The sequence below is a fragment of the Dipodomys merriami genome, unplaced genomic scaffold, assembly GCF_024711535.1.
Source record: "Dipodomys merriami isolate MVZ:Mamm:240054 unplaced genomic scaffold, mDipMer1.0.p SCAF_10, whole genome shotgun sequence".
Lineage (NCBI taxonomy): Eukaryota > Metazoa > Chordata > Mammalia > Rodentia > Heteromyidae > Dipodomys > Dipodomys merriami.
In genome coordinates this window covers 3,922,614-4,210,971 of record NW_027202271.1, presented here as the reverse complement: position 1 = coordinate 4,210,971, position 288,358 = coordinate 3,922,614, and the positions used below count along the sequence as shown (strand labels likewise).

Sequence of the window (288,358 nt, the reverse complement as noted above, 5' to 3'; positions counted from 1 at the left end):
AAGAAAGAAAGAAAGAAAGAAAGAAAGAAAGAAAGAAAGAAAGAAAGAAAGAAAGAAAGAAAGAAAGAAAAAGAAGGAAAGAAAGAAATCTAGGCAGAAAAGTATGCTTTGGCACCAAAAGATGAAATAAATAATTGTCATTGCTTTGGAAGTTTATAAAACTGAAGATTTTGAACAATACAAGTCAGTTCTCTGAAATTAAACAAGGAGTTACTGAGATGACAGTTTAGAATTGCAGAAGATATAAACTTTATTGAAGCCAGGCACCAGTGGTTCAATCCTATAATCCTAGCTACTCAGGAGACTGAGATCTGAGGATCACAGTTCAAACCTAGCCCAGGCAGGAAAGTCTGTGAAACTCTTATCTCCAGTTAACCACCAGAAGTGGAGTTGTGGGACCAAGTAGCCTTAACACAATGTTCCAGCCGAGAGAGAGAGAGAGAGAGAGAGAGAGAGAGAGAGAGAGAGAGAGAGAGAGAGAGAGAGAGAGAGAGAGAGAGAGAGAGAGAGAAGAGACAGAGACAGAGACAGAGACAGAGACAGAGACAGAGACAGACAGAGAGAGGGGGAGGGAGGGAGGAAGCAAGGAAGCAAGGAAGCAAGAAAGAGAAAAGAGAAAGAAAGAAAGAAAGAAAGAAAGAAAGAAAGAAAGAAAGAAAGAAAGAAAGAAAGAAAGGGAGAGAGAGAGAGAAAGAAAGAAAGAAAGAAAGAAAGAAAGAAAGAAAGAAAGAAAGAAAGAAAGAAAGAAAGAAAGAAAGAAAGAAAGAAAGGAAAGAAAGAAAGGAAAGAAAGAAAACAACTTTATTCACTCAACAACTGACTCTCGGAGTGTATTCTGAATGTCGAGACTTAAGATTCATTGGCAAACAAATCAGACTGCTGCTCCTCCAATCCCCACCCCTAGTGGAATTTATGTTCTACTTCGTGGAAAACAGAAAATGAACTTGGCATTATTCTGTTTTTTGTTCCTGATAACAATAATGATCTTCCTACTTCTGCTTCCTGAATAGCTAGAATTAAAAGTGTATGCCATCACACATGGATTATTATTGTTGTTGTTGTTGTTGTTGTTGTTATTGCTACACAGGTGGATAGTGAGGCTTGAACTCCAGCCCTGGGTGCTGCTCCTTAGCTTTTTTTTTTTCACTCAAGGCAGGCACTCTACCATTTGAGCCACAGCTCCATTTTCAGCTTTTGGTTCATTGGAGATAATGGTCTCACAGACTTTCCTGCCCAGGCTGGTTTTTGAACTCTAATGCTCACATCTCAGCCTCCCGAGTTGCTGGGATTACAGGCATGAGCCACTGGTGCAGGGCTCAGACTCATGTTCTGAGTCTTTGTGTGGTTGCTGTCAAGGACAGAACCATACGGCTGGATGCACATGTATCCAGTAAGCAGACCAAATGAATGCAGTCTGTGGAGTTCACTTGGAAACTTTCTCTTAGGATAATTATTTTCCTGGTGAATCTGTAAGTCATTGCTCTTCTGCTGTGTGAAGAACAGAATGTATCATTAAATGCAGCTTCTACTGCTTTTCGTTTTCACGACAGATTTTTATTCCTTCCTTATATAATCATCAGACAGAGCTGTTAACCAATTAAAATCCAAACACTATCTTCTCCCAAGATTCAGTTTAGTGAGTTTTAAACAATCACATCTAGCAGAGAAAAGAAAAGCACTTGATGATAATACGAAAGATATTTCAGAATTTAAAAAAAAAACCTATAAATGTTGACATTCTCAGATCAAAAGGAAAATGAATACCTATCTGAACATGGACTGATGTATTATTTTACAATTTTGAACATATATCATATTAAACAAGCAGAAGAGATTTTAAACGTATTTCGCTATATTGAAGAGCTTATTCAAACCATGAGTTTCAGCCAGATGCTGATGGCTCACACCTGTAATCCTAGCTATTCAGGAGGCTGAGATCTGAAGATTGAGGTTTGAGGCCAGCCCAGGCAGATAAGTCTGTGAGAATCTTAACTCCAACTAACCACCAAAAAGCTGGAAGGATGCTGTGGCTCAAGCAGTAGAATGCCCATCTGAGGAACAGTGCCCAGGCCCTGTGTTCAACTCCTTATTGTTACAAAAAACATTTTCAGAGCTTTTGTGTATGTAACCAAATACTCTATACATCATTGAGCATTCACTTAGTCATAGGTTATTTTTTATTTTGTTTTTGTGCCTAGGACTTGAACTCAGGGCCTAAGCACTGTCTCTGAGCTGCTTTTGCTCAAGGCTAGAGCTCCACCACTTGATCCACAGCTTCACTTCTGTCTTTTGCTTGTTGATTGGAGATAAGAGTCTCATGGACTTTCCTGCCCAATCTGGCTTCAAATCCAGATCCTTAGATCTCAGCCTCCTGAGTAGATAGAATTACAGGCATGGGCTTGTTATTACAGGCTCAACCATAATTTTATAAACCTAATAAAGTTAAAACTTAATATTTTAAAGAAACATTTTAGGCAGTGACTACATGAAAGGAGCACTAAAATCATTGGGGACAGATAGAAAAAGCTTTGCATGTAGTATAAACAAAGACAAGGTATTAGACAGAAATAAATGAACGAATCTCTGCACACACACCCATGCACACACATGTGTGTACACACATGTATAGCAAATACATTAGAATTTTGTGTGCTCCACTGAGCCCTACGGCCATCAACCCACCATTGAGACTATGTTTCTGATGGTAGAAGAAAACAGTTTCATATATAATATGAACTTTTTCATGTATTAAGTCACAAGGACAGATCATTGGCCAATACTTTGGTATTCAGCAGGGGACAGTCCCTTATAAAAAGAAGAGAAAAAAAAATCTTATGGCTTAAGAAATGAAGTGTTGTTTTTCTCAGAGAAACCACAGCCCAGTGAAGATACACATGCATTGGAGTGTTTGACTACCAATAAGTAATGAGTATGAGTTAAAGATTCAAAGAATAGATGGGAAAAGAGAGGAAGAAAGGAAGGAAAAGAATAAAAGGAAGAAGGGAGGGAAGAAAAGAGCAAAGAAGGAAGGAAGGAAGGAAGGAAGGAAGGAAGGAAGGAAGGAAGGAAGGAAGGAAGGGAAGGAGGGACTGAGGGAGGGAGGGACTGAGGGAGGGAGGGACTGAGGGAGGGAGGGACTGAGGGAGGGAGGGACTGAGGGAGGGAAGAAGGAAGAAAGGAAGGAAGGAAGGAAGGGAGGGAAGAAGGAAGGAAGGAAGGAAGGAAGGAAGGAAGGAAGGAAGGAAGGAAGGAAGGAAAGAAGGGAGGGAAGGAGGGAGGGAGGGAGGGAGGGAGGGAAGAAGGAAGGAAGGAAAGAAGGAAGGAAGAAAGGAAGGGAAGAAGGGAGGGAAGGAGGGAGGAAGGGAGGGAGGGAGGAAATAAGGGAAGATAGAAGAAAGGAAGGGAGGGAGGTCTTCAAACTATTTAACAGGAAGCAGCCTGTGGCTCAAGTGGTAGCACGCTCACCTTGAGCTGAAGAGCTCAGGGACAGCGCCCAGGCCCAGAGTTCAAACCCCATGACCAACAAAAACAACAACAACAACAAAAAACAACGATTTAACATGCCACAATCTTGATTCTGACATCTATTTGATATAATAAAGTCCTCATTATAATCATTATTAAGCATGTGACATAATAAATAACCTGTTATTTGGTGTGAGTTGATTTTTGTAATCAAGATGGACTTGAGACAATCACTCCACTTTTCTTTACGGTCTCCTTTCTTGCCTTCCTTCCTTCTCTGGCTGCTTATTTTTCCCCATTTGCCTCCCATTCCCACGACATACATGAAGAGATCCTTGAAATCTGTTGTCCATTGGGAAACTTCTCCAGTCAGGAAGCAACTTGCATGACTTGAATGAGCTGCGCCCTCCTTCCTGACCCAGGGAAGGAAACTTGAACCCAAGGGGAAGAAGGCAACATTTGAATGGGCCTTGAAGACAAGATATCCACAGGTTACAAACAAGAGAGCTGGAAAGATGGCAAGATGGGGTCATCCCCAGCTGAGAAAATGAGCAAGCATGGAGCTGAAGCCAGCTCTGTGAGGAAGGGAAATAGGCAGATGGAGATCAGGTCATGAGTGCTATTGTTACTTCCATCCCAAGCTGCTCTTATGAAGGAGTGGATATGTTAGGAACACCGGTGTGCATTATTAACGAGACCTGCAGCAAGAGTGTGTGGCTGCACCCAAAAGTTTCATCAAGTCCTGAAGTCAGACTTGATTTCTCATGCCTATAATCTGCAGGAAGTGACGGCACGGGCCAGGTCTTCACAGTCCCCATTTTAACTTGGACAACTAAAGTTTTCGATGTTCTTTCAGGAATGTGGTTTCCTGAGGGACGAAATTCAGCCAGACCACGAGGCAGAAAAGTGATAAGCTTCACAAAACAACAACAACAAAAATCAGTTCTGGAGAATGAGCAGGAAGTGCCCCTTCACCTGACATTCTTTAACTGAATTTGTTATAAATAGGAAACAAACAAATGAACATGTCTTTCAATGTCTTCCCCAGAGCTTGAAGGGAAGCTCACATACACCAATAAGAAAGACCTAATTAGCCCAGGTATCCCACGTACACCAATAAGAAAGACCTAATTAGTCCAGTTATCCCACGTACACCAATGAGAAAGACCTAATTAGCCCAGGTATCCACATACACCAATGAGAAAGACCTAATTACCCAGGTATCCCACATACACCAATAAGAAAGACCTAATTAACCCAGGTATCCCACGTACACCAATAAGAAAGACCTAATTAGCCCAGTCATCCACATACACCAATGAGAAAGACCTAATTAACCTGGGTACTACTGGTTTACGCCTGTAATCCTAGCTACTCAGGAGGCTCAGATGGGCCAATCACAATTCAGCGTCAGGCGGGGCAAAAAAGTCTATGAGACTCTCATCTCCAATTAAACACCAAAAAGGCAGAACTGATGCTGTGTGTGGCTCAAGTAATAGGAAGCTAGCCTCGAGTTGTAAAAACTCAGGGACAGCACCTTGGCCACAAGTTTCAGCCCCAGACTCAGCAGGAGGAGAAGGAGGGGGAGAGAATACAAAAAGGAGAAAAACTAAGAGTCAGCTCCACCTCACCCACAGGTTGCTGGGTAATTCCTGCCCTGGTCTTCTATTTGGGTTGTGGAAGGCTTTGCAAGAATCACAGATTCAACTCCTGCTGAGCTTCGCTTGGATTTGCTCTGCCCTCCTTCCTTTCACACTGCTGGGTTCCTCAGATTACACGTTGGTGTCTCATTTCTGCCAGTCCAGTCTGTAATGGAATGGGAGATGAGTGCCAATTAGAGACAAGAGACCTGTGTAGATATCCGAGCTCCCCAAAAGAATGTCTTACTGCCACTTTTTTTTGTGGGGAGAGGGAAGATGACGAAAAATATGGTTTCATGGGATACAGAGACGTTGCCAATATATAGGTCTCACTGAATGCTGTTGATGCCAGTGTGTGTGTGTGTGTGTGTGTGTGTGTGTGTGTGTGTGTGTGTGTGTGTGTGTGTGTGAAATACTGGGGCTTGAACTCAGAACCTGGGTGCGAACTCTTACCTTTTTCACTTAAGGCTAGCACTCTATCACTTGGGCCTCATTTCCACTCCCAGCTTTTTCTTGCTTGCTTGCTTGCTTGCTTTTTTGGTGGTTAATTGGTTGGTGCACAAACCTTGATCCTCAGATCTCAGTCTTCTGGTCGCTGGGATTACAGGTGTGAGCCACTGGCACCTGGCTGCATCCTTACAGGATTATCCTGACTTTGCTAAGTGTGTTATTCCATCTGCACCTTATTTCAAAGCCTTTGCAGCATGTATCTGTATCTCATACCACTGTTCTGACTTCTGGGCTTGGTACCAAATCACCCCTGCTGTCTCAATGCTGCAGCCTGGGCAAAATCACCCTCCCACTGTTCATTCAGACTGATAAATATTCACCATTCCAAAAGACTATGTAGGGCATTACTGCCCCCTGGTGGACAACATGCTGAAGACTGTTCTAAGAATGACTGGCCCCAAAATGGAATTTTCACAGGTAGATTCCCAAGGCAGCTTATGAATACATCCAGAAAATGTTCTTTGTTGCTGACTCTTGTATCCAACTGGTTATGTATTTTCCTAATTCCAAATTTCTTCCTTTCTCCTCTGTCATTATCCAAAACAGCTTCAGCAGTTTGAAATTCCTTAAGGCAATTCACAAAGACTTGGACTTAATAACCCAAACTGTTTCAACAACAAAGCTTCTACTCTGCTTTTCTGGTCTAAAAGGAGAGGAGAAACACATCTGGAGATGTAGTTCATCTTTAAAAAATTGAATTATATGGCAATTGTTTTCACATTGGTTCTTCAGATAGATTCTGTTTTCCTGGACTATGCTAATAAGCAAGTATTTTATTTACAGTTATCTTTTCACTTTCCTATTGGAAAATTCCATATGGGATATGAACAAGGAATTCATGTCCCTTCATTCTTGTTTTGCCTGAGTAAGTGGCTGCATGCATATGTGTTCTTTGTACCTGGGTAAAATTTCACAAAAAGCAATACTGATCATGCAGCCTTTAAGAATTTCTGTTTATTTCTGGAAGTGGAGCTGTGGCTCAAACGACAGATCACCAGCACTCAGTGAAAAAGCTAAGGGACAATGTTCAGGCCCTGAGTTCAAGCTCCAGTATCAGTACAAAAAAGAATTTTGTTGTTAATATCTTTTATCTAATTTACTCTCTTGTGTAAAATGAATATTAAAGCAACCATCACTTGAATTAAAGAGAAATGGTCAAATCAGGCTAAGGATAAACTGGTTGCAAATGAAAGTTTTATCTTTATCTCTATTTCTCAATTTCTTAATCTTCAAAGAGAGCAATTGTACATTAGGGAATTGTGGTAAACGGGGTGTCAGTGACTCTCCCCTGTCTAGCTACTCAGGAGGCTGAGATCTGGGAATTGAGGTTCACAGCCAGCCTGGGCAGACAAATACAAGAGACTCTTATCTCCAATTAACTAGCAAAAAGGTAGAAATGGAGCTGTAGCTCAGGCTATAGGGAGCCAGCAGAGAAAACTAAACTAGAAAGAAAACAGAATGTGAAGCCCTGAGTTCCAGTTCCACTACACACACACACACACCACACACACACACACACACACACACACACACACACACACACGAAGAGTTGCAGTAAAAATTTAATGAAATATTGTATGTAAAGATTATGCAGTGCCTAGTATATATTACATGAAGCTAAGCTGGCCTATTATCATTATCATCATCATCATCATTATTCCCAATCAACAAAAAAAGAGGAGATTGATTTGAAATAGGCCTATACTTGATCTAACTAGAATACTAGAATCCATGCATTTGCTCTCTTATTACAATTTCCTAACTAGATCTCATTTGTTAACCTGCTTCAGTTCCTCTTTCACATCTGAAAATGGCTGTTACCGAGACCCTGGGACACACACACATGTGTGTATGTGTGTGTTTGTGTGTGAGTGCCTATACCGGGCTTGAATTCAAGACACTGTTCATTAGCTTTTTGCCCAAGGCTGGTGCTCTATCACTTGACCTACTCCTTCACTCCCAGCTTTTGGATAGTTAATTGGAGATAAGAGTGTCACAGACTTTCCTGCTTGAGCTGGCTATGAACTGCAATCCTCAGATATCAGTCTCCTGGGTAGTGAGAATTACATTTATGAGCCATTGGTGCCCAGCTGAACTCTTACAGTTTTAATATTTCATTATTTCTTTGTGTGTGTGTGTGTGTGTGTGTGTGTGTGTGTGTGTATGTGTGTGTTGGTACTGAGACTTGAACACGTTTTATGCTCACACTGGCTTTTTCTCCCAAAGTTGGAGCTCTACCATTTGAGCCACATCTCTACTCCCAGGTTTTTGCTGGTTAATTGGAAATAAGAGTTTTATAGTCTTTCCTTTCCACCATGATCCTCACATCTCAGCTTCCTGAGTAGTTAGAATTAGAGGTGTGAGCCACTAGTGTCAGTCAGCTCCTTGCCCTTCCCCCATCAATGACAAAAGGACCATCCGAGAACTATTTACAAATATACTTAGAGTCTATTAGTCAATTTATGCAGCCGATAATACCTGGAGGCAGGTGGGATCGTTAAACTTCTTTAATAAACTCTTGTAAGGAGAAAACAATTGGTAGTATGTAAGTTAGATTTACATTTTGTCCTATCATCATATCTCCTCACAAATGTAATAAAAATAAATCCTGTTTCTCATATCAGAGAATGAGAGAGTTGGTGGCTCACACCTGTAATTCTAACTGCTCAGAAGGCTGAGATCTGAGAATCCCAGCTAGAAATCAGCCCAGACAGACAAACCTGGGTGACTTTAATCTCCAAATATCTTGCAAAAAAGCTGTAAAGGTTATGCTGGGGGGGCGGGGGGTCAACAGTTAGAGTTCCAGCCATGAGTTAAAGAGCTAAAGGACAGTGCCAAGACCCTGAGTTCAATCACCAGTTACACACACACACACACACACACACACACAAACACACACACACACACACACACACACACACACACGAATTAAATACTTGGAAGACAGCCTAAGATATCTAGCTAGCTAGCTAGCTGTATCTTTTTCCAATAGTCTTTTTTTGGGGACGGGGGGAGGTACTAGTCCTGGGGCTTGTAATCCATGCCTGGTCACTCTCCCTAAGAATTTTTTGCTCACTGCTAGCATTCTACCACTTGAGCCACACTTCTCCGTCCAGCTCTTTGCTAGTTAATTCCAGCTCTTCACGGACTTTCCTGCCCAGGCAGGTTTCAAAAATGTGATCCTTAGATCTCAGCCTCCTGAGTAGCTAGGGTTATGGGCATGAGCCACGGGCGCCCAGCCTAAAATAGATCTTTAAGCATAGCTATCAGCAAAGTTTTTAAACTATTCCATGGCCATAGGCCCTGTGCTAAAAGATGTCATTTTACATGGCAATAATAAAACCACCATCCTGAATTTTGTCTGGCTTTGTTGAATAACAATACAAAAATCGTTGGTCAATTCTTAATTTTGAAAACAAATGACCCAAATGGACGTGACTTGTTTATTGAAGCTAAGGCAGTATGGATTGCAGAAGGCAGCATCAATATAAATTTGGACGTGTCTCTGAGTGGTGATGAATTCCCGAAGGAATCAAGTTTTCTGGGTAAATGTCAAGTGCACTCTCTATTAATCATATTATGTGACTCAGTAGATGCTGAGCTTTGACATATTGAATTTGGCACCGTTTCACAATCCAAAGCTTTTTATGTATTTATTTTGGGGGTGCCAGTCCTGGAGCGTGAACTCAAGAGTGTGTGCTGGCCCTTTGCCATCTTGCTCAAAGCCAGCACTCTACCACTTGAATCGCAGCTCTACTTCTGGCTTTTTATGAGTCTCATGGCCTCTCCTGGATCCTCAGCTCTTGGCTACTTGAGTAGCTGGGATTACAGATGTGAGCCACCAGCTCCCAGACCCAATTCAAAGACTTTACTCTTCTAGGGGAGAAATGAGTTTGTCAGGGTAAGTGCAGAATAACAAGGTTATCTTGGTGTGGTTTAAAGTCCAGTGCTGCTGTAAAGGGCTCAAGTTGACATATCACTTTCCATGTTTATATACAGATCATTCTGCCCATTAGATGAAATGTATCAGAATGTATGAGTCTCCAGATCTGGTTCATTAGCATGTAGACTAGAATATTAACAATGTTCAGTCTGAGCTCTTTCATTTCTAGTACCTCAGGACCCACCAGGTGATAGTTCTCATGCTCTAGAGTAAGAGCCACCCAAGGGATCATTTGTAGCTTGAGTATAACACTCAGGCCTCACTGTATGGAATTAGAAACATCCATACAGTACTCTATGGGAAGGGACCGTTAGCCTTCCTGTGAGCATTATCTCAGATTAATACAAAAGACTTCTACAATGCTTGATAAGAAATGTACTCATTATCTTGCCCATGTAATTGTAACCCCTCTGTACAGTATTTTCACAATTAAAAAAATACAAAAGACTTTATGAAAAGTAGCATAATAATGAATACTAAGGAAAATTTTGTTGAAATTTTGTGGGCTGAAACAATAGGTGTTCATAATTAAGTTCTTGGTGATAAAGTCAAAATAAGGGGCTTTGATAAAAATAGAATCCATTCATCTCCTAGGTGCTTGTGGCTCACAACTGTAAATCCACGCTACTGGGGAGGCTGAGATCTGAGGATCACAGTTCAAAGCCAGCCCAGGCAGACAAATCCAAGGGACTCTTCTATTTAATTAACTAGCAAAGAGCTGGACATGGAGCTGTGACTTGAGTGGTACAGAGTCAATTTTGAGCGAAAAATGCCAAGTGAGCACATGAGGACTTGAGTTCAAACCCTAGCACTGGCATGCGTGCATTCACATGCACACCCCCTCCTGCGCACGCACGCGTGCACACACACACACACACACACACACACACACACACACACACACACACACACACATTCCAACCACGTAAGCCCTCAACAGGAATGTAAGATTCTAACAAATCCTAGGCTAGTACTAGCGTGTGTGTGTGTGTGTGTGTGTGTGTGTGTGTGTATGTGTTCAGCTATTTAACCTTCAATAGGACCATGAGGTTCTAATAAGCCTTCTGCTCTTTAGAAAGACTCTTGGATTGTTTTTCTATCAGAATAGGGTGCAGTCACTCTGTAACAGGATTCTGGTTGTCGGCTGTTGACTGTGAATCTGTTGACTTCAGGTTTTAAAATGTTGTCACAATTGCCTTGAGTAAATATTTCACGGCTAGGTCTTGTTAAAATGCACAAAAGAATAGAGAATTCATTGTGGACAAAATGGATTGTATATAATGTTTTATATCTGCTTATTAACAAATGCTTGTTTAATGATGTCTGCATGCATAGCAGAATTTCATCTGAGGCTCATTCTTTTTACGTTTGGTAGAAGAAAAGAGGGAGAGAGAGGAGAAAGACAGGGGAAGGAGGAGGAGGAAGATGGAGGGAAGAAGGAGGAAGGAAGGTAGGAAGGAAGGAAGGAAGGAAGGAAGGAAGGAAGGAAGGAAGGAAGGAAGGAAGGGAGGGAGGGAGGAAGGGAGGGAGGGAGGGAGGGAGGAAGGAAGAGAGGAAGGGAGGAAGGGAGGGAGGGAGGGAGGGAGGGAGGGAGGGAGGGAGGGAGGGACAGAAAGACACAGAGAGGTTCACACACACACACACACACACACACACACACACACACACACACACACACACACACACACAAGCTAGTACTAGCCTGGGATTTGTCTCAGTATTGGCAGCTACCTTTACCAATATCTGTGCTTGGTTAATGACCTACTTTCAGTCATAGTAATCGAGTTGCCCTAGATAGGGTAGGATTGGTCTACTTGACTTTTCTGGAAGACAGAAAGATCCTAATGTACAGCAGCTTACTTCTTTTCCAAGACAGTCTCATTGTCTGTTCTTGAACTGTGACCGCAACGGCCATTTAACCTCTGAGGACCATTCTCAATAGCATAAAATCTGTGAGCTGACTGCACATGCTGTGGGTTCAGTGTCCCCCAGGGAACAGAGCACAAGACAATACAATATGAACAGGACAGCTGGGCGCCGGACGCTCAGCCTGTGATCCCAGCTACTCAGAAGGCTAAGATCTGAGGACGGTGGTTCACAGCCAGCTCAGGTAGGAAAAGTCCATGAGATTCTCATCTCCAATGAACCAAGGAGAAAAAAGCCAGAAGTAGAGCTGTGGCTCAAGTGGTAGAGTGGTAGCCTTGAGCAAAAAAATACTCAGAGACAACTCAAACCCCTGTACTGGCGCGCGCGCGCGCACACACACACACACACACACACACACACACACACACACACACACACACACACACACATCTATAGAACTTTCCATGGCAGCTATATCATTTTCTTTTCTGTAAGTTGGAACTTTGTATTCTGTGGGAGTCTGCCTTTTCTCTACTCTATTTGTAAACATTTCAATAAAATTTGAGTGTGGCTCACAGGTTTCATGTATTGAAATGTTGTCTTCATTGAGAGATTAAGTATTAGGATGGTAAAAAAAAAAAACAAAACACTAATTCTGCTATGATGCTAGAGGGTGAAATGTTTAGGGATTAATTAGGAATTAGTAAGGTCACCCACATGGAGCCCATAACTGAGGATTAGTGATGTATACGAAGGAGGAAGAGCAGAGAACTGTAACTCTCTCTCCCATTCTCTTCCCCGTCTTTCTCTCTCCTCCCTTCCACTCCCCATCCTTTTCTGTCTCTGCTGCCCTCCCTCTTTACTTTTTGCCCTCCTTATTTCTCTCTTTCCTTCTCCCTCCTGTTCTCTCTCTTCCTGCCCTCCTTCCCTCCTTTTCTCTTCCCTCCCCTTTTTCTTCTCCCTTCCTCCCTTCTTTTCTCTTTCTCTCCCCCTTCTTGCTGCTGTTTCTCTCTCTTCCTTCCTCCCATCCTTCCTCCCCCTCTCTCTCCCTCCTCCTCTACCACCTCTCTCTGTCTCTCTCCCTCTCTCTCTCTCTCTCTGTCCATCTCTGACTGTCTCTCCCCCCCACACACACACTCTTTGTGTCAGTTGTGGGGCTTGAACTCAGGACCTGAGGACCTCAGTGCTGTCCCTGAGCTGTTCTGCTCAAGGCTAGCACTCTACCACTTTGAGCCACAACTCCACGTCTGGCCATTTGGAGATTAATTGGAGGTCAGAGTCCCATGACTTTCCTGCCTGGATTGGCTTCAAACTGCAACCCTCAGATGGCAGCCTCCTGAGTAGCTAGGATTACAGGGTGAGCCACAGGTGCCAGGCTCCCGCTCCCTGCCCCCCCCCACATTCTGCCTCTGCCATCTGATGTCCTGAGCCACCTCAGGCATCTGTCAGCAAGCTCCCCACCACATGAGTCCCCTTGACGGTGCATCCCACAACACCATACCAGACTCCATCCATTCCACTGGGTTATCAGGGAGAGAAAACTAATGAATCCACTTGAACATGGTGCTGGGTAGGACTTTTCCAGTGTTCCTTTCCAAAACCTTATTTAACCATTTAGGGTATTCCCTCTCCCCACAAACCCCAATAAGAGACTTCAGAGTGAGAAGTCAATTGTGCTGCTCCTGCTCCATCTACCCTTGATGTTGGGATGTGTGTGTGTTGTGTGTGTGTGTGTATTGTGAAAACTTGGATTATTACTAATAAAAATTAAATACTCCCCAAAAGCTGTCCTAGTACAAGATTTGAACTCAACAAAGGCTGGTGCTCTAATACTTGATCAATCCCTCCAGTCTTGCTTTTGGGTGATTATTTGGGGAGATAAAGCTTCATGGACTTTTCTACTTGAGCTAACCTCAAACCATGATCCTCCAGATCTCAGTCTCCTGACAAGTTGGGAGAACAGGCCTGAGCTACTAGTACCTGGGAATAAAAGTTTTCTTCTTAGATTTCATGGTACCTTAGAGTCGATGGCACGCCTCTCCTGATAAACATTTACACTGACCTTAAGCCCAGATCAGAATCAAGTTAGAAAGGTTGCCCTTGATACCCAGAAAGGTCATGTGATCTAGTGCTTGGCTGGCATTGTTTTTGGCTCAAGGAGTTGGACTGTAAATAAACATGGGCTTTTATGCACTCTGACACACAGAAAGCTTCACCATTCTTGTTTTTGCAAATACACCTCCTACCCAACTATCTCCTCGTGGCCTGAGTCAGGACTGCATTTTGAGGCTGTGGCTTTCGCTCTGATGAGCCTGCCTCCAGATCCAAACCGCTATTTATATCCAAATTGTTGGGTGAGAATATGTGTTGACAGAGAGAAAAAAGAGGGAGAAAAAAACAAAAACACATCGAAAAGAACTAATGAAAACAGACAGGGAAGAAAAGTAGCTGAAAAAAGAAATCACATTCCAGACTTTCCTAACCACAGCCAATGGCTCTCTTTGGAAATGATGTTTTCCCATTTACTTTGGCTTATGCAAACTTTCCATAGAGGGAAGAAGAAATGGTGTTTTGTGTGCATGCACACATGTGTGCACACCATGGTCTCACAGGGGCTGCTGTATAAATCAGTCTCAGTCACATCTTGTGAGGTAAGGTACAAAACTCCTATTCATACATGGCCAGAACCCTGCCCTTGAGCAAGTGTATAATGCAAGCCTTTGCTGGCTGCTGATCTTATTCATTCACAACAGATTACAGTGGAAAACAGAGAGCACTTTGAGATGAGCTTCCTTCCCACCTCACTCACACAAGTAAAATGCACCCAAAGCAAGCAGAGCAAAGCCTGAGCTTCCATTGGGGCTCTGGAACTGGTTCTCAAAAGCTTTTTGCACATTAATATTAGAAACTGCATCTATTTTGTTCAATATTTGTGTGTGTGTGTGTGTATGTGCGTGTGTGTGTGCCAGTCCTGAGGCTTGAACTCGGAGCCCAGGCATTGTCCCTGAGTTTTTGGTTGTGTTATTTTTCTTCCTCAAGGCTAGCACTCTACCACTTGAGCAACAGTTCCACTCTTTTGGTACTTAATTAAACAGAATCGCAGACTTTCTTGACCTGGCTGACTTTGGATCTCAGTCCTCAAGTCTCAGCCACCTGAGTAGCTAGGATTACAGGCATGAGCTACCAGTGCTTGGCTTTAACATTTTATCAGGTGTCTACCACAATAGCAACTGCTCTCAATGGAGGATGGATGGATGGACGGATGGATGGGGAAATATATGTTATTATGTCAATTCATATTCTCTGTATCTAATCCTCCTTTTATATGTTGCAGCATAAGGACTTCTTAATACTTAGAGCTATTTGCACTTACAGGTTGTTTTATAAAAATAATATACATTCACTGTAAAAAAAACAAAAAAAAAGAATACAACCAGAAAACAAAAATAACAAAAAAGAACTTTAACTTAAAATCCCACAAATCAGAATGGTCAATGAGATATTTTTATCCCAAACATTTCCCTTGAGAAACAGAAGTATCTGATTTTGTATATACAGGTATGTTTTAGGTATAATTATATCTGTTTGTAAAAAGCACACCATGCATTAGTGAGCACTTTTCTAACCATCTCTGTGAAATTGAGTAAATATATAAAATATGAGTGATATAATTTTGTCTGTGAAATCTGTGAGGATTGCAAATCTAGAAATGCTATTTTACATCAAAGAGATTCTCATACATCATATGTTTGTTGCCTAATTTGTCAACAGGATCTATTTGGTATACTCTGTGTCAGTTAATATGATTGGTACAACAGGAATTTTTAAATCATATTCTCTAGCCTACATATACACTTGGCAATCTTAGCTGCAGGGCTTGTGATTGGAAAAAAAATCTGCCTGAAACAGTGTGTTCTTGAGAAAAAAGGTCAATAGTGACACATAACTCATAGCTTTTCTGTAAGGATCAAGTGAATTAATTGATAAAAAAAAAAAAAAAAAGGCCTTCACATTATGCCTCAGAATTCTCACTAAAAGATTGTTGGTTGCTAGGCACTGGTGGCTCACGCCTGTAATCCTAGCTACTCAGGAGGCTGAGATCTGAGGATCCTGGTTTGAAGCCAGCTCTGGCAGAAAAGTATGTGACACTCTTATCTCCAATTAACCAGCAAAAAGCCAGGAGTAGAGCTGTGATTCAAGAGATAAAGTTCCATACTTGAACACAGCTAAGAGACAGTGCCCAAGCCCTTACTTCAAACCCTAGTACCAGTACACACACACACACACACACACACACACACACACACACACACACACACACACACACGGCATTAGAGCAAAGTGAGAATAGTAGCCTATTGTCTGATGGTGGGAAGTTTATGAAATTCTAAGAATGAGAATAGTATGTTGGTTCTACTTCTTTTTCGAACAGTATTGTTTTTCTTTTTTGTGCCAGCCTTGGGGCTTGAACTCAGGGTTTGGGCTCTGACACGGAGCTTTTTTTGCTCAAGGCTGGCACTCTACCACTGGAACCACAGGGTCATTTCTGGCTTTTTGCTGGCTAAGTGGAGATAAGAGTCTCTCAGCTTTTCCTGCTTGGGCTGGCTTCAAACTGTGATCTTCAGATCTCAGCCTCCTCAGTAGTTAGGAAGCATGAGGTTGCGGTGTAACTTTGTAACCTTGATTGAAAGGAGCTGCAAATTTCCATCACAGCTCGCTGTGCAAGGAAAATGATGAGATGATAATGCATCGCCCTTGAAGTAGCCTGGATGTGATCCAGCACCTCCACCATTCCCATCATCCCTCTCCACATCGCATCCTTTCTAATGAGTAAAAAGCACTTCTCAGCCCCCTACATTCCAATGCTGGCAACAACAAGCACAAAGCATAGCCTCAAACACGTGTGTTTATTTAGTCTGTCTCCTCTCTAGATCCAGTTAGTCCACTCTCTGCATTAATGTTGGCTGCAGTGCTGACTCAAATGCACAAAATCTCCTGTCATCTGGAAACTCCTCTCAGGCTAGGTCTGGGATAAAGATCCCATTATTGCTTAGCGTTATTCTTTTCCCAGCTCCATGTTGACATGCCCACCGCATCAAACTCATTCCAAGTAGGACAGGCAAATACAAAATGCTGTCATGGAGCCTTGGTCCTCACTTCTATTTCTTGTCCTATGGAAAGCTTTGTCCTCTGGAAAATGGAAAGCTTTTCTCAGAAGAATATACTGACTTTTCTGCCATTTAATTCTGTTTGTGCTTTCTCTTCGGCCTCCTGGACACATCAATTTTTTTTACACTATTGCTGATTTTTGTTTGTTTTTTAAATTTTTGGCTTGTTGTTGTAGTGGGGGTTGAATGCAGGGCCTTATGCTTGCTCAACTTGCTTGCTTATAATTGCTGCTCTACCAGTTGAACAATGCCTCCAACCTGGCTTTTTGCTGACTATTTTGGAGATGGGTCTTGTAGTCTTTGCTGCACAGACTGCCTCCAATTCATGATCTCTCAGGTCTCAGCATTCTGAGTAGCTAGGACTACAATCAGTGGTCTCTAGTGCCCGGCTTTGTGTTGGTTAGTTTGGAGATGAAGTCCTGTTGACTTTTTTATTTGTATTTATTTATTTATTTATATAGGTCCTGGAGCTTGAACTCTGGGCCTGGGAGCTGATCCCTAAGCTCTTTTTCTCAAGGCTAGCACTTTACCACTTAAGCCACAGAGCCACTTCCAGGTTTTCTGTGATTAATTGGAGATAAGAGTCTCTTGGACTTTCTTGCCCAGGCTAGTTTTGAACTGTGAGCCTCAGATCTCAGCCTCCTGAGGAACTAGGATTACAGGCGTGAGCCACCAGTGCCCGGCATTCCTGTTGACATTTTTGCTGGATTGACCCCAGGCTGTTAAGTGTGTTTGCTCCAGACAGACCTCTATTTTGTGACTAAGTTAAAGGTGTGAGCCAACAGCTGATTATTTTGTTTTGTGTGGTACAGGGTTTTGAATTTAAGACCTTGTGCTTTCTAAGCAGGTGCTCTAGCACCTAGGGGCACTTCCAGCTAACCAGAGCATTTTGGTTTTGAAAAAAACAAAAATGGGAAAAGATTAACAACATCCTTCAATGAAATGCGGTGTCTGATTGTTTGCTTATACCGAAGTTATTTCATAACTCTATAAATTGAAAAAATTTCAAGAGCAGTTATTCGTGTGTGTGTGTGTGTGTGTGTGTGTGTGTGTGTGTGTGTGTGTGTGTGTGAGTGTGTGTATTTGTGTGCTGGTCCTGGGGCTTTGACTCAGGATCTGAGCATTGCCCCTTTTTTGCTTAAGGCCAGTGCTCTGCCCCTTGAGCCACAACTCCAATGCCAGCATGTTGGTGGTTAATTGGAGAAAAGAGTTTCATGGACTTTCCTGCCCAGGTTGGCTTTGAACTGAGATCCTCAGATCTCAGCCCCCTTAATAGCTAGGATGACAGGCATGAGCCGCTGGCATTCAGCAAGAGTAATTATTCTAATCCATAAAATTCCTAATAAATTTTGACAAGTTTAATTTTTACCCTTTAGAAATAATTATTTCAAACATTATGTTATATTGTCCTTCCAGATAAATTTTGTATCTGTGAATAATTTCAGTATGCCAGATTACCTCTGATTGTCTTCACGCTATCCTTTGGGTCTTTGATAACTTTTCCTGTTTATTTAATAAGCTAGTAAGTTAAATGAGATGATATTAAGTAAAAATTAGGGGCATGTGTTTGTTCTATGTCTCTGTGAGAATGATTTTAGCATTTGAAAAGTAATTTTAGTGGCCTTCACCTTCCCTCATAGAAACAGCCTCCTCGGTGTTAGTGTCAAACTTCATGAGTTACCAAAATCAAAGCTCAATACAAAGGACTTTCAAATACATTTATGTAACTTACTACCCATCTAGGCCATTTTTTGAACTCTAGTATACATCTTCATCTTATCTCTTCAACTTGAAACTCAAAAATATGAATTTCTCCCTGGGCATGGTAGTGCCTACCTGCTATCCCAGCTACATAGGAGGTAGAGATGGGAGGAATGAGGTCAGAGGTCATCTGTAGGCAAAGACACAGGGCTATCTCTAGAATACAACTGAAGCAACCCAGTTCTGGTGGCTTGCACTTGTAATTCTAGCTACTAAGAAGATTGAGATCTGGAGGATTCAGGTTTGAAGCCAGTCTGAGCTGAAAAGTCTGTGAGATTCCACCTGCATAATAACCAGCAAAAACCAGAGATACAGGAGTGGCTCAAGTGGTAGAGCACCAGCTGTAAACAAGCAAACTGAGCACATGCAAAACCCTGAGTTCAAACCCCACTACCACTAAATAAACAATAAATAAATAACTCAACCAAAACATATCACACCCAAAATATACACAATTAATATTGGTTAGTTAATCACTGTGAAAATCACTGGTTGCTGGTAGCTCACTCCTATAATCCTGGCTAATCAGGAGGCTGAGATTTGAGGATCATGGTTCAAAGCCAGCATCAGCAGCCAGCACTCTTATCTCCAATTAAACACTAGGAAGATGAAAGTAGGGCTGTGGCTCACATGGTAGATTGCTTGCCTTGAGCACAAAATCTTAGGGACAGTGCCCAGGCCCTGAGTTCAAGTCCCAGGACCAACACACAAATTAAAATTTTAAAGAATAAAAATTAAAAATGTTAACCAAGTACCAGTGGCTCACACCTGTAATCCTACCTACTCAGGAAGCTGAGATCTAATGATCACAGTTAAAGCCAATCCAGGCAGGAAAAGCCCAAGAGACTCTTTTCTCCAATGAACTCCTGGAAAAACAGAAGTGGCACTGTGGCTCAAAGTGGTAAAGCACTAGCCTTGAGTGGATAAAAGCTCAGGAACAGTGCCCAGGCCTTGAGTTCAAACCCACGACCACCAACAACAACAAATAAAAGGTAACGGCTATTAGCCAGACTACCTAGAATGGAGCCTGCTTCACAGCATTGTGTCTCTGAGTAGCAGAACTCCTGCTAGCTCACTTCTTCAAGCGAGTACCAGAGTGACAGCCTCTAGTCCAATCTGGTAGCATGACAGCTTCGTATACTGTAAGAGTTTAATCACAGCTACCCCATTGGCATAGTCTCTTAGCATATTCTCCTCCTATCTTAATGAAGCACTTATGTTTTTATTATTAAGGACTCTTACAAAGGAGCTACACTTCTATAAGTCAGGTGATGATACAGTGCTTCTTGCATTGTACTCCTTCACGTTCCCCTATTTTTTCCTCCCATCCCTAGCCGCGAGTTACATAGTTTATTTTTTTACATGTTGTATTTCAAATACAATGACTGCATTTTTTTCCATCCCTCCTCCCGCCATTCCTGTGGTCCCCTTTGTCCCCCAAAACAACAGCCAAAAAATTACTCATGTTTCTATTTCCTGGAATTCATTTTGATAAATAATACTTGATAATGACTTATTTTTGCAGATCAGTTTTTGTTTTAACTTGTTCAAGGGAAAGGTAATGGCAGGCCTGTGAGAGAGGGATTTGGATTTTTGTTTGTTATGTCTAGACATTTTCCTGGCATACTCCCTCCAGGGGCTGTGCTACTGAACACCTAGCTAGCAGAAAGTGTCCCTGATTCTAAGTGAAACTCCTCATTGTGTGTGTGTGTGAGTGTGTGTGTGTGTGTGTGTGTGTGTGTGTGTGTGTGTGTAAGAAAGAGAAAGAGAGAGAGAGAAAGGAATGAAGGGAGAAAGAAGGAGAGGGAGGGGAAAATGAGAAAGATAGGGAAATTGAAGGAGAGGGAGAAAGAAAAGGAGGAAGATAGAGGGAGCGAGGGAAATGGGAGAGGAACAGAAGAAAGAGGAGGGAGAGGAAAAGAAATGGAAGGAGAGAGGGAGAGAGGAAAGAGGGAGAGGAAAAGAGGAAAGGAGAAAGGAAGAGAGAAAGAGAAGAAAGAAGAGAGAGGAAGCGAAGGAGAAGAAAATAGAGAGGAAGGGAGAGGTGGAGAAGGAAACAGAGAGAGAGGTCTAGGCTAGAGAGGGAGAGGAGCTTTGATTTAGCAGCTGCTCAACATCTACCAGCTTCACTGCCCACTTCCATCTTCTCCTACAATCCATCATACCCTTGCTTCCATCTACAGCCATCAAAAAGTCCACCGATGATGTGCATTTCTGTTGCCTGCCTTGTGGAAGACCTGTGCAGGAGCTGACAGAGTTCAGGGTTGTGTTCTCTGCCCTCCCACATTCCAGAGCCCTGCCTGTTTCCAAGAAAGCCTCTGTGGTATGTTCCCTGACGTTATGCAAACAACCACTCTTGAACTTTTGTCAGTTATGAGGCTTGAACTCAGGGCCTGGGCGCTGTTCCTTAGTTTCTTAGCTCAAGCCTGGTGCTCTACCACTAGCGCTCCATTTCTGGCTTTTTGGAGGTTAATTGGAGAGTCTCATGGACTTTCTGGCATAGGCTGGCTTTAAACAGCAATCTTCAGATCTCAGGTACCTGAGTAACTAGGATTACAGGCCTGAGCCACCAGCTCCCGGCTCTATTTGTACCTTTTGAAATCATATCATCCTACAGATAGCAAATTTCCCTAACTCATAAGGCGACTCTTCTGTGAAACTGGATATTAAACGTTTAATATAAGCACATAGTAAAGTCAGAGGCAACATCCAAAAGCTTGGCCCATATTTGAAATTTTTACTGCCTTTCTGCTTTTCTAAATGAATGTGCATATATTCTCCTTCTAAAATAAAATAATGATTGGATAATGAGTGCTTTGCTGGAAGATTAGTGACTTAAACATCTTCCAAAGGCTAACTACAAATAAAACTACATCTGGGAGCTAGTGGCTCATGCCTGTAATCCTACCTAGAGGTTGAGATCTGAGGACCAAAGTTACAAACCAGATCAAGCAGGAAAATTTTTGAGACTCTCATCGCCAATTAATCAACAAAAGCTAGAAGTGGCGCTGTGGCTCAAGTAGTAGAGCACCAGCCTTGAGTCAAAAAAGCTAAAAGACAACATCCAGGTCCTGAATTCAAACTCCAGTACTGCCCTTCTCTCCCCCTCCCCAAAATAGCCAATGATCATTAACACATTTGATAACTAATTAATTAATATGTTAATACATTGCCCCAGTCCAACTCTTTCTACTCTTGCCCTATGATGAAATACTGTGTTTGGAGTCAACCAAGGAAGTTACAAACTGAAGTAAATAATTCTATACATTCAGTATATCCAGTTCTACCAATCACCTTGGGATTGAGGAGGGTAGCCTGGGGCTTGAACTCAGGGCCTGGGCATTGTCCATTAGCTTTTGCTCAAGGCTAGTGCTTTATCACTTGAGCCACAGTGCCCCATTTTCAGCTTTTTTGTGGTTAATTGGCAAATAGATTCTCATGGACTTTCTTACCCAACCTGGTTTCAAATCACCATCCTCAGATCTTAGCCTCCTAAGTAGCTGGGACTATGGGCATGAGCCACAGATACCTGGCTACTTATCACTTTTATAGACAGGTAAGATCATGTTTGTACCAGAGCACCGTCGAAGGTCATCACAAAACAAGAAAGAAAAAGAGAGAGAAAGAAAGAAAGAAAGAAAGAAAGAAAGAAAGAAAGAAAGAAAGAAAGAAAGAAAGAAAGAAAGAAAGAAAGGAAGGAAGGAAGGAAGGAAGGAAGGAAGGAAGGAAGGAAGGAAGGAAGGAAGGAAGGAAGGAAAGAGAAAAAAGAAAAAAAAAGGTTTGCCACAGAGCTAGAGTAGGGAGGCAATGTGAGTTAATAGTTAGAAGTCTGGACTAAACTCCAAAGAGCATCAGTCACCTGGGGAGTTTGAAAAATGGGAGGATCAGGTCATTCCTGGCTGAGGAAGCCAAGCCCTGCACAGCTCCAGCAGGAGCAATATGTGTAATTGTGATGTGAATCAAAATGGGTGGAATCCCACGGAGCCTGGCAGCAGCAATCCCACTGATTCCTGTCATTCAGGTTTTGGAAATGGCAATAGGGTTCTGTGCTTTGCAAAAAGAGGATTTCAACACAGAGATAGTGCTGAGAAGGGCTGATCTGAACCATTGTCTTTTCTTCTCCCCAGAAGCTAATTATGTGCCTTTGAGAGTCATGTGGAGCCTGTTATGGTTTGCAATATCTGCCTGCTGAGCAGAAGTCTTTCTTATCCACTAATAACCTCAGGAATTTCTTGGATTTTTGTTGTTGTTGTTGTTTGCCAGTCCTAGAGCTTGAACTCAGGGCTTAGGCACTGACCCTGAGCTATTTTGCTCAAGGATAGCCTCTATCTCTTGAGCCACAGTTCTATCTCCAGCTTTTCGGTGGTTAGTTGGAGATAAGAGTCTCCACAATTTCTTTCTGCCCAGGCTGGCTTCAAACTATGATTCTCACATCTCAGCCTCTGGAGTAGCTAGGATTACCAGCAGGAGCCACCAGTGCCCAGTGGAACTTGTTTGTATAACATGTTTATTCTTCCTGGGTGCAGCAATATTTGTTTCTGTGCCTGTGTTTACCTACCTTGCCCTCCCATCCTCTAAGCTGTAAGAAACTAGTTGAACCACACATCCTTTTATGTAACTATAGAACTTTAAATAGGTAATAGTAAAACCGAGCCGAAAGAACTTTCCCCACTCCTCCGCTCAAGCTGTTTATTCAGGGTCCAGGTGCTGGCTGACCTCGAATGACTTTGAGGGCCTGGTGGAACCTAATAGCAGAACCTGAAGAATGAGACTAGAGACTTGAAGACATAGATTAAAAGCAAGCAGGGCCATCAATAATAATAAAAGGAACTAGGAAGAGCAGAGGCACTGAAAACTCCCAAATCACACATTCAATCTGTGCTAGACTCCTAGTCAAAAACCATTTAGAACTTGCCAGGTGCTGGTGGCTCATGCTTGGAATCCTAGTTACTCAGCAGGCTGAGATCTAAGGATAGAAGTCAAAGCTAGCCTCAGGAAAGTCCATGAGACTCTTATCTCCAATTAACAACCAAAGAAAAGCCAGAAGTGGACCTGTGGCTCATGTAATAAGAGTGCTTACCTTGAACACAAAAAGAAAAAAAGCTCAGGGAAAGTACCTGGGCCCTGAATATCCTCCAGGACTGGCTCTCTGCACACACACAAACACACACACACACACACACACACACACACACACACACACACACACACACACACACACACACACGCTCACAAACATACACACACACCAAAAAAAGGAGAATGTGGGGAAGACTTACAGATTTAGTCAAGTCTGTCGATTAAACTCACTCCTTACCCCATGGTGGTATTGAAATATTAATTATTTAATATTAAAGTATTAAACTTTACAGCCCAGTATCAGCTGGGTAGGGCCAGCAATTCTGGTGATAAGGAGTTTGAACTCAGAGCTTATTCTTGCTGAATCACTTAAAGCCATAGCCTAAGGTCTTTTTGCTTGAGGTATTCTTTGGATAGGGTCTCACATTTATGGTCAGGACAACCTGGACTACAGTCCTCCTATTTACAGTCCTCCTGAATACCTAGAATGGCAAGTTCATGCCATCCTGTCTGGCCTTTATCGATTGAGATGTTTTCTTGTGAACTTTTTTGCCTGGGCTAGCCTTGAATCATGATTCTTCCACTCTCTACCTTCCAAGATTAGTATGGCTTTACATATGATCAGGTACGGCAGTGTCCATGTAGATGATATCGCTCAGCTATTAGAGCTATTACATCAGCACAAACTAGTCCTCAGAGTTGTGAGTGAAACATCTGAAACAGGTGGTAGCGGTCCCACTTCTTCCTGGGCCATAGGGTAGAGTTAAACATGGCCAGAGCACAGTTACACACTGTTAAAACATTGACACCATTAAGCCTTTGTTCTAAGCACCTATTTGAAAATTCTTTATTTCCTTTAAATGTGCTCACAGATTGGTAACGAGGGAGACTTCCCTCCCTAACTGACAGCTGCAAGACCTCTCCCTTGGCCCAGCTGCCATGAGCAAAGGATTGGTCACTAGGCACTGCCTACATGCGAGCCTCAGCTACTGTGAACCCAAAGCACAACTAAGACTCTGGAAAACACCAACCCAGCAAGCAGCTTGCCTCCAGCTTTTAGCATCGCAATAACCATTTCCACGAAGGCCAGAGGGGAGCAGCTCTCTTCTATTGGTGGCCCAGCAGAGGAGCTGTAACTGGTGATGAGGACCATGGCCATGATCTGTGCAGATACCCCCTTCCTGGCTACATTGAGCAGCTGATTGTGAGCTCCCTTTGTGAGATCCTAGGAGATCCCTTTCTGTATTACCTTGTGGTACTGCAGCGCTAATTCTAATCAGAGGACTTTCAATGACTCTGCTACTGTTGATTCTCAACATTATCAGAGCTAGCAATACAAAGAAGGGAAGAAAAAGAGGCAGCAGGTTAGTGCCAGCCGGACACTGAAACTGCCATTGGCCAATCAGGAGTGTGAACCTGACATTCGCTGATGGTGATTGGCCTCTGAGGTGTGAAAGAATTATACACTTTGGACCTAGACCCCATGTTGCTTGCTCTAACGGTCAAAGGCCTGAGGCCAGACAAAGGCCTGCTGTCATTTACTACCACTGCTTGCAAACATTCACTGAAAGCCTGCAATAACAGGAGATGGTTAGTTTCCCCACAGGACACTTGGATGGAAGAGAAGGAACACAGCCATCTGGTTTGTCAAAAACAAGTCTTGAAAGCTTCTCTTTCCAGGTTGCCCTCTTCCCTACTCAACTTAATTAGTCTCTGTTATTACCTTCAGGAAGAAATGTTAATTGCTCATTGCCAAAAACAGAGCCAGAAGTGTTGTGGGTGAAAGCTAAGGGCTCTTCTTCCCCAGGTTTGTCTAATAATAAAGACTACTGTATACGATGACAAATTTTGTGCACCAAGACTGAATTAAGGTCCCTGACCCACTGACCTGCTGGATAAGATTCAGGGAAAGAGACTAATTAAATCCACCTAACACTTGAAAAACCAGCTGCAGAAACAAGATCTTTTAAAGCCTGCATTTGCTGCTTTATTTTTAGATCATATGACATGGCTTAGTTTTTATTATAGAGCAAATTCTACTATGCTGATTGAATAACATCTTTATTTCTCTATTCTATAACTCTACATTGCCCTTCCTCAATTTCAAAAGTCATTTGTATTTTAATCTTATCCTCAAAGCCATTTAACAATTTCATATCTCTATTCTCATACCAGCCGCCTGACAAATGAGCTTATAAACACAGGAAACAACCTTCATTTTTGCTGTCTTGCTTGAGCATAATTATGGATGACAGAGGCAATAAAATAGTCACAAATGATACGTGATAAAGTAACTTAAAACATAGTAGATCCTTATTGAGAGAAGATGTTTGGAAAATACATCACCGCCTAAAAGTTTCTGCTGGTTAACTAAGTTTCCGCTAGAAACAGTGTCACAAAAATGACTAAATTATAATCTAACATGCAATATTTTTATTGACCTTCCCAGTGGTACTAATGGAAAGAAGATGAATTAGACAATGAAAAAAGTAGAAAGCATAGCCAGCTGCTAGTGACTCAGAACTGAAATCCTAGCTACTCAGGAGGCTGAGAGGGGAGGATCACTGTTCAAAGCCAACCTGGGCAGGAAAGTCCATGAGACTCAACTCCAATTAACAACACAAAAACCAGAAGTGGAGCTGAGGCTCAAAGTGGTAGAGTGCTAGCCTTGAACTAAAGAGCTCAGGGACAGCACTCAGACCCTGAGTTCAAGCCCCATCACAACCAACATTTTTTTTAAATGTTTATTTGAAGATCTCTTCTGCTCAATTGTAGGTGAGACTGAAAGGGATTATCATAAGGTCTTCATTAAGGAAGAGACAGCTTAGAGAACTGTTTCCCTGGGATCCATTCCCTATGTCCAGCCATCATGGCATTCAGAGACCAATACAGCCATGATTCAAATAGGACCAGCACCCTAGCCTCTAGCTGCAGGCCTTGCTGGTATGTGCTAGTTTTTCAGACACCCAGAATGCAACACTCACAGAGCCATGGAGCTTCCGCCCAGATTTCAAAGTAAAGACTGAGAAGAGGCCAGGCAAACATGGATTGTGAGGTCAAATTCCCCACATGCCAACCCTACCTGCGGCTGGATATGCATCACACCATGAGAATGAAACCAGGGACCCCAGAAGGTAGAGAAGGCAGGAAGATGGAGCCTTCATCACTGAAAGCCAGGGAGGGGCAGTCAACACAGCCAGCTCAAGGGAGATGCTAGGTTAGTTGCAACCAGCAAGAATATAGGACTGGGCTACCCAAGACCTTCATAAGCTGATACAATGTGACAACATCCCCAGATGACAGTTGGCTTTGGTCTTGCTGGAGTCCAGTTATTCAGTAACTGGGAGGGATTAAGTGAGGAATAAAGAATGGGAATGGTGAACTTTGGGTTGTAACTTGTACTTGTGTCATTGTCTTCTTCTTTTTCTTCTTCTTTTTCTTCTTCTTTTTCTTCTTCTTCTTCTTCTTCTTCTTCTTCTTCTTCTTCTTCTTCTTCTTCTTCTTCTTCTTCTTCTTCTTCTTCTTCTTCTTCTCCTCCTCCTCCTCCTCCTCCTCCTCCTCCTCCTCCTCCTCCTCCTCCTCCTCCTCCTCCTCCTCCTCCTCCTCCTCCTCCTCCTCCTCCTCCTCCTCCATCCTCCTCCTCCTCCTCCTCCTCCTCCATCCTCCTCCTCCATCCTCCTCCTCCTCCTCCTTCTTTCTTTTAAATGTATAAGGGCTCACAGATAATAGTTGGCATTGAGGCTCAGAGACAATGTTGGACTTGGATCTCTGAGCAATGCTAAAACAACTGCTGGAAATAACTAAACATTTTTCTTTTTCATTAGAAGGTAGATGCAAGCTTTGGGGATGAAAAGGGTGGAATGCTATGCGCTATATGTCTAGATCTACAAAGGACCAAACTTTTCTCTAATCATTTCATAGAAGAATATAGCAGCTTTTGGTTGGTTATTTTGGTTTGGTTTTAGTTTTCTGGGTTTTTGTTGCCAGTCTTGAGGCTTGAACTCAGGGCCTGGGCCTTATCCCTGAGCTTTTGTGTTCAAGGCTAGTGCTCTACCATTTGAGCCTCAGCTGTACTTTCAGCTTTTTTGGTGCTTAATTGAAAAGAAGTGGCTCAATGACTTTCCTGCCCTGGCTGGCTTTGAACTGTGGTCCTAAGATTCAGCCTCCTGAGTAGCTAGAATTAGAGGCCTGAGCCACAGGGGCCCCACAGTATGGAGCATCTTTATCCTCCAAATAAGTCTAAGAATAACCTGGAGTCACATAATCCCACAGTTTTTTTGTATTTGTCATCACAATACCTAATCACAAAAGAAAAGGGAGTTCGTTTTAATATGATTTGTTTAATAAGGCTGCAAATTACTTGTGGCAGTGGAGAAAGTCTAAAATCCACAAGGATTAGAGTCTTAAAATTTGTAATGATTTGAAGTATTTGGAAAACGTGGGCTGTTTGGACTGACATCGTGCTGAACACTCAATCGGCGGAGATTCCCTTTTTGCTCTTCTATGATGCAAGTTAATCCCCTTTGTCACAGTTCTATGAGCCGTGTCACTGAACAGTTAGTAGTATGAAAATACAATAATGGTGTTTCCTACATTATTCTATCATCTTAGTTATACCTTCTTGTATATGAGACAAGTCGTGGACTGGTAGTAAAAAACAGAAAATAAATAGATAAATAGATAGAAAGACAGACAGGTAGGTAGGTAGGTGGTTTGATAGATAGATAGATAGATAGATAGATAGATAGATAGATAGATAGATAGATAGATAGATAGATAGATAGATAGATACAGAGATACAGAGATACATAGATACATAGATAGCTACATAGATAGATAGATAGATAGATAGATAGATAGATAGATAGATAGATAGATAGATAGATAGATAGATAGATAGATAGATAGATAGATAGATAGATAGATAGATAGATAGATAGATAGATAGATAGATAGATAGATAGATAGTCAGCCACTTAAGGTTATTGTAAAGATTTGGGGATGAAGACAGGCAAATTGTCTGACACATAACAGATACACACTATAATACATGCTATAATGTATTGCAATTGAGAGACTATTAAATGAATAACTTTCCTACTGTATTCCAGTCTGTGTGGGGTGGTGGCACTGTTCATTTAGCAGACAGACATTTCAGGGGCTGTGACCTCGGGTTTGTCAGAGTCTGTCACTTCTTTCTGCACATCAACCACTTTGTCTGTAAAGTTAGATCCTAACCATTGTCTGTGGAAACCCAAGATGTTAATATTTTAGCATGTTTGCTAGCATGTTTAGCTTGTATACAAGTATTTCTAAAATGTGGACTTGACCGTTCCATTGCGCAACTTTATCACTTGAATTCTATGTTCCCATCAGAAAGTCAGCCTTGACCTAACATAGTTAGATCCCACCTCTAAATATGTAATATTGTTTTTCCACTGAAAGCAATTGCAAGTTAATCGTGATGATACTCAAGTTTGCAATAACCAGAAGTAGTCATTTTAGGAAATACAGTGAAGGTAATATGTTATTGACAGTGCTGATTCTTTTTTCAGCTATTACTTATAAAATGGACATTTTGTGTCTCTGAAGAATCCACTCAATGAATAATGCATGTCTTCCCGAGCCTCAGAGTCACATTTCCTAAGGAAGAATAGGTTTATTTACTGCTCAATTTTCGTTCAGTCTATTGGGGTTTTTCACATCGATTATGAAATCTTCCAGACATACAAAATAAAGGAAAAAGATAAAATGAATATGCATGCCCAATCCTCAGTTTAAGGAAAAATGCTTACTTCCAAACCACTGTGCCATGAACTTTCCCTCGCACAAATTCACTTTGCCACAAAGCCCCTGTGCTGTGAAACCACTGTACCACAAAGCCACTGTGCCATGAAGCCACTGTGTCACGAAGCCACTGTGCAATAAAGCTACCATGACACAAAGCCACTCAACCATGGAGTTAGCATGACACAAAGTCCCAGTTCCATGAAGCCACGCTGCCACTGAGCCACCATGTCACTAAGCTACTGTGACCTTTTCCTAGTTGCACTCTTCCATTCACTCCCATCATAGTTCTTGTTTTCCAAAGTTGAGCATTTATCTATACTTTTCTGCAGATCTATCTTCTGCCATGCTCTGAGTGGCCCCTGTTTTCCTCTCCTTTTTGTTTTAAAATCCTGATCCCCCAAGGAAAAGAAAAATTTAGTCTCCAAACATTACAAAGTACGTCCATGAGGAGATGATTAGGCCTTAAAAGTTTTGGGGGTTGCCGGGCACTGGTGGCTCATGCCTGTAATCCTAGCTACTCAGGAGGCTGAGATCTGAGGATCTTGGTTCAAAGCCAGCCCGGGCAGGAACATCCGTGAGTCTCTTATCTCCAATAAACCACTAGAAAGCCAGAAGTGGTGCTGTGGCTCAAGCAGTAGAGCACTCGCCTTGAGCTGAAGAGCGCAGGGACAGCGCCCAGGCCTAGAGTTCAAGCCCGATGACCAACCAAAAAGAAAAAAAAGTTTTGGGGGTCCTCAAGAGTGAGAGTAGGAAAGGCTGGGAAGTTGGCTCAGTGGTAGAGCGCTTGCCTTGCATGCCTGAGGCCCTGGGTTCGATTCCCAGCACCACATAAGCAAAAAGAAAAAAGCCAGAAGTGGCGCTGTGGCTCAAGTGGTAGAGCGCTAGCCTTGAGCTGAAGAGCTGAGGGACAGCGCCCAGGCCCAGAGTTCAGGCCCCACGACCGGACGCAAAAAAAAAAAAAAAAAAAAAAAGAGTGAGAGTAGGAAAATCTCAGCACAGAAAATGAAGTCCATGGTTCAAGGATACAAAGATGGAGTTATACGGGATTAATAAACTCTGGAAAACTAGTGTAGAACTTAGTGACTCTAAGTAGTAAAACTATATTGTGTACTTGAACTTTTTCAAGAGTTTGTCTGATATGTCCTTATCATTGGAAAAAGAATTGTGGTAATGGCTATGTTAATTAGCTTAGTTCTGGTAGTAATGATGCATGTATACTAAAAATTATATTGTTCAGCTTTAAAAGAAAATCACATCATAGAAGAGGCTAGTGACAGATCTTCATTTTCCATCATGTCAGAACACAGCAGAAATAAACATACAGTCAGTGCTTACAACTGTAATCCTAGCTTCTTAGGAGACTGAGATATGAGGATTGAGATTCTAAGTCAACTCAATCAGAAAAGTCTGTGAGACTCATATCTCCAATTAACAAACAAAAAGTCAGAAATGGAACTGTAGCTCAAAGTTGTAGAATTGTAGCCTTGAGCACAAAAGCTCTGAAAGAATGTCCAGGCTCTGAGTTCAAGCCAAGGAATGGCACCAAAAAAAAAAGGGAAGAAAAGGAGGAGGAAGTTGAGGAGAAGGACAAGAAACAGAAGAAGGAAGAAGAGGAAGAGAAGGAGAAAGAGAGATAAAAAAAGAAAGAGAGAGAGACAAAGAAAGAAAGAAAGAAAGAAAGAAAGAAAGAAAGAAAGAAAGAAAGGAAGGAAGAAAGGAAGGAAGGAAGGAAGGAAGGAAGGAAGGAAGGAAGGAAGGAAGGAAGGAAGGGAGAGGGGAAGGAAGGAAGGAAGGAAGGGAGAGGGGAAGGAAGGGAGAGGGGAAGGAAGGAAGGAAAGAAGGAAGGAAGGAAGAAAGGAAGGAAGGAAAAAGGAAAGAGAGAGAGGGAGAGAGGGAGACAGAGAGAGAGAGAGAGAGAGAGAGAGAGAGAGAGAGAGAGAGAGAGAGAGAGAGAGAGAAATGAACAGCAGCCCATGAACCAAAAAGCCAGCCATTGGCTCTCATCAGAAATAGAATCTGCTTGTACCTTGATCTTGGCCTCCCAGCTTCTAAGAAATACACTTCTGTTGTTTATAACCCAAGCAACCTATCGTATTTTGTTACAGTAGCCCTGTTGGACTCCCAAAGCATATCCAGTAAGTGTTCTGAGTAGTATGTACTAGAACAGCCTCTTTTCACTCTTGTTACTTTTTTTCTTTCCTCCCAATGACATTTTTGGCCCTCAGCCATGTTAGTAACTGTATCTGTAATTCATTCACTTGTCTGGGGATAGAATTATCTCAGATGAATATGTAACAATGAATATGTGTTCTTAGTGGTAGCTATTTCCATAGAAATTTGTTTTCCAACAAAAAAAGGAGCCATGACAATTTTGGTGTTTATTTTCTTGGACATACTTGCAAAAATTCTCATGACATTTCTTTAAAAATAACCATTGAGGGTATCGTAAGATATACTCCTATTTTCTGAACTTGGAAATTATTCTACCCAAGTAGAGATTTTAGAATAGATACTGACAGTCCATTAAATAAGCATGTACTCTAAGCCTGGTTCCATGCCACTTGGGGCTAGACGAACCAGTGCTACAAGGCATGGAGCCCGTGGCGAGTTCAGCCACTTGGGTAATTGATTCTAAGGTCTCATATCAATAGAGCTGCAGTTTTATGACTGTCTTAGAGAGTACTTAAATATTTAAAATGTAACCACAGCTCAGGGCCAGTGGCTCAAGCCTATAATCTTGACTACTCAGGAGGCTGAAATGTGAGGATCATGGTGTGAAGCCAACCCAGGCAGGAAAAGTTTGTAAGACTTTTACCTTACCTCCAATTAACCACTGAAAAGCTAGAAGTGGAGCTGTGGCTCAAGTGGTAGAGCACTAACCCTGAGCGAAAGAGCTCAGAGACAGTGCCCAAGCTATACAGAAAGAGACAGACAGAGACAGAGAGACAGAGACAGAGACAGAGAGAAATGAAATAACAGGCATCCAAAAAAACTCTCACTGAACAACAGTGGGGTTTCAGAAACAGGATAAAAATATAAGACAGTTTGCTGATCAAAAATCCCACTTTCAAGGATTTAAGATGACATAAAAAAGGGGGCGTTAGTTTTGTTTTATACTGGTCTTAGGGCTTGGACCTAGGTCCTGAGCACTTTCTCTGGGCTTTTTTTTTTTCTCAAAGCTAGTACTCTACCATTTGAGTGATGGCTCTGCTTCCAGTAATTTTGCTCATTTACTGGAAATAATGGTCTCATAGACTTCTCTGCCCAGGCTGGCTTTGAACCACAATCCTTAGACCTCAGCCTCCTGAATAGCTAGGATTACAGGCATGAGCCACCAGGGCCCAGCTCCTTCTTCATTTTTAAGTTGCCTTCTAATTTTAAAAAAATAGAGAATTAGAAAATGTAATAAATAATTTACTGGCAACGAGAGAACAAGAAGAGAATTGTAGTGTCCTAAAATAGTAATCCATCAGGTTCAAGTCTAAATTCCTAAGTAACATCCACTGAGGTTGAGTTTCCATGGAGAACTGACAAGAGCATTTTGTCTTATAAGAAAAACCCCATTTCTATCTACCATGCTTTCTTTCCCTGAAAAAGGAACACTGATCTCATTGTGCAATGAGTAGGAAAAAAGTAAAATAAAATTGAACTGTTCCAAGACAGTAGCTTATGTAACCACTGTCAAGTAATGATTAATCACATATTTTCATTCTAATAAAAGTGCTTGCCTCTGTTTGGAAAAGCATAAAAATTTGGCATAGGAGGGCATCTACCTCACCCCACCCCAAATGTGAATTGCAAATACACCCATCTATCATGCCACAGAAACTCTGAGAACTTCATTCCCCTGACTCCTCAAGAATTCCAAAAGACAGCCAGGTTGAACTAACTTTTAATGTATAATATTAATTAAGTTAAAAGTCTCTGCAGAACAGAAGTTTCCATGGCAACATACAGGAGCTAGTGAAGTGCTCTGCGACGCAGCTGCAAATTAAGAGCCTCTCATTGCAGTTTGTACAGCAACTTGGGAAGATACGCTCAAAGGGCCTTTGTGAGCATAGCCAAATGGCATGTTGGTTCTTTTCCTGACCATGCACTGACATTTAGGGAAGTGAAGGGATAATCTTAAATGAATTGCATTGCTCTCAACTCATTCATGGGATATAATCCAAAAGTATAATCCACCAGGTCTAGTATATAAAACTTACATAGGAGTTAACTTACATGTATATCTTTCCTGTCATTTAAAATTATTGGCACTTCTTGGAAAATTTTGACTTAGAAATTGAGAGTTAAAAACTCTTCTTTTGAGGAGCTGGCCATCAGTGGCTCACCCTTATAACCCCCTAAACTACTCAAGAGGCTGAGGGCTGAAGATCACAGTTCGAATTCAGTCCTTGGAAGAAAGTACATGAGACTTTTATCTCCAATTAACTACCAAAAAGCTGGAAGTGAAGCACCAAAATTATGTGTGACTCTGACTTATGTTTCAGTAAAATAATTTACACCCACATGTTGCTCAAGTACATAGGCACAGAGCTGGCCATGTGTGGCTCACACCTGTAATCTTAGTTACTAAAGAAGACCTGAGTTAGGAGTCAGCCCTGGCAAAAAAGACTATGAGATAACTCCATTTAACCAGCAAAAAACAAAACAAAACAAAACCTGGAAGTTGCACTGTGTGTGATGCAAGTGATAAAATGATAGCCTTGAGCAAGAAAACTAAGGGGCTGACACCCAAGCCCTGATGAGTTCACACACCTGCACACACACACACACACACACACACACACACACACACACACACACACCTGCACAACTGTTGTACTACTTTTAAAGTCACAATTACTGTTGAAGACCCAGATTGGGATATTTGTTCCCTCAGATCAACTCTCAAATATTTCTTTCTATAATGGAGCTAGGAATTGTTTTGGAACTTAAATTTGGTAGGGAAGTGTTAAGGAAAATACTGGGTTATAAAGACAGAAACTTATCTGTAGTTTGCCTGGTATGGCATATATTATATATATATATATCTATTGTTTTGGTGTGTATATATATGTACATATATACACACATACAAATGTATATGTGCATATATGTGTGTATATGTATGTGTATGTATGTGCATATGTATATACATATGTTTATGGATATATATACATGTATATACATATATGGATATGGATGTATATATATATACACACACACACACACACACACACACACACACACACACACACACACACACACACACACACACATACACCAAAGCAATTTGTAGTAGATGAAAAGCTTTGAGGAAAAAAATTGAAAAGAATATGTGGGTTATTGAGATCAATACATTCATAGGAATTATACAGTAGGTTCATATGCTTGATTCCAAAGCATCTAAAATCTAGAGTGGGCTAGGCACTGGTGGCTTAACTTTGTAATCTTAACTACTGAGGAAGCTGACATTTAAAGATTGCAATTCAAAGCCAACCCAAGTAGGGAAGTCTGTGAAACTCTTATCTTTAGTGAATTTCCAAAATGTTGAAGGTAGAGCTATGAATCAGGTGGGTAGAGCACTACCTTGAGCACAAAAGCTCAGGGACAGTGCCCAGGCCCTGAGTGCATGACCTAGGACTCTCTCTGTCTCTTTGTCTCTGTCTCTGTCTCTGTCTCTCTCTCTCTCTCTCACACACACACACACACATAGACACACACACATACAATCTAGAGTGCTTAACCATAGGAAGCACTAGAGGAAACACAAAGGGACATTTAAGAGGAACCACTATCTAAATGAATTTTTCCTTGGAGCACAAAATTCTTAAGGAGTGAACTATGTTTAACAATTATACACAAGAAATTAGCACACATTGGTAATGGTACTTGTGGTGGATTAAGGGAAGCAAACATTATACCCACTCCCAGAAAACTTCAACTTCCTAGATCAGAGTTTCAGTAGAAATAGGATCAGGGCTATCAATGTTCTAGAACATAGGATTTGTTAATGAATTCAACCACTTAGACAAAGGCAAAGTGTAGCAAGCTTTCTGGTGTTAAAACAGGAAAATTGAGCTGAGTGCCTGTGGCTCACACCTGTAATCCTAGCTACTCAGGAAGCTGAGAACTGAAGGTCACAGTTCAAAACCAGCCTGGACAGAAAATTTCATGAGATTCTGGTTTCCAATTAATCACCTGAAAAGGTGGAAGTGGAGCAGTGGCTTAAATAGTAGAGCACTAGCCTTAAGCTACAAAAGCTCAGGGACAGCGCCCATGCCCTGAGTTCAAGTATAGGACCAGAAAAAAAAAGTAGAGGGATGGATATTGGTGATATTGATCAAGATGCATTATATTCGTAAACTGACATATTGCATTGAAACCTTTTTGTGCAACTACTTAAAGATAATAATTTTATTTATTTAATAATAAATAAATAATAAAGTTAAAAATGAATACATGAGTAAATAAATAATTTTAACTCTTAAAACGCCTACCAAGTAGCTAACATCAAGCTGAATTATGCAGATTTTTTTCATTACTGTGGCCTCATACCTGAAAAAGAAAATATAAAGAAAGAAATAGTTATTATGGATAAGTTTCAGAAGTTACAATTCATTGGCAGCTGGCTCCCTTATTCTTGGGCCTGCAGAATGTCAGGGTGGAGGGTGTGGTAGAGCAGACACGCTTACCTCATGGCAGCCAGGAAACAGAGAGCAGGAAGTCTCGCCTCCCTGATGTGTGTCATCCTTTATTTCTCTTCACCTGGGCCTCCGTCCTATGGGATAGAGCCACCCATGAATCCCCATTCAATGGCCTCCCATCTATGAGTCCTCTCTAGATGCATACTCTTGAACACATCTGGTAGTGCACTTTCCTAATCTCCTAGGTGTGTCTCCATCCATCCAGTCAAGTAGTCAGTCGTGATTAATCATCACAACAGCTTGCTGCTATATTATTTCAGATGAAAAACAAAACAAAACTAGCCCAGGTCTACCTAGCACACCGAATACCAAATCACAGGAAGTCATTGTGTAGGAAACATTTAGACCTTTCAATTAGTGAGTGTTTTAAATGGAACCTACAATTTACAATGGCTCCCACTGATTGCTTTGTCACCAGGAACAGACAATAATAAAACAATCCCGATTATATATTTTGTGGGAATGAGAGAGAAATTAATTTGTACTGTTTCTAATAGGAAGTGTGTCTTTTTTTTGGGGGGGGGGGTCGGGTCATGGGACCTGAACTCTGGGCCTGGGCACTGTCCCTCAGCTCTTCAGCTCAAGGCTAGCACTCTACCACTTGAGCCACAGTGCCACTTCTGGCTTTTTTCTTTTTGCTTATGTGGTGCTGAGGAATCGAACCTAGGGCCTCAGGCATGCAAGGCAAGTGCTCTACCACTGAGCCACCTTCCCAGCCCAGGAAGTGTATCTTAAAAGACTTTTTTTGTTTTTGTTTTTTCTTTCACTAAAAAGCCATTTCCATTCAGTCTTGTGGTGTAAGAAGTATCTGAATATGTCCACAGGAGACTTGGACTTCTAAGCTCTTGGTAGTCAAACACAGGATCCAATAGTCTGTCAGAAAAGAACAAGGTTTTGTATGGGAAAAGGTCCCATTTTCTGGAAGGGTACAATGAATCCCTCAGTCTTCATTTCTGAGATATTTTATAGTATCTCTGATATCCATGATCATATTGCAAATTATAGATTTGGTAAACTCAATAGTTCTCAATAAGACCTACAATAATCAGATAAACATCTAATGTACTTAGCAATCAAACTCAAACCTCCTCACCAACTCACCCTCCCATGGAAGATGATGATCTCGAGAAAGAGAAACTAGAACCCACAACTTGGGGCCAGTAGCTTCTACTTATAACCTCAGCTACTTAGAAGGCCGAAATGCAAGTATCAAGGTTTAAAGTCATCTCCGGCAAGAAAGTGAGACTCTTATCTCCAATTAACCACTAAAAAGAGCCTGAAGTGGAACTATGGCTCAAGTGATAGAGCACCAGCCTTGAGTGAAACAGCTAAGGGTGAGCACTCAGACTCTGAGTTCAAGTGCATGTATATGTGTGTACATGCACACACACAAGCAATCAATTATTTATAATTTTGAATCAATGAACACAAACTTTTTATAAAATCCACAAAATTGGTAAAATAGATCCAAATCCATGAGGAAACACTTGCAGGAATGGTGAGAGGGTTAAGTTCTTTTAATCACACACACACACACACACACACACACACACACACACACACACACACACACACACACACACATCTGGATTACTAGAAGAATAACCATCTGTGTATAATTTATTTGCTTATTCTACCACTGGTATAAAAAATGTCAACCAATCAACCAGTTAAAGAATAATCTGTTCTAAGAAAGCCTGGCGTGAAGGTTGCTAGGTAGTGTCTTGTGTGGGGGTTCTTGGTCTCAGCTGGGCATGTCACTGCCTACCCCTTCTTGCTCCAGAGGCCCATAGTGACTCCAGGTCTCTGGAGCAAGAAGGCCTTGGCAAGGAACACAGCCTATGCTCAAAATGCATTGACTTCAGGACTGCACTGCAGATGCTCGCTACATTTTTCTCACAATGCCACCCAACTTCCTGTAGAGGCACACCTACTTCCAAGAAATCACTGCTTTTCACTGTCACTTAAATTAAGCTTGTTAACTTTGAGCTTGGTTAAAAAGCACAATTTGTGTGTGTGTGTGCTGGTCCTGGGGCTTGTACTCAGGGCCTGAGGGGGAGGTGGGGGGGTTCTCCCTGAGCTTCTTTTGTTCTACCACTTGAGCCATAGCTCTCCACTTGCAGCCTGCCTGGGCTGGCTTCTAACCAGATTCCCTAGATCTCAGCCTCTCAGCCTCCTGAGTAGCTATGATTACAGGCACTAAAGGTAATTTGCTTTTGAGAGGCAGATTTTTTTTTTTTTTTTTTTTTGCCAAATTAAGGACAGGGAAACATTCAGGAGATCACACAATGCTTTCAACACAACCAATGTTAACACAGGAGTATGAATTTCTGTGCCCACAGAACTGGACAATGTGAGGGGAGGGCATGTAAAATTGTTTACTTTGAAATTTCTTATGTTTTTTTCCTTTACCTCCAGCTTCATCAAAACTGTGTGTAATAAATCTGCAAAGAAGATGGGCTGCCTATCCTGACCATTGACCACCACTACAAAACAGATCAAACTAAATATAAGCATTTATAAATACAGGTCCATGAGTTTTTTTCCCACCCAGGATGTGTCAGCATTGTTTAGTCATGGCAAGTTTGACTTACCAATTGATCTGATTGTGAGTTGCCTTCAGTTTCATTAGGATTCAGGGTTTGGGAAAGTCACAGCTGAAGACATGGGAGAAAGATGCCTGTGAAATCAGCTCGCTGAAGATAACCTCACCACAATCTGACTGCAGACTCCTCTTTGCTCACGGTGTCCCACACCTGTGGTGATCAGTGAGGTCAGAGACAGGAGCAGCCTCGGGGACCCAGAAGTGTGAGGAGCCAAACAACACAAACAAATCCTGAACTCGAGGTTGTCGCTGACATTCTTCTCTTGCTTTTGCTGTAGTGTAAACTTCGCCTACAATAAAACTGTGAAATAAATATAATGTTTCAGTCCCATTAAGTAAATATAGTGTTTCAATAATCAAATACTTAAGATAATGAGGGCATAATTAATTCAGTATGCAAACTGTGGTTTCTCTAGCAATTGAAATAAAAGCTGTCATTGTCAAAAACTTAAAAAATATTTTCAGCTGATGCACAGTTAATAAACCACAATGTTTTAAAGACAAAACTGATGGTGAATTCCAAAACAATTCAGCATCAAGGTAGCACTCACTCTCTGTTATTGATAACATTTCTAGAAATGCTTCAAATTTTTAAATTCATCTGTCTTACAATTATAGTGTTAAGTATCATTGCAAATCTCTACATTTTAGCTGCTTTTTTTAATTGACTATAATTTATTCTGTGTGTTAGAACCAAGACTTGCACTTAGTCCTTACCCTCTTACTGGGCTTGTTTGCTCACAGCTGGAACTCTACCACTTGAGCCAAGTATCCAGACTACATTCTTGCTGGTTAATTGAAAACAGAGTCTCTTGGAATTTCCTGTCCACATGGGCTCTGAACCTCCATTTTCCAAGAGAAAAATATGGATGAGTAATTCAAGTAGTAGAGGCCCTACCTAGAAAACAAGAAGCCTTGAGTTCAAGCCCTGGTACTAGAAAAAAGAAGTCATAACAACTACAGAATGAAATGAAGCCAGCCACTGGTGGCTCACGTCTATAATCTTAGCTACTCAGAAGGCTGAGATCTGAGGATCACAGTTCAAAGCCAGCCCGGCAGGAAACTCTGTGAGACTCTTATCTCCAATAAACCACTAGAAAACCAGAAGTGGTGCTGTGACTCAAGCAGTAGAATGCTCGCCTTAAGCTGAAGAGCGTACGGACAGTGCCCAAGCCGAGTTCAAGCCCCATGACTGACAGAAAAAAAAAAAAAAAGAATAAAATGAAATTTTCTCAATTTAAGAATCTATACAAAACTACCTACAATAAACACAAAACAACATAGAGAAGTGTTTTTCTCTCTTTTTCTCACTCTAGAACAGAGATGGTAAAACTTAGCTAGGCACTTGTGGCTCACACCTATAATCCTAGCTACTCAGGAGGCAAAGACTCATGATTTGAAGCCAACCTGAGCAGGAAAGTCTATGAGATTCTTATCTCCAGTGAACCCTCCAAAAGCTAGAAGTAGAGCTGTGGTTCAAGTGGTAGTGAAAAGCTAAGGGACAGTGCCTGGGCTCTGAGTTCAAGTCCCAGTACTCATACACACACACACACACACACACACACACACACACACACACACACACACACACACACACACACACTACAAAATGGATGCTTAATCTGTTCTACCCCACATTTCCATATTTCAGTGTGCATCCTACTCTGTTCAGTATAACAGAAAAGTAATGCTGGCACAGAACAATTGGGCTTTTCTAGACACAATTTGCTAATGTTTCTCTCTTTATAATTTTTTCCATCAGCATTTACTATACATTAAAAGTTAGGCTCCTGGAAATTTTGTAATTATTACAAATGAGGGGAACCATGCTGCCTATGTTTCTCTGGTTCTGGCTTACTTTGCTTAATATAATTTTTTCCAAGTATCTCCACTTCCTTATGAATGGGGTGATTTCATTCTTTCTGGTGGAAGTATAGACTTCCATTGTGTTTATATCACATTTTCTTGATCCATGCATCCATTGAGGAGCATCTGGATTGGTTCCATATCTTAGCTATAAATGCTGCAATAAACATGGTTGTGCTGGTGGCTTTAGTGTGGGCTGGTTGGTGGTCATTTGGGTAAAAGCCCAGGAATAGGATTGCTGGGTCATAGGGAAGCTCTATGATTAGTCTTTTGAGTAACCTCCATACTACTTTCCAGAGTGGTTGAACTTTTACATTCCAACCAGCAGTATAGTAGTGTTGCCTTTTAGCCACATCCCCACCAGTGTCTGTTATTATTAGTTTTCTCGATGATGGCAATTCTAACTGGGGTGAGGCCTAGGATATTCTTAGGAGAGGAATCACAATGGTTTAATAGCTATGTGCATATGACTATATAAACTGATGCTTATTGAAATGAACTCCAAGAAATGGAAACAGAAAGTTTCTAATTGTACTGTTTGCAGTTCGTTCTTTTTCTTTCTTTTTCACCCTTTGGTTTATTTCCTGATGTCACTGTTTTGTTTTTTTAATTTCAGTACCCTTTGTCTTGTATATAAGTGTATGTGATTTGGAGAAGGGAAGGGAATCACAGAAGCAATGGGACAAAGAGTGAGCCAATTCAGCAGTGATAACCACTAGACACTATGTTGGAAATAAACTTTACAATTTGGAGTCAGTGGGATCAGGAGGGGAAAAGGTAGGAGAAAATGAGGGAAGGGCGACACTGTTCAAAAAGAAATGTACTCATTACTTATGTAACTGTAACCTCTCTGTATATCACCGTTACAATAAAATTTAAATTAAAAAAAAAAAAGCTAATCACCTAGCCTCCCACCAAGCAGGAGACAGGAAAGGCATCTTTTTGGTGATCTCCCTTCAAAAGAATGAGTCCCAGATCCTTGAGAAAGCCGCCCCTGGGGCTTTCCCCTAGTAAGAGCCTCACTAGGTGATTTATAGACATTTCAAAGGCATAGAGAAGGCATTTGCCATTACATGTTTTTCTAAGTGAATGCTCTAAGAAGGGAAGGTCAGAGGCAACCTGTCAGCACGGTGTCTCCCCAGTGTTGTCAAGAGGAGAAGAATATTAACACCCTCTCAGTCACATACTTCTGTTTACATTAACTTCAAAACAGACAAAGCTCCCTGTGGTGGAAGGAAAAGGCAGCAAGCCATCCCTCTGGGATTTCTTGGGTAGACACCACTTGTTTCTGCCACAGAAGGCTGCGTTTATGGATTTTTTTACCTTGGCTCATTGTTTCAGGTATACGTGGCATTTTTATTGACAGGTTTGTTTGTTTCATTTTTTGTGCCAGTCTTGGAGCTCAACTCAGAGCCTGGACGCTGTCCCTGAGGGTCTTCACTCAATGCTAGCTCTCTATCACTTGAACTACAGCTCCACTTCCAGCTTTTTTTTGGTGGTTAATGTCTCACAGACTTTCCCACTGCAATCCTCAGATCTCAGTCTCCTGAGTCATTAGGATTACAGGCCTGAACCACTGGTGCCTGGCCAACAAGTTTATTTTTTAGATAGGGAAAAGCAATTGATGGTGTACAGAAGAAATCAAAGCATTAAGTAGGATAAGTGGCCAGTGATTATATTTAAGGAAAGATCTAACAGTAAAAGAGGAGATATTTATTGCTAGCTCAATTGCCATTCTATACATTAGATCTGTGATAGAAATCAGACACTCAGTCCCAAATCCAAACAAAGAACATCAGAGGTGTCTTTGTTTTTTCTGGCACTGAGATTTGAACTCAAGGTTTTGTATTTGGCTCATCTTCCTTGTTTGGCTGAGGCTTTACCACTTGAACCACAGTTACAACTCAGCTTTTTGCAGATCATTTTGCAAATGAAATCTAATAAAATTTTCGTCCTAGGCTGGTTTGAAACAGTGGTCCTCAGATCTCAGCCACCTAATTTGCCAGGGTTACAGGCTACCTGTGCCTGGGTAGAGATGTCTATCTTTGGGTAAATTCAACTGTCCAGCAAAACTGGACAAGTAGAACTATACCAAACTAAAAACTCCTACACAGCAAAGAAAACAAGTTAACAAAATGAAAATCAGCCTAACGGCTGGAAGAACATATAAGCAAATCACCCATTTGATAAGGGGTTAATGTCCAGAATAGCTAAGAAACGGCTAGAACTCAATAGGAATGAAACCAAAACAACCCTATTTAAAATGGGCAGAGAGCCGGGCGCCAGTGGCTCACACCTGTAATCCTAGCTGAGATCTGAAGATCTCGAGTCAAAGTGAGCCCGGGCAGGAAAGTCCATGAGACTCTTATCTCCAAAAAAAACACTGGAAAACAGGAAGTGACGCTGTGGCTCAAGCGGTACAGAGCTCACCTTGAGCTGAAGAGCAGAGGGACAGTGCCCAAGCCCAGAGTTCAAGCCCCATGACCGACAAAAAAAAAAAAAAAAGAGGGGGGTGGGAGAATATAAATGCATCTTTCTCACTGCAAAAGGAATGTGAAAAGATGCTCATTATTAATCAGAAATGAAACGCAAATCAAAACCACAATAAAGTAGTCGGTGACTGGATACTGTTGGGAAATGGAAAGTAACAAGTATTGATTATGATGAGGAAAAGAATTGGAGACTTTCTTTACCCTTGTGAGAATGCAAAAATGATTCAGCCAATGTGGAAAGCAATTCTGACTTTTCTCCAAAAAAAAAAAAAGAATAAATAAATAAAAACACAACCATCATTGGATACTGCACTTTCACTTCTAGGTATTAATCAAAAGAATTGAAATGAGGGCTGGTGGTTTATACCTCAAATCCTAGCTACTCAGGAGGCTGAGAGCTGAGGATCTCAGTTCAAAGGAACCATTTTCCAGTGAGCAAAATACTCTCAAAAGGGATGATCCTCTTGCTTAAAACACAATATCAAAATGTTATTTTCAATAATAATTGCAATAGTTACAACAATGAATTAAGGATCAAAATGTAAATAAACCAATTTTTTGGCAGCCGTGGTGAGGCTTGAACTCAAGTTCTCATGTTCTTGCTTGGCTCTGTCACTCAAGGCCAAACCAGCAAGCATTTATTTGGAAAACCTAAATTCTATTTCTGTGCAATGTGTTAGCCTTCATTCTGGCTTTGGGGTTTATCTACAATTTCAGTACAGTGAATCCTGTATTTCTATTTTTTTCCGTGATATGAATCCATAAATTCTGCTTTGTTCCATACTCAACCCAAGAAGCATTTACTTTATTTCAGAAGCATTCTTGCAAACTGTAAGAAGAAGCTCTTGTCATTTGAGTTTTTATTCCCTCTGAAGTTTAGTGAGATCACATCCATGTTATTGAAAGCCTCTGAAGCAATTATGACTTCAAATGGAATATGAGGTTGTTGATTAATCCTGCCCTAAGGAGGAGGGATGGTGGTTCGGGGATGAATCTCCAGGGCTGCATAGGAATCTGATGGTAGACAGAGCAACTCAGTCCTGGGAGAGAATATGACCTTTGAATCTCAAGGACAAATTGGATTGAAGTGAGGAAACACTAGACAAAGAAGCTGAGATTTGAGGGCCTCAATTCAAATTCAGCCTGGGCAGATATATCTGAGGGACTTTTAGATCTAATTAACTAGCAAAAAGCCAGAAGTGGAGATGTGGCTCAAGTGATAGAGTACCAGTTGAGCAGAGAAAGCCAAGTAAAAATGTGAGGGCCTAAATTCAGCCACAAAATTGATTTATTTGTCTTTTGCTCTTTAATGTGTTGTTTTAACTATTGCAAATATTATTTAAAGCAATATGAAAATGTGAGGACCATCCCTTTCGATGATATTTGGCTCATAGCATCAAAAACTTTTCCAAATGATGTCTCAATTAAAGTATAGAAAACTTTAATTCGGTCATCTATTTGGGGAAAGGTCGTATTTTCTATTTTATTTATTTATTTAAAAACTAATAATGCATTGTTACAATGGGTCCACCTAACCAATGAGATGTACAAGTCGTTATGTCGAAAAACGAACTTTACAACTTTGGCGGGGGGGGGGGGGGGGGGGGTTTGGGGGGGGTGTGAGATGGGAAGGGATAGGAAGGGGAAACAAAGGAGGAGGCAACAATGCTTGATAAGAAATGTACTCATTATCTTGCCCATGTAATTGTAACCCCTCTGTACGGTATTTTCATACACACACACACACACAAAACTAATAATGCAGTGGTCATGGTATTCAATATGCATTGTGTAAAAATGAACTATATAACTGTGGGCAGGCACAGGACGGGGAAACTGGGCGGAAGGGAAGGAAGGAGGGACATTGGCTAAGAAGAATTGTACTCATTGCTTGACTTACGGAATTGCAACCCCTCTGTATAACACCTTAATAATTACAATAAAATTACATTTTAAAAATGTTTACCCTTTATTTCCAAATAGATAGAACAATGAAATAAATATTCATTTCCAAATAAGGGTTTTTTTTCTGACTCTTTTAAATTTGTTTATCCTTTGAAACATTTCTAAAACCCCTCTGTGGAGAAATCATTTTGACATGAAATCAAAATGCTCAAATGCCTTCGTCTAGCCAATGGGGTAAGCATAGGATTCTAGCGAAAACAATGCAAAGGCGTGAGTGCCTGAGTTCAAGCCTCCATACTGGCAACAAAACGAATCAATGAATAAAAAAATAGCTCTCTGAAATGGAGTTCAGACTAACTTCATCCAAAATGGAGGATTTATTGGTATGATAATGGCATATTCTTTCATTTGTGAAAGAACTGGTAATATTTTTTTAAAAAAAACCTCAGGATGAGAATATAGGAGGTGACCTCATTCAAAACTGTCCGTATTTTCATCTTCTACTTATGCCCATTTATATGAGAAGAACATGGTAGCCAGGAGCAGAAAAAATGATCTAGTTCATTACTTCTACTTAAGTAAAACCCAGAAGTTGCCTGATCCTGATTTTTACAACTTGTTTACTAGCCAAACCTAATTGAGGCTCATTGCAGTTTAAAAAAAAATTAAGATTTGATACTTAGTTCAACTATAGCTCAACAAAGAAGAAGAAGGTCCTAAAGCAACCAAAACAGATGAGGTAATTCAATCCCTAGGCAGTTCAAACCATAATTGACAGAGAGATTGTGCTTAGGGGTGGTGGGGCAGTACTGAGGCTTGAAGTTGGGGCCTTTTGCACTCACTTGGCTCTTCTGCTCAAGATTTGATACTCTGCCACTCAAGCCACAGCTCTACTCTTAGCTTTGAACTGGTTCATTAGAGACATGATTTATGGACTTGTCTGCCAGGGCTGGTTTCAAACTGTGATCCTCAGATCACAGTTTGCTAGGGTCAGACAGAGCAGAATTGAAGATTACAGACTATCCCTCAGAGTGCCCAGCAGTGACTACTACACAAGCTTCATCGTGAAGTGATGCACAAAAGCTTGGAGGACAATGATAAACCCACAGCTGTGTTTCCTCCTGCACATAATTAGTGCCTCAAGAAATGCTCTATTTTAACAGGAACGGGATTCTCTCTTCAAGAAAGGCAGATGGAGTCAAGAAGGCAAATAAGAATTACGTGATTTGGCAGTAATCATCTTGGCATGTGTTACATAAAACTTGCACAGGTATTGCCCCCTTAGGATACAAAATAAAAGAGTCATGTATACTCCCATTTTAAAAGTTTGCTCTACACCTTCACCCAAAATTTAGTGGCTTTTTTTTGATGTTATGTAACATGACAAAACCATGTGGCATAAGCCATTAATAAATGAAGGAATAATTAGCCAGGCACACTGGTTACTCATACTTGTAATCCTAGCTACTCAGGCAGGTGAGATCTGAGGATCGCAGTTCAAATCCAGACCAGGCAGACAAGTCCATAAGACTCTTATCTCCTATTAACCAGCAAAAAATCTGGAATTGGGGCTGTGGCTCAAGGAAGAGAGCATCAGCCTCGAGCAGAGAAAGCCAAGTGAGAGTGTGAGGCCCTGAGTTCAATCCCTAGTTCTGGTGCACGTGTGTGTGTGTGTGTGTGTGTGTGTGTGTGTGCATGTGTGCACACGCACGCGCACGCGCACACACACACACACACATACACACACAAAGAATCTGTCCATTCTGGTTTGATTTGCCCAATGTGGAGGAATTACCTCCTCTGTTTTGGTTGCTACAGAACCTTTCTCTTCCCTGTAGATGTATTGTTGGGCTAAAAATCAAATCTTCATCTTTTACTTCAGTAACTAGCTAAGGTTTGGCTGGTAAATAAGTTGTAAAACTCAGGCAATGTCTGAACATCTTCTAAGTAAAAATAATTAAAAGAATCACTTTTTCTTCATAGGTCCCAAAGCTCCCGGCTACCATATGACAGCTCCTGCCTGTCATATGAACTGACATAAATAGAAGAAGAAAATATAGCTCCTTGTTAGTATAGTGGTTAGTATCCCCGCCTGTCACACAGGAGACCAGGGTTCAATTCCCCGACCGGGAGGCAGAAAAAGCCAGAAATGGCACTGTGGCTCAAGTGAGCACTAGCCTTGAGCTGAAGAGCTGAGGGACAGCACCCAGGCCCAGAGTTCAAGCCCCATGACAGAAGAAGAAGAAAGAAGAGGAAGAAGAAGAAGAGGAAGAAGAGGAAGAAGAGGAAGAAGAAGAAGAAGAAGAAGAGATAGACGATCCTGGCAGGAAGTCAATGCCTGTATTTCTATCCTGAGTTTTCTTAGTATTACCAGTTCTTTCTCTGTTCTGAGCTTTGTTGCTCAAGGCTGGTGCTCTATCACTTGAGCCACAGCTCCACTGGAGATGAGTCTCAATACTTTCCTGCCTTGATCCTCAGATCTCAGCCTCTTGAATAGCTGGGACATGTGCCACCAGCGCTCAGCACCAGCCCTTTCTTAAATGAAAAGAACATGCTATCCCATCATCATACCAATAAATCTTCCATTTTGGATCAAGCTAGTTTGAACCCAATTTCAGAATCTATACTGGGGCTTAACCTCAGCCTAACGCTCTTGCTTGGCTTTTATTCTCAAAGCTGGCACTCAATCTCTTGAGCCACAATTCTACTTCTGGAACTTCTGGTTGATTGGAAATAACAGTTTCAGGGGCTTTTCTGCCTGAGCTGGCTCCAAACTTCCATTCTCAGATCTCAGTCTCCTGAGAAGATAGGATTACAGGCATGAGCCATCAGCACCTGGCTATGGGGTTATTATTGAAAGAATAGCTGTAGGATTTCCCAAAAGTGATTTCTGGACCAGTGACCCTCAGTAAATTAGTATTTATGGGTCTGAAATCTAAAGGAAGATTGTCTTCTCTGTTAGCATTCAGGAGAAAAGCAAATCATACATTGTTTTGCCAGTAAAACAAAAAAACCTATTTGAAATAAACCCCTAAAATTTGTGATGCATTTATTATATATTAAAGGAAATGGGATTCAAAATAATTCCAATTGATTTATTTATCTGAATAAACAAATGTGCTGTTAATTCAATGATGATATCCCCAGAAACGATCCATCCATGCTACTCAAACTATGAGAAACATGCAGATAGATGGAAAGAAGAAAGCTCACAAGCTACCTTGAGGAACAAGCTGTGGGAAGAAAGTTGAGCTAGCATTGATTTCCCTTCAGAAAAGCCGATTACTTGTTCTGAGAACTTTCAAGTTCCCCCACTAGTTTTTCTCTTTTCTCTCTTATCTGTCACAATGGATAGACACCAAAACTCGTGCCATGATTGGGCTGGATTCTAAATTACAACCAGGACTTTCAACAGTGGCTTGTCCTACAGTGTATTTATGGGATGTCCAGACCCTTAGTTCAAGTCATTCATTTTTTGGAAGCAATCTGACTTTCAGTGAGTTTCATTAGAATTATATCAACAGTGGGAAAGCTCTCGAAATTCAACAGATAATGATATTTCCACAAGTGCTTCTTACTGCTTAAGAAGCTTTAACTAGCCACTCGGTGACAACGCGCCATGCTGTTGCCATAGCAACTGCGGAAGAGGTCATGATGAATGGGAAACTGAATAAGTAATAAGCTAAAGACATAATGTAGTCAGGACTGCCCTGAGACCTACTGAGGAGACAATGGCAGAAGCCAAGGGACTATACTTCTTCTCCAGAAATTGCATATGGTGAGTTTATGTGGAATTTGATCTTGTCACGCTCAATCAAAATATATCTGAACACAAGATTCACTTCCACTGCTTTCTTAATTTCCTTCAACGGTATCTTAAATCTTCCAGCTGAGTGATGGTAGCTCACGCCTGTAATCTTAGCTACTGTGGAGGATCACACTTTGAAGGCAGCCTGAGCAGGAAACTTTTATCTCCAATTAACCAGTAAAAAAAAAAAAGCCTAAGTGGAGATATGGCTCAAGTGGTAGAATGTCAGCGTTGAGAGGTAAAAGTTAAGGACAGAACCTAGACCCTGAGTTCAAGCCCAGTGCTGATCACATTAACTACATTACTATACTGTTCATAGTTTGTTTAGTTTTGTTCTCTATGTGAAATTAGTACATCATTCCTTCACATATATGTATAGCCATCAATCTAAAATAAAAAGTCCTATAATTTCCACTTATAACAAAAGGTTTCATGCAGGGGGTTGGGATGGTGATCTTACCCAGGGCACGTTGGAGCTGAGCCTACAGTAGTAATTGTACTTCTCAATGGCTCATGAAAGGGCTGGGTCTGATCACAGCATATTATGTGCATATAGACAAGTCAGAATGCCACTAATTGATGCTAAACTATGTTGATAGGAGTGGAGGCACGGCTCAAGTGGTAGAGCACCTGTCTAGCAGTGAGGGATCCTGACTTCAATCCCCAGTGTCACCAGAAAGGAAATCCATTATCCTTTCAGTTTTTCTGATTTCTTAACATGGCTTCTAAATATAAATAACATTCTGAGTTTGAAAACTAATACACGACAATTTCATTTGGCAATTTTATTAAAAACTCCTATTGTGCTGGGCGCTGGTGGCTCACGCCTGTAATCCTAGCTACTCAGGAGGCTGAGTTCTGAGGATCGCGGTTCAAAGCCAGCCTGGGCAGGAGAGACCGTGACACTCCTATCTCCAATAAACCACCAGAAAACCGGAAGTGGCGCTGTAGCTCAAGTGATAGAGCGCTTGCCTTGAGCTGAAGAGCTGAGGGACAGCGCCCAGGCCCAGAGTTCAAGCCCCATGACCGACCAAAAAAAAATAAATAAATAAAAACTCCTATTGTGACTTTTTAGTTAGATTAATAACTCCCACTTCATATTGTTATTTTTTATCGTGGATGTATGTGTGTGTGCACACCAATAGATGGGCTTGAACTTAGGACCTAGGCACTGTCCCTTAGCTTATTTGCTTCAGGCTAGCATTCTATTACATGGACCACATCTCCACTTTCAGCTTTTAATGGTTAATTGGAAATAAGAGTCTCACAGACATTCTTGCCCAGGCTGGCTTTGAACCTTGATCCTCAGATCTCATCCTCCTTAGTAGCTAGAACTACAGGTACAAGCCACCAGCACTTGATACTCTTTTGTTTATTTTAATTTTTTTGGAATGTGAAGCCAACACTTAATAGTTTCCAAGTGACATTTTTCCCCAGGGACCCATACTGATAAGAAAAATTAAGTTTACCTTAAGGGAGTCTGGTGGAAGAGTTACTAGAACCCATGAGTTTCCCAGATCAGAAGTTTCCAAAAGAGGAATGGCTTTCATCTGCCTCTGAGGGACTAAGTATGAGATGTTATCACAAGAAAGAACTTTACGACACAATTTGAGGTTTACTCCAAGAAAGTTGGAAAAGAAAGGAAGATGATAGATGATAGATAGATAGATAGATAGATAGATAGATAGATACATACATACATACATACATACATACATACATACATAGTACAAAATCCAGACACGGGTATGAACACATCTGGTAAGAAGCAGCATGAGTGCCCCAACACCATGCATATTTATGGTAGAATAATAACTGGAGAGTTTGGCTCGGGTGAACGTTAATCTTGGTTTGGAACACCTGCGGTAATTCATCATGCTTGCTGTTACAGTTTTGTCAATTGGGCCCAGAGATATGAAGGTTGGTGTGCTTATTAAATCTGCTTTATTATCATAACCTAGATGGGTGGGCGTCCCTTTAAAGAAAGGAAGGGCTCTGTGCTGTGTTCTCTTCAACACAGGTGTCCATCCTTGAGATTGCTGTTTTCCTTTGCAAACACTTTTGTGATCAAAAGAGTCATCTTCTCAACTGTTGTTGTTGTTTTGCTTTCATACTACACCCCCCATGTGACGCGCCTTTCTTTAAGATGCCCTAGTTCAGTTCCCAGAGCATATTAATTATATGGGCAAGAGATGAGGACACAGGGAAAACAGCTCTCTTTCCCTCCCCTCCCCTCCCCTCTCCTTCTCTTCCCTTCCCATTACAGCCTGGCTATGTGCTGGTGGCTCACACCTGTAATCCTAGCTATTCAGGGGGCTAAGATCACAGTTCAAAGCCAGACCCAGCAGGAGAGTCCATAAGATTCTTTCTTTCTTTCTTTCTTTCTTTGTTTCTTTCTTTCTTTTGTCTTTCTTTCTCTTTCTTTCTTTCTTTCTTTCTTTCTTTCTTTCTTTCTTTCTTTCTTTCTTTCTTTCTTTCTTGCTTGCTTGCTTGCTTGCTTGCTTGCTTGCTTGCTTGCTTGCTTGCTTGCTTGCTTGCTTGCTTTCTGGGGGAAGGGGCAGCCTGGGGCTTCAACTCAGGGCCTGGGCACTGTCCCTGAGCTTCTTTTGCTCAAGGCTAGCATTCTACCACTTGAGCCACAGTGCCACTTCTGGATTTTTCTGTTTATGTGATACTGAGGAATTGAACCGAGGGCTTCATGTATGCTAGGCAAGCACTCTACCTCTGAGCCACATTCCCAACCCATGAGACTCATATCCCCAATAAACTACTCAGAAAAGGTCTTAAATGGTGCTGTGGCTCAAGGATTAGAGTACTAGCCTTGAGGGGTAAACACTCTCAAGGATAGTGCTAAGGCCCTAAATTCTAGCCCCAAGATGGAGACACACACACACACACACACATACACACACACACATTGTAGTCCTATGGCTTAAAGCAAAGAAAGTAGCATCTGTGTGTGTGTTTTTAATCAAACTATTCATTAATACAGTTTGTCTCTCTGAATTTTTGGCTGCTATTCTCTTGTGCCTCCAAAGGATTGTGCCTCAAGGGGCAGCATGCGTGACTGGCGAATGTGAGGCCCCAAGTTCAAGCCTCAGTCCTACAATGAAATGCCTCAGGTTCTTCGGTATTTCTGCAAATTTAACTAATCTCTAGCAATAGCTAGTCTGAGAGCAGTTTCCCTATAAGAAAGAACATATGAGAGATGGATTTGATCTTAGCTTGGCTACTCCTTAAACATCCAGGTAATACATTTACACTAATCTGTTTCTTCATGTATGAAATAGAAATGGGACCTAATTTGCCAGAACAGAAAGGAATAGAGAAAATATGCATAAAATGTTTTGGGCAAAATAGGGCAGCAAATGGGGAAAAGGTGGTTCATGCTAGATATTGAAAAGTTTAATGATTCGTTGATATTCCATGACTATAATCATAAAATGGCCTGAAATAGCTGGGTGCTGGTGGCTCATGCCTGGAATCCCAGCTACTCAGGAGGCTGACTTCTGAGGATCATCATTCAAAGCCAGTCCAGGCAGGAAAGTCTATGAGAATCTTGTCTCCAATAAACTACTACAAATCCAGAAGTAGAGAGGACTAGGCTTGAGAAAAAGCAGCTCAGTGACAGTGTCCAGGCCCTGAATTCAAGCCCCAGAACTGGCACGCACACACATAAAACAAGATTCATCAATACAGAGATTGATAGAAGGTTGCCGTACACAATAATAAAATATGAAATTTGGTAAGACATTTAAATCCAAGTTCACCATGACATACTTCAGTACTAATTTGTATGCTACTTAGCAGCTTAGACTTGTATTCAATCACCTGTGGAGTTTCTATCACTGTCAATAAGCAGAAAAAACATGTGTGTATATATGTAAACATTTACATAGCTTTAATTTCACTAATCTTTTTTAAACTGGTGCTGGGCTTGAACTCCAGGCCTTACATTCTCACTCGGCTTCTTCACTCACAGTACTCTACCACTTGAGCCATAGCTCCACTTCTGAAGTTTTTTGGTGGTTAATTAAAGATAAGAATCTTCTAAGGCTGAGATCCTCCAGTCTCAGCCTCCTGAGTAGCTAGGATTACAGGTATGAGCCTCTGGCATCCAACTTGAATAATTCATTTGCAAAATAAAGTAACTTTTACACTTAAGTTATGGAAGATCTTAGCATCAGACCTCTCTTGGTTGAGACATATCTATATCTACATCTATAACCATACCCATATCTGAAGAAGCTCCTTTTTTAAGGATTTCCTCCATCAAATACTTATCTAATCAGAAAGTTCTTGGAAAGCACAGAGGTAGGGAGGGGGTGTCTACAGGGGAGGCTTTTCAATGTCAGGTAGGAATTGAAGTTACATATTTTTATCATGAAACTAGAGATAGGTTATTAATACAAGGAACTGGAAATAATTATGGGAGAAACAGCTTTCTGTGTTTTATGTGACTCACATAAAGTGTAAGTTTATTTCCATGTAGTGAATCTTTCAAAAGCATAAAATGACTATCCACTCCAGAATGTATAGGTGACAGGTTTATTTCTATAGACAATACTTTTTTTGTTTTATTATTCAGGAAATTGTTGAGTCAATGCTTATATAGTCATTCTGTCTTCTGGGAAATCAAAGACAAATACATGAAACACAAGGAAAGATAAAGGTGTTAAAGATTTGTTTTGTTTTTTATTTATTTGTTTTAAGATTTGTTTTTTCCACTCTTTTTAAAAAAAAAATTATTGGTGGCCCCAATAGCCAGAAGTGGGCCTGTGGCTCAAGTGGTAATGTGCCAGCATTGAGGGACATAATTAATGGAGAGCACTCAGGCCCCAAATTCAAGCCTCAGTACTGGCACACAAGAAGAGACAGATGGACAGACAGACAGACATTGAAATTTTCTAGGGCTAAAAGAGACAACTCCTTGTATGAAAAAGTTCCTCTAACCTTCTCCCTCATGACTGATTAATGACCCATAAACATACCCATGAACTCTTAGAACAGAATTATAAAGATCCAAAAAACTGTGAAGTAGAGCTGGGAGAAGGGGGAGTCAGAGAAAAAGAACCAGAAATTATAAGTTGTTTTGGCTGCCTAACAGCAACCCCAAACAGTAGGGGAAAGAGAGGACAATACTTCAGGAATAATTTCAGTGTTCTGTGTGCACATGTTCCCATACATACCTCTACCTACGCTAAAACGTGGGCAGATGCGATCTGTATATTTTCAAACACTGAAAAACTCAAAGCTTCTATAGCAAAGTGTACTTCCCTAAGCTTCAGAGGTAGTAAATAGGTAATAGAGAGATGACTGATAAACTGACCAACAGACAGAGAGATAGACAATAGCTAGATCAGTGCATGATTGATAGAGACGTAGGTACATAAAATAGATCATAGGTAGACAAATAAATGTTAGATAAATAGAATGATAGATACATAGATAAGAGATGATCTGTTGATAGGTGGTAAATATAGAGATGATAGATAAATGATGGATGGGTAAATTGATAGGTGTTAAATCAAGAGATGATAGGGAGGTAGGAAAGTAGATAGGGGGAGAGAGAGAGAGAGAGAGAGAGAGAGAGAGAGAGAGAGAGAGAGAGAGAGAGAGAGAGAGAGAGAATTAAGTGTGAGATGTATGCATAAGCATAAAGACAGACTAAACCAAGAGGAAGACAAAATGTTTGGGAACCCGGGAGAATATTCAACACCAAATGGGGTTTGAGCTTCAGACCAAGAGCCACATACACACAAAAAAGAAGGCTCCGAACTATTGATGGGAGATTTTATTTATTTGTGCAGTTCAAAAATGGTTCATCAATGTTTAAAGATTTGGCAGAATGCTAAAGAAAGAAAAATTATAAGGGCTGGAGGTGTGGCTCAAGTGGTAGAGTACTTGCTGAGCAAGGGCAAAGCCCAGAGTTCAAACCCAAGTAGTGCCAACAAACAAAGGAACAAATATCTAGAAAACCAAATAGGAAACTGAGCAAGAGAAGAGAATGCAAGTGGCTCATGCCTGTAATCCTAGCTGCTCAGGAGGTTGAGATCTGAAGATCCCAGTGTAAAGTCAGCCCGAACAAACAAATCCAAAGGACTTATCTCCAATTACCCAGCAAGAAGGCAGACATGCAGGTATGGGTTCAAATGGTAAAGCAGGATCTTTGCATGGAAAAAGGCAAGTGAGAGCAAGAGGCCCTGAATTTAAGTTCTAGTACAGAAAGGGGGCGGGGGAGAAGGAAGGAAGGAAGGAAGGAAGGAAGGGAAGGAGGAAGGAAGGAAGGAAGGAAGGAAGGAAGGGAAGGAGGAAGGAAGGAGGGAAGGAAGGAAGGAAGGAAGGAAGGAAGGAAGGAAGGAAGGAAGGAAGGAAGGAAGGAAGGAAAGGAAAGGAAAGGAAGAAGGGAGAGAGGTTGTTTCTGAACATGAAATGTTTTACCTATTGTCTTTCCAATTGTCAAAACAACCTTCACAAGGAAGCAAAAACAAAATGCAACAATGCAACTACCCAGCCCTGACCCTGTGTATCACTTTGCTCATGAGCAATCTGTTCGTTTTGCGACCTGTCCAGAGGGAAGGTGATGGCAGGTCGATTCAGACATTTTGGTGGGGATCTTCTTGTCCCCTGCAGAGAAAGGGCAGAGGTTGCTAACAACCATTTCCTAAGTGCTTACTGTGTTACAAGGCAAACCCAATGGCCACCGGGGAAAGCAGACAAGGGTGGATCATCACCCTGGAATAACTGCAGAGGGTAATTACCAAACTCCTGGACTTCCTCCAGGTCAGATGGATCACTCTCATTTGGTCCCTCTCGTCCTTGCTATTCGATTCCCACTTGACTGGGCTCAATCTTAAAGATCAGATCTTAAAGCTAAAACAATATCCAAGTGGCAGAGACAATTATGTCTGGCAGAATGCCATGTTCCTAGAACCTAAGTGAAAGTTTGAAGTCTTAGTCAACTTGAAAGTACAGGTGGAGGAAGTTAAACATTGTATTGCAATATTTCAGAAACAGGTCTTTAACTCCCACTTCCTGCGTGGGGAGCAGGAAATGTTCCTCTAATTTCTTTTTTTTTTTTTTTGAATCTTCTACTTTATCCTGTTATAGTCAAACAAATCCTTGCTAAAACTTCAGGGGGGAAAATATGTCAAAACAGATAAATACTATGCTAGAAATGAAAAGGATCCAAGAGTAATTAAAGTGATGATAGGTCGAAAACCTGTGGCCAACAAGGTCAAAGGACTCATTCAGTGTCCTGAAGAGCTAAGGCTTAATATTCCCAATGTCTGAGCTAGAGCATTTTCTACATAGTACTTAACTTCGATGTTTCCTATGTAATTCACCTATAAATATATGGATGGGAAAAACTCATGCCAACTTTAGGATGTTTGTAACTTGAGGGTCTAGAATTAAACAGTGTTTTTAAAAAAGAAAACAAATAAAAAGGCCTAGTACCAATGGCTCATGCCTGTAATCCTAGCTACCCAAGAGGCTGAGATCTGAGGATCACTGTTGGAAACCAGCCAGGGCAGGGAAGTCAGTCCCTTAACTCCAATAAACTACCTAGGAAAAGCCAGAAGTGGTGCTATGGCTCAAGTGGTAGAATACTAGCCTTAAAGCAAAAGATAGTGGCCAGGCCCTGAGTTCAAACCCCAGAACCAGCAAAAGTAAAATAAAGTAAAAGCCCAAGCAAGTAGTCAGTGGCTCATGCCTGTAATCCTAGCTACTCAGGAGGCTGATATCTGAGGATTAAAGTTCAAAGCCATCCCAGGTAGGAAAGTCTGTATGTCTCTTATCTCCATTTAAGCATCAAAAAGCCAGAAGCAGAGCTGTGAGTCAAATGGTTGAGTGCCAGCCTTGAGGGGAAAAATTTAAGGGACAGTGCCCTGGCCCTGAGTTTAGGCCCCAGGACTGTTATCATCAATAAATAAACAACAAAAACAAATCCATGTTTTCCTTACACTGTTCTCTATTCTTCTATATTTTAAATATATCTTGGTTACAATAAAAAATAAACGTTAAATTAGGTATTATAAAAGAAAGTGAGAAAGTGTCCTTCTTGTTCCAGGTCCCCATTGTTCCTCTTGAAATGCAACCCCTCATTTAAATTTCTTATATATGCTTTTAGAAGTGTATGTGTGTGTGTGTGTGTGTGTGTGTGTGTGTGTGTGGTACCAAGATTTGCATTCAAGGCTTTGAGCTTTTTCTTGGTTTGCTTGTTTGGCTGGTGTTCTACCACTTGAACCATGCCTCCAGCCTTGCTTTTTACTCATTATTTTGGAGATGGAGTCCCCTCAGACTTTTCTGCTCACCATCTTCTTGATCCCAGACTCATTAGTAACTAGGTTTATAGGTGCAAGTCACTGACGCCCAGCTGAAGAATGTCTTTTTTTTTTTTTTTTTTTTTTTTTTTTGTGCGTTGTGGGGCTTGAACTCTGGGCCTAGGCGCTGTCCCTGAGCTCTTCAGCTCAATGCCAGTGCAGCACCACTTCCGGTTTTCTAGTGGTTAATTGGAGATAAGAGTCTCATGGACTTTCCTGCCCCTGCTGGCTTTGAACCATGATCCTCAGATCTCAGCCTTCTGAGTAGCTAGGATTACAGGCGTGAGCCACAGGTGTCCGGCTTCAAGAATGTCTTTATATATATAAATACCCTTGAAAACATTCAGTCATGATACAGTTTTTCATTTGGCATTTTGAATTTAAACTGCATATATAGTGGACTTCGGCATTTCTATCCTCATCCCTACAACAACTTCAAAATATCCCGACATGGGGCTGGGAAGGTGGCTCAGTGGTAGAGCGCTTGCCTTGCATGCATGAGGCCCTGGGTTCGATTCCTCAGCACCACATAAGCAAAAAGAAAAAAGCCAGAAGTGGCGCTGTGGCTCAAGTGATAAAGCACTAGCCTTGAGCTGAAGAGCTGAGGGACAGAGCCCAGGCCCAGAGTTCAGGCCCCACAACCGGGCCCCCCCACCCCCAAAAAAATACAACATGCCAATGGCTTCATTTGAAATAATCCAAAATACCATTTCACACATAGATTCACAGAAGCTTCAATTTCATTTTAGTGTCTGGATGCGGTACTCCATGCCTGGAATCCCAGCACAAGGAAGGCTGAGACAGAAATAATGACTTTGGAGCAAGCTTAAGCTACAAAGTCAGAGCCTGTGTCCGAAGAGCAAAAGCAACACAAATTGACTTCAAGTAGATTTCCTTCTGTGTAATGTGACTGAAAAATTAGTCTCAAGTATAATGAGCTCACTGCTTAACTAAGAGACTGAACTCAAGGTGAGTGAATGAAAATCGTTAAGAGATAATTACTAAAATCCCTTCACAGATGGCTCCTATTGTGCTTAGGTACTGACAGGGACGTCTTTCCTCTCTTCCAAATGATTTAAATTAAGTCACTTGTCAAGGACCTCTACAATTACAAACATTTTCTGTGTTTTCCTAATGCCACATACCTAAGCATGCAAAGCACTGACAAACTCAGGTGAGAAAAGCTAACAAGGAAGTAGATTACCTGCAATTGCTTCCCACAGTGAGAGGCGGTGCTGACACCAACGTAACCATGGCAACCGCTGCTGGGTAGGTTTAGAATTGTAAAGTAAGGACAAGCTACTACATTTTCAGGCACTTCAAATGATATATGTATATGAATTATATACAATATATGCCTGACATATATAGTTATATCATATATAAAAATATATATATATATTTAATATATACAGACTTGTATATTAGGTTATATATGTATATAGTAGTTATCATATAACATAATAATACATCACATATTTGTATATGATTATATATTATATAATGTATCTATTATATAATTATATATAGTTGTATATATTATATATACAGAATATAATACTTTTTAAAAATTTTATTTTATCAGTCCTGGGGCTTGAACTCAGTGCCTGGGTGCTATCCCTGAGCCTCTCTATGCTCAAGGTTACCACTTGAGCCACAGTGCCACTTCCAGCTTTTTCTGTGTATGTGGTACTGAGGAATCGAACCCAGAACTTCATGCATGCAAGGCAAACATTCTACCACTAAGCCACACTACCACATTCCCAGCCCTGAATATAATACTTTTTAAGTGACATGTTTTCACTGGTCTTGTTACTGTTAAAGAATTGTTCCATTTCAACCAAGTTACCAAGTGTACAAGCAGAGAATTACTTATACTACTTTAATTTTTTTTTTTTTTTTTTGGTCCGGTCGTGGGGCCTGCACTCTGGGCCTGGGTGCTGTCCCTCAGCTCTTCAGCTCAAGGCTAGTGCTCTACCACTTGAGCCACAGCGCCACTTCCAGCTTTTTTCTTTTTGCTTATGTGGTACTGAGGAATCGAACCCAGGGCCCCATGCATGCAAGGCAAGTTCTGTACCACTGAGCTACCTTCCCAGCCCTTTAAATTATTTTTTAAATGTCAATGGGGGACCTCTTTCATGTCTGGTATAATAATTTGTTTCTTCTCTGCTTTTTCCCCCTTGGTTAACCTGGATAGAGCCGTGTGTGTGTGTGTGTGTGTGTGTGTGTGTGTGTGTGTGTGTGTGTGTGTGTGTGTGTGTGTGTGTGTGTGTGTGTGTGTGTGTGTGTGTGTGTGTGTGTACTGGTCCTAGGACTTGAACTCAGGGCCTGGGTACTCTCCCTCAGCTTTTTAACTCAAGGCTAGCTCTACCACTTGAGCCACATCTCTACTTCCAGCCTTTTGTTGTTGTTGTTCTTAATTGGAGATAAGAGTCACACAGACTTTCCTGCCCAGACTGGCTTTGAACTGCAATACTCAGATTTCAGCCTCCTGAGTAGCTAGGATTACAGGCATGAGCCACTGCTCCCAGTTTATATTATTCTTTTTTTTTTGTTGTTTTTAAAGAAAAATCACATTTTACTGAAAATGTCTCAGAAAGAAAGATAGACAGGGAAAAATAAGAGAAAGGGAAAGAGGAAGAGGAAGGGAGAAAGAAAGGAAGGAAAGGAGAGGGAGAGAGGGTGGGAGGGAGGGAAAGGCATAACACGACTTAGTGGGAGATTCATAGCATGAGCCACATTTGTTCTTGTTGAAAACAAAAGCTGAAAAGCAAAGTTCATCCAGAAAGCCCAGAAGTAAATACATCCCCAATGGTGATTAACCTCTCATAAAATCCATGACTTGCTTAAATGGTGAATGTTTGTTCAGCTAATCTATGGTACAGAATTGATTAATCATCTCTACAAGATGAGTAGAAAACTAAAAGCCAAACCCCCAATGAAAGTTCTGGCTTCCTAAATTAACAACAAAAACTGACTATGGACTCTCACCGATAAATTCTGTGTAACCCACAAGCCTAAAGTAAGCATGGCCATCAGTCAACTTTATAAGGTCTGCATTTGAGCCAGGCGCTGAAGGCTCCTGCCTGTAAACACAGCTCGTCAGAAGGCAGAAATGGGAAGATCTCTGAAGCCAGCTCAGCCTCGCTTCTTTAAGCCCTACCATAAACTAGTCAACTATTATCTCTTTTTTTTTAAAGTTAATTTTATTGTCAAGGTGATGTACAGAGGGGTTACAGTTACATGAGTAAGGTAATGAGTACATTTCTTGTCAAACTTGTTACCTCCTCCCTCATTTTTCTCCCACTTTTCCTCCCCCCCAAGTTGTACAGATCATTTCCAACATACTGCCTTGTGAATATCACTGTTGCATTGGTTCCTCCTTTGTCTTTTGTCTCACCAGATAAACATATATACAATACCCAGGGTACCAAAATCAAGTACAGTGACACCAGGAGATACACCCTAGGGGAAAAAATGCAAAAGACAAAAGAAATCACACAGCACGTTAAAAACAAACACAACGAAGAAAAACCTCTTGTGTCCATGTCTTGGAGTTCATTTCACTTTGCATCAACTCATATGGAGTATTATCTCTTTATAAACAAAACCAACGCTTAGAGACACGGAGTCACTTACTCACAAGTGTTAATAATACTGAAACAAGAATTGAGACTTAATCTTCAGCCTACTACCCATCCGTGACTGTATGTGTAATCGCTAGACCAGTATTTTCTTCAGCATCTTGATGACATGGCAATGGATCCAGGTAAGGAATCAATCCAATTGTGTTAACTTTATCAAGGACTAAAATAAGCAGACATAATATAAACAAACAAAGTGACTTAAAGGGAACATTCAAATCCATGTGTGTTCATTTACCAGGCAAGCAACCATGGTCATTGTAGCTGTTGCCATCAAGAATGGAATTACAGGTCTGACAGCAGTGGCTCATGCCTTTGCTCCTAGCTATTCAGGAGGCTGAACTTTGAGGATTATGGTTCAAAGCCAACCCAGGCAGACAAGTTTGTGATATTCTCATCTCCAATTAACCTGCAAAAAGCTGGAAGTGGAGGTATGGCTCAAGTGGCAGAAAATTAGCCTAGAGTTATGAAAGCAAGGTTAAGAGTGCAAGGTCCTGAGTTCAAACTCCAGTACTAGCACAATTTTTTTGGGGGGGGTCGGTTGTGGGGCCTGAACTCTGGGCCTGGGCGCTGTCCCTCAGCTCTTCAGCTCAAGGCTAGCACTCTACCACTTGAGCCACAGCACCACTTCCGGCTTTTTTCTTTTTGCTTATGTGGTGCTGAGGAATTGAACCCAGGGCCTCATGAATACAAGGCAAGCACTCTACCACTGAGCCACCTTCCCAGCCCTAGAGACAATCTTGTTAACAGTATCCTTAGCATTATTGTATGAAAATAAGAGATAAGGACATTATGTAAGAAAATATTTCAAAGTTTCAGGAGAAGGGGCAATTTCATATCATGCCATATCAACAATGATTTATTTCACTCTGTATATTGTCCAACAATGCCACTTCTCTAAGTAAAGAAACTTTGTCATCTAGACCTATGTGTTTTCATACATGAGAAGAACTTTATCTCCAGCTTTCAGGGTAACTAATTGAATCTCTCCACTCTGAGCACTGCCTCTGGGCTTTTTCACTCAAAACCCATGTTCTACTACTTAAGTCACAGCTCCACTTCTGGCTTCTTGCTGATTTAATTAGAGATAAGAGTCTCACAAACTTTTGCCCAGAAGACCAGCTTCCAATTACAATCCTCAAAACTTCAGCCTTCTTTGTAGCTAAGATTACAGATGTGAGCCACTGTTGTCTGGCTGTTTTCCTTCATGTTTTATCTTCAAATGGTTGGACAAGGGGGTTACAATTTAACATGTCCAGTGAAAACAGTCAAGAAATATACTTTAACTGGCTGAATTTTAACACTAAGTCAGAAAAGAGCTCCATTTTTTAGGCTGTTTATCACCGCTCTGCGGCAAAGTATGAGATCTTGAAATCAGGCCAGGGACCTCACAGCTGAGAAAGAAAAAAAATTCCTTGTCACTTGTTTTGGTCAAGTGGTTAAGATATAACAATGAAGAGGGGCACTTTTATTTTCATTTCTGTTTTGATTCATCCTTAAAGAAAAAGATGTCTTGTTTCGTGTAGAAAATAAGAAATAAAATGTCATGAATACAATGCTTAGGCCAAACCAGATTTGCCACAGGGAACAGATGGTTTGTGAAAAGTCTGGAAATAATTTTTTTTCTCTCTTCCAGTAATCTTGTTAAGTCAGCCCTCCAGGGTCATCATCTTGTCTTGGCCATCTGTTGGGGGGGAAAAAAAAGCCTGAACCCCAGGGGTCAATATTGTATAAAATTATCTTTAACTGAGCACATTATTTTGAGTGTGTGGCTGTAGTAGGGCTTGAGCTGAGGGTCCGGGCACTGTCCCTGAGCCTTTGGGTTCAAGGCTAGTGCTCTACCACTTGAGCCACAGCTCCACTTCCAGCACGTTTTGGTTTTTGGTTTGGTTTTGTTGTTTTGTTGTGTTTTTAATCCGTAGCTTTTTAAAAGTTATTTTAATTTTATTGTCAAGGTGTGGTAGTGGGTATATTTCTTGTGGGACTTGTCACCCCCTCCCTCATTTTACTCCCACTTTCCCTCCCCTCCGTATACCACCCGCCAAGTTGTACAGATTATTTCTAACGTATTGTCTTGTGAGTATCAATGTTGAATTGGTACCCCCCACCCCTTTGTCCTTTGTCTCACCATTAACTCAGATAAGCATATATACAAAACCCAGGGTACCAAAATCAGATACAGTGACAACAAGCGGTACACCACGGGGGGGAGGGGAGACACAGAAGAAAAAAGAAATCACGTACTACATAAAAACAACAACAAAGAAAAATCTGCCCCCCCCCCCATGGTTAATTGATGAGTCTCATGGACATTCCTGCCTATGCTAGCTTTGAACCATGATCCCCAGATCTCAGCCTCCTGGGAAGCTAGGATTACAATGCAGGTATGAACCACCAGTGCCAGGCTAACCTTAATATATATATTTTTGGGGGGGGGTCTGGTCGTGGGGCCTGAACTCTGGGTCTGGGCACTGTCCCTCAGCTCTTCAGCTCAAGGCTAGCACTCTACCACTTGAGCCACAGCGCCACTTCCGGCTTTTTTCTTTTTGCTTATGTGGTGCTGAGGAATCGAATCAGGGCCTCATGCATGCAAGGCAAGCGCTCTACCACTGAGCCACTTTCCCAGCCCCTTTAACATATTTTTTAGATTAATTTTATCCAAACCTAAGAGAGAGAGGAATGTGGGAATTCAGTCTCTCTAAACAAGTCTCTAGTAGAAGTTGAAGTCACAGATTTGAGAATAGAGAATATTTGTTTCAAGTTACTTTTAGAATCCCAGTTAGTATACTAACATTCACTAAAGAAAAAGAATACATCATACACATATATTAGATACATGTGATATACATACATAAAAAGCATATAATATGTATAAAATGTATATTACTATAGCTATATAAGAAAATAAAAGTTGGGATTAAATGTATATGGTTTTTGTTTCCTTAATAAATTGAGAAAAGATGGGCACCTGTAATCTTAGCTACTTTTTAAAAAAGCCTATCATGTTGTATACCTTAAATACATACCACAAAAAAGAAATTAATTTAAATACATGATATTGGCTAGAAAAATAGAAGTAGCTAGTAGTATCACTTCATCCTTTGTTTCCCATTGATTCAGAAAGCTACTATTCCATTACATGTGTTTTATTCATCACATTGTTTAATCATGCTGAAATGAGCAAAACTGTTCAGTTTTGAATTGTGTGTGAACACATTGGGGTTATTATAGGGAAAGAATCAGATTTCCACATAGGCACAGCATGTATAGAACTGAATGCGAATCTCAAGCAGTGGCTTATTAATGGGGTGCCAGTGGCTCATGCCTGTAATCCTAGTTACTCAAGAGGCTGAGATCTGAGGATCAAGGCTTGAAGACAATCTGGGCAGGAAAGTCCTTTAGACTTTTAACTCTAATTAACCAGCAAAAAGCCAAAAATGGATCTGTGACTCAAGTAGAGCATCAGTCTTCAGAAAAATAAAAATAAAAAGCCAAAGCAAGAGCTCAATGCCCTGAGTTCAAGCCCAGTTCCAGCACACACACACACTCCAAAACAGAAGCAGTCATGGTGGCTCAAGCCCACAAACCTGGCCACTTGGAGAGGCAGAGATCAAGGGATCACATTTTGAAACCAACCCCAGGCACAGAAGTTTACAGGACTCCATCTCAACCAATGGCTGAGTGTAGTGTTAGGTACCGGCCATCCCCGCCACAATGGGAAAGCACAGGTGGAAACACAGCTCAGTCTGGCCCAGGCACAAAGTGAGTTAGACTCTATCTTGAAAATAATCAACACAAAAGGGACTGGGGGCATGACTCAAGTGGTAGAACAGGACTTAACAAAACAAATACCAGGAAACTGAAACATGTTTTGTCTGAGGGGAGTCAGACTTTAGGAGAAGTGGACATGGAGAGAGAAGTGAAGGGAAATACAGACATCCTACTCAACACTGAACGTACACAAGTGAAAATGGAGTTAGGGAACTTGAGGGGAAGGGAGGGGCCGGGAGATGGGGGAAACGATGGGAGGGGTGACAAGATGCATTGTACTCATAAGCCAACATGGTGCATCAAAGCCCCTTTGTACAACTGTTTAAAGAAAATAAAGAGACCAATAATAAATAATAAATAAATAATAAATAACAAAGCATTCAATCCAACGAGAGCAGGAAAGTGTATATGACTTGTTCACAAAATGAGACTTTCGAGAATTAACCAACCCATAATGGGGCCGGAGGCCTGGCTCAAGTGGTAGAGCAACTTCCTGGCAATTATAAGGTCCTGAGTTCAATTCTGAATATTTCTCAATAGCTAGGTGACAGATAGCTAGATAGATAGACAATAAACAGATATCTACATAGATAATGGATGAATGATAGACAGACAGACAGACAGATTGACAGACAGATAGATAGCTAGGTACATATGTAGAAATGGTTACTTAAAGCTTGCTGTCCAGTGAATTTTAAGTTTCTCAGTAGACGGGTAACAGAAATGGACCAAGGCTCATCAGGTGTCAGCTGCCCCCGGATGCTTTCCCCTGGCGGCCGTTTTGTCACACTGGTTGAATTTCCTCATTTCGCTTCATTGCCCAGTGCACCGCTGTCACTCTCCATACAGTGTTTCTAAACACTCCTTCATGCGCTCTCTTGCTGCTGTCTTGTTAAATTGCCTTCACCTTTATTCTACAAAGCAAAAGATGTAAACTGTAGATTTACTGGATCTCCAGGAAAGCACTCAGCAAAGCTTTAGTTCATTTTCCTCCACTACGGCTGCGATTTCTCTTCGGTCGCAAGCCCTGCATTGGGCTTGGCCCTTCCATCACATTGTCATACACACTCCTTACCCCAGATCCAACTCCCTGGACTGCTGATAAAACTGCAGCAAGAGGGAGGCTAGCAATGCTTTGTGAAATCTAGACACCTAGTCTGGCCTCAGATAAAATAAAATAATAAAAACAATTTATAGCTACTATGACACTGCCAGTGTTGTAAGTCTCAAATTTATCTCGACTCTCGCTCTCTCCTTCTCGGTGGTGCCTTAGCATTAGCACTCTCTAGAAGTTGTACAAATGATTGATGCTCATATCCCATCCCTGGAGATTCTTATTCACTTTCCTTTTGAAAGTGATAGAAATTCAAAACATAAATTGCCAGGAGCCAGTGGCTCTCATCTGTAATTCTAGCTACTCAGGAGGCTGAGAGCTGAGGATCAAGGCTCAAAGCCAGCCCTGACAGATATATCTGAGAAATCTTATTGTCAATTAACCACCAAAAGGCTGGAAGTGGGGCTGTGGCTCAAGTGGTAGAAAGCTAGCCTTGAGTGAAAAAGCTAAGGGACAGTGCCCAGGCTCTGAGTTCAAACCCCAGCACTGGCATAAAATATAAGTAGATAGACAGACAACAGACAAATAGAATAATTCAGGCAAAAATATTTGTGAGCCTCTTATCTCCAATTAACCACCAAAAGGCCAGAAATGGAGCTGTGGATTAAGTTGAAGAGCCAGCCTTGAGCAAAGGAGCTCAGAGACAGCACCAAGGCCCTGAGGTTGAGCCCTGATCTGTCCTCAATGACCCAGGTATCCTACAGGCAGAGAGCTGGCCCTCAGATGACCTTGAACAGATCTGTTGTCACAAATTTGAAAAGAGAATGAAAACAGTAAAAACAAGGAAGGAAGATACTTTCCCCCCAAAGAACAGAAATATTTCAGAGCTGAAGGGGACAATGTCACATGAAAATAGTGACTGAGGGGCTGGGAAGGTGGCTCAGTGGTAGAGCGCTTGCCTTCCATGCATGAGGCCCTGGGTTCGATTCCTCAGCACCACATAAGCAGAAGAAAAAGAAAGCCGGAAGTGGCGCTGTGGCTCAAGTGGTAGAGCACTAGCCTTGAGCTGAAGAGCTGAGGGACAGTGCCCAGGGCCCAGAGTTCAGGCCCCATGACCGGACCCAAAAGAAAAAAAAAAGTGTCTAAATAGAAACAGAAGAATACACATACATTTCACTGACATTCAAGAGCAACAGTGACAAAAAGGACATTTCAAAAAGAAAACACAAAATGATAAGCAAGAAGAACCAAACAGGCATTATACTCCTTGGTAACAATAAAGTATTCCGGGAAGAAACAAAAGGTACATTGTTAGAGAATTGAGTCCCTTCCCATCGCCCACTCCTTGCCTTCTCCACAGCTTAGCATGCTCCCTTCCTAGACAGCACTAGGCCCACGTAGTAAAGGCAGTAAATAATCAACTTCCAACCCCCTTACCTTGGGATGGTACTTCTCTGGGGCAGCTACCACCATATAAGACAACAGGAGCCTCTTAGAGTGACCTTCAGGTCTGGGCAGCTGCAGGACCCTTATTTACTACTTAGAATGCAGCCATACATCCTGGTCTCCCAGGGTCTCTGCCTCTTAGCCCCTTCTAGCCCCTCCTAAACCTCCTAGGTTATATAGGTCACCTCAGACAATAGCCCGTGCTTCTTCTCACTTCTCCCTTGTGAGAAGGGGTCTTGCCAGCAATAAACCTTTCCCAGCAATAAACCTTTCTTTGTTCTCTGTACCTGGATGTCTGCGTGGTTCTCTTACAAAGTCGATTAATCTTAGTGTTGCTAACATATATACTTTCACAATGCAACTTAACATTCAGCATTTTCAACTTAAGATTCTGCACCATGTGCAATCAATAATGAAATGTCATGGCTCTTGGTTGTCATGGTTAGAGGTGATCCAGAAAGTGTACGTTCCTTCTATTTTTTTCTCTAAAAGTCACTCCAGGGTTGATTCTAGGCAAACAAGAGTAAAGCAATGAATAAAATGATATTGGATTTGAGGAAACTGGAATTAAATAGAAGTTAATTAGAAGGAAAGTCTCAGGAGACTTAGAGAGCTTAGCATCATCATTTGGAAAGAATGTGAATGGGAAGGGATGGAGAGGGAGGAAGGGAGAGAGAGATGGGAGAGAGGAAGAGATCGAGCGTGCACACCACAAAATAAGACTAGGAGGTGGAAACAAGCACATGCAGAAACAAATGCAAAGACAAAAATAGGATAATGAAAAACCAAAAAGTAAACTTGAAAAGACCCCGTAAAAATTCAAGGTCCTACCGTGGCTGACACCTATAATCCTTACTACTCAGGAGGCTGAGATCTGAGGATCGTGGTTCAAAGCCAGTCCAAGCAGGAAAGTCTGTGAAACTCTTATTTCAAATAAACCACCAGAAACCAGAAGTGGTGCTGTGGCTCAAGTGGTAGCTTGCCTTGAGCTGAAGAGCTGAGGGACAGCGCCCAGGCCCAGAGTTCAAGCCCTACCATCGGGGGAAAAAAAAAATTCAAGGTCCAAATATAAGACAAAATTAGCATTCTTTTACACAATTTGGACTCTATCTGAGCAGAGTGCTGGTGGCTCATGCCTGTCATCTCAACTACTCAGGAGGCTGAGATGTGATCACTGTATAAAGCCAGCTCTGGCAGGGCTTATCTCGAAAATTGGGGAGTGAAGCAGAAGCTCAAACGGTAGAGCACTAGCCTTGAGCAAAAAGCTCAGAGACAGAGCCAAGGCCCTGAGTTCAAGCCTAGTATTGGCAACAACAACAACAAAAAATGTTTGCCTCTAAAGTATGTGTGTATAGAACTAGCAGAAACTGAGGGCTCACTACTTTTCATTATATAAGAAATGTAATGTTTCACTGAATTTGATTCCAGTGGCCTACATCTTGTACATGCCTTTTTCTAATTTGGGGAGGGGAAGAGAAATAACAAAATGTTGAAATAAGGATACAGGTTGACCCACTGTAACAATGATATGTACAAGACACTATCTTGGAATTGGGTGGGGGGGCGGGGGGAGGCTGGGAAGGCATGGGAAGGGTAAACAAAGGAGGAGGCTGCAATGCTTGGTAAGAAATGTACTCATTATCTTGCCCATGTAATTGTAACCCCTCTGTACCGTATGTTCACAAAAAAATTTTTAAAAAAGACACTTGGAAACGAACTTTACAACTTTGCAGTTGCAGGGGGGAGGGGGGCGGGGGGAGGTGGGAGTTGGGGAGGTGGAGAGGGAAGGGATGGTAGGGGGAAAAACAAAGGAGGAGGTAACAATGTTCTATAGGAAATGTACTCATTACCTTACTCATGTAACTGTAACCCCTCGGTACAGTATTTTTACAATAAAAGATATATATTTAAAAAAAGAAATTTAATAGGAATTTAAAATTGCATAAATGTTCAAATAGTGAAAAGAAGAAAAAAAGAAACAAAATTCAATTGAGGAAATAAAAGAACAAATCAAGAATAAAATACACTGGGAAAAAAAAGCAATGTTTCCTATAGGGTTGAATGATCCAGAAGTTCTGCATTTTAATGCTAATTTCTTTAAGAATTTCCTGACAGCATCTAGTGGTTGTTAGAAATAACCATGGGAGATAGAAAATGGTGGAGATGAAAATAGACCTGGCTTCCTTCAAGATCTTTTGGAAGGAAAGAGGTTCTATTTTTCCCTTGAAAGAACAAATCCATTTAATCCATAGGTTGCTGACAGGCTTTCTTCTATGTAGCAATATGAAACCACACTTCAGGGGTTTAGTATTCCACCTTTTATTTGTTTTTCTCTCTTTCCCTGGGACACACACACACACACACACACACACACACACACACACTCTAACTCTCAAAGACTGAATTCTTACCTATAATCCTTCTACTGCTTGGAGAGCTGGAATAGATTTCTGTTGTCATACAATCATTTTATTACACCAGCACACAAACACGGGGATGAGGGATTAAATGTATCCTAGAAAAAAATTAAAGAACACACACACACACTCAAAGATAAAAAATAATTAAGCTCTACAACAAGAACACTATTGCTCACAAAAAGTATTCTGATCTTATTTCCATCTACACACCTTAGTATGTCAGGGTTAGAAAAAGACTTTCAATGATCGATCTAGGCAAACAAAGGAAAAAGTATACCCTGGCAAAAGAGATTTAAAAGAATTGTCAGGATGTAATTGATTTTTTTTAAAAAATAAGTTTTTAATCAACCCAAGTGAAGTCCCTCAATTCAGTAAAGAAAAAACAAACTCTCTTTAAGCTTTGACGAAGGAAAACATCAAAAGTACCTAAAAAAGACTTTCAGGCCACTCCTGTTACTGAGAAGATCATGTTTAGATGAATTGAATTTGAGAACGATCAAAGACCAAAATACTAAATTCAAGACAAGCTTTAAAATTTCCCCCATGTGCCAGGTGCCAGTGGCTCAGCTACCCAGGAGACTGACACCTGAGGATCCCGGTTCGAAGCTAGCCCAGGCAGGAAAGTCCATGAGCCTCTTATCACTCATTAACCAGCAAAAAGCCAGAACTGGAGCTGTGGCTCAAGCGGTAGAGTGTTAACTTTGCGTAAACTCCTAGTGCTCGGAGTTCAAGTCCCAGGAATGGCGCGCATGCACACACACACACACACACACACACACACACACACACACACACACACACACACACACACACACACACACACACACACCAGATGTAAGAATCCATTTATGAAATATTCACACAATGATGGAGAAGAATGGACCCTTGAAATGACCACAGGTTTCATAAGTACGAAGTGCTAGCTGTCAACCATCCCCAAACCAGCCAAGTCAGAGATGAGCACCCATGGCGCAATGCCCGGTACCACATGCTGAACCTAGTCTCTGGTGATGGGCACGGTAGAAACCCACACCCAACGTTGACTTCACAGTCAACTCTAGTGTCTTCCCCACCGCCTGCCTGAGCCACGCACTTCTCCCTGGGACATTGTCCTCTGAGCAAGAGGCCTATCTTGAGGAAGCCACACGCCATGGAGCCCTGGCACTTCTTGCACCTTCTTTTGCTTATTACCACTACACTTCTATACAGTTGGTTCTCCAGCAAAAGCATCAGCTCAAGCTACGCACTGGTGGCTCACACCTGTAATCCTAGCTCCTTGGAGGCTGAGATTGTTGAGATTGTGGTTTGAGGACAGTTTGGGCAGGGGGAAAAAACTAGTAATACCCCCTTCTCACACCTGTTATCTTAGCTATCAAAAACCTACCAGTGGGATCACATCCGGGCATACAATAGGGCATGAAGTGAGACACTGTCTTAAAAAAAAAAAAAAGCAAAAGTCAGGACTGGAGGCATGGCTCAGCAGGAAGAGCATCTCCTTAGCAAAGCCTGTGAAGCCCTGAGTTCAAGGAAGGGAAAAAAATCAACTAGCTCAAAACCTTTTTGTCTACTTTTCTTCTCCTTTTTTGGTCAGTCATGGAGCTTGAACTCTGGGCTTGGGTGTTGTCCCTCAGCTCTTCAGCTCAAGGCTAGCGCTTTACCACTTGAGCCACAGCACCACTTCTAGCTTTTTTTTCTGCTTATGTGGTGCTGAGGAATCGAACCCAGGGCCTCATGCATGCAAGGCAAGCGCTCTACCACTGAGCCACCTTCCCAGCCCCTACTTTGCTTTTTTTTTTTTTTTTTTTTTAAATCCAGAACATCCAACAGAATGAATCTTGGCATTTCTCTTGTTCACTGGTAAAGAACTCAGAAATAATGGACTAATGTCCTTCAGATGAGCGTGCTTAGGATGCCATTTCCCAGCTCCTCTGCTCATTGAATGCAATCATAAACTTCCTTTGCTAACTGCCTCCAGACTCTGTGCTGACAGATAAAGTTGGGAAAGTTAGTCATGTGGAAAAGAAAACCCTTCTTCTATGGAACAGTCTGTGCTGCAGGGATTGGTGTGATTGTGAACTTAGAATTCTCTAGTTGTGACATGTGTGCAAGCTCACCTGAACTACAGGTATGAGCTGTGAAGATGGTGGTCAAGTGAGGCTTAAGTCAGGATTGGAGGATATTTTTTGTTGTTGTTAAAAATTATTTTTATGAGCCAGCCACTGATGGCTTACCACCTGTCATCCTAGCTACTCGGGAGGCTGAGATCTGAGGATCATGGTTTGAAGCCAGCCTGAGCGGGAAAGTCCATGAGACTTATCTCCAACTAACCACCAGCAAATTGTAAGTGAACTGTGGCTCAAAGTTCTAAATGCTAGCCTTGAACAAAAAAGCTCAGGGATAGCACCTAGGCCCTGAGTTCAACCCCTAGAACCAGGAGAAAAAAAATATTTTTATTAGTGTATACTAATTATACAAAGTGAGAGGTTTCATGGTGACATTTTTGTACATATGTATAATGTAGTTTGATCATATCCACCCTGTTACTTTTTTATATCTACATTTCCCTCTTTTTAACCTTACAAAAGCTTTAAAAATGGGTTTCATTATGCCCTTCCCATGTGTGGATATCATATAATTGGGGAAACGTAAGAAATAGGAAAACAAAGTGAAAACTTAGGGAAAAGATGAATTCAAATTTCATCTAAATTTACTTCTTCTTATTCTCTCCTCTTCATGAGTGCTCATGTGCCTTTTCATTTTTTCCTCTTTTGTTGTTATTATAAAGGTGATGTACAGAAGGGTGCCAGTTGCGTAAGTCAGGTAAAGAGTCCATTTCTTTCATTTGGACACTATTACTCTTTCCTCACTCTCTCCCAGTTTTCCCCTCCCATCTCTACCTACAAGTTGTAGAGTTCATTTTCCACATAGTGTCCAGTGAGTATCACCGCTGCATTTGTTCACTTTTTGTCCCTCCATTTCTGAGTCCTCTTTGCCTGCCCAAAGACAGATAAATAAATAAAGAAGACAGAAAGAAAGTAAACCAAAAAACTGGTAGCTGGTAGCTCACATCTATAATCCTAGCTACTCAGGAGACTGTGATCTGAGGATCATGGTTCAAAGCCAGCCTGGGCAGGAAAGTTCCCATGAGGCTTTTATCTCCAATAAACTATTCAGAAAAAGCCAGAAGTGGCTCAAATGGTAGAATGCTAGCCTTGAGTGCAAAGAGGCTCAGGGATAGTGCCCAGACCCTGAGGTTAAGCCCTAAGACTGGCAGAAAAAGAAAAAGAATAAAAGGAAAGAAAATTATCAACAAAGAAAAAAACCTCCTGTTTCCATTTCCTGGAGTTTGAGTGAAGGATCTGTTGATCTATTTAGTTTTTGATGATACCAGAGTTCAAACTCAAGAAGATCTTGTACTTGATAGTACTCCTCACTTTAGCCACATCCTCCCCAACTCTCTCCACTCTCTCTCTCCTCTCTCCTGTCTCTGTCTGTCTGTCTCTGTCTCTGTCTCTGTCTCTGTCTCTGTCTCTGTCTCTGTCTCTGTCTCTGTCTCTCTCTCTCTCTCTCTCTCTGTCACTGTCTCTCTCCTCCCTCTCTCTTAGGCTATTTTTTCGATAGAATTTCTTACTTGGGCTAATGTGGGACTCCCTACATATTGACAGACTCCTACATAGCTGGGATTACAGGAATGTAGCACTGTGCCCAACTCAACTTGTAAGATCCTCATCTACATACATTAAGAACAAGATTGAAGCAGCCTTCCCTGTTGGTGAGACCATTCATTTTTTTTACTATATCTTCATGGCTCCTCTAGTCTTGCTAAGAGCTATGACCACTACACTTGTTCAATTTAAGCCTTTGAGTGACCACATATCTATTGAGAAGCTAAGACTGAATTCGAGACAAAAAACAGAGACTTAGGCTGGGAAGGTGGCTCGGTGGTAGAGTGCTTGTCTGGCATGCAGTATCCATGGTTAGTCAGAATTAATAAATGTCTCCCATTCACACTCCTTTTGTGTCCCAAAAAGTATGACAAATGGTCCTAGCAACAGTCACTTTCAATCCAGAGGACATCACTGCCCCCTGGTGGACATGTTAAAATTGTTCCCTAGAATGTCTCCAACCAGACCAATCTTGCAAGTAAAAGTGTTCTATTGCTTATTTAGGAAAACAAAACAAAACCCATGAACATCCTAGTGATCTATACATTGAAAGATCCTGGGGTCACAAATATCATATTTTACCTTGTTTCCTTTTTCTTCCCTGCTCAACCCCTAGCTCAAACTACTTCTGGAATCTATGGCTCATCTTGTGATGTTTTGCAGGGAGGGACACTATGTACCAATAGTCTCTTTAGGGCAAGACCAATGTGGGTATTTATAAACTAAGATTATTTAATGGTTGGAGGCCTCTAATTCATACATATTGGTTTTTGTTTTGTGTTGTTTTTGTTGTGTTTTTGTTTGTTTCTTGGTCATAGGGCTTGAACTCAGGGCCTAGGTGCTATCTATCTCTAAGCTTTTTCACTCAAGTCTAGTGCTCTACCACTCTGAGCCACAGCGCCACTTCTGGCTTTCTGGTGGTTCACTGGAAAAGTAAGTTGCACAGACTTTCCTGCCCAGGCTGGCTTCAAACTGCGATCTTCAGATCTCAGCCTCCTGAGTAGCTAGGATGACAGGTGTGAGCCACCGGAACCTGGCTGCATCAATTTTCTTTTTAATCTAGCTTGTATACAAACTTTACACATTTATAAGTGAATTCTTAATTCTTCTTCATTTTTTATTATCCAGCTCTTTTTCCTGTTGAAAAACTTGCATGAATTGGGCATCAGTGACACACCTATAATTCTAGGTACTCTAGACGTGAGATCTGAGGATCGTGCTTTGAAGCCAGCCTGTAGGAAAGTTCACAAGACTCTTACTTCCAATGAACTACCATAAAAGCTAGTTGTGGAGCTGTGGCTCAAGTGGTAGAGCACTTGCCTGGAGCAAAAGCAGCTCTCAGGTCCTGCCCTCAAGCCCCAAGACTGACACAACAAATGCACACGTACTAACTTTTTCCTGCCACCATCACCTAAACATACAGTGTAATACCTATTTACATAGCAATTCCTCAGTATGAAGTCTTATAAGTAATCTAGAGGTGGTTTATAACCTACAGAAAGATGAGTGGGAATGATGTGAAAATATGATGAAAGTTTATAGACCACGCTTGAGTGCCTTCAGATTTTGACACCTTTGGAGCTGAGAGGATTCTGGAACAAATTTAGTGGACATTGATGGACAACGGGAAGGGGGGGCCTTATCAATTATCCTTGGCACTACTTTTAGACTAGTATTTGTATACATCAAAAAGGTTTCTAGGGGCTGGGAAGGTGGCTCAGTGGTAGTGTTTGCCTTGCATGCACAAGGCCCTGGGTTCCATTCCTCAACACCACAGTAAGCAGAAAAGGCTGGAAGTGGTGCTGAGGCTCAAGTGGTAGAGCACTTGCCTTGAGCTGAAGAGCTGAGGGACAGCGCCCAGGCCCAGAGTTCAGGCCCCATGACCGGAAAAAAAAAAAGTTTTTATAAATGGCTCACACCTGTAATCCTAGTTACTCAGGAGGCTGAGATCTGAAGACCATAGGTCAAAGCCAGCACAAGCAGGAAAGTCAGTGAGACTCTTATCTCCAATGAACCACCAAAAACGCCAGAAGTGGAGCTGTGGCTCAAGTAGTAGAGTGCTTGGACAGTACCCAAGCCTTGAGTTCAAGCCCCAGTATGAGTACAAAAAAAATTAGTCAAGAGTCACACCTCAGGTAGAAGGTAAAATGAGTACCTTCATTCATTTATCCTACACAGCAAGAGTAATCAGGCTGTAGAAAAGGAACTAGTTCCTGGCAGTGACCTATGACCTGCTGCCCCTGTCAATTCTGTTTGATTCAGCTCAGGCTATAATGTATATTTCACCATACCGAATAATCATAAATAGATCACTTTTACCTGTATAGTGATTGTGCCTACATATTGTTCAATTAAAAGTATCCTGTAATAATAGGGAAAAGCTTCAACACCTAGATCAGGTTCTTTGTCTCTCTGAACTCCAAGAGTGACTTCACAGACACAGAAGGAGAAACAAAATAGCCAAAATTCATTCAAGAGAAAGAAAAGCTCAGTTGCTGCCAGACAAGAGGGACCCAAGAGAGGGCACCACCTGGGGTGCGGTATGTGGGGTTAATGAGGTGACTCTAGTAGAGAGCTACAAGACTGTCAAGATCATTGGACAGCCTGCGAGTCATAGCTGTCTCCAGAGCCAGTCAAGAGGCTCCACACAGCCTGCACTAACACTCCATGGATGTTTTAGCCCCTCTGATTGGATGCTCATTACGGTGCATATCTCTAATGTCCAATCAGCCATTTGTTCACATGCAAGTCTTCCAGGGACAAGGTCTTAGGAGGGGATGCCCAGAGCCCTGCACATGGGGCTGCTCAGAGCCATGGTGATGAGATGCCCAGAGGCCTGCACACGGGACTGCTCAGGGTCATGGTAATGACATGTCTAGGGGCCTGCACACGGGACTGCTCAGGGTCATGGTAATGACATGTCTAGGGGCCTGCACACGGGACTGCTCAGGGCCATGGTGAGGGGCGCAGGACCTCTATGGGAGGGGGCCTGTGCCGTGATATCCTAGCCAGGTTCTCTTTCTACTTTTAGTAAGACTTATGATGGTTAAATGACCTTATATATAAATTTTTTACTACATAATTATGAATCAAAATGAAAGAAGTATTTTTGAGCATTATACTTAATGGCAAACAACAATAATGAAACAGCCCCTTTCCAGCTCCCTACATGTAACGAATAACATCTATGCGGACATACATTTGCATACATGCGTAATCATTATTAAGCAAACTCAAGGTTGTGTGTGTGTGTGTTTGTGTGTGTGTGTGCGCGCGTGTGTGCATGCACTGAACTTGAACTCAAGGCCAGCCACTGTCCTGAGCATTTTTGTTCAAGGTTAGTGCTCCATCACTTGTGCCACAGCTCCACTTCCAGCTTTTTGCTGGTTAATTGGAGATTAGAGTCTTACAGACTTTCCTGCTAGGCTGACTTCAAATTGTGATCCTCAGATCTCAGGCTCCCAAATAGCTAAGATTACAAGAATGAACCATCATCACCTGGTTCACAAATACAATTTTATTCTCTTTGTCCAACAGAAGAGAGTGAATTAAAGGATGGAACAAGATAATGCTCCCTAGACCCCTTCTTCCTGTGTAAGGGAAAGATGGAAAAGGGGAAAAAAATAAACATAGTAGGCCAAAAATGTAGATAACTTCCCACACCTACATCTGAAATAATTGTCTGGTGTCCTTACTCCTAAGATAGCTTTTTCAGTAATTCAAATAATTTCCTCTGTCTTCAGCACAAGCAGGTACACCTTTCTGGTTATAAAGCAGGAAAATAGAAATAGGGTGTGTATGTGTGAAGAAACATATGTTCAACTACTGGACTTTAATTACAAAGTAAAATAAAATAAAAGCTATTTCATGAAGTCCTTTGTTAACCTTAAGGTAGGGATTTTTATTATTATTTTTAATCTTTAAGTAGTTGTATTAAGGAGTTGCCATTTAGCAAAGTAGTTTATGAATACATTGCAGCTTGATCCATGTCATCCTTTTCCTCATTCTTAATTTTGTAGAATATACATTGGATTCTTGACTTCATGCTCCCCCTCTTCTTTTCATCTGTCTATCCCTTCCCCCTTGACTCCACCCCATCCTTTACAAGTACCCGCTTCCTATTGTTTATTTTTCTGAATTTTGACTTTGCCTTTCTAAGGAATTACACTATTTGAGTTCTCCCTTGACTCTACCATATTTCAGTTAATACACTTGCACACCACCCATTGTATTTACTTAGGAGGGTGTAAGCTATGTCCATCTTCCACATGTGAGGGAAAACACGCATCCTTTGTCTCTCTGAGCCTGACTTACTTCACTTAAGACAAATTTTTCCAGGCCTTTCCAATATCATTCAGTATCATTCTTTCTAATGGATAAGTAAAATTCCATTATGTCTATATACCACATTTTAAAATTTTTATTGTTAGGTTGTTGTCCAGAGGGGTTACAGCTACATGAGTAAGGCAATCAGTACATCACTTTTTTTTGGGGGGGGGTCCGGTCGTGGGGCCTGAGCTCTGGGCCTGGGTGCTGTCCCTCAGCTCTTTCAGCTCAAGGCTAGTGCTCTACCACTTGAGCCACAGCACCACTTCCGGCTTTTTTCTTTTTGCTTGTGTGGTGCTGAGGAATCGAACCCATGCAAGGCAAACACTCTACTACTGAGCCACCTTCCCAGCCCCTCATTACATTACTTGTTGATCACTGTTACCCCTTCCCTTCCCTTCCTTTCCCCACCTCCCACACTCCTACCTGACCCCCTCACTGCCTGAAGTTGTGAAGTTCATTTCCAGTATATTTTCCTATGGGTATCTTTGTACCACGTTTTCTTTTTTTTATCCATTCATCTGTTGAGGGGCCTCTGGGCTGATTCCATGCCTTGGCTAGTGAAAATAGTGCTGCAGTGAACATGGTTGTGGTGCTGGCTTTATTGTATCCTGGTCTGTTATCTTTTGGGTAAATGCTCAGGAGTGGAATTGCTGGATCATAGGGGGTTGGAATCTTTATAAGCTAAGGAACTGAGTCTATGACATCTAGGACAGATCAATTCCTTGAGAGATCTGTTATCCCAGCTACTCAGGTGGATCTCTGTGTGAGGCAAGTCCTGGGCAAAAATGTGAGACCCTCTCTGAAAAAAAAACAAAAAAACAAAAAAAACTAAAAACCCCAAAAGGGTTGGAGCCTTTCTGTAAATGGTGCTGGCAGAATTGGTTAAACACTTGTAGAAAACTAAAGCTAGATCTGTATATATCGCCCTACACCAGATTCAACTCCAAATGGATCAAAGACCTGGAAATAAAAGCAGACTCCATGAAAACATTACAGGAAGGAATAGGAGAAACTCTAGGGCCCCTTGGCACAGGCCGAAATTTTCTTAATAGTGACCCAGAAGCACAACAAATCAAAGAAAGGTAGGACAAATGGGATTGCATGAAACTGCAGAGCTTCTGCAAGGCAAAGAATATAGCTAGCAAGATCAATAGAAAGCCCACAGATTTGGAGAAGATCTTCACTAGCCATACAACGGACAAAGGTCTCATATCTAAAATATACTTAGAACTCAAAAAACTAAATTTCCCAACAACAAACCTTCAAAACAACAACTGCCCAATTAATAAATGGGCTAAAGACTTAAAGAGAGACTTCTCTGAAGAGAAAATAAGAATGGCCAATAGACACATGAAGAAATGTTCAACTTCTCTAGCCATAAAAGAAATGCAAATCAAGACAACATTGAGATTAAACCTCACCCCAGTTAGAATGACTATACTCAAGAAATCTAGTAACAACTGATGCTCGTGGGGATGTGGCCAAAAGAGAACCCTACTGCATTGTTGGTGGGAGTGTAAACTTGTTCAACCAGTCTGGAATGCAGTATGGAGGTTCCTCAAAAGACAACACATAGAGATCCCTTATGACCCAGCAATCCCACTTTTGGGCATTTACCCAAATGATCACAAACAAGGTCATACCAAAGCTACCAGCACAACCATGTTTATCACAGCATTATTTACCATAGCTAAGATATGGAACCAACCCAGATGCCCCTCGGTAGATGAATGGATCAAGAAAATGTGGAAAATACACACACACACACACACACACTCACACACACGAATTCTATGCCTCCACCAGAAAGAATGACATCGCCCCATTTGTTAGGAAATGGAAAGACTTGGAAAAACTTATATTAAGTGAAGTAACACCCAAAGAAACATAGGTCCCATGGTTTCCCTTATTTACAATAGCTAGTATATGTCTAGGACAAGCAGAAAAGGTCAAAAGCTATGTACATATAGCCAGATAAGATGGTGTTAAGCAAAATAAACCCCAAGTGTTTTTTAATTTCTTGCTATTGTTCCTAACATATTTATAATGTACCATGTGATTTTTGTTGTTATTTCTTTGTATGTTCCTCTCCCATGGTATAACACCTGTTTTCACTACTTCTCTAACTTGGGAAGCGGAAGGGAAAAAACAAAATGCTTAAATAGGGATACAAGTTGACCCATTGTAACAATGAGATGTACAAGATACTATGTTCAAAAACTAACTTTACAATTTAGGCAGGGAGGTGGGGTGGGAGGAGAGGAGGAGTGTAGTTATGGAGGTGGGAGGGAAGGGATGGTAGGGAAAAAACAAAGGAGGAGGAAACAATGCCTAATAGGAAATGTACTCATTACCTTGCTCATGTAACTGTAACCCCTCTGTACAGTATTTTTACAATAAAAAAGTATTAAAAAAAATAAAAGGGCTGAAACCACAGCTGAAGTGAAAAGAGTACAAACCTAAGAAGATTGAGCCCCTGAATTCAAATCCCAGTACCACCACCAGAAACAAAAGAGAAAAGAAAAAATGTTTGGTTCCACACATACTTTATAATTAATCTCCTATAGCAATCTCATATAGCAATATGAAATATACTAGAGGGAAAAAGCAATATGAAATACATTAATGGGGGGGAAGCTGCAAAATCCTAGTGTAGTTAGTATAAAATCCTTCTTTAGCATTTAGCAGAACTCACCAGTGAACCCATTTGGGCCTAGAAGGATTTCTTTTTCTTTCTGAAAAAACAAAAACAAAAAAAAAAAAACCTGATTATTGATTTATTTTCTCTAAAACTAGTCCTCATCTGATCTTCTTTTTCTCCTTCTTCATCTTCTTTTTTCTGTCATTACCAGGATTTGAACTCAAGAACTGTGCTTACTCAGCTTGCTTGCTTGGCTGGTGCTTTGCCTCTTGTGCCATGACTTCAGCTTGGCTTTTTGCTGGTTAATTGGAGATGGAATCTTGTAGGCTTTTCTGCCTGGGCTAGCTTTATGTAAGAATGAATCTTCATGAAGACACAGAAGTATCCTTCTCAAGATGTATCTATCTTGTGGTGATCACACTCTTGATTCTTGACATCTTGACTCATTTCATGACTTTTCCCAAAACATATCACAATTTAGTAAAATCAAGGGAATTAATTCATTTGAGGTTGTTCCCATCATTCATTAACAGTTTCTAACAAAAGGATGATGTTAAGCCAGGCACCTGTGGCTCACACCTGTAATCCTAGCTACTCAGGTGGCTGAGATCTAAGGATGACGATTTGAAGCCATCTGGGGCAGGAAAGTCTGTGAGACTCTTATCTCCAATTAACCACTAAAGAGCTCAAAGTGGAGCTGTGGCTCAAGTGGTATAGCACTAGCCTTGAGCAAAAATGTTCAGAGTCAGTGGCCAGGTCCTAAGTTCAAGCCCCAAGACAGATACAAAAACAACAACAAAAAGAATGACATTAATCTTCTTTCTTACTGCTTGGCTTATCACATTTTGTGGTCATTTGTACAATTGTTTTAAACTACTTCTTCCTGTTTGATATTTGTAATCACTTCAGTAATGACAGTACAGTGCTGAACAGTACAGTGCTGAAATCCTTTGGATTTCAGCAGTGTGAAATCTCTGCTATTTTCTCAGCCAATTTCTCTGGGAAATAATTAATTGTCACATTTTCATTGGTTCCATTAAATTTTTAAGACAAAGAAAAGAAATCTCCCTGGCAGGTTAAGCTAACAGTGGTGACTGGTGAAGCAAGGGATGAAGCCCAACTTCAAATACTCACCTGAGGAGTGTCAACTTTTATTCTTCATTTCTGACATTTTGTAACTTCCCTGTTAACCATCTGGAGATTAGACAGTCTTATGGTTTCCCGGCAAGATCCCATGTAGACAATGCTGGTACTATGTTGAGTGTAGAAGTGTAGAAGATACAGCGAGAAAGCAATCAGACTTTATTCTCAAGAAGTTGAAAACAGCTGGGTGCCAATGGCTCATGCCTGTAATCCTAGTTACTCAAGAGGCTTAGATCTGAAAGTCATGGTTTAAAGCCAGCCATATCAGGAAAGTCTGTGAGATTCTTATTTCCAACTAACCAGCAAGTAGTAGAGCACCAGCCTTGAGGAAAAAATAGGTCAAGGACAGAGCCCAGGGCCTGAGTTCAAATCCCAGGATTAGCATGCATGCATGTGTGTGTGTATACACACACACACACACACACACACACACACACACACACACACACACACACACACACACACACACACACACACACACACACACACACACACACACACACACACACACGGAAAATTTCCAGGTACCAGAGGCTCACATCTGTAATCCTAGCTGAACTCAGGAAGCTGAGATCTGAGGATGGTAGGTCAAAGCCTGCCTGGAGAGGAAAGGCTGTGAGATTCTTATCTGCAACTAATCAGCAATGAGCCAGACATGGAACTTTGGCTCAAATGGTAGAGCACTAGCATTGAGCAAAACAAACAAACAAAAAGTAAACAAACCCTAAGGGATAGCATGCAGGCCCTGAGTTCAAGTCCCAATATGGGCACAAAAAAAATTAAAAATCAAATAAGGCAGTAAACCAGGGCAAACTGACATCCATTGTGCAAAAAGAAAGGAACCCTGAACTTTGGTATAATCAAAACTGCTCTGGGACTGGGACTCATGACATTCTAAGAGAGTTGTGCTGGAAATAAGATTTGATGGACAACTGGAGTTGACGGAGCAAATGGAAGACAGCATGTGGGAGACCTGGGGAACTGGACATGTCGCACAGGGTCTGGTCACAGAGATCCTCGTAGACCTTTGTCTTTGCAACACTATGGAAAGCCTGGCAACAACTGGAAGCAGAAGGTGGCTGGGAATCTGACCTGACAAGCAGCACTCCAGTGGCAGTCTGGAAGTGTGATTGGAGGAGAAAAATCTATGGAGTGGATTATGGTAGAAGCTGAGAATGGAGATGATGGAAAGTCAAAGTAGTAGGTACAGGAAGACTGAGAGCTATTGCAAAAAAAGCTTTGATGGAAAATCAGATGTGCTTGGCACTCAAGAGAGGTGTTAAGAGGGACTTTCAGATTCACCACCTTTCCTACCCTGGCACTACCTGCATCAAAGCCTCGGCAATCAAATTCATAGGACATTCATCATCCTCATTTTTACATCCCAAGGGTCTTTAGTATATCTCAGATTCAAGGGCTTTTTCTCCATAGTCCAATTTGCTAGCCTATTTCCTGTCCTTGAAGCAACAGTGTGAATGGTTCTATCAGTTTCCAAAGAGTTTCCCGGTGCCCCTCGCTCCCCTTCCATCATCACCACCATTCATTCCACCACTCATTTCTTTTTGTATTATTACCACCCTGAAGTGGTTGTGCAAAGAGGTTTCAATTCCATATGTCAGTTTGTGGGTACAATGCATCTTGATCAATTTTACCCTTTCATCCTTCTCCCTCATCTCTCAACCACCCCTCCCCTCAATGTTCCTGCCTCCATTTTCACATAGAATATTATGACCACATGCACTCACCCCTCCTCTCTCCTTTTGTCTACCTCCCTCTGCTTGACCTCAACTGCCACCCCCCCAACACCTCAATTTCCATCCTCTTAGCATTCATTGTATTAAACTGCAAGTTAGCTTTTCAAAGAAGTAACACCATTGAAATTCCTCCAGCACATACTTCGGTGAATTTCTATCAAACTTCCACACAAGAGAAAACATTCATCATTTCTGAGCCACACTCTCAGCCCTCTTTTTGCAGGAGATGGAGTCTAGTAAACCTTTCTGCCCAGGCTAGCCTCGAGCCACAGTTCTGCAGCTCTCAGCCTCTTAAGTAGCTAGGATTCAAGTATGAACCACTAGCACAAAGCTACCATCATGGTAATTTATTACTGCCATATCTAGAAACTTTTTTTTTGGGGGGGGGGCTTCACGCAGGTGAGCCAGAACTCAAATTCCTTAACTCAGCACACAGGCTGATTATTCTAATGTGACCTCTGATCCAACACTCATAACTGTGTGGAATTCTCCTCCCTTTCCTTCCTACTGTTCTTCAGGACCACCTTTCTAACTAAAACTCAAAAGATACCTCTCAAAGAGAGAGGGGAAAATATTCTTTAGTTTTCTGTTTACCTGAAGTAAAGATAAAAAGAAATCCAGTTCAATATTTTCAGGCCAAAGTATTAAAAAGAATAGCTGATCCTCTGGAGAAATACACAATAACCTTGACTTGGGAAAAAATATTATGGAAGGCCAGGCACTAGTGGCTCACACTTGTAATCCTACCTATTTAGGAAGCTGAGATCTGATGATTGTGGTTTGAATCCAGTCTAGGCAGGAAAATTGATGAGACTCTTATCTCCAATTAACCACCAGAAAACTGGAAGTAGAGCTGTGGCTCAAGTGGTAGATACTAGCTTTGAGCAAAAAAGCTCAGAAACAGTGCCCAGGTCCAGAGTTCAAGAACCAGGACTGGCATACACACAAAAAATTATGGAATGTCATGGAATCTCAGATCACTCCTGGCGACTTCTCCCTCCCCCAAGATGGTTCTTTGATAGGAATATGAAAATAGATAAGGCTATTCTTAACCAGGCAAAGCCAAAGTAAATGGCAGAAATAAAAAAAGTTATCTATAACTGGTTCTATTATTGGTTCTAAAAGTTATCTGTTACTGACTGACCGGCACCTGTCACTCCCAGGACATGGAAGATCAGTCTCCAGCAAATATTCATCATTTATCTTAGGAGCAAATAAAATCAGAACTGGAATCTAGCCAGGTGCTAGTGGCTCATGCCTGTAAGCCTAGCTACTCAGGAGGCTGAGATCTGAGGATCACAGTTTGAAGCTAGCCCAGGCAAAGAAGTCTGTGAGACTCCTATCTCCAATAAAGTTCCAAAAACGCTGGAAGTGCAGCTGTGGCTCAGGTGGTAGAGCACTAGCTTTGAGCCAAAAAAGCTCAGGGAGAGTACCCAAACCCTAAGTTCAAGCCAGGACAGGCACAAACAAATGGAATTTACTGGAGTTATTAGGGACAGTGTACAGTTCCTAAGTGACCAGAGAGGGAATGTGGTTTGGAGATCATACAGCCAGAACAACATCCAAAACCACATCTTACAGGGCTCGCTTTGTTCTCCCTCACCCAGAATCTACAGCTTGTACCATGGACACTGATGCCACCCTGCCCCACTGCTGGAAATCCCCGTTAATGGGCTTACTGAGGTGGCAACATTTTTTAATCTCTAATTCCCAATTCAAAAAATCTCGTTTGTAGCTCCACTGGGCCAACTCTAAGAAGGATACAGACCACCCCAGCTTGGCCACAAGAAGTGAGGAAACAAGACCTGGTAGGGAGAAAAAGAGGCAGTACTCACAAAGGCAGGATACATGGGACAGAGAGCTGATCAAAGATGCCAAAAAGTCAGAATGGAAAGCCTGTGCTAGATCTATTCAGATCCAAATGCTTTGAAAATAAATATAAATATATATGTGTATATATATATATATATGTGTGTGTGTGTGTGTGTGTGTGTGTGTTGTGTGTGTGATGATATATGTATATATGTGTATATATGATATGCATACATGATATATAGATCATGTACACACATACATGTATAGCTCCAGTGGCTAATCCTAGCTACTCAGGAGGCTGAGATCTGGTCAGCCTTGACCAAAAAGTTTACTATATTCCATCTCCAAAACATAACCAACAAAAAGCAGGACTGTAGGTACAGCCCAAGTAATAGAGAACCATCAGGAACAGAAGTAGAAGCCACTGCACCTCCTACCCAAGTGCACTCTTGGAAGAATCTCTTACTATTATGATATAAAGGACAGAGGCCAGTGCTTCAACAGTACCTGTGCTTTCATGTGTGCATGCATGTGTGCATGCACGCGCATGCACACATGAAAGCACACACACACACAATTAGGACCCTAATTTTAAAAACAAAGCCTTGCTGGGATTTATTAGGTCCTGTAAATCCTTCTAACTCCCATTTCATCTGCCAGGACCTCTCCTCTCCAGGCAACCAAGACTACAGCAGTCTTTACATTGATGGGAATACTTTTTTTTTCATTTGTTTTACAATCTGTGTTCACATCCTTAAGTCATTTTATTTCAGTTCATTCCTTTGAGGTGGTTTTCCATGACTCATCAAAATGAGGTTCCATATACATTTTCCAGAATGTTTCATGTCTAGTAAGCAAAGAATTTAACTGATAGGTAACAAAAGCTTACCTTTCCTTGGATGACACAGCTTTACAAACAATAGTTATTTTCTTACAATTAGAACAAGAATGATCCATAGCCACGTGTTTATTGAAGCACTAGCTAAGCTTTCATTTACAAGCCAGTATTTTTGAAGGGAAAAAGATCAAATAAAACAGTATTTTCAAATGTTATACAATCTACATAAACATTAAACTTGCAGGATTTACAAATTAATATTCTGGGCAGACAGATAAATTATACATCATTTCGCAAAATCCAATCTACAGACTTAAAAAAAATTCATACAGCCATAATGCAAGATAGTCTCTCTTTACAATCTACCTATATACATAGTTTTTCCCACCACACAGGATGAGAATTCTCATCACAGCTACCTAGGTTTGCAAACATAGTATATTCAAAATATATTTAGCAGCATATAAAAAAATTAGAGGAAAGGGAAAAGAACTACTATTAAATTAACAAAAAGAAATTAAAAAGTGATAATAGAAACAACTCCATAAGAAAATAGATCAAAGTGTCTTTCTGTTAGAACATCAAAAATGTATACTGATACAGAACATCGGCCCAGTGCTAAGAAAAACAACAATTTTACAGTAGTTTAGTCCTGAGCACAGTATGTATTGTGATATATATAATATATAATATATATAATATATCACAATTACAAACTTTTATCAAGACAAGTAAATGCCAATATTTAAAACAAACAGTTAAATATTCTTTGTTAGTAGATCAAAGTCAATTCCACTTTATGAGAAATACATAATATTCTCCTTACTTTATCTTTTTTTTTTTCCCACTGCATTAAAAGAGCTTTGAAATTTGGGAACCCTCCAAGACTGATAGGAATGCTTGACAAACAGACTACAATTTTACTAATGTTTCCAATACAGTTAAATATGTAAATCACATGAAAAGACTACAGGAAGGAGTTAACAGGTAGATGTACTCTATCCCAGGGGTGTTTTCTGACTATCGTCAAAGTTGATACCTCATGATTCCAATAATTTAAAGGTGCCTTTTTATAGCTAGGCACAAAAATGCAGCCACAATAAAAGTGCGAATCAAGCAATAGATTGATAGCAAGATACATATGTATCAGTGGATACAAAATTAAGCACACAGGATAGCACACAATTTCACTAGAATATCATATATCTTCAACATTTGGATTCAGATATATTTTCCAGTTCATCCCATTCTTAAGCTTTTGCAGGACATTTTAAATAAAGAACCCAGAGCATTATCACAGCATTCAGTGTATGACTTATCTTCAGGTTTAATTACTAGAAGTCTCTTCTCCCAGATCTCCTGGATCAGTTATTTGGCCATCTTGCAAATTTCGAGCCTTCCAAATCCTCACCGTTCGGTCACTACAAGAAATTTAACATGGACACATGAACAGAAAGGTAAAGAAGCAGCTTTGCCTTTAATAAAATCAGGCTTAAAATAGACATCATCACATAAGAATAACAAATGTGGGTTTACAATGTCAGAATAGCAGTTAATATGATTGGCTTGTGTGGCATGTGTACTCTAACTATTTTAAGTTGAATTCACTCTAACCTACATTAGAAGTAAGGGACATAATACCTTTATTAAAAAAATGATTTTTTGAGACAGGGTCCTGTTATCTTTCCCAGGCTGGCCTAAAAATCTCAGCTCAAGCTATCCTCCTGCCTCAGTCTCCCAAGTAGTTGTAATTATAATGTCCTTTTTATTGATAGGGTAGCCCTGATCATAAGATAACTGACAGATCTGGGCACTGTAGTCCTACCTACTCAGGAGGCTGAGATCTGAGGATCATGTTTTGAAGCCAGCCAGGCAGAAAAAAATCCTTAGATCTATTTAACTTGCCAAAAGCCAGAAGTAGAGATTTGGCTCAAGTGGTAGAGCACCAGCCTTGAGTTAAAAAGCCAAGTCAGAGGGTGAATTCCTGAGTTCAAGCCCCACTTCTGGTCACAATAAATAAATACTTTAGACAAACAGCAGAAATAAGATTTGAATTATGGCATTCTAGCCCCAGAGTCACACCTCATCACATCAGACCTGCACTTGAAAGTTTAGAAAACATGCGATCTGACACAGGGTGGGAAGTCTCCAAGCTCAACAGCCCATATGAAGCTCAGAAACCCAGTTTGGGATATCTTGTTTATAAGGTGACTGTACTGTTAGTAGATACAGCAGATTGACTAACATTAAGTTAGTCCTACTGTAACAAACATATAATTTCAAGACAGTTCAGAAGGCTATGCATGACTATGAAGCCTCAGAAAAGGGAACCCAAGAAGGTCAACTCTGGAACAGCTCTGGCCTCTACTGGAAGCAATTTGTGTGTATGTGTGCCAGTCCTGGGACTTGAACTAGGGGCCTACACACTGTCCCTGAGCTGCTTTTGCTCAAGTTTACTGCTCTACCACTTGAGCCACAGCTCCACTTCTGATGTTTTGCTGGTTAATTAGAGAAGAATCTAACAAATTATCCTCCTAAAATAGCTTTGAACCACAATTCTCCTATCTCATCCTGGGTAGCTAGGGTAAGTTACATACAGGCCTGGCACCTAGCTAAGTTTGCATCTGTTTTGCTTACTTCTTTATGCCCAAGAGTCTGTAGTAGTGCCTAGCACATAAGAGATACACTATGAACATACAAATAAATGCAAAAATCAATCAATTCAGTCAGATTCAGGAGAAAGGAAAAAATTACCATTACTACTTACATGTTAAAGAGAAGCAAAAATACAGATTTTTCGAAAAAATAATTCTTTCTTGGCCAGGTATATCGGCACAAGCCTATAATCTCAGCTACACATAAAGTAAAGATTTAAAGAACTTCCATTCCAAGCTAGCACAGGCCAAGAGACAGCAAAAACTCATCTCAATAAAAAATTAGGCCTGGAGGTTAACAACTATAATAGTAACTTGTCAGAGGGTGAAGGTAGAAAGATTGCAATACAGGGCTGGCCCCAGGCAGAAGCAGAAGACTCTATCTAAAACATAAACTAAACCAAACCTAATAATTAAATAAAACACAAAAAAGGAGGAGCCAGGAACATGGTTCAAGCAGTATAGCCTGAATTCAAACCCCAGCATCCTAAAAAAAGAAAAAGTTCTAACTATGAAGATTAGCAAAAGTGCTGCCTGCTACAAACAAAAATCCTTAGAAACTAGTCATCTGTGAATTATTTTAAAAAAAAATTAAAATCACCAGCTGGCACCTGTGTCTCCTGGCTGTAATCCTAGCTCCTCAGAAGGCTGAGATCTGAGGATTAAGGTTCAAAGCCAACCCAAGGAGGAAAGTCCATGAGACTTTTATCTCCAATTAAACACCAGAAAGATGGAAGCGGAGCTGTAGCTAAAGTGGTAGAGCCTTGAGCAAAAGAGCTCAGGGACAGCGCCCAGGCCCTGATTTCAAGCCCAGGACTGGCACAAAAAAATAAATAAAATCACCAAGGAAAGATCTAGCAGCAATTTGTATTACAAACAGAATATTAACACCCAAGCAACAGTACAGTTATGTAATGGCAAACCTCGATTCAATGCTTACATAAAAATAATATAAATTAGGAGCTAAGTATGGCAGTGTGTGCCTATAACTGCACCTGGGAAGATGAAGCAGGAAGGTCACAAGTTCGAGGCCACCCTAAGCAACAGAGCCCGACCTTGTCTCTAAATAAACCAATACAACAGGCATCTTACAACAGACGGTTTAAGTCTGCAGAACAATCTCTCATGTGCAATGTTTTTAGACATTCACAGCCTTTAGTGCTGCTTAAATCTGAAGACAAGCAACCAATACAGTGCAAACGTCCCCTGGAAAGACTTACTCCGCGGCCGTAAATATATGGGTAGAATTCACACAGATGGCATTGATGGGGCTGTCATGACCCTTCATCTCCCCCACTGGCACGAATGTATCCATGTTCCAGAGCTTCACAATGCCCCCTCTGCAGCCGCTGAGCAGCACCGGGTGGGCTGGTACCACGCCCAGGGCGCAGACCCAATCCTTGTGTGCATTTGGAACTTGCTGAGAGAAAAGACAGAAGAATCAACAGCTGCAGTGCAACCTGCCCCATACTGACTTTTTTTTTTTTTTTAAAATAGCACACGTAATTACAAATACTTCAGATGATGAAGTTTAATGACTGGTTTGTAGAATAGCCCAATAAGTATTAAAGTTTATTTTCTACATGATCATTCAGCCCTCTAAAGCAATGAAACTGTGATTTGCTCCTTGATTTGATTCACTAATTTTATTACTATTAAAGGCTGCTAATGTTAATAAGCTATAAAATCGAATGCCCTCTTAAAAGCCTAGCTACTCAAGAGGCTGGGATTTGAAGACTGACTTTTTTTTTTTAATTTTTTTTATTGTAAAGATACTATACAGAGGGTTACAGTTACATGAGTGAGGTAATGAGTACACTTCCACTTCCTCTTGAACATTGTTACCCCCTCCATTGTTTTCCCCCTACCATCCCCTCCCTCCCTCCCTTCCCCAAGGTTCTTTTTTTTTTTTTTTTTTGATTGTGATTAAGTGATTACTTAATTTCCGGAAATTCACAGTATTGTGGAATAATGATGCTCATTTAAAGTCACAAGTTCATTCTAACTTTCCTGGAGCAAATTGTCTATCACAGTCTGTAATATATAACGGTGCTCATATGTTATATACCATATATGTGATCAGCAGCATGGGGATATTTAGTAGTGGTTCAACCAGATGAGTGGGAGTTCTTTGTTTCTTAAGTCCTGTTAGTTTTGTCATATCACCTAACATTTTGGATTCATCATCCACTTATCAGGGAGACCATGTACTGTTTGTCTCTTCGTTCTTGGCTTACCTCGCTCAACATGATTCCTTCTAGCTCCATCCATTTCCCTGCAAATGCCATTATTTTGTCATTTCTAATGGCTGCATAATATTCCATTGTGTATAGATACCACAATTTTTGGATCCATTCATCTGTGGTGGGGCATCTAGGTTGTTTCCATATCCTAGCTATTGCGAACAGTGCTGCGATAAACATGGAGGTGCACGTGTCCTTGTATATTGGTTCCTGTTGTTCAGGGTAGATGCCTAGAAGTGGTATGACTGGGTCGTAAGGGAGGTCAATCTTTAGCTTTCTAAGGACCCTCCAGACTGCTTTCCAAAGTGGTTGTATGAGTGTACATTCCCACCAGCAGTGTAATAGCGTTCCTCGTTCTCCACATCCCCTCCAGCATTTGTCGTTGGCTGATTTGTGGATGTGGGACATTCTGACTGGGGTAAGGTGGTATCTCAGGGTTGTCTTTATTTGCATTTCTTGAAGACTGACTTTTGAAGACAGCTTGGACAGGAAACTCCCATGAGATGCAGATGCTTATCTCTAATCAACCACCAAAAAAGCTTGAAGGAGAGCTGGGGCTCAAGGAGTAGTCAGCTTTGAACAACAAAGCCGTAGTACCAGGAGGAGAGGGGAGGGGAAAAGGGAGGGGAGGGGAAGAAAGGGGAGGGGAGGGGAGAAGAAAACCTCCACTGCTCTATTCCAGGGATGGTTGTATTTAATAAACACATGCATGGAGCAATTTCAGTTGTTTCAGTTCTTACTCTTCTTTTCCTGTCTAGCAGGTATTAAGTGCTAAATGTTATTTCTTGAAATTAGTAATTCTTGTGGTTGAAATTAGTAATTCTTGTGGTTGATAATAAAGCATTCTTTAAGAACAAGTCATAATTAAAGTTGTCCTTACACAATGAAGATCTACATAAAGCCTCTTTCAGATCTTGAGTCAATCAGGAAAAAAAAATTTAATTCATATTCCAGTCATGTGGCTTGAACTCAGGATCTGGGCACTGTCCCTGAGCTTTTATGCTCAAGGCTAGTGCTTTACCACTTGAGCCACAGCTCCACTTCTGGTTTTCTGGGGTTAACCAGAGGTAAGTTTCTCAGACATTCCTGCCCAGGCTGGCTTCAAACTGTCATCCTCCTATCTCAGCCTCCTGAGTAGTTAATATTACAGGCTTGAGCCACCACATTCCCCACAAATGATTGCTTTAGAAACATAAGGTCCATATCATGAAAAGATTTGGCATTACCTGAAGCAGATCTTTTTGAGCAAGGTCCCACTTCTTGATCCCATTGTCTCTGGACCCACTGAACAGGTTGTCCCCTTGAATGGTGAGGGCTTCTATGCCATCATAATGAGGGGGCTCAAAATTGTGCGTGGGGTTCACAGTTCCCAGAGCCCCTTCGGTGACATCAAACATCTACAAGAGCAGCACGCAAATTTAGTAACTTTCCACTAAACATCTATAAGTACATATTCAAAGAAGCACATACACATATACATACACACATACCACATTAATCAGACATAGTTTTGTTTTGCTACAATACTTCACTAATCCTCAAATGAATAACACAGAGAATGAAGCTGAGCCTTGTTTCATGCTGTAACATGTTCGTACGTTTGCAGGTTTTTAAGATAAGCCTATATACTCCAAATTCTATTCGCCTACCACTCAATAGGCAAATGGAGTCCACAACTTGTAATGCATACTTTGATGTAATGGTCCTTGGAGCCGGTGATGATGAGATCCTGACCACTGGAAATCTGGTCCACAGTAAGACACATAACAGTCCCGAGATGGCCTGTTAGCTTTCCGGTAGACTGAAACCTTTGGAAGAGAAGAAAAAATGATTTTGTTTGAAAATGTTTCTTAGCATGATAGAGTTAAACCTCAACAAAACTAATCTATAGTCTTTCATAAACCTGTGAAGCTGTTGACTAATTTTTTCTTGTTTCTTCCTCTTTTTTTTTTTTTTTTTTTAGTGTGTGTTGGTACTGAGGCTTAAACTCAGGACCTGAGTGCTACCCCTTAGCTATTCTGCTTAAGGCTGCAAAACAGTCCATGAGATAGCCAGGAGAAGGAGGCTGAGATCTGAGGATTGCAGTTCAAAGACAAACCTGGAGCAGGAAAATTTGTAAGATTTTTTTTATCACCAATTAACCACCAGAAAACTGGAAGCAGAGCTATGGCTCAAAGTGGTAGAGCACTAGCCTTGAGCAAAAAAAAAAAAAAAAAAAACACTCAAAGACAGCACTCAGGAGCCAATTTCAAGCCCCACAACCAAATAGAACAACAAAAAAGTCCATGAGACACTTAACCCCACTCAACTACCCAAAAGCCAGAAGTGGAGCTATGGCTCAAGTAATACAGTGTCAGAAAAAAAAAAAAAAAAGGTTAAGCAAGAATGTGAGGCTCTACTGGGGCTCTACTCCCACCACTGGCTCAAAAAAGAAATAAAAAAAAGGAGAAGGAGGAAGAAAAGAAGTAAGGATGAGGAAATGAAGATGATATCCTTACCTCTTTCTTACTTCCCGATTAAATTGTCTATTTCTAATACACTATTTCAGGACTGTAATTTCTCTCTCATCTATTTATCTATAAATTATGTTTCTACTTCCTCCGTCATGCTTTACAGTGTATACTACACAAGTTTTTCCGAAGTTTTTCAAATAGATATTCACTGATTTAGCACCAACAAGTTCCTTGTGAGAAGCGCACTGTAGTATCTGAACTCACCTTCCTGAGCAGCTAAGATTACAGAACTTCACATTTCATGGGAAATGAAAATCAAGTTTACAATTCAACTTACCATATTTTCTTTCTGCCTACTTTTTCTTCTCAATTCTTCACAATTTATATAGATCTCTTTTTTTCTGTGTCTGTGTACTCAAGGCCTGAGTGTTGTCCCTTTAGGTTTTTTGCTCAAGACTAGAGCTCTACCACTTGAGCAAGAGTTCTACTTCTGGCTTTTTGTGGTGAGCTGAATATAAGAATCTCACAGACTCTCCTGCCAGGGCTGTATTTGAACTGCAGTTCTCAGATGTCACCCTGGAGAGTAGCTAAGATTATAGGTATGAGCCTCCAGTGCCTAATTCCACAATTTATATATATATAACAAAATTTTAAAAACTCTTTATGAGAATTTATGCTCTATAAAATTATTAATTTTATAAACTTTCAAGTAAAGAATGTTTAAATTATTTGACACAAATGATTCTTCCAAATGTACCAGTAAATGTGGACGAAGATTTTCATCTCTTTCTAATAAAAAACACCATTTTCAGACAAGGGTTAAGAGACCATAAAATAATTCTGTCTCTCCTCCATTCACTTTTTGGCCTCATTAAGGAAAATATAAAGGGAAAGCAGACTGGTGAGTATGTGGATGAAGATGAAGGGGACATTCAGGGGTAGCGTGTTGACATTCAGTTGCTGGTGGCTCACACTTGTAATCCTAGCTACGCAGGAGGCTAAGTTCTGAGGATCACAGTTTGAAGCCAGTCTGGGCAGAAAAGTCCTGAGGTTTTTATCTCCAATTAACTACCCAAAAGCTGGAAGTAGAGTTATGGCTCAAGTGGTAAAGCAAAAAAGCCAAATGAGAGCATAAGGCCCTGAGTTCAAGGCCCAGTACATGTCCACAAAAATAGATACGTTTGATAGTGCCTTCTCTAGGAAACATTACATTTTCTCAAATGCCTACCTTTTCAGATCCCACATTCTGACAGCATTTCCAGAAGCTGCATAGAGGAAGGTGCCGGTTGGGTTCAGTGCAATTTGATTGATTTGGTTTTCTCCAGAAGGAATGGCCACTGTCCGGCTGGTACTTGCAGAACAAGCATCTCCAAGAGTAACCTGACCTGAAGATCTTAACAAATGCAAAACAAAACAAAAAGATATTACATTTTCAGATATAAGTTTAGCTCACCTCTTCCTGAATTCCTAGGAGACAGGCTCTAGAAACTTTGTCTTTTTATTAGCATATGTACAGTGCCGAGCCTCCCACCCATCAGGCAGCTGGCACATAGAAATGAATATAAGGTGAATAAATAAATATATGATGGATTACACGGTTTAAAACTCAGTGTATGTCTAATATAATGCTAGAAATTTCAGGCTTTTAATAAGAGATGATTAAAATATTGTTCAGAAAAGTCAGACATCAATGATAAATACACAGCAAATGATAGAAAGGTAATCCATTTTGTGGCAGTTTCAAGAAGCCCAGAAGGCCTAGAATATTCCTTTTGAATATAGATTTCCTCCCTGCCCCACTTTGGTGGGACAGAGATGGGGCTTGAATTCAAGGCCTCCAGCTCTCACTTGGCTGTTCAGCTCAAGGCTGGCAATAGGTCACTTGAGCCACAATTCCACATTTTTGTCTGGGCTGGCTTTGAAACACAATCTTTAGATCTCAGCCTCCTGAGTAGCTACTATTACAGGCATGAGCCACTACGGCCTGTTGTCATAGATTTCCTCTGGGAATTACAGACATTAGGGACTTTTGTAATAATTTGCCATTTTTTTTCCTTCAGCCCAATTACAAATGATATATCTACTATGCACTAAAGCTACTATGCACTAAAGACTTAAAACACACCTGACTTTGATTTCCTTAGGTAAATTCTAGATGGTAATTTTTTGAAACATTTTCCCTTTTAAACTCTGAAATAATAAGCCAATCTTTTCAAATTTGATGCAATTCCATTAGATTGGTAAAATTCTAACATAGGATATAATATCCTTTCCCTACAAAATTTCCCTATAGGAAATTACTGATAGTTCTCAAATAATAAATCAGTCCTGAAAAATGATTAGCCTCTTTCACTTCTACTCTATCAATAAGTAAATATGAAACTTTTCAACGTTTCCTTCTTTCCTATAAACAATTACGGAGTTCACCAAAAGTCTGGTTACATAGAAGCTTGTTGATCTCAAGGCAGAATGAATTATTATTTGTTTATGTTGTTTGTTTTGTTTGCCAGTCGTAGGGCTTGAACTCAGGGCTTGAGCACTGTCCCTAAGCTTCTTTTGTTCAAGGCTAGCACTCTACCACTTGAGCCACAGTGCCACTTCAGGCTTTTTCTGTGTAGTTTATTGGAGATAAGAGCCTCACAGACTTTTGTGCCTGAGCTGGCTTCAAACATCAATCCTCAGATCTTAGTGTGCTAAGTAGACCCGCATTTCATTTTGTTGGGCAATTTTCTTTTCTCCTTATATTCTCCCTGTGCTTTTATGGTGAAGATTTTAACAACCTCTACGGAGTACAGAAGTATTTTAAAAATATAAAACTAAGCCAGGTGCTGGTAGCTCACACCTATAATCCTAGCTTCTCAGGGGGTTGAGATCTGAGAAGTGAGGTTTGAAGTCATCATTGGCAGGAAAACCTATGACATTCTATCTCCAATTAACCACCCTAAAAAGCCAGAAGTGGAGCTGTGGCTCAAGTGGTAAAGAACGAGCCTTGAACAAAAAAGCTTAGAGATGGTGCCAAAGGCCCTGATTCCAAGCCCTAGGATGGGCACCAAAATAAGCAAACAAAAACAAAACAAACCCACTAAAATGTAAACATAGCATATAATTCCTTTTATTTCATAAGAAGAGAAGTAGTTGACTCTTATGTATTTGTTTTCTTAATTACTTACGTTAGTGTTCGAACACACTTCGCTGAATCTCTGATATCCCACACCTTAATATAAGATGTTGACACGGTAAAGACCAAGCTGGTATAATTACAGTATTTCACAGACACGACGTTGTTGGGATGGCTGCCCAGCGACATGATCTCCTGCCCTGTCACTAGATTCCATACTTTACAAGTACGATCTGCAACAGACAGATATGGAGACAAATGGTTAATACAGTTCTATTGACAGTCAAAACTATTTAAACCATTTCTCTTTCATGAGAAAAATATAGGAAAGAATAAAGAATAAAATAATTATCCAGTTCATCCCTGGCCCACTACAGCAGGTTCAGAGGTATAAGAGATGACAGTCTGGGGTGTCTATGCATTATGTGGTATTTTTAAGTAATTATGTAAATTTTGAACTAGGTGCCTGTGGCTTATGCCTGTAACCCTAACTACTCAGGAAGCTGAAATCTGAAGGTTGCAGTTTAAAGCCAGCCTCAGCAGAAAAGTCCATGAGACTCTTCACTCTAATTACCCAGCAAAAAGCTGGAAATGGAGCTGTGGCTCAAGTGGTAGAGCATTAGCCTTGAGCAAAAAAGCTCAGAAGCAGCACCTAGACACTAAGTTCAAGCCCTGGACAGACACAAAAGCGAGCAAGCAAACAAACAAATAAATTGAAATAGTCATATCAAAAGGGTCTTGATTTAAATGGCTCAATTTTAAATGGCTATCTTACATCAGTCTCTTCAAAACTACTGTTTGGTCATATTCCTAATACCTTGAAACACTTTAATCCCACTGGTAAACACACATACCTTTCCTATTCAGTGGAATGGTAGATTTTACTTTTATTCTGAGTCAAAATAGAAACACAAAATTATTCTATTTTTTTTCTTTTTCCTTTTTTAAATTTTTTTGGGTCTAGTAATAGGGCCTGAACCCTGGGCCTGGGCGCTGTCCTTTAGCTCTTCAGCTCAAGGCTAGCGCTCTACCACTTGAGCCACAGCGCCACTTCCGGCTTTTTTCTTTTTGCTTATGTGGTGCTGAGGAATCGAACCCAGAGCTTCAGGCATGCAAGGCAAATGCTCTACCACTGAGCCACCTTCCCAGCCCCTATTCTATTTTTTTTCTGACATGTTGACTATCCTGGAGAGAACAATTTAAGTTGAATTATTAAATAAGTATATTTTCTCACAACAGATTTTTTTTGACTGAGGAGTTTCCATTGGAATTTTAATTGGGATATTTACCAATATCAATTTGTGTGCACGTACACAACACACATGTGCACCCCTGCGAATACCGGGGGCTTAAACTCAGTACCAAAGCACTGTTCCTTAGCTTTAGTCCCTCAAGGTTGGCATTCTACCAGTTAAGCCACACCTCTACTCCAGCTTTTTTTCTGGCTAATGGGAGATAAGAGTCTCATCGACTTCTGTCTGGGCTCATTTCAAACCTTGATCCTCAGGTCTCAGCCTCCTTAGTAGCTAGGATTAGAGGTTGAGCCCATAAATATCATCAATCTCTTCTTTTTCTGAAACTTCTAAACTCTTGGTCTGGTACTCTCCAAAGCAGGTATTTCAAAAGGAGTAAAAAGAGTACAAGTGGAAATGTTTCCCCAGTTTTCTTACTTACCAGTTATGTCAACCCACACTATTTAACCTCTTAAACACTAAGTTCCTCTACCTGTGACAAAAGAAGGTAACAGGTTCCATGGGTACTGGGTACTGGGTACTACAACAGTTCTCACAGAGTTGGGAGAACTAAATGAGATATACAGTGCTGTGTCACTTCTGGTACATGCATCAAACATGGCGGCTGCCAGTGTCCTTTTCTTTTCTTTTCTACTGCACTGTGTATTTTAATGGCCTGTTATAGATCTATGTACTGGTATGCATTACAAAAAGCCCAGAATTCTGTATATACTAGGTGCCTTCTTACTGAATGGAGATGCAATCTCTGGATCATAATACAATGTATTTATAAAGGGGCTGTTCTTTCTCCCCAGTAGTGTAGTGATTTGATATAATTTAGGAGTTCAACCAACTGGTCAGATTTCTTACTGGAGATAAATAGTTGCACTTAAAAACAAAAACCAACCAACTGACCAAACAAACAAACAAAAAAACACGACTTTTGAGCAGGGCCCTTGTGGCTCACACTTGTAATCCTAGTTATTCAGGAGGCTGAGATCTGAGGATTACAGTTCAAAGCTAGGCTGGGTAGCAAGTCTGTGAGACTCCGATCTCCAATTAACCACCAGAAAATCAGAAGTGGTTCTGTGGCTCAAGTGGTAGAACAGTAACCTTGAACACAAAGAGGCTCAGGGACATTGCCCAGGCCCTGTGTTCAAGCCCTAAGAATGACAAAAAAAAAAAGTCTGCTGAAAACTTAGCCATTAAAATAAACCAAACACCTATTAGATATCCACATTAGAGAACAACTGGCACCTTTTGATCCAGTGAAGAGAAGGTCATTGGTAGAATCCACACAGAGCACAGCTTTGGTGTGTCCTTCTGCGATGTGCACACACTGAAGTGGAGAGGCCCGAATTCCTTTGGAAGCAGGAAATGGGTTGATTATGCCCCTAAGGTATGGAAAAGGAAACAAGCAAAGGTTCACTTCCACAGCTCTAGGGTGAGACCAGGTTGAATTATTGCCCTCATTTTACAAAACCTTTATTAGCAGGGACCAGTGGCTCATGCCTGTAATCCTAACTACTCAGGAAGCTGAGATCTGAGGGTCACTGTTAATCTAGATGGTCTCTGGTATGCAGTTAATCTTTCACTAGTCATAAAGACAAAGGTAGCATGTCAACTAAATTGATACACTAAAAGGTGTTATGTGGACTGAAAAACATATCAGTGAAACACACCAAAAAATTCATTTACTTTATATACCTATCTAGTGCTAAAATAATCATTGGATAAAATTTAAACGAAACATTTAATTCCAAGATAGAACTGAATCCCACAATAGAAAAAAGATCAAAAGTATTCTAAATTGTAAAACCTAATGGGGCTGTATCTGTTGAATACAAACTGGAGGAGTTAATAACTTATAGTCCTCTGTCTACTGGTATCGTCGATGGCTTATTGGTTCAGTGGAAGCAAACATTTCAGGAGGATATGCTGGGCATACTGCACTGTGCCTAGGCCAAATGTGGAATAAAGCTTAGTCTGAGATGCCACATTTTAAGACCATGGAGAAACTAGAGCCCTTCTAAAGCAAGAGAAGCAAAAGAAAAGACTTAATGGTTTCAGGAACAATTGATGAAACTAGAACTATTAAGCTGACCAAAGCACACACATCAGAGACAGGAGGACACAACAGCATAATTAAAGGGCTGAATATGCCAGGGGCCAGTGGCTCATGCCTGTAATCCTAGCTGCTCAGGAGGCTGAGACCTGAGAATGATAGTTCAAAGCAAGCCAGGGCAGGCCATGAGACTCTTATTTCCAGTAAACTACTCAGAAAAAATTAGAAGTGGTGCTGTATGGCTCAAGTGGTAGAGTGCTAGCCTTGAATTAAAAAAAAAAAAAAAAAAAAAAAGGTCAGGGATAGAGCACAGGCCCAGAGTTCAAGCCCCAGAACCAGAAAAATAGGGGAAGGGGGGAGACTTAATATTAAGCTGGGCTCTTGTGGCTCATGCCTATAATCCTAGCTACTTAAGAGGCTGACATTGGAGGATCCTACTTCAAGCCAGATCCAGGAAGAAACTCCATGAGACTTATCTCCAATTAACCATCAAGAAGTCAGACGTGGAACTGTGGTTCAAGTGGTACAGTGCCAGCCTTGAGCAGAAAAGCTAAGGGATGGTTGGTTGCCAGGCCCTAAGGCTAAGCTCAGGACTAGCACACATACACACAAATGAAGGCTGAATTTATTTATTTATTTATTTATTTATTTATTTATTATTTTATTTTATTTTATTTTATTTTGTCGGTTGTCGGGCCTGAGCTCTCAGCCTGTGCACTGTCCCTCAGCTCTTCATCTCAAGGCTAGTGCTTTACCAGTTGAGCCACAGTGCCACTTCTGACTTTTTCTGCTTATATGGTGCTAAGGAATCAAACCCAGGGCCTCATGCATGCAAGACAAGCACTCTACCACTGAGCCACCTTCCCAGCCCAAGGATGAATATTTTTAAATATAGTATCCCACTCTAAAAATAGAGTGGGATACTGGAGAGAATGAGGCTGGAGGATCTGAGTTCTCAGCCAGCTTAGACAAAGTTAGTAAGATTCTATTTCTAAAACAAAATAAAACAAAAGGATTGTAGTTGTGGCCAAGTGGTAGAGCATGTGCTTAGCATATGCAAGGACCCTGGGTTTAGTCTCCAGCATGTTAAAAAAAATTTTAATTTTTAAAAAATAGCTGGGCATGACTATAATCTTAGATACTTAGGGGCCTGACATCTAGAAAATCATGATCCAAATCTCTCCCCAACAGAAAAGTCTGAGAGAGTCCACCTCCAAAATAACAAGGAGGGAAAAATGGGCTGAGTTAGCTCAAGAGATAAAGCATCAGCTCAGCAAGTAAACTGGGCAGATATGAGACTCTGAGTTCAAATTCAGTACAAGGAAAGAAGGAAAGAAGGAAGGAAGGAAAGAAGGAAGGAAGGAAGGAAGGAAGGAAGGAAGGAAGGAAGGAAGGAAGGAAGGAAGGAAGGAAGGAAGGAAGGAAGGAAAGAAGGAAGGAAGGAAGGAGAGAAAGAAAGAGAGAAAGACAAAGAAAGAAAGAAAAAGAAAGAAAGAAGGAAAGAAAGAAAGAAAGAAAGAAAGAAAGAAAGAAAGAAAGAAAGAAAGAAAGAAAGAAAGAAAGAAAGAAAGAAAGAAGGGAGGGAGAGAGGGAAGGAAGGAGGGAGGGAAGGAAGGAGGGAGGGAAGGAAGGAAGGAAGAGAAAGAAAGAAAGAAAGAAAGAAAGAAAGAAAGAAAGAAAGAAAGAAAGAAAGAAAGAAAGAAAGAAAGAAAGAAAGAAAGAAAGGAGGGAGGGAGGGAGGGAGGGAGGGAGGGAGGGAAGGAAAGAAGGAAGGGGAGGGAGGGAGGGAGGAGAGAGAAGGAGAAGAGAGGAGAGTAGAGGAAGAGAAGTGAGAGGAAGGAAGGGGAAAAGAGGAAAGAAGGGAAAGGCGGGAAGAGATGTAGGAAGGGGAGTGAGTAGAGGGGAAAAGAAGGTAGGAAAGGGGAAGAGGAAGAGGAAGAGAAGGTGGGGGAAATTTCCTCAAAAATCTGAATTTGCCATCTTGAAGTTCTATTAATATATGGTTCATAAATGTGAATTAATGTCATCATATTTACAAGCATACCTTCAAATACTGGAAAGGCACTATTCTAATGAAGTGTAGCCTCTTGTTACTTGTCAAGCAGCAAATATATATGTATATATTTATATATATATATGAAATGTGTGTAGACTATATATATATGGAATGTGTGTGCGTGTATACATATATATACACACACATACATACACATACATGGATGGATAATGAAAGTTTATGTTAGAAGTATAGGCACTGTTTTTGATATGTATTTAATGACAGAAGTCATCCTAAGGGAGGGAAAAAACTAAACTACACCCTTAATTATAAAATACTATGTTTCTAAAGCATCCAGGACATCTCTTTTTGGGGGGATTCATTCACATTCTGAAACATAAACATAAACTTGGAGATGGTTTTTTCAAATTAAGTTTAAATCGTGCAAATTTGTACAACAGCTCTGATGTGAAGGGGAGGAAAATACTTTTTTTTTTCCCATGCAAACCAGTCAAGTCTTGTAATACTGTGAGGCGAACATGATAACCACTACAGTACAGAAACCCCTCTTAAGTCTTGTAATACTGTGAACAAGATTAATCTCCCCTTCCCCTGTCTACCTTGTGGAATATCTTCTGATGACAAGGAAAATGTCTATAAAGCAGGTGAACCAATGGGAAGGGAGAGAAGACAAAAGGACCGATAGGACCTGAGTGTCAGAGAAAGAGAAAGACCTGCCCTCAAGCTGTAACATGAAACGATGTAAAGGTATTTTGGTTTGGTTTGGTTTGGTTTGGTGCCTGGGGCTAACCTCAGGTTCTGGGTGCAGTACCTGAGCCTGAGCTCTACCACCTGAACCACAACTCCACTGCCAGCTTTTTGGTGGTTAATCAGAGATAACTGATTGGGTCTGAATGTAAATCCTCAGATTTCAGACTTTTGAGTAGCTAGGATTACAGGTGTGAGCCACTGGTGCCTGGCTTTTTCCATTTAAATTGCTCAACTAATGAGAAGAAAAAAAAATACCATCTACCTCCCCAAGTTTGAAGCAATGAAAATACTGAAATCACTGCAAAAGAAACTCCCTTCTCACCAGTATTCATCAAACTTGATGGCTTTTGAAGAACATATTTAGATTAGAGACAGAACAAACACCATGACTTGGAAGGCACCATATAAAAAGACTTGGCCACTATAAAAATATCAATGTGCTTCTATGATTTCCAACAAGTATTGCATGCAACAGAAAAAAAAAAAAAAAGGTATTTTCCTAGAATTTCTAAGAAAGGCATTAAAAACATCAGTGAAATGCAAGAAGGTAGGAAGGGTAGAAAGAAAGTACCTGTGTACCTCCGACAGAGAGGAGTCACTCTCATCAGACCTACAGTGGAAGAGTTAGAATTATGAGGAAAAGAATTACAGATGTCAACAGGCAGAGACGCTGACATTGGGTTGAAAGCCAACAACACGAATAACAGAAATACAGCAAACATTTTCTTTTAGATTTGCAGTGGGTATCAGCAAAGTAAAGCTCAGTCAAACAAGGTAGTTTTGGTTCTCAGTTTTGTTTTGTGTTTTCTTACAAAGACTTGAGGGGGCTGAAAGCATGGGTAAGTTTCTATTATTGACCCACAGAATATATTTTTACCTTGATAGGTTAAGCTCTGGAAGGGAATAATACTAGCTACAAGCTATATCACTTCAAGTTTTGTTCCGTTTACTTTGATGAATGCTTAATGTTTTTATATTCTCATGTCAATAAGTATTAATGAATTTCATTCATCTTAACAATTAGGTTTTTGTGTGCCAGTATAAAGGCTTGAACTCAAGGCCTGAGTGCTGCCTTTAGCTTTTTCACTCAAAGCTGGCACCCTACCACTTGAGTCACAGTTCTACTTTTGGCTTTTTTGGGTGGTAACTGGTGATAAGAGTCTCATAGACTTTCCTGCTTGGGCTGGTTTGTTTTTTTTTTATTGTGAAAATACTGTACAGAGGGGTTACAATTACATGGGCAAGATAAGGAGTACATTTCTTATCAAGCATTGTAGCCTCCTCCTTTGTTTCCCCTTCCCATCCTTGGGCTGGTTTTGAACCTTGATCCTCAGACCTCAACATCCTGAGCAGCTAGGATTACAGGCATCAGCCACCAGCACCTGGACATCTTGACAATTTTTACCTTAAATTTAGACTTTGATGTGGAAGATCCACAATGCATTGTATATTTACATATAACATAAATCATTCAAACTTGTAATAACCCTTGGGTTTATTGTTGTTTTCTTTTGTGCCAGTACTAGGGCTTGAACTCAGGGTCCCTGACTCTTGATTAGCTATTTTGCTCAAGACTGGGGCTCTACCACTTGAGCCATAGCTCCATTTCTGGGTTTGGGTTTTTTTTTTTTGCAGGTTAGTTGGAAATGAGTCCCTTGGATTTGTCTGTCCAGGCTGGCTTTGAACAGCAATCTTCAGATCTCATCCTCCTCAGTAGCTAGGATTATAGGCATGAGCCACTGGCTCCGGGCTTAACCCACAGTTTTAACTTAGCTCAAAAACACTGAGTTCTTTGGCATAAAGAGGACCCTTTGTAATTGGGAGACTTTTGTAGGGTTTCAAAGTTAAGCAAAGCCACTCCTGATTGCCTTATCTGAAGCCTCAAAAACTGTGAGTAAGGGAATTGTAAAAATTCATTGAGACTGTGTAACAGGCATGGGGCAAATGTCATAAAGTATGGAGGTTTAATACCTCACTAATGAAATACACCAGTCTCAAAAAGGAACACAAAAAAAGTGATGTAAAAAGGTAGAGGGCCATATGGTCTCCCTGATAAGTGGATGATAAATCCAAAATGTTAGGTGATATGACAAAACTAACAGGACTTAAGAAACAAAGAACTCCCACTCATCTGGTTGAACCACTACCAAATATCCCCATGCTGCTGATCACATATATGGTATATAACATGTGAGCACCGTTATATATTACAGACTGTGATAGACAATTTGCTCCAGGAAAGCTAGAATGAACTTGTGACTTTAAACGAGCATCATTATTCCACAATACTGTGAATTACCGGAAATTAAGTAATCACTTAATCACAATCAAAAAAAAAAAAAAAAGAACCTTGGGGAAGGGAGGGAGGGAGGGGATGGTAGGGGGAAAACAATGGAGGGGGTAACAATGTTCAAGAGGAAGTGTACTCATTACCTCACTCATGTAACTGTAACCCTCTGTATAGTATCTTTACAATAAAAAAATTAAAAAAAAAAAAGAAAGAAAGAAAAAAAAAAGGTAGAGGGCCTTTCAATAGAATAAAGTCAATTGTTCAAAGTTTTAGCTTAAACAGAGGGACATCAGAGTCAAATTATTGCAATATCATAAAGAATTTCATAAAATGTAAACTATAATCCAATTGTCAGTATTACCTGACAGAAATTTTTAAGAACACTGTGAATGTAACATAGACAAAATGTAGCAGATTTTAATATATAGATAATAAAAATAGAATTCCCAAAGACATTCTGAATGTCTGACTTTTCTAATTATTGAGAAAAATGACTTCACAATATTAATGATTTTGTTATTTAGTAGCAGCACATAATAACATTTAATTCTCTAGATAAATTTAAAGAATGTGCTGCTAATGATCAAACTATATTAAAATCTAATAAAGACAGATAATTGATCCACAATTCAAACAGATTAGAAGTTAACTTGAAAATTATAAGTGATTTTAAGTTTATAGAGCCATTTGGCACAAGTTAAACATGCCAGAGAGAGCTTAAATGGCATCTTATACATCTCAGAGACTGTTAATTTGTGTAGGGAGATAAGAGCAAAAGACAGGATAACAAAGCATATAGGAAACAGTTACATATTAAACACATAAATTCACAATGTCATTATTCAAAATCCAAGCAGAGTTAGTATTTAATGGCAATACAGTTAGTATTAGGTTCTGGTTCTATGTGAACATACCTTTTCTCTTTTAATTTAATGAAAGCTACACTTTTTCCCACATCCTTCTAATTCCTCCTCCTCCCCTGTAACTCTTTTCCACTTTGACCCTCTCTATCCACTAACGTGCTGTTCTATTCAAAGATCACAATGACTGAAACATGGTAGTGGATTTATCTAGCACAACCAAATTGACAGACATAGGTTACATGTCAAACAGTGGTCTTTGTCAGTTTTTAAGCCTACTAAGGCAAGAAGGGTGTGGGGAAAGAGCCTCCTTTTAAGATTGGTGGTCTTGGAGAAGCTGAAGAATCCCAAGAAATTAAAAAACTTTAAGTTGGATCAAAGGTTTCCCAGTTCAAATTTACTGGCAAAAAGAAAGAAAAGATAGCAGTGCAAATCTATAACAGGGAATAACGTTCAGCAGGAGAATGGTTTTCTCAAATTTGGGCTCTTATGCCTCCTTTCCATTTGAAAACTATATAAAATATGGCAAGAGTTCAGAAGTCAGACTCCATCTCTTACACAGAGATGACTTAATGTTTCCACAGACTCCAATGAGGGGTTCAGAATGCTGTTTGCATAGTGTGAGGGGCTCCTTCCACAACGACTTACTTATCCTGCTGAACTGTTGTGTTTCCCTGTGAAACAGTTAGACGATTAAAGACATTCAGGTCATTACGGGGCCGGCTTGGTGGGGAAGAAGGAGGTGAAAGGCTAGCCTCTGAAGTTCCAGAATCTGAGCTACAAGAAAAAGAGAACATTAAAACGAGCAGCTTTAAATGGTTATGCTTTGTTATATACATTATAAGAAACATGCATTAAAATATATATGTATATAAGTTTTTTGTTAGATAATTCCTTCTTTTCTTCCTCTTTTTCTTTTTTCAAAGATTAATAAAATGCTCTTGGAGCAATATGTTTTGCACTGGTTTTTGCTACCCTGGCCACAAGATGGCACTATAGCAAAGCTAGCGATAGTGCCATCTTGTCACTAAAGAAAGATACATTTAATTGTAGAATTAAGACCAAACTGCTCACTTCACAGGTAAGGAAACAGACCCAGAGAGCTTAAAAGTCAGTTTCCTATTAAATTGAATTATTTATGTATTTTTAATGTATTTATTTGTTCCATTCCTCATTTTCCAATGATTCTTGAGATCAAATTTCATAGAAACAAGCAAATTTCATCTTTAAAAATAGAAGAGAAAGGATGATTCGAAGGATAATTCCTACAACATTCAAGTCAGCTATAGCAGTGGTCAAAGAAGAGATTATAGTCAGGCACCAGTGGCTCATGCCTATAATCTTGGCTACTCAGGAAGCTAAGGATTCAGGTTCAAAACCATCAAAGGCAGATAAATCCCAGACACTCTTACCTCCAATTAACTAGCAAAAAGCTAGAAGTGGAGCTGTTGCTCAAGTGGTAGAGCATCAGTTTTGAGCAAAAAAGCTAAAGAGCAGTGCCTTGGCCCTGAGTTCAAGTCCCAGTACTGGGTGTGCATGTGCATGCGTGCATGTGTGCCTCTGTGTGTGTGTGTGTGTGTGTGTGTGTGTGTGTGTGTGTGCTTGCGCGCGTGTACATGTGCAGTTTTTTTGCATGAGAGAAAGGATGGATAAGACTAATCACTTAGGTAAGGAAAATACATGCACATTTTTTCTGGTTAAAAATAATGAAGGAAATGCACTTTACTAATATTTAAATTAGGTTGGCATGGATGTTGTCCCTTAAGAATGCATCTGAGGCTGGGAAGGTGGCTCAGTGGTAGAGCGCTTGCCTTGCAAGCCTGAGGCCCTGGGTTCGATTCCTTAGCACCATATAAGCAAAAAGAAAAAAAGCCGGAAGTGGCGCTGTGGCTCAAGTGGTAGAGCACTAGCCTTGAGCTGAAGAGCTGAGGGACAGCGAGCGCCCAGGCCCAGAGTTTAAGCCTCATGACCGGACCCAAAAAAAAAAAAAAAAAAAAAAAAAGAATGCATCTGAGACCTGTCACTAGCAGCAGTTTAATAATCTGAGGGAACGTGGGAAGGTGCATGCTGTGGTGTTGTAATTTATTAAATGCTCAGGGACATGAATCAGCAGATTATACTTTGCACTGCTAAGTAAACTGACCCTCCCTGTACATCCAAAAGAAACAATTGAGGAGAATACTAACAACTCAAACAGTTAAAAAAAAATGGCAAAAAACGAACACGCCTTAGGATTAACAGTATGAGTAGGGCTTTTTTTGTTGTTAGTAGTCTAAAGAGGTAAAGTCAATGTCAGATATATCAGATGACATAATTAATTCAAATTCTTCCAGAAGACAACTTGCAACATAGATTAAATAAACCTCAGCCCATGTGCATATTAACTCTTTCAGTGATAGATAAAGCCAGGCACTGGTGGCTGGTACCTATAATCCTAGCTACTCCAAATGTAGAGAGCTGAAGATCACAGTTTGAAGCCAGCCCAGACAGAAAAACTTGTAAGATTCTTATCTCCAATGAACTAGCACAATGCCAGAAATGGAGATGTGGCTCAAGAGGTATAGTACCAGCCTTGAGTGAAAAAGCCAAGAGAGAGTATGAGATACTGAGTCCAAGCACCAAACAACAAGAAAAAGAAAAGCAACTAAAAAAGGGACAGTGTACATGAATGGTGACAAGTGCTCAAATATATTAACAGGTATATGTGTAACAAGAAAGTTACAATGAGCTGGGTGCTGATGGTTCACACCTGTAATCCTAGCTACTCAAGAGGCTGAGATCTGAGGATCGTGCTTCAAGGCCAGCCCTGGCAAGAAAGTCTCTATGAGACTCTCAGCTCCAATTAACCACCAGAAAACTGTGACTCAAAGTGGTAGAGTGCAAGCCCTGAGCAAAAGAGCTCAGGGACAGTGTCCAGACCCTGAGTTCAAGCCCCACGACTGGCAAAAAATAAAAATAAAAAAAGTACATAACCACTTAGCCAAGCCAACAGCTGACTTGATTGTCCTAACTACTTAAATACTCATAACCACACAGCCAGTCTCAAGAAAGCAAATAAATCCACTCTTTTCCTTTAGCAAGGTGCAGGGGACACTGTGATGTACCACCTAATAGATAAAGAACATCAGCAACTAACTTACTGCTTTTGCTCCTTGGCCTTTGGCTTTTCTGTTTTCTCATATACCTTTCTCCTTGTTACTGGTGAAGGCTCTGGTAATTTTTTTTCTGATATAGATGACTGTCTGGAACTAAAATAGGAAGAGGTGACTTAAATTATCTTTTATTATTTTAAATATAAAACACCATTTGGGGAGATATTGGATCTAAACTTTTTAGTACAGTAATAACTGCAACTTACAAACAGTGTTACTTGGGAACAACAATAAAATAAAAGTAGGATAGGACAATATTATAGGAGTTAATTGTTAGTTATGGAAATTCTGTAATTATATTTTTAAATAAGCAGACTTATTAAATATATACAAACTTATTATATGTAAAAATATATACTTAATATATACCTACTATATGTGTATACTAAATATGTAAAAACTTTTAACATAAACAGAAAACACACCAATGTCAAATAACCACAATAAGTATTAAAGTAAAAATGTTAAAGTTTCACTGGAAATTGCCTCATCTAAAATAAAATTACCCTTATGATAATTATTGCAAGAACAAAAACACTAGAATATCAGAATGTAAGAAACAATTGGATTTAAAAAAATAAATGTTTAGGTTCACTTTTAAAATGGAAGAAAAAAAAAAAAGAAAGTATTACCTGAATCTGGATTCCTGGTCACAGATTTATCCTTGACGTTCCAAAGTGTCTACTCATCTGACAAACTGAATACTGAATACATGCGAGTTTCTAAAAGTCTGTTCCCAATCTACATTACTACCTTTGCTAAAAATATTTCTTCTACTCTCATCACAAAGGCATTGAAGCCATATGGGTTAGCAATATCCAAAACTAATTATATAAGCCACCTCAAGCACATGCCAGAAAATTCTATATCATCATTAACACTAAGTGTGAAATAAAAGGTAGCAGGTGGGACTCTGAATAGAAGACAACAGAAATACCTTCATGAAATGAAGAATATTTGGGAAAATAGATATTCAAGAGTGGAAAGTGTATTACTTTGTATTATTTGCAGAGTCCTACAGTGTTTGCTCTTGAGAAGCTAGCATTCCTCCATGCAGAGATGATCAGCCTCTCGATAGACAGTATGTGAGGTTAGTTGGAAAAGTTCATTACAAATGAACAAATAGTCTTATTCTGACATTAACTACCAAAACTTAAAACACACCACACACACACACACACACACAGTAGACATTCATATTAATCAGTGTAGGAAAAAATCTTTGTTCTCAAAATAAAATGAAAAAAAGTTCTAAGCAAGACTTTTTTGAATAGAATTTTTGTTCAAAATATCAGGTAGGAGGGCAAATATTACCTTCTTCAAATCTTTAATAATGCCAAGAAAAAATACTTTGTGGACACATTTCTCTCAGACATACAATGTGCTTTATGGTAAACATTTAAGAAAGCAGCCAGGCACTGGTAGTTCATACTTGTAATCCTAGCTACTTAGGAGGCTGGGATCTGAGGATCTTATTTCAAAGACACTTCATGTAGAAAAATTCATGTCCAGTTAACTAGGATCAAAAAACAAACTAGTGATATGGCTCAAGGGGTAAAGCAACAGCCTAGAGTGATAAAGCCAAACTAGAGTGTGAGACTTTAACTTAAAGCCCCAGTACCAACAGCACAAGGAAAATAAATGGAAAATTAGGAAAGCTTAAAATGTACTGTTTATAAGTAGCATTTTTTTCTTGAAGGATCAACACACTTACATTCCTAATCAGGCTCTTGCAACTAGAACATAGGTAATTTGAAGCAAATTTGAATCTTTTGAGCTTCTATTTATATATCATGGTTTAACTTTAACTTAGGTATTTCTAAATAGGTTTTGTTTGCAATTCATAAACCCAGTCCTTGTGAAAATTATAATCCTATAGAATGATCCTAAAAAAAAATCTCAAGGACTTGGATTGTGGCTTAATGGTGGAGTGTTTGCTTAGCATGTATGAAGTTCTGGGTTCAATTCTTTGGTATCACATAACCAGCAACAACAACAAAAAAATCTCAAATTACTTAACTGTTCAATCTATTATGGAAGAAAACACCTAACAGAAATTAACTTTGAAAAATAGAGACACTGCTTACATAATCTTTTTAAAAAAAGAAATAAGAAATTGGCAACATGCATATTAAAAAAAATTTTAAGCAAAGAGAAAGGAAGTTAGTGTAGCTAGGCCCAACTTACATGCTGCCTATCTTAGAAGGCAAGCCAGATGGGGGAGGAAGCTCTTTTTCCCTAGCAGAAGTACCACTTGTCTCTGTATGCATTCCAATCTCTTGCCCTTCTGCGACAGGAGTAAGAGGGCCAGGCAAGGAGGCATCTCCTGTACTAGTGTCTGAAGCTAGTTCACTGCTATCTGCATACAGCAATTCCATCTGAGTAGTGGTTCTCCTCCGGGCCTAGTTAGAGAATGAAAGGAAAAGCAATCAGGAGCAAACTTATGCATAAAACTCGATTAGGGAAGAGAGATGTATATTAGTTTGAAGTAGGTTAAAAAATACATATACATACATACATATACATATACATATACATATATATTTAGTGTCTTTTCCTAGCAGGTGTGTCAAACAGAGTGTATGAGATGGTGATGAGCCAGCATGGAACGCAGCCCTTACTCAGAACTCCTGCAAGCACCAGTAACAGCTAACATTTATATTGTACTCATGTGCCAGGTACTGTTCTAAACACTTAATTACATTAGTGTGTGGGTAGGTCGTATCATCTCAATTCACTAATATGCAGAAAACGAACCTACAGAAAAGCTAAATAACTTGCCCAAGATCACACATCTGATATCAATAGCACTGTATTAAAAGGAAGAGAAGAGAGAAGAAAGAGGAGGGGAAGAAGGGGGGGAAGAAAGGGAAGGAAAGGGAGAAGGAAGGAAGGAAGGAAGGAAGGAAGGAAGGAAGGAAGGAAGGAAGGAAGGAAGGAAGGAAGGAAGGAAGGAAAGAAGGAAAGAAGGAAGGAAGGAAGGAAAGGAGGGAGGGAGGGAGGGAGGGAGGGAAGGAAGTAGGGAAGGAAGGGAAGGAAGGGAAGGAAGGAAGGGAAGGAAGGGAAGGAAGGGAAGGAAGGGAAGGAAGGGAAGGAAGGAGGGAAGACATGTTTCAGCTTCCTGGTGTTCATTTGTTCAAAGAAGTTATACCATTTAATTATATCTTATTCAAAAAAAAACAGTGCAGGGCTGGGAAGGTGGCTCAGTGGTAGAGTGTTTGCCTTGCATGCATGAGGCCCTGGGTTTGATTCCTCAGCACCACATAAGCAAAAAAAAAAAAAGCCGGAAATGGCGCTATGGCTCAAGTGGAAGAGCGCTAGCCTTGAGCTGAAGAGCTGAGGGACAGCGCCCAGGCCCAGAGTTCAGGCCCCATGACCAGACCCCCCCCCCAAAAAAAGTGCAAAAGCATAGTAAAGTTTAGTTCCTAAAAGAGAAAATATTCAAAATTAATTTCTTTCCAATTATCACACGGGAAATATTTAAAAAACTGAATTTCTTATAAAGGAGAGTTTGAGCACAAGCATGACCCTTGCTACTTTTTTTTTTTTTTGGGGGGGGGGGAGGGCAGCCATGAGGCTGGGACTCTTGGCTTGGCACAGTCCCTGCACTCTTCAGCTCAAGGCAAGTGCTCTACTGCTTGAGCCACAGTGCCACTTCTGGTTTTCTAGTGGTTTAGTGGAGATAAGAGTCTCACAGACTTTCCTGTCCAGGCTGGCTTTGAACCTGAGATTTCAGCCTCCTGAGTAGCTAGGATTACAGGCATAGCCACTGGCACCCAGCCCTTGCTACTCTCTTAAAAAGGTAAATCTGAGACCTCTCTGTTACTCTGATTGTAGACAACACTATAAACAAATGTTTACTGGTCATTTTAATTCTCCTTACCTTGTTCTTAGGTTTCACCTCACCACAAAGTTTCATAAGGTCTGAGGATAGTGTGCTGTATGTAAAAAAGGAATTAACCATGAGATCATGCAAACTTATTATAAAAAACTACATTTTTTAACTATTGAAATATGTCTATGGAAAACATAAAAAGATGATATTTCACATCAAAATGAGCTAGATGGCAGGTGCTCATGCCTATAATCCTAGCTACTTAGGAAGCTGAGATCTGAGGGTCAAGGATGAAAGCCAGAGTGGAAAGAAAAGTTCATAAGACTCTTAACAGCAAAAAGCCAGAAGTGGAGATGTGGCTCAAGTGGTTGAATACCATCCTTGAGTGAAAAAAGCCAAGGGAGAGCATAAGCATATATGTGTGTGCACACACATGCACATGCACATGCACATGCACATGTGCACACACACATACACACACTCACATAAATGAAATTGACTTTTCTACTTTAAATATTCCTGTATTTCTTATTTCATTTTTTGTCTGAGACCAGGACTCAAACTCAGTACCTGACAGTTTCACTCATTGGCTGGCACTCTACTAACTAAGCCATGTCTCCAACTCCTTTTCTTTTTTTTTGTATTTTTATTTCAAAATTGTGATAGTTAAGGATGACTTGGTTTGATTAACTTAGCCATAAAATTCAAAGTTATCTCTGTTTTATCATAACTTTTTTTTTGCCAGTCCTGGGGCTTGAACTCAGAGCCTGGGCATTGTCCCTGAGCTTCTTTTGCTCAAGGCACTCTACTACTTGAGCCACCACAACACCACTTCTGGCTTTTCCTGCTTATGTGGTACTGAGGAATCGAAACTAGGGCTTCATGCATGCTAGGTAAGCACTCTACCACTAAGCCACATTCCCAGCCCCTATCATAACTTCTGATACAAGATGACAAGTATAGAAACAAATCAAATCTATTGAGTCTCTAAAGGTTCTTTTACCTTCCCTCGGATCCTGGGCTGTTTAAAGGTGCATCTTCATCAGTACTGTCATCTACATTTTCTAAAAGGAAATGTCACAAACGTTAAGTGTTATCCACATGTCATTGCTGGAATGGTGATCATAATCCCTATGCTAAATCTCTCAGATATGGTCACTTGGGCTTTACTTGCTGAATCAAAATAGATACTTACAAAATACTTCTGTGAAATCCCATTGACTACATGTCTGAAGATGGGGCAAAGTTTGTTCAAATAGGAAAAACATAAATCTGAATGATGACACATGGAAGAATAATATTGAAAGACTGGGAATTAGATTATCATTTCAGTATATGTAATTATATATATACATATATACATACATATATATACTTTTTTATGTGTGTGTACCAGTACTAGGACTTGAACTCAGGGCTTCTCACTCTCTCTTGACTTTTTCACTCAAATCCGGCACTCTACCACTTGAACCACAGGTTTGCTTCTGGGTTTTTAGAAGTGAGTAGGAGATAAGAGTCTCAAAACTTTTCTGCCTGGGCTGGCTTTGAACCATGATTCTCAGACCTTAAACTCCTGAGTATTTAGAATTACAGGTGTGATCCAACAGCACCCGACTCTCAAAAGACCCTAATTTTAAAGATAGCATGTATGTTTATATGGGTGTGTGACCTTTTATCAGAGTTCTGTATTTATCATATATTATTCAAGCACCCAAATACACAGATTAAAATTCCAAGGCTAAAGTAAATGCTGCATGGGCACCTTCCATGTACTGAAATACATCAATATAATCATATTTGGTATACTTTAACAGCTATCCCAACCTAGTTATATATTTTTCTGTTTTTTTCTAACATTTGTTTCTAAGTAGCAAGAATGTATATGTTACATAGAAGTTACGCATGGGCATGCAACTCATTCACATGTACACAGAAGACATAGAAAATAGGTTTACATGCAACAGTCTGAAAACTAATACAAATAAACCAATGTTACTTTAGAACCATGGTAGCACACTAGAAAAAGGGGGTAGGACAAAATTAAACACAGAAACCTAGTAGGAAGCCAGTATACCAAACAGCCATAACAAGTAAACAATAAAACACATGTTTCATTATAAAATTATTCCAAAAAAGTGAAGACAGTATTGTATGCAACATCTACCTATGAATGCATGTCTCTATCTATCTAATCTATCATGTATCTGTTACCTATTTACATATGTGTATATATAGAGAGAGATGTTAATTCACTCCTTTTTAATTTTACATCATGTAAGTATCTAAAAGGGACATAGATAACTAATTTCTATCTTTCCATGGACGCATGCTTCCTTTCTCACTGGTTGGCATATACCCTGGCAGAAATTCAGTAATATTTCATAGTATTATCTAACATGGAGTCACATCTAGGACACACACTCACAACACTTCAATTTCTGAAATGAAGACAATGGTGTTTTCCAAGGCAATTTGTACCCCAAAGCACATCACTCAAAGGAAGCATAAGGATTTGCTCTAAAGATTGGCAAGGTAATGAAACTATCTAGAAAATAGAACTATATAAAACAACAAGCTTCGTTCTGCTTTCCCAGGTATATAGGTAGGCTAAGCTATGTTAGTGTCTTTCTTGCAGAGAGTGATGAAACCAAAGACAACTTTCAATGTTATGGGTATACTTAGTTTAAAAAACAACAACAAACCACTTTGTGCATGGACATGTATGACTTTTTAGAGATAATTGGGTCCTGATAGAAGCCAACTTGGCCAGGGCAAAGCAGACCCTACCCAGGCAGTCACCAACTCAGACATGTCTTCAGAACCAAAACTGATCTAAAGCACTCTGGTTATATGAGTAGAAGAATATAATATAACCTCATCTTGGTACTCATTAACACTAGCCAAGTTCAACAACTTTTCTAATCAGAGCATTAAGTTCAAGACATATAAACCTCCCCCAAGTCCTGAGGTTCATCAATGTCTAAAGGTTCACAACCTAACATCACTGGAAGTTAACCAAGTGGTTCAAGCTTTTTCTTTAAAACTTTTTTTTTTTTTAGTATAAAAGATATCCACTTAAGAAGTGGCGCTGTGGCTCAAGCAGTAGAGTGCTTGCCTTGAGCTGAAGAGCTGAGAGACAGTGCCCAGGCCCGGAGTTCAAGCCCCACGACTGACCCAAAAAAAAAAATTTTTTTTAATCCCACTTAGGTACTGATGGCTACTCAAGAAGCTGAGATCTGGGATCATAGTTCAAAGCCAGCCAGCAGGAAAGTCCATGAGACTCTTATCTCCAATTAACCAGCAATAAGTCAGAAGGAAGATATAGCTTGAGTGGTAGAGCGCTAACTTTGAGGGAAGAGTGTTCAGGCTCTGAGTTCAAGCCTCAATACTAGCACAAAAAGTAATGAATGAATGAATGAATGAAATAATAAAAACACTCTCCCCCTCCCTATATCTATATGTAGGGGCTGGGAATGTGGCTTAGTGGTAGAGTACTTGCCTAGTGTGCATGAGGCCCTGGGTTTGATTCCTCAGTACCACATAAACAGAAACAAAGAGACCAAATACAATTCTCACAAATAGAAATTATATGATTACCTTAGTTAAAAAAATCCAAAATGAAAATTGAAAATAAACTATTAAAATGTGTGTGTGTGTGTGTGTGTGTGTGTGTGTGTGTGTGTGTGTGTGTGTGTAGTATACAGTAGTATGTAATGAGTGCATAGAAAGGAATTAATAAAGCAATCCTGCAACTGACATCTTTAGAAATATTTGGTTACAAGCCAAGCATCAGTGGCTCAGGCTAGCTACTCTGGAGGCTGAGATCTAAGGACCATAGTTCAAAACTAGCCCAGACAGAAAATTTCACGAGACTCTTATCTCCAATTAAATACAAAAAACCCAGAAGTGAAACTGTGGCTCAAATGATAGAGCACTAGTGCCCCACCAGGGTTGGTTGGTTTGTTTATTTTGGTGGGGGGAGGGCTTGAACAATTCCTGGGAGCTGTCCCTGAGCCCTTTCACTAAAGGCGAGTGCTCTACCACTTTGAGCCACAGTGTCACTCCAGTTTTCAGGTGGTTTATTGGAGATAAGAGTCTCAAGGCCTTTCCTGCCCGGGCTGGTTTTGAACTGCAATCCTCAGATCTCAGCCTCCTGAGTAACTAGGTTTACATAGGTATGCGCCACTAGCACCTGGCTGTTAGTTCGGGTTTTTTGTTTTGTTTTGTTTTACTGTACCTTTGTCTGTCTAGCTTCTATGAATTTAACTTCTATTTATTTTAGGCTTTTACTACAGCTCCTCTGATCTATATTATGTCTCTAGTTTCTGGGAAACTTTCTGCTGAGAGTCAACTCCATGTGCTTCTGACCTTTTTTCAAACTGGATGTTGGGAATTGTTTGAAAGTTGTAAAAAAAAAAAACTTTCAAATTGACACTTTGATATGTACTTGCATTAAAGGACATAAGAGAATTTTTCTCTCTAAATTAAAAGAAATCTCTAGCGCGGGTGGCTCATGCCTGCAATCCTAGCTGAGATCTGAGGATCACATTTGAAGCCAGTCTAGGCAGAAAAGATCCTGAGATTCTTATCTCCAATTAACCAGCTGGGAGTAGAGGTGTGGCTCAAGTGGCAGAGCATCAGCCTTGATCAAGAAAGAGAAGCAAGAACGTGAAATCCTGAGTTCAAGCCCCAGTATCAAAAAAAGAGAAGTCATATATTAATATGTGTTAAGAAAGAGGTAAGATGAAAAAAAGAACAAGGAGGAAGAAGGAAAGAGAAGAGAGGTGGGGGAAGAGAAATGAGAAACATGGTGAGGAGAAGAATAAGAAGGAAGCAGAGGTAAAAGAAGAGGAACAATGGAGGAGGGGATGGAATTTACTTGGTAACAGATGAAATGTCAAACACACTGGTTACAAGCCAGGCACTTAAGTATCCTCACATTAGCCCTGTTTACCAGTCCTAATCAATCCTAATCAGTCGTAGACCTGTCCTCATATAGCTTGAGTAGCTTAAAACAGAACCTTTCCATATGGACTATACTGTATACCTAACTGAAAAATATTACTCTTGTGATTATGTCCATTTGTTTAGCCAAGAACAAAAGTTCTTAGTTTTGTTCACTTTCTACTGGTCAATATATGTATGCCTAAGTTTACAAAAATAAAGAAAAGATGAGAACCAAGTGAATATACACCAAATATACATACAAAGAAAGTTCTTTGGGTGGTTAAAACAATAGATGAGAGTTAATAGATACATTTAAAAAGTAAAAAGGAATGTATATTCCACATTTTCCTATAAGAATGAGAAAGTAATGAGAAGATTTATGAACCTGGAGCTCATCACTGGAGCTCAAATAACAAAAGAAATAACTAAAGGAAAGCATACTTCTTTAAACCTCTAGAATTTTACAATCAGGAATGTTTAAATAAAGACAAAAAGACTTAGTATGTTTGTGATCATAGCCACATTTTAAAAAAAGATCATGCAAAAACCAATTGGCTGCCAATTTTTTAAAATCTTTAAAATAAGATGTACCACAATTAGTGTACATGAACAATTAGTAACTCATGCAGCTGTAGAGTACACAGAAAGCTAAACATACTTACCTATGGGTATGCTATCTAGATCTGTATAAATCACAGCAAAAAAAGGAAACAAAAAGCAATACTCCAATCAAAACAGATCCAATGTTAAGAACTCACATAAAACAAGATTATGTACCATTTATAAGGTAGGTAGAATAGATGCCATAGCAAACACTTATAAATTAATTTTTAGGGAAGTTAGTGATGCAGAATAAAGTCATGAAACCCAGTTAATCTTCTAAGTAATATAAACAACCAATTCAGAAAGTTTGTTGGTCTTTTTTTTTCCCAAAAAATTAACTGCTTAATGAGACTAGGTAATAAGCATTTTCAAATTGGAAATCACTTCTTGGAATAACAATACTCCCCCCAAAAAATTTATATAGACATGCAAATTAAAAAAAGAATAATTGCTAAAAAGCATAAGTATAGCATCTATTCAGATAAGCCATAGAGGAAGGATATAATATAGCATATTTGAAGAGTAAAGCTACCGTGCAACTCAGTAAATTAAAATTTAGCCCAAATTACCTTGTAAAGCATGGCCAAGTAAAGCATCTAACTCAGGATTTAATTCTGCTTTTTCTTTTAGCATGTGGAATAAGAGCTGGTTTTGGGTGGCACTGGTTATTTCAGTTTGTTTGAGTCGACCTTCAAGTACTTTAATTTGAGCCTCTTTCTGAGCAGCCTGAAGACCCTATGAAAAAACCACCAGGACAAATTAAGTCACACAAAACAGAAATCTCCCAGGTGCAGATCTATGCCAAACAGCAAATACATAGATATATGACTTTGACATCAAATAGATTTTGATTGGTGCCATTTTCTCTACCTACTAGCTTAGTGATCTTGGAGAAGTTTATCTGTCCAAGATACTATCCTCCTAATCTTCAGTTTCCTTGTATATAAAATGATATGTCTCATGCCTGTAATCTAGCTACTCAGGAGGCTGAGATCTGAGGATCAGGTTCAAAGCTAAGATAAGAGAGATAAGAGTCTCATAGACTCAATTAACCACCAGAAAACCGAAAGTGGCTCTATGGCTCAAGTGGTAGAGAGCTGAAGAGTTCATGGACAGCGCCCAGGCCCAGAGTTCAAGCCCCACAACTGACCAAAAAAAAAAAAAAAAAAAGATAGGAATAAATTTCTACTTTCTGGCACATTGTGAATATTAAATGAGAAAACATAAAGAGTTTAACACAGTCCCAGTGTGAGAAACAACAAAGTCAGTGGTCTTTATTGCCTTCAATATTTGGGCAGAAGTTCCTTACTGGTGAGAGATTTTGCATTTACATTCCATAGATCAAAGCTAGAGATGTGGTTGAATAGCAGAGTACCTGCCCAGCAAGCACAAGACCCCAGTACTGCCAAAAGATGAGGTTGGTATAATTGTTATTTTTCCTGATTCTTTTTTAGACTATAAAAGATCAGTATCGTCAGTTACAATACCAAACTTCACTCTGAGGTTATTTTCTCTTGTTAAAGCAAAACATGAGCTAGGCACCGGTGGCTCATGACTTACTCCTAGCTACTGAGGAGGCTGAGATTTGAAGATCACGGTTTGAAGCCAGTCCAAGCAGGAAAGTCCTTAAGATGTGAGTATGGGGTTAGGGGTTAGGAGTGGGTATATATCACAGTCATGTGGCTTGACCTCAGAGCCTAAGTGCTGTCCCTGAGCTTTTTTTTTTTTTGCTGGTCCTGGGACTTGAACTCGGGATCTGGGTGTTGTCCCTGAGCCTCTTTGTGCTCAATGCTTTAGTACTTCACCACAGTGCCACTTCTGGCTTTTTCTAAGTAGCTTATTGGTGATAAGAGTCTCACAGGCTTTTCTGCCTGGACTGGCTTCAAACTCAATCCTTAGATCTCAGCCTCCTGAGTAGCTAGGATTACAGATGTGAGGCACCAGTGCCCAGATCTGTCCCTGAGCTTTTCTGCTCAAAGTTAGCACTCTACCACTTGAGCTACAGCTCCAACTTTTTTTTTTTTAATTAATTAGAGATATAGACTTTCCTTCCCTGGCTGGCTTAGAATTACGATCCTCAGATCTTAGCCTCCTGAGTAGCTAGGATTACAGGGATGAACCACAAACTATACAGATAGTCATTGAGACTCTTATTTCCAATTAACAAAAAAAGAGCTGAAAGTGGAGGTGTGGCTCAAGTGGTAGAGGGCCAGCCTTGAGCAGCAAAAGCTAAAGGATCAGAGCCAAGGCTAAGTTCAAGCCCACTACTGGCATACCCCTGCTCTCCCCCAAAAGGCACAACAGAAATTTTCTTCTTTTGATACAATAAGCATAACATTTATCAACATTTACCAGTGACCTCTTAACTCTAAAGAAAGATTTAAAATTTTTCTTTCAATCAATTACCTTATTCCTATTACCAAGAGAAGTGTGACTGAAGAGAAGAAACAGGACAGAACTACAGTAAATTGGTCAAAACTTAGGTTTCTCAGAAGCAAGATGGGTAAATCTTACCTTGTTGATGCCCATTGACAGGAAGTGATCCAGCAGGTATCTGGCTTCCGTAAGTGTGCAAGCATTAATGACTGCGGTCACATCTAATGTCTCACCTTCCTCCTACATCAAACCAGAGCATAATGGTCATGAATTTAGACTGGATATATTTAAACAGGAAGCAAAGTTCTATTGTATTTGATAGCTTTGGATTGGTCAAGAGGCTGCACAGAAAAGTATAATGCATGATCTCTGTACCAAGAAACATCTGGTCTAGCTGAAAAGACATATTTGAAGCTATTAAGAATTCAAAGCAGAACAAGGCACTGGTGGCTCATTCCTGTAATCCTAGTTATTCAGGCGAGAGTGACATGTAAGGATCACAGTTCAAAGCCAACTTGGACAGAAAAGTCCATGAGACTATCTCCAATTAACCACCAAAAAGTCAGAAGTAGAGCTGTAGCTCAAGTGGTAGAGAACCAGCCTTGAGCAGAAAAGCTAAGGGACAAGGCATGCCCAGATCCCTGAGGTCAAGACCCAATACTGGCAAACAGAAAAAGATAAATGATAGCCATTAAACATCTTTTACATTACAAACCTTTGCTTCTTCCATTTGCATGATGTTGGCTTGACAGTCAGAAATGCTGTCATTGATGTAATCTATGTTAGCAGTTAGTGACTCCACCTCCTCGTTGATGTTAACCACATTTTTATCTCCTTCTCCATTCTCCTTGATGATCTTCTCTCTTCTTTTAGATAGTTTCTCTCGTCTTTTGGTGAGTTCTTCCCTTTGCTATTTAAAGACAAAAGTTGGATTTGAATAAAATGATATTCATCTACTCATGCCCAAGCACAATCAAAACTAAAACAAGCCAGGTACCATTGGCCCACCTGTAATCCTAGCTACTCAGGAGCCTAAGATCCTGGTGCCCAGAATTCTAATATCTGAGTCTCCTGAGTAGCTAGGGATATAGGGCAAGAAAGGACCACTTCTGGCTTTTTATGTCTGATTAACCACCAAAAAGCCAGACATGGGACTGCAGCTCCAGTGGTAGGTGCCAGCCTTGAGTGGCAAAGCTGAGTTCAAGCCCCACTACCAGAATGAAGAAAGAAAAGGCCCAAATGACAACATGTTAAACATTAAAATGAGTACAGTTGAGAGTTGGTGAAAGCAAGCACATGAAGTGTCTAGTTCCACACCTTAAGAAGTCTGTTCATATCGGACTCCATGTTGGAAATGGTCATTTTCTGCATGATAATGTCGGTAACCCTGCGTTCCAGCAGCTGCCACTTCATCCGGGCTGTCTTGGAAGTGAACACTCGGCCAGTCAGTCCTTTCCTCTGATATTTTTTTCTACAATCATTTTTTAAAAATGGACAAATATAATTACTTATATACTTACTGTGTCCCACCCCAAAGCAAGACTGATTTCATTTATGTACGACATTCAATATGAACGCTTTTAAGGATTGCGTATCAAGAGAATAGAAGAGTTACAAGAACCTGGTTCCATTTGTGGTGGGTGTTGGTAAGGCCTGCACCCTTGCCACGGGAATTTTCATTTTCTGCTGGGCAGCTGCCCTTGATGCATCCACATCAAGGGCAGCTGTACTCGAACCAACGTCCTGAGCAGGGGCATCAGAGGAGCTCAGCTTCCGAGTAACCTTTCCAGCAACTTTATCAGACATGGGCCTTACTTGCCGACGAAGAGCTGTCACCTGAAATGACAACAGAGGTTGATGCACCCTCTCAATCTATAGGAACCCATCATCGATCTCAAAGTTGGGATATAGTCTCCAAATGATCAAATAGCTCACTACACCTCTTCAGTTTTGCGACGAAGAACCACTTCCTGGTTTCTCTTTTGGGCTTCCAGAAGTCTAAGTTGATGCTGTAAAATAAAATTGAGCAAACTGAAATAAGAAATTGAAATATACAATATGTCCTGTTCATTTGCTCAATGTATTTCTCCAAGTTCTTGGAAACTGTAAGAGTTAGAAGAATTTTGTATCCATTTCTATAGATACAGTTTATCCTAACAAACACATACTGATACAGAAATCCCTGTCTTAAAAGTGAAGTTATCTATGTGCCACATACATTTGTTTAACAAACATTAGAGTGCTTACTACACAGGTCCTTTCCTAAATCCTTTAAATATGTCTCTTTAATAGGCACACGTGCACGCGTGCATGCGTGAGTGCATGTGTGCGTGTGTGTGTGTGTGTGTGTGTGTGTGTGTGTGTGTGTGCGTGCCAGTACTGGGGCTTGAACTCAGGGCTTGGGTATTGTCTCTTAGTTCTATTTTTCAAGGCTGGTACTTTATGACCTGAGCCTTACCTCTACCTCTGGCTTTTTGGTGACTCAAGACTCAAGTGATAGCCAGCCTTGAGTGAAAAGCTAAAGGACAGTGCACAGAGCCTGAGTTCAAGCCTCAGTACTGACACAAAAAAGCAAAAGTCTTACTGAAATAGAATTCTCACAATGTGTCATATAGTGAGGACTGGTTACTATGCAAAAAGAATTTGTAAAAATCCCTAGAAACACCCTGAACTTACCTCTGATATCATATTGAAACATTAGCCATTTATTACTATCTCATCACCTAAGAAATACACCATAAATAAAGTTTATAGTAATTGGTCTTTTTTTTTGGGGGGGGGGTCCAGTTGTGGGGTCTGAACTCTGGGTCTGGGTGCTGTCCCTCAGCTCTTTAGCTCAAGGCTAGCGCTCTACCACTTGAGCCACAGCGCCATTTCCAGCTTTTTTTCTGCTTATGTGGTGCTGAGGAATCGAACCCAGGGCCTCATGCATGCAAGGCCAGCACTCTACCACTGAGCCAACTTCCCAGCCCCAGTAATTGGTCTTTTCATAAACTTTTACATTAAATTACTATAATCTGCATACTATAGCAAATATCCTTTCATAAAAATCAGTGCTTACTTACTGCCCTGAACCTGCAATAATTATAATGAGAGATGTTTCTTCTATTGATTACAGTTTTGTTCCATGCATAATATTCTTACATAATGAAGAGCAAAATCTACTTACATCTCTTTTACGCTGATCCTTCTTCAACTGAGCAATTTCTCTGTTTCTTCTAGACTCTGTCAGCCTGGCTTTCTCTTGTTCTTCCTTCATTTGTTTCATGAGACGAACCTAAAATTAGGTATATACATTTATTTACTCCATTATTAAATTCATTAAAGAAACCATGGGATGAAAGCAAATTCTTAGAATTCTGAATACTGATCATGGAAATATGGACTTGCATTATATACTTTAAATAGTAAGTTCTTATTTTTTCAGGGTTAATACATTTACATTTCTAACAAATTAATTAGTACTTTATTCTTTGCATACTCAACATTCAGTTGATTTGATTAAAATGGGATTTGGTACTCATTACCAAGTAGCTGTGTTGAACAACCTCTTCAGGTTAAGCTTTGATTTTTCTCAACCACAATTTTTGTGTATATGTACAGTCTTGGGGCTTGACCTCAGGGCCGGAGTGTTATCCCTGAGCTTTTTTGCTTAAGGCTACCACTTAAGCCGCCACTCTACTTGCAGCTTTTGGAAGTTTACTGGTGATAAGAGTATCAGGTACTTTCCTGCCTGGTCTGGCTTCAAACTGTGATCCTCAGCCTCCTGAGTAGCAGAGATTACAGAAGTGAGCTACCACTTCCCAGCTCAACCACAATATTTTTTTCTGTTGTAGGAATTCAATGACATTACAACCTGATATTGCTTACCTAAAACAGAGTCTGATATACAGTAAACACTAAATTATTTTCAACTACTGTTGGTGTTATCAGAGATAATACAAGATAATCATTTAACCACTCCTCCATCATTTCTATGACAGCTAGTGTGTGTGTGTGTGTGTGTGTGTGTGTGTGTGTGTGTGTGTGTGTGTGTGTGTGTGTGTGTGTGTGTGTGTGTGTGTGTGTGTGTGTGTGTGTGTGTGTGTGTTGGTACTGCAGCTTAAATTCAAGGCTTCATATTTACTGCTTGGCTTTTTCACTCAAAGCCGGTACTTGAGTCACACCTCGCTATTTTGGTGGTTAAAGAGATTTTGGAGATATCCCACAGATTTCTCTGCCCAGGCTGTTTTGGATCTTGATCCTCAGATCTCAGTCACCTAAGTAGCTAGGATTACAGGTGTGAGCCACAAGCACTTGACTTTGCCAGCTATTTAAATGTTTAGATTTTTACATTTAAGGTAGCTGCTACCTCTTGAGAAATGGGAAAAATGACTAGGAAGACATATATAAAAGGCTCAGTGTCCAACTGTTTTAATTTTTATTTTTTTTTTTGCCACCCGGGGACTTGAACTCAGGCACCATCCCTGAGCTTATTTTGCTCAAGGCATAGCACCACTTCTGGCTTTTTCTGTGTATGTGGTACTGAGGAATTGAACCCAGGGCTTCAGGCATGCTAGGCAATCACTCTACCACTAAGCCACCTTCCTAGCCCCTGTTTTAATATCTGAAAGTACATCATCAACATAGTGTTCTTTTTTTATTCAAGTTTTTTGCATGTATGATTATTTTTTATCCTTGTTAGCCTTGTAGAAGAGATTTAATACGAGAAATATCCATAAAAGTACTTGTGCATATGTGTGTATGTACATGCATGCATGCATGTGTGTGAGGGCCTGGCCTTGAATTTAGGGCCTGGGTGCTGTCCCTTAGCTTTTTTGCTCAAGCCTGACACTCTACCACTTGAGTCATGCCTCCATTATTGACTTTTTACTTGTTAATCAGAGTAAGAGTCTCACTGGTTTGTCTGCGTAAACTGGCTTTAAAGCATGACCCTCAGATCTGTCTTCTGAGTAGGTAGGGTTATAGGCATGAGCCACCACTGGCAGGCTAGAAGTGCTTTATGCACATGGTTTTGAGCTTACTCAAGAAAGACTTTGATGAGAATGCCTATTGGATGAGAACTTCTAACAGTCACAGGAAAGTGCATCCTTTGGGTTGTTACTGAATAGGGAAATAATATGGCATAAAGCATCATCAACATTAAGCCAAATCAATACCTTTGTCTTTTTCATCTCCATCACATCCTGCTGCAATTTCTTCAGCTGTTTTTCATACTGAGATTGATTTTTAAGCAACCTTGCATGCTCTTTTTGAGCTGTTTGAAGTCTCTGCAACTCTTTATTCATGGCTTGCAGTTTCTTTTCATATTCAGACTTGACTTTCTTTGCTTTCTCTTCTGAGTAAGATTCCACAGAACCTAGATGAACCAAAGGATATTTACATTTGATTTTGTGAGACATAGATTTTTTACATCACATTACACAACTTAGAACACTGAAGAAGAAAGCACTTACACTTCAACAATTATTAAAGTTTTTACTTAACAATATACTAAGTATAAAGCAAACTATTACATTTTGAATATAATAATGAAATAGTCTAGGAAGATAGCAGTATCTAAAATAAATAACAATATTTAACATGTAATATTAACATGTCTTATTTAGCCAAAAAATAGTCAAAATCATATATAATATTTCAGTGAAAAGCAGGAACTAACTTACAAAGAAACAATACCATTTGATGACTGAGTTTGAACTTTAATCTACATTAAAAAATAATTCTTGCTGGGTGCTCTGGCTAATGCTTACAATTCTAGCTACTCAGGAGGCTGAAATCTGAGGATCACAGTTTGAATCCAGCTTCAACCACAAAATTCTGTGAGACACTTTATCTCCAATTAAACAGCAGAGAGGCTGGAAGTGAAGGTATGGCTCAAGTGGTAGAGTGCCAACTTTGACAAAAAAAAAAAAAAAAGCCAAGTCAAAGAGGTCCTGAGTTCAAGCTCCAGTACTGGCACCAAAAAAAGAAAAAGACAAAGAAATCTTACCCAAATTTTGAAGCACCTGATCTCTTTCCAGCTGAGTATCCCGAATTTTATGTTGCAGCATCATTAGCTTCTCTTCGTATTGCCTCTTCAGTGTCTGCAACCTTTTCTGGCTGTTTTCCAGTTCATCAATTAGCTTTTGTTTAATTGCAATTTCACAAGTGATATTTGCTAAGTCAGCTTGATAGTTGGCTATTTATAAGAGAAATAAGGAAAAAACAAATGGGGGGTAAGGCCAAAATGTCATAATTCTACCTATCTAACAAGTGTGTAAAAGCATCATCTCTACTGGGTATTCACTTGGTACCTAGTGGGGAAATTCTCTGGATAAATGAGAATCTAAAAAGACGAACAAAGAAATGTTCCCATTGGTCAGGACAACAGATACTATTTGTACTAAAGAATGGAAATCACAGTATGCTTAAATCCTGTTAGGAAAGGAAGACCTCATTGGCTTCAGCACCTGAGTCTCCTTGAAGGGTATATGTAGGTCAGTGGTCACAAAAGCTGCTTTCAATAAGGATGAAACAGAGAATGTTAAGGGACTTTCATTTAGGTTTTAAATAACTCCTCAAAATGACTTTCAGCCTTGCTACTGAGGGTTTAAGTACCTTTTTCATCTGATTCAGAATCTGATTCATCAGAGCTTTCACCCCCTTCAATGTCATCCTCTTCCTCTTCCTCCTCCTCTTCCTCATCCTCATGATCACTCACTTCTTGACTCTCTTCCTGAAACAGAATTTGTGACAATATTGGCAAAGCAAACTGACTGCATCAGTGAGAGAAATACTAGAGTAGAAAGCACAGAAGCATACCAAAAAAAAACCTTTTAATTAGTACAAACATTATGCCTAGATTTGAAGAGTATTATATAATAATTGTGTCTGTATATGTGTATGTATATATGTATGCTAATATTGGGACTTGAACTCAGGGCCTCTGACTGTTGTTTGGCTTTTTTGCTAAAGGCTGATGCTCAATCACTTGAGCTACACCTCTACTTTTTATTGGTTAACTGGAGATAAGTCTTACAGACTGGTCTATCTGCGCAGATTTTAGACCATGAGCCTCAAATCTCAGATTTCTGAGTAACTAGAACATCAATACCCAGCTTGATAACTGTCATGAATGAGAGAGTATTTCATCTCTCATCGGATTCTATCTCTACACTCACAAGATGCTTACAGGATACATGTTATCTTATTAGCACATCTGTTATCCTAACTACTCAGGAGGCTGAGACCTGAGGATCCCAGTTCAAAGCCAGCCCAAGCAAGAAGAAGTTTATAAGACTTTTTATCTTCAATTAACCACCAAAAAGCCAGAAGTGGAGCTGTGGTTCAAGTAGTAGAGAACTAGCCTTCAGCAAAAAAGCTAAGGGACAAAGCCTAGGCTCTAAGTTCAAATCCTAGTACCAGCACACAAAAATATATATGTATCAGAATGAGACTTATCAAGACTTTATAATTTATGCTGCTGGAGAGAAGAAGTCCTCAAGGAAAAAGTATTCTTCTACATGTAACTTAGTACACTCATTAGCAACCAAGAACAAATGAATTTAGTGTCTAAAATCCACAAGTTCATTCCACTACACTTACCACTTCAAACTCATTTTCTCTTTCTGAAATACCCTTTTCTTCTTTCTTCTCCTGGTCAGTGTCTGCATTATCATCTTTTCCAGACACACTAAAAATAAGTAAATGAAGGAAGGAAGATAAATGTACAGTGTTAAAATGCAAAGGCAAATTGTTCACTTTATTTTTTTTACCAGATCTTCTTTAAAAAATGTAAATCATTTATAAGAAAGAAACAAAGAAGTTGTAACTTGACTAAAAGAAATTATGCTGTCTAATTCTTTAGAGAAAAATACAAGTCACTACTCATTCAATAATATCATCATTTACAACAGTAAAGAAAAGCTTATTTTCTAGAAATACTGAGTTAAGAACTGGTCACTCCAATAGCCAATTAACTACAATACAAGAAATGAAAAACATTTTAGTTTCACAAAAACTTTCATCAAATAAAGCTGTAAACTACATTTTTATATTTTTATTAATATCTGAATAAATGTAAAGATTTGGGGTAATTCTGCCTAAGATGACTATAGACTGATGCCTCAGTGTTCAGCTATTTTCTGAGGCCATCCATGTAGTATTGGCTTGTTTCTTGTTATGTTCTCACAGAGTAAGTGACCCATTCCACACCAAAACTGCCTGACATAATTCTCTGATAGAAGAGGAAATTCCAGGGTCTGCCACAGATTCACCACGTCTAATACCTATAGCCATAATTACATGCTAGCATCAGATCATGTTTCTAGTTAAAATAATTCAGCCTTGATGGTCATGACAGGAAGGCAGTAGACCACACTAAATAAAGTTTTTGCCTATCCAAACTATTTGGAGACTTAGCAACCATAATCAACTATGCAGAGAGACTACACTTCTGTTCACTACACGTCAACATTCATCAAGTGTGAACACTCAACACATTTAGATGTTTCTGTGCTATCATAACATTTTTAAATCTTTAAGGATAAAAATAATACTCAAGTAAGGCAGTATTTTCCAAATAAAATTCCTCTAGGAAGAGTTATAAAACTTAATCAGAATTTCCTTTCCAAATTGAGAAGAAAGGTAGAGGCAAGATCACCAATAAATGCCATGACAAACATCAAGTACATTGTAATGGATTTCATTATATTAGAGAAAAATGAACTTGAAAAAACTAGGAACCCTTCAGAAAGACCCTCTAAGCCTGGAAGTGGGGGCTATACCTGTAATCCTACCTACTTAAGAGCTTAAGATCTGAGGAAAAGATCACAGTTTGAAGCCAGCCAGTCTCAGGAGCAGTCTATGAAACTCTTATCCTCAATTCACTACCAAAAATCCAGATGTGATGCTGTAACTCAAAGAGTAGGAAGAGCACCAGCCTTGAGCAAAACAGCTAAGGGACAGCACCTAAGTACTGACTTCAAGCCTCAGTACCAGTGTGCACATGTGTGTGTGCATGTGCATGCACATGCACAAGCATGCACACATACATACACACATGCACACAAACACACCCATACAGCTAAGAAATTTTCTTGCCATACAATAAAACTAGCCAAACAGCTGTACTGGAGGCTTAGGCCCAAGGTTTAGGGCTAAAAAAGAAGAATTTACCAAAAGGGTAGCTCCCTGTTACTTCCCCTTCTTCCCCTGAGATTGCTACAGCATAGAATTTTCAGTGTTGGCTCCTTCATTACTTCAGATTCCATCCTTTATTTCCTTTTATTCACATATAGACAACACAACAAATTTATTCTGAGCACTGGACTCAACACATCCTCCTGCACCCTACAATCACAACATCCACAATACCTTTCAGTTGTACATTAAGTATCACATAAATTGCCCAGGCTACTCTGTTTGTAGAAAAATCATCACTTATAGCTTTCCATGGTTCATTCACCTGTAGAAATCACTTGCAAGGCTTAAGCTTTTTAACAAGAAAATTGGAATTTATCATTATTGTACCTCAAATATTCAAGTTTTCCTTGATAATCTGAGGCAAATTGATGTTTAAAACATCCATCTAAGCAGCATTGGAAGATATTCAAATCTGTACTCTATCTAAAGTCAGAATCTTGGGAGCCAGAGGAATATTAGAAATTAATGCTTTCATTAGACAAATACAAAAGAAACTGTGGCCTGGGGAAGTTTATGTACTCAAGGGAACTAAAGCTACGTATCCTGACTCCTAGGACAGCCTTCCAGAATGAGTTTTCTAGAATTTTCTAGATACTTAAAATTCAGCTCGCAGACCTTAAAGTATCCCTAAAAATTTCTATACAAGCAAAATATCAGGTTCCAACTCAGACCTACTGAATTAGAGTTTTCATTTTTCCAGAATCCCCAGCGATATGGTTATGTACATCTGTGATTGGAAAGTGTTGTTCTAGAACACTCTGCTTTTGTTACCCTCCACTGATCACATAAAAACTGGAAGCAACCTCTACTTAATTTTACTTAAAGAACTTGTATATTTTGGGTGGTCAAAATGCTTCCACTCACAACTTCAATGATGTATCTTAGTTTGACATTCCCAAATAGAAGAAATGTCACAATTGTCATGCTTAAGTTCAATCTGTAACAACTATATTATCCTAAATATATATAATTAGATATATTCTAGTGTAATCTGCAGACAATAGGAATTATATTCTAGGCATAAGGTACTCTTGACAAGTTATAGATTTATAGAAATATATGTTCAGTAATGTTAGCAAACTCTATAATATAGAATATAATTATAGGATGTATATACTAAACTTATTAAAGATTTAAGCTATTTAAAGCCAGTCCTTTAAGACACAGGAAAAGTTTTCCAGTCCTTATTTTATGTAAGAGATGAATTTCTAAAGTAGTGCTTCTAAAATATTTACATATTTGTTTGAAACTATTTTCTTGATCAATTTTTTTCATGCCAGTACTAAGGTTTGAACTCAGAGCCTGGGCTCTTTCCCTTGACTTTTTCACTCAATGCTTGCACTCTACTATTTGAGCCATACCTCTACTTCCAGGTTTTGGTGGTTCACTGGAGATACGAGTCTCATGGTTTTTCCTGCCTAGGCTGGCTTTGAACCAAACTACGATCCTCAGATATCATCTTCCTAAGTAGCCAGGTTTACAGGCATGAGCCACCAGCCCTTGGCTTCTTAATCAATTTTGCTACCTAAGTTGGAGGACTGGTTTTAATATATATATGTATGTGTATATATATATATATATATATATATATATATATATATATATATATACACATATATATACATATATATATGAAGAAGAGTTCTAATTAAAATACTACTTGATCTTTATTTGAATTGTCATAATTCTGAATCAATGACATGCAAGTGTTCATTATCTAGAGTTCAGAAATGTGCTTCTAAATATTTCTTAAATTTCAAATGGAAGAAAGGAGACTGTCATGATTTTGATGCTCACTTAAAATATATTTTAAAAGCAAAAATCACTTTACTAGTTAAACTTTAAGAATGCCTGGTAACTTGTGAGTGAGGACTGGACAGAAAAACTGGGAGAAAGGAAGGGAAGGGGTAACATTGTCTAAAAGAAATGTATTCTTTACCTGACTTACATAACTAACTCCTCTGTACATCACCTTTATAATAACAATAAAAAGAAAAAGATTAAATTTTTAAAAAAGGATGCTTGGTATGTATCTAAAGTAAGGCCACAGTTTCCTTTTGCTTTGTTGCTGTTTTAATGTTGCTTTCCAGATAGGATTGCACCAGATAAAGAGAATAGAGAAGCCCATCTGTAGTTAGTATAAATTCCCACCTAAATTAATAATTCCCATTCTGCTCACAAGTTTCTGAAAGATACAGAATTAGTGATTTTTTAAAATAAATCAAATAGCAAGAGTTTGTTTGGTCATTGTTATATTTTGGTCATCGTTATACTATCACTATGATAGATCACTCTGAAACAAAATGAAAATACTTGAAATTAATTCAAGGAGTTAGTAAGGGTTTTTATATTTAACTTAGAAAGTACTTTTTAAAATGTTGGTATTTTGTTATTTTGATTTAAAAAATCATCATTTTTATGAGTACACAGCTAATCTAGAGTGATGCAATCTATAATTCTGTAACACATTCTTGTACAGGGTAACTAAATATTTCAATGACATTTTAATTTTTAAAAAAAACCTGGGAAATATTCCAACCTTCTTTCTTCTCGATTGCTTTCCTCAAGTTTCTGTAGCCTTCAAAATCACGAGGCACAGTATTGGAAGGCCAAGCCAATGAAGGACAAAACCAGACAGTAAAAAGCGAAAGTGGTAAGAAGGTAAAAATGATACATGAGCTTGCAGACTTTAAAATAAATTGTAAAAGATATCATCAAAGGACAATAAGCAGTAAAAAGGCAGTACATTTTGCATGAATAAAAAGTAAGCAGAAAATCAGGTAGTATTATATCTGAGAAGAGTACATAGACTACCCAAGGAAATGATTTAATAGTAAAGTATATTTATATAAGTTGAGAAGTAGTAAGTATGTTTGGATGCCATGTTTTGGGGGTTTTTTTTTTTAGTCTGAAGTAGATCAATTCTCTTAATTTTTCCCCAGAAAGAAAGCTTGTTTTTAACAATATACTCTTCCTTTTAAATCTTTACCAAAGACTTTTCATGGCATCATTCAAAGGATTGTACAAAGTAATGCCTTTATACCATCATATGAAAATATTCATACTACATACATTCTACTTACTACTTTTTAAAAACTTGTTTTTGTTTTAATATACTACATGTGAACATCACTAATTCTTAGCAAAAAAATAAGTCCTATATCAAAATAATACATGAAATGATATTACAGGCAAATGAATATGGGTGTTATGCTAACAGTGAAAAATATAATTTATAAACTGAAAAATAATATCTAATAGTATCAATTAACAAGCTTACTATGCTAATTATTATAAACTATTAAAAGGCCCTAAGTAAGGCAAACATGGAAATAAAATAGGACATGTAGTACTTTCCATTAGTAAGACTGTTTTTAGCATGAACACTAAAGAAAAATAATCTGCCAGCAGAGGCTTGTTAATAGAATTTATAGAAGACACAATCTTGGAGTATCTTTACTAAGCGGATTGATCATGTTGACCAAAAATAGATGAGCTAAACTCTTTAAACAGATAGCAATATGCCCAGAATTCCATTTCTGCCTGAAATTACAAAAATGCTTTTTTGAATCATCAATTTTAAAAAACGAAGAGATGGAGCCTGAGGTATAAATTATTTCATCAAGCCAGTTTTCTCATTTTAAGTGCGTGTGTGTATGTGTTTGTGTGTCTATCTGTCTGTCTGTCTGTCTGTTCCCAGTACTGAGGCTTAAACTCAGGGCCTTTTATTTTTGCTTAGCTTTTTCCCTCAAGGTTGAGGCTCTACCAATTGAGCTAAACTTCTGGATTTTGCTGGTTAGAGATAAAAGTCTCATGGAGTTGTCTGCCTTTGCTGGCTTCAAACCAGGATCCTCAAATCTCAGCCTCCTGAGTAACCAGAATTACAGGTATAAACTACAGCACTTAACTTTCATGTTAATTTTTTTTTTTTTTTTTTTGGTCCGGTTGTGGGGCCTGAACTCTGGGCCTGAGCACTGTCCCTCAGCTCTTCAGCTCAAGGCTAGCGCTCTACCACTTGAGCCACAGCGCCACTTTTGGCTTTTTTCTTTTTGCTTATGTGGTGCTGAGGAATCGAACCCAGGGCCTCAGGCATGCAAGGCAAGCGCTCTACCACTGAGCCAACTTCCCAGCCCATGTTAACTTTTTAATATATGCTTTTATGTGACTTTTAGTCTGTGATTGGTCTTCCTAGTCAATTTGTACACTGCAGTTATGAGACTAGTAATCTTTCTGATAAAAAAAATGGCTATATACTGATACTTGAATGGGATGAAATGGTTGAGTATTGTGACTAGAAACAGGAAGGTAAGACGAATATTTAAAGAATCTGGGCTACTAGAGTTCCAGCTCAACACTACTAAATATAAATACACTGCAGTCTGAAGGATAAGTGAAGTTTTTTTTTGGGGGGGGGGTTGTTTGTTTGTTTGTTTTGTGTTGGTTTGTTTTTTGTTTGTTTTTTACATTACAGGTCAAGGCTAGATATTCAAAAGTATTGAACTAAATATATGAATGGCAAATTTCTATATCTATATGTGCAAAAAAAGCAAAAAATAAATTTAAGTCTAATCTAGGCTTATATTGGTGATAATGAGCTAAAAAGGACTCAAAGAATCTGACTCCCTGGGGACTTTTCTGTTTCTAGTGTAGAGAGTGTTTGTGTGTTTTACACAAGACATCTATATTAAAATGTAGGGTTCACATGAGCCAATAAGCAGGTCAAAGTTTAAGTGCTTTCCCAGAATCCTGAAATCGACACTCCCCTTCACCCTAGTCAAAGCTTAGGAGACAGCATGAGAGGAGGTCTGCTTCCTTGCCAGTACCTTCCATGGCCTCTCCTTCTTAAGGTAATTAGTGGTCAGTGTGAGGTTAGAACTTCTCCCAAGGCATAGAAAAACTACATATCTAATCACACTGAGGCACCTGCACACTGGAACTCCTCACATCCTTAGCCTGACCTCTGCAGTGGCATATATAATACATACTTAGAACCCTGGGGTGGCAGCTTTACTCGTATACAGATTCCTTCCAAAACTCAGCAAAGTCATGACCCCTCCTTTCCCTAAGATCGGCTCACTCTCATAACCATGCAGTTCTCCCATACTGTCCAACCCTAGAAAGCTGACACGGCTTAACCACATGTTTGCTTTTGAGCCATCTAGTTCCACTGCTGTTTCCTTGGTGTTCCAAGTCCCACCCACCCACCCCCATTCTCTCTTTCCTTGCTTTGCAACATTTAAATATAATAAATAATAATAAATGCTTTCCCAATTGCTTTTTTTTTTAAACATTGCAATAATTAGTTCAAAAAGACAATGGAGTTGGGCGCTGGTGGCCCATTTCTGTAATCAAAAGTACTCAGGAGGTTGACACCTGAGGATCACAGTTCAGAGCCTTCCCAGGCAGAAAAGCCCATGAGACTCTTATCTCCAGTTAACTACCAAAGGGCCAGAAGTGAAGCTGTGGCCCAAGTAGTATAGCAAAAAAGAAGCTCAGGGACAGCCCCCAGGCGGAGTTCATGCCCCAGGATAAGACTTATCCCCCTAACCCCCCCCCCACAAGAAAAAGAGAAAGAGGAAAAGGAAGAAGAGAAGGGGAAAGAAGAGTAGGAGGGGGGAGGGAAAAGGGGGGAGGAAGAGGAGGAGGAGGAGGAGGTGGAGAAGGAGGAGTAGGTAGTGGTAGAGGTGGTGGTGTGGTGGTGGTGGAGGAGGAGGAGGAGGTGGAAGACAATGACAATGGAGGAACAGAGAATCTAATCAGCCCCTCTCTGTATCTTATAGAAATTCAGTTTTTTAAAATAGGAATTTATATTAAACATAGAAAAAGACTTATTGGGTTCTAAATGTAATGAATGAAATACTTTATTAAACTGAGTATTTTACTGTTTTTTCTTTAATCTCAAACACTACATATCATGTGGCAAGACAAATTTCATCAAATTCTCCGAATTTATATATAAAATCATATGAATTCAGAGATGGCTCTCAAGATTTTTTATAGTTGTATAGTGTTCACAGTGCACAAGATAAATTTTTAGGTTCACAAATCATATCGTGTCAATGTTACAAAGATGCAACAGAGCTTTGTGAAAATGCCTTATAAAGCATTTTTAAATAAAGTACTTTATATAACTTAGGAAATATAGTCTTTTCTCTTAATCTTTCTTTTTCTAAGAGCTTTTTTAGTTTTGGAAATTGATTTTTTAGTATTGGAAATTGAACACAGAGACTCATAGTGCTTTATCCATTGAGCCATAACCCCAGCTCTTTTGGTTGTGTTTTATAAAATAAGGTCTTACTTACAAGCTGGTCTTGAGTCTGCCTTTCACCCTAAGTAGCTAGAATTACAGTTATGCAACATCATGACCAGCTCTAACCTTTCTCTTCTTTTCTAGTTTATTCTTTTGTAAATAAATATTTTCTCTCCAAATATATCTCTGCTAGCAACTAACATTTTCCTGACTCATTTCTTAATATTTAAATCCAGGTACTTTGTAAGTTATTATTATTAAAATTTACTATGACCTGTATCATAAAAATTATTACATCTATGATACCTGTTAAGTTATACTCACAAATGTTTAATTTGAAATAACTGCTGTTTAATTTCAATTGTTTCCTTTATGATATAAACAGGGACAAAAATATTCATAATAAAACATTTCTCCATCTGAACCATTTATCATGTGACATCATAAAAATAATCTGAACCAGAGGTATTAAGTCTGGGTATCTAGCATTACTAAAAAATTATCATAAACCTTTTTATTGTGATCTGTCTGGTTTTCATTATTTTAGAACCAACAAGTGCTTAAAACAATGTCTCTAAATTTAACTTAAAAGGAAAGGGCATACTCAGCTCAAGACTTTGAAAAGTATACCCTTGCTTGTACTTATTTGTTATTCAAAAACACAAATCACTTTGGCCTTAAGAACAAGTCATATCACGTGACATTATAACCACCCACAGAATTGGTTTTTACAAATAAACAAATAAGTCTCAAACAAAAGTGTCCTGTTCATCCCAGCAAAATGTTGGGTAACACTAGTTTCAATAATCCTATGATCATTAATTAGTTCAGTTTTAATTGCCTTCCATAAGGGGAGAGCTAGTGATTACACATGTACTAATGCTGTTTAATCAGTCATCCATGAAAAGTATCCACTGAAATACTAATATCTCAAAAAAGCAGTGCCTAGCCATAAATTCCTGGTTTATAGTTATGTGGAACTCATTGTTTCAATTACTTTAATCAAAGCAGAGTTAAATCTCAGGAGTTTAAACTTTCAATAACATTTTGACCAACTGACTATTCAAGGAAGAATTGTGTAGTTTCCTAAGTCAAATTCTAAATAAAGTAAGAAAACAGTATGTGCCAGGTGCCCCTGGCTCATACCTGTAATCCTAGCTACTCAGGTGGCTGACACCTGAGGATCAAGGTTCAAAGCCAACCTCAGCAGACAAATCCAAGAAACTCTTATATCTAACTAACTAGAAAAAGCCAGGAGTGGAGTTGTGACTCAAGGGATAGAGAACCAGTCTTGAGTAAAACAACTAAGCAAGGGTACAAAGTCCTGAGGTTCAAGCCCAAGGAAAGGGAAGGGGAAATAAAGGAAGAGGAAGGGGAAGGGGAAAGGAAAAAGAAAGGAAAGGCAAAAAGAGAACAAGAAAGGAAGAAAAAGGGAAGGGGAAGGGAGGAAGGAAGGAAGAGGAGAAGGGAAAGGGAGGGGAGGGGAAGAGGAGAGGAGAAGGGAGAAAAGAGAAATCACTACGTAGACTAAAAATGAACAGTTCTACAAAGCTTCTCCTTGTAACAACACGTGACTAGTCATATGCATCAGCCCTCTTTTGAATATGTAGCCAGAAATGCTTCAACTTAATTTGATTTTCATGTTTAAAATATATTCTCAACAAATTATTTGACTGCATTATAGAATCAATATGTAAAGAACATGTGAAGAGTTTTTGAACATTTAACCAGGCACACATTACAAGTGGTCAAAATTATATTTTCCTTCCTCTCCCTCTGACCAGTTGATTTCAAAGGGAGATGTTATCATGGGCCCAAAGAAGAGAAAAACCTAATGCAGTGGTAAAAAGCTGAGCTACTCCATGTAGGAAGATTCAGGAAGCCAGAAAAAGCATGAGTATCTTTTATGTATTGTACTTTGAAGCCCTAAAGGAAATACTCCAGAGATGAGAAAAGACATTTTGATGGATTAGTTTAGCCTTTAGGTAAACTAATCTAGACAGAATTAGAATGTCTATGAGACTGCTTAATGATATTAGGAAAACAAGGGGAAAATATAAGTGAAAACATTGAGTTGTAATGTTACATAGCAAGCTTTGTGGAAAAGCAAGATGAATGGAATGCAAAAGCAGCTATCTGAAGAAATAATACAATAATTTCAAATATTGATCTTTATCTTGGCATAGTCTAAATAAAACTTATGACAGCTAAGCTTACTTAACTTACCTATAACTGGAGATAAACCCTTAAAAGTATCATTGTAAATGTGAACTCACTTAAATTATTTCTTTCATATATTCATCTCCTTATGACATTATGCATACTCATAATTACAAATCAAAATATCCTTGAAAAGAAAAAGAGAACTTTGGGTAATAGTAATTTTATAAGGCTACCTTTTTTTCTTCTTCTTTTCTTTCCTCTTCAGCTTCTCTAAATCTTTCTTAGCTAAGTCAATAATCTCAATAGTTTCTTTATCTGAAGACAGAATAGTTGGAGAGAAAGGCGTGGAGCCACTGAAATAGGGTGATCTTGAAGTGGCTCTTGTCAAATTCTTTCGAAGGTTCTCATTCACAGCTTCACTTTCTAGCAACTTTGCCCTAAAGAATAAAAATGTATGTTAAGTAGAGATCATTTTTTATGACAGGATAACATTATAACATAAGTTTACTATCCTATCCATTTCTAAATGTACAGGTTTCTAGTACTAACCATGTTTTTACAATTGTACAACCATCCACCCCCATGGCCAGAATGTTTTCATTGTCCCAAACTGAAACTCTGTATCCATTAACAAATTTATCCTTTTCCCCTCTCATCCTTCCTTTTTTTGTTTGTTTGTTTTTGTTGGACTTTTGTTTGTCTGTTTTGGTGCCAGTCCTGGGGCTAGAATTCAGGACTTGGCCACTGTCCCTGAGATATTCTGCTCTACCATTTGAGTCATAACTCCACTTCCAGCTTTGTGGTGTAAATGGGAGATAAAAAGTCTCATGTGAGCTGGTTTCAAACTAAGATGCTCAGATCTCAGCCTCCTGAGTAGCTAGGATTACAGGCCTGAGACACTGGCACCTGGCCACTATCATATCTTCTGCATCTTTTTTTTTCTTTTCTTCCATTTTTTTTTTTTTAATGTGGGTACTAGGGCTAGAACTCAGGGTCACCTGCTCTTGCTTAGCTTTCCACTCAAAGTTGGCAATCTATCACTTGAGCCAGCTCTACTTTCAGCTTTTTGCTGTCTAACTAGACATTAGAGTCTCACAGATTTGTCTGGCTGGCTGCCTTGGAACTGTAATCCACAGATCTTAGTCTCCGCATTAGCTATGAGTACATAGGTGAGCTACTGGCACCCGACTACCCTCTTTCTGTTTCTATGAACATCACTGTTCTAGGAATAGGGAACATTATATCAATAGGTTGTTTTGTGTACTAAAAGCTTGTGTATGTGTGTATGTGCACACACAGATGCTAATAGTGGTACCTAAACTCAGGCCTGGACATTATCCTTAGTTTTTGCACTCAAGGATGGGGATCTACCACTTCCATCACTGTTCCACTTTCAGCTCTAAAAGGTGTGTGCCTGTGTGTGTGTGTGTGTGTGTGTGTGTGTGTGTGTGTGTGTGTGTGTGTGTACGAGAGAGGGAGAGAGAGAGAGAAAGAAAGAGAGAGAGAGAGAGAGAGAGAGCTTATCCTAGTCATGGGGTTTGAATTCAGGGTCTGGGCATGGTCCCTGAGATTTTTGGGTTTTTTGTTGGTTGGTTTTGTTTTGTTTTGTTTTGCTCAGAGCTAGTGCATTACCATTGGAGCCACAGCTCCAATTCTGGCTTTTTCTGGGTGTGATTAATTTGAGATAAGAGTCTCACAGACTTTCCTGCCTGAGCTGGTTTCAAAGTGCAATCCTCAGATCTCAGCCTCTTGAGTAGCTAGGATTACAGGTATGAGCCACAAGCACCCAACTTCCAAAAGCTTTTTCTTTTTTCGTACTGATACCTGAAGCATGAATTCAGGGCCTGGGTAGTATCCCTGAGCTTTTATGTTCAAAAGTGTTCTACAACTTGAGCCAAGGCTCCACTTTAGACTTTTTTGTAGTTTATTGGAGATAAGAATCTCACAGACTTTCCTGCCCAAGCTGGCTTCTAAGCCTAATCGTCAAGTCTCAGCCTCCTTTGTATCTTAGATTTCAAGCATGAGCCATTGACACCAGGCCTAAAAGCTCTTTTAAATGCATTCCAACTTTGTTTCAAAGGTAGGAATTTTCATAAATATGTTCACAAACTTTAAGATTTAGAACATTTTAAAATATTCTGATTGAATAGTTATAAATCTGAAATCATATTCTTAAGTGATAAAGAAAACCCAGAATCTTCAATGCCAATGGTAATGAGATTACTTCAGTTCTAACCAGTGGCAAGCAGCCATCCATGGTTTGTAAGCCCATTGTTTAAACTTAAAATACAAAAGCAGCATGGTGCCCTCGGTTTCCAGTTACTTATTCATTTCATGATAATAGCATTTTTGAAACTCTGCAGGCGATCCTTCATCAAAATTGCCCCTAACTGACAGACATCTGGCTCCTAAACATTGCATGGGAAATACAAGATCTCCAAGGAAACTTGAGTTTGGTCATTGAAAGCATTCTTTTGTTTCCTCATGTAGACCTAATCATGACAAGACAGTAAGGTATGTACTGTCAACAATATGTGAAAACACAGAACGATAAGGTATTAAAAGTCTAGACCTGACAATAAAAGGAATACTGAAAACTTCTATTTGATTTAAACCATTAAGAACACAATGGTCCATTTCAAATGGAATCAATTGCCAAGGTTCATTTGGTACGTGGGTGAGTGAGACAAGGCTCTTAGGAGAGACAACTGTGGATCTCTGTCCTAATACTGTACTACTTGAGCTTCTTCCATGTATTCAAATATCTCAGAGGAAAATGCTAGGTTCTTTGCAACGCTGCATAGACAAGCTCTGTGTTTTTCAATGTCTACCAAAACTATCCCTAACATTGGAAACCAAGTAGAGACAGAGTATGAATAATTCAGTGGATATACATAAATGTATACATATATACATAAATCAGTAAATATATATGTGTGTACATATATAATATGCATCAGTGTGTGTATGTATGTGTGTATGAACAACAATTGCACTATTTTTACATTATTGAATAGGTCTGGGAGTGTTGCTTAGGGGGCCAAATGTATTCTTAGCCTGTGCAAGATCCTGGGTTCAATCCATAGCACCAAACATAAAATAAATAAACAGTTAAATAACTATGTATGGAATTCTGGGTTTATTAAATGGCTTCAAACTTGTTTTAAAGAAAATTAATGAAAATAAATAAATAAATAAATAAATAAATAAATAAATAAATAAATAAATAAATAAATCTAAATACAATACTCCTTTGTGGGGAGAAAGGGTAGTCCCAGAGTTTGAACTCAGAACCTCATACTTAGTAGGCAAATACACTATCACTTGAGCCACTCTCCCATCCCTGTTTTGCTTTAGTTATTTTCCGGTTGAGTCTTGAGGTTTTGCAGGGATTGGCCTTGGACACTTATCTTCCTACCTCTCTTCCTGCTTATCACTTCTATGTAACTGGGATTACGGGTGCATGCTACCATACACCAACCTATGAATATACTATTGTCATTTTTTTTCTAATCCAGAAAGCAACCTAAGTATAAAAACTTAGGTTAACTATAAAAACCCAAAGTCAAGATTCATCATTACCAAACAAAAAAAAAACGGCCAACAAAATAATATGCTTTTCTATATTTCCAGTATAGCACAACACTTAGACACACAATAAGAATGCTATAAACAAATAAAACTAAAATAAATAGCTAAAATAACGGTCATCATTTTGTTGTTTTTGTTGTTATTCTGGTCCTAGGGCTCAAACTAAGGGCCTGTGCACTATCCCTTAGCTTTTTCACTCAAGGGTGATGCTCTATCACTTGAGCATAGCTCACTTCTGGCTTTATGCTGGTTAATGAGATAAGAATCTCATACTATGGAAGAAAGACAGCCTCTTCAGTAAATGGTGCTGGCAAAATTGGTTAACTACTTGTAGAAAACTAAAACTAGATCCTTATATATCACCCTGCACCAGAATCAACTCCAAATGGATCAAAGACCTCAAAGTCAAAACAGATACCCGGAAAATATTACAGGAAGGAACAGGAGAAACCCTATGACTCCTTGGCACAGGCCAAAATTTTCTTAATAGAGACCCAGAAACAGCAAATCAAAGAAAGGTTGGACAAATAGGATTGCATGAAACTGCAGAACTTCTGCATGGCAAAGGACACAGCTAGCAAGATCAATAGAAAGCCCACGGATTGGGAGAAGATCTTCACTAGCCATACAATGGATAAGGGTCTCATATCGAAAATATACTTAGAACTCAAAAAATTAAACCCCCCAACAACAAATCTTCAAAGAAACAACTTCCCGAATAATAAGTGGGCTAAAGACTTAAAGAGAAACTTCTCTGAAGAGGAAAGAAGGATGGCCAATAGACACTTGAAGAAATGCTCAACTTATCTAGCCATAAAAGAAATGCAAATCAAAACAACATTGAGATTCCACCTCAACCCAGTTAGAATGGCTATAATCAAGAACTCTAATAACAACAGATGCTGGAGGGGATGTGGCCAGAAGGAAACCCTACTGCATTGTTGGTGGGAATGTAAACTTGTTCAAGCACATTGGAAAGCAATATGAAGGTTCCTCAAGAGACTCCACATAGAGCTCCCCTATGACCCAAGAGTCCCCTTTTGGGCATTTACCTAAATGATCAAAAACAAGGCCTTACTAAGGCTACCAGCACAAATATGCTTATCACAGCATTATTTACCATAGCTAAGATATGGAACCAATCCAGATGCCTCTCAGTAGATAAATGGATCAAGAAAATTGAATTTTATGCCTCCATCAGAAAGAAGGACATCACCCATTTGTTAGGAAATGGAAAGACTTGGAAAAAATTATATTAAGTAAAGTAAGCCAAGCCCAAACAAACATAGGTCCCATGGTTTCCCTTATTTGCAATAACTAATACATGTATAGGACAAGCAGAAAAGGTCAAAAGCTGTGTACATATGACTATATAAGATGATGTTAAGCAAAATGAACCCCAAGATAGGGACTCAAATATTTTTTTCTTTCTTGCAATTGTTTCTAATGTATTTATAATGTACCATGTGATTTTTTTGTTTCTTTGTATGTTCCTCCACCACAGTACAAGCCCTGTTTTCACTGTATTTGATTCTGGTGCCCAGCATCTGGTATATACATTTATCTAATTTGGGGAGGGGAGGGGAAAAAACAAAATGCTTAAATAGGGATACAGGTTGACCTATTATAACAATGAGATGTACAAAAAACTATGTTGAAAATAATCTTTACAACTTCGGTGTGGGGGGGGAGTAGTTGTGGAGGTGGGAGGGAAAGGATGGTAGGGGAAAACAAAGGAGGAGGCAACAATGCTCGATAGGAAATGTACTCATTACCTTGCTCATGTAACTGTAACTTCTCTGTACAGTATTTTAAAATAAAAAATACAAAAAAAAAAAAAAAGAATATCAGTTGGGCACCAGTGGCTCACGCCTGAAATCCTAGCTACTCAGGAGGCTGAAATCTGAGGATCACGGTTCAAAGCCAGCCCAGGCAGGAAAAGTCCATGAGACTCTTATCTCCAATAAACTACTAAGAAAACCGGAAGTGGCACTGTGGCTCAAGTGGTAGAACACTCACATTGAGCTGAAGAGCTGAGGGGCAGTGCCCAGGCCCAGACTGACCAAAAAAAAGAATCTCATACTTTCCTGCTCAGGCTAGCTTCAAACCTCAATTCTCAGAACTCAGCTTCCTAAGTAGTTAGGATTACAGGCATGAGCCACAGGCACCCAGCTTAAAAGTCTACATTTTAATTTCATAACATTTCATAACAAATAAAAAGGATCTTAGTTTGTTTCACCTGATTTTCCAGGCTTGTGTTTGGTAGGGACACGGTTGATACTTCTTGAATCCTTTTGCTGATTAAACCTTGCCACCAATAGGGTTTACCTCCATAAACCCCAAACTGTGTTAGCAGAAGCTGATTTTTGTATAAGCTATGGAGAAAATGTATGTCTTTCCCTCCCTCTCTTTCTCTCTCTTTCCATTCGCCTTCATGCACATTCATGTGCTGCTTGCACATCACCTGATAGGAGACTGAACAGTGAGACATGTAGGGAGTATCTGGAGTCCCCATGTGGGCAGACAGAGAGCTTTGGTAGTCTCAATTGCTGACACTGGATCTTGGACCATCAGTCTTTAAAAGTCTCCAGTCACCCCTTCTTTTTAAAGGCAGATTAAAATAGATACTTTGTTATGAGAATTAATGATATAATGAAAGTAAAAACGTACATAAGTGAAGCTGGGTACTGGTGGCTCACATCTGTAATACTAGCATTCAAGAGTCTGAGATCTGAAGATTATAGTTCAAAGCCTTCCTGGGCAAGAAAGTCCATGAGACCTTTATCTCCAATTAACTAACAAAATCCCCAAAGGTGGAGCTGTGGTTCAAGTGGTAGAGTGTTAGCCTTGAGCAAAAAAGCTCAAAGACTGCGCCCAGGCCCTAAGTTCAAGCCCCAGGACCAGCACAAAAACAAAAAACAACAACAAAAAGCATGCATAACACCTAAGAACTGGTAGTCACATCATAATAGATACTAAGGAGGCTGAGATCTAATGATCATGGTTCAAAGCCAGTTCAGGCATGAGACTCTTACCTCCAATTCAACACCAAAAACCCAGAATGTCAGCCTTGAGCAACACCCAGCACCCTGAGTTCAAGCTCCAGTCTTGGGGAGCTCATGCATGCATGTGCACGCATGCGCGTGCATGCGCGCACACACACACACACATGCACACACAAGCTTAAGTAACCGATATGGGATTGAATAAATGATAACTATTCTTATAAAAATTGGAAACTATCTAGAGAAAGGATTAAATACAGCAACTATAATCACCAGATAGTGCTATATGGAATCATGCAAATATCATTTCAGAAAAAAAAATACTAAGTAACATTGAAGACTGGTCATGATATATTGTGTTAAACAACTGATGGTAAAACAATAATGTATACAGTGATATCAATTTTGTTGAAGTACACATTGGAAAACTATCAAAGAAACATACCAAAATGTTAGCTTCAGCTTTTGCAGTGGGAGGAATATGAGTGATTTCAACTTAAAAAAAAAAATCTTCCTATGCATTTGTTTAAAAAAATTCTACAAAAATGGTGGGGTTTTTTTGCTTTTTTTTTTGTGAAAATATCGTACAGAGGGGTTACAATTACATGGGCAAGATAATGAGTACATTACTTATCAAGCATTGTTGCCTCCTCCTTTGTTTCCCCTTTCCATCCCTTCCCATCTCCCACCCACTCTCCCCCCACCCCCCCAAACCCCTACAAAAATGTTAATACCCTTAGAATACAAAGTTTAATTAGTAATTATTTTACAAATACTAGTGTAGCTGGTAAATTATTAAAAGGTTGAAGGGTTAAAAATTAAAAACTTCACTTTACCATTACCATTACTAACTTGCTAACTGCTGATTTTGCTTCTATAAATATGCTTGCATTCAGACCCCCTTCCCTGGGAGATAAAACTGGGCAGTGACTCAAGGATATTGGCCGGCCCTGATGTCCGGATATCAGCCCACCCAGGACAAGGACAGCGGTTATAGATAGTACATGTTCTTCAGTTCCAGATTAATTAAGCAATCCCTGGGACAAACCTTGACAACGACCACCTGGCAAGACCACAAGCTGAGCCAAGTGTCAACCAATCATGGGCCTGTAACCATGTAAACCCCCCTTAAACCAACCATGGGCCAGTCATTTTACAAAGAGTGTTACAAAATTTCCCACGTGGCAAAGTGATTGTTGGCGTATATGATGACCTTTAAATGGACCAATCATGGGATGCTTTGTGTTATGCATTAATCTTGTGGTTTTTGCCTTTAAAAGAAGGCTTGTAACCGCTGCTCGGGGCTCCCTGTCTGCTCGGGACAGAGAGTCCGTTTGCGCAAACATCAAATAAACTCCTCTTACTTATTGCATCTCCCGGCCTGGAGTCTGAGTTTTCTGGGGTGCCCTCCTGTTGACGAAAGTATCCTAGGGGACTAGGGTCTTTCAAGGTAACCACTATTACTTTATAATTAGAATGAGAAAAACAGAAATATCCCAAATATATCAATACTAATATATTTTTATATACTTATAATATATGTAATGTAGAAAGTATTTATATGTAAGTATAAATAATATAATAATAAATATATTTGTAAATATACATATATATGCATTTAGATTAAGAACTGTAAAATCAAAGTCTTCATGAAACCAAGTTTTGAAAAAATTTAGATTGAAGTAAGATTAAATAGGTAAAAACAGAATTTGAGAACATGGCCTGAAAAAGTAATAACCTATTAGACCTTTACAGTACCTTTCTTTTTTTGGGGGGCGGAGGGGGGATCCGGTCGTGGGGCCTGAACTCTGGGCCTGGGCGCTGTCCCTCAGCTCTTCAGCTCAAGGCTAGCCTCTACCACTTAAGCCACAGAGCCACTTCCGGCTTCTTTTTCTTTTTGCTTATGTGGTGCTGAGGAATCAAACCCAGGGTCTCATGCATGCAAGGCAAGTGCTCTACCACTGAGCCACCTTCCCAGCCCTACAGTACCTTTCAATATAAGAAATATTGCATTCTACTCTTTTGAGAGCCATAGTAACTCTGTGAAGTTAGCAAGTATTATCGTATTCTTACAGATTAACAAATTAGAGCTCAGAGTTAGTTAAATAAGCAAATAGGCTGAGGTTACACACCTTATTAATAAATAGAAGTTTAAATTTCAATCCAGGTAATCCAATTTGAATTCAAAGCTTATTTATGCTTATCTCACATGTCAATTACTTTTACATTGTACATTATAATCCTAGGATTCTAGAAGACTACTCCCCAGGGCTGGGACACATCTAATTAAAGAAGCATCAAAGCTGGGAATCTGAAACTATTTAATCCTCTACCAGGAAAGATTTGGTCCATGATTGAAGTCAGGGCCATGAATCATCTCTGCTCTCTAATGGCTTAAGAAATAGTCTGAATTCAAGACTGTGCAGAAGGAGAATATCAGATGCTGCTTTTAGCAAATAGGAAGGGTAGGAATGATTCAGTCAATGTTCTAGGAAATAATATCAAGCCATTTGTGCAATAATAAGATCAAAACTAGGTATAGTATTAGAATAACAGGGTGGAGAAAAGAAACCAGATCAAATCATTGACAAACACAGAAGAAATAGAAGAGATGAAAAGAAGTAGCTTAGAAATGGAAGAAGTTCTTTGGAAATTAAAAAACAGAGATATCAATTGTGTCTCAAAGTGAGGAAAAACTGGTCAAAGAATAAATGCTGGTCTTTAGCTAGGGAAGAACACTGAAAACCTGGATAAAGACTGTGAGTCCAGGTTGACTGTGGTACAGAGCTCAAACAAAATGTCCCAAAGGCCAAACAGTAAAGCATGAAAAATGTATGTATGTATGCATGTGTATACACACACACACACACACACACACACACACACACACACACACACACACACACACACACACACACACACACACACACACACACACACACACACACACACACACCCCACAGTGGTACTTATTTGAGTAATATCGATAGTTACTTTAAGATGTCTTCTCATTTTTTTGTTTTTTGAAACATTTAAAGGATCTCTTATGCCTTGTGGAGCCAGAAACAGTAGAGGAAGTTCTATCATGGTTTGAGACCCTCTGGAAGATCTCAAAAAGAAGATGGAGGAGAAAGAACAAAAGTTCAAGATGGTGAACAAGAGAACAAGATGGTTCAAACAGGTTAGCTGTGAAGCATGATCTCTTCCCATACACTTCATTTCTACAAATAGGCAGCAGGAATTATATCTGAACAACATAGATGCTACCTCACAGAAACGACTGAAGTTTAATTTCAAGAGAAAATAGCTCAGTGTAAAGGCATTCCATGAAACCTTCAAATCTTACAGAAATGATTAATGTCCCTGACATTCTTTCCCACTCTCATTCTCCCATTCGGGGTCCCATGATCTTCTCCACATTTCCACACTGTGCCCAGGGTTTCTTTCACTGAATTCCACCATTCTGCTTACTTTGTGGGACTATTTAAGATTCCCTTCTTTGACTGTGAATTCCTTTATATTGAGCTTGCCTCCAGTCCATGACATGGTATTGGTATATAACCAGCCCTATAGCATACTTCAAGAAATATGAATAGATGTTCAAGAAAAAGGCAAGCAAACAGATGGAGTGAGATGATTCACACACACCAGTGGCAAAAGTACAAAAGAACAGGAAGAATATGAGATTCAAGAAATTAATGATGGGGCTGGGAAGTTGGCTCAGTGGTAGAGCGCTTGCCTTGCATGCCTGAGGCCCTGGGTTCGATTCCTCAGCACCACATAAGCAAAAAGAAAAAAGTCAGAAGTGGCACTGTGGCTCAAGTGGTAGAGCGCTAGCCTTGAGCTGAAGAGCTGAGGGACAGCGCTCAGGCCCAGAGTTCAGGCCCCGCAACCAGACCCAAAAAAAAGAAATTAATGATGATGTATAGATGGTGATCTATTCCAAAATGATGGAGGAAGAGGTACAAAGAAGAAAGATATCAAAGATAACTATATTGCCAAGCATCAGTGGCTCATGCCTCTAATCCTAGCTAGTCAGGAGGCTGAGATCTGAGAATCACAGTTCAAAGCCAGCCCAAGTAGGAAAATCCATGAGAGTCTTACCTACACTTAAGCACTAAAAAGCCAGACGTGGAACTGTGGCTTAAGTAGTAGACCACCAACCTTGAGCAAAAAACCTCAGGGTCAGTGCCCAGGCCCTGAGTTCAAGCCTTAGTACTGGCACAGAAAAAAAGAATTTATTAGCATCAATTGTGCCTATCCTATGTATCAGTTTATATACAGTAAGTTTATATACAGTCATATTACTGAAGCAGGATCCTCAGATCTCAGACTCCTAAGCAACTAGTATTACAGGTGTGAGCCACAGATGCCAGGACTTGAAAAGGGATGGGGATGCAGCTCAGAGGTAGAGTGTTTGCCTAGAGCACACAAGGCCCAGAGCTTCATTTCCATCCCCAGTACCAAAGGGAATAAGAAAACAATCAAGCCACTGAAGTATTACCATGTATAACTGCTGAACAACCAATCCCAGCAAATAGGAGTATCAGAACCGTAGCAAACCCCCAAACTAACAGAAAAACTATACCTGAGATCTTCAATTTCTTTGATGTAACTATGAATCATATTACTAATCTCTTCATTCCCTTCACCTGAAAGATAAATGAAATGACAATTTTCTTTTAAAATGAAGACTTCAAAAAAAGAGAAAAAGTTTAAGTTTGGATCCGCACCAATATTTCTTGAAAACAACATAATTTTATTTATTTACTTTTGTGCCAGTACTGGGATTTGAACTCAAGGCCTGGATGCTGTTCCTTAGTTTTTTCCATTAAGACTAGTGCTCTACCACTTGAACTACATCTTCACTTCAAGCTTTTTTTTTTCTTTTTTGTAGTTAACTGGAAATAAGAGTCTCAAAGACTTTTGCTGCCCAGAATGGTTTTCAATCATGATCCTCAAATCTCAGCCTCAAAAGTAGCTACATTTACAGACATTAGCCACAGGTACTCAGCTTAAACACTATTCTTTTTCTCCTTTTAATTGACCTTATTTAGTTACTTATTTGTTTTTGTGTTGATACTGAGGTTTAAAGTTAGGGCCTCACATTCTCACCTTTTTCACTCAAGGGTGGTACTCTACACCTGAGACACACCTCTACTTCCTTAAAATATAATTCTTTTCTTTTTTTTTTGTGGGGGGTGGGGGGGAGGTCTGGTCGTGGGGCCTGAACTCTGAGCCTGGGCGCTGTCCCTCAGCTCTTCAGCTCAAGGCTAGCTCTCTACCACTTGAGCCACAGCGCCACTTCCAGCTTTTTTCTTTTTGCTTATGTGGTGCTGAGGAATCGAACCCAGGGTCTCACGCATGCGAGGCAAGCACTCTACCACTGAGCCACCTTCCCAGCCCCAAAATATAATGCTTAATGGCAAATTTTCCATCCATAATTACCTGAACCAATAATTAACAAGGTAATATGACACAATGGGCAGAAAATGTTTTTGTAAAAATTTCTTACTTGAAAAAAATGATAGGTTTACTACAGACTAAATATACAAACTTTGATATTTCTACTTCAACAATTCCAAGTAATGAATGAAGACAAAGAAGGTTCCCAGCCCTCCAGAAGTTAATCCTTCTCTTCACATACTTGTCCACTTACCTGCTCTGGCAAGAACCTGGTTTGCCTGTTCACTAACAAGCTGTGTCACTCGGGTCCTCAATGCATCAACCGTCTCTTGCATGGCTTTGATTCTCACACGCAGGTTATTATTTTCAGTCTGTAGCATAGCATTCTCATGAAACATGTCATTGATGCTTTCCACGCCTTCCTCATCAATTATTCTTTTCCCCTAGAAAAGAAAAAAATCTCTCCTTGTTAGTTTTGAAGCCTTAAATACACAAGAGTTTTGATTAGGACTGTTGTATACCCAACCACCCATTTATCTTACCAGCACCAAGGCAAAGGATCCTTTATCCCTGAACAACCCTGCATGGTGCATTAGTCACTATAATAACGATTGAGCAAGAAGCCTTTTGAATAAGTAGTCGGTTAGGTTCGGAAGAATATTCTTGACACTACCCACAAGGAAGACTAGAAAATTCTGTCTCCAAAACATTTCCACTTTTATAAAACTAAGGTTGCTGAACACTAATGACTCATACTCCTAACCTTAGCTACTCAATAGACTGAGATATGAGGATCCTAGTTCAAAGCCAGTCTGAGCAGTTAAGTCCTTGAGACTCTTATCTCCAATAAACCACTAAAAATAGCTGGAAATCAAGCTTTCTATCAATCGCTACAGTCCCAGCTTTGAGCAGAAAATGCTAAGGGTCAGTGCCCAGGTCTTGAGTTCAAGCACCAGTACTGGCACACACACACACACACACACACACACACACAGACACACACACACAATCAAAAGATGTTACCATGCTCACAACATGCCAGCCTTAGCTGCATCTGAAAATGTAAGGCCAGGCCCCTCAGCTTACTGTTTTGTACTCCATGAGCTCCATTTGAAGTCGTGTGATCTCACTGCGAAGTGCATTGATTTGTTGACTAGCTCTGTCTTGATTCACCATGACTTTGTTCTTGATATTTCTAGCTCGATTAGCATATTTCAGAGTGTTTAATGTTTCCATAAAATCTCTGTCTGAAGGGCTGACACATGCTATCATGATCGTTTGGCTGAAAGATACAAATGACAAGATTAAATAAAATACTGAAATAATGATTTCTTGAGTCATCTGTTCTCTTCATGATAACAACCAATTGATGCTACAAACTAAAAACTCCTATGCTTTTAAACTTTAAGTAAGAGAGAAAACATGAGCCCTTTTGTATCTCTATGAAAACATATAAAGAGGATGGGTGGGTGTATAAAGTCATACTATTCAATGTACTTATGTGAAAATAGAAACAGGTATAAGTTGGGGGGATGAGTGAGGCTGGAAGAAATGGAGGAGAATGATAGGAGGGGTGACATTGATCAAGATAAATGAACAAATGACATGTTGGATTATAACTTAAAGATAATGGTGACAATAATAAAATAATAATTTATAATAATAATAATAACAATAATAATAGCCAGGTGCCAGTGGCTTACACATGTACTCTTAGCTACTCAGGAGATTGAGATCTGAAGGTTATGGTTCAAACCTAGCCGGAGCTAGAAAGTCCACAAGACTTTTATCTCCAGTTAACCACCAAAAAAAAAAAGGTATGAGTTGTGGCTCAAGTAGTAGAGCACCATTCTTCAGTACAAAAGCTAAGGGACAGCATTCAGACCCTGAGTTCAAGCCTCAAGTAATTACAAAATGATAATTTTGTAATTATATTTTTATTTAATATAATCATTAATTATATTTTTGTTTACTAAATATAATCATTCATTCCTCATCCTATTAATTTGCTCTATAATGAAGCAATCTTTATAAATTACCTTAATAATTTACTTCTTTTGGGGGGGGCGGTCAGTCGTGGGGCCTGAATTCTGGGCCTGGGCACTGTCCCTCAGCTCTTCAGCTCAAGGCTAGCACTCTACCACTTGAGCCACAGCGCCACTTCCAGCCTTTTTTCCTGCTGACGTGGTGCTGAGGAATCGAACCCAGGGCCTCATGCAGGCAAGGCAAGCGCTCTACCACTGAGCCACCTTCCCAGCCCACAAATTTACTTTTAAAATAATGAATAATGAAAATTCAGGAATGTGGAAGATAAACTCTTTTGCATACCTGTTACCCCCAAGGGAATCCTGCAGGAGTCTTGTCAGCTTGGAATCTCTATAGGGGACATGGGTAGCCCTCTTACTCTTGTCACCCAATGCACTTATGACATTGCCAAGTGCCAACTAATAGAGAGAAAAAGAGAAAAAATATAATATTGTTTTTGGCAATATTGAGATTGGAACTTAGGGCCTCATGCTTACTAAGGAAGCACTCTACCACTTGAACCACTCCACCAACCCTTTTTGTGCTGGTTATTTTCAAGATAGGGTCTCACTTTATGCTGGAGGTGGTCTGGACTTTGATCCTTCTAGTTGTGATAGCTTTTCTACTGGAAATGTCAGGTATGCACCACATGTCCAGCCACAGTGGTTCCTGTGGCAGGAGTGCATTCCATGCCCAGACATTGATTGGAATGGATCTCATGAATTTTGAGAATTAGTTTTCAACCATAGTCTCAATTTCTACCTCCCACATACCAAGGATTACAGGCTATACATTTACTAATTGTAACACTTTTAATAAAAAAAAAGTCTATGGGAAATAAAGAGGAAACATGAAAAAAATTAAAAACAACTGTGTTTGATTTTTATTTTTGTATATTCAAATACACATAGAGTAAACTTCAAGATTTTCTGTCTTAATTGCTAATAACTGACACTACAAAGTTTAGCACTATCTATATGAATGTATATACAAAAAAAGAAAGAGAGAGAGGAGAGAGAAGAAGAAAGAAAGAAAGAAAGAAAGAAAGAAAGAAAGAAAGAAAGAAAGAAAGAAAGAAAGAAAGAAAGAAAGAAGGAAGGAAGGAAGGAAAAAGAAAGAAAGATAATGAGTCACCTAGAGCAGGTGGCTCACATCTATAATCCTCTCTACTTTGAAGACTAAGATTGGAATTTGTGGTTCAAGGCCTACCCAGGTAGAAATATTCTCAAGACATCTTTTCAATGAAGAGCTGAATGCAGTGACATGAGCCAGTTATCCTAGCTACTAGAATGTCTAACATAGATGAACTGCACCCAGGTAAATGTCCTATCAGGAAGTGAGACCATATCTTAAAAATTACCAGGAGAAAATTGGGCTAGAATCATGGCTCAGTTGTAAGAGCACTGCTTAGCAAGTGTGACAACCAAAGTTCATTCCCTCGTATCACTACCCAACAACCTCACATTACAAGGAAATAATTCATGTCAAGCATCCAATTTTTTTAACAAATGGCAACACTGATCAAGATGCATTATACTAATGAAGTGACATGTTGAATTGAAGCTCCTTTATACAACTACTTAAAGACAATAAAAATAAATAATAAAGATAATATAAATAAATACTATGACACAGCTGTTATTTTTCCTGCAATGTCTACTGATTTCTACCATTTTTACCATGGTCAATGAGGTATTACTTGTAAAACACGTATTATTCAAAGCAATGGTCACATCAGTCTCATTACATAAACATCTACAATCATGTCATTTTGGAGGCCAAATATTACGCAAAAACTAGCATTAGGGTCACATTCTAGCTTAGTCCTCTTTTCCAGAAATCTTAAGCTTTGGCAAACACTAAAACTCGACTTGCTGTGTTTCAACATGCCTTAACAGAATAAGCATGAAAAGAGAACAACGGCTTTTCCCTGTGTCTGAAAGAACAAAGGAAAATACCACCATGATTTTTCATCTCTTAGGAAATCCCAAACAATATACAAAGCCCAGGATCCAAGTCATGACCTTTTATGCAATGTTTAAACACATAATCATGAGAAAATTAAGATGGTGGTAGGTATTGGGAGCCTTGCTTATCTCTAATCATTATTCAATGGTAATTTTACCAAAAAAAGGGTATAGTCATGTAAGACCACATATTGGCAAAGATTTTTTAAAATAGACCACAGGGCCAGGAGCTGGTGGCTCATGCCTATAATCCTAGCTACTCAGGAGGCTGAGATCTGAGGATCGCAGTTCAAAGCCAGCCCAGGCAGGAAAGTCTGCGAGACTCTTATCTCCAATTAACCACCAGAAAACCAGAAGTGGGGCTGTGTGATTCAAGTGGTAGAGCCCTGAGCTGAAGAGCTCAGGGAGAGCACCTGTCCCAGAGTTGGTTCAAGCCCCACAACAGACAAAAAAAAAAAAAAAAAAATAGACCACATGATTGGAGAATCCTGCTACAGTACTACAATTGAAAGATGTTATAGACATTTATATAAGAACAAATGCCCAATTTTATAATGAAGACACTAAGAAAAGATTCAGTACACCAAAATTTGCTGTTTTTTGGTTTGGTGCCAGTACTGAGACTTGAATGCTAAAACTCAGAGCCTGGGTGCTGTCCCTTAGCTTTTTCGCTCAAGGTTGCTGTTCTACTGCTGTAGCCACAGCTGCACTTTTTTTCTAGTAAATGGGAGATCAGAGTCTCACAGACTTTTCTGTCCAGGCTGGTTTTAAACCTCTAACCTCAGATTACAGCCCTCCTGAGTAGCTAAGATTACAGGCATGTGTTAGTGGATTTTGAAAAATTAACAAAAAGCCTTTTTTTTTTACTCTTATCCTTTGAAATACTTAAAATTAAATGATTGTATATATATATATATTTTTTTTTTTTTTTTTGACGGTCATGGGGCTTGAACTCTGGGCCTGGGCGCTGTCCCTCAGCTCTTCAGCTCAAGGCCAGCGCTCTACCACTTGAGCTATAGCGCCACTTCCGGTTTTCTGGTGGTTTATTGGAGATAGGAGTCTCACGGTCTTTCCTGCCCGGGCTGGCTTTGAACCGCAATCCTCAGATCTCAGCCTCCTGAGTAGCTAGGATTGCAGGCATGAGCCACCAGCGCCCGGCGATTGTATATATTTTTAAATAAGTTTTTTATTGTGAAAATACTGCACAGAGGGGTTACAGTTACATGAATAAGGTAATGAGTACTGTATATTTTTAAAGGTAGAAAGAAGTTTTAAAATAATTTCTATATAATATTCTGTGTTTATTAGAAATTTTAATTCAGTTAAATTTATACACATGAAGAAAACTTGCAATGTGGAAGAAAAAAAGAAAAAAGTGTACAATGTGAAATTATATGTAATGAATTATATAGCATTCCTTCTTAGATCAGGCCTGGTTTTCACTTGGACACATTATGTGTTACAAGAAAGAAAAGGGACTATAGTCATGGTTCAAGTGGTAGAACGCCAGCTGAAAAATCAGAGAAAGAGCCCGAGGCTTGATGTTAGTCCCCATAAAAGCAAACTTTGAATAAAAATAAAACAGACCCAGGCAGCAGTGACTCAAGCCCCAGCTCTCAGCTACTCAGGAGGCTAAGATCTGAGGATTATGGTTCAAAGGCAACATAACCAGAGAAGTCCATGAGACTTAAATCTCCAATTAACCAGCAGAAAGCTGAAAGTGGAGCTGTGGCTCAAGTGGTAAAGCTCTAGCCTTGAACAAAATAAATCTAAGGGACAGCACCCAGATCTTGAGTTCAAGTCCCAGTACTGGCACAATGAATCATTAAGGAGGAAATCTCTAGTTAACCACAGAAACACCAGAAGTGGAGCTGTGGCTCCAGTGGTTGAACACTTGTCTTCAGCAAAAAAGCTAAAGGACAGAGCACAGGCCCTCAGTTCAAGCCCCAGTACCAGCTCATAAATGGATGAATAAATAAATGAGAAAGTAAATAAACAAAAGACAGGTAGGTGTGTTGGTATATACCTGTAATACCAGTACTCAAAGCAAACAAAAAAGGATTACCTTGAGTTCATGAGGGCAGCCTGGGTTATTTAGACCCTGCCTCAAAACACAAAAACAGAAAAGTCCTGAGAGATTCTCAGCACAGTCCTCTAGTCTTACCAATCCACAGTTGATAGAAATGCCTTCTTTTGCCCTCTCTCCTGTAGCTCCAGTTCGCTTCAATCTTTCTGATCCTGCTAGATCAACAAAATGGAACTTTGCAGTCAGGGTTTCAAACTCATTCATCTGTGACGATTCGGAAACCATCTTATTATCAGTTGCATTTTCCTACAAGGAAGGGAAACAATTGAAAATACTTAGTATTTTCACATTAAATATCCTTTAACCCTGTCCACATTCTCATGCAAAGAGGCAACTTCTATGGAAATTAGAAACTTAATGTCAGAATCTGAAATAAGAGTTTCCAACTGCTCCCAGCTGAGGCTTTGCTTATGTTGAAGGGAAACACAAAATACTCAAAAGCCAAGGGTCTTGGGTGACTCTGCCCCAGCCACAGAGACACAGCAGGCTTTCTGCCAGATGCAGACATAAATCCATTTTCCCTCCCAAATCTTACATGGTGGGCTGGCTTTAACTTAAATAGGATCAGAACTAGGAATTAGAAAAATGAATAAACAACTGTATTTGAGCCAAATTTAAAGATTCATAAGATTTTTCATTTTATATATTTTTTATTGCAAAGATACTGAACAGAGGGGTTACAGTTACATGAGTAAGGTAATGAGTACATTTCCTATCTAGCATTGTTACTCCTCCCCACCCCTGTTTTCTTGTGTTCCAGGACTAGAGCTTGAACTCTGGGCCTGAGCACTGTTTCTTAGCTTTTTCATTCAAAGCTGGCACTCCATCACTTGAGCAACAGCTCCACGTTCAGCGTTTTGCTGGTTAATTGGACTTTTCTGCCAGGGCTGCCTTAGAACTGTCATCTAACAGATCTAAGCCTCCTGAGTAGCTAGGATTACAAGCATGAGCCCCCAATCCCCAGCTTCATTTGATTTTTTTTTTTAAGGTGACAAAGACTGAAAGTTTAGGAAATGAGAGTAACTCACAGCCTCTGCTTGGGGGCACACTCTGGTCTGACACACATGAATGGTAAAAATGGCATGTGAACGGGAGCTCTGAACATTCATCTGGGTGCTGGCAGTGGTACGGGATAGAGCACCCAGCTTCAAACACTGCATCATCTGGGAGAGAAGAGAAGAGCTTTTACTTTGAGCAATACTGATACAAGCTATCATCCAATTCCATGTCCAAGCTAAAGGCAAAAGTACACCATACTAAGGGATAGAAAAGACGCGGTTTTCTTCTATTATTATTTTAGTGACAAGCACTTTGAGAGCTGAACTTCTCAGTATAATAGGGTATTATTTTTTTTAATAGAAGAAAACACTGAGATGCTATTGTTTGCCATTTGCTGACATTTGCAGCTTCCGTTCCAAAACTGTTACAGTAGAATACTTGGGTACAAACTGAACAATAACTTGAATTGCTCAAGCTATTCTCTGTCTTCTACTGAAGTTTTTTGTGTTTGTATAATTTTTTTTGGGGGGGGGTCCACTCGTGGGGTCTGAACTCTAGGCTTGCGCGCTGTCCCTCAGCTCTTCAGCTCAAGGCTAGCACTCTACCACTTTAGCCACAGTGGTATGTGATACTAAGGAATGGAACCCGGGGCTTGATGCATGCTAAGCAAGCATTCTATCACGAAGCCACATTCACAGCCCCTGTGGTCTCACTCTGGAAAACCAATCATTTAACCAGCTTTATCTGTAAAAGAAAACTATATACACTGCTTTAAATTCTTTTGATTCTATACTGAACTTATCATAACTTATGACTTTTTTCCCTCTGTGTGTGTGTGTGTGTGTGTGTGTGTGTGTGTGTGTGTGTGTGTGTACACGAATGCGCACTGATACTGAAGCTTGAACTCAGAGCCTTGTACTTTCACTTGGCTTTTTCTGCTCAAAACTGGCCCTCTACCATTTGAGCCACTCCTCCACTTCCAGCTTTGTGGTTAATTGGAGATGAGTCTCACAGACTTTTCTGCTGTTTAACCTTTAACTGCAATCTTCAGATCTCTCAGCCTCCTGAGTAGCCAAGATTAGTGACATGCGCTACCAGCACCAAGTTATAACTCAAGATATTTTAAAATAATAACATATTGCTAAAAAATACAAAGAGAGAAAACAAGATTTTTAACTTTGATACACTTAAGGATATACAAATTTCATAACAGGCTATCAGAAAAGATGGCTAGATAAAGTAAACAATGATATATTTTAACCACAGCATAGAAGTCACCTCTGATTCTGTATTCACAGTACGCGTTGTCACTCCCACAGTGTAAATTCCTCCAGTTGAGTCTTCATGAATTCTTATATTAGATTTTTTATTTTTTGCATCAATGTCACGAGCAGTATCAAATAAGTCAAGGACCTCTTCATTATAAAGCTATCCAAAAGTAACATTAAAAGGTTAATTTAGTTAAATTGTAAGTATCAGAATACACTATACATGATGTTAATTTATCTCACATATTTTTAATTTCCTCCAAATCATACCTATTTCTTCAAAATCACACATTAATATAGATGAGTTAGTTATTATAAATATATCATCAAATGTATTTTCAAGAATAAGAATAGCAAATGACTTAAATCACTTAATGAGGGTTCAGAAATAGCTAAAAAGATCCATTCTTTCCAAGATACTAGCGAATACTTACATATATAAGCAAATAAATGTATATCAAATGTGGATTAACCCCAAATTTAAAGATTTCTTTCTGGGCTGGGAAGGTGGCTCAGTGGTAGAGCGCTTGCCTTGCATGCATGAGGCCCCAGGTTCGATTCCTCAACACCACATAAGCAAAAAGAATAAAAGCCGCAAGTGGCCTTGTGGCTCAAATGGTAGCTGAAGAGCTGAGGGACAGCGCCCAGGCCCAGAGTTCATGCCCCACGAACAGACCCAAAAACAAAAAACAAAAAAATATTTCTTTCTTTCTCTCCCTCTCTTTTCCTCTCCTTCCTTTTTTCCTTTCTTTCTTTGTGTGTGTGTGTTTTTTTTAGGGGTATAGGTACTGGCGCTTGGAATCCTGGGGCTTAAAATCAGAGCCTCAAGCCCTCCTTTTAGCTTTTGCCTCAAGGCTGAAAACTTTAAAACAATTCCACCTTCAGCTTCTTGGTGGTTAACTGGAGATACGAATCTTGCGGACTTTCTTGCCTGGGCTGGCTTCAAACTGAGATTCTTAGATCTCAGCCTCCTAAGTAGCTAGGATTACAGTTGTGAACCTCCAATACCTAGAGAGCTTCAAGGTTTTAAGTAAACAAATACTTAGCTTAGATTTTAGGAATTTTTACTACTTGAGCTAAAAAATATATTCCTTTTTGTCCTTTGATCCTTAATAGATCCAAAAACCAATAATTAGGTAAGACCTGGCTACCTCCTCAGACAAAAAATAGAGACCTGTTTTATGATCAATACACTCAACAAAGCTTAACATTATGAGGGTGGCGCCGACGGCCTGGCGGGCACCGCCGCCGCCGACCCCGGCGCCGCCGAGGGCGCGGGCAAGCCCCGCGGAGCAGGACTGGGCCTGGGCCGGCTGGCCCAAGGCAGTGCGCCACACGCTGCTGGCGCTGCACCAGCACGGCCACGCGGCGCCCTTCGACGGCAAGTTCAAGAAGGAGCCGGCGCTGGCCGCAGGCAGGTTGCTGGGGTTCGAGGCCAACGGGGCCAGCGGGGCCAAAGCAGTTGCGAGAACGGCTAGGAAAAGGAAGGCCTCCCCGGAGCCCGAAGGAGAAGTCGGCCCCCCTAAGATGAATGGCGAGGCCCAGCCCTGGCTGCCCGCGCCCGCCGAGGGGCTCAAGATCCCCGGGACCCCGGCATCCTCTTTTGTCTCTCTGCCGCCACCCACCGCCTCTTCTCATTCCAACCGGACCACACTGCCAGAAGCAGGCCAGAAAACGGCCAGTCCCCCATGGCAGCTCTGATCTTAGTGGCAGACAATGCAGGGGGCAACCATGCCTCGAAAGATGCCAACCCGGTGCACTCCACCACCAGGAGGAACAGCACCAGCCCCCCGTCGCCGTCCTCTATGAACCAAAGAAGGCTCGGTCCCCGGGAGGTCGGGGGTCAAGGCACCGGGGGACTGGAGCCCGTGCACCCCACCAGCCTTCCGGACTCCTCCCTGGCAGCCAGCGCCCCCCTGTGCTGCACCCTTTGCCACGAGCGGCTAGAAGACACCCACTTCGTGCAGTGCCCCTCCGTCCCCTCCCACAAGTTCTGCTTCTCTTGCTCCAGACAGAGCATCAAGCAGCAGGAGCGGTCTACTGTCCCAGCAGGGAGAAATGCCCACTGGTGGGCTCCAACGTCCCCTGGGCCTTCATGCAGGGTGAGATCGCCACCATCCTGGCCAGAGACGTGAAAGTGAAGAAGGAGAGGGACTCGTGACTTTCCCTGCTCCAGAGGCGCGATGGATGCACCCGGCTCAGACTGCTTGAACTGTATATATCTCTCCATACATATATAAATATATATAAATATATATATCCAAGACAAGGGAAATGTAGACTTCATAAAAATGGCTGTATAATTTTGATTTTTTTTGAATACATGTGTTTCTATATTTTTTTTGACGACAAAAGGTATGTACTTCTAAAGGCATTTTCTTCTTCTTTTGTTAACGTTATTGGCAAATCTTTTTGCTTTATTTTCCTGGTGACAGTTACCTTCTGTGTAGGCTGTAACTTGGCTGCTTTTTTTTTAAAGAGCACTTGACAAGCAGATGCTTCTAGCTGTCTTTGTATGCATTTATTTTAAAGAGAAAAAAAAGCCAAATACATTTTCTGACATTGAAAAAAAAAAACCATTATGAGGGTGGAAAGGAAAATAGAAGAACACATTTCCACATCTGTGGCTCAAGTGGTAAGAGTGCTAGCCTTGAGCTGAAGAGCTGAGAGATAGTGCCCAGGCCCAGAGTTCGAGTCCCACAACCAACAACAACAACAACAACAAAAAAGAATTCAGAATTTACTTGGGAGGCTGAGATCTAAGGATTGGGGTTTGAAATCAACTCACTCAGAAAAGTCCAGGAGACACTTATCTCTAATTAACCAGCAAAAACACTAGACTAGAGCCATGGCTAAGGTGGTAGAATGTCAGCAGAGCAAGAGTTGTGAAGCTCTGAGTTCAAGCCCCACTAATATCACTCTCTCTCTCTCTCTCTCTCTCTCTCTCTCTCTCTCTCTCTCTCTCTCTCTCTCTCTCTCTCTCACACACACACACACACACACACACGGAAATTTAAAGAAAATCAGTAATATAATTATATTATTACCTCTAAGAACTGGGCATTCACTTTAAAATCTGGAGGAGGAAGTCCATTTTTAATTGCTGTGTTTTTTTTTTCTTCAATGCTCTTGAAAAGATGTTTGACAGCACGGGAGATAATACCCTGCTCTTCCTCAATGATGTTAACATCAAATCCTGTTCCCATGGTGTATGTTTTGCCAGCCCCAGTCTGAAGAGAACAGAGCAAAGTGAACCTCCAACCATAATGCAAATTTAAAATACACAAATAAAAGTACATGAATGGAAAATTGAACAATTCCCGCATACTTACTTGTCCATAAGCAAACACCGTGGCATTGTATCCCTCAAAACACCCTTCAATTAGTTTCTCAATACACTGATTGTAGATATGTTCTTGCTGGGAATCAATGTCAAACACATAATCAAAGGTAAAAGCTTTGTCCTTCCCTAGGAAGACTTGAGGTTCTCCTGGAGTGACTGATGTACAAATATGGCATCCTTCAATTTTTTCTTTGGCAAGCTGTGGTCTTATTCTATGAGAAATAAATACAAATTTATTTCAGAAAAATGAAATAAGATGCAAGTGAACAACCACAAAGAAATCCCTCAAGAAATGGGGCTCTAAACTCCAGGGCTCCTTGGCACAGGTCGAAATTTTCTTAATGAAGACCCAGAAACACAACAAATCAAAGAAAGGTTGGGATTGCATTCAACTGAAGAACTTCTAAGAGCTTCTGCATGGCAAAGGACATAGCTAGTGAGATCAATAGAAAGACCACAGATTGGGAGATCTTCACTAGTCATACAACAGACAAGGGCCTCATATCTAAAATATACTTAGAACTCAAAAATATAAATTCCCCAACAAGAAATCCTCAAAGAAACAACAGCCCCATTAATAACTAGGCTAAAGAGGAAATAAGAATGGCCAATAGACACATGATGAAATGCTCAACTTCTCTAGCTATAAAAGAAATGCAAATCAAAACAACATTGATATTCCACCTCACCTCAGTTAGAATGGCTACAGTCAAGAAATCTAATAACAACAGATGCTGGAGGGATGTGGCCAAAAGGGAACACTACTGCACTGTTGGCGGGAGTGTAAATTTGTTCAACCACTCTGGAAAGAAGTACGGAGGTTCCTCAAAAGATTAAACATAGAGCTCCCCTATGACCCAGCAATCCCACTTCTGGGCATTTAGTCAAATGACCCAAACAAGGCCATATTAAAGCTACCAGCACAACTATGTTTATTGCAGCATTATTCACTATAGCTAAGACATAGAACCAACCAGATGCCCCTCAGTAGATGAATGGATCAAGAAAATGTGGTATATAGATATATACAATGGAATTCTATGCCTCCATCAGAAAGAATGACACCACCCCATTTGTTAGGAAATGGAAAGACTCAGAAAAAATCTTAAGTGAAGTAAACCAGACTTAAAGAAACATAGGTCCCATGGTTTCCCTTATTTGCAATAATTAGTATACATCTAGGATAATCTTATCAGATGAGCAGAGCAGAACAACTCAATAACTACTTACATATGACCATATAAAATGATGCTAAGTAAAATGAACACCAAAACATAGACACAGAGGTTTTTCTTTGTTGTTGTTGTTTTTAATGTATTATGTGATTTCTTTTTTATCTTCTGCCCCCTATGGTATATCCCCGTCACTGTGTTTGATTTTGGTTCCCTGGTATTGTACATACATTTATCTGAATTAGGGAAGGGAAAGAGAACAACAAAATGATGTGACAAAGGACAAGGGGGAAAACAATGTAACAGTGATATTCACAAGAAAGTATGTTGTAAATGAACTGTACAACTTGGGGGGTGTTGGAGGGAGGGAAAATAGAAAAATGAGGGAAGGGGTAACAAGTTTGACAAGAAACGTACTTATTACCTTACTTATGTAACTATAACCCATCTGTATATCACCATGACAATAAAAAAGAGGAAAAAAAATGTATGAACTCTCCTCCAGAAAAATTCATACCTGGAAAACTATGATGATTGCTCTTGTCTTTTTGATGTTTATAACAAACTCGAGTGTTGTGTTTCATAAATGTTTGCATTCTTTCAAAAAAAAACTGATGTAATCACCCAACTTCTTCCTTAATTATAACACTTACATATATTGATTTATAATCAGTTAATTTCAATATATAATTTTACCTAACAATCACAATGTTACTTAAAAATCAGTAGGGTGCCAGTGCTCACAGCTATAATCCTAGCTACCCAGGAGGCTGAGATCTGAGGCGTTTAAAGCCACGCAGAGCAAAAAAGTCTGTAAGACTCTTATTTCCAATTAATCAGAAAGTGGTTAATTGCCAGAAATGGAGGGGCAGCTCAAGTGGTAGAGTGCCAGCCTTGAGCATAAAGCCAGACCTTGAGTTCAAGCTCCAGTAGATTCTCAGTGAAATAATTACTACCAAAATTCTATTTGTTATTTTTATTTTAGATTTATTCACTTGATTTTCAGTGACCATCATATGCAAAAATGAAATGTGGAAGACACAATATTTATCCTAGATTGATCTTTCCACACTTTCACTAGTGTTTTGCAAGCCTGGAAATCTAATGTCAAGAAGATATCCTACCCAGGCACCAGTGGCACCAGTGGCTCATGGTTAAAGTCCTAGCTGCTCCAGAGGCTGAGATCTGAGGATCACAATTCAAAACCAGCCCAGGCAGAAAGTCCATGAGACTTTTATTTCCAATGAATCACCAAAAAGCTGTAAATGGAGCTGTGGCTCAAATGGTAGAGTGCTAGTCTTGAGAGAAAAAGCAGGGGACAGCATGCAGGCCCCAAGTTTAAGCCCCAGTATTGTCACACAAAGAAAGAAGTTAAGAGAAAGAGAGAGAGACATACACACAGAGACAGACAGAGACAGAGACAGAGACAGAGAGATAGAGATAGAGATAGAGGAGGAAGAATGGAAGGGAGGGAGAGAGGGAAGGAAGAAGAGAGGGAAAGAAGGAAGGAGAGAGAGAAAAGGAAAGCAGGCAAGTATATCCCCAGAATATATATATATATATATATATATATGTACAGCTATGCATGTATTAAAGATATGTTAGAACTCCTATATTAATTATATACACATATACCAAGATAAATACTGAAGCAGAAGTTTGTGAAGAAAGAAAAATAAATACAAATAGGAGTTCTAATATTTTCTCTCCAAAATCCTATAAATAATTATGGGTTGTCTTAACTGCACTTGAAGACCACAGCACACAGCACTACAGCTATCCTACCAGCTCTCAATTCTAATACCTTTCTGTTCTGTCTTTTCTTTTAATTTTGTGGCCTCTTTTCAAAGGAAAGAAAATGCACGTTCATAACAGAAGAATACAAAACTAAGCGCCAACTGACTAGCTCTACAAAGAGAACCGTGTTTGGCATACACAGCAATGATGACTTGTTAAATTTTTAGAAAGACTCCTATTTGCCATGAAGAAAGATGCAATTTTTAAAAGGTAGGACAACCAGAGACAAAAAAACATAAAAATGGGGCTGGGAAGTTGGCTCAGTGGTAGAGTGCTTGCCTTGCATTCATGAGGCCCTGGTTCAATTTCTCAGCACCACGTAAGCAGAAAAAGCCAGAAGTGGCACTGTGGCTCAAATGGTAGAGCTAAAGAGCTGAGGGACAGCACCCAGGCCCAGAGTTCAGGCTCCACAACATACCAAAAGAAAAAAGAAAAAGAAAAAAAAAAAAAAGAAAACTGATAACAACAAAGAGAGGAATGGATTTTTTAAAATTCTGACCACACATGATTATGAGATTTAAAGTTAAGTCTATACAGAAAGAGTTAATCTATTTATTAAAGATAAACCCCTACATATACATCCCATGAATTTAACTCTTTTTAGTTCATCAAGATGGAAGGTCAATGGAAGAACAGAAAATACAAAATTGAAAAGGGACTGAATTTTTGGAACCTTCATTATCTAAAATAGGATGCTATACCTTTTCTTCTATGACATTGTAGGGCTTGTGTTTTGTTGGTTTTTTTGTTTTGTTTTGTTTAGCTTTTACTTGTGTGTTTGTGTAATTACTATGGCTTGAACTCGGAGCCTGGGCACTGTCCCTTAACTATTTTGCTCTAGGCTAGAACTCTACCATTTAAGCCATATCTCCTATACCTCTAACTGTAAGGGTCTCTTTCCTTCCCTCCCTCCCTTCTTCCTTCCCTCCCCTGCCTCTCTCTTTCACTTTGGGGGGTAGGGTTGAGGGTGGGGGTTGATTGGAAGTAAGAGTCTCTTTGATTTTTTTTTTTCCTCAGCTGTTTTCAAACCATGATCCTCAGATTGCATATACCCGAGCAGCTAAGATTGTAGGTGTGAGCCACTAGTGCCTGGCTTGGTATTTTTCTTTGATAAAGTCTTGAGTTGTAGGGGCTGAGAAGGTGACTCAGTGGTAGAGTGCTTGCCTTGCATGCATGAGGCCCTGGGTTCGATTCCTCAGCACCACATAAGCAGAAAAAAAAGCCGTAAGTGGTGTTATGGCTCAAGTGATAGAGTACTAGCCTTGAGCTGAAGAGCTGAGGGACAGCACCCAGGCCCAGAGTTCAGACCCCACGACCAGACCCCCTCCCCCCCAAAAAAAAGTCTTCAGTTGTGTTTTCTTTTAATGGAATACAACAATCAACCTGGGAATGGTAGGTACCATGGAAAAAGCAATGAAGTGATCATCAGAAGACTTGGGCATTTTTGCTCACTGCACCATCTCAAATGGTATTCTTCTGTGTGGATCTCTGCTCTGTAGAAGGGAGTTACCATTTCCAAGATTCCTTTTGGATCTAACATTTACACTAGAGGATATTATTTTAAAAGACAAAGAGGAAGCTGGTGGCTTGTGCCTAAAATTCTAGCTACTCAAGAGGCTGAGATCTGAGGATCATGGTTCAAAGCCAGCCCAGGTAGGAAAGTCTATCTCCAAGACTATCTCCAAGTAAGCACCCAAAAAGCCAAAAGTGGAGCTGTGACTCAAGTGGTGGAATGCTAGCCTTGAGCAAAAAACTTCAGGAATAGCTCCCAGGCCCTGAATACAAGCTCTAAGACAAACACACACAAACACACACACACACACACACACACACACACACACACACACACACACACACACGCACAGAGGAAAATAATAGTTATGCACTATTATAAAAGGATAGTACAAGAAAACAAAGAATTCATCATAAAACTCTACATTCTTAGACTAAAGAAATAGCCTATGGTATCAGCATTCTGATTCCACATATTGTTTTTGTTTTGTTGGGCACTCACTGGGTACTGTCCCTTAGATTTTTTGCTCAAGGCTGGCACTCTACCATTTGAGCTGCATTTCTACTACCAGCTTCTTGGTGGTTAAGTGGTTAAGTGGTTAACTTTTCTGCCCCACCTGGCTTCAAGATGTGATCCTCATATCTCAGCCTCCTGAGTAGCTAGGATTACAGGTGTGAGCCACCAGCTCCTAGCCCTCGTTTTTACTGGAATTTAGAATTCAGGACCGCATGCTTATTAGGCAGGCACTCTACCATATGCCTAGCCTTATTTTGCTTTGTTTTTGATTTTCAAGTAGGGTCATACTTTTTTGCTGGGACAAGCTTCAACCCCCAGTTCTCATGTCTTACAAAGCCCATGGCGCTAGAATTTCAGGGCAGCATCACCACACCCTACCCAAATATATTCTTGATAAGATTTCTTAAAATTAGTATTTTCTTCTTTCCAAACCTCTCCTCCCCCACTTTATGAAACCAGAATAAGAACCTAATCACCTCCAGGAGAATGACTATCTTGATTAATGCAAACCAGAAAAATGAGATCCAGCAACATCCTCCAATTACACCCTCTTCCTTATTGTGCCAATAATCCATCTCCAAGAGCTATTAATTATCCTTGAAATAGCTCTCCAGTCCACCTAGTTCTTTCCTTGCACAGGCATACCATGCTAATCAAGGCCATCATTATCTTACTTCAAACATTGCAAAAGTCTCACCCCTGTGCCTCCATCACATCTTGTCCGGAACAATCAGTTCCATGCACACATTGCAGAATCAGTGATATTTGTGAAATACAAAATTAATCAGGTCACTAGACCCATTCAGTCCAACCCTCTGCTTTTGCTATGTTCTATCTTTGCATTAAAGATTTCCATCTGTAGGAGTGCTGTGAGTACTACAGCTATGACCTCTCGTTTCTGTGCCATAAAACACAGTGCTTTCTTCCTTTTCACAATTCTCTACTCCTTTACCAGTATGAATACCCTGGGTGTTTTTTTTATTTCTTTTTGGTGCTGATACTGGGGCTTAAAAACTCAAGGCCTGGGTGCTGTCCCTTAGCTTCTTTGCTCAAGTTAGCACCCTACCATTTATTGGTTTATTGTTGGTCAATTGAAGATAAGGGTCCCACGAACATTCTTGCACTGGCTGGTTTGAAACTATCCCCAGATCTCACCTCCTGAGTAGCTAGAATTTCAAGTGTGAGTCACTGGTGCCCAGCTCTGAACATCTTGTTTTCAATCTCTGTTCAGTTATCAATTCATCTGGAAGTTCCTGTGACTTCTCTGCATCCCAATAGAGCATCACATCTGAGTTCAATGTGTTCTAAAGACACCTCATTAATACCATGTCTCTGCTTTCTACCAGCTTTCTACCTGCTTCACTTCTCTGAAAACTTAACGAAACTCATGTAATAAAACAAATAAAAGTAAATACAGGTGTATAAATGAAAATGAACACTTGACTACAACTTGAAATAAGTAGCTCATTAACTTTGTTTGTTTGTGTATGTGCTGATACAGGGGCTTGAACTCAAGGGCTGCCCACTGTCCCTTAACTTTTACAGTCAAGGCTGGTACTCTACCACTTCTGGCTTTTGGTAGTTAGTTGGAGATAAGAGCCTCATGGACTTTCCTACCCAGGCTGGCTTTCATCTGTGATCCTCACATCTCAGCCTCCTGAGTAGCAAGGATTACAGGGGTAAGCAGACCCCCAGCAACACTGACTTTATATAATAATTATAACCATGGGGTAATTTATTTAGTTACTAAGATACTTTTCATTTCAATATAACAAAGAAAAATAAATGAAATTTCTACTGCAGAGCTGAAGGCCAATTTTAGAATGCTAACTACACTCTCTGGATTTAACTCCATCTCCTAACTTCTACTCATCTGACTGTTGCCCTTACTAAGGGCAGAGTGATGTGTTTGAAACAGAACTGATACCCAGTTCCATTTACTGGCATGGGTGGAGAAGAAAGAGATTTTGAATGTCAACAGATGCATGCACACTCATTCTGCAAGATCCCAGTCATGGCAATTTCCTAGCAAGCCTGAGAACTTCAGCCTGGAAAGGGGTGATCTCTCACAAACACAGGGAAATGGGAGGAAACTATTTTTAAAGGCCAGACATGGACTTCCATTCCAAAGCCCATTCAAAAGTTAGTATTTTAGCCAGTGCTGGTAGCTACAATCTTATCTACTCAGAAGGCTGAGATCTGAGGATCATGAGTTAAAAGCCAGCCTGGCAAAAAAATCTGTGAGACCTTTATCACCAACCAACCAGCAAAAAGCCAGAAGTGAAGGTATGACTCAAGAGGTAGAGCACAAGTCTTAAATGAAAAAAATAAGTGGGAATTCAAGGCCCAGAGTTCAAGCCCTAGTACCTGCAGAAAAAAAAAAAATTTTAACTAATGTATTGAATATTTTTCCATAACCCAAGAATTCTCAGTCCTATCCCATACCAATTCACTTGCTTAAAGTGTAAAGAGCTTCAGACCTACCCAGCTACCCGCCTAAATTTCACAATTATTTATTGAAATTTTATAGGAACAAAATCTAGTATCAGTCTTTCTAAGAAAGAGGAAGCCACCAAAAAAAATTTTTTTAAGAAGATGACATTTACACTAGACACCGGTGGTTCATGATTGGAATCCTAGCTGTTCAGGAGGCTGAGATCTGAGGATCATGGTTCAAAGCCAGCCCAGGCAGGAAAGCACGTGAGATTCTTATCTCCAATAAACCACCAGAAAACGGGAAGTGGCACTGTGGCTCAAGTGGTAGAGTGCTAGCCTTGAGCTGATGGGCTGAGGACAGCGCCCAGGCCCAGAGTTTAAGCCCCATGACCGAGGGAAAAAAAAAAAAAAGAATATGACATTTACTACTCTGATATTTTCATTCTTATATTTTATGTAAAAAATAAGACATTAAGTATGTTCATCTAATCCCAACGCTAAGAAACTATTACTGTAAACAATCTCATTATTAAAATTAAGAAATAATAAAACCTCACCGATCTTTAAATACTAGGTCTATTTTGTGATGCTTCTTTCTTTTATTTAATTTTGGTTGTGGTGCTTGAACTCAAGGCCTAGTGCTGTCCCTGAGCTCTTTTGCATGAGCTTTTGCATGAGCTAGCACTCTACCACTTTGAGTCACACCACTTCCAGTTTTCTGATGGTTAATTGGAGGTAAGAGTCTCACAGACTTACCTGCCCAGGCTGGCTTTGAACAGTGATCCTCAGCCTCTTGAGTAGCTAGGATTATAGGCATGAGCCACCAGTTCCTGGCTTGATCTACTTCTTCATGGAAGGATATATATTTTTGTTTGTTTGTTTGTTTGTTGGTCATGGGGCTTGAACTCTGGGCCTGGGCACTGTCTTTCAGCTCTTCAGCTCAAGGCTAGCCTAGCACTCAACCACTTGAGCTACAGCACCACTTCTGGTTTTCTGGTGGTTAATTGGAGATTAAGAGTCTCACGTATTTCCTGCCCGGGCTGGCTTTGAATTGTGATCCTCAGATCTTAGCCTCCTGAGTAGCTAGGATTATAGGCATGAACCACCGGTACCCAGCTTGGAAGGGCATATTTTAAGCTGCATAAAACATGTGCTATCCATATTTAGGGGAGGATATTCTAACATTACCCAGCAGTATTACAGTGTATGATGCCACCAAACTATACTATACTACATAACTATAGCTTTCTATATTTAACATTTAAGTAATTATAGATTACCTATACATAATTATGTTATCTATACATCTGACTAATTTTGGATAATTATATATAATCATATTGCATGTGAATAATTATAATATAATTATAGCTATAAAAATGTAATTTGTTGTGCCTAGCTGGTGAATGTTGCAGGTTTGAAATAAAGTATGATATAAGCTGTAAATTTTAAGTTGAATCCATGCTGCCCTCATTTTCTCCCACCTTAATCTTTCTTTTAGCACACAGTAGATTTAGTTTTCTGCCTTTGCCCTTTCTGATATTGCTCTAACAAAAAGCACCAAAAACTTTATTTCCAAACACTACGTAACTTTCACAGCCTTCATAAAACCTGACCTCCTTCAAAGTCTGATCCTGTTTACAACTCCCTATTTCCCAATTTCTATTGCAGTTGGCTTTGTGCCATCCCTTATATATTTTTTTTACTGATCCTCATTTCTGAAGTGATATTTTCCCCTCCACCACATATATCTGCCTATCTAAAAATGTCAGTCTTTCCTAGAAAAAAAAATATATACAGATTCTTTGCTTGGTCCCTAATATCCTCATCTGAAATTGCTCCTGTAAGTTGAGTTAATTACTTATCCTCTTAGCATATTCCTTCATAATTCCATATAGCAGATATAAAAACTAAATTACTGCTCCTCATTTTAAAGACAAGATCATATCATATGAAGTCATAAAATAATTTAACAAATGATTACAGAGGACTCCTATAAACTGTACCAGGTAATCTAATATCTAACATCATTTCACTTTGTCATAAGAAACTTTATGTTTTGGAGGTTTGGGTTGTATTGGGGGGGGGATTTAGAGGAGGGGCTGTGTGTGCCAATACTGGGGCTTGAACTCAGATAATTGTACTCTCACTTGGCTCTTTTGCTCAAGGCTGACGCATAACCCTTGAGCTACACCACTACTTCCAAGAAATTTATTCCTATGTGTGTGTCCTGGGACTTGAACTCAGGACTCGTCTGCTGTCCCTAAGCTTTTTTGCTCAAGACTAGCACTCCACCCATGAGTCCACAGATCTGCTTTCAGCTCTTCTGCTATTAAATGGAGAGAAGAGTCTCACAAACTTTCCAGCCTAAGCTGGCATCCAAGTGTGATCCTCAGATCTTAGGCTCCTGAATAGTTAGGATTACAGATATGAGAAACTTGTTCTTAAACAATCATCTAACCATTATACATCTCAATTTCTTAATTTATAAAATGAAGAACTTTATAAAATAAGGTTATTTGCAATTCAAATTCCATTTTAATTGATCTTTTAAGGAAAACAAAAAAGGTTTCTTATGCTGGCTTTACAAAGAAAGTATTAATAAACTACTTGTTTTGCCTTTCTTTTTTCTTTCTTCTTTCTTTTTTTTTTTCTTTCTTTGTGCCAATACTAAGACTTGAACTCAGGGCCTTGGGTTCTTATTTGGCCTTTTCACTCAAGGCTGGCATCTCCCACTTGAGCCATACCTCCACTTATGGTTTTTTGTATACCTGAGTCTTTAGGAAAGCTAACTGTCAATATACTCTGGAAAGAATTTAAGTATAACATAACAGTGAACATTGTATATGCACACATGACAAGAAAAGTCTTAATCCCCAAATAAAATTTTTAATTATAATTATCAATACCACTGTCCATATCCATATAGGGTATATAAAAGGAACCAAAATGGGGGAGGGGGTGTTTTTTGCTGGTTTTGTGTGTGTGTACTGAACTCAAAGCCTCCCATATGATAAATAAATGCACTTTATCACTAAGCTATTTCTTAAGCCCCCTAAAGGGGAATTTTCACCCTATTAATATTATTACCATATTGCCATACAAACAGTAATGTAACTTCATTCAAAAAGGAACAGAATTAAGTTCCTTAGTAACAGGTTTGCTCAAAGGAGGGAATCAAATCATTATGGAGCTGGGCTTGGTGGATCATGCCACTAATTCCAACTTCTTAGGAAGTAAAGATAGGAGGATCTCAGTTAGAAACTAGTGCAGGCAAAGTAACATAAATAAGACCCTATCTCAAAGCACAAGCAAGATGTGATGGTACATACCTGTGATCCCCAGCAACATGAGGGACACAAGTAGAAGGATAACGCAAAACATGCACAAGAAAAAAGTACAAGACCCTACCTAAAAAATAACAACAAAAAAAGGGCTGAATGTGTGGCTTAAGTAGTAGAGTGATTGCTGAGCAAGCAGGAGGCCCTTGAGTTGAAGCTCCAGTAACACAATAAATAAGTGAATAAATGCATAAGAATAATTTATTTTTATAGGTATACATACATTTGTCTTATATGTACAAAATACACAAATACATATGTGTATATACACATGTATGCGTGTGCATATGTGCGTGCATATATATATATATATATACACACACACACACACACACACATATGTAATGCATATAAACACATAACCCAGAATAAACCTTTCTTTTCCTAACTTATTGGTCACATTATTTTTCCTCAGAATAAAGGCACAGAACATCTTCCTTTTTTGCAACTGGCTACTGCGTATTCCTCACCCTGTTAGAGGGCACAGATGTCCTTAAGCTACAGGTACATAAGTGTGATGAACTCTTCCACTACCTACATGTCTTTGTGAAGTGTTTCTTCTCTCTTTTTTCTATTCCTAAATTGTTCTGATATCATCCTCACACGAATGTAGTGGTTTTCCAGATGACACAATAATCTGACCTGATTCCCAGTGTGTGCAGCTCTTTCCTTAAGCTTATCTGTAACTTGCCCACTTGGCACATAGTAAAGAGAATCATTCTTTCTGCTGAACACCAATAAACCTATCCACTGCACAGATCTTTTGTGGTTCTTGATCTCATTCTTTAGGGTCTTGGATTATCTCTATTATTGCCTACTACTTACTTGTGTTCACTTTGATTGTGTGTGCATGCAAGCATGCCAGTATTGGGGCTTGAACTCAGGGCCTAGGCATTATCCCTTAGCTTTTTCACTCAAGGTTAGTGCTCTATCCCTTGAGCCAGAGCTCTCTCTACTTTAGCTTTTTTGCTGGCTAACTAGAGATAAGAGTCTCATGGAGTTTTCAATCTAGGCTGGCTTCAAACCAAGATCCTAGGATCTCAGCCTCCTGAGTAGCTAGGATTACAGAGGTGAGCCACCAGCTCCCAGCTTACTTTCTATTAACTCCTTTCTTCTAGTTCTTAAAAACTTAAACAGCTATCATTCTGACACCATACTGAGCCACTTAGGTGTCTGGTCCTTTTTCTAATCCCTCTGCAGTTCATTCCAGTGAGTAGACATCACATCAAAAAAGCATCCACTCTCTTTAAACCCTCCATTCCCTGTTCTAAAAGTTTCTGACACACTATAGGAACTTACTAGATCATTTCCTAAGAGTTCAGCCACTGCATATAATAAGCAATTCAGGTCCACAGGAAGAAATTCCTCCCACACAAATGGATCTTTAATTACAGTGATGGTTGATGGGAACAAACGTATTTCCTCAAGATATTCAAGAAAAAAACACATCTCAGGAATTCTGTGGAACAGACTATGAGTTCAGCACAAAGCCCAGAACAAGAAAATATAGCGCTGTGTGTCTTATAGGTCAGAGAGCATATATTTCTAAAAATGACAAAGATCAAGCCAGGGGCTGGTGGCTCACACCTGTAATTCTAGCAACCCAGAAGGCTGAGATCTGAGGATGGCAGTTTGAAGCCAACCTGGGTAGGAAAATTCATGAGACTCTTAACACCCATTAGCCACCAAAAAGCCAGAAGTGGAGCTATGTCTCAAGTAGTAAAGCGCTAGCCTTGAGCAAAATTCCAAGCAAGAGTACAAGACCCTGAATTCATGCTTCAGTACGAACACACACACACATACAAAAAAAGACTGAATGAAAGCATTTCATCTTTAATCCACCAATAAATAAGTTATTTAAAAAAAAATCACGTTGGACACTGATGGCTCACACCTATAATCCTAGCTACTAAGAAGGCTGAGATCTGAGGATCACAGTTCAAAGCCAGCCAGGGCAGGAAAGTCCCTGAAACTCTTATCTCCAATGAGCCACCAGAAAATCGGAAGTGGTGCTGTGGCTCAAGTGGTAGAGTGCTAGCCTTGAGCTGAATAGCTGAGGGATAGTGCCCAGACCCAGAGTTCAAGCTCCACAGCCAACAAAAAGAAAAAAAAATAGTAAATTTATCCCAATCTATGTAATTATTTATGTACCCTACTGACTCATCTCTAATGATCAATCTATTCATATTTGTTCTCACTCAATAACACACAAAAAAGGTATCCATACAATTACCCATTTGCAATTAAAATGTTTCATATAGCCAGGTGCTGGTGGCTCACGCCTGTAATCCTAGCTACTCCTGAGGCTGAGATCTAAGGATAACAGTTCGAAGCCAGCCCAGGGAAGAAAGTCCCTGAGACTCTTATCAACAATTAAGCAAAAATGTCAAAAATGGAGCTGTGGCTCAAATGATAGAGCACTTGCCTTGAACAAAATAATTCAGGGGCAGTGGCCAGGCCCTGAGTTCAAGTCCCAGAACCGGTTCACAAAATAAATAAATAAATAAATAAATAAATAAATAAATAAATAAGAATAAGAATTTTAATACACACTGTATGCAGCTAATATTTTAAGCTGAAATTCTGGACTAGGGCCCTCAGTCTCTTGTGTGAAGCACCACTTGGAAAAGCAAAGACTGAGTTCTCTCAAGTGAAGTTGCATGGTGGCTAGCCAGAGATGGAATCCAGGTGAAGATATGGCCCTCCCTGTACTTCTCCCTCTGACCTCCAGTCCAATGTTTCCTACCTTTGTATCCCCAAGTTCATCTAAGGATACAGCACACTAAGACAATCTCTCTCTTCAAGTAAGAAACAAGCACCTTTCTCTGGGATGGCACAGTAGTACTTCTTCTGGTGAATATCAGATGACCAAAAGAGGACAATTGACAAGCACACATAGCCAGAGAAAATGAAGAACAAATTAGCTAAATTCTGGTTTTTAAAGAAAATCCCAATCTGCCTTAATTGCTGAAAAGAATCCTTCTGAAAACTCAGGGACCTTGCTTCTTTGGTCTTTCTCCCAGAAAGAAAAACATCTATTCCAAAAGACCAGAGCAAGTGAGAGAAAGGAGGTGCTTTATGTGCCAGACAAACCACCTGCCTGTTTTCCAAAATGCTCATAAAATGTCTGTTCTTGCAGGTTGGCTCCTTCTGTTGGCTTGTCTGTAACCCAAATCTCTCAAAAAGCTTCAGTGGGCTAACAATTCCATGTCAACCACCTACCAAATACCAAATATCTATATCTATCTATATATACATAGATATAGATATATGAATACATATTTAAGTCAGGCACTGGTGGCTCATGCCTGTAATTCTAGCTACTCGGTAGGATGAGATCTGAGGATCATGGTTCCAAGCCACTCCAGGCAGGAAACTCAATGAGACTCTCATCTCTAATAAACTACTTAAAAAGAGGAAGTGGCACTGTGACTCAAGTGGTAGAGTACTCACCTTGAGCAAAAGAAGCGCAGGGACAGTGCCCAGGCCCAGAGTTCAAGACCTAGACCCAGCAAAAAAATGTATGTGTATGTGTGTGTGTGTGTACACACACACACCTGTACACACATAGTCTCGTGTAAACTGGTTCAAACACTCTGGAAAGCACTATGGAAGTATGGAGGCTCCTCAAAAGACTAAACATAGAGCTCCCTTATGATCCAACAATTCCATTCCTGGGCATTTATCCAAATGATTACCAACAAGGCCACACTAAAGCTACCAACACAACCATGTTCCATGCAGCATTGTTTACCATAACCAAGATATGTAATCAACTCGATACTTGGACCATAGCCTCAGGAAACCTGAGCAAAAGATCCAACAAAAGGTGTACCTGAACATCTGAACCACAGAAACTGAGCTATAATAGATACATGTTGTTTAAGTTTACAAATCTGTAAATATTTGTTACATACCAATAGAAAACTAATACAGAGTATATCTTATTATCTTTATTGCAATAGACCCAATTGTTTCAAGGCCATAATCTGTGAAAGTACTGCTTATGCAAGTCTGAACTCAGAAGTCACATTAGTAACATCTTTGCATACTATGCTGACAGTACTAAATAGGTCAAAAGGAAGCCCATTCATGACATCATTAATCTATATTTCCCTTTTGCCAGAAGAAGAAAAAAAGTAAACTCATCTTCTTTCTAAATTATAAATCTCTACCTTATATAAGCTTAATTTTTTTAATAACATCCTTCAATCAAATGTGGGATAATAGCCTGTACTTTCCTTCTTTTTTCTTTTTTTTTGCTGGTCCTGGGGCTTGAACTCTGGGCCTGGGTGTTGTCCCTAAGCTTCTTTTGCTCAAGGAAGTGCTCTATCACTTGAGCCACAGCACCAAGTCCAGCTTTTTTGAGTAGTTTACTGGTGATAAGAGTCTCATGGAGTTTCCTGCCTGAGCTGGCTTCCAAACGGTGATCCTCAGATCTCAGCCTCTTGAGTAGTTAGGATTACAGATGTGAGCCACCAGCACCTGGCTGCCTGCACTTCCTTTATGTGTTAAAATAAAAATAATTTTGATGAGAATTAAAAAGTTAAATTAGAGCTAGGTGCCAATGGCTCTTGCATATAATCCTACCTACCCAGGAGGCTGAGATTTGATGATCAAGGTTCCAAGTCAATCTAGGTGGAAAAGTTCATGAAATTCTTAACTCCAGTTAACCACCAAAAAGTCTGATGTAGAGCTATAGCTCAAACAGAAAAGGCTAAGAGACAGAGCCCAGCACCTGAGTTCAAGCCCAAGTACTGATACTAAATATCTTTATCTAGATATAGATATTGATTTATGTAGATCAATCAACAGATAGATAATATAATATTTCCTGATCCTTCAATTCAGAAGCATTACATAGTAAGATAGTAATTATAATGTGGGTAGTATGTTCTCTATGATACTATTTATATTCCTACTAGGAAACTGTGATGCTATCCTTTTGGTAGTGGCTACTGATACTTAACGAGTACCAAAGTACGGCAACAGGGGACAAAATAGGTCAGTAGCCAACTTAATAAGAGTCCTAAATCCCTGAAACCCATGAATATATTACCTTACATCGAAACTCAATCACAATGACCACTGAGTTTAGGATTTTGCGATTATCCAGGTTGCCAGTGTAAGCAGAGTATCCATCTAACAGCTAAGGAGATTTGCTTTAGTAGAAGCATGTCCAAGTCATGCACTATGCAAAAGACTTGACCAGCCATTGCCAATTCTGAAGATGGGGGAAAAGGCTTTAAGTCAAAGCATATAATAAAATTCAAAATCAAGGGGAAAAAAGAAAAAGAGAGAAAGAAATCCTACTCAACGTCTCCAGAAGAAAAAGGAATTCAAGCCTACATTTAGAACTTTTGTGCAAAGGTGAAAGAGAAGAAATCTTTATGTATTTTATAAACCTCAATAAATTATGGTATTTTGTTATAGCAGCAAAGCAAACCCTAAACTTGCCCTTCAACTTCTAATAAACAAGCCTGATACTAAAAAAAAAAAAAAAAAAAAAAAAAAAAAAGTGTCATTGGTAAAGTGATTTTCCATTCTATTATCCAAACAAAAGGATTTGAAAAGGATTACAAACTCATGCTTATAATCCTAGCTACCCAAGAGGCTGAAATCTGAGAAGCATGTTTCAAAGCCAACCCAAGCAGAAAAGTCCATAAGACTCTTATTTCCAATGAACCATCAAAAAGCAGGAAGTAGAGGAATGACTCAAGTGTTAGAGTGCAAGCCTTGAGCAAAAAAGCTAAAGGATAGCATACAGGCCCTGAGTTTAAATGCCAGTAAGTACCTACATATACACATACATATACACACATGCATGCATGCATGCATGCACGTGTGCACACGCACACACACACATACATACACACACACACATACAAGAAATACTGATAAACATTCCAGGATAACAATCATAAACTAGGAATGTCCCAGATAAATTGAGATATATACTCAGTCTATTCATAGCAGAGACTTCAGTTAAGGGATAGACCTGTACATGTCCCTCAAAATGAGAGTATGGCTTATGAACAATTAAGGTATCAAAAACAGGTTGGTTGTTTTAGGATGTAGGGAGGTACCCATAGTGGCTCTGGTTGCTGATAATAGATAAGAGTAATGCCAATTCACAAATCTGACTGCACAGGAGAATCACTTGCTAAATTCAATGTGTTTATTTTCTTTTGTAGTATCTTTAGTTCAGATTCTCAGGCCCCACCCAGCCCTATTAAGTCAGAATTTCCAAGGTGGGGCCCAGAATCTATATTTTCAGCTAGCTCTGTAAGTGATTCTCACACAGTGCTAGCAATCTCGGAAAGCAGTGGTGAGGATGTTCATTCTTCCTTTTGGAGATGGCCCATGACATCCAAAGGCTCCCCACCAAATACACAAATAGCTGCGTGGCTTCCACCATACTTTTTCTTCTCACACACAATCTTAAGATGGAGAGCCATTGTGTAAAAACTATAAAACATAAAAATGAAGCCATTCCTCTGGGGGGTACCCTGGAGATTCCTTACCCACCCCCCAGTAGCTACGAAGACTCCCCCGTGAAATACCAGGACTCCTATAAGAATCGGCCTAGGAAATCCAAGGCTTGTGCTACAATAAGCAAGCTTTGTCATGTCCAGTTTCTTGTAACTTCCAGTGCAGCAATTACCTGCTAAAATTAGGTATAGACTGTGGGAACTCATACAAAATGCCGAGAAACAGAGGTGCATCCATGTGGAGCTTTTCCAAATTGAGAGCTATTTGCATAAACATGACTATACTTTTTTTCAGGATTTTATTTTTTATTCAAAAAAGCACTATCATAGAGGAAATTCTTATATACAGTGAGAGATTATGAAGGGAATATTAAGTTCCCCCTTAGTACTAGCTCTAAAATTCCATCATCTTCATATTGTAATACTTTAAGAACAATTACAGAGAATCTGATTGCCAATAAAACAAAAAACATGAGTCATGTTTTAGAGGGCAAAACTTCCATATCTCTTAATTTCTCAGGTAACCATGTATCTAATTTTTAAAAAGAAAAGAAAACAAAAGACTGTGTTCCTATGGGATATTTTTTAAAAGCAGAGCAGACATAGATTTTTGTTGTTTTTTTTTTGTTTTTATTCCAATATTGGGGCTTGAACTCAGGGCCTCACTCTCTCACTTGGCTTTTTCCCCTCAAGGCTGCTACTATACTAGTTGAGCCATAGCTCTACATGAAGATTTTTGTAACAGGTCTGGGGCTTAAACTCAGACCCTCAATGGGACAGCACTGAGTTTTCTGGTAGTTAATTAGAGATAAGATTCTCACAGTCTTCTGCCCAGACTGGCTTTGAACATGATCCTCCTGAGTAGCTAGGTGAATACCAGCACCCAATACAGGTTATTTGTTTGTTTTGCCAATCCTAGGGATTGAACTCAGGGCCTGGGCACTGTCTCTGAGCTTCTTTTGCTCAAGGCTACCACTCTACCATTTGAGCCACAGTGTCACTTCAGGATTTTTCTGTTTATGCAATACTGAGAAATCAAACCCAAGGCTTCTTGCATGCTAGACAAGCACTCAACCACTAACACATTTCCAGCCCCAGGATAGGTTTTTAAATTGTTTTTTGTTGTCTTTTTGTTGCTGTTTTTGTTATTGTTTTGGGGTTGTTTTTTGCCAGTCCTGGGGCTTGAACCAGGGCCTGAGCACTATCCCTGAGCTTCTTTTGCTCAAGGCTAGCACTCTACTACTTGAGCCACAGTACCACTTCTGGCTTTTTCTGTTTATGTGGTACTGAGGAATCGAACCCAGGGCTTCATGCATGCTAGGCAAGCACTCTACCACTAAACCACATTCCTAGCCCTTAAAAAATTGGTTTTTAATTGTACTGGATTCACCCTATGAAACAACTCTGCTATGTTATATGGTAGTACTTATTATATCCAAAGAGGCAGACCTAACTAGGGAGAATCTTAACAATTTTTAAAAGTAATAATAATTTTGGAAATATACTCACAATACACAATCAACACAGCATATTTTTAAAAGACACTATAGATAGATCATACAATAGCAAATAATATGAAATTACCTGTCTATGAAATGACCTTGCCAGTAGCTAAACTACTATATATTTGCTTTATTTTTTTCATATTTGCTTTTATATGGGTATGTGTGTATGTATATATGTATGTATGTAACCAGCTGAACATTATTCATGGGTTTTTCCCCTATTTTATGATGCTTCAGAAAGGGAAGGGATAAGCAGTAATGCCCATACAATTCTTGCCAGATGAATTTGGCCTGTTACCTTTAAAATGAGATCAGAGTTCGGAAGTCACAAGATCCCTGGCATGAATGGTACAAGCTGGCTTTCTCAGACTTTTTTTTAGCTCCTGAATGTACAAGAGAAACATTAGAGAACAAAGTATCTTTGATAGATGTACAGAATGCACTTAATCCTGTTATTGAATTGAAGGTCAGAGGAAATAGATAAATGTCATCCATTAGCAAAGACTCTAAAAGGGTCAAGAATTACATTTGCACATTCAGAAAAAAACAATCTGAGTCTTAGGAATTGAATAAAAATGTCATTAGAGATGTCTGAACCACAAAGAGCTATTTTACCTATTAGCTTTCCCTTCCTGGATAAGTTCTAATGGCTCCTAATAGATTATCAAAGTTTCTGCCTGATCAACAAAATGATGACCTCAACTGTCAACATTGGAGGCTACCTAGAAGAATTAAAGGTTTCCAGAAAATAAGAGGAACTCCTTTGGAACCAATTAAATCTAACAAATAATTAACTGTACTTACATACATAAGAAACCATGCTAGGTACTGCAGGAGAAACAAAAAAATAAATAAATAAATAAGCTTTGACCTCTTGATACTTTGGAATTCTTCATCTAAAGAAAAAAAAAAAATCAAGCAAGCCAGGAATTGATGGCTCACCCCTGTAATCCTACTTATTTAGGAGACTGAGAGCCTGAGGATCATGGTTCAAACTCAGCCTGGGCAGAAAAGTCCTTGAGACACAAACAAGAAAATAGGCAAAGGAACTGTAATTAAATATGATGCACATACAATAATCTGAGATCAGCACCTCCAAAACTTGACTGTTCATGAATTACATGAGAGCTAACAACAACAAAAATAAATAAAACATTCTGGTATGATGGTCTGGGTGCCAGTTGAGAAATTTCTAAATTTCTCATCAGCTGCATATAATACTGTTGCTATACTGCATTTCAACATTTTAAATTTAGCTGGGTGACAGTGGCTCACACCTGTAATCCTAGCCTCTCAGGAGGTTCAGACCTGAGGATCCCAGTTCAAACCCAATCCAGGGCAGGAAAAGTCCATGAAACTGTTACCTCCAAGTAATCACTTAAAAGGCCAGAAGTAGAGGTGTGAGTCAGATGGTAGAATGCCAACCTTGAGCAAAAAAATGCTAGGAAACAGTGCTCAGGCCCTGAATGGAAGCCCCAGTAATGGCACATAAAAACAAACAGAAAACCCTTAAGTAAATTGGATGAAAGGAATCAGGCCAAGTTAAGTACAGCAAAGAAGTACAGTTATGAAAGAGAAAAGACAATGGGATCTCAGAGGGCTTTTGGAAGCTGAAGGAAAAGAAATTAAATATAAAACAAATCAGCAGTTTGAATGTAACATAAATCAATTTCTTCTAACAAACACAGTGGGGGGTTTTTTCACCTAAGGAAAATTCTAGTAATGATGAACAGATCTATTGTTTCTTTTAAAACTTTCTATGTTATGTGCCCATCCTACTAATTTCATTTTTAAACATGGTAGAGCCAAGCAGCTTCATACATGCTTTTCTTTGTGTGTGTGTATATGTGCGTGCGTGCACGCGCACGCACTGATGTCAGTCCTGGGACTTGAATTCAGGACCTGAGCTTGTTTTGCTCAAGGTTAGCATTCTACCACTTTGAGCCACAGCTCTACTTCCAGTTTTTTTTGAATAGTTTATTGGAGATAAAAGTCTTACGAACTTTTCTGCCTAGGCTGGCCTCAAACCTCAATCTTCAGATCTCAGCCTCCTGAATAGCTAGGATTACAGGCCTTAGTCATCTGCACATGCTAGCTTCATACATATTGTAATCAATAGTTTTTCAGGACTGGGTTGTAGCTCTGTAATGGCACACTTCCATAAAATGTAAAAGGACCATGGTTTGATCCTCAATACCTCAAAACAAATAAGTAAATATAGTTACATAAATGTCTAACTAGTCAAATCTAACTAGCACAAACCTAAGTTCATTAAAAAAAAAAAACAAATCCAAGCCAGGTGCCAGTGGCTCATGCCTATAATCCTAGCCACTCAGGAGGCTGAGATCTGAGGATCATGGTTCAAAGCCAGCCTGGGTAGCAAAGTCCACGAGACTCTTATCTCCAATTAACCACCAGAAAACTGGAAGTGGCACTGTGGCTCAAGTGGTAGAGTGCTTGCCTTGAGCTGAAGAGCTGAGGGACAGTGCCCCAGTCCAGAGTTCAAGCCCGTGACCGACAAAAAAAAAAAAAAAAAAAAAAAAAAAATCCATTGTTCTCATAAATTGACATGTTGAATCGAAACTCCTTTGTATAATTACATAAAGATAATAACAACAAAATAAATAAACAAACATACTGGTGGCTTCCTACTTCCAAACCACCAAGAGAATCTCTACCTCCAGTCTGTGAAAACCTAGCCCACCTAACACAATGGAGAGTGTGGTATCTCATTATTTTTGCAGGTGTGTTGGTACTGGAACTTGAGTTCAGGGCCTTGCACTTTCACTTGACTTTTAAATCAAGGCTGGTGCTCTACCACTTAACCCACAGCTCCACTTCTGGCTTTTTGGTGATTAATTAGAAATAAGATGAGACTCATGGGCTTTTTTTCCCTGAGTCTGGCTTCTGAGTAGGTAGGATTTCAGGTATGATGGGTCAGCATTTGGCAGCATTACTTTTTTCTACTGCTTTGGTGTAAATCACAGGTACTTCTGATTCAAGCTAAGGGAGTTACAGGGAGTTAGTAACATGAGAAGGCAAAGGGCATTGGTTATTGCCTTAAAACTATGTACCATCATCCAGAAGGTTCTTTCTCAGAAAATATGGCATATGATCAGACATGAAGAATGAAAAATCAGGTATATTAGAAGAGTAGAGGGAGGAAACCACTGAGAAAAGAAAGAAGAGGAAAAGTAGCCTTTAGAATTCCTGCCACCCAGGGCCAGGTGTGAAAGTACACCCTTGTAATCCCAACTACATTAGAGGAGGAGGGAGCAGGATTGAAGTCCAAAAGGCAAAATATGTAATGTACATCTTCCAGCAATGACAAGTTTACATTTGCTAAAATTAAATAGGACTCTATAAATATTTTTATATAAAAAAGAAATATGTCTAGAATGTGTATTCAAAATGGGGAATACAAAATTTACACTAAATGTTTTTAGGTAAGACTTGATTCAAAGAAATTTCCAATTGACTATTATATTACATGTTTTTCTTTCATTGTAGTAAAGAGAATTTTTCTAGAAACGCTTGAAACTCCATGCAGATAGCATGGGTCTCTTCTGCACTTTAGACTTCATTAAGTATTAATGAGGGTAACAAAAACCTCACAGGTGAAGAAATAAATTTTTAAACACACAGTTTCAAATATAATGCACATGAGCATATAGCCTCTCAAAGGCAAATAGAAGAGCCAATTGTTAGAAAAACAAATTTATACATCATGAATTTAGCTTATTGTATTTTATAATTGTCCTGCTCCATCATTAAATTTCAGTACAATGAAATTTTCCACTTATTATGTCTATTACATTTTGTGGCATCAATTGCTTATGGTACTCCAACTCCATTCTCTCTTTCTCTCCCTCTCTCCCTAATCCCCCTCTCTTTCCCTTCCCCTCTCCCTCCCACCCCACCCCCAACTTTTAAAATTTCTCATCCTAGTACTGAGGCTTGAACATAGGGCCTAGGCGCTATCCTTAGCTTTTTCACTCAAGGCTGACATTCTACCACTTGAGCCACAGTTCCACTTCTGGTGTTTTAAAGCCAAATACTAGAGATAGACTCACAGACTTCCCGGCCTTAGCTGGCTTTGAATCCAAATCCTCAGATCTCAGCCTCCAGAGGAACTAGGATTACAGGTATGAACCACTAGTGCTCAACTCATTGTTGTTTTATTCGTTACATATTTTGTTACTAATAATATCTTTGCCTGAACCAGACCTTGCACATTTGGAGCTAGATGTTTTCAGATGGGCATGCACTGGCTAAAGCTAACATGAGAGACCTTTAAAGGAAAGGAGTCGTGCCTCTTTCCCTCCCCTTCTTACCGGCTAGAGTGTACCATCCTGAGTCATGAGGGACAATAGCAACACATAAGCAATGTGAAGCAATGAGACATGATGATCTTGAGTCCTCTACAATGGAGCTCACCAGGCTCAGGTTCCATACAGTTTATAAACTATGGAAAATAGGCAAAGTTTGAGTTTGTAGTTTGCTGGTCCTGGAACTTTATCTCAGGGCCTGTGTGCTGTCCCTGAACTTTAGTGCTCAAAACTTGCATTTTACCACTTGAGCCACAGCTTTACTTCCAGCTTTTTGGTGATTAATTGGAGATAAGAATCTCATGGACTTCCCTGCCCAGCTGGCTTATGAACTGCCATCTTCAGATCTAAGCCTCCTGAGTAGCTAGAATGATAGGTATAAGCACCAATGCCCAATGAAACTTCTGTTTTAATTAAGCATTTCTTTGTTGGACTCCTTGTCCAAATAATACAAATCCATATCCCATGCCAGTCTGATAGCTATAAATAGTCATTGCTCTCACAATGTCATATTCTGCACCAACCAACAGCTTAAACAACAGTTATTCAGGAGAGATACTGCTGCCTTGCTCTGCCAGGACAAAGAATTCAGTCAATTGTCACCGTGAAAGTTCCATATCTGGGTAATATTGATCAAGATGCATTGTACTCCTTAAACTGAAAGCCCTTTGTATAACCACTTAAAGGTAATTGGTTTTTAAGTTCCATACCCTGAAAGAAACTATTCAAGTCTCTGGCTTACAGGAAAGTTACTTTAAAAATATTTAAAATGTTAGTATGGCCAGGTGTTGTGAACTCAGGTCCATAGCCAACTACTGAGGAGGCTGAGATCTGAGGAACAAAGCTCAAAGCCAGCCCAGGCCAAAAAGTCCAAGAGACTCTCATTTGTAATTAGCCACCAAAAAGCTGGAAGTGAAAGTGTGGCCTAAGTGGTAGAGTGCCAGCCTGGAGTGGGAAAAAAAGACAAGAGAGAACACAAGGTCTTGAGTTCAAGCTCCAGTATCAGGAGGAAAAAAAAAAAAAAACAACTCAACAATTCCGAGCCAAATAATGAGAGTTGGCCCAGCAACCCTCAGCTAAGCCTCAAGAAACTTAGTGATATGTAGAAGACTAAAACCAACAGTTAAAATCCTACTCTGGGGGCAGGGAGGGGAGGGATGTGTACTCTTAACACTAGAACACTAGAACCTGGCACTGCCACTTAGCTTTATTTGCTCAAAGGCTAGCAGTCTACCATGTGAGCCACACCCCCACTTCCAGTTTTTTGGTGGTTAACTAGAACTAAGTCTCACAGACTTTCATGTCCAGTCTGGCTTTGAACCATGATCCTCAGACCTCAGACTCCTGAGTAGCTAGGATTACAGGCATAAGCCATGGAACCCCAGCTAAATCTCCATTTTTTTTTTAAACCTTGGGATCAGAGTAGTATGTTTACAGTTGCTTGTACTTGGAGCTAGCCAGCTCACATAAGCAGAAAACCCAATGTGTTTTTGAGAAGATATAATACGTAAACACACACAGACACATGCCTGGACTCTAAAAGCCTGTGATTGTTCAACATAAGGACAAGTCCCTTATCCACACAGGCAGTTAGTTTGAAAACTCTATCCCAAAAAAAACAATATATTTCCAAGGCCCACTTTTGAGCCAGGCCATGAAGAATAATAAACAATAAAAAAGCCAGGAACTATGGAGAACAAGTGATTCCTCCCCTAACACAGTGGGGCAAGAATGCCAAAACAGGCAAAAACAAAACAAAACAAAAGAACCTTTTCCTACTGTCAGGATCAAATCTCCCAATCTCTACACACAGCATTTCACAGGTGCTAATGACCAGTGGCTCACATTTCCTCACTTCCCTTCTCCAGATGGAATGTTTTACCTTGCTTCTTCTGTAACACTGTACACAGGGTGCTACTTTTGTATACTGGATGTGTATTTCAGATGGAGACAAATTGGTGTCCAGGTTGGACATACCAATCATAAGCCACCCACAGCAAGTGATTTGACAAATGGCTTCCCATTGTGCAGGTAATAAGTCATGAGACGAATAAGACTTGGTGAAGGGACAGAAAGGTTTCCTGAATAGGAAAGACTGTGTATGTGCAAGATGTCTTCCCAAATCCATGGTTTGAATTCTTCCATAAGAATAGGAATACTAGCTAGGTCTATGGCACCTGACATTTCATATCATGCTTTGCTAACACACGGTAATATGACTGAGGTCTGGCTAAAAGGCTGTTAGATAAAGGATGAGTGTTACTTCTAGGATAGTTCTATAAACAACAGGACCATGTCTTCCCTGCCCCCATTCCTATTGGAATGTAATTGTAGTCTCCATCCATGCACAAGTATTACTGTCCTAGAGACAAAAAACCAAGCAGGAATCAGGAGCCTGAATCCTGAGTCTTTGCTAGGCTGGGACTAACCTAATAATTCTAAGCATCTACTACTTTGTATTTCTGTTACAGAAGCAGATCTTATATCCTAACTCACACAAGTCTATAAAACTATGACAAGAAATTTTAAGTCTTAATGTACAAGCCAGGCAAGGGTGGCTTAGGACTGTAATCCTAGCCTCTCATGAGGCTGAGGTCTGAGGATCCTGGTTCCAAGTAAAGCTAGGCAGACAAATCCAAGAAAATTCTTCTTTTCCAATTAGCAAGCAAAAAGCCAAAAGTTGGAGGTATGGCTCAAGTGGTAGAGTGCCAGAGTGGCAGCCTTAAGCAAAAAAAGCTAAGCAAGAGTGACAGACCATGAGTTGAAACCCCAGTACTAGAACATATATACATATATACATACATATGTGTACAAACAATGTACAAATAGGTATAGAAACAAAGAGAATGGCTTAAAACACAATCACAACCAAAACTGTTGGTTGATTTAGATTGTGTCTACTATGCTAATTCTATGTTTTCTAAAGATCATTTGCTACAAGATAATAATAGGACTTTAAATGCAGTGCTAAATTACCACTTACTTTAAAAATTAGGAAAATGTTAAACAAACTGAAACTTTATTCAGATGAAATACATTCTCAAATTCTAATTTATAAGCACAGTTAAGCATACTCTGAACTATAAACATTAAGCAGTTTTAGCTGGGCACCAGTGGCTCACACCTCTAATCCTAGCTTACTCAGGAAGCTGAGATTTGAGGATCACAGTTCAAAGCCAGCCCAAGCTGAAAGACTGTGAGACTCTTATCTCCAATTAACCAGCAAAAAAACAGGTTCTTGCTCTGAGTTCAACCCCCAAGTTCAACCTACACACACACACACACATACACACACACACACACACACACAGAGCACTTTAAAACTATTTTTAAGGTAGCATTTCTTATCACATTTTCCAGAGAATTTTTTTAAAATGGAGACCTTATAGGTTTTCCCACTCCTTGATTGTTCTTTTTATGATGACTGAGAATAAATTCAGGACTTCTCAGATGCTAAACACATGATTTACCTCTAAGCCACATCCTCAATCCTCTCAATTTAAATAAACAAATAAATATATATAGAAATACTTTAAATTTAAAAAGCACTTCATACATAATATTTATTCCATATCTGGTTAATTAAAATTGATTCAATATAGCCAAATGTATTGGTTCATGTCTATAATCCCAGCTATTCAGGACGCAGAGATCATGAGGATAGCAGTTTGAAGCCAACCTCAGGGAAAATATTAGAGTGGCTCATAACTATAATCCCAGATATATGTCAGACATTAAGTAGGAAGATTCAGGTATATAGTCTGTGGCCCCAGGCCAAAAAAAAAAAAAAAAGAGACTTTAACAGGGGCACTCTAACAGGTTAATGACTGTATATAATCCTGGCTACTCAGGAGATTGAGATCTGAGAACACACGTGCAAAGCCAGGCTAGACAGACAAATCCAAGAGACGTATTTCCAAGTATGCAGCAAAAAGCTCAAAGTGAAGGTGTGGCTCAAGTGACAGAGGACCAGCCTTGAGAAAAAAAAAATCTAAGCAAGAGAATGAGGCCCTTAGTTTATGCTCTTAGTACTACTACTACTACTACTACTACTACTACTACTACTACTACTACTACACACACTCACACACACACACATACACACACACACAAGAGCATAAGACACTACTGTATGACACCCTGAGTTTAAACTCTAGTACTGCCAAAAAGAAAAGGGCTGGGAAGGTGGCTCAGTGGTAGAGCACTTGCCTTGCATGCTCAAGGCCCTGGGTTTGATTCCTCAGCACCACATAAGCAAAAAGAAAAAAGCCGGAAGTGGCGCTGTGGCTCAAAGTGGTAGAGCGCTAGCCTTGAGCTGAAGAGCTGAGGGACAGCGCCCAGGCCCAGAATTCAGGCCCCACGACTGGACCCAAAAAAAAAAAAAGAAAAAAGAAATTGACTCAATAAACCCTTACTATATTGATATCTCCTGATAGAATAAAGAATAGTTTAAAAAAATAATACCTATGTGGTTAATGTTTTGATTTACATAATGCTTGTAATGTATCACTAAAATATAGGAATTCTTTTGCCCATCAAAAGAGCAACCTAAGATATGAATTCATTGAAACATGTACCACGATTCATAAGATGGATGCCAGAATAGACAACTTAAAATGTTTCCACTGGTGTATACTGCCATTGTTCTCAGCTCAGAACCTCCTAAAGCCCACATTTGTAAGCAACTTAAAACATGAAAGAAATTTTGGAAAGTATTACTATAGTCAAGAATATTTTCCAAACCAGGTGCTAGTGGCTCACATCTGTAATCCTAGCTCTTTGGAAGGCTCCTTGCAATCTGAAGATTGCAGTTCAAAGCCAGCCCAGGCAGAAAATGATACACTGCGTTTTTTAGTAGCCTTAAGCAGTTATACTAAGGAGCTTCCACTCAGCATGTCAGTTTGTGAGTACACTGCATCTTGATCAATGCTACTCCTTCCATCATTCATCCCTATCTCTCCTGATACACAATTTGTGATTTCAGGTCTTAACATCTCCTTCCTGTACTCTCTCCATGTACTTTACTTTCATTTAGGGCACTATGCTCTCTCCCACATGCACTTCAATTTGTGTCTTAGGGAACTGCAAATAAATGTATAATTCCTTGTTTTGGATATTTTATCTAACATCATTCTTCTAACCTGATAGATTCTTAGGAGGATGAGAAAAGGAAGATTATGAGAGCTATTCAAAGGTTAAAAAAAAAAACCAAAATCAACAGCCACAACAAAAAAAGCACATGTATCCTCTCTCTCAGGTGTGTAATCCCCTCACTGTACAATCTTTACTAAGTGTGAGTCTCCAGATCATTCCTACTACATTTTCATATAAGTAAAACAGTCTAAGTGAGAACCTTTAAAAGAAATTATATTTTGTATATAAGGTGTACAACAAGTTATAAGATACTCAAAAAATAATTATTAGATTTACTTCTCTTAAAGGTGGCTCTTGATGAAAAGACTAAAACTTTTTCTCTCTCTCTTTCTTTTCTTTTTTTTTTTTTTTGGTGCCACTCTTGGGGTTTGAACTTAGAGCCTGAGCAGTACCCCTGAGATTTTTGTGCTCAAGGCTAGTGCTCTACCACTTGAACCACAACTCTGCTTCCAGCTTTATTGGTAGTTAATTGGAAATAAGAGTTTCCTGGGCTTTCCTGCTCAGGCTGCCTTTGAATCACAATCCTCAGATCTCAGCCTCCCAAGTAGCTAGGATTATAGACATGAGCCACCAGCACCTGGCTTAAAACTGTTGTTTTTGGGGTTTTTTAATAACATAAAGAAAACTTAAGACTTAAATTTTGTTCCATCAAAAAGTTGTAGTAGACATTGATTAAAATGCACTATACCCATAACTGACAAGTTAAATTGAAACCTCATCAGACATCTACTTAGATATTTTTAGAAATTATAGGAAAGAGAATATAAATAAATAAAATAAATTTCATTTCTATTATTCCAAAAGACAACTGAAGTCAGATCATTTTAGTGTCTAATCTATACAAGTTATTCAATAAAAACTAGCTGTTTGGTTGCTTTACAGGAGAAGAAAACATATGTCAGAACTGAATTATTTGATTAATGGTATTGACTAGAGGGATGATGATACCTGTCAATCATCAAACACATATATATGAGCTGGGCGCTGGTGGCTCACGCCTGTAATCCTAGCTACTCAGGAGGCTGAGATCTGAGGATCGCGGTTCAAAGCCAACCCGGGCAGGAAAGACCGCGAGACTCCTATCTCCAATAAACCACCAGAAAACCGGAAGTGGCGCTGTAGCTCAAGTGGTAGAGCGCTCGCCTTGAGCTGAAGAGCTGAGGGACAGCGCCCAGGCCCAGAGTTCAAGCCCCACGACCGACCAAAAAAAAAAAAAAAAAAAACAAAACACATATATATGTATATTCAATATATAACAGCATAGATATCTCAATATATCACTATATATACTTCATATAGATAGATATGTCAATTATTTTATTATTTTTATTCTGTACCACAGTCTTAGAGAACATATATTATTTTATCTATTTTACAGTGAGAAGAGTAATACACAGACAATGAGGTGCCAGAAGAAACCAGAATTCAAGCAAGTCAGGAATCAGCTTCTTCCAAACCTCTGAGGATTCCCAGGGTCCCGCTTCCTGCCTGGTCACAGCCCTCACAATAGTGGTAACAATGTGATCATTGCACATGGGTATTCACAATTACAATAACTGAGTGTAATGACTATAGTGGAGTCAAGATAGAAGGTATTGTCAGAATCTCAGTGTAACCCACAGGGATCTCACCACTGCCACAGAATGAGGAAGTAGAGTGTGATTCAAAGTGGTAGAGTGCTAGCCTTGAGCAAAAGCGCTCAGGGACAGCACCCAGGCCCTGAGTTCAAGCTCTATGATCGACAAAAGGAAAAGAAAAAAGAAACAGAATGGGAGGATAAACTAGTACCTCAACCAAGTTGCTTCCTGACCTTGAATAGAGTCCCCCCAACAAGCTGTACTAACAAGGAATTTCAGATCTACTTGGTTTTTAGTGGCCATTGACAAAAGTGTGGGTCCTGAGAGATTCTTTCAAACATCATCAGATTTTTTTTTTCCAGTTCTTGGGTTCAGATAGCTGGAATTCATTTGACAAAAAAAGATACTGATATAGGGCATTGTGGTATTAAGGTTTGCTTAAGATGTAAAACATGACTTTGGTTCCCAGAGTATGACAATTTATTTGGAGGAACAAGTCTATATAGTACATATTAAATCTATAACAATCTAAAATGGAAAGGAGAGAACGAGACAGGAGGGAGAAGGGGGAGAGGAGAAAAGGGGAAAGAAAAAAGAGGGGAGAGGAGGAGAGAAGAGGGAAGGAAAAAGGAGAAAGGGGAGGGGGGAGGGGAACAGGAAAAAAAACAAGAGAGGGAGAAGAGAGGAAAAAAGGTGAGGACAAAGAAGGGGAGGGGAAGGGAGAAGGCTCCAGGCTAGCTTTAAACCATGATCTTCAGATCTGTCTCCTGAGTAGCTAGGATTATGGTATGAGCCACCAGTGTGCAGTTCACTTACACACCTTTAATCAATCACTGATGCATATGAGCACATAAAGCACAGTGGATAGACCAAAAAAAAAGTGCTTGCAACCAGACTCCCCAGCTCTGGACAAGGAAGGGGTTGGATGCACTGTACACTAGTACTCAAGATAGTCAAGGACTGAGAGAAAGCAGCACCATCAGCTCTGTGTGTGTGTGTGTGTGTGTGTGTGTGTGTGTGTGTGTGTGTGTGTGTGTGTGTGTGTATGTGTGTGTGTGTGTGTGTGTGTGTTGGGGGGGAGGACAGCGGGAGGCAGGGGGGAGATAGAAGAACTATACTAAAAGAACCTGCAGGGGCTGGGGAAGATGGCTCAGTGGTAGAGCGCTTGCCTTGCATGCCTGAGGCCCTGAGTTCGATTCCTCAGCACCACATAAGCAAAAAGAAAAAAGCCAGAAGTGGCGCTGTGGCTCAAGTGGTAGAGTGCTAGCCTTGAGCTGAAGAGCTGAGGGACAGCACCCAGGCCCAGAGTTCAGGCCCCACGACTGGAAAAAAAAAAAAGAACCGGCAATGCCTGCTGACCCCTTCACTTGGCTCAGCCTTACCTGAAGGTAGGGCTGAGGCCCTGGCACCACCCAAGAGCTGCAGTAGTCTGGCACCAGATGGGGTCTAACTAGAGGCCTGGCCCACAGAACCACCCACCACTTTCAGACTCAAATGAAGGTCTGCTTCATGAAGTTGCAGATCCAGCTGCCCAGCTATGCCCTCAAGCAGCAGAAACCTAGGAGGGCAGTTGACAAGTGCTAACCAATGAAGAGAATACAGGAACATATTATTTCCCTTTCCTCCTTCCAGCAGATGGGCTTTTGTATATGTGTGTTTTGTTTTGTCAGTACAGAAGCTTGAATGTAGGGACTAGGCACTGTCTCTTAGCTTTCGCCACAAAGGCTGGAACTCTACCATTTGAGCCACAGCTTCCGGCTTTTTTGGTGGTTCATTGGAGATTAGAGTCTCCAATGGGCTAGCTTTGGGTTGGCTTTGAACTGCAATCCTCAGACCTCAGCCTGAGTACAATTGACTGTTTTTAAATGAGTAATGCCATGTGGCTTCTACAGAGGGACCCCTGACTTAGTTGTGATTTTTTTTTTTGCAGTTGTTGTTTTTGGCTTTTGATTTTTTGTTGTTGTTGTTGCTGCTGATCCTGGGGCTTGAACTCAGGGCCTGGGCACTGTTCCTGAGCTTTTTTTACTCAAAGCTAGTGCCCTACCACTTAGCGCTACAGCGCCACTTCCAGTTTTCTGGCAGTTGATTAAAGATAAGAGTCTCTAGGACTTTCCCTGTCTCTGTTGTCCTGGAAATCTGAGCTAAGATAACTAACTGAAGCATTAAACTAACTGAAGCATTTTTTGATACTTTGCCTACAAGACTGAGAGAGAAAGAGAATTAAAGCTATAACTCACTAGGCCTGCATGGGAATGAGGAGAAAGGGAATTAATATAGGTCAAGCATATGCAATGGGCTTGGCACTCTACTAGGTTTTCATGTTATTTCATGTTTGTCATTTCAATCTCCCAATGAGCCATCTAACTCTGTTGGGAAGAACAAGGAAACAGTGAGAGCTTTCCACTTGTCTAATTGCCAAACTCAGCACAAGGATCCCAACTTGGATTTAGTGGTATAGCTGGCCAGATCAATTCAGGCATATTCCAGAGCTTAAGTATCTAACAATACTAAATCAATCTGCAGGAATTCCATTAGTGCTCCTCATTTTGAATGGTTGGTTTCATCTCTTTTTTTTTCCAAGTCACCATTCAGATGCTAATCTGGGCCAGCCAGAGCCAGGCAAGCAGTGCCTTTTTCTAGGCCAATTCTTCAGTGAGTTTGGCAGCGCTTGCCAGACAGATGTCATTTTATGTCAAATATTGGAGTGTTTTTCTACTGATCTTTGTGAAGAAAATCTGCTGGAGTTTAGCTTGCTTAAACTTCATTTTCTTTTAGTAGACCTTCAAAGAAATGACCTGTGTTCCCACTGGGCAAGCTCCTCATTGGGCCAACCCCCTTACTGCTTTTGGCAAAGCTCCTAACAAATAACCAGACAAATTAAATCACTGGTCTTTGTTTTTGTTAATTTTGCTACTTGCATATTTGTTTTACCAACTAGCAGATATGATGGTATGCAACATTTACAAAAGCCACCAAGATTCCACAGAGTTCAATCATATTTATATAATGCATACCATTTGCTTAATATTACTTTACACTGGTTAAACGAAGATCTTAGAGCCAGGTACCAGTGGTTCATGCTTGTTCAGGAGGCTAAGATACAAGGATCTCAGTTCAAAACCAGCCTAGACAGGAAAGTCCATGAGACTCACCTCCAATTAACAACCAAAAAGCTGGAACTGTGGCTCAAAAGTAGTAGAGCTCTAGTATTGAGCAAAAGAAAATCAAGGACAGGCCCTCAGTTCAAACTCTAGAAAAGACACAAAAATAAATTAATAAAGAAATAAATAAATAAACAGGTCCATGCTTAGCAGTTGTGAGAAGCAAAAACAAAAGGCAAGAGTTTATTTTCACAGTTTGCAATGCAAAGAATACACACATGTTCCTTTATAAACAAAAGATGAAATACCACAGAAAGGTGGAAATTTAAAGGGACTAGTAATTATTTTAAAAAAAACTCACTGTGGAAGGCGGTTTGGAAATTCTTTCAAGAACTAAAAAATATAACTACCCTATTGTAGGGCACATGGGCAGCAAAGATGGTGCTGAGAGGGAGTTGAGTAGGCAGAGCCCCATTTGCCTTACGATCAGTGCGTAACCTTGGAAGCTTAGGTGCATGATACATGCCACCCGCTCTTTTTGGCTTTAAAAAGGGCTGCTCTGTGTTAATAAACGAGTTTCATCCTGCTTGACTTGATTCCCCGCTGCGTCTGATTGTCTCCCGGGCTGAGGGAGGCTGGGGAATGGCGAGCGCCGCACTTGCCTTTCCTCGGACCCATCCGTCTTTCTTGGGACTGACGAAGACCCAACACCCTATGATCCAGAGATACCACTCTTGGACATTTATCCAAAAGATTACAAATCAGGGTACAACAAAGACACTTGCGCATCCACCTTCAGTGTTACACTATTCACCATAGCCCAGTTACAGAAACAACTCAGATGTCCTTTGATGGATCAATGGATCAAGAAAATGTCATGCGCGCGCGCACACACACACACACACACACACACACACATGCACACACTCCACAAAGTTTTACCCATCTATCCAAAAGAATATTAAGTCATTTGCAGAAAAATTGATGAATCTGGGGGAAACTATGTAAAGTGAAATAAATCAGGTTCAGAGACACAAAGGACACATTTTTCTCTCAGATGTAGAAGTCAGATCTAAATTATACACACATACACACACACACACACACACACACACACACACACACACACATATGCCAGGTCACATGTTAAGTGAAGTATGGTATCAGCAGAAGATTCTAATGGTATAAATTCTTTGAGCAACTAACTTGCAGTTCAGCAAAATGAATACCAGGAAGCTGGAGCTTGCGGCATGGGAGAGGTGGCAGAGGTTAGGAGGAGGAGGGCAGATGAAGTGAGAGAGGAAAGTAAGTGAATACAGTCATAATGCTCAATGCACATTTGTAAAAATGAAATCAAGTAACTTGAGGGGATGGATAGGCTGGAAGAAACGGGGAAGAATGACGGAAGTGGTGACAATGACCAAGATGTACTGTAATTATAAGCTGATAATTGAAGTGAAACCCCTTTGTTCAACTACTTAAGGATAATGCAAAGTAAATATTTTATAGAAGAAAACTGGAATACTTTAAAAGTTTGCCAAACTTGAGGGAACAAAGTATAACTAGATTAATGGGAAGAAAGGAAGGAAAGAAGGAAGGAAGGGAGGAAGGAAGGAAAGGAAAGGAAGGAAGGGAGGGAAGAAGAAAGGAAGAAAGGACAGAAGGAGGGAAAGAAAACCAATAAAGATCAGACAGCACATTAAGAAAGAAAAAAACAGAATCTTTACACAGAAGAACTGCAAGCCAAGCACTGGTGGTTCACACCTATAATCCTAGCCACTCAGGAGGCTGAGATCTGAGGATCATGGTTCAAAGCCAACCTGGGCAGGAAAGTCCATGAGACTCTTACCTCCAATAAACCATTGAGAAAACTGGATATGGTGCTGTGGCTCAAGTGGTAGAGCACTAGCCTTGAGCTGAAGAGCTGAGCCCAGGCTTTTCAAATCCCACGACTAACCAAAAAAAAAAAAAAAAAAAAAAAAAAAGATATTTAACCAATTGCCTTTTGTCTTTTTAAAAAGACAAATTTATAAAGCATTTCTTAGACTGAAAAAGGCTTTTGGCAAAATTTTGATGTACCAGCTATTAAAGGGTATTCACAATAAAATGATATCAGCAACAGTAAAAGTCAATTCCCATGTTTCTACAGATACTCAGGGCAAACTCAAAGTGCAGCCAGAAAGAACTTGAGCATGCATGGGAGGAGCTCTTGGCTAAGCCCCAAAAGCTGAATGAAAGCCAGTGCTCAGACTATGAATTAAAGGCATGCCTTTAAATTCTTCCCAAATACTTTTCAAGAAAAAGTGTTTCAACAGACACATATCTTCAAAAAGAGAAGACCAGTACTGGTAATGAATATATTTACCTATATATCTCTCTGTATAGAGATATATAGGAGGGGCTGGGAAGGTGGCTCAGTGGTAGAGCGTTTGCCTTGCATGCCTGAGGCCCTGGGTTCGATTCCTCAGCACCACATAAGCAAAAAGAAAAAGCCGGAAGTGGCGCTGTGGCTCAAGTGGTAGAGTGCTAGCCTTGAGCTGAAGAGCTGAGGGACAGCGCCCAGGCCCAGAGTTCAGGCCCCATAACCGGACCCAAAAAAAAAAAAGAGAGAAAGATAGGAGAACTATACAAATATATGAAAATCCATTTACCAAGAAAGCTTCAGTTGAATCATTGGTTCAAAGGTGCCTAGCACTGGTGGTTCACACGCATAATCCTAGCTACTCAGAAGGCTGAGATCTGAAGATCGTGGTTCAGAAAGGCCAGCCTGGGCAGACAAATCAGTGAGACTCTAATCTCTCATTAACCAGTAAAAAGCTGAGAGTGAAGACTAGAGGGATTGAGAGAGGGAGGGAGGGAGGAAAGAAGGAAAGGAGGGAGGGAGAGAGGGAGAGAGGTTTTCATCCCTACTTGAAAAATCAAGAGAACTATAATGAGCCTTTCCCACTTCAAGACATGAATACACAACAAATCCTCCATTTTGATACCAAATTCTAAAGATCCTTCACATATCATGCATTTGTTCATCCAAGATTTGTCAGAGTACCTGTATATCCTGACAAACCAAGAGACAAGGCAATGAGAAAATGAAAATATGTAAAACATGATCCATATCCTTACGGAATTCACTGTCTAAAGTTCCTAAGATAAAGCATATATACTCTAAATAGGGGATGGGTGGGGTTGGGAGAGATGAGGAGAATGATGGATGAGGCAACATTGATCAAGATACATTGTACTTAAAAAAATTTCTCGACTGATGCTTACACACATATGGGCACTGACACAAACACACACCTATACGCACACATATAATCCGCACATGTGGCTATGTGTGTATGTCTATGTATATGCATTCAGACATGGTTTGCTATCATACAAAAAGCACTGGCCTGTGTGTCATGACTCATGTTTTAATAAAGCTCAGATGCGTATTGACTACGTGACCTAGGGCAGGTCATTCAATTCTTGACTCCCATAATTCCTAATCTATCAAATGAGGACAATAATACCTGTTTTACCAACCTCACAGGATTGCTGTGAAGATAAAATAGCAGCAGATGTAATCATGTCTAACAAGCTACAGAACGCTATACAAAAAGTACAGTGTTATTATAATCTAACACATGAGAACACATTATTTGAACTTTAAAAGGCTATTAAATAAAACAATCTCCATCTAATAGCCAAGTTTTGCTCGCTCTCTCTCTCTCTCTCCCTTTTTTTTTTTTTGTTTGCTTGCTTTTGGATGGGTCCTAGGGCTTGAACTCAGGGCCTTGGAGCTTTTTGCTCAAGGCTTGTACTCTCCACTTTTGGCTTTTTGATAGCTGGAGATAAGAGTCTTTCTTGCTGGGGCTGATGTCAAACTGTGAGCCTCAGATCTCAGCTTCCTGGTAAGCTAGAATTACATGTGTAAGGCAAATTTTGCTTCTTTTAAGCCACTGGGTACTCAAGAGTCTGAGATCTAAGGATCTCTGTTCAAAGCCAGTCTAGGCAGGAAAATTTCTAAGTCTCTTATGCCAACCAGCAAAAAGCCAGAAGTGGAGCTGTGGCTCAAATCTTGAATGAAAAAGCTCAGGGACAGCACCCAGACCCTGAGTTCAAGCCCCACACCATCACCAACAAAACACACATACACAAAAATAAACAAAAAAACAAAACTCATAGGAGTTTAATCAAGTCCAAGCCCCAATACCAGTGGACTTGATAAAAATTAAATTAATGCTGAACTGATATTGAGGTACTGTTAAAGAAATGGCAGCTGGAGAAAGTTTCTCAAAGAGCCCGACCAGTCCTAACCACTTTATTAAGCATATGGATTCATAAGGGGAAACTTCTAGACGAGCTAGTTTGAAAATCCACATATTTACCAGGCACCCACAAGATTCTAAAATGTAAGCCCCACTGACTTATTGTGAAAACTTACTAACAAGTTAAGACCAGAAAGAAAAAAAAATAACAACAACTTGTCAGGAGGGGGGATATAATCACATGAAAATGTTATTGCTTTCTTAGCAACTTTAAAAATATTTTTAATTAAGAGAGGATAACCTGTTTTAGTTACCTGTTTTAATACTACTTAAGCAAAGCTACCTCAAGTAGTAGTAAAGTTTTGCTACCTTAAGTAGTACTAAAAATAAAGAGTTGTTACTTTTTTCATAACTTAGAAAAAGCACACCCAAAAAGCAGTTAGGAAATATGTAATAGGCATCTGGCTATTACACATAAATATTCTCCTTTACCTTGGGTTAATGCCATTTAGCACAAATGATATCTACTCATTGTAATAAAATAGGGTCAACATGCTTCAAGACACAGACAGAAAAGTAAAAATTTATAATCAATAGTCCTGGAAGCAATTTTTCAATAATTTAATAGTAAATGTGATTATGACATGTTCTTATGTTGAGTTTTATATACAACCTCTATTAAGAAAATGATAGAACTCTAAAAGTTACTTATCTTGGAAAACACATCAGTTATGCTTTTATATTATTTCATAAATATTGATAATATTCCAAATATTATATGATTCCTCACTCAAGCAACATAAATCTCAAACGTACAGTGCTATATTTTCCCTGTTGAAGGTGAATTTTCCTAAGGGATTTTCTCCCCACTTGGCCTTACCTTAAGGATTTTTACTTTTCCAATTAAAAAAATAGTTGGTAGCCATGAAAATTCATAATGGAGAATGTACAGATATTTGTGGTAATACTGACTGTTATCCTTAAGAGATTAATTAGAAAATGGTATACAATTTTATGAAGTGTTTACCAAAATAACTGCAACCTTTTTAAGAATGTTTTATTTTTTTCTAATTCTTATGTAAAACAAGTATAAGCACTTATCTAAGCTGCAACCATCTAATGCAACTACAAAATATTTAAATAATATTAGTCAAATAAAACATGTTTGAAAAGTTCCATAGTTTCTTAAGTATTCCTTACATTAACATTTAAGAAACAAAAAACCTACACATACTTTTTCCTTTACAGCTACTTTATAAAAGTGTATATAAAGTTCCAAAACAAATTACTAAAAAAAAATCCCACATTATTGTTGTATGTTTCTTATGAACAGACGTTCCTCTGTTTGAAGCAGAGGGCTGCCTGTTCACTGAGATGACTAAAACCAGACTGGGTCATTCTTAACCAGGCCATAAGGAAAAAATACGTAATTGAATAATAACAAATGCACTCAGGAATAGACAAAATAGCAAGAGGACAGTTATAAACCCAACATTATATATGTGATTAACGTATCATTTTGCATTCAAAAAAATCCCTTCTTTAGTTCATACAAAACATATGAACTAAGACTGGGAAGGTGGCTCAGTGGTAGAATGCTTGCCTTGTATACAAAACATATGCACTCATGTTTAAGTCAAAGGAAACAAAAATCACTCAAGACCTGTAAATTTTAACAGAAACTTAAAAGCTATAGAACATATTCTATGTTTGGTTGGTTGGTTGGTTTTTGAGAGGTTTTTGTTTGTTTGTTTTTTTGTATGCCAGTAAGTACTAATACTTGAACTTAGATCCTGAGCAGAGTCCCTTAGCATTTTTGCTCAAGGCTAATGCTCTTGAGCCACTTGAGCCACTACTCTACTTCCAAGTTTTGGTGGTTATTTTGAGATAAGTATCTCATGGACTTTTCTGTCTAAGCTGGCTTGGATCTACCATGATACTCAGATCTCAGCCTTGTGAGTAGCTAATATTACAGATGTGAACCACCAGTGCCTGGTACATTTTGTTTTGTTTTGTTTTGTTTTTATTAAAAAAAAACTATTATTCCACTTCTATCCATACACCCTGACCATCATCAGCATCTATATCAGCAGCAGCAGCAGCATTTTCTTGTTTCAACACTTAAGCCTTTTCTTTGTATTATACCTCATTTAAAATAACTATGGGTTGAGTTGAGAGGGGTAGGTGAAAATATTGAAAGGGTCACACTGAATAAGATGCACACCATTCATAAACTGTTTTTTTAAATGGCAACTCCTTTGTACAATGACTTAAGGATAATAAAAGAAAAAACAAGTGTGATTATATTATCTTCAGAGGCACCCAACTCTTCCCCTACAGTAAGTAGAGTCAACAGATTAGGAATACAAGGTCATGAATTTTAAAAGCACAGCACTAAAACTAGAGATGCTAAATTCCATTTTCATTTGCACTTGTTTTAATACCAAATCAATGTTCACATCTCATTAAAACCATCATATTGTCCTAGTGTTTACTCCCTCCTCAGAATGAGAGAAGTTTTGTGGTCCAGGTAAGCCATTGGCATTTATCTTTTGCTCAGCTGTGTATCACAAAAGTTGACAGGTAGATTTAAGAAGACTGTTGTCCTCCTTTCTTCTTAAATTATTTCATTCCTTCTCAAGAATGTTGGGCTCCCTGCCTGTCTTTTTCTCTCTACAATCCCTATGTTAAATTTATGAATCCAAAGTTGGGTGCTGATGGCTCATTATTTGTAATCCTAGCTACTCAGAAGTCTGAGATCTGAAGATAATGGTGCTAAGCCAGCCTGGCCAGACAAATCCATGAGTCTTACTTCTAATTAACCAAAAAAGCCAGAAGTGGAGGTGTGGCTCAACTGGTAGATCACCAGCCATGAATGGAAAAGCCAAGGGACAGCTCCCAGGCCCTGAGTTCAAGCCCTGTACTGGCACAAAACTAATTAATTGAATAACTAATGATCACAAAAATAAGATGGCCCTCAGCCCTAGCCAAAAAAAAAAAAAAAAGTATTAGATTCAAAGGCAATTCACTTACCCATTGTTCAAAATAACAAATTTGCTGTTTCTATTCCAATTCCTCCAGACTTTCTCATAACTAACTTCTTTTTTTTTTAACTTCAAAGAGAAGCATAAACTGTCAAAATGAAACTTGATCACCCCATACCCCAGTCTATTGTGCTAGCTATCCATACTGTTAAGGTAATTGCACAGTCCTTGCTCCAAGCAAAAGTCAGTCTTACCAGACTGGTGGCTCATGCCTGTTATCCTAATTAGATTGAGATCTGAAGATCCTGGCTAAAAGCAAGCATGGGCAGAAAAGTCCCTGAGATTCTTATCTCCAACGGATCAGTAAAGTCAGAAGCAGAGTTGTGGATCAACTGGTAGAGCACCAGCCCTCAGCCCTGAGTGAACAAAGCTAAGGAAAAGTTCAAGTGCAAGGCCCTTAATTCAAGCCCCAGTACTGGCAAATAAATAAATAAATAAATAAATAAATAAATAAATAAATAAATAAATAAATAAATAAATAAATAAATGTCAATCTCTTTACTTTTGGGCTACATTCCATCACATTTGTCATCTGCTTGGAAACTTAACCTGCTGAAGCACTTGCATATGCTAGAATTCTTCCTTTCCTAGCAAATTATTCACAAAATATAAGCATTCTTTCAGCCAGGAGCCAATGGCTCATGCCTGTAATCCTAGCTACTCAGGAGGCTGAGATCTTGCCAGCCCAGGCAAGAAAGTTGGTGGGACTCTTATCTCCAATAAACCACTCAGAAAACCAGAAGTGGTGCTGTGGCTCAAGTGGTAGAGTGCTCGCCTTGAGCTGAAGAGCTGAGGGACAGCATCCAGGCCCAGAGTTCAAGCCCCACGACAAAAAAAAGAAAAAAAAAGCATTCTTTCACCAGGCACCAGTGGCTCACATTTGTAATACTATCTGCTCAAGAGGCTGAGATCTGAGGATCAGTCCAGGCAGGAAAGTCCCATGAAACTCATATCCCCAATTAACCACAAAAAAAAAAAAGCTGGAAGTGAAGCTGTGGCTTAAGTAATGGCGGACTAGCCTTGAGCACAAAAGTTCAGGGACAGGGTCCAGGCCCCGGGACCTGCACAAGGGGAAAAAAAGTATTCTTTATACCTCAGATTCCTCATTTTACACCGAGGATAAATGTGTACCTACTTCATAGAGTTACTATGAAGATTGGTATAATTATTATTATCATCACACTTTTTTTTTGGGGGGGGGGTCCGGTCGTGGACCTGAACTCTGGGCCTGGGCGCTGTCCCTCAGCTCTTCAGTTCAAGGCTAGCACTCTACCACTTGAGCCACAGTGCCACTTCCGGCTTTTTTCTTTTTGCTTATGTGGTGCTGAGGAATCAAACCCAGGGCCTCATGCATGCAAGGCAAGCACTCTACCACTGAGCCACCTTCCCAGTCCCCCACACTTTTAAATCTATCCCTTAGCCTCACATTCCCCCTTCTAACAAACACATTTCTCTAATCTTCTTTAAAACATGTACTGTTTTTACTGTCTCTATTTCCTCATTCTCTCTTGAATCTCCTTTGCTCAGGCATTTGTCTTTACCAATCCCTGAAAACCCACTATCAAAAGACAATTAGGGATTGTCATGCAACTAAATCCAGTAATCTACTCTCAGTCCTCATTAACAGCCAACACACACAGAACACTTACTATGAAGCCAAACGTACTCATTTAGTCCTCACAATAACTGAAGGATAGATGCTGTAATTATCTAAATTTAGAAAAGACGAAAGCAAGGCATCTACAGGTGAAGTAACTTGTTCAAAGTTACAGAGTTTACTCAATCTCTCAGCGAGTTCTACAGAAAACCCCATAATTTGCTTTATTATGAAGTTATTTTAACAAATACTATCCTACTCAATTCCTTCAGAAGCAATAAGCTGGTATCCCATTATACTATTTACAGTAACTTTTCAGTTACTGTAAATGCCCTACTGTGGGGGGAAAAAATTATACTATTTATCTTTTACACATTGTATTAATGTAAGATCAATGACAAGAAGACATGAATACAGGAAAATATAGCAAATAATAAGAAAATAAACAAGACAATAAAAACAAATCAGTGGATGACCTAAATATTAGTTAACTAATAAAGATTTCTGAAATAACTATTACAAGGGCAGAATGTGCATATTAGTGATAGTGTACTTAGCTATATATAAGACTCTGGGTTCAATCCCCATTTTTTTACACATGCAAAAATGTGTAAATAAAATAACTCTTACAAATACACTGAAAATGTACAAAAATAAAAGAGAATTTCAAAAGAAAATGTATGAATCTAGAAAATTAATTAAATGAGTATTCTAAGAAGAAAAAATACAGTATCTAAAATTGAGATCTCAGAATAGCTTGGACAATGCTCAAAAACAAATCAGTAGAAAATATCCAGGGCTGGGAAGGTGGCTCAGTGGTGGAGCACTTACCTTGCATGCCTGAGGCCCTGGGTTCGATTCCTCAGCACCACATAAGCAAAGAGAAAAAAAAAGCCGGAAGTGACGCTGTGGCTCAAGTGGTAGAGCGCTAGCCTTGAGCTGAAGAGCTGAGGGACAGCGCCCAGGCCCAGAGTTCAGGCCCCATGACAGGACCCCCCCCAAAAAGAAAGAAAGAAAGAAAGAAAATATCCATTCTAAAGCACAGAAAAAAATATAATAATAACTGAGAAGAAAACAGGAGCATATGGGAGCTGTGGGACTCTCTTAGCATGTTACCTACATATAACAAGAAATGAGAGAAGCAGACACTGGTAGCTCTTCCTAGCTACTCAGAAGGCTGAGATCTGAGGATCATGGTTGTAAGCCAGCCCAGGCAGGAAAGTCTGTGACTCTTATCTCCAATTAACCAGTTGAAAACCAGAAGTGGTGCCATAGCTCAAGCGGTACAGTGCCAGTCTTGGAGCAAAAGAGCTTAGGGACAGCACCCAGCCTCGAGTTCAAGCCCCAAAACTTACAAAAAGAAAAGAAAGCAAAGGGACAGAAGCAGTATTTCAAAGGCTAGAAGTGAAGAGATTTTTTTCTAAGACTGATGAAAGAAATAAGCTCAGAAATTTAAGAAACTTAATGAGCCTTAAAAACTAGAATGAGTTAAATATTTAAAGACACAGAATATTTCATCCTGAAAGGAAGATTATAATAGATATATCACACTTCCCTCTTAAAAACCCACACAAAAGAAACTCTGTCCTAATCCTTGGAACCCAAGAATACAAAACTGTATAGTCCCAAAAACTTTGCAAACATGACTACAGCAAAGATTTTGAGATAAGAAAATTACCCTGCATATCCCTTTGGTTCTGATCCAATCACAAAAATCCTTCTAAGAGAAAAGATAATGCAAATATTAAGGGTAATGTTCAACTAGTTTTAAAGATGAAAGCAAGGGTATGTGCAATTATTTCAGTACTGGGGAAAGGAAAAAGTATTCTAGAATTCCTTTCAGTACTTGGTTTTAGGCCAAAGGAAACTTATTTTGGACTTCCAACCTCCAGAACTAAAAGAATAGTACTGTTGCAAGTCAGTAACGTATTACTACTACAATAGTGGGACATTAATATAAGAACCTATAAAACAAAAATAAATAATAATCCCAAGTTTATCTCTACTCAATAATATGGCTACAACTCTAAAAGCAAACACTGACAGAGCAAACAAACAAAATAAAATCACTGAGTCCATTATATTTGGAAAATTTAACATTTCTTTCAGAAACTAATAAAGCAGGAGACAAAAAAAATCATGGGCTGGGAAGTTGGCTCAGTAGTAGAGTGCTTGCCTCACATGCATGAGGCCCTGGGTTCGATTCCTCAGCACCACCTAAGCAGAAAAAGCCAGAAGTGGTACTGTGGCTCAAGTGGCAGGGCACTAGCCTTAAGCTGAAGAGCTGAGGGGCAGGCCCAGAGTTCAGGCCTCATGACCGACCAAAAAAAAAAAAAAAAAAAAAAAAAAAATCAGTGGACAGCACAGATGGTTCATGCCTGTAACCCTAGCTACGCAGGAGGCTACTTAGGAGGCTGAGATCACAATTCAAAGCCAGTCTGGGCAGGGAAGTATATGACCCTTTTATCTCTAACCACCAAGGAGTCAGAAGTAGAGCTGTAGCACAAGTGGTAGAGCACCAGCCTTGAGTGAAAAAGCTAAGGGACAGTGGCCAGACCCTAAATTCAAGCCCATTACTGCGCACACGCGCACACGCACACGTGCACTCGCACGCACACACGCACACACACACACACACACACACACACACACACACACACACACCAGTAACATATAGATTTAGTCAATACTATTAGCTATCTTGACCTAATTGACATTTGATAAAAAAATAAAATCAAACACTGTGAAACACATACTCTTCATAACGTTTACCAAGGCAGATCATATGCTAGGTTATAAAACAAGCCTCAACAAATACAGAGGGCTGACTAAAGTGAAACTAGAAATAAACAGAAATAACAAAGCAAAACAAAATCCATTTGCTGGTTCACAAATAAGGAAATTATAGAGCTATCTCCCTCTCTTTCCACCATCCCAAAGTTGTCATACCCTGGAGGCAAGTGGGGAAAGGTAAGGAAGGAGGGAGGGAAAGGAAAGAAGGAAGAGAATGCTTCTCACTTCTCAGAAAAATAACTCTTTCAGAATCAGCTTTGTCTTTGATCCTGCTCCTCTTGTTCCTAAAGTCTTTGTTTTCCTTTCTATTCCCTGCCTCTCATTCTTCAGAGCCTGCTTTAACCCTACTTTTGCCATAAAGTAATTCCTACTTACTTTTTATCTATGATGATCTGGCCTTAATCTCAACTTCTAGTCCAGATGTTGTCCATACCTGGGATTGGGTGCCAAATACCTCAACTTTGAAGTATTACCTAAACATTGCATAAGGTTATACACTAATTATTCAGATGGAATGTCAGCTATTTAATGACACAACTTATATCCTTACAACCTTGCTATTCAAGGATCAGCATCAACTGAAAAGCATGTTCCTCTCCAGACTTACTATAGTAAAATATTCAAGTTTTTATTTTGTCTTGTTTTGTTTTTTGCTGGTACTGAGACTTGAACTCAAGGTCGAAGCATTGTCTCTTAGTTTTTTGGCTCAAGGCTGAAGCTCTACCACTTAAGCCACACTTCAACTTCCAGCTTTTTTTCTGATTAATTGGAGATAAAAAGCCTCATGGCCTTTCTGCCCAGGCTTGTTTCAAACTGCAATCCTCAGATCTCAGCCTCCAGAGTAGCTAGGATTACAGACATGAGTCATTGGTACCTGGCTTACACAAGATAGTTCAATGTTGCTAATAATGATTCATGATGACAAATAAAAACCAAGATGCTAGGTTAAGCCTCCTCTGCCATATATTTCCTTAATTAGTTTCCTATAACTAGAGGAATAGCAAATTCCTACTTCCAAACTGCCTCATTACCACCTTAGGCCCTCAAGATACATTCAATTTTGCTCAAACTAGTTCTAGATTTTTAATAAAATTTATATAACTTACCAGAGTTCTGAAAAACTATCATACTTATAAAAACTTGAAAAATTAATTGAAAACAAAGAAACATAAATTGACCCTCCTACCATTTAGGAAAACCTATATAGATAGATGCTTTGAAATTCTAAGTTGCAAGCAAGGATTTTTCATCAGTCTTTTAGGTCCAATCATAATTACCTCTCTGAACTTCATCTTTTAACACAAATGAAAATGACATTTTAGAAGGTGTCATAAAGAATAAATAAAATAACTGTAGTAGTTGCACGTATTTGCTTTCTGTTTAAACAGATAAATTTTATCTTATATTGCATGTCCAGTTTCACCCCCATTTTGGAAACAATTAGTCGATTCTTCTCTCTAACCTTACCTAGCCAATGCTATTCCACTTAAACAAAACAGCAACACCTAATCCTGAGTCTCTTTGACCAGGCAGAAAACTTTTCAAAGAGGTTTCTTGAGGACACAGAGAATGTGTGCCAAGACAGACACCAACTATTCACACCTTGTTTCTTTATTCCAAGAAACCAAGCTGATTTCTGACAGATATCATTTTGAAAACCTACAAGGACTCACTAATTCAAATTATTTCAAGAATGATTGTTGGTCCAGCACAAGTGGCTCATGCCTGTAAACTTAGCCATTTAGGAGTTGGAAAGGAAAGGCCATCACAGTTTGAGGCCAACCCGGGCAGAAAAGTTCACCAGACTCCCTTTCCAAACTAAACAGCAAATAGCCAGGCTATATGTGTGACTCATTTCATAGAAGGCCATCCTAACAAGCCTTGAGAGTTCAGAACCCCTTATCTCCAAAAATAAATAAACTGATTTGTGAAATAGGAGTTTTAAAAATAAACATATTATGAGAAATAAAAAATGTTCAGATACACTTTTCTTTTTTTTTTTTTGTCATAATGATAAAAAACAAAACAAAATATCCAATGAAGGTAGGCACAGTGACTCATGCCTGTAATCCTACCTACTCAGGAGGCTGAGATCTAAGACTAACAGGTCAAAGTCAGGCTAATCAGGAAAGTCTGTGAGATTTTTTTTCATTTTTTTTTCTTTTTGCTTATGTGGTGCTGAGGAATCGAACCCAGGGCCTCAGGCATGCAAGGCAAGCGCTCTACCACTGAGCCACCTTCCCAGCCCCTGTGAGATTTTTATCACCAATTAAGCACCAAAAAAGCCAGAAGTGGAGAAGTGGCTCAAATAGTAAAGTGCTAGCCTTGAGCAAAAAAAAGCTGAGAGATGGTTCCCAGGCCCTGAGTTCAAGCCCCCAGGATACACACACACACACACACCACACACACACACACACACACACATATAATAAAATGAGACATACAGACTCAGAGCTATATTAAAGTGTGTTTAGCTGATAAAATTATTTTCTTTTAGGGATATGTATATCTAATATTAGAATTAAATTCTAATAAATAAGATCAACAAAATATCATTAAATAATGGGCTAGGAATGTGGCTTAGTGGTAAAGTGCTTGCCTAGCATGCATGAAACCCTGGATTTGATTTTTCAGTACCACATAAACAGAAAAGGCTAGAAGTGGCGCTGTGGCTCAAGTGGTACAGTGCTATCCTTGAGCAAAAGAAAAGAAGCAGCTCAGGGACAGTGCCCAGGCCCTGAGTTCAAGCCCCAGGACTGGCCGAGAGAGAGAGAGAGAGAGAGAGAGAGAGAGAGAGAGAGAGAGAGAGAGAGAGAGAGAGAGAGAGAGAGAGAGAGAGAGAGAGAGAGAGAACCTGACATTAATAAAGCTTTCTACACTAATACCCACAAAATGATCAGAAACACACTGTATGGATTGATTTCACAAAAGGTTCAAAGGTTGCCAGGTGCCGGTGGCTCACGACTGTAATCCTAGCTACTGAGGAGGCTGAGGTCTGAGGATCACGGTTCAAAGCCAGCCCGGGCAGAAAAGTGTGTAAGATTCTTATCTCCAAGTAACCACCAGAACACCGGAAGTGGTGCTGTGGCTCAAGCGGTAGACCTCTCGCCTTGAGCTGAAGAGCGGAGAGATAGTGCCCAAACCCAGAGTTCAAGCCCCACGACCAACCCAAAAAAAAAGGTTCAAAGTTACACTAGTTCATTATTTATTTAATATATATTTGATGCTGAGGATGGAACCTGGGGCCTTACACATGCTGTGTCCACTATACCACTGAGCTATCTCCCAGCTCTGTACTCTAATTAAAATAAAGCTCTACTATGTAAGAAATCTAAAAGAACATTCACATGGTTTGTATTAACAAATTGAGCACAATCTTAATAAAATACCTAACATTTTATACCATCTAAAACCCTGGCAGAGTATTGACAGCATAGTTAAGTTACCTTCTTCAAAATAAAAGGTACACAGACTTGATGTTTTCTTTTCCTTTTGTCTATTAGTGGAAACATTCAAAATTATTGCAATTGATGATTTAGACATAACTCTTCCTGTTGGTAAAAACAGTAATATGTTTCACCGAAAAGTATATTTTACACTCTCTCTCTCTCTCTCTCTCTCTCTCTCTCTCTCTCTCTCTCTCTCTCTCTCTCTCTCTCTCTCTCTCTCTCTCTCTCTCTCTCTCTTTTTCCTCCCACAGTTTATTCAATAACAAAGAATAACTCAAATGTCCATGAGACCATTAGCTGTTATTATCTTACTATCACCAATAGCTGGTTGTCAAAAAGTCTAGCTGATTTGATTGGCACTTAGGTACTAAAAACAGTTGAAAATCACTTTCAAATACAAACATCAACAGCTCCTAAAGAACTTGACTCAGGCTTCCCAAACATCTGAACACTTGAAAGACCAAATAGTCCACTGGTGACTTGTGATGTAATCCTAGCTACTCAGGGGGCTGAGATCTGAGGATCTTGATTCAAAGCCAGCCTGGACAGATAAATCTGAGAGACTCTAATCTCTAATTAACCAGCAAAAAGCCAGGAGTGGAGGTGCTGTTCAAGTGGCAGAACACCACCCTTCAGTGGTGTTCTTGCCACAAGCAAGAGCATGTGGCCTGAGTTCAAGATCCATCACTCACAAATATACAAAAACAAAGTCCCACAGGTCTCAACAACTGCAGGATCTCAGCAGCACCATACTATATGTAGAAATATATTTGTGCCGGCAGATCAGACTTTATAGGAACCGAAGTAAGCAGCACATACCAGAATCTCACATGAAGCTAAGTAGCAGGCAGAATTCTGAGCACATGTACAATCACACACAACCAGCCACAGGCAGATAATATCAGCAGCTATCAGGGACTGGACACAAAGATGTATTTTGATGGATAACAAAAACTCATGGTCAATCAACAAATACATATTAAAGGCTTCTTATGAATTAATCACTGTCCTGAAGACTGAGAAGCTAAGTATTAATAAAGATTGTTTACTATAGAGAAGGGTCTATGTTCAAAAGTATATGAATACAAGTGTTGTTTTGTTGTTGATGTTAGTTCAAGGGAATGTTGAATGATGAACTAAGCGGTAAACACAGGCTGTAACTAAGACACTGGGATCAACAAGACAGTACAGATTATTGGAATAGCAATACAAGGCAGGGTCAAAAGTTCAGTTCCTGGAATCAAGCCATTGAAGGGCCAAGAAGAAAGGCTGAATTCATTCAGCAAAATAAGTTTATGCTTATACTAAGCACAAGAAAAGAAAAAATAAAAAAGACAAGACAATGCTGACCTTCTGATCCTCTGAAGCTTCACGTTAGTTTTTAAGGACAGACTCTGTCTAGACTGTAGGGTAATGAGAAACCTGCCAAGCATTAGATGGCTTAATTTCAAATGGTAGGGGTATAGAGAGGTAAGTAGGCAAGAAAGATCAGCAGACATGCACACAAAAAAAAGATAGTTAAGGAAAAAATAATCTCATACCAGAAGTGGTGCTGTGACTCAAGTAGCAGAACACTTGCCTTGAGCTGAAGAGCTGAGGGACAGCATCCAAGCCCGGAGTTCAAGCCCCACAACCAACAAATAATAATAATAATAATAATAATAGGATACCAATTTAGAATTAGAGGCTGCCTAAAAAATAGGCAGAAGAGAATCCCTGTTCTTCTAGTTACTATTTTCAGATGTTCTCCATCTATTTTGTCATTTTTAAAACAGGAGTAAGTTAACTAAAAGACTCAGAAAATGAAATGGGAGGGTTCATTCTCTAAACTACAAAGAGTTACACAAATGTTAGTTATTTCTATCATTAGTTAACAGAGTGAAGCAGACAGTCAGACATTAAATAATAAAGGCCAGACTAGAATGAAGGCAATGAAAATGGTAAGAAGTTGTGTAAGAAGAAAATTGCAAGATTATATATAAAATATATCACTTGTCAAATACACATTGAAAGATCTGGCTAACAATCAGGGGGTACATCAGAAGGAAATTTTTTTATCATAAAATCAGGAAGGATGAAAGATATGACAGCACTAAATTTCAAAAAAAATAAAACTATTAAATACAGCCAGGTACCATGGTTCACACCTGTCATTCTAGCTGTTCCAGGGGCTAAGATCTGAAGATGTCGGTTCAAAGCTAGCCAGGCAGGAAAATCCAAGAGTCTCTTATCTGCAATTAACCAACAACAAGCAGTAAATACAGCTGTAGTTCAAGTGGTAGAGCACCAGCTATGACAAAGCTGGAAGAGATACTGTGGCTCAAGTGGTAAAGCACTAGCCTCGAGCTGAAGAGCTGAGGGACAGCGCCCAGACCCAGAGTTCAAGCCCCATGACAAAAAAAAAAAAAAAAGAGTGACAAAGCTAAGGGGAAAGTACCCTGAATTCAAGTCCCAGTATGAATACATACACACACATACACACACACAAAGTAAGTACAAATATAACATCTTTTTTTAAAAGTATAACAAGAAGAAATTGCAGAGGTCAAGGAGTTCTGATAGGCTGTCTGTGGAAGGCTGAAGACTGTCTGTGGAATATTCATGCCCAGCCTCCCAAATACTATAAATCTAAAGCCTCAATTTCTTTTTTATTTTTTTGCAATAGAGGTATATTTTAAGTTAGGTTGATCGCCTTTATGACATTCCTGATGGTTCTTTATATCTGAGGTATGTTATTTTGTACAAATGTCTGTATCTGAATTCTTTTGTCTAAGATCAGAGATCAAAATCTTTTATTTATTCAATAAGTGTTACACACAAGTTATACATTAAAAGATACATATCAGAATTGGTGGCAGCTTTAATCAATTCAAAAATAACCCAAAACAGAATGCAAACAATAGGTGGATCTTATTTTTTATCTAATCTGCTATTCTTCTTTTGATTGGAGAATTGAGTCCATTAATATTTAGGGTTATTATACAGCAAAATGTGTCATGTTTCCTGACTTTTTTTTTTTTTTTTTGTCGGTCATGGGGCTTGAACTCTGGGCCTGGGCTCTGTCCCTCAGATCTTCAGCTCAAGGCAAGCACTCTACCACTTAAGCCGCAGCACCACTTCTAGTTTTCTAAGTGGTTTGTTGGAGGTAAGAGTCACACCAACGTTCCTGCCTGGGCTGGCTTTGAACTGGGATCCTTCAGATCCGAGCCTCCTGAGTAGCTAGGATTACAGGCATGAGCCACTGGCGCCTGGCCTACTTGCAATTTTTTTTTTTTTTTTTTTTTGGTTAGTCGTGGGGCTCGAACTCTAGGCCTGGGCGCTTGCTGTCTCTGACTGAGCTCTTCAGCTTAAGGCTAGCGCGCTACCACTTGAGCCACAATGCCACTTCCGGCTTTTTCTGTTAATGTAGTGCTGAGGAATCGAACCCAGGGCCTCATGCATGCAAGGCAAGCACTCTACAGCTGAGCTACCTTCCTAGCCCCTTCTTCTAGCAATTTTTGTCTGATATGTTCTTTTGATTTTGATTGCTTTCTTCAGATTATATTACTCCCTTTAGAATTCTTTGTAATGCTGGTTTAGTTGTCACAAATTCCTTTAATGTTTGTATGTAATGGAAAGTTACAGTTTCACCATCTAATATAAATGATAATTTCACTGGACAGATGAGTTTGGATTGGCAGTTGTTGATCCTCAGTGCTTGGATTATACCATTCCAGGCTCTCTTTGCATTGAGGGTTTGTGTGGAGAGGTCTGCAGTGATTCTGATTTTCTTTTCATTACAATATACCTCCTTGTTTAGTTTTGCAGCATTTAAAATCAGTTCCTTACTATTCATGGCTGATGTCTGGCAATTGCTTAGACTTCATTAAACTTTCTTCTATTTTTTTTTTATTCCAGATGAGTAATGAAAACACATGAGCTGACTATTTCTTAACCAGTACGGGAATAGTTATCAGAGACTTCTTTATGTTATTTTGCAATGTAGAGAGACAATAAGGAAAAGGTATTGCTTCCTTTTAAGTTATGTTTTAGAAAGGCTATGGCACAAAACACCTAACTTTATTAATGCTGGATATTATGGTCAGATCTTGGGAATAATCATAACAATCATTAGCAGTATACATCATTGAGATACCATTGTCATTCCAGCATAAAATAATTTAAATCCTGAAGTAGAAGACCACCAAATAACAATGATATAGACTATAACAATACATGTGTACCACAAACAGAATGACAAGTTCTACCATTTCAACCATACTGGTGTATTGTTCCATCTCCTAAAGAATGGCTAAGTCTGCCACAGAAATCAACAGAAACTATTTTCTAGGATCTATAAATCTTTTGATTCTCACATGTAAAATCAGATTGTGATACTTCACCTAGATAAGTGAGAAATACTGGGATACTATAGTAGCGACAGAAATTATGAACTGGTTATTCAATTCAGAGGATTCTTTTTTGTTGGTGGTGGTGTCAGTGGTACTGGTCACAGAGCTTGAACTCAGGACCTGGGCGCTGTCCCTGAGCTCTTTTGCTCAAAGCTAGTGTTCTACCACTTTGAGCCACAGCACTACTTTTGGTTTTCTGGTGATTAATTGGAGATAAAGAGTCTCACAGACTTTCTTGCCCAGGCTGGTTTCGAACTACAATCTTCAGATCCCAGCCTTCTGAGAAGCTAGGATTGCAGACATAAGCCACCGGTGCATAGCCAGAAGATTCTTTAATCAATGGTGATTATTCAAGCATCTACAGTAGCATCAGTAAGAATTACTAGTGAGTTAATTATCCATTAATGGTTTTGAAACAAAAGCAAGTTGCTAAATACCTGTAACAGATATTACATGATTATATTGCAGTGATAATGTACTAAAAGTACTTACAAATCAATAAAATTTCCTGTTAACAGAAAACAGCAGCTCCCAGAATATGTTTAAATGATTTAAGTTTTCTTAATGCAGAATTAACATTCCTAAGCAACTATGGTCTACCAGGAACTATACATCTACATTAATATCTTATTTGCTTCTTGCTCAAGTCCCCCAAACTGTTTCATTTTGCTTTATTTTTGTCCTTATAAGGGAAAAAAACAAGGTAAGAATATGGCACAATGGCTGGATTCATACACATAAAATAGTATTAGGTAAGTGAATAAATTAATGAATGAATGGAAAGGATACACTTAAAATGGCATGACTTACTTCTGACATCATAGGCAAAACATTTCTATTATCAGTAGAAATTCGGTGGAAACCAACCCATAAACTCCTGAGCCAGAAAGACTCTTAGAGAAGATTCTTTATTTTACTCTCTCACTTTAAGGATGAAGCCAAGAGAAAATATTTGATATGTCTAAAGCAACGGATCTAATTAGTAGCAGAAGTAGAACTGTACCCTGAGTCTTATAACTACCATTTCTGTAGTATAAACTATATTTCCTTGAGGGTTGATAGGAGCTCCTACAGGAAGGAACTAAAATGACAATGAAATCACATGAGCTATTAATTCATATAAGGTACTCGCAGCTATAATAAACTAAGGAAAGGACTCTGCTTGTCTCCTACTGCAAGCTGCAAGACACATCCCCAAAGGATTTCGAAGAGGTCACCAAACTGGCCTTATCACCCATCCTCAGGTCACAGAATATTAGACTAAAGATTCATAACGGAGATATTTTTAAAGTAATTAAATATAGAAAGCTGTTTTCTCCTCTCCAAAGAAAAGGGGTATAGAAGGTCTCTCTCTCCTATCAAGTCAACTAGGATGACCCATGGTTTTCTTTACTTAAATAGAAAAAAACCTAAAAGAAGTTCATGGCATTCTTTCACTTCTATAGAACTGTCAACAGTGACCCATCCATTCTTATCTGATACCACTCACGCACATAGAATGAATGGGTTCTGGAGAAAAATCTCAGGTTCCAGAGTCCTGGCATATAAATAAAGATATAGTGATGTCTGCTACTCACCTGGAAAAGTCTGAAGGGAAGAATACAAAAAAAAAAAAAAAAAAAAAAAAAGTGAAGGAATAGTAACTAAGCAAGCTTCACTTTCACTGTTTGACAAGTCACAGACAGAGATACTTCCTATTGCCTAAGTGGACAAAACTGAAAATGTAACAAAAATAAGCCAGTTCATTGGAATTTGGTCAAAAAGCTTTGGGTATGAAAAAAGAGTAAGTAGGAAATAGGATCCAGGGATTATAAACAAATCAGAGACAGGGTAGAACACTACCACTCTCAGAAGTCTTTTTTTTTTTCCAGTTAGCAAAACATCTTCAGCCTCCAGCAAAAGCAGGCATCTATAATCAAGTTGCCATTTGGCTTTAAAATATAGAGAAAGTTCATCTGACTGCTCTTGACCAGATTTTCCATCAGAAACCCAACTTCCAAAATATAGAAATGTTCAGTCAGGTGTTATAATCCCATGCTTATAATCCCAGCTGCTCGGGAGATAGACATAGCAGGATCACAGTCCAAGGCCAGCCTGGGCAAGGGCAAACTTAGCAATGGAATTCTTATTGGAAAGACAAACTGAAAAGCAAAAGAACTGGAGGTATGACTCAAGTGGTAGAGCACTTGCCTAGAAAGTAAAAGGCCTGAAATTCAATCTCCAGTACTCACGCCCCCTCCCAAAATAGTCATTCAAGAGTGCTACATATTCCATAATTGTACCTTATTTTGAGCTCTCTCTTCCTAAACACCTCTACCCAAAATGTGTTGGAAATTGTTCAGCAGCAATACTACAGAGGAATGATTAAGGCTAGAACACAGCCACAGGTAAGATTCAAATCTAGTACTAACCTGTGTGACCATGGGCAATACGGTTTAACTTCTCAATACCTCACAGTGGAAGATTATTGTGAGGATCATACAAGTTTAAATGTGGTTAGAGTTTAGAGATGTTGCTTCTGGCATATAAGTGCTTGATAAATATATAAAAATAAAGCTTTTTTTTATTAGAAAACTCTTAACCTAAAATAACCTACCTCTCCACCAAGGGCATTTTACAAAATTGCCTTTATTTATAATTTTATTTTATTTTATTTATGCTGTTATTGGGACTCAAACTCAGGGCCCAAACACCATCCCTAAGCTTTCTGCCACCAGCTCCCCACACAAGTGCTTTTAAATGAAGTTTTTGTTTTTGTTTTCAACTTCATACCACATGTCAGTGCCCAAAAAGTTTTCTCAAAATGTGTTTTAGGCGCTGAACTTGGTGAGCTGCAATAGCTAACAAAATTAATTGACATTGAATAAATAAAGGACATTGAATTGACTTGAAACAAATTCAATTGGAATGCCCAGAACATACTTAAGAAACTTCAACTATACTTACAATGAGTATGGAGCAATAGCTTTCTTTTTGTGTGTCAGTATTAGGGCCTGGGCACTGTCACTTAGGTTTTTTGCTCAAGCGTGGTGATCTACCTCTTGACCTATAGCTCCACTTCCACAATAGCTTTCATTTTATATTTTTACTCAGCCTGTAATGGACACAGGCAAGGTATTATCCACTTGACATGTAGGGCCTGAGTCATTGAGAGGTGTAACAGTATTTTCCACAGGGTTCCATTACACTGTGGCCACCTCACAGTGAGTCATGAACAGAACGGATTTGAACTCAAAAGTCCAAGAGCATTACTTGTATCACAAAAGTTCATCTTCAAAGATTCATTGTAAAAGGAAAATTCTGAAATGTGCGAATAAACATATTTTATATTCTATAGAGTAAAAAAGACTCCATTGCTTTGGAAGGAAAAATTCCTGTTATATCTTTTTTCTCAAGGTAGACAGACAACATAGTTCTCATCCACACGTACAGAAAACCACTGAAATATGACATATACGCATCTATTTGTATTCTAAGGGTAGGGAATTTAACTGTGATTGTGAAAGGCATTTATCCTTAGTTATATTATTGTATTTCCACCACTTGTGATCCTTACTTTAACAGCTTACAATTAAGATGGTTTTTCTGCTTTGGGTGTGTGTGTGTGTGTGTGTGTGTGTGTGTGTGTGTGTGTGTGTGTGTGTGTGTGTGTGTGTGTGTGTGTGTGTGTGTGTGTGTGTGTGTGTGTGTGTGTGTGTGTGTGTGTGTGTGTGTGTGTGTGTGTGTGTGTCGGTGTCTGTGTCTGTATGTGTGTGTGTGTGTCTGTGTCTGTGTGTCTGTGTGTCTGTGTGCTTGGCTTTTTCACTCAAAGCTGGCACTCTGAGCCAGCCACACTGGCTGTCACTGACTTGTACTGAGCCACAGCTCCACTCCTGGCCTTTATGGTGATTAATTGGAGACAAGTGTCTCATAGACTTTCCTACCTGGACTAGCTTCAAACCTTCATCTTCAGATCTCAGCCTCCTGAATAGCACCTGGCTGATTGAAAGACAGCCAAACATGGCCTTCTTAATCATCTTCAGCAGTTGATTTAGTTTTCTACCATCTGCATTCTAGTTCATCTCTCACCACAATGCTTCACACTCAGGCAACTTGTAAAGGACACAAAGATATTTATTATTTCAACAGTTCAGTCATTGACTGGTGACTGACCTAAGTCATCAATATGTGCATAGAAGAAGCCTGGACTCAGACTTCACCACCAGTCAGGTTTGTATTCTAAACAGATTTGTTTTACAACATGGACGTTTATTTTTGTTTGTTTTTTTCAAGATCATTTACATTTCAGACTTCATTTGCTGACATCTTATCTCACAGAAATGTGCTTGCAGTGCAAACAAAAGTAATCATCTAGTCAAAGGTTTGGGTAGCACTATTATGTAAAAAAGTATTAAAAGAAGTATTTTTTAAAAATGGGTTTATTTTTAAAAGAGAGAGAAGTCACAAGTATTTTGTTGTTGATTTTTTTTCTTCTTTAGCCAGGGTAATTAAAATATGTAAAATCACATGGCTTGTGTTTCAATATTCATCCAATTTAATATTTCTTAAGATAGAAAAGGAACTCTTTAGAAGTTCCAACCAAATCTTTAGAAGATACCTTAGGTTAGGTTTGCCACAAAGAAATAAAGAGACATTCCCTTAGAGTTTATATATAAACCATGTGTGTATTTAATCACTTTAGGTAAGGGATCTTAGTAAGAACCCAGTTAGTAGAAGTAGAAGTATGCTCAGGTTAATGATACACTAAATAATACACTTAAGAAGTTTAAGGATTAACATGCCAATCAGTTCACTGTGGCAAGCAAGCAGTTGAAAATCAATAAGTAACCCCCAAGTCCTTAGAGATAAAAAGAAAAAGAAAAAAATGCAATTCCATTAGTGTGCATATCAATGATGTCATCTAGGTGTAAGAGTCCATTTCCCAATCAGGTAAAGAATCTAGAAGCATGCTGGCTGCCAATGCTCATGTCTGCAATACTAGCTGCTCAGGAAGATGAGATCTGAGGATCATGATTTGAAGTCAGCCCAGGCAGAAAAGTCCATGAGACTATCTCTAATTAGCAAGCAAAAAGCTGGAAGTAGAGCCACATCTCAAGTGGTAAAGTATTAGTGTTGTGAAAAAGGTCAGCAACAGTGCCCAGGCCCTGGGTTCAAGCCCTAGGACTTGCCAAAAAGAAAATAAAAGAAATAAAAAAGAAGAAAACAGAGAGGAGAGGAGAGGAGAAGAGAGGGGAGAGGAGGGGAGGGAGGGGAGGGGAAGGGAGGGGAGAGGAGAGGAGAGGCTGCCACACCAGCCAGGCACTGGTGGCTCCTGCCTGTAATCCTAGCTACTGAGGAGGCTGAGATCTGAGGATCACAGTTCAAAGCCAGCTCAGGCAGGAAAGTCTGTGAGACTCTTATCTCCAATTAACCACCAGAAAACCAGAAGTGACACTGTGACTTAGTGGCAGAGCACTAGCCTTGAGCAAAAGAGCTCAGGGACAGCAGCACCCAGGCCCTGAGTTTGGTCCCATGACAGACCAAAATGCCAAACTATTACTACACCTTTATTGTAAAGTCATAATAGAAGCCAAGAGAACCATTTTTATATTAATGTTATTAGGCAACCTTCAGAAAATTTCTATTTTCAAATGGCAATCAAAGCTGTGTACAGTTGGCTCACACTTGTAATCCTACCTACTTAGCAGGCTGAGACCTGGAAGATGAAACTTTGAAGCCAACCCCAGGCAGAAAGTTCTCAAAGACTCCATTTCCAATTAATCAGGAAAAAGCCAGAAGTGGTATTGTGGCTCAAGTGGTAGAGAGCCAAACTTGAGCAGAAGGAACTAAGCAAGATTGCATGGAACTCAGTTCAAATCTCAGTACTACCACAAAAAAAAAAAAAAAAGGAAGGAAAGAAGGAAGGGAAGGAGGGAAGGAGGGAAGAAGGGAGAGAGAGAAAATGCTATAGGTAATGGTTATTCTGAAGACCAATTATCTAGATTCTCCTAAGTAGAAAGTTGAAGGAGTATGAAAGTATAAGATGGGGAGAAATTTACTCCAGACTGTTGTTGTTTTAGTCTGTGTTCTCATATCAGAGTTCAGGATCACTGAATAAACACTTTAATACTTTTTTAACTTTTAATTTTCTTCTTCTGCTAGAGGAAAAAGAAGGGTAATAACAAAAATGATAGTAATAGGGGTGATATCAATCAAGATGCATTGTACTCATAAAATGACATGTTGAATGGTAATGCCTTTGTACAACTTCTTGAAGATAATGAAAATATAAATTTAAATTAAGTAAATAAAGGCCTGGGAGCCAGTGGCTCATACTTGTCATACTAGCTAGGAGGCTGAGACCTAAGGATTACAGTTTGAATTCAAGCCAGACAGAAGAGCCCATAAGACTCATCTCTAATTAACAACTTGAAAAATGGAAAGTGGAGCTTTGGCTCAAATGGTAGAGTGCTAGCCTTGAGCAAAAAAGCTCAGGGACAGTGTCCAGGCTCTATGCTTAAGCCCTAGGACCAGCATGGAAAATAAATATCCAGGAAAAAATTTATAGCCATAATTATCATCTTTAAAACATTTACTAAGCACCAAAGTGCAAGAACTTTAATTTATTTTCAACATTTTTAATTCTCACAACAAATATACAATGTTATTTCCATTTATTTGGCCCATGTAGCTTTCCAATATTCATTGAGCTCCTATAGACACATGAGTACAGCATTTTCATTCATGATGACTAGATGAAAGACTTGAAAACTCTGATACAGTACATGGCTGGAGATGTTTTTCATCAGCATTAAGTACTGGTATTGAGCTGGGCACCGGTGGCTCAGCCTTATAATCCTAGCTACTCAGGAGGCTGAGATCTGAAGATCATGGTTCAAAGCCAGCCCAGGCAGGAAAGTAGGTGAGACTCTTATCGCCAATTAACTAACAGAAAACTGGAAGTGGCACTGTGGCTCAAGTGGTAGAGGGCTAGCCTTGAGCTGAAGAGCTCAGGGACAGGGTCCAGGCCCAGAGTTCAAGCCCCACAAGCGACCAAAAAAAAAAAAAAAATTGGTATTAAATAAAAGTATAGGAAAAGCTGGGTGTGGTGGTGCACCTGTCATCCCAGATAGGCAGGAAGTATAATTTGAAAGATTGTGATCCAGGGAGGCCTAGAGAAAAGCAAGACCCTTTCTCAAAAATAAAGTAAAGCTGGGAGCTGATGGCTCACCCCTGTAATCCTAGCTACTCAGTAGGCTGAGATCTGAGGATCATGGTTCAAAGCCAGCCCAGGCAGGAAAGTCTGTGAGACTCTTATCTCCAATTAATCACCAGAAAACTGGAAGTGGCGCTGCAGGTCAAATGGTAGAGCACTAGCCTTGAGCTGAAGAACTGAGGGACAGCGCTCAGGCCCAGAGTTCAAGCCCCATGACCAACAAAAACAAAAATAAATAAAGTAAAAAAAGGCTGGAGGCATGGTTCAAATGGTAGAGTAAATTCTAGCAAGTATAAAGTGCTGAGTTCAAACCCCAAAAATATATATAATCTCATTATCTTATTTTTTAATACAACAAAATGGCATTCTAATATTGAAAGATAGGAAAATCAGACAACAAAACTGGTGTCCAAAAATGCTCAAATTTAAAAGTGCAAAGTCTGGGCTGGGAAGGTGGCTCAGTGGTAGAGTGCTTGCCTTGCATGCATGAGGCCCTGGGTTCAATTCCTCAGTACCACATAAGCAGAAAAAGCCGGAAGTGGTGCTGTAGCTCAAGTGGTTGAGCGCTAGCCTTGAGCTGAAGAGCTGAGGGACAGCGCCCAGGCCCAGAGTTCAGGCTCCATAACCGACAAAAAAAAAAGCAAATCATTAAATGTCCTTGAGTTATCTATCCTATGTAGAGTGGTAATCGTAAAAGATAAATGAAAAATTAAGGGGAGTGAGATGGGAAGGGATGAGAAGGGGAAACAAAGGAGGTGGCATCAATGCTTGATAAGAAATGTACTCATTACCTTGCCCATGTAACTGTAACCCCTCTGTATGGTATTTTCACAATTAAAAAAAAAAACAAAAGATAAAAAAGTCCACTGGGGCTTGGCTCATGTCTTAATTTTGGTTTTTGGAGACTGTAGCCTAGGGTTTCCCCAAATTGTGATCTTCCTGCCTCTATCTATGAAGTGTTGGGATTTAAGCCATCTACCTTATGCCCAGAAAAGGAACTTTGTTCTTTTCTACAAAGTTTAACACTTGAAGCACACTGCTAAAATCTTCTAAATATGTATGTCAGTTTTGGTATGACATGGGCTGTAATTTTGTTAATATGGATCATGGTGTATATATGACATTAAACAATCAAAACTGTTAAAAAAAAAAAAAAAAAAGTCCTGGAGGGGGGGAATGAAAAATTAAGAGCTATAGAAAGCTCATACAAAATTAAGAACCACAATTAAAGAACTTCTATACTTAAAGACAAGAACTGAATCTGCTACAAAAGTAAGAGAGATCCAATTATGCTTATGTAACAAAACAGGTTAATAATATAATTGAGACTAATAGAATTTGTTGCCAAACTCAGGATATACTGGCAGATTAAAATTCAGAAGCACCAAAATGCCTAAATAGATATTCAAAAATGTCACAGAGCCAGGCTGCAATGTCTCAGGACTGCAATCCTAGGCTGAGAATCTCAGTTCAAAGCCATCCCAAGCAGGAAAGTCCATGAGATTCTTTTTTTTTTTTTTTTTTTTGTCGGTCGTGGGGCCTGAACTCTGGGCCTGGGCGCTGTCCCTCAGCTCTTCAGCTCAAGGCGAGCGCTCTACCACTTGAGCTACAGCGCCACTTCCGGTTTTCTGGTGGTTTATTGGAGATAGGAGTCTCACGGTCTCTGCTGCCCGGGCTGGCTTTGAACCGCGATCCTCAAATCTCAGCCTCCTGAGTAGCTAGGATTACAGGCGTGAGCCACCAGCGCCCGGCTCCATGAGATTCTTATCCCTAACTAACCATTGAGAAGATGAAAGTGAAGGTGAGGCTCAAGTGGTAGAGACCTTTATCTCCAATTAACCAGCAAAAACCCAGAAGTAGAGGTGTGGTTCAAGTAGTAGGTGCCAACTTTGAGGAAAAAAAGCTAAAAGAGAACGTGAGGCCCTGAGTTCAAGTCCAAGAGTACCACCACAAAAGAATAAAAAAAGAGAAGGAAGGAAGGAGAGAGAGAGAAAGAAACAAGAACGAAAAACAAAAAGCATAGCCAAACACATAAAAACAGACTGAAAAGAAATATACCAAAATTCTAATTGTAATTATCAGGGAAGTGAATCATGACTGGCTGTTTTCCTCATTTGTTCTGATTCTTTCCTAAGGAGATTATGTTATTTCAATAACAGAACAAAAACTGAATAAGAGTAACTTCCTTATGAAATTAAAAACTGATTTTAAAGATCCATGAATTAGGCTTGTACAACATATTCCCTGCATCTAAGTATCATTTTTTAATGCCCTCAGCTCTGCCAATGAGTGTTACAGGTGCCACGCCCCATCAGCTCTAGATACCAGAGAAAGGGTACAAAAAAGGTAAATGTATTGTGAATGTATCATTGTTGCTTCTGGTCCAGTTATTCAGTTTACTTCTTAGAGTAATCTTTAACCTACTGCAAAAGTATTAGCTAGCAATGGTTCCAGAAATCAAATGACAGACAATTTAGGAGGAAGTCTTACTATCCATTTTAAGTCTCCAGCCTCTTATATTAGGTGAAGTTATTAGAAAGTAGTATATCATCAAGTATAGCAAGCATATGGCAGTATGGGGTGTGAAATGGTGTGTGTGTGTATGTGTGTGTGTGTATGTGTGTGTGTGTGGTGTGTGTGTGTGGTGTGTGTGTCTATTGTGTGTATGTGTGGTGTGTGTGTGTGTGTGTGTGGTGTGTGTGTGTATTGTGTGTATGTGTGCCAGAACTCAGGGCCTCACACTTTCACTTGGCTTTTAAGCTCAAGGATGGCACTCTACCACTTGAGCCACAGCTCCATTTCTGATTTTTTTGTTGGTTAATTAGAAAAAAAGAGTTTCATGAATTTTCCTGCCTGGCTGGCATCAAACCACTATTCTCAGTTCTCAGCCTCCTGATTTGCTAGGATCATAGGCTTGAGCCACCAGCACCCAGCTGTGTTGGTAGTGATTTTACAAAAATACTAAAGGCCATAGCAAAGAAACATAAGGCTACATGGTCTACCTCATTTGTAATAACTAGAATATGTCTAGGATATTCTTAACAGAGGATCACAATGGCTGAATAGTTATGTGTATAAGACCATATAAAATGATGCTTACTGAAATAAACGCCAAGAAATGGAAACAAGTGGTTTTTCTAGTGTACTATTTGCCATTATTTCTTTTTCTTTCTTCTTTGTTCCCCCTTTGGTTTATTCCCTGTTGTCACTGTTTTTGATATCTGTACCACTTGGAAAATGGTTTCTACACAAACGTATTTGGTAATATTGTTAAAAATTAAATTCAATATGACCAGTCATGGGCATGTCAGGTATAGTCTAGACTCAAGAGACTGGATTAGTCATTCTCTGATGTGGAACCCATAACATGAGCTTTCAAGGTACTTTGAAGGTACTTAACTCTGACCCTTGGCTTTCTGAGTGTTTCTTATTTTCATCACTATGAGTTATATAACAATGTACATAAATAGTTCCCCAAACCTTATCCTTCCTACTCCCAGTTTTCTTCTTGTTATAAATATGTAAGTCACATACTGTAACCATACCACATTTATCCTATTCTAATTTATTTTTTTATTGTAAAGATACTATACAGAGGGTTTCAGTTACATGAGTGAGGTAATGAGTACACTTCCTCTTGAACATTGTTACCCCCTCCATTGTTTTCCCCCTATCATCCCCTCCCTCCCTCCCTTCCCCGCCTATTCTAATTTAGTAAAAGCCACCATTTAAATTCTTTTCCCATACAGGTTTTCAATTGGTATGGATTTGTTTGTTTTTAGTTTTTTATTTTTATTTATTTATGTTTGAATAAGTGAGTTTTGTTTTCTTTTTTTTTAACTTAAATTTTATTGTAAAGGTGATATCCAGAGGGATTACAGTTACATATGTAAGGTAATGAGTACATTTCTTTTTAAGTGGTGTTACCCTTTCCCTCATTTTCTACCATTCCCCATACACACCCTTCTCTCCCAAGTTGTAAAGTTCATTTCCAACAGTGTGTCCAGTAAGTATCTTGGTTACCTTCATTCACTCTTTATCCCACCATTTCTGCGATTCCCTTTCCCTTCCCAAATCAGATAAACTTATATACAAGACAAACATAATCCATACATAACATCATAATCACTAACTGGATAGCTCTGTGTTCCTGCTTGCTGAAAATTTCTTTTTAATTCCTCCAAGAAAATTCCTTTTTAAAAAAGTGGGGGGCTGGGAAGGTGGCTCAGTGGTAGAGCGCTTGCCTTGCATGCCTGAGGCCCTGGGTTGGATTCCTCAGCACCACATAAGCATAAAGAAAAAAACCGGAAGTGGTGCTGTGGCTCAAGTGGTAGAGTGCTAGCCTTGAGCTGAGGAGCTGAGGGACAGTGCCCAGGCCCAGAGTTCAGGCCCCACGACCGGACCCAAAAAAACAAAAAAAGAAAAAAAAGTGGGAACTAGGAAGGTGGCTCAGTGGTAGAGTGCTTGCCTTGCATGCATGAGGCCCTGGGTTCCATTCTTCAGCACCACATAAGCAGAAAAAGCCAGAAGTGGTGCTGTGGCTCAAGTGGTAGAGTGCTTGAGCTGGATAGCTGAGGGACAGCAACCAGGCCCAGAGTTCAGGCTCTATGACCAACAACAACAACAACAAAAAGAATTATGTAGAAAATAATTGAAGAATTCACTAAGCTTCTTTCAATCATATATAAAAACTCCTCACAGATCAATAAAGTAATACAGAATATCAATAAGGAATAAACCAATTAGACTAACTAGACTTATATAAAGCACTTTATCCCAAAACATCAAAAGAGAACAACACCTAACTGACTTTGTAGATGTGACAAAGAACATCTACTCTAAAAAATACAATTCCTATCAGGCACCAGTGGCTCACAACTGTAATCCTAAGTACTCAGAAGGCTCAGATATGATCTTGGTTCAAAGTCAACCTAGGCAGCAAAGTCCATGAGACTCTTATGTCCAAATAACCAGCAAAAAACTGGAAATGGGCTGTGGCTCAAAGGGATAAGGCATTACCCTTGAACAAAAAAGCTCAGAGACAGCATCCAGACCCTGAGTTCAAGGTATTGGATAGGCATAAAAGAATAATTATTATTGTATTATTATTATTATTCCTTCATCATATTCAGAAACTGATAATACTATCGTGTAACAGACATAGTTCTCCAAGGTTGACAATAAAGTTTAATCTAATTTCACAAACTAAAATCTTGAGGCTAGGAATGGCAGTACACATCTGTAATTCAACCACACAGAAGGCAGAGAACAGGAGGATCATGGCTCCAGGACAGTTCAGACAAAAAGCAAGACTCTGTCTGTAATCTTAGGAACATGCAAGTCTGAGATAGAAGGGCTAGATTAGCCCTAGGCCAAAACCCAAGGCATTATCTGAAAAACAAACTAAAAGAAGCTGGGCTGAAGGTGTGTCTTAAGCATTAGAGTACTTCCTTAAAAATGTAAGGGCCTGAGTTCTAACCTTAGCAGAGCTCCAAAAGACAAGAAAAAAGAAGAAATCTTACAACCTACTAACAGAAACAAAGAATAAGGCCTGAGATCTCCTGTGTCTTCGGTTTCCTGGCCTCTCAGTGAGTCCATGATCCTCATTTATACACAGGGACATATGACATTTTTCTTGTTTCCCTTTTTTTTTTTTTCTATCTGAGCCCAGGATTAGAACTCACTACTGGACACTTTATGCACCTGAGGGACCTCCAACCCCCTTAGTTCCTTTCTTATGCTGAAGAAACAGACGGAAAAGCATGGTCCTATGAAAGCTGATCCCAAAGCTGATCCTGAGAGTTCTCTGGTCTAGTCTGCACATTTAGCTATTTGTTTTATATCAACAACCCCAACAGGCTTCAAATGTTACACTATTATGATACAATCAATACATTTGTGCTCCCTTTAAAAAAAAAAAAAGAAAAATGATTAAGTAAGCCAGTTATACAACACCTGTTACCCTAGTTACTTAAAAGGCTGACATAGAAGGTTCATGGTTCCAAGCTAGCCTAGGTGGAAAAATCCCTTATCCCTAATTAACTACCAAAATGCTGGAAGTGGTTAACTGGAGATGAAACTCTCCACGAGTTTCCAGCCCGAGCTGGCTTCAATCCTCAATCCTTAGATCTCAACTCCTGAGTAGCACCAGCAGTAGGCTCAAATATAATTCTTTTTTTTTTTTTTTGGGGGGGGGGAGGGTCTGGTCGTGGGGCCTGATCTCTGAGCCTGGGCGCTGTCCCTCAGCTCTTCAGCTCAAGCCTAGCACTCTACCACTTGAGCCACTGCGCCACTTCCGGCTTTTTTCTTTTTGCTTATGTGGTGCTGAGGAATCGAACCCAGGGCCTCATGCATGCAAGGCAAGCGCTCTACCACTGAGCCACCTTCCCAGCCCTCAAATATAATTCTTAAGCATTCAAAAAGACCTCATAATAATCCTAGTGTTGTGAAAATTGTCCCACTAGTTGGCTGTCATTTGCTTCACATAAAGCCTGAGCCATAGGAAAACTATGCTAGCACTCTGAGAAGATTAAACAGTTAACACACTGGGAAAACAAGCAAAACAACAGAATTCACAAATCCCCTTTCCAGAGGAAATGTTAAAGAGAACAACAAAAAAAATGTTTTCCTTCACTAGAACTGTCCTAATTATACAAGGTATGCATATACTTGCATACAGGTTTTGACTGAAGCGTTTTCCTTCCAGATCTAAAAATCAGATGATATCAGATCATCCATAATTTTTGACACAAAACAGCTATTTTTAAGCCAAGGACTCACAGTTGAGTTTCAACATGTTGTTGGGGGAGGGGGAAAGAGGGAACATCAATAATAATCATGATTCTAAGTCAGCTTCTTCAAGGATAAATGGATGAGAACTTAAAGGATTGTACAGATGATGGTATTAACTGCCAGGGTAATTTCTGCTTTCCTGGCTTCACTAAACTGGATTTTCTAGTGCACCGTTCACTACCCCATAATTATGCTTCAAAATATTAATCAATTAGCAGGTAGGATGGCTAAAGCTCAAGGGGAAATAATAAACAAGAAACAGGAAAAGCCATCCAGTGCCACAAATTACAAACAGGTCGACTAAAATTTGAACTCCAGGCTTAGGACTTTTCTTAGCTTTTTCTACTCAAGCCTGGAACTGTCCCACTCAAGCCACAGCTCCATTTCTGGCTTTTTGGTGGTCAATTGCAGGTATGAGTCTCATGGCTTTCCTGCCTAGGGCTGGCTTCAAACTTCACTCCTCAAATTTCAGCCTCCTGAGTAGCTAGGATTACAGATGTGAGCCAATAGCACTCAACAGGTTCACTACACTTTTTAAACTTCTTAAACCATATCTGAAAAAGAAGAATCAACAAGTTTTAGGCATTTAATAATTCCTATTTTTGTCTTGTTCTTTAGTCCCTTCTCTTTTTTTTTGTTTTTTGTTTTGTTGTTGCCGTTGTTTTGTCAATGGTGGGGCCTGAACTCTGGGCCTGGGTGCTGTCCCTCAGCTCTTCAGCTCAAGGCTAGCACTCTACCGCTTGAGACATAGTGTCACTTCCGGCTTTTTTCTTTTTGCTTATGTGGTGCTGAGGAATCGAACCCAGGGCCTCAAGCATGCAAGGCAAGCACTCCACCATTGAGCCACCTTCCCAGCCCAGTCCTTCTCTTTTATTCTAAGCCAAACACAAATGCATATGAGCATGCATAGATAGATAGATAGATAGATAGATAGATAGATAGATAGATAGATAGATTCCAAACACAGTATTTTATTTAAATATATATATATATATAATATTCCCCTAATGCATAGACTTTGGAGTCCAATTTTTGCATAAAATATACTAAGTGTAATAAATATTAAATTGTTTCAAATAATTTATTTCAAATATATTTGTGTCTCAGAAAGATACTTACTAATTGAAATTAATGTAATATCTTTAAATACTTGGAAGCATGTTTAAGAACATAGAAACAGGGCTGGGAAGTTGGTTCAGTGGTAGAGCGCTCGCCTTGCATGCTTAAGGCCCTGGGTTCGATTCCTCAGCACCACATAAGCAGAAAAAAAAAAAAAAAGCCTGAAGTGGCGCTGTGGCTCAAGTGGTAGAGTGCTAGCCTTGAGCTGAAGAGCTGAGGGACAGCACCCAGACCAAGAGTTCAGGCCCCACGACCGGACCCAAAAAAAAAACAAAAAAAAAAAACATAGAAACAGAAATCAGAAATTTGAGTTTCAGTTCTAATTCTTTTTTTTTGCTAATACCAGGGCTTGAACTCTAGGTTCAGGCACTCACTTGGCTTACTTGCTAGGCTGGCATTCTAACCTACTTTTTCTAGTTGTTCTTTTTTGAGATGGAATCTCAAACTTTTCTGCATGGGCTTGCTTCAAAAACTGATCAATATCCCAATGCACCTTGAAGAAAAAAAAATATTGCTGTTAAACTACATTATGTGTTTGTGTGTCTGTCTGTCTGTGTGTCTGTGTGTATCTATATGTATGTGCATGTATGTCTAACCACTGTAAAAGCAAATACCAATATTTGGTATTTCTGTGCCCTCAAGGTATGCTTAGTTTAAGTCTTTATATGCCTGTCAACAGTTTTATTTGTGACAGTACCGGGGCTTGAAGTCAGGGCCTCAAGCTCATTTGGCTTGCTTGCTCAATTGACAGTCTACTACTTGAGCCAAACCTCTGGCCAAGCTTTTTGCTAGTTAATTGGAAATGGAATCTCTCAAATATCTGCCCAGGCTGATTATGAACCAAGTCTCAGCCTCAGAATAGCTAGAATTACAGACATGTGCCACCGGTGCCTGGCAACTGTTTTATTTTATACTATGTTATAAAGAAGTACTCACCAACATATATGAAATGCAAACTATATGTGTTCAAACTATGTATGTTCATGTTTAAAGTTTCTAGAAACTAATTTTTTGATAGTATCAGGGTTTAAACTCAGGGCCTTGTGCTCGTTAGGCAGGCACACCTTTAAACCCTTTTTGCTTTCATTAGCATTTTTTTTAATAGGGTCTCACTTTTGTTCTGGGACAGCCTGGATCATGAACCTCCTATTTACGCTTTCTGTACAACTGGGATGACAGGTGCACACTATTGTGCCCAGTTTTTATTATTACTACTACTACTACTATTATTATTATTGGTTGATATTGGGAAAGTTCACAAACTCTTTGCTCCCACTGGTCTCAACTCATGACTCTACAAATCTCAGCTTCCCAAGTAGCCAGGATATAAGCATGAGCTGCTGAGCCCAACTTAACCACATTTCTGAAGAACAAATTGATAAAATTCATTTTAATGCTTAACTTGGTGTAATCAAAATAGCATTTCAACATGTAATCAATATAAAGATTACCATAATGATTACATTCATTTTTTTTCAGACTGGGTACTTAAAATTCAAAGTATTCAGTCACTGTATGTGGATCAAAGTTTGTGTGGGTGCTGACACTGGGGCTTGAACTCAGGGCCTGGGTACTGTCCCTTAGCTTTTCCCCTCAAGGCTGTTGCTCTACCACTTGAGCCATAGTTCCACTTTCATCTTTTTGTTGGTTAAAGGAGATAAAAGTCTCATGGACTTTTCCTGACAAGCCTGGCATGGAATCACAATCGTCAAATTTCAGCCTTCTAAGTGGCTAGACTTACAGGCATGAGCCACCAGTGCCTAGCAACACAAATTTCTACATGAAATGCATTGTCAGTAATTAGATTTCATGAGCATTCCAGTTGAAAAGGTAGATCTAGATAACCAAATTGTTCTAAGAATACTTAAGTATCCAATAGGCGAATCAAGAACTAGATTTTAAATTTAAGTTAACTAAAATTAAATTTAAAAATCAGTTCCACAATAGAACTACTTATATTTCAGGTATTTAATAGCCATATGGGGTTGGACAGCAATTCTATCTTCTGAATCCATATCTACTTCAATGAAACATACCTCAAATATACTATATCAAACAAAGAGCACCTTTAGAAAGCACATTAAAAATTTTTTCCTAAATGAGAAACTTTCTGTTCAATATCTTTTCCTGACATATAAGTGTCATTATTTTGAGAGACATAACAGTCATAGGTTTTATCATATTTATAAGTCTCTAATAAAACACAAGCACCAGGTAGCTTTGCAAGTTTACCTGAATGGAGTCAATGCTAGTATCTATTACTCCATAATCACTAGAATGAGTGGATTTGTTAATAAAATGACTCCAATATTCATTGAGAAGGAAAGGCAGGTTAAAAGTTTCTGTTGATTTTGTGTGTAAAAATGGCATTTTGTGTTGATTTATTTTTGGTTTAGTTGTGTCTGTGGTAGTAGTGGGGTTTTGAACTCAGGGCCTTAATACTTGCTAGGCATGTATTGCTAGCCCTTCATATTGTTTCTTTTTTCTATCCTTTCTCTTTCCTTTTCTTACGTGTGTGTTGTGTGTGTGTGCGCGCGCGCGCGCGCGCGTGCATAAGGCCTAGGTGCTTACCTGAGCTTTTTTGCTCAAGGCTAAGTATTCTTAGCCACACCTCCATTTTCTCCTTTTTTTGGTGGTTAATTGGAGATATAAGAGTCTCAGACTTTCCTACCCAGGCTGACTTTGAACCATTATCCTCAGATTTCAATTTACTGAATAGTTACGATTACAGGCATAAGGTACCAGCACCCCATTGATATTAATTTCTGTATCATGTAAAAGCCTGTCATACATAACTTGGAGAGTCAGATTGGAGGACATGGAAAGATTTCTAAGGACATCTTTAATGGATTTAAGTTCAGGCTTCTCTTTCTTAGCTCTGTCTTTTCTTCTAGCAATGTCAAGACATGAATGAATGACTTGTCAAAATCACTCCCTTGTCATGGAAATAGTTTTGTAACAGGAAGAAGCGGCTGACCTTAAGCTAACTCACACTTTGCAAAGCACGTTCTTGCCTCTTGCCTATACACAGTTAATGGTTAAGAACTTGTGCTGTTAACTCAAGCTGTCTGAGTTAGAACTCTGCTTCTACCATAGCTATCCCGTTTAACTTTGGGCAGCCAGTGCTTTTGTGCCCCTTCAGTAAGAGGGCCAACAAACACAACAGGATCTAAGTCATAAATTATTGTAAGCAGTTACTCAAATGTTTACATGACATAAAACATCTTAATAGTCAGTCCTGACTCTGATATATGACATATGTGCAACATATTTTACTATTTTAAATGCAGAAATCAGAATAATAAAGATATATACTCAAGAAATATTTGTTGAAAAGGAATGTTCAAGCCAGGTGCTGGAAGCTCACATCTGTAATAATCATAGCTACTTAGGAGACTGAAATCCAAGGATAGCAGTTTGAAGCCAGACAGGGCAGGAAAGTCTGTGAGATTTTTATCTCCAATTAACCACCAAAAAGCTGGAAATGGAGGTGTGGCAAAAGTGACAGAACACCAGACTTGAGTTAAAAAACTAAGAGACAGCACCCAGGCCCCAGTAGTGGCACTAAATAAATAGATAAGTAAATATTCAAGGAGTTTAAAATAACTAAGGCATTTCTATCCTGAGTAAAGTTTAAGGGATATTTCTGTTCAGACCAGAGAACAATGTATTTCATTAAAAAAGAAAAAAGTCAGAAATTTTGCCAAATGAAATCTTAATCGTGTGAATTGCTAAGTTCTGTTACTATGTGTATAAACCCTTTCCCCTCCAAAATCAGACTCACCCATATCCACCTAAAAAGTCCTCATATGCATATCAAAGCCAAATATAAAATGATTTATTTGTTACTTCATTTCAGGGTGGTCCAGGACTGTTCACATCAATTGGAAGCAGTGTCAAACATAATGGTCCCCACAATGTTCTAGTATATTCTAAAGAATGCATGCGTACAAATCCCAAAAGAAAATTATTATAAATACCATTTCTGTTTATATTACTATTCTATGTTCTTTCCTTACCTTCCATGCTAGATCCTGCTAAATAAGACTGTCTTCCTGGCTTTTCTTTCCCCTTCCTTTGCCCTGGTACACTTATTAATTCATATAGCCAAAAGGAAGGTAGTATCAATGAAGGGGGGGAGGGGAGCTTTTCTAACAATGCATACATAGCCCCTGAGTAACCAAAGAGGCTGAATTAGAACTTTAAAGCTTTATAACAGGCCTTTCTAAACAGTCATAAAACTGTCGCCTCTACTGGTGATTGTTTCCTCCTCTGTAAAATATTAAAATATAGCAAAGATTTTTAAGCTTTTGAATTCATTCTCTTGTTTAAGTTGATTGAAGATACCATGTCTAGGGCTGGGAAGGTGGCTCAGTGGTAGAGTGCTTACCTTGCATGCACCACATAAGCAGAAAAAGCAGGAAGAGGGCTGGCCTTGAGCTGAACAGCTCAGTGAGGGACAGCGCCCAGGCCCAGAGTTCAGGCCCCACGACCGAAAAAAAGATACCATGTATATAAAATTACTATTGCTATCCCTCATCAAGATTTGTCGTCAATATAAAGAGTATAGAAATGCTTGCATGACATGATTTTCAAAACCCCTTTCCAGAATAAACCACCAGAGTGGAAGATTTTTCTTTTCTCTCTCACAACTGTGGATGTCTGGGGAAGTTGGGGGGAGGGGAAAGGAGCAGATTATTTGTGTCATCTTTCAAGCTACTGAATAAAGAGAAATGAATTGACAGAGGGCTCTCAGAGCAGGGAAAGCCACGCGCTGTGGCCCTACGATGAATGCTTCATTAATTTTTTAAAAACAGTCTGATGATGTTGCAATTTTTTTTTTCCATGACCCAACTGTCAAGAGTTTTCCTTCTTGGTATGAATCAAACCAAATCATCGACATGACACTGCCGACTCGTGCCCGGCTTATACAACGCTAGTGTTTCAATCCCCCCACACACACACACACACCACCCCGGATGTCACCGACAGGTTGTATCCACTCGGCTGCCCACTCGGGATGCGCCCCGCTCCCGCCCCCCTCCGTCCCCACGGGACCCTGGGGGTTCCACATCTATCCCCAGGGGCAATTTCTGTCCTGAAGTCCCTCTCTTTGCACCTTTGAGAGGCTGTGTCGCCAGTCGTGTCTCCTGCACCACCCCCCCACCCGGGTGCGCACCCCGAGGCCCTGGAAGGCGCGGGCGGGGGGGGGGGGGTGGAAAGAATCAGAGTGGGTGCGCGGTGGGGCCGCGACAGCCAGCGCGGACAGCGTCACGCTTTGTCTCCGCTTTGCCAGGGGAGGGGAGGCCACACGTCTCACACACACACACACACACACACACACACACACACACACACGTCTCACACACACACAGTCACACACACACACACACACACACCATAATCAAAAGCACAGCGCGCAGCCCGGCGCAGCTCCATCTCCAGGCACAACCAACAAACCAGGCGATCGGGCGCCGGTGGGGGGGAGGCCAAGCCCGCCTGAGGTGACTGTGGCCCGCAGGCCCGCGGGCTGCGGAGCCGGGACACCCCGCGAAGGAGAGGGAGGGGAGGACCTCCGAGCCTCAGGGCCAACCTCCGGCCCCCAGCAGACGCCCGCGCGGCCGGGGCGGGGGTCCCAGCGCCGGGCCTCCGCGCGCGCCGGGCCCGGGGGGGGGGGGCACCGGGTGACCGCCTCAGGCTGCACCGCGGCCGGGACCCCGCTCAGGTGTCTCTGCCTCCGCGGAGGTGCTGTGCGGTGCGGACCGGGCCCCGCGGGCCGGTCCCCCGCGCCCCGCGCCCGCGCGCTCCTCACCTGACAGCCACCCTCACGGAGCTCTCATCCGGGGCGCCCCACATGCTGGCAGCCGCGCCGGATCCCGGGGCCTCGCTCTCTCGCTCGCTCGCTCGCTCGCTCTCCGCAGTTAGACGCTGAGGCGCCCCGCCCGGGTGCGGGGCTGCGCGGCAGGGCGGCCGGCTCACCTCCGCCGTGCTCCAGCCATGTTGGGCGACTGAATGGAAAGGTGGGGGCGGCGGCGGCGGCGGCAGCGAGGCCGCGGCTGGAGCAGGTGATTGACGGGCGCGCGGGAGCCCGCCCCCTCTCCTCCCCCGCCCGCCCCCTCCCTCCCCCTCCCCTCTGCCACCCCGCACCGCCCTCGGGCTTCAGGGGCGGGGACGTGGCGACTGGAGCGCGCAGGCCGCGCCGGTGGCCTCCGGAGGCCGGCTGAGTGCGCCCTGCCCCCCTCCGGTGGGGACGCGGCCTCCAGGGTCAGCGGGAAGGACTGGGCGCGCGGCCTGCCCTGCCCGGCCCGGCCCGCCCGCCCCGGGCGCCCTGGGCCCGGTTCCCCCCACCACCACCACCCCCCGCACTGCGTCAGCGCCCGCCCCCAGCCTGTGGCGAGGGAGCGGGCCACGCCCCGCCGGGCACTGCCAGGCGCAGCTGGACAGGGAGGACACGGGAGGGAGGGCAGGGACCGCTGCGGCCGCAGACTGCCCACGCCCCGGGGCCACCAGCCCTGGGCTCCCTGCTTCCAGACTGCTGAGGGTGAAGCCGCCCATGCCTAGAAGAGAGGCAGACCTTTCCAAATCTCCAGAACGCCAGTTCACCAAGCAGCCGGCCGGGAGCTGACCAGCTGCTGCCCGGCTTTGTGGACGCTCGGTGCCGCCCTCGTGGCCTTAGCGTCCTCTCTGCAAGCTTGGACTTTGACCCCCTTTTCCTCCTCGCTCACAGTGGGCAGGTTTGGGCTACCTGGCTCCTCGCCTTTGTCCACCCGAGTCTGTCTCACTCTGCTCTGCAGCTGGCACCCTACCAGCCAAGGATCTATTCTGACTTCCTAGTGTTTCTGTGCAATCACTGGCAACCCTGGAAAATGCACTGAACCTTGGTATTGCCCCGTGTTCCCAGAACTGAATTACAGCCATCAAAATGAGAAGTGACTGAGCATGGGTGGCTCTATGCCTGTAATCTTAGCTGCCCAGGAGGCTGCGATCTGAGGATCCTGGTTCCCAACCGGCTAGAGGAGAAAGTCTGTGAGACTCTGAACTCTAAGCATCAAAAAACCAAAAATGGAGTTTTGGCTTAAATGGTAGAGTGCTAGCCTGGATCAGAAAAGGCTCAGAGACAGCATCCTGGCTCTGCCTGAGTTCACACACACACACGAACACACACCTGCACATAAGAAATTGTGCGCTGGTGGCTCACGCCTGTAATCCTAGCTACTCAGGAGGCTGAGATCTGAGGATCGTGGTTCAAAGCCAGCCCGGGCAGGAGAGACCGTGAGACTCCTATCTCCAATAAACCACCAGAAAACCGGAAGTGGCGCTGTAGCTCAAGTGGTAGAGCGCTCGCCTTGAGCTGAAGAGCTGAGGGACAGCGCCCAGGCCCAGAGTTCAAGCCCCACGACCGACAAAAAAAAAAAAAAAAAAAAGAAATTGTGTGGCCAATATCTCCCAACTGATTCTCTCTCCTTGCTGGACACCCCCTCCCCAAAAAAAGAACAATAACAACAACTTCTCCCGGTCCCAGGTTTCTAACAACATTATTCCAGGGTGGTTTTTGCTTGTCACGATTGTGGTACCACATACCTTTGGATAGTGCTGTGAAAGTCTTTGTTAGCTTTGCCTCAGAGAATCCTTTGTGGACCGCTCCACACAGTTCTATAAATAAACATGTGGCTTTGTACAAAACAGGGTAATAGATTAAATGGCAAGATCTAAAGAAAGACACTGCCCAAGTATATATAAGCTAAAAATCACACACCTACTCATCCTAGTCAGCAGAGATACAAATGTGGGTCAAAAGAAGCAGCACACTTTGGAACAACAACAAAAGCAATGAAATAGTAAGATTTCGACCTATGGGAAAGTGCATAGGATATGTAATTATAGTTTCAAACATATTCTGTCTCTTAATCTCCCCACCTAGTAAGTAGTTACAGTGAACCTAAATAGGAAGAGGTAAGGAAGGTAGAGACAGGAGCATCATTCTAAGCCAAATTAGTGGCAAAAATCTTGGAGGTAAGTCTCTGGAGAGTCTTTCCTAGTATATCTACCTCTCTATCAAAGCTGCTGTCTTTAATCATGCCCTGGCAGGCCCTATTAGAAGGATCTGGACTGGCCACTTTACAGAGATCTCAGCTTTGATGAAAGCTTCAAGAAAAGCAAGAACAGCAGAGCATATTTAGCAAGAAAAAGACATTTGTACAATTTCTCTGTCTCTGCCTCTCTGTGTCTGTGTGTGTCTGTGTCTGTGTCTGTCTCCCTCTGTTTGTCTCTGTCTGTCTCTGTCTCTGCCTCTCTGTCTCTGTGCCTCTCTCTCTCTCTCTCTCTCTCTCTCTCTCTCTCTCTTCCTCTCCCCCCCCCCCAGGCTGGTACTAGGTTACTGGGTTTGAACTCCAGGCCTGGGCATTTTCCCTTTTTTGCAGACACCCTCCCACTTGAGTCATATTTCTATTTCTACTTCTGGCTTTTCTGATGTTTAAATGAAGATGCCAGTTTCATGATTTTCCCCGCTCAGATTGGCTTGGATTGATCCTCAGATCGCAGCCTCCTTCGTATCCATCTGGGGTCTGAACTATCTATTAACTAAAATTGTCTTTCCCCACACCTTCCCATAATTGGCTTATTCTGGACTTTTTGCTATCAACTTGAATAGTATTTTGAAAGCAGTACACCAACAAAGGCCAGCTACATGATTGTTATAACCAAGTACAAAATGATAATGTACAAATGATAATATTGATAGAAAAACAGAATAAAAATACTGCTCTGTGCATGGAAATATGGAGGTTCCCCTGCTTTCTTCCAAGTTCTCTCAACCGATTACTATTTTATTTAGTACTTAACATTACTCTCCATAAAGATAGAAATTTTTAGATTGCTTGCTTATAATAAATCCTGTTTTAAACATAAATACAAGAACACTTAACGCATGTTAAAATCATAAGAATTATAGAATTCCTTTTTCCAAGTTCATATATGAATATGTCTTTTTTTTCTCAAAAGAACAGAAGAAACAATGTACTAGAGTAACACAGAGTCAGACTCCAGTGGCTCACATCTGTAATCCAAAATACTCAGGAAACTGAAATCTGAGGATCCAGGTTTAAAGCCAGTCCAGACATACAGAGCTGAGAGACTTTTATCTCCAGTTCAGTAGCAAAAAGCAAGATATGTGGGTATGGCTGAAGTGGTAGGGCACCAATTTTTGAGTGAGAAAGCCAGTGGAATATGGTATGTGAGGCCCTGAGTTCAAGTTTCACTAACAGAGGTACACACAACACACACACACACACACACACACACACACACACACACACACAAATCACAAGAGGTTGACAGCAAAGCCGGGCGCTGGTGGCTCACGCCTGTAATCCTAGCTACTCAGGAGGCTGAGATCTGAGGATCGCGGTTCAAAGCCAGCCCGGGCAGGAGAGACCGTGAGACTCCTATCTCCAATAAACCACCAGAAAACCGGAAGTGGCGCTGTAGCTCAAGTGGTAGAGCGCTCGCCTTGAGCTGAAGAGCTGAGGGACAGCGCCCAGGCCCAGAGTTCAAGCCCCACGGCCGACAAAAAAAAAAAAAAAAGAGGTTGACAGCAGAGTATTAAGCCAATGGGGCCTTCGGAGCATGAGGCCCTCTGTGATGGCTGGAGCTGGTAACTGCACTCAAAGCATTCACTATATTTTATCTCTTCTCAGTTCTATCACTAACTGATACTCTCTTGGTTTTGTTGTTGTTTATTGTCTTCTTCCCTTCATTTCCCTAGGAGCTCCCCAACAGTAGAGATTATTAGAGATTATTTCTATTGTATTCACTGATAGTTCTGTTGCTCCCTCAATGGTGTCTAGAATATAGAAGGTTCCATTAAATATTAGCTGAGTGATTGTGACTTTGGGCCTTTCTAAGTTTAGACTTTTTAACCTGTGATATATTTTGTCCGTGTACCTTATAGAGTTATTTTGAAAGAGTTGGGTTTTCGTTGTTGGTTTTGTTTGTTTGTTTGTTTGTTTGTTTGTTTAGTTCTGCTAACTCCTAATGAATAAACAATCAACTAATAGTTAATTTATTATAAGTATCTTTGCAAATATGGGGTGGTGTTTTTGCTTGTTTTTTGCAGGTACTAGGGCTTGAATTCAGGGCTTTGTGCTTCCACTTTGCTTTTTTCACTCAAAGTGGGACTCTGCTATTTAAATCACACCTCCAGTTCAAAAACTGGAATACCTTTATCCTGCTTACTTGGAAATAAGAGTCTCATGGATTTTCCTGCCTAGGCTGGCTTCAAACTGCAATCCTTAGATCTCATTCCCCAGAGCAACTAGGATAACAGGTGATGAGTGACCAGCACTTGGCTATGGTGTGATTTTATAAGCAGGTAGTGATGCTTCATATGCACTGGTCTAAGGCAAAAAGATTTATTCCTACACACCCAGAATAGGCAGTCAAAAAGAAGCTACTACCTGCCCTAAGGTTAGGACCTCCCTGATTCACTCACTTTCAATCTTCTACAGTTGTCTGATTTTCAGTTCTAATCAGTGATTAGCTCTTTCTTTTTTTGCAACTAGTAGAAGGATTAAAAGAAAAAGTTCTGATTATAGTTCCTTTGTAAAAAACTGGTTTTGGCAAAACATGCCTAGACAACCATCATCTCAGGAATCTTTTTTGAAAATGACTTTTAAAAACTAACCTTTAATCCTATAATCAGAAATGTCAATTAATTTCACATATCTTGTTTTGTTTTATAGGTTTTCTCATTAATTACAACCAAAAAAATCTTTTTAGAGCTATTCTACCAAGTCAGTATATTATGTTAAATGCTTGACATGTATTATTTCAATTATTGCCCTAGAAAATAGGTATAATAATTTCTCCAAATTATATATATGAGAAACCTTTCTAACAACGTCTGTTAAAATGTTATCCTTATTTATGGCCTAGCTTTAAAAACCAAACAAAGCTGGGCAACCAGTGGTTCATGCCTGAAATACTAGCTACTCACAAGGCTGAGATCTGAGGATTGTAGTTAGAAGTCAGCCCCAGCAGGAAAGTCTGTGAGACTCTTTATCTCCAATTAACCACCAGAAAACCAGAAGTGGAGCTGCAGCTCAAGTGGTAGAGTGCTGTTCTGGAGCAAACAAAGCTCAGGGAGAGTACCCAGGTCCTGAATTCAAGCCCCAGAACCCACAACAAACAAAGAAATTTAAGAAAAGAAATTTTTTAGGAAATATGCTATTTTACTGATTTCATCCCTTTTCTGGACATATAAGTATGTATATATATATATATATATATATATATACACACACATATATATACATATATATATATGTATATATATATGACTTTTTCTCCTGCCAAATTACCATGACATTTTACGTATGTCTTCATTGTGGTGGTAAAATTCACTTACTAACTCCTCAAATAGATTGCAAGTTCCTTAAGGGCAGAAAGTGTAGAACACCAGCAGAGCCAGTACTTATTTCTTGAAGAAGTAAGTCAGTGATTACCAGAAGAGCATGCTCTGCTTTCATTTCAACATAAAACAAGTTTTCATCATAGCTAAACTAGTGCCTCCTAGTTATAGTTCTACAGAAAGACTATTCTTAGCCTATGGTATCTATTAAAGGTGGTATTCAACACAGAGAGAAGAAAAGATTCTGTGCACCAGCAAATAATCATTAGCAGTGTTCCTTTCATTCTGCAAATGAAAAACATTTTACTATCCTAACCTATCCCATTGACTTGCAGTTAAGAGAGAATAGAAGGCCATCAGCAGTTTTCCTTGCCCCTTCACACACACACACACACACACACACACACACACACACACACACACACACACACACACACACACCACTGCATAACAAGTTAGTGGTAGAGATTAAAAACAAGAAAAAAGTCAGATATTTTGAATCTAGGCTCTTTGCTTTTCATTGTTAGTTTCGTAAGTATTTAAGTGTTTGGGGTTAAAAAATCTTGGTGTACATGATAAATGTTTGCATATAAAGACTAATAATCAGATGATCTTAAATTCTTTTTTGGGGGGATCTGAGAAGGGAACTTGAATTTAATAACTGACACTTGTACTCTATGACTAGAGCTGTGCCCCAAACCCCTTAAATTCCTTTTTCTTTCTCTGTGTGTGTGTGTGTGTGTGTGTGTGTGTGTGTGTGTGTGTGTGTGTGTGTGTGTGTGTGTGTGTATGCTGCTATGGGGCTTGAACTCATGGACTCGTTCTTTGTCTTGGCTTTTCCACTTAAAGCTGGCACTCTACCACTAGAGCCATACCTCTGCTTTCTTAAATCCTTATTGTAGTAATTTACTTTTATTAAAGCCATTTATTAATATTTATGCTAACTCCTTTTACAGGTTTTGTTTTTTTTTTTTTTTTTGGTCCATCTTGGGGCTTGAACTCTGGGCCTGGGCGCTGTCCCTCAGCTCTTCAGCTCAAGGCAAGTGCTCTACCACTTGAGCCAGAGCGCCACTTCTGGTTTTCTAGTGGTTTATTGGAGATACTCTCATGGGGCCGTGTGCTGGTGGCTCAGGCCTATAATCCTAGCTACTTAGGAGGCTGAGAGCTGAGGATCACAGTTCAAAGCCAGACTGGCAGAAAAGCCCATGAGACTCTTATCTCCAATAAACCGAGTGCAGGGACAGCACCCAAGCCCAGAGTTCAAGCCCCACAACCGACAAAAAAAAAAAAAAAAAAGAGTCTCACAGACGTTCCTGCTCTAGCTGGCTGTGAGCCGTGATCCTCAGATCTCAGCCTTCTGAGTAGCTAGGATTACAGGCATGTAATGCTAACTCTTGTTTATAAAGATTTTTCTCACTTCTGCTTATTTCTCACTTCTGTTTCTTGATAGGAGTCATTCATGAGTGAAAAGTAAGAATTCAAAGATTTTCTTTTTCCTTCTTATCTATTTATATTGCCAAAAGTAGTGAATTAAAACTTTATTAAGAATAAAAAAGTTAGCTGGATGCTGGTGGCTCATGCTTGTAACCCTAACTACTCAGGAAGTTGAAATCTGAGGATCATGATTCCATGGCAGCTTGAGCAGAAAAGTCCAGGAGGAGGTATGGCTTAAGTGGTAGAGCACCAGCCTTTAGTGAAAAAGCTAAGGGACAGCACTTGTCTTCTGAGTTCAAGTGCCAGAACTGACACACTAAAGTAATAAATAAAAACATTATATAAAAATTAGATTGTATTGTGTTACTCATACTTACTACCAAAATATGAAGACTTAAATTGCATTTGTCCTGGATCTTCATGTCACGTGTAAGGGAAATTCTGAGAATGAGAACTCTCTTCAAATGCTCTGAACTTTTGTTGAGTTTGTAGCATATGTGTTCTGCTGGCAGCTTGATTACCCTCAAAGTACTGGCCCAGTTAATTGCATTCAAATGCAAATTACAGCTATTAAGTCATGCTGGTCTTGAGCCAAAGTCTGGAGCCAAATTCTTCAGAGGAGCATTTTTTTTTTTTTTTTTAACTAACTGTGCAGGACCAGACTTGACAGGCAGTTAGGGATAACACATTCAGTACAATCTCATCCTTTGTAGCCTTGGTTTTCGTTGTTGTTATTGTTTAGTTTTTTAGTTTTGTTCTTTTTTTATATTTTAGAACTAAACCTTTAAAAGATAATTATTTTAGCCTCTTTTAGTAGAGCTAACTTTTCCCTCTCATGTATTTAGCAATACCAATGTTCTTTTTTTGTGTGTGTGTGTGGCGGTTGTGGGGCCTGAGCTCTGGGCCTGGGCTCTGTCGCCCAGTTCTTCAGCTGTAGACCAGTGCTCTACCACTTGAGCCTCAGCCCACTTCCAGCTTTTTCTGCATATGTGGTGCTGAGGAATTGAACCCAGGGCCTCATGCATGCAAGGCAAGCACTCTACTACTGAGCCACCTTCCCAAGCCATGGAGGCTGAGATTTGAACACCTTGGTTCAAAGCCAGCTGGGACAGGAAAGTTCATAAGACTCTTATCTCTAATAAAAAAAAAAAAAAAAAAGCCAGAAGTGGATCTATGGCTCAAGTGGTAGAGGGCTAGTCTTAAGCACAAAGAAAGCCTCAGGGACAGTCAGTCCCCAGGCATGAATTCAAGACCGAGGTCGGAAAAAAAAAAAAAAAAGAATTAGACTACCAAGCCAAATATAGTTGTACATACAGATATGGTTGTATATACCTATAATCCCAGCTACATGGGAAATGGAGACAAGAGTATAATATATTTCCGACAAACCCGGTTAGAGAGACCCTATCTCAGAAACAAAATATAAAGCCACGTCCTGAATTTAAGCCCTAGTACTGACTCTCTCATTCTCTCTTTCTCTCTCTCACACACACACTCTTCCCCTCCCTCCTCTTTCTTCTCTCTCTCTTTCTATATATATAATATATACTTATGTATATATACATATAATTGTGTGAAATTTTGAGTTCTTAAAATTAGTAATTATGATTAGAATTGAATCAAAAGAATCTGTGAATGTGAAGTGAAATCAAGGGTACTGGTGATTTAAAGGCAACAAAATAAACATAGCTTGTGAATTTATTGCTGTTCCCTAAATTTTAACAGAAACCAATCATGGTTTAACTATAGTTCTCTTGATTTCTTTCTCTCTCCCTTCCTTTCTTCTTTTCTTTTCTTTCCTTCTTTCATTTCTTCCCTCCTCTTTCCTTCTTTCTCCTTTCCTTCCTCCGTCCCCCTCTTTATTTCTTTCCTTTCTTTCTCCTTTTTTCCTTCCTTTCTCCTTTCCTTCCTTCCATTTTTCTTTCTCTTTTCTTTCTTCTTTCCTCCTTCCTTCTCCCTTCCCTTCCCATCCTTCCTTCCCTCTTTCTTTCTCCTTTCCTCCTTTTCTTCTTTCTTTTCCTTTTTTCTCTTTCTTTTTCCCCTCCCTCCCTCCCTCCCTCCCTCCCTCCCTCCCTCCCTCCCTTCCTTCCTTCCTTCCTTCCTTCCTTCCTCCTCTTCCTTTCCTTCTTTACTTCTTTCCTCCTTCTTGGTGCTGGTACCAGGGCTGAAATTCAGAGCCTCACACTCTCCCTCAGCTTTTTGCTCACAGCAGGAACATTAACCACTTGAACTATATACCTCCTGCCCAGTTTTTTTTACTGGTTAATTAAGAGATGGAGTCTAGTGAACTTGTCTGCCTGTGCTGGCTTCATATCTTAGTCCTCAGACCCCCTTCTCCTGAGGTGTGAGCCACTGAAACCATCTCATTATATTTCTGGCATAGTTTGTTCATCACAACTCTACATGTTTACTTTTCCATTTCCAATGGCTCTTGATACCCTAAAGCTGTGAAGTTAATAAAGTGGTAGATGTTTTATTCTTATTCTGTTTCAGAAAAACAATAGCAATAAAAAGTATGAAGTTGAGGGCTGGGAAGGTAGCTTAGTGGTAGAGTGCTTGCCTTGCATGCATGAGGCCCTGGGTTCGATTCCTCAGCACCACATAAGCAGAAAAAGCTGGAAGTGGCGCTGTGGCTCAAGCAGTAAAGCGCTCGCCTTGAGCTGAAGAGCTGAGGGACAGCGCATAGGCCCAGAGTTCAGATCCACGACAGGCAAAAAAAAAAAAAAAGTATGAAGTTGACATTTTAAATTGGAGATGTCTATTTTACTAACTTCTGTCTGCAGTGAACATCTAATGTTTATTAGATTCTACCACCTGCCGCCCATAAATAATAGAGCTATAGTAAACAAGATAATATAAAACCTTGATGTCTAGATTGCTAAATTTTCGTTATACAAATATCCATTTGGTGCTTTTTAGAAAAAATACATGTGTTATCTCTGTAAGATGTGTTCCCTAAATCCTTATGAAACTTCTCTTATCTTCCCAATCTTTTCTGAGACCAGTCATTTCACAGTACTCTAACAGCAAAGACCTCCCAGGAAGGTGACATTGATATTTATATTTATATATGTTTTATCATGTTAATTCATGTCTTTGATAGTGTGTGTATACACGTGTGCATGTATGTGCACGTATGTACACACAAGGCACTACTTTTGCTTAGCTTTTTACCTTGAGCCACAAACTCTATTTCATTATTTTTTTGACGATTAATTGGACTTTCCTGTCCAGGTTGGCTTCAAACCTCAATCCTCAGATCTCAGCCTCCTTCGTAGCTAGGATTAGAGGTGTGAGCTACCAATACCAGGCTCAATCCAATCTTAATGTTACTCATCCACTTTTTCTTCTTCACATTTTTATGGGTGTTATTAAAGTTTTTCATTTTACATTAAAATGTTTTAAAAATTTCTGCTAGGAATAATGTTTCTGTGCCTCTATTCCTAGCACTTTGGAGGATTGAACACAGATTCAAGGCCAGTTTGGGATACATAAGAAGACACTGAACTCTGGGCCTGGGCACTATTCTCAGCTCTTCAGCTCAAGGCGAGTGGTCTACCATTGAGCTATAGCACCACTTCCAGTTTTCTAGTTGTTTATTGGAGATAAGAATCTCACAGAGTGGGGCTGGGAAGGTGGTTCAGTGGTAGAGCGCATGCCTTGCATGCCAGAGGCCCTGGGTTCGATTCCTCAGCACCACATAAGCAAAAAGAAAAAAGCCGGAATTGGCGCTGTGGCTCAAGTGGTAGAGTGCTAGCCTTGAGCTGAAGAGCTGAGGGACAGCGCCCAGGCCCAGAGTTCAGGCCCCATGACCGGACCCAAAAAAACAAACAAAGAGCCTCACAGAGTTTTCTGCCCAGGTTGGCTTTGAACCACGATCCTCAGATCTCAGCCTCCTAGCTAGGAGTAGAGGTGTGAGCCACCCGTGCCCTGCCTGAGCCTTTTTTTTTTTTCTAAAGACTAGAGCTCCACCTCTTGAACCACAGCTCCACTGCTGAGTTTGGTTTTTTGTTTTTGTTTTTGTTTTTTTCTTGCAGTGATAAGAGTCTCTGGGACTTTCCTGCCCAGTCTGGCTTCCAACTGCAGTCCTCAGATCTGTTTCCTAAATAGTTAGGATTATAGGCATGAGCCACTGATACCTGGACACGAGTTGATTCTGTTACTGAGAATCAACTGTGTGTCACCAGTTCCAGGTGAGGAGTTACGAGGTTCCTCCTTGAAGTTGAGATTCCCCACTTCCAGGACTTTAGTTCCCAGGTCCTTGTCTTCAATCTCAGAGTAAGAATTTCTGGATAAGTCACAATGGTACAGAAACTTGGCAGAGCTTTATTGAGTAAGTCAACAAGCAGGCAAGCAGAAAGGCAGAGAGGCACGCTCTAACAGAGCATGGGTGCTCGAAGGAAGACATACGGAGCTCTTTGACATCAAGGAGTATGTATAACAGTAGCAAGGGTTTGACTTCAAGTTATGTTAGGATAATTGTGTTTCTTTATTCTCACACCTGGCACAGTTAATGACTCGACATTACATTTTTATCACTTGAGCTCAGAGGCTCTAAGACTGAGCTTGAAGGAGATCAGGTCTGGCTGACGCATATTGGCCACATAGTGGATGGTAGGGTCTGGCATCTTGTCTTCATGCTGGGGGAAGAAAACCCCCTGCCCATCACCTGCCTCCCAGGTAATGCGCATGCCCAGATCTCTGGAGGCAGGGGTGGGCACTTGGCTAACAGGGTACTGACTCTGTCAGTCCAGTGCCTGGGACTGGGAATTTCCTGAGGATCTTGCCCCCTGTGTCAACCTATTTAGGCCTGGACCAACCTAGCCGCCATCACGCCATGCCACATGTGTCTCTGTGATCATCTCCTGTGTCCTGCCTCCTGGCTCATCTCCAGTCATCATGGCATCCCATTGAAGCTGAATTTGCTTGTTGGTATTGTTTTTGTTCTTTCTTTCCTCTTTAGCATGTTTCCAGCTGTGTTATGTGTATTTGCGTGCTGCAGGCCTTTTTAACAACTGGCGTCCTGCAGCCTGTTCACTGTATAATAAAGACTCCAATAGTCTATATTTCAAAATGTGGCTTCTGGGATGATTCACTTTACAACAAGCTGATTATTAAACTTTGATCACTGATGTCAGGGCATGCCACTGATGTCAGGGTGCATTCTGCCATACATTTTTCAAGACAGATGTCCATCCTTGAGATAAGTATTTTGTGCCAAGAGGAATCATTCTCCCAAGTGTTTCCTTTTCTGGGATACATGCTTCTCTCTATGATGTCCTTGATTAATTTTCAGAGCACACTCATTATTTGGGGCCAGGAGGCAAGGTCAGATGGAGAAAGCCGCTCTTGCTCTTTTCCTTTCCCTTGTGCTAACACTGAGGCTTGTGAAGGAGTGTAAGGGATAAAGCAAAGAAGATAGTGCTTCTATGTTTCTAAATACAGTGTTTGTTTCTAAATTCTTGGCTGCTGTTTACCGTGCCTCATTTTTCCTAATCTATCCTGACTCAAGATTTCTTTTTAGACTCTGATTTAGATAACTGTATCTCAAGCTTCTTTGTGGCTCTTGTGAGGGAAGTTTCTGAATTTTAAAACTCTCAACTCTTGGCCTAAAGCCCTCTTCCTTTTCCTTTTTACCCTTTTTCCTGGGGCTTAAATTTAATCTATGGGCCAGGCACTGGTGGTTCGGCCTGTAATACTAGCTACTCGGGTGGTTGAGATCGGAGAGTCCTCATTTAAAGCCATCCCAGTCAGACGAATCCTAGACTCCAATTAACCTACAAATGGTGGGAAGTAGAGCTATAGCTTAAGTGGTAGAGCACCAGCTTTAAGTGGGAAAACCTAACTATGGAACAATGCCCTAAGGCTCTAAGTTCAAGCCTCAGTCTCTCTCTCTCTCTCTCTCTCTCTCTCTCCCTTTCTCTTTCTCTCTCTCTCACACACACATGCACACACACACACACACACACACACATTCACACACCTATACTTATAGGATAAGTACCAGCCATTCATGCAATCATGTATTTATTCAATAATTATGATTTGAGTGTCTACCACATTCAAGACACTGCTTGAGGCAAGGGAGATACAGCAGAAAGAAAAATGGGTGAAAATTTTGGCCCTCATGGAACCTAGACTGGGTAGGTAGATCATGGAAAACAGCTTCCAGAAATTGACACAAACACTTTATCACTAACTCTGTTAGAATCACAAGAGCACTATCTGCTTTGCTCTTAGCCTCGTAAGCCATGTAAGCAGCAGTAAAAGAGCTGCCTTCTCCCACTGACCTTGCCTACTTCCTCAAAATAATCAGCATGCTCTCAAACCTTAGCAAGGGTATCTTTTAAAAAAGACAATCATCTTGACGAACACTTGGAAAAATGACTCTTCTTGACATACTATGTGTTTCAAAGTTTTATTTATATATTTATATCAAGGATGGGTGAGTATGTGACAAAAATCCATCCTTTTTTTTTGGGGGGGGGCGGCCAGTCCTAGGGCTTGAACTCAGGGCCTAGGCACTGTCACTGATCTTCTTTTGCTGAAGGCTAACACTCTACTACTTGAGCCACAGTGCCACTTCCGGATTTTTCTGTTTATGTGGTAATGAGGAATCAAACCCAGGACTTCATGCATTCTAGGCAAGCACTCTACAACTAAGCCACATTCCCACCTTCAAAGAAAGGATGGCCAGACTCAATGGTCAAAACTTAACAAGCTGGCTTCTCTTAAAGTCTCTGAGGCCAATTGATAAAAGTGTAACAGCAAGAGTGATTAAATGTACCAGACAGCAAATCAAAAGGAAATACTTTTCTCTAAGATGAGCTTAAACCAAACCTCAACCTCCTATTCACCATAAATACCCCTGATGTTAATAATGCCTTCAATCTATGATAACACATAGATTATAGCACAGAAAGACATATGGATGAAACATAAAAGAAATCTTAAGACTGTAAGGTCCACTCCTGGATGGCCAGCAGACTCCACCCTCCTCGCAGCAAAGTCTCCACCCAGTACCTGCGTTACCTAGGCAACTGGGACACCTGGAAGAGGTCACATCTGCATCTGCTGAGGTCACATCTGAATTTGATGTGGCCACACCTTTCTCCACCCATACCCTAGATAAGGCCTAGCCCAGGCCCAGACCCTCTCTTTCTGCTCTTTCCTAGCTCTCTCTCAGCTCTTTCCTTCTCAGCTCTTTCGCAGCTCTTTCTCTCTCTCCCAGCTCTCTTTCCCAGGCCTTTCCCCACCGCGTGGAGGATCATCATGGCCTGGTGCCAGCCAGAACGATGAATAAACCTACCCCTTACCTGAATACCACATGCGTGGTGCTGTTCTTACTCAGCTACCTCTTTTTAAAAACCTAACAAAGACAAAGGAAGAATAAATCAAGCAGGTCCTATGCCTGTTTTATTCAAGAATCCAAGGTTGTTAGGGAGAATTAAGACATTACTGCTATTGATTTGTGTATGTGTGTGTCTGTGTGTGTGTCTGTGTGTCTGTGTGTCCCCATACATACTGGGGCTTGAACATAGAGCCCCACACTCCCATTTTTTTTTTCACTTAAGGGTAGCACTTACCACATTTGTTTGTGACCTTTTGTCTTCCTTAATCTGAAAATGCTTAATATATGACAGTCATTGTTCTCAAATATTGCTTCTTTGCTAGTGTCTGACTTATTTTTTTTTCTTTCCCTTTCCTCTTAAAAGGGAAAAATGAGGTATCTGAGCTTGAATTTAGGGCATCATTCTTTTTTTTCTTTTTTTTGGTTGGTCATGGGGCCTGAACTCTGGGCCTGAGAGCTGTCCCTCTGCTCTTCAGCTCAAGGCTAGCGCTCTAGCACTTAAGCCACAGTGCCACTTCTGGTTTTCTGGTGGTTTATTGGAGATAAGAATTTCATGGCTTTTCCTGCCAGGCTGGCTTTGAACTGTGATCCTGAGATCTCAGCCTCTTGAGTAGGATTACTGGTGTGAGCCACCGGCACCTGGCTAGGGCATCATTTTTGTTCATAGCTGGTATTCTACCAGCCATGCTCTACTGGTGCTCTACATGAGCCATACTTCCCATTTATCGTTTTTCTAGTTAATTGGAGATGGCATGAGCCACCAGCGCCTGGCTAAATTTATAGTCTTGTGTGCTCATTAAAATTGAAAATTCGGAAGTGTTATTAGGACTGCCAGGGTGAAAACCTCTCCCCCTTCCTTTTCCTGAAAGACAGCACGTAGAAATCACCTGCCTGAAACCAGTAATCACCTGTCAATCACCTGACTGTGAGTCAGCAAAGGACTCCAGACACTGAGGTCACTTCCTCATCTGCTGAGGTCACTTCCTGAACCACCCCAGTCATGCCTCCTTCAGACAGTGAGAGGTTTCCCAGGCTCTGAGATCACTTCCACATCTGCTGTGGTCACACCTCCCACCTTTCCCTATATAATCACACTCCTCACAGTCCCCTGTTTTTGTCCTTCTCTCTCTGCACACTTCCATCTCATGCAGAAGGCAGTTTGCTCCCCCCTCAATAAACTCTTCTCTGCCTGAACCATTTGATGGTCTCCTTTCACTGAACCTTGCAGAACTGTGGCTCAAGTGGTAGAGAGCTAGCTTTGAAGGAGGCAAAAAAGTCTTAGGGGCAGCATCCAGACACTGAGTTCAAGCTTGGGGACCAGCACCAAAATAATAGTAATAATAATTGAAAATCGTTGACACTGCTGGCTCACATCTGTAATCCCAGCTACTCAGGAGGCTGAGATCTGAAGCTGAAGATTTGAAGCTAGCCCAGGCAGAAAAATCTCCCAGATTCTATCTCCAATTAACCAGCAAGAAGCTGGGATGGAATCTCTTAGATTATTAAAGTCTCATAGACTTTTCTGCCTTCAGGTGTTAGGGACCTGAGTAGACAGGATTGCAGGGATGAACTATTGCTTCCTGGGTTTTCCAAGCAAGAACTTTTAACTTAAAACTGAACATCAAGATTGCTTTGGCACATCTTACCAGGGAGTAAAGCCAATGCAAATGAATTTTAAGCATAAGAAATTCTGTATACATCCACTCATTCACTCACAAGTTTTAAGCCTCTTTTGTTTAATCCTTGTTGGAGGTCCCTGTTGCTTCCTGAGGGTTGAGCCATAACAACAGGCCTGTAAACCTTTGTACTTGGAGACTACCCTTTTGTTCCATCCTGCAGCTCTGAAGGTTCCCAGGCACCAATCAAAAGCAGTGTTTCCCCAGCTCTGAGTGACAGCTGAATACATGTCATTCACAACAAAGGAAAGACTCAAAGCAGGGGATTAAACAGAGGGCCTTTTCAGAAAGGAACAGAAGAGCCTATAATTTGGACTTCAGTTAATTTAACCTGTTTCTAGACCTGTACCTCTTTCTTATTTTCTATCCCAAGACATACTCTACAACATATGTGATAAGAATAAAGTCAGCCTGTTTCTATAGCTTTGGCTACAGATTTGGATATGTGGCTAAAGATACAGAAACAATAGATTTAAGTATATAATTTATCATTATAGATTTTTAGGAGTTATAACAATGTTTTGATCTATTAAGTACTAAGAAGTTAGTGGTGTTCTTTCTGACAAGTTTTGCTGTACAATTGAAGTTCAAAAATGAAACTTGAAGGGACTATATATAAAAATGGTGGCTTACACCTGTAATCCTATCTACTTAAGAGGCTGAGATCTTAGGATCTCAGTTCAAATCCAACCTGGGCAGGAAATTCCATGAAACTTCAAATAACCAGTAAAATGCCAGAAGTAGAGCTGTGGTCCAAGTGGTAGACCTTAGCCTTGAGCCAAAAAAGCTCAGGGATAATGCCTAAGTCCTGAATTGAAGCCCAAGGACCAACACCAAACACACACACACACACACATACACACACACACGTATATGTACATGTGTGTATATATACATATATATATATATGAACTAAGTAAACTATTTTCAAAATTATTATAAAAATCAGCATAGTGTGGAATAAGGTCAATGAACTGTATGATTTCTCTGTGTGTGTGTGTGTGTGTGTGTGTGTATGTGTGTGTGTGTGTGTGTGTGTGTGTGTGTGTGTGTGTGTGTGTGTGTGTGTGTGTGCTGGTTCTAGGGTTTGAACTCAGGGCCTGGGCACTGTAGAGCTCAAGACTAGTCTTCTGCTGTTTGAGCCACAGCTTCATATCTTACTTTTTGATAGTTAATTGGATAAGAGTCTCACAGACTTTGCTGCCTGGGCTGGCTTTGAACCACGATCCTCAGATCTTAGTCTCCTGAGTAGCTAAGATTACAGGGGTGAGCCTCTCGGGCCTAGCAATTTCTACATTTTAAAATTTCAATTTCAGAAGTTTTTTTTTTTTTTTTTGGGGGGGGGTCCAGTCATGGAGCCTGAACTCTGGGCCTGGGCGCCCAGCTGGAGGCTAGCACTCTACCACTTGAGCCACAGCACCACTTATGGCTTTTTTTTCTTTTTGCTTATGTAGTGCTGGGGAATAGAACCCAGGGCCTCATGCATGTAAGGCAAGCACTCTACTACTGAGCCACCTTCCCAGCCCACAATTTCAGAAGTGTTTATAGGAAGAACAGAACTTGGCTATGTACAGGGACATCCAAAATACATGTACATAGTACTGAGGAAAAACTTCCAACTTGAAGTAGAATAATCTTAAAGTACAAAGTGTGTTTCTTTGAGTACGTTTAAAGGCTGAGGATTGTATACCAATGTTGTTTGGTGCTTGTTGGACAGACCTCCATGGTTTCTCAAAGCCTTGAGGTAGAAACTGAGATCAGAATCTAAGTTGTCTGACCCAAACTGGATAGCATCTGGAAAGACAAATCTTGTCACGTCACACCCACACCTAGGCTTCTTTTATAATTCTGTACTATCTGAAGTCAAGCCTGTGAGGCTGTGTTTATTATGGACACAAGTTGTGTTACCTTCCTAATCTTCTAGCCCTTAGAAACCCCACACTCTAGCCCACCCTACCTGGCCCCCTGGGCCTGTCCGTGCTTGTTCTTTCATTTTTTTATATCCTTCATGCATCTTTTTCTTTTGTGCCGGTACTGGGGCTTGAACTCAGGGTCTTAGCTTTCTTTTAGTTAAGGTTGAACCACAGCTTTACCTCTGGCTTTTGGTTAATGGAGATGAGTCAAAGGGACTTTGCTGCTTGGGCTGGCTTTAAACTAAGCATAGCTAGGCATGAGCCACTGGCTGTTTTTTGGGTTTTGGTTTTTGGGTTTTTTTTTTGTCGGTTGTGGGACTTGAACTCTGGGCCTGGGCGCTGTCTCTGAGCTCTTGAGCTCAAGGCTAGTGCTCTACCACTTGAGCCACAGCACCACTTCCAGCTTTTTCTGTTATGTGGTGCTGAGGAATCAAACCCAGGGCCTCATGCATGCAAGGCAAGCACTCTACCACTGAGCCACCTTCCCAGCCCCCAATCATGACACTTTGGATCATGATAACACACATTGTGATAACATCCATCCTGATCCCACATATTTTCAACCCAAGAAACATAAATAGAAACCATAATGGCTTCACAGGTTAACTGACCTTGGGTCTATATCTTTTTTTTTTTTTTTTTTTTTTTATAGTGCTGAAGATCAAACGCAGGACCTTGAGCAAGTTAGGCAAGTGCTCTACCATTGTACTACCCCTAACTCCACCCATAGCTGTTCTGAGATCTCATTGGCTTCAGATCTCATCCATTTTGGGGCCTCTTTTTCTCACCTTTGATTCTAAAAAATCATGTGATTGTCTGATGCATCAGAAAGGAAGGCAGAAAGAGAGAGAGAGAGAGAGAGAGAGAGAGAGAGAGAGAGAGAGAGAGAGAGAGAGAGAGGTCCCTGAAGTTTACTTAAGAGATGCAGGGAGGGGCTGAAATGGTGGCTCAGTAATACAGTGCTTGCCTTGCATGCATGAGGCCCTGGGTTTGATTCTTCAGCACCACTTAAGCAGAAAAAGCCAAGAAGTGGTGCTGTGGCTCAAGTAGTAAAGTGGCCTTGAGCTGAAGGGACAGTGCCCAGGCCCAGAGTTCAGGCCCCATAACTGACCAAAAAAAAAAAAAAAAAAGAGAGAGAGATACAGGGAATTTGGTACTCTACTGGTAACCTATGGTCATCCTCTCCTCTTTTCATTTCACACAGCTGGTTTAGTACAGTGTAATTTGAGCTTATTTTTTTGCCAGTCCTGGGGCTTGAACTCAGGGTGTGAGCACTGTCACTGAGTTTCTTTTGCTCAAGGCCAGCACTCTACCACTTGAGCCATAGCACCACTTCCAGCTTTTTCTGTTTATGTGGTACTGAGGAATCGAACCTAGGACTTCATGCATGCTAGTCTAGCACTCTACCACTAAGCCCCATTTCCAGCCACCATCATTTTTTGGGGAGGAAGGGGGTGTTAGTCATGGGCTTGAACTCAGGGCCTGCATGCTGTCCCTGAACTCTTTTACTCAAGGCTAGTGCTCTACCACTTTGAGCCACAGCACCACTTCTGGTTTTCTGGTTAATTGGACATAAAAGTCTCACAATCTTTCCTTCCCAGACTGGCTTTGAGCATAATCCTCAGATTTCAGCCCCCTGAGTAGCTGGAATCACAGGTGTGAGCCACCTGCACCCAGTCTGAGCATCTTCCTTTTGACTATAAGCTGTCATGTTGACCTCTGAGTTAGCTTGCTGAGAAGTTCATGGCAGCTGCATAATTCTGTGTAAAACAAATAAAGCATAAAGCTTAGATGAAGTCAAGAAATGAAAAACTAAATGACAAGAAACCAAGAAAATGACTCTCAATCATATCAAATTCATTAGAATGGAGGTGGCAAAATCCTATCCTAAGAGGCAGAATTTGAATTCTGGTGCAGCTTCTTGAAGTTCCTAGATGAGTGACATAGCTTGATTTGTTCACATTTCCTGAGCTTCTATTTTGTGGTATAACAAGTGAGGAAAGAAACACTTTGTGGAGTTATTTTGTAAGTGTGACTAACACAAGCAGTTGGCTATCTATGAAGGAGAGTAACTTTTGATCATGTGAATGGTCTTTGCTTAATCTGTTCAGGTCTTTTTGTTTTTAAAATAATTTTTAATAATTATCTTGTACAAAAGATTTTCAATTCAACATGTCAATTATGAGTACCCGTATCTTCTTTTTTTTTCTTGCCAGTCCTGGGGCTTGAGCTCAGGGCCTGGGCACTGGTTCTGAATTTCTTTTACTCAAGGCTAGCACTCTACCACTTGAGCCATAGCACCACATCTGGCCTTTTCTGTTTATATGGTACTGAGGAATCAAACCAGGGGCTTCATGCATGCTAGGCAAGCACTTTACCACTAAGCCACATTCCCAGACATGAGTAGCTGTATCTTGATCAATGTCATCCTCTCCATCATCCTCCCCCACCTATTCCAACTCCATTAATCCCCTCATGTTTCCTAGCTCAATTTTTACATCTACATTGAGTATTTATGGTTGTTTGCCACCTGTTATCTCCCCATTATCTACCCTCTTCTAAAATCAAGGTTTCCTGGGGAAGAAAGAATTCAGCCTGAGTTTCTAGCCTGCAGGCTGCTCCTACAAATTTCAGTCTGGTCTGTTCTCAGAGTTGTATGAAACAAATTCCAAAAAGAAGAAGGAGGGGCTGGGAAGGTGGCTCAGTGGTAGAGTGCTTGCCTTGCATGCATGAGGCCCTGGGTTCGATTCCTCAGCACCACATAAGCAGAAAAAAGCCAGAAGTGGTGCTGTGGCTCAAGTGGTAGAGTGCTAGCCTTGAGCTGAAGAGCTGAGGGACAGCATCCAGGCCCAGAGTTCAAGCCCCATGACTGGCAAAAAAAAAAAAAAAAGGAGAAGGAGAAGGAGGAGGAGGAGGAAAGAAAGAGAGAGAGGAAAAGAAAGAAAGAAGCCGGGCGCTGGTGGCTCACACCTGTAATCCTAGCTACTCAGGAGGCTGAGATCTGAGGATCGCCGTTCAAAGCCAGCCCAGGCAGGAGAGACCGTGAGACTCCTATCTCTAATAAACCACCAGGAAACCGGAAGTGGCGCTGTAGCTCAAGTGGTAGAGCGCTCGCCTTGAGCTGAAGAGCTGAGGGACAGCACCCAGGTCCAGAGTTCAAGCCCCACGACCGACAAAAAACAAAGAAAGAAAGAAAGAAAGAAAAGGTAAGTGGTGCTGTAGCTCAAGTGGTAGAGCACTAGCTATCCTCTAGCAAAAAAGAACTCAGGGACATTGCATAGGCCCTGAGTTCAAACCCCAAGACCAGTTAAAAAAAAAAAAAGTTACATAGCTAAAAGCTGGTGATTCATACCTGGCTATCCAGTAGGCTAAGATCTGAGGATCAAGGTTTGAAGACAGCATGGGCAGAAAAGTCCATGAGACTCTTATTTTCCTTTAACCACCACCCTCCCCCCACCCTCCAAAAAAACCCCAACAACAACAACAACAAGAAACACCTGGAAGTAGAGCTCAAGTGGTAGAGCACTAGCCTTGAGCAAAAAAAAAAAAAAAAAAAAAAAAAAAAAGCTCAAGGACAGTTTCCAGGCCCTGAGTTCAAGCCCCAAGACTTCCATGTGCATGCGCATACACACATACACACACCTATTTGGTTCTTTCTCTAGTAACCTTTAACCAATATCTCCTTCCTGCTTTTACAAAACTGATTTGAAAAGTTCAATATGCCATTCCAGTTATCATCCCAAACATATCCCAAGTATGTGATTTAAAGGAAATTCTATTTCCATAAAGGTAATGAATATAAATGTACCTTATGAGGATGATATGAGTATCCGTCTATACTCTAAAACTCATGTCGAAATGTGACTGCCATGTGACAGTGTTAGGAGGTAGAACATTGGAGAGGCGATTGGGCCAGAAGCACCATGTACTCATGAAAGTGTCAGTGTGCTTATCTCAGGAGCAGTTGCATTACAAAAGGGTCATCTGGGCATTGGTGGCTCACAACTGTAATCCTAGCACCTTCATCTTGGATCCATCATCCTCCAGAGCTGTGAGAAATAAATTTCATTATAAATTATCCAGTCTCGGGGGACTATGCCACAACAGCAAAAATAGTCATACCCATTATATGATTTTATAAACTTCTTCTTATAAAAAGACTGATACAGCTGGGCACCAGTGGCTCACACCTGTAATCCTAGCTATTCAGGAGGCTGAGATCTGAGGATCAAAGTTCAAAGCCAGCCCAGACAGGAAAGCCCATGAGACTCTTATCTCCAGAAGTGGACCCCCCCCCCAAAAAAAAGATTTATCTCATTTTGGATGATAAACCATTTTATTTTTCGGTACTGGGGTTGGAACCCAGGACCTTACACTTATTAAACAGGTACTCTGATGCTAAGCCACACATCCTAGCTCTTGTTTTTGCACTGGTTGTTTTCAAATAGGGTCATAATGCCTTTCCTCATTGTGCACCTTGTTTGCAATCAACTTATTTGTGCTTCCTAGGAAGCTAGAATGACAGATGTGGGCCACCAAGTTCCAAAACTGGTCAAAAAGAATTCCTGAGACACTTTGTCCCCAGGCTGGTCTTGAATCATTCTCAGCATCTCAAGCGGCTAGGATTACAGGTGTGAGACAAATTCACCTACTCAAGTCATTCTCATTCAAAAGACTTGGCTCAAAGGCTTTAGGTTTTACCCCCCAAATTAATTCCCTCAAGGCTGGCACTCTACCACTTGTAGTATGGCTCCACTTCCCGCTCTTTACTGGTTAATTGGAGATAAGAGTCTTGGGGATTTTCCTGCCTGGGCTATCTATGAATTGTGATCCTCAGATCTCACCCTCCTGAGTAGCTAAGATTAAAGGCATAAGCCACAGGCAGCCAACTTTTTATTTATTTATTTTTTTAATTTTTTTTTTTGGTCCAGTCGTGGGGCCTGAACTCTGGGCCTGGGCGCGGTCCCTCAGCTCTTCAGCTCAAGGCTAGCACTCTACCACCTGAGCCACAGTGCCACTTCCGGCTTTTTTTCTTTTTGCTTATGTGGTGCTGAGGAATCAAACCCAGGGCCTCAGGCATGCAAGGCAAGCGCTCTACCACTGAGCCACCTTCCCAGCCCCCAGCTTTTTATTTTTAACTTTTTATCACTGATAGCGTAGCATTAGGTACACATTTGTTGAACTGAAGTATGTTTTTGATCTACAGATAGAAATCTCAAGAGTAATTATTCCTCATTCTTCCTGAATTTTTTGGTCCATAGATGCTAGAGGGAAAAAAACCCCACAGTATATTTGACCTTAACACTAGAAACAATGATCTCCTATCTAGACTTCTAAACTAAAAATTAAATGTTCAATTTTTCAAAATGGAGGGAAACTGGCATACAACTTCAAAGCAAAAAAGCTGAAGTTTGAGCAAGAGCTAAGCAAAGATATCAGCATACCTGTAATCTGTTTGCTTTCACATATACTTTTTTTTTTTTTTTTTTGGTCCAGTTGTGGGGCCTGAACTCAGGGCCTGGGCACTGTCCCTCAGCTCTTCAGCTCAAGGCTAGCACTCTACCACTTAAGCCACAGCGCCACTTCCGGATTTTTTTCTTTTTGCTTATGTGGTACTGAGGAATCGAACCCAGGGCCTCATGCATGCAAGGCAAGCACTCTACCACTGAGCTACCTTCCCAGCCCCTCACATATACTTTTTGTGTGCTAGTCCTGGGGCTTGAACTTGGGGCTTAGGTGCCAGAGCTTTTCTGCTCATGGCTAGCTCTCTACCATCTGAGTCACACCTCCATTTCTGGCTTTTTTTTTTTTTTTTTTTTTGGTGTTAAATTGGTGATAAGAGCCTCATGAACTTTTCTTGCCCAAGTTCACTTGGAACCACTATTCTCAGATCTCAGCCTCCTGAGTAACTAGAATTATAGGTGTGAGCCACCAGCACCCAGCTTTATATGATTCTTGGTTTACAAAATAATACAGGTAAAGGAGATGGCCAAGGAAGGAAATGGGAAAGTGTCCAAAAATGTGATGTTAATTTTCTAAAGATCACCCAACTGTTACATTAAAGAACACTTCCAGTTGTGTGTATAACAAAGTGATTTCCCTCACCGCCCACTGAGAAGTCTGAAGGTTTCCATAAAGAAACTTGCATGAAGATCATATGAGCTGTGAGATCACTGTTTTGTTTTGTTTTGTTTCTGTCAGTCGTGGGGCTTGAACTCTGGGCCTAGAACTGTCCCTCTGCTCTTCAGCTCAAGGCTAGCGCCCTAACACTTGAGCCACAGTGTCACTTCCGGTTTTCTGGTGGTTTATTGGAGGTAAACGAGTCTCACAGACTTTCTTGCTTGGGCCGGCTTTGAACTGTGATCCTGAGATCTCAGCCTCCTGAGTAGCTAGGATTACAGGTGTGAGGCATGGGCACCTGGCTAACACTGGAGCTTTCTCTCTCATCATCTGTTAATTTCTTGTTAGGTAAAGCTTTTATCTGCAGAGCCCAGACCTTGCCATAGTACCTGCCATTTCCTGTAGATAAGGGGGTAAAGATAGTGAAGTCTTTTATTCTCAGCATGCTACAATGTTGATTTTCGAAAATCCCTTACTCAGCATAATAAAAGGATGTTGGAGCCTGTACCCAGGCATCTGCAGGTACTGACAACCTACTGCTCAACTGATAACGTGCTTCTACCAGACAAGGTGTGACCTATTAAAAACATTACCTCATCTATTCACCCCACGCCAAGGATCATCTCATATGGTAGCTCCAAGAGAAGCTTGTCCAGTGAACCTTCAGTGACTCAAAGCCATTATGAGGCTACCCTTGCTTGAGAAAACATTTTGGAAGCTGTTGATCTTGTACTTAGGGAATTCAGATAGATGAAATGTTTGAACTGCAGGAGACACCTTAGATCAGAAAATCCAATCATCTTAGTTTGGCAATTTGTCCAAGATGTAATTGGTGGAAGAACTAGAAACAAAAGCCAGGTTTCTAGCTCTGCCCACTACCCAACACTGATTTTTTAAAATTATTTAATGTAAAAACAGTGGCTTTGTTGCTGTTGTTGAATTCAGGGCCTGGGTGCTGTCCCTGAGTTTTCTCGCTCAAGGCTAGTGCTCTACCATTTTCAGTCACAGCTCACTTCCGGTTTTCTGTGGTTAATGGGACATAAGAATCTCATGGACTTTCCTGCCTGAGCTGGCTTTGAACTGCAATCCTCAGATCTCAGCCTCCTGAGTAGCTAGGATTAGACGTGGGCCACCTGGGCCTGGCAAAACAAGTGTCTTTTATGTACAAACACTCTTTCCCATTCCCTGTGCAGGATAACAATTTCAAAGTAATTGTTCTTAGGCCAGAGTCCTTTAATCTCATACTTTTAAAATATTTTGGTGCTTATTTATTTAAAAATATATTTAGAAGGTTCAAAACTTCTGCCTCCAATGGTAATTTTCCTCTAGCAAAGTGTATTACACAAGTTGTTTTTTTTTTTTAAATAATAATAAAAGTAAGTCCAGAGCTGGTGGCTCATGCCTATATTCCTAGCTAGATCTGAGGGTCATAATTTGAAGCCAGCCTCACCAGGCAAATCCCCAAGACTCTCCTCTCCAACTAACCAGCAAAAAAGCTGGAGTGGTGGTAAGACTTAAATGGTAGAGCACTAGCCTTGAGCAAAGCAGCTAAGAATGAGAGAAAAACCCTGATTTCAAGCCCCAGTGTAGGAACAAAAAATAATAAAAGAAAATGAAATTAATGTCATTCAATAAATCATATAACTTTGGGAAAATAGCTAAAGGCCCTTATTTTAAAGGAGGATACATGCATAAAACATGCATTAGCAAATGCCTACGTGTTTTTCAAATTTCACAGGTGCTTGCTATGTGTGCAGTAGATAACTAGCACAAATACAATTTTTACCGTATAAGCAGCTTTAGGAATGTAGCCTTCAAATGAATTGCCACAAACTTTCTTTTTTTTGGGGGGGGGTCCGGTCGTGGGGCCTGAACTCTGGGCCTGGGCGCTGTCCCTCAGCTCTTCAGCTCAAGGCTAGCACTCTACCACTTGAGCCACAGCACCACTTCCGGCTTTTTTCTTTTTGCTTATGTGGTGCTGAGGAATCGAGCCCAGGGCCTCATGCATGTAAGGCAAGCGCTCTACCACTGAGCCACCTCCCAGCCCCTGCCACAAACTTTCTTAAGACTGTTTCACCTAAAGTCCAATATTTTCCCTAGAATGATGTTTTCTTTTCAAATTCTCTGGGACCTCCACATATAAGAACATCTGATTACCTCAACTACAATACAAGCAAACTCAGTGTAAAGCTAACAAAGAATTGTCTTTGTGCATTGCCATTATCAAGCAACTCTTCCCCTTAAAGATTATCAAAACTCAGTCTACCTGCTGGAGACCAGAGGTTGGCTCTTGCCTATAATCCAAGCATGGAGGTTTGAAGCCAGCCCTGAGAAGAAAGTCCATGAGACTCTTAATCTCCAATTAAACAGCAAAAATACTCAGAAGGGCCAGGTGCTGGGGGCTCACGCCTGTAATCCTAGCTACTCAGGAGGCTGAGATACAAGGACTGCAGTTCAAAGACAGCCTGGGCAGGAAAGTCCCTGAGACTTATCTCCAATGAGCCTTGAGCTGAGGAGTTCAGGTCGGACAGTGTCCAGGCCCAGAGCTCAAGCCCCAGGACTGACAAAAAAAAAAAAACAAAAAGCAAAAAAACTCAGAAGAGTTTCTAGCTCTGGCTCAAGTGGTAGAGTTCTAGCCCTCAGTTTAAGCCCCAGGACTGGTACAGGTATCTCCATCCACCCTAGATGACAACCAAGTGGTCAGAATGCACCTGGTTCACATGCTGACTCTTCATCTTCATGGCTGCACCTGTCATCCTGGGACAATCAGGGAAAATTTCAATATTACAATTTACTTATCTGTTGAAAAGAACATAACACTTAGCTTTCAAAGGTGTTGTAATGATTACAATAAAAATAACATGTGACCCTGGCGCTTGTGACTCTCAGATGTAATCCTAGCTACTCAGGAGGCTGAGATCTGAGGATTGTGGTTTAGAGCCAGGCCAGGCAGGAAAGTCTGTGAGACTCTTTTTTTTTGGGTCCAGTCGTGGGGCCTGAACTCTGGGCCTGGGCGCTGTCCCTCAGCTCTTCAGCTCAAGGCTAGCACTCTACCACTTGAGCCACAGCACCACTTCCGGCTTTTTTTCTTTTTGCTTATATGGTGCTGAGGAATCGAACCCAGGGCCTCGAGCATGCAAGGCAAGTGCTCTACCACTGAGCCACCTCCCCAGCCCAATCTGTGAGACTCTTATCGCCAATTAACCACCAGAAAACTGGAAGTGGCACTGTGGCTCAAAGTGGTAAAGTGCACTTGAGCAAAAATTGCTGAGGGACAGTGCTTAGGCCCAGAATTCATGCCCCATGACCAAAAAAAAAAAAAAAAAAAAAACCCAAAAAAACCTACACAAAACTAACAACCCCAAACCAAAACAAAATGTGTAAATTGCCCTGGGAGAATGTGCAAAATATAGTCTATTGTGTTTAAATGGTCCCATGTAATCATATTTCCCTTCAAACAATTTGCTATGACTTTCTAACTCTTTAGGTACTTACAGATCTCACATTTCAAATGATCACACCTAATGCTGATGGCAAAATGGTTATATTTTCTCAGAATTACCTTCTAAGCTACTTTCTTTTCCTTTAACATTTCGGTCATGTACAAATTCACATAAAACCTCTCCAGCCTGTGGATTTCTCTCTCTAAAAGTCCCAAACTCTTATCTATGAACTGTGTAGCTGGGGATTACAGAACTTAAGAAGAACAATTAAACCTTCCACCATTCCTGCTTCAAAGCTTCCTGTAGACTAAGCAAGATAAACTGAGGGCTGTTTTATCACATAGTCAATCAATGGCACATTTGTATGTGGAAGCTGACAGGTTAGATGATCAACTCTTTGTCACTGGAAGAAGAGTTCCATCCTAACTTCCTCCTCTCCTGAGTTTCAACACCTCAGTGAGAATCTTCCCAGAAGTAGGGTGTACCTTCCTGTCCTGCAATATGATGCATCTTCACAATCACTCCCAGATAATCCTCTATGGCCTTACACGTAGAAAAGGGACTTGGCCACAGCACCAAATAAGGACAAGTCAACATAGTTAATGATCACACTGGCTTCTCACTTTCCTACAGCCATGGTGATTTTTCCACATTGCTTCATCATTGAATATGTGCGTGTGGGTGGCCTGCTTAACATAAACTTGGTAATATTCATCTAGCTTAATTTCATTTATTAGACAACTTAATTTGGTCTATTTTTCACATCATCAGCATATGCAATGTGTCTGGAGGTTCAATATATTGTTCCTTGACAGGTAAATGAGAATGTCTGCATATCTTCAGCACACAATGATTTACTGTGTGTTTCCTCATGGAGGCTGAGAGGGAGAAGAAATAATATATCCTTTAATTACTATGTGTTTTTGTGTTTTAGTAACGTGGCTTTATGCCAAAGTCCAGAATGAATTATGCCTTATAAGTCAGTCTCTGAAATTGCAAATCTAATGTTCTATTAGTTGGAAGTTATTGCTCAGTGTGAGAGAAAAAAAGTTAAGGAAAGAAAAATTCTCAGGCTGGGTGTGGCAGTGCATGCCTGTAATCCTCTGGGGGTGGAGTGGAGGCAGAAGGATCCTGCATCTGAGGCCCAGCCTCGGCTATATAACAAAACCCTGTCTAAATAAAGAAGAAGAAATAAAGATAAAAGGAGCTGGGTGCTGATGGCTCACTTCTGTAAACCTACTTACTACCTACTTACTCAAGAGGCTGAGATCTGAGGATTGAGGTTCAAAGTCAGTTCAGGCAGAAAAGTCTATGAGATTCATAACTGGTAAAAGGCCAGAAGTGGAGCTGTGGCTCAAGTAGTAGAGCCCCAGCTTTGAGCAATAAAAGCAAAGTGAGAGTTGAAGACCCTGAGTTCAAGCCTCACTACTAACACACACACACACACACACACACACACACACACACACACACACACACACACACACACACACACACAAAGTTAAAAGAAAAAAAATCGAGTACTAAGTTTAATATATAACATATATGTTATTTCTATTACATATAATGTGAGTGTGCGTGAAATACATTGTATAGTTAAATTTGAATTAAGGCAAAATTTAGACCGGTAGCTGTGTGCTGGTGGCTCACACCTGTAATCCTAGCAACTGAGAATCAAAATTGAAGGCCAGCCTGGGCAGAAAAGTCTATGAGACTTGTATCACCAATTATTCTGCAAAAAGTTGGAAGTGAAGCTGTGGTTTAAGTGGTAGAATAGCAGTCTTGAGGGAAAGGCCTTGAGTTCAAGTCCCAGTACTGGCACAGAAAAAAAAGAAAGAAAAAAGAAAAATAATCTCAACTACCATGTTTAATATAAAACACCTGTAATAATAATAATAACATTATTTTTGCCAGTCCTGGGGCTTGAACTCAGAGCTTCTTTTGCTCAAGGTTAGCATTCTACCACTTGAGCCACAACACCACTTCTGGTTTTTTCTGTTTATGTGGTACTGAGGAATCAAACCCAGGAATTCATTCTTACAGGCAAGCACTCTACCACTAAGTCATATTCCCAGCCCCGTGATAATTTATACTGTTGAATATATGTTATACGTGTATGCATATATGTGAAATACACAGTTCTGGAAAATTTGAACTCTGTCTTATGATATCTTTTGCTTATGCAAATAATAAACCTATAATAGTTTACATATGATTATCTTGATATTTTTGATTTAGGCTCTTCAATAATTAAGGCTATTTTCCCTTCTGGTATAACTCTGTTGTTAATACATATATTACAGGGAAGAGATAAACATAAAAATTAAATTAACTACAGATGATGCTGTTCTACTGTTATTATGCCTTCAATTTTACCCTTTTTTTTTTTGGCTGGTCATGGAGTTTGAACTCAGGGCCTGAGCACTGTTCCTGAGCTTTTTTGCTTAAGGTTAGTGCTCTACCACTTTGAACCACAGCACACTTCCAGCTTTTTGCTGATGAATTGGAGATGAGTTTCCTGGACTTTCCTGTCTGAACTGGCTTCAAATTGTGATCCTCAAATCTCAGTCTCCTGAGTAGCTAAGATTATAGGCATGAGCCTCCAGCTCATTACTTACCTTTAGCTTATAAAAAAAAATCTGAGCCGGGCGCTGGTGGCTCACGCCTGTAATCCTAGCTACTCAGGAGGCTGAGATCTGAGGATCGCGGTTCAAAGCCAGCCCGGGCAGGAAAGACTGTGAGACTCCTATCTCCAATAAACCACCAGAAAACCAGAAGTGGCGCTGTAGCTCAAGTGGTAGAGCGCTCGCCTTGAGCTGAAGAGCTGAGGGATAGCGCCCAGGCCCAGAGTTCAAGCCCCACGACCAACCAAAAAAAAAAAAAAAAAAAAAAAATCTGAGTCTAAGAGTATATGCTCTGGTTGAAAGTTTTGAATATCTCATTCTAAAAAACAATTAACTGTGGTCCATAGTTTATGTGTATATCTAATGGAAACCTGTAGAATTCTGTGACTGTTATTTCTTTGCAATCCAATTCATTTTAGTTTAAATGCCAGTACTAGAATTTGAACTCAGGGGCTTGCATTCTTGCTTGGCTTTTTATACACAAGGCTGGTTCTCTACCTTTGAACCATACCCCCACTTCCTGCCTTTTGTTGGCTAATTGCAGATAAGAATCTCATGGACTTTCCTGCCCTGGTTGCCTTCTGCCTTCTGAGTAGCTAGACTTATAGACATGAGCCACCACTCAGCTGAAATAAACTCATTTTAATCAACAATTTGTATGTTCGTTAAACGGGTATATATTTAATAACAAACCTGTAGAATTCTTGTGGTATTCATTTGTTTGTTTGTTTTTAACCAAATTCAATTTTGAATATACCACAAACATATTCCTTGATGATTAAAGCCATTGAGGCGAAAGATAAGGATCAAATCGACAGAGTTGGCTCCAGCCCACATTTGGCCTCCTTTAGTTCTCTTCTGCATGGAAAGCCTTACCAAAAAGATGGTAAACATGCTAAACAGAGAGTTAGCAAACTGGGTTGAGAAATGTTCCCCAGATGAATACAAATACATGCATTGAGAAGAGGAAATGGCAGCACTAGGTGCAGCTATGTTCCAGGCAGATGCTTTCCTGTTTTGGAATTGATGTGCTCAGGGCATCAGGCTTAGAGAGGCTACAGGAAGAACCAGCTGGCCCAGCTGGACAAATACAGTTTACAGATATTTCAGTGGGATCGAAGCTCAGTTTGTTACAATTTGCTAGATGCTTAAATAGAAAAAAATGGGGCTGTTTTCCTACAAATAAAAAATAATTACTTTCATTTAAAATATTTTATTATTTTAAACATTATTTTCATTATTATTATTAATTATTATTATTATTATTATTATTGGGTCCAGTCATGGGGCCTGAACTCTGGGCCTGGGCACTGTCCCTCAGCTCTTCAGCTCAAGGCTAGTGCTCTACCACTTGAGCCACAGCACCACTTCTGGCTTTTTTCTTTTTGCTTATGTGGTGCTGAGGAATTGAACCCAAGGCCTCAGGCATGCAAGGCAAGCGCTCTACCACTGAGCCACCTTCCCAGCCCCAAATATTATTATTAAGTAATGACTTTTACTGTATATGTTAGTATGTCTGAGTAGTAGTGGCTCAGTCGTAATACTTTAGCTACTCAGGAGGGTAAGATCTGAGGCTTATAGTTCAAAGCTAGCCCAGGAAAGAAAAGTCTGTGAGACTCTTATCTCCAAATAACCAACAAAAATAAATGAATACATACATAAATTTTTAAAAAGCTGGTTTGGGAATTGTCTAAGGTTTAGTGTTCTTATAACTGACTAAAAGTTATTAAAAATCCCTCCAATTTAAATATGTTTATGGATTAAGCTTGTACTTTTTTATGGATTACACTTGTACTTTTCATTAATAAGGAATGTAGCATATTTAGATAATCAAATATGTAAATTTTTGTCAGTATTGAGGTTTGAACTCAGGGCTATTCAGGGCCTTGTGCTTCATAGGCTGGCACTCTGCTACTTCAGCCACACCTCTTCTTTTGGCTTTTTGCTGGTTAACTGGTAACAAGAGGCTCAAGGGCTTTTCTACCTGGCTAGTTTGAAACTGTGATCCTCAGATTTCAGCCTCCTAAGTAGCTAGACTTACAGGCTATTTTGTTATTATTTTATTTATTTTTTCCACCCCGCCTCTTTCTCTTTTGTGCCAGCTCTGGTACTTGAACTCAGGGCCTGGGCATTGTCTCTGAACACTGTATATATAACATGAGCCACAGCTCTAGTTTCTCCTTTTCAATGGTTAATTGGAGTTGAGTCTCCTGGACTTTTGAGGCCTGCTGGCTCGAACCACAATCCTCACAGGCATACGCCTGGAAACAAGCGGCTTTTTGAATGATTTCCTCCTCCCCCTTTTGTCCTGGTACTGGGGCTTGAACTCAGGATCTGGGCACTGTCCTTTAGCTTTTTCACTCAACGTTGGTGCTCCCAATTAAGCCACAGTTCTGCTTCCTGCTTTTTGATGGTTAATTGAAGATAAGAGTCATACATACTTTTCTTCCTGGGCTAGCTTCAAACTGCCATCCTCAGAGCAAAGCCTCCTGAATAGTTAAGATTACAGGCATGAACCACCTACTTAATGATTTTTTTAAATTAGCTTACATTAGTTGTGTGAGGAGGAGTTTCATTATGACATATCCATATAGGCATACCATGTATAGGAGTCAAACTAACTCTTGCATTCCTTTCTCTTCTTTTCTCTCTCATCTTCAACTATATTCACCTCAGGACTGTTTATTTCAAAATTTTTCATTACGTCCTCAAGTTCCTTCTACATTTTTTTCTTGTTATTATGAAAATGATGTACAGAGGGGTTACAGTTACGTAAGTCAGGTAAAGAGTACATTTCTTGAGGTTGGGAATGTGGCTTAGTGGTAGAGTGCTTGTCAAGCATGCATGAAGCCCTGGATTCATTTCCTCAGTACCAAATAAACAGAATAAGTCACAAGTGGAGCTGTGGCTCAAGTGGTAGAGTGCTAACCTTGAGCAAAGAAGCTCAGGGACAGTGCCCCGGCCTTGAGTTCAAGCACTAAGACTGGTAAAAAAAAAAAAAAAATAGTACATTTTTTTTGGACAATGTCATTCCCTGCCCAGTTCCCCCCCGCCCCCAGTTGTTTTTGTTTTTGTTTTTCTGTTTTGGTCCTGTCATGGGGCCTGAACTCTGGGCCTGGGCATTGTCCCTCAGCTCTTCAGCTCAAGGCTAGCGCTCTACCACTTGAGCCACAGCGCCACTTCCGGCTTTTTTCTTTTTGCTTATGTGGTGCTGAGGAATCGAACCCAGGGCCTCAAGCATGCAAGGCAAGCGCTCTACCACTGAGCCACCTTCCCAGCTGCCCACCCCCTACAGTTGTATAGTTCATTTTTCACATGGTATCTAGTGAGTACCATTGCTGTTTATTTTTTGTTCCTCCATTTCTGTGCTCCTAAAGACATATAAACAAACAAAACAAAAAGAAAACAAAACAGCAACATATAAAAAAAGCCTCTTGTTTCCATTTCCTGGAATTCATTTTGATAAATATTATTTTATGCACATAGGTATCACACCTTTGGGTTCCTCCCTTAAGAGTATCCTCCTTTGGTCTCAACCATGTGTGAATAAACAGAGACCTATATAATCTCACTTTTCTTTAAATGTTTCTGAATGTGCCCAGGTTTGCAGTAAACATAGGCTGAAAGTCACCATCACGATAAATTGAGCATGCCCATGTTTTTCAAGAAATGGCAGCTGCTTTTGCTGGGCTAACACTGTAAAGGAATCATTCCTAATAAGCAGAACTCCTAGAGGAAGCCCCAGTTTCCTCCCTATCTGAAGTCTTAGGACCACCAACTGAGATGTGTGTATAGACAGGAAGACTCTCTGCAACTGTTGAAAAACAGAAAGAAGCCTGGATACTGGTTACTCACACCAGTAATCCTAGCTACTCGGGAGGCTGAGATATGAGGATCACTCTTTGAATCCATCCTGGCCAGGAAAATCCATGAGACTGTTATATCTCCAATAAACTACTCAGAAAACACCAGGAATGGCACTGTGGCTCAACTGGTAGAGAGCTAGTCTTGAGCAAAAGAAGCTCAGTGGCAGAGTCCAGGTCTTGAATTCAAGCCTCAAGACTGCCACACACACAAAAGAAACCTCTGTGCACCATCACAGAGAGAAGGCACGTGGTGACAGATGACAGGGAGTGAGCTCAGTAGCAATTTGTCTTATAGGAGGGGGAAACGCTTTGCTATTTCAAACATGTCCATGCAGGCAAATGTGTTGGCAGCTGTTATCCTGGCTGCTCAGGTGGATGAGCTCCAGAGGATGCAGAGAAGTTCAGGCGACGATATCTCAAAATAAACTAGCATGAAACAGGGCTGGTGTCTCCCTCAAGTGGTAGATAGCCTAACCAGTGCAAAGTGTCAGACCTAGTCATACCTTCAGTGCAAGCTCTTCTGTGACTCTACTTTGCCTGTCATTTTCCTATGTTGAAAGTAATATGAAGTACCTGATTTTCCTCTTTCCCTCTCTCCCTTCCTTCCTTCTTTCCTTTCTTTTCTTTTCTTTTTCTTTTTGTAGGTCCTACAGCTTGAACACTGGGCCTGGGCGCTATTCCTGAGCTAATTTTTCTCAAGGCTAGCCCTCTACCGCTTGGGCCATAGCGCTACTTCTGGCTTTTTCTGTGATTAATGGGAGACAAGAGTCTCACAGACTTTCCTGTCCAGGCTGGCGTTGAACTATGATCCTCAGATTGTAGCCTCCTCAGTAGCTAGGATTACAGGCATGAGCCACTAACACTTGGCTTCCTTCCTCCTCTTTCTCCTCCTTTTTCTCTTCCTCCTCCTCCTTATCATCATCATCATCATCATCATCATCATCATCATCATCATCATCATCACTGGTACTGCTTGCTAGGCATATGCTCTGCCACTAGACCCACACCCTAACTCTTCATACTTTAGGGTTTTTTTTTTTTTTTTTTTTTTTTTTTTTGTCAGTAGTCATGGGGCTTGAACTCAGGGCTGGGCTATTTCTCTCAAGGCTACCACTCTATCACTTTGAACCACAGCACCACTTTCAGTTTTCTAGTGGTTAATGAAAAGTAAGAGTTTCACAGACTTTCTTGTCTGGACTGGCTTTAAACAATGATCCTCAGATCTCAGTCTCCAGAGTACAACTGTGAGCCACCTGTGCCCAGTCATTTTTGACTTCTTGATAGTTAATTGGATATAAGAGTCTCACAAACTTTCCTTCTAGGGCTGCTGTCAAACTGTGATCCTCAGATCTCAGCCTTCTGTGTAGCTAGGATTACCAGTGTGAGGCAAGTTTTAGTTTTGTTTTTGTTTTTGTTTTTTGGCTAGTCGTGGGGCCTGAACTCTGGGCCTGGGCACTGTCCCTCAGCTCTTCAATGCAAGGTGAGCACTCTACCACTTGGGCCACAGTGCCACTTCCAGCTTTTTCTGCTTATGTGGTGCTGAGAAATTGAACCCAGGGCCTCATGCATGCAAGGCAAGCACTCTGCCACTGAGCCACCTTCCCAGCCCCAAGTTTTGTTTGTTTTTTTTTTTAACGACTATTATTGAGAGTCAGGCACTGGTGGTGGCTCAGGCCACTGAGTAGCTAGTGTGTGAGCCACCAGTACCTGGCTTTAGTTATTTTTCAAATAGAGTCTTCTGTGTATGCACAGGCTGACCTAGAGTGTGATACTTCTATTTATGCTTCCTGCATAGCAGGGGTGATGATGAGGTACCTCCTCCCCCAGGTTTTAGTGATTGAGATCAAATGGCACCATTTTTTTTTTGCCCCAGGCTGACCTCAAAACTTGATCCTCCCAATCTCTGTCTCCCAAGGAGCTGACATATATTAGTTTCATGAGTTATTGTAACAAGCTAAAAGTAGCTGATTTCAAGAATCTCAGAACAGAAATTATCAAATGAAAACAGTGGTGTGTTCTCACAGGATCTGCCAACTTTACTACTTAACTGACACCAGTCCCAGTGATTGGGCCAGGCCAGGCTAAACACAATCATTCTTGAAGGTTTTTCGATTATTAGTAGGAAGGGAACCATAAACACTGAAATACTACTCAGCAAAGACAATGACCAAATAGCAGTTGTTTTTAAGCATGAATAAACGTTACAGCCATGATAATCAGTGAAAGACTTAAGACACAAAATTTAACTATTAGTATGCATTCATTGATCTGAAGTTCAGAAAAAGGATGTGTAAGGTGGTTAAAAAAAAAAAAAGATGACAGCCAGGCACTGGTGGCTCACGCTTGTAATCCTAGCTACTAAAGAAGCTGAGCTCTGTGCATTATGGTTCAAAGCCAGCCTGGGCAGGAAAGTCCGTGTGACTCTTTTTTGTTTTTTTTTGGATCCGGTCGTGGGGCCTGAACTCTGAGCCTGGGCGCTGTCCCTCAGCTCTTCAGCTCAAGGCTAGCGCTCTACCACTTGAGCCACAGCGCCACTTCCAGCTTTTTTCTTTTTGCTTATGTGGTGCAGAGGAATCAAACCCAGGGCCTCACGCATTCAAGGCAAGCACTCTACCACTGAGCCACCTTCCCAGCCCCCCGTGTGACTCTTATCTCCAATAAACCACTCAGAAAACAAGAAGTGGCGCTGTGGCTCAAGTGGTAGAGTGCTAGCCTTGAGTTGAAGAGCTGAAGGACAGTGCCCAGGCCCAGAGTTCAAGCCTCACAACCGACACACACACACACACACACACACACACACACACACACACACACACACACACAAAGTTGACATAGAGGTGCCTATGATAAAGTCACAATAGTGGTTACATCAGAGGAGAGGAAGGGGGGAGGGTACATTCTTTAGAAGGATGGGTTCTTTCTTTTTTTTTTTTCTAAGTAAGAAATTTATTTGATCAGACAGTAATATATGAAGGTTCTGTAGGGCTCTAATCAGACATGATTTATCTTTATTAGAAAGTAAAGCTTATCAATGTAAATGGCACTTAAAAATAGCTTCCTAAAGTGTGTAGGTATAAAGCATTCATGAAATTCTTGTGAGTTTTAAAAACTAGGTTGCAAATACAACAGAAAAAGCAGGTTTCTTGAACTGATGACACTGAGACCACGAGTGTTGGTGGTTCTGTGATGGACAAAACATGGCAACTCCAATGAGAGTGTGGCCTAAGAAGTACAGAACCCTAGCAGTGAGATGGCCAGCCTGGCGCTCCCGCATAGTGTCCTATCAAACCCTGGGGACAGGTGAGAATTCTAATACCTCTGCTTGGCCACAGTTAGAAGGGAGGTTGGCAAACCAGTGTTGGAAAAGGGGAGAGGAGGAGAAACTGAAGCATGACAGGGTCAAACAAATGACTGATGAAATGGATTCATTTTGAACAATGAGAATCCTTGGAAGCTGTACCCTGGGGTCTGTAGGAAGACACAGACTCCAAAGGTAGGGACTGACCTGTCTGCCATGGGTTCAGTATTTATTACCCAGGAGCACTGGAGAGCGGGCAGTGTGTAGGTTACATTTGCCAGTATCTAATTGAATTGGTTTGGGGGACCACAGTAAGACCTAAGAAGCCAACACTGGTAGCTCCATTCATAGAGCTAGCAAAGCTTCAGACACATGTAAAGGGGAGGCAGGTAGCAAAATGGCATCTGAAGACACACACTGAGCAGCAGAGCCCAAAAAGGTCCAATGCTCCCTATCATTGTATCACTATTTGGTGATGGGAGCAAAGAAAATCCAGAGATGGCAACTAAAAAATAATGATAGAGCACCCATTATTACTAATTTAAGATAAGCATCACTGAGGATTTATATCTGTGTATTTGGCTCTATAAATATAGATATTATTATTATTATTATTTTGTTGGTCGTGGGGCTTGAACTCTGGGCCTGGGCACTGTACCTCAGCTCTTCAGCTCAAGGCGAGCTCTCTACCACTTGAGCTACAGCGCCACTTCCTGTTTTCTGGTGGTTTATTGTAAATAGGAGTCTCACGGTGTTTCCTGCCCGGGCTGGCTTTGAACCGCGATCCTCAGATCTCAGCCTCCTGAGTAGCTAGGATTATAGGCGTGAGCCACCAGCGCCCGGCAAATATAGATATTATCCGGCAAATATAGATATTATAAAAGCTTGCAAAATACTTGAAATGACACATTCTGGCATAAATACTACTATTCCAGAAGGATGGGCTTTTTCTTTGTTCCCAGTGCTTGCTTGCTCCCTTAAGCCTGTGTGGCAGAAAGTAACATGAGCGTTTACTTTGTAACTCTTCGTTCCCACCTGCATTTTTCTTTGAATGTTATTTTGCAGTAAAAGGAGGCTATGATTGTTGTCATAATGAATTGTGTCTGTCTATTTCTTTCAAGCGATCACATCCTTTGTAAACAGTTACAGTTGACCTATAACTACATGGAAACTAGGCCCCAGAGTAAAAGGTTTTAGTGGGCAAACTAAGGTGTTACCTTTTCATCATGAGAGGCAATCCGGCATTGGAAACCTGCTGGCAGTAGGTAGGGATAAGTACTCTTAATAACAAGATGGCTTTCTTATTCCCTGGAGGGGATTGTGGAAATTAGGTGTCATACTTTCCTTCCATAATTGCTTAGATGGTTTAAATAACTTTGCTGAGTTTGCTGTCATTTTCTTCTAGATGTGATGCCCAAGGAAAGAGTAATGGAAGTGTTTGCAGATTTAGAAGATGATAACCGATAGGGAGGAAACATTTCTTACAGGACAAGTTAGCACAGATCTCCTACCAGCACTAAAAGGTTCCAAAATTCCAGTTGAAAATAACTCAGCGATTCAAAACAATCTCTTCTACTGGGGAAACCATAGAGAGGTGGGTGGGAATGTTTTATGTGTGTGTGTGGGGGCGGGCAGGGGGCTTTTGGCCTGTGATGGTAGCTAGTGTTGATGGTTATATTGCTATGAAAACAGCTTCTGCAAGTATTGAATTTTGTGACCTGCCTATGGTAGCCTTGACTGGTCTAGAACAACTGTTTTCCTTGGTCTTATATGGCCCCCAGACCAGGTATTCTGTGCCCTGGCAGGACTTGATTGTTAGATACTTATAAGGCAAGGATGACTTACACTCAATTATTCTCCAGACTTGAGTGTGTGGATGTGAACTTGCTCATACCATGTCCACCAGGACCCTGAGTCTGACTTCTCCTGTCTTACTAAGTAATTCCCTTCCAACTTAATGCTCTGTTCCTCACCTTTCTCACCCAGTAGGTAATACACATTAAATTGTTTGGTATTTTTTAAAATATTGCTGTGCTTTCTTCATACACAGTGAGATCAAAGAGGATAGTCTTAGGAGAGGAACACAAGGACACAATACCTATGTGCCTCTAATCATATAAAATAGTGTTTACTAAATGAACTCCAGGAGATTGAAACGAATTTTTTTTAATTGTGAAAATACTGTACAGAGGGGTTACAATTACATGGGCAAGATAATGAGTACATTTCTTATCAAGCATTGTAGCCTCCTCCTTTGTTTCCCCTTCTCATCCCTTCCCATCCTCCCCCCGCCCCCCCTCTCCCTACCCAATCTTCCCCTACCCAATCTTCCCCGCCCCCCCCAAAGTTGTAAAGTTTGTTTTTGACATGACAATTTGTACATCTCATTGTTGCAATGGGTCCACCTGTATCCCTATTTAAACGATCTGTGAAACAAGAGTTTTTTTTAAAAAAATCTTTGCTGTTGTTTTTCTTTTCTGTCTTGTTTGTTTATCTGGCTTTGGGAAGGTAAGGGGAGGTTCAGAAATGAAGGGACAGGAGCGAACAAATGCAGCTTTGGCTCTCGCTGGACACTATGTGGAAAATGAACTATACAACTTTTGGGTGGGGGAGGCAGGGAAATACTGGGAGGGAGGGAGATAAGGGGTAGCATTGTCCAAAAAGAAATGTATTCTTCACCTGGCTTTTGTAACTGTAACCCCTATGTATATCACCTTTATTATAACAATAAAAAAAACATGAAAAAAATTTCCATGCTTTCAGTTTTGTGTGAAGACTTTTATTTTTCTCTGTCTCTCTCTTTCTCAACATACATGCACACACAGTACACACATACGCACAGAGTTCTAGGAACTGAACTCCAGGTTACTCCTGGCCTTTTCTGGCAGGATCTACCTTTGTTCCCAAACCTGCCTAGGACCATGATCCTCCTACTTACAGCCTCCTGCATAGCTGGGATACAGATGCATTTCACCATGCTCAGCTTTTTTGTGGAGATGAGGTCTTGCTAACACTTTGCCCCCACTGGCTTCATGTTGAAAGGCTCCAGATTTCTGCTTTCTGAGTAGCTGGAAGCACTGGTGTATATGACTATGTCTGCCTTGCATGAAGACTTGATTCTTAAATTAGAAAAATCATTTTGAGCTAGATTAAGAAAAGATAATTTTTCTAAAAAAAGATCAAACTACCTCCTCCTCCTCCTCCTCCTCTTCCTCCTCCTCCTCCTCCTCCTCCTCCTCCTCCTCCTCCTCCTCCTCCTCCTCCTCCTCCTCCTCCTCCTTTTCCTCCTCTTCCCCCTCCTTTTCCTCCTCCTCTTCCTTCTCCTCTTCTTCTCCTTCTTCTTCTTTTTGGTCAGGGGGCTTGAACTCTGGGCCTGGGCGCTGTCCCTCAGCTCTTCAGCTCAAGGCTAGTGCTCTACCACTTGAGCTACAGCACCACTTCCGGCTTTTTTCTTTTTGCTTATGTGGTGCTGAGGAATCGAACCCAGGGCCTCATGCATGCAAAGCAAGCACTATACCACTGAGCCACCTTCCAAGCCCTTTATTATTATTTTTTAATGCTAGTGCTGGGTTTGAACTCAGGGCCTCACATTCTCACTTGGCTTTTTTCACTCTACCACTTGAGCCACTTACCTAGTAGTTCTGGCTTAGCTGGTTAATTGGAGGGAAGAAATTCTCAGCACTGTCTTTCCAGGCTGGCTTTGAACTCTGATCCTCAGAGTTCAAGCTGATCCTCAGCTTCCTGAGTAGCTAGGGTTACAGAGGTGAGCCACTGGGATTCAGCCTTCCAATGCCTTTAAAAAAAATCCTGCTGCTCAGGGCCAGCTCAGCATCAATATAGTTAGTTCATTGATTTATTTGTTCAAATTTTGTTTTTGTCAGTACTGGGGAGTTGATCTCAGGATCTTATAGTTACTAAGCAGGTGCTCTACCATTTTATGCCCAGGTTGCCCTGGACCATGATGTTGCGATGTACACCTTCCTCATAGCTGGGATGACATGTATATACTACTGCTCCCAGTTATTAGTTAAGATAGAGTCTCACAAGCTTTTGGCCCAGGTTGGCATCAAATGATCATCTTCCTGATCTCAGCTTCCTGAATTGCTGGGATTAGAGTTGTGAATCACTGTGCTCAGCTTGTGTTGTATTTTGTGATATGTAGCCCAGGATGGCCTCAAACTCACAATCTTCTTGCTTCAGCCTTCCAAGTGGTAATATGCTACCACAACACTGAGTCATCATTGGTATGTTTTCCCTCCCTCCTTCTCTCTCTCTCCTTTCTTCTGTCCTTCCCTCTTTCCTTCCTTTCTCCTTTCTTTCTTCCTTCCTCTCTTTCTTTCTTTTCCTTCCTTCCTTCCTTCCTTTCTTTTTTTTTTTTTTTTGGTGGCAGTCCTGGTGCTTGAACTCAAAGCCTGGGTACTGTCCCTGAACATTTTTTTGTTCAAGGCTAGTGTTCTATTACTTGAGCCACAGCTTCACTTCTGCTTCCAGCTTTTTGGTGGTTAATTAGAGATAAGAATCTCAGGAGGATTTTTTGCCCTGGCTGGCTTTAATGGCAATCCTCAAATCTCAGCCTCCTGCATAGCTCGGATTATAAGTGTGCTTGAGCAAAGGGTTCAGTATGTTTTCTAAATTCCTCCAGATGAATACAATGGGCAGCCAAGTTTTGGAGCCTCTGCAGCTCTTTGCAGAGTTATTTCTTTTCCTTGTCCTCATTCCCACTTTTGTTGACTCTTCTCTGCTCCTCATTCCTATAGCCCAGCCTCCTGTGGACCTGCTACTCCTCTTTCAGATTTTATATTCAACCTATGTATTCTGGGAAGCCTGTTTTACCCACAGCTAATACATTCTGTAAATAAACACAGAGTTTCAAACACTGGAGCTTCCAGACCTGGAAATTCTATTTATAAATTATCCTTGGAACCATTTGATACTTCTGTAACAAATATCATGAAAGCTAAATAGTGTTTGTCAGGTTTACACTCCATACAGGCATGAATTGACTATTCTATAACTCCTTGTCTGCTGTGTGCTAAAGGATTTGTCTATGTTATTTCATTCAGTCTTTTCAATTATCTTTGGAGAGGGTTTGAGGTGCAGCTTCATGGTACAGTCCCAGCCTAGGAAGCATAAATCCTGAATTCAAGCTCCAGAACTACCAAAAAAAATCCCTAGGAGGTATTTTAATCCCATTTCCAATTTACTGCTTAGAATACTGAAGCTCAAGCAATTTAATAAATTTCCCAGATAGATAGTAAAGCTAAATCATAGATACAACAAGAATTTTAACCACAATATACAAAATGTTTATTAGTTTTCCTTTAAAAAGTTTTCAAAAATCAGTTAATAAAAGTTTTGAAAGTTTGAAGTCAAGAAACCTTTCTGAAATGTGTTGTTAAAATTTTTCCAAGAGGGGCTTTGAAAGTGACTCATCGGTAGAGTGTTTGCCTTGCATGCATGAGGTCTTGGGTTCAATTCCTCAGCACCACATAAATAGAAAAAGTCAGAAGTGGCTCAAGTGGTAGAGCTCTAGCCTTAAGCTGAAGAGCTGAAGGATAGTGCCCAGGCCCAGAGTTCAAGCCCCATGACCAACCAAAAAAAGAAAAAACAATTTTTTCCCAAGAGGGGCACCCATGGCTTAAGCCTCTAATCCTAGCTACTCTAGAGGCTGAGATCTGAGGACTGCAGTTCAAAGCCAGCACAGGCAGGAAACTCTGTGAGACTCTTATCTCCAATAAACCACTCAGAAAACCAGAAGGGGTGCTGTGGCGCAAGTGGTAGATCGCTAGCCTTGAGCTGAAGAACTGAAGGACAGCACCTAGGCCCAGAGTTCAAGCCCCACGACTGACAAAAAAAAAATCCAGATAGCTAATGATATCTCATGCCTATAATACTATCTACTCAGGAAGCTGAGAACTGAGGATCATGGTTTGAAGCCAGACTGAGCAAAAAAGTCCATGAAACTCTTATTTCCAATTAACCACAAAAAGCCAGATAATAGAGACGTGGCTCAAGTGGTAGAGTGCTAGCCTGAAGCACAAAAGTTCAGGTACAGTTCCTAGGCCCAGCTCAAGATCCAGGGCCAGAAAAGATAATATGTCCATGGTCAGGTGAGGTGGTCCAATCTTGTAACCCCCGCACTTGGGAACTGATGTAGAAGGATCACAAATTCAAGGCCAGCCTCTGTTAAATAGTAAACATTGTCCCGAAATAAAGCCAAATATTTTCAGTGCTTTTGTACGAATAGTCAGCAGGATAGCAGAGCAATAAATAATATTGTTGGAAATAACAACAAATGAGGTGTTCATGATAAACATAAAGATTAAAATACAAAACACTTAAATTAGTTTATGTGGCTTTAAATTAGAAAACAGCTTATTTAAAACTGGGTGCTAGTGGCTCAAGCCTGTGATTCTAGCTCATTAGGAGGCAGAGATATGGAGAACTGGGTTTCAAAGGCAGCATGGGCAGAAAAGTCCTCAAGACTTCATCTCCAAAATGACCAGTTAAATAATGGACTAGAGGTATGGCTCAAGTTTTAGAGCACTAGCATGACCAGTAAGTTAAATGAGAGTTTAGGCTCTGAATTCAAGTGTTAGAACTGGTGAGAGAAAGAGAGATATAGAAAGAGAAGGAGAGAGAGAGACAGAGACAGACAGAGAGAGACAGAGACAGAGAATGAGACAGAGACAGAGAGACAGACAGAGACAGACACAGAAAAAGAGACAAAGAGAGACAGAGAAACAGAGCAAGACAGAGAGAAATAGCTTACCTACTATTTTAATGTATGATTAAGGGAGTACATTTCAAAAATGAACAAGATATCTAGAAGTTTTGCTACAATAGATAGCTTCATATTTATTCCATGGCCAATGGAAATTAATGTTTTCAGACCATTTCTGATCAAAATGTCATATAATTTTTCTTCACTTCTTTCTATCTCTACCTCTTTTCCTCTTACATCTACATTTTCCCAGCTTGCACTGTGTGTTCACCTCCTGTGTAATTACCACAAATCATTAGCAAGATAGGACCTGCATGGGACAAGGCCACACCTCAGTTGTGTTGTGAGCAACCACTTGAAGTGATAGCAACCTAATTGTTTGCATACTTCTTTCCACAAGGCCCTCCCCCATTGAAGAATTTTGTAACAAGTAAATCCATTATGTAAAGCACATGAAGCCTTCTTCAGTTACTACCTAAAGTCAGGTTGAATTGCAGTGTTGATCTATTAAAGCACTTGACCTGGCATGCATGCCTGGGATGGGTGTTGACTGTTGCTCAGGGCAATTTTTCAAATAAAAAACAAAAAAAAATGTTCTTCCATCCTAAGAATAGCAAAGGAGAAAACAAAAGACTTTGTTGAGCTATGAACTTGTCAAAGCAAACATTTACTACCTTCATCCAAAGCTGAAGTTGAACACGGTTAGTGGAAACAAAGCTTCAGAGAAGCTATGTGTTGTATTGTCTTCATTCAGATATTGATGGGAAAGGAAATTCAGAAACGAGTGACCAGAAAAGGACAAAACTAAATAAGACATTAAGGGAAGAAGGAAAGGCCCTTTCTAGGTCTTCTAGTTATCAGTGTATTTAGACCTTCATTCAGCGAGGACCTTGCATTAGTTCTGTCCTGTTTCCTGAGGTGCATAGCTATTTAGAACATTATAATGAGCTGCCAGTATTGAAGATTTGCCAAACTATCATGTTCAAGTCACTCAAACCAGCCATCCATGAACACACACCTTGAAGTCTAACATAGGTGAAAAGTCAACAGTGCATCATTAATACATACGCTATGTAGATCACTTAATCTCCTAACTTGTAAGTAAAGAAATTGAGGGTCAGATAAGATCCAACATCCCTTTATGATGAAAGCTCTGGAGATACTAGGAATCCATGGAACATTCCTCAATATAATGAAGTGTGTATATGACAAACCTACAGCCAGCATTATACTTAATGGTGAAAAGTTAAAACCATTTCCTCTGAAGTCAGGAATGAGATAAGGGTGTCTGCTCTCTCTATTCCTCTTCAATGTTGTATTGGAAATTCCTAGCCAGAGCAATAAGGCAAGAGAAAAACATAAAAGGTATCCAAAGGGGCTGGGAAGATAGCTCAGTGGTAGAGTGCTTGCCTTGCATGCATGAGGCCCTGGGTTTGATTCCTCAGCACCACATAAGCAGAAAAAGCCAAAGCCAGAAGCGACGCTGTGGCTCAAGTGATAGAGTGCTAGCCTTGAGCTGAAGAGCTGAGCACCCAGACTCAGAGTTCAGGCCCCACAACTGACAAAGAAAAAAAAAAAAAAAAGGATCCAAAAAAGGAAAGAAGAAATAAAACTCTTCCTCTTTGCAGATAACATGAGGTTGTAGACTCCACTCCCAAGTTACTGGAGCTTATCCAAAACTTTGGCAAAGTAGCAGGGTATAAAATTAACCCACAAAAATCAGTAGCTTTTCTTTTTTGTCAGTCATGGGGCTTGAACTCTGGGCCTGGGCGCTGTCCTTCAGCTCTTCAGCTCAAGGCGAGCGCTCTACCACTTGAGCTACATACAGCGCCACTTACGGTTTTCTGGTGGTTTATTGGAGATAGGAGTCTCACGGTCTCTCCTGCCCGGGCTGGCTTTGAACTGCGATCCTCAGAGCTCAGCCTCCTGAGTAGCTAGGATTACAGGCGTGAGCCACCGGCGCCCGGCTCAGTAGCTTTTCTGTATGCCAACAATAAGAAGAGCAAGGCTGAAATCTTAGAAAAGCAACTCCTTTTGTAATAGCCTCAAAAAATACCTAGGAATTAGCCAAAGAGATGAAGGACCTCTATGATGAAAACTTTAAAATCTAAAACAGGAAAGTAAAGCAGATTTAAGGAAGTAGAAAAACCTCCTATGCTCCTGTATTGGGAGAATTAACATTGTGAAAATGGCAATACTGCCCAAAGCTATCTACAAATTCAGTGCAATACCCATCAATATCCAACATAATTCTTTAATGAAATAGAAGAGGCAATCCAAAAATTCATATGGAATAAAAGATCCTGAATAGCAAAAACAATCCTTAGCAGGAAGAAGAGTACTGAAGGAATATCAGTAACAAACTTCAAACTCTATAAAGCTGTAGTTATATGTATATGTATATATATATATATATATATATATATATATATATATATATATATATATATACAGCTTGGTACAGGAACAGGCCTGAGGACCGATGGAATAGAATTGAAGAACTACACATGATCCCACAAACCTATGGGCCACCTAATCTTTGATAAGAGAGCCCAAATTATCAGATGGAAGAAAGACAGCCTCTTCAACATATGTTGGCAGAATTGGCTATACACATGTAGAAAACTGAAGTCAGATCCTTATATATTACTCTGCACCAGAATCAACTCCAAATGGATCAAAGACCTTGAGGTAAGAGCAGATACCATGAAAATATTACAGGAAAGGATAGAGGATACACTAGAACTACTTGGCATAGGTTGAAACTTCCTAAATAAAGATTCAAAGCATAACAAATCAAAGAAATCCTGGATAAATGGGATCTCATTAACTGCAGAGTTTCTGCATGGCAAAGGGCATAGTTAGTAAGATAAATAGAAAGCCCACAGATTGACTGCTAAAAAATTAAACCCTCAATAAAAAATCTTCAAAGGAAAAAAACCACCCCATTAATAAGTGGGCTAAAGAATTTAAAAGAGACTTCTCTGGAGAAGAAATAAAAGTAGCCAATAGACACATGAAAAAAATGTTCATCATCTCTGGCCATAAAAGAAGTGTAAATCAAAACCACATTGAGATTCTACCTCACCCCAGTCAAAATGGCCATTATCAAGAAATCATAGCAGATGCTGGCAAAATGTGGCCAAAAGGGAACTCTACTACACTATTGGTAGGAATGCAAACTGGTTCAACCACTCTGGAAAGCAGACTAAACATAGAAGTCCTCTATGATCCAGCAATCCCGCTCCTGGGCATTTACCCAAATGAACACAAACAAGGCCACACTAAAGCTACCAGCACAACTGTGTTCATTTCAGCCTTATTTACCATAGCTAAGATATGGAACCAACTTCAGATGCCCCTCAGTAGATGAATGGATCAAGAAAATGTGGTATATATGCACAATGGAATTCTATGCTTCCATCAGAAAGAATGGCATCATCCCATTCATAAGGAAATGGAAAATCTTGGAAAAAAATTATATTAAGTGAAGTAAGCCAAACCCAAAGAAACACAGGCTCCTCATTTGTTATAATTAGTATATGTCTAGGATAGTCCTAGCAGAGGATCACAATAGTTCAATAGCTGTGTACAGATAATGACCATATAAGATGGTATTAATCAAGATGAACTCCAAAATATGGAAACAAGAGTTTTTTAAATTGTTGATGTTGTTTTTAATGTACTATAGGAAGTTCTTTCTTTCTTTTCCTTCTGTTTATCCCGTGATCACTAGTTTTTATTCTGATAACTTGTGTCATGTATATATGTTTATCTGATTTGGGAAGGGGAAGGAGAAGAAGAATAACAAAATGGTGAAACAAGGACAAAGGGTGAACTGGTACAACAGTGATACCCACAAGACACTAGGTTGGAAAAGAACTTTACAAGTTGTGGGAGAGTTGCAGGAGGGAAAGTGGGAGAAAAATGAGGGAGTGGGTAACAATGTTCGACAAGAAATGTACTCATTACCTTACTTATGTAACTGTAACCCCTATGTACACTACCTTTACAACAAAATTACATTAAATTAAAAAAGAGTCTAATATGATTGGAGGGCTTAGAACTGTATTCTGTATTCTAAACATTAGGAAAGCTTATAATAGTAGGATTTAATACAATAGTTCATAAAGTGAATGTGTTAATAATTATACGAAGTAACAAATGGTCTTGCCTTTTAATTCAGACCTAAGGCATAAACATTTGTAAATTTGTATTAGATTTTTATGCATAAGGTTTAATAAATGTATCTTTTTTAGGGCAAAAAAAAGTTGAGGGTCAGAGAGAATTCCTTTGTTCAAATTCACATAGTTATTAATAAACTAGAATACAATTCAAATCTCATGAGTTCCACTTCAGTATATTTTGTTACTCATAGTTATGAAGTACAGTAGATTTTGTTTGTTGAAGTGCATCACCCTGTGATGATAGCTGATTACACTTGGGTTATCACTAAAGGATGAGTAAAACTGAGACAGGATAGATAGGTGAGGAGATAGGGAAATTATATGATTTTTAACAAAAACAAAACAGCAGAACTCTTCCTAATGGAATCTTTATCTAAGAGGTTGCTTATGAAGACAGGTACAATGTAATATATTGTGCCAGCTTTCTTTGCTCAGAGGAGAAGTTTTTGATGATATAGGAATAAAGAATGTCTGAGAAACCATGCAATGTGTGCAGAAAATGAAATCAGGATCCATTCTGAGTTCTCAGATTGTTTAACATCTCAACTCCTAGATCAAACATTCTGACTAATTTTCCTCATGATATTTGGAAATCTATCAATGTACCTAATTGTTTAGTTATTACAAAATGTTCCTTCAGTGGCTCACTTTGATTAATGACAATTTATTTGTGATGATGCATATCTATGATTCTAGCTACATGGGAGGCTATAGGAGGTTAGGAGGCTAGGAGGCCAGCCCAGTGGGGGAGGAATGAGACTCTATCAGAAAAATAAAGGAAAAAAGAACTGGGGTGTGGATCAAGAGGTAGAGTGCACGCAACACATACCACACACAATACATACATACATACAACATACATACACACAGCACATATACATACAATACACACAACACATATATACATATATACAACACATATACACACATACACACAACACACAATACACACATACACACCACACAGGCATACACACATACATATATATGCACACATACAATTAATGCCACTTCATATCACAGAGCTAGTAACTGGTTTATTTAGGTACCAAGAGGTAGCCTGATCCCAAGGAAGCAATGAGCTACCCTCATCCCAACATCCTGCCCTTTAGTAACTGACAGTACTATCCACCATCACTGCATGCTGGAGGGAAGTTCCAGACAGACCTCTTTCCCGCAACTGAGGTTCTCTAAGTGAGCCAAGGATAACCATGACATAACATGTGTCCTTTGATGATTCACCTCTTTTTCCATCTTTAAATCCCAGAGTTGCCTCTTGTATACACATGAAGCATCCAGTGCCATCTGCCTTCACCACAATCCAGATTATGTCTCATGGGAAGAGCCTGTCTATACGTTCATACTACAGCATTGACTTTCAAATTGTTTGGACAATTTCCTCCCATGAGGAACACACTTGGGGCTGGGGGTAAAGCTCAGCAGTAGAGCATTCATGAAACCATCATTCTATCCCCAACAACATGAAAAGCAGACAAACAACAAAAAACATGTTAGCTCATGTCCCAGTTCATACCTATATGACTGAAAGTAAACTATTATGAAATTTGGATTGAAATAATGCCAACTCTTACTGAGAGAAATGCACTTAAATATATTCTATGCTATTGCATTTCATTTTTTAATATTGAAGCTAAGACTTGATATACTAATTCCACAAACTGGTAGCTTGAAAAAAAATATTGTCTTCAGTTGGGAGCCATGGGCTCACACCTTATAATCCTAGCTACCCAGGAGGCTGACATCCAGAGGATTGCAATTCTGCCAGTCCAGGCAGAAAAGTCTACAAGACACAATGACCAAAATAAACAACAAAATGCCAAGCTTGAGTAATGACTTAAATAGTATAGCACCAGCTAAGCATGTTTCAGATCTTAAATTCAACTCTGAATACAAGCAAAAGAAAAAAAGTCCTCTTATACTATGTGTCTAATAAAGCTAGTGCCTATTTTTGTTCTTTTTCTTTTCTTTCTTTTCTTTTTTGTTTGCTTGGCCATTTGTAGAGCTTGAACTCAGGGCCTGGGCACTGTCCCCAACCTCTTTTTGCTCAAGGCAAGCACTTGAGTCACAGCTCCACTTTTGGTTTTTCTGGTGGTTAATTGGAGATGAGAATCTCAGGACTTCCCTGCCTGGGATGGCTTCAAACTGCAATCCTCAGATTTCAGCTCCCTGAGTAGCTAGGATTATAGGCATGGGCAACTAGAGCCCCAGTACTTACTTTTATTTTGGGGGAGGGGTCCGGTCATGGGGCCTGAACTCTGGGCCTGGGCACTGTTCCTCAGCTCTTCAGCTCAAAGCTAACGCTCTACCACTTGAGCCACAGCACCACTTTTGGCTTTTTTCTTTTTGCTTATGTGGTGCTGAGGAATCGAACCCAGGGCCTCAGGCATGCAAGGCAAGTGCTCTACCACTGAGCCACCTTCCCAGCCCCTCATGCTTACTTTTTAAAGTATATTCATATCTTAGAAAAATCTAAAGTAGGTACAAAATGAATTCATTGTAATTTATTGTAAAAGTATTTGGGAGGTGGTAGGAAAGAAATTTTACCATCCCAGCAAATATTAAATCTCCTTTTTTCTTTTTTCTGGTTTTTATTTTATTTTACCTTTTCATTACTGTTTTCTGTTCCAAAGAAAATACACTTTCTAATCTTTTTGCTTTCCTTTTCTTTCTTTCTTATTTGTGCCAGTATTGGGTCTTGAACTCAGGCCTGAGTATTGTCCCTTAGCTTTTTTGCTTGAGGCCAACTCTTGACCCATAGTTCTTCTTCTGGCTTTTTCTACTTCTGGTGTTTATTAGAGATATGAGTCTCATGGACATTCCTGCTCAGGCTGGCTTTGAACCATGGCTTTCAGATCTCAGCCTCCTGAGTGGCTAGGGTAATAGGCATGAGGCACTGGTGCCTGGCTTAGTTCCTAATCTTAATGCTAGAAAAGTACCAAACAACTAAATATGCCAATTTTACCATTCAACATGAACCAATTAGTAATTAGCTTCCATCTTTCTAGTTTAGCATCATGCTTATATTTACAATGTAATGGAAATAAGAAATAACATGTTTCAAAAGAAGATAGAATGGACACGTTTTCATAACACTGTGGGTTGAATATGCCCGCCAATGTTTATGTATCAGCAATTTCATCCCCAATGCCACAGCATGGGGAAATGTATGTATTGTGAGATGACTATGTTGTAAGGGCTCTGCCTTCACAAACTCATTCATGTCACCAGCACAGTACTGGGTTAATCAGCCCCTTCTTGTCCTTGTGTTCTCTTCCTCTCTTATTCTGACCTTCCCTTCTTCCAAGGGAAGAACAGTAGGAAGGCCCCTTGGACTTAGCCTCAAGAGCCACAAGGAATACATTCCTTTAGACATGTCCCATGTGTGGTGTTCAGTTACAGCAACACAAAGTATAATAAGATGCTTGATAAAAACAATCATGCAAATAAACTATGAAGCCTGACCTTTTTATGTTTTTTTATTGTAAAAATAGTGTACAGAGGGGTTACAGTTACATGAGTAAGGTAATGAGTACATTTCCTATCGAGCATTGTTACCTCCTCTTTTATCCCCAGCTATCCCTTCCCTCCCCACCTCCCCAACTCCTCCCTCCAACCCCCACCCCCCATGTTGTAAAGTTGTTTTCAACATAGTGTCTTGTACATCTCATTGTTACAATGGGTAAACCTGTATCATTATTTCAGGATTTTGTTATTTCCCTTTCCCACCCCAAATTAGAAAAATGTATATACGAGATACAGTGCACCACGGGGAAGAACATACGAAAGAAGCAAAAAAAAATCACATAGTACATTTTAAATACGTTAAAAACAATAGCAAGAAAGAAAACATCAGTTATGTCCCTATCTTGGGGTTCATTTCACTTAACATCACCTTATATGGTTATATGTATATAGATTTTGACCTTTTCTGCTTGTCCTAGACATATACTAGCTATTGCAAATAGGAAAACCATAGGACCTATGTTTCTTTCGGCCTGGCTTACTTCACTTACTATAATTTTTTCCAATTCTTTCCATTTCCTAACAAATGAGGCAATGTCATTCTTTCTGATGGAGGCATAGAATTCCATTATATATATCACATTTTCTTGATCCATTCATCTACTGAAGGGCATCTGGGTTGGTTCCATATCTTAGCTATGGTAAATAATGCTGTAATAAACATAGTTGTGCTGGTAGCTTTAGTATAGCTTTGTTTATGATCATTTGGGTAAATGCCCAAAAGTGAGATTGCTGGGTCATAGGGGAGCTCTATGTGGAGTCTTTTAGGAACCTCCATACTGCTTTCCAAAGTGGTTGAACAAGTTTACACTCCCACCCACAATGCAGTAGGGTTCCCTTCTAGCCACATCTCCTCCAGCATCTGTTGTTATTAGAGTTCTTGATTATAGCCATTCTACCTGAGGTGAGGTGGAATCTCAATGTTCTTTTGATTTGCATTTCTTTTATGAAGCCTGACTTTTAGTAATGGAAATTTAGATGTACATTGTGTTCTTGAGCAATTCCTAATGAATGCCTTATGTATGAAAGACTAAGGACAGCATATTTCTTGATATTTTCTTGGGTTAAATTCCCAAAGTAGGGATGAAATATTTATATATTTAAATAACTCTCTGCATTGGAGAGCGTGTTTTAAGAGCCTGCTAAGCAAGTCCCAAGTTCAAACTCTAGTACTAAAAAGCAAAACAAAGAACAGAACAAAGCCAGGTACTGGTGGCTCAGGCCTGTAATCCTAGCTTCTCAGGAAGCTGAGATCTGACGATCATGGTTCAAAGCCAGCCTGGGTAGGACAGGTTGTGAGACTCTTCAATTTACTACCAGAAAACTGTAAGTGGCACTGTGGTTCAAAGTGATAGAGCTTGAACCTTGAGTGAAAGAGCTCAGGGACAGCACCCAGGCCCTAGCCCCACAAAAGGGGGTAAGGGTGGGTAGGAGTACTCTGCCTTAGACATTGTCTTTGAGTAGGTGGGGGTCAATGATATAGACATCTCTATAGGAGATGAACCATCTGGAGTTGGCTTAAAATTTGCTGCTATCTGAAATGTGATCATGAGCTGAATATCAAAGGACATGCTACAAGGCAAAAGAAAAAAAGGAAAGCTCCAAACCCTTCCTAAACAAGTGAGATGAGCTTATAGAAAGAAAGAACATGGGACCTGAGCATCAGCAACCCAGAGCTTGATACAGAGGGCCTGGTCTAGGAAGGAATGAGATGTCTCTGGGGTTGCATTAAGAAACTCAAATTTATTTCAGCACAAGCTGCTATTGTATTATACCTTCTACTCTTCCAGATCCTTTCCTCACTGAGTCCCATACTTCCCTTTCCAGCTCTGTGTGTGTGTGTGTGTGTGTGAGAAAGAGAGAGAGAGAGAGAGAGAGAGAGAGAGAGAGAGA

General features: G+C 40.2%; 1 protein-coding gene and 1 pseudogene across 11 annotated transcripts; one reads left to right on the top strand and one right to left on the bottom strand.

Moving 5' to 3' along the window:
• Positions 1-85,548: 85,548 nt before the first annotated feature.
• Positions 85,549-234,962, bottom strand: Kif21a (kinesin family member 21A). 11 transcript variants are annotated; one of them, XM_070038738.1, is made up of 37 exons: positions 234,692-234,962; positions 161,308-161,530; positions 161,023-161,205; positions 157,986-158,135; positions 156,737-156,871; positions 155,787-155,954; positions 151,959-152,074; positions 150,717-150,912; positions 149,884-150,073; positions 148,813-148,876; positions 137,862-138,065; positions 131,755-131,793; positions 127,617-127,704; positions 126,630-126,747; positions 126,022-126,210; positions 125,189-125,388; positions 123,199-123,306; positions 121,970-122,038; positions 121,651-121,865; positions 121,347-121,500; positions 120,745-120,939; positions 120,168-120,269; positions 118,223-118,388; positions 117,713-117,733; positions 113,107-113,167; positions 112,152-112,206; positions 110,456-110,670; positions 108,257-108,364; positions 105,765-105,893; positions 102,538-102,576; positions 98,392-98,528; positions 95,955-96,135; positions 94,013-94,177; positions 92,022-92,139; positions 91,558-91,728; positions 89,309-89,508; positions 85,549-86,855 (listed from the first exon to the last, which is right to left on the bottom strand). In XM_070038738.1, exons 1-37 carry the CDS (start codon positions 234,733-234,735, stop codon positions 86,762-86,764), a joined length of 5,010 nt encoding a protein of 1,669 aa, XP_069894839.1. In that variant the 5' UTR covers positions 234,736-234,962; the 3' UTR covers positions 85,549-86,761. The 11 variants fall into 11 exon arrangements, with proteins under 11 accessions (XP_069894839.1, XP_069894854.1, XP_069894866.1 ...); XM_070038753.1 differs by lacking the exon at positions 102,538-102,576; XM_070038765.1 differs by lacking the exon at positions 105,765-105,893.
• On the top strand, positions 158,350-160,136 carry LOC138835846 (interferon regulatory factor 2-binding protein 2 pseudogene; annotated as a pseudogene).
• Positions 234,963-288,358: the final 53,396 nt, after the last annotated feature.

What these genes read in the sequence shown, in the direction of transcription:
- Kif21a (XM_070038738.1), bottom strand. Translation starts at nt 234,735, where the DNA reads ATGTGGGGCGCCCCGGATGAGAGCTCCGTGAGGGTGGCTGTCAG. An exon ending in AGCAATCGAGAAGAAAGAAG is followed by an intron (nt 127,705 to 131,754) that starts GTTGGAATATTT and finishes ACTTATTTTTAG; the next exon opens with TGTGTCTGGAAAAGATGATA. An exon ending in TCTCTGTCGGAGGTACACAG is followed by an intron (nt 98,529 to 102,537) that starts GTACTTTCTTTC and finishes TCCATACCTTAG; the next exon opens with GGGCATAATCAACCCATTTC.